The 288,358-nt window shown below is 49.8% G+C and overlaps 4 protein-coding genes, 1 long non-coding RNA gene and 1 pseudogene across 6 annotated transcripts; 3 read left to right on the top strand and 3 right to left on the bottom strand.

Annotated features, from left to right (window-relative positions):
• Window positions 1–73,140: 73,140 nt before the first annotated feature.
• On the bottom strand, window positions 73,141–80,604 carry LOC147096554 (uncharacterized). Its single transcript, XM_085975354.1, has 2 exons — window positions 78,657–80,604; window positions 73,141–74,807 (listed from the first exon to the last, which is right to left on the bottom strand). The coding sequence occupies exon 1, from the start codon at window positions 80,417–80,419 to the stop codon at window positions 79,397–79,399; it is 1,023 nt and encodes a 340-aa protein (XP_085831480.1). The 5' UTR covers window positions 80,420–80,604; the 3' UTR covers window positions 73,141–74,807; window positions 78,657–79,396.
• Window positions 80,605–120,552: 39,948 nt separating this feature from the next.
• LOC147096552 (uncharacterized) lies at window positions 120,553–205,098 on the bottom strand. Of its 2 annotated transcripts, XM_085975345.1 has the most exons (4): window positions 205,014–205,098; window positions 203,842–203,978; window positions 168,682–168,864; window positions 120,553–122,601 (listed from the first exon to the last, which is right to left on the bottom strand). In XM_085975345.1, the coding sequence occupies exon 4, from the start codon at window positions 122,493–122,495 to the stop codon at window positions 121,026–121,028; it is 1,470 nt and encodes a 489-aa protein (XP_085831471.1). In that variant the 5' UTR covers window positions 122,496–122,601; window positions 168,682–168,864; window positions 203,842–203,978; window positions 205,014–205,098; the 3' UTR covers window positions 120,553–121,025. The 2 variants fall into 2 exon arrangements, with proteins under 2 accessions (XP_085831471.1, XP_085831470.1); XM_085975344.1 differs by having other exon boundaries at window positions 203,842–205,091.
• Window positions 149,631–155,212, top strand: LOC147096553 (uncharacterized; annotated as a pseudogene).
• Window positions 205,099–206,831: 1,733 nt separating the features above from the next.
• On the bottom strand, window positions 206,832–220,869 carry LOC147096551 (uncharacterized). The gene is made up of 2 exons (XR_015074935.1): window positions 220,779–220,869; window positions 206,832–207,751 (listed from the first exon to the last, which is right to left on the bottom strand). It is a non-coding gene; the product is annotated as an uncharacterized LOC147096551 (long non-coding RNA).
• A 1,003-nt stretch (window positions 220,870–221,872) lies between these two features.
• LOC147096550 (uncharacterized) lies at window positions 221,873–234,942 on the top strand. Its single transcript, XM_085975355.1, has 2 exons — window positions 221,873–222,089; window positions 232,365–234,942. Exon 2 carries the CDS (start codon window positions 233,689–233,691, stop codon window positions 234,571–234,573), a length of 885 nt encoding a protein of 294 aa, XP_085831481.1. The 5' UTR covers window positions 221,873–222,089; window positions 232,365–233,688; the 3' UTR covers window positions 234,574–234,942.
• A 6,662-nt stretch (window positions 234,943–241,604) lies between these two features.
• On the top strand, window positions 241,605–259,955 carry LOC147096549 (uncharacterized). The gene is made up of 2 exons (XM_085973837.1): window positions 241,605–241,628; window positions 258,645–259,955. The coding sequence occupies exons 1-2, from the start codon at window positions 241,605–241,607 to the stop codon at window positions 259,953–259,955; spliced, it is 1,335 nt and encodes a 444-aa protein (XP_085829963.1).
• The last annotated feature ends 28,403 nt before the right edge of the window (window positions 259,956–288,358 follow it).

The raw sequence follows: 288,358 nt of genomic DNA, 5'->3' as shown, positions 1-288,358 counted from the left end.
GTGATAGTGGATTGGCGGTTAGGATCAGATCAGCCATGATCTTATTGAATGGCGGAGCAGGCTCGAGGGGCCGATTGGCCTACTCCTGCTCCTATTTCTTATGTTCTTATGAGGAAAGACTGGATAGGCTGGGTCTGTTTTCCTTGGAACAGAGGAGGCTGAGGGGAGACTGTATGGAGGTGTATAAAATTATGAGGGGCCTAGATAAAGTGGATAGAAAGGACCTATTTCCCTCGGCAGAGGGGTCAAAAACCAGGGGGCACAGATTTAAAGTAATTGGGGGAAGGTTTAGAGGGGAAATTTCTTCACCCAGAGGGTGGTGGGGGTCTGGCACTCACTGCCTGAAAGGGTGGTAGAGGCAGGAACCCTAACCACATTTAAAAAGTACTTGGATGTGCACTTGGGATGCTTTACCCTGCAGGGCTCCGGACCAAGAGCTGGGAAGTGAGATTAGGCTGGAGAGCTCTTTGTTGGCTGGTGCAGACACGATGGGCTGAAATGGCCTCCTTCCGTGCTGTAACTTTCTATGATTCTAAGAGGCGATAATCGATCCTCACAATCACATTATGATTGAATTATTATTTGTGAGTGTTGCTGTATTGTACACAGTTATTCATAGAATAGATTCATAGAGACTTACAGCACAGAAGGAGGCCATTCGGCCCATCGTGCCTGTGCCGGCTCTTTGAAAGAGTCGTCGTGTTTAGTCCCACATCCTCACTTTTTGTCCGTAACCCTGTCAGTTGCTCCAGTTCCCGTCCAACTCTGCTTTATAATTATTAACGGAATCAGCTTCCACCATCTTTTCAGGTCGAGTGTTCCAGATCCCCACAACTCTGAGTACAAACATTTCTCCTCATCTCTCCTCTAGATCTTTTGCCAATATTTTTGAATCTTCTCTAGTTATTGACCCACTCACCAGAGGGAATGTTTCTTTCCCTATTTATTCTGTCAAAATCTCTCACCATCTTGAAAACCTCTATTAAATCACCTCTGAACCTTCCCTGTTCCAAGGAGGGCAGTCCGAACTTTTCCAACCTCTCCTCATAACTGAAGTCCCTCATCCTGGTAAACCTCCTCTGGGCCCTTTCTAAGGCCTGTAGGATTCGCAAAATTGAATATTGTATCATAAGGGTCTAATGGCAGAAGAGGCCTTGTTTTTAAAGACTGTTTTAAAAGAAGCCCAGGAAAAAGGGGCATCCAAAATGGCCACCAGACCCCGTGACCGACTTATTGGGACACTTTAAAATGGTTCCTGCAGCCCCCAGACAGCCTTTGTGGATTCAGCCCACAGTACGTTCTGGAAGCCGTTTCTGAGAAAACAAAACCAGACACAAACACATACATATAGATTGGATTCAGATCCAGTCAGATCAGCCTGTAGATAAAGGCCATCTAAACATTTACCCAGACAAAGGGAAACAGTTACACATTCATGAGGAGAGCATCAAAGACACGTTAAAGACATCAAGAAAACATTAAAAACAATACAGGTCATTCCAGACCAGAGATGGCCCTTTACCAGCTATCCCGAAAGTACTTTAAAATACAATAACTCCCCGTTGTGATACAAGCCCGCCAAAAGTTAAACAAAGACTAACCATGATCTGGGCGGGAGATAAGGCTTCTCTTGAGAAGTATATTTGGAGTCCCCGGGTAACCATCAGCAGCGATTTAAAGAGAAATCTCAGGAGGAATCTCAGTAGTGATCTAAAGTAGCCATCTGAAGGAGCGATCAGGATGAAACTTCGATCCAGAGACCAAGAAGGGGGTTCGAGTCTGTGTCCCACCCCGGGGTACCCATCGGGAGACCATCGACAAACTCCGGGCCGTTGATGAGACAAAAGGGCAGCAGCCCTACAGAAGAAACCTAGCTGAAAATGGTAACTAGCTAGACTGCATGAAGAGACCTATTTGAAAATGGTCAAACAGTTGGCCTTCCCCCACATCGATGTCCAGGCCTGCTGAGGTCCAGCCTGTCCGTGACCTTCACCTCGAGGGAGAGAAGGTGTGTCACAGCTCGCAGCCCACAGCGCTGACCACGAGGAAACAGGACGCCTGAAAGGATCAAAACGCAGACCTGTTTCAAAACCTTGCAATTTCTAGCTGGATTGGTGAGCATGTTTCTGGCCCTTCTTAATCGGATCTAGATAGGTTTAAGGGGGTGGACATTTTTGGGTATAATTAACATGAGTTGTTGTCCCTCGATGTTCCGTGTGTTTTCCCCATTTCATGATGATCTTCATAAAGTATAATATGCCTGTATCTATTTTAGTTAGTACTGTATTTTGATTTGTTTTTCCCTCCCATGTACCCTCTTATTTGCTTGCATTTGATTTGTTTTTCCTTATGCAATAAAATTTCATTTCGTTTCATTAAACTTGGTCTATAAGAGTATTCTCTGCATTGTAGTTCCTGCACCTAAGTCCAGTGTCTAGAACCTAAGGGGTGAGTGGGTGGAACCACTCAAGGTTTTACTGTGCAAGAGGGAGAGAGGCCTCTAGAGAGAGAAACCTCGGAGAGAAAATCCCTTACAGGCCTTTACACCTTCCCTCAAGTGTGGGGGCCAGACTTGTCCACAACACTCCAGCTGAGGCCTAACCTGTGATTTATGAAGTTCCAGCATCATCTCTTTGCTTTTATATTCTATTCCTCTGTTTCTAAACCCAAGTAACCGGTTATTGGTTGTTTATTATCTGGGGGGCACTGGGGCACTTGCCTTCAGGGGTTTTGCTCCCGTCTGGTGTCACTGGGGCAACTCAGAGTCACCCCTACAGGTGGTGAAAAATGGCCCAATCTCAAACGGATGACAAAGATGAGGAGAAATGTTTTCACTCAGAGAGTTGTTGGGATCTGGAATGCTCAGGGAGCGGGTTAATGAACCCCGGGATCCCTGATAGCCAGCCAGGATCTTGTGCTGCTGCTGTGCCAGAAGAGAGGAGAGGGGAGGACAGGACAGGTGAGGTCTCTCTCTCTGTGTCCAGGAGGAGAGACCACATCTGTTGCTGCTGCAGCTACTATTGGGGTGCCAGAGGAGAGGAGAGGAGAGACCAGGAGACCAGACCAGAGCTAACAACAAAGGGAAGCCATTCCATCACTGTTTCCCCAACTGGTCTCCATTACAGGAGAGGGAGAGAGGTGAGAAAAACAAACATCCTACATCTGTTCAGAAGGAGGGAGAGCCGTTGGAAAACTTCTACAGGCGGGTGTTTCATGGTGCACTCTCATAAAGACTTTGGCCTAGAAATTCACTAGCCTTAGCGCCGCTTTTGAGGCGCTAGAGGGACTAGCGCCAGAGTTATGGCCAGTTCAAAAATTCCCTGGGGCCCTAAAGCGGCGTTGCACCGGTAGCGCTGCGCCGGCACCGATGACGTTATCGGTGTGCGCAGCGTCCCGGTTGCCATGCCGACGGGCCCCAGCGCCGAAATTCAGTTGCGGCCGCCTCGCCCGTGGCAGCCGCAACTAAGACTCTGGCAACAGAGTCCAACATGTGTTTGCACAGGCACATTAAAGGCCCCGCGGCGGCCGGCCGCTTTCCCGCCGGCCGCAGCTCCCTCCCCGGACTTCCCCCCGCCCCCCCCCCGGAACAGAAGCAAGCCCGGCACTTGTCCGAGGTGCCGGGCTCATTTTTAAAAAGATTTTCGCGGGCCGCGGCCGGGTGCAGGCAGCTCCTCCTTAAGGGAAGGAGGAGGCCTGCACTTCCCGAACCTGCCGCACCGCAGCGGGCGCCGCAGCGCCGGAATAGTGCCGAAATTCAGCGCGTAGCGCCAGTTTTCAGGCGCAAACAGCTCTCAGCAGCGCCGGCAGCCATTTGGGCGCAGAACTATTGAATTTTTGGCCCGCCCAGCGCGACTTAGCTCCGGCACTAACTTCCGGCGCTAAAGCCGTCGCTGCGCCAAAACCCAATTTCTAGGCCACTGTATTTAAGTGGGGAGGGAGGAAAGAAGAAGGAGAAGAAAACATCTAGGGGTGTGTGTGAGCGTGTGTGGCTCTTGTAAAAACTAGGCCACACACACCACTAGCAAACACCCCTCCCTATTGCTTGACCTGGGACAGCTGAAGCTGCCCAGGCGAAGTCATCATTTAATTATCACATCGTTAAGACCTGGTGGTGGACTGAGCCTGGGCATCTCCAGCTTTATTTTCCCAGGTGAAGACATCTTCTCCCCCCACAAGAAGACCATCAATCGAGACTTATTTTTTGAAGAGTGCACCCCTGCGAGCACCCACCCACCATCTTGAGTGGAGACCCAGCCTCTGAGGCCTCCCTCCTACCCACCCCCCTTTCTCTCTCTCTCTTTGCCTCTCTCTTTGCCTCTCTCTAAAGAGGCACCTCATATCCATTAATTGCCCATTGAGCAGAGGAGAGAAGGCCCCTCTCCCAATTTAATCAACAAGGGGAGAGGTGTGCCTTCACTTTTAAAGCTCCCTCTGCTCAGGGAAAACAACCACTGAGGCCATTAACATCACCAGGCCTGTGACTTGGGTGTGTGTAGCCCTTTATAATAAGCGCCCCACGATGGCGACCACATCATCGCCGGTGATGGGGCCAGCAAAATCATACACAAGTGTGGCAGCCACGGCCGCAGCTGCTCCCGCTGCTTCTGCTGCCCCGTCACCATTCCGCCTCATCACTAAAAAACACGGGGTGAAGAGCTACACTCACCCCAACATGACTATCGAAGCGTGCATGAAGGCCATGGCTGGGGTTGTCGGCCCTTCAGCCATCATCGCCGCCTCGAAAAAGTAACGGCAAGGCTGTGTTCTTCCTGGCATCGGAGCGGGCGGTGTCCCTGGCCGTAATCAAGGGGCTCACCGTGGGTGGGACCAGCCTGCCGGTGGATCCTCTCGAGGCCACCATGCAGAGGATCCTCTTATCAAACGTCCCACCCTTTGTTTTGGCTGAGCTCCTCCTCCCCCACCTACGTCAACTGGGGGAGGTGAGGTCGGGGATCACACCGATCCTGCTCGGATGCAGGGAGGCCAGCCTTTGGCACGTCTTCTCCTTCCGGCGCCAGCTTTTTGTTCAGCTGGCGTGGGAGGACACCGAGGGCACTTTTATTGTGTGCCACGAGGGGGCTGCCCACCGCGTCTTTTGGACGTCGGACGGTGTGCGGCGCCACGCCTGTAAGGAGGTGGGGCACGTACGGAAGAACTGCCCCGCCTCCAAGACCGCCAGAACATCTGAGGCGGCCAAGGCTGGCGCCGCCACTGCTCCCCACCCCCCGATCCTGTACATGCTTCCTCAACACCTGATGCACGGTCGACGTCAGAGGCCAACGCCATCACGGCCTCCGGCGGGGTGGAGGGAGACTGTCCACGCGGAGGGAAGGTGCGGAAGAAGATGAAGCACCTTAGAGCGAGTCCCCTCGGTGAGCACACGGATACGGACGATCTGCTGGAACTTACGCCCGCATACCTTGCGCTGGTGGCGGCGGAGTCTCGGAGTTTGGGGGGCCTCGGGCCCATGATCGCAACCGCTGAGGCAGAAGAATTAAGACGTGCGACCGGACTCGGGCTCGAGGGACCCAAGCAACCCGCTCGATGGGAGGGAGTGGAGGAGGAGGCCTCGGTGGGTATGGAGGTCTCCCAGCCTTCGTGTCTCTCCATAACAAAAAGGAGATGCGAGTCCCTGGGAGAGGACCACGAGAGACAATGTCCCTCCTCGCGGAGGGAATCGTCGCCCGCCGTGGGTGCTGTGCCCCCCCTACTATTACCATCATCTGTATTCGGCAGGAGTTGCCTGTCCCTCGGGAGGGTACGACAAATGAGTCTGTCCCGCCTGTGCCTCCTGGGGATGGGGAAGAGACCCTGCGCATGGGGGGGACCGCGGATCTACCCACAGAGGAAATAACAAAAGAACCGTTACATGTTGCCATGTCGGGCGCGCTGGAGACTGGGGTGGGCGAGGCCAGTGAGGCTGGGCTCGCCCAGGTCAGTCCGGACCATTCCCAGGTGCTGCTTGACGTGGCCGATGAATGTATTCAAGCTCCCCAGTCCGCTGGGTCGGTGGCTGATGGCGGTGAGGGGGAAGAACCCCTGACTCCATCTCCGATGCTGTCGCCGGGGATGTTGGTGGAAATGGGGATAGTGTTCTCCCTGGTTTCCCCATGCACCCCAGTGCCTGGGACAGAGAGGGGCACTGAACCACTGCCGCCTCCTGACCCGGCACCTCCGGAGGAGCCCAGGGAGGAATCCTCTGCCGCCGATCCTGGGGGTGGGATCGGGACAGAGGCGGGGCTGGCTGATGACGACCTCCCGGCGGAGAGCACTGGGGACGAGTCAGACTCCGTCACCTGTGAGGTGGCGGATACCCTCGTGCCCCCCTCCGGGTCCCCCCTCATTCCCGTTGTGGAACTCCGGGACTTTCTGGCTGCGTGCCAGGGTTGCCCTGGCAAAATCCAGCTGGCCCTAGACAGATGGTCAGATCTGGCACTGCTCGTCGGCTCCGTCCGTGCCACTGTCAAATCCATGGGCACGGACGAGGGTGCGGGGCCGCGCGAGCAGCATCGCATCAACAAGTTCCTCGCTGGGCTGCTGAGGGAGTGGCAGTCGAATAGCGGCCGCTCTCCCTCCTCCCGTTAGGTTGAGGTTGCACTATGCTCTTGTCATGAAGATAACCATAGCCAGCCTCAGCATCAACGGCAGCAGAGATGCGCGCCGTAGATTTAATAACTTCTTGGTCCTCCGGGACGGGAGTTATGCGGTGTGCTTCCTGCAAGAAACCCACACCGTTCCGGAGGACGAGGCCACGTGGCTCCTGGAGTGGCAAGGAGGGGTCAGCATGAGTCACCTCTCCAACTATTCCAGTGGGGTGGCTATCTTGCTGGCCCCGCATTTTCAGCCAGAGATCTTGGGGGTCAAGGAGCACATGCCAGGCCGCTTGCTCCATCTAGTGAATATGTACGCCCCTGCGGCCGGTGCGCAGCAAGTGCGATTCTTTGAAGAAGTGTCCGTTCTTCTGGGCTCCATCGACGTCGGCGAGTGCGTCATCCTCGGGGGGGGATTTTAATTGTACCCTCGAGGCGAGGGACCGTTCAGGTCCCCTGTACAGCCTGGCGGTGATGGAGAAGTTGAGGGACCTGGTTGGGTCCTTCGACTTGGTGGACGTCTGGCGAAATCTCCATCCCGACTCCAGCGCCTTCACTTATGTGAGGTCTGGAGGGGGAAGGTCCAGAATCGACCGCCTTTACATTTCCCGGGCGTACGTCTCCTGCATTCCGGCGGCTTCCATGTGGCCGGTGCCATGCACGGACCACCACCTGGTGTGGGCGGAGCTCGTTCTGTTACGCACATAGCGGGGGTCCACGTACTGGCATTTTAACAACCTGCTGCTGGAGGACGAGCGGTTCCGGGATTCGTTTCATCAGTTCTGGGCCGACTGGAGAAGGAAGCAGTGCGGCTTCCCCTCCTTGAGGCTGTGGTGGGACATGGGCAAGGCTCACGTCTGTCTCTTCTGTCAGGATTACGGGAGGGAGTCAACCAAGAGGCGGGAGGCCCAGGTTGGGCGGTTGGAGAGGGAGGTGCTCGACCTGGAGTCCCGTCTTGGTCAAGTCATCGAGGACTCAGTCCTGCGGAAGGTGTACGAAGAGAAGAAGGGTGCGCTGAAGGACCTGCAGCTCGTCGGGTCCCGAGGCACGTATGTGAGGTCGCGGATCCAGATCCTCCGGGACCTGGACCGCGGCTCCCCCTTCTACTCGCTGGAAAAAAGCCGGGGGGTCCGTAAGCAGCTCTTGGGGCTGCTGGCCAACGACGGATCTCTTGTCTCAGATCCGGAGGGGATCAGCATGGAGACCCGGGCCTATTATGGTGCTCTGTTCTCTCTGGGTCCGTCCAGCAACGATGTGCGCAGAGTTTTGTGGGAGGACCTGCTGAAGGTCGGCCCGGAGGGTGCCGAAAAATTGGACGCTCTGCTAAGCTTGGCGGAGCTGACCGGTACCCTTGGCCAGCTCTCGAGGGGAAAGACTCCAGGGCTGGACGGGCTGACCGTTGAGTTCCACAGGGCATTCTGGGACATCTTGGGGTGTGACTACGTGCGGGTCCTGGGGGAAAGTCTGGCGACCGGGGAGATGCCCCTCTCGTGGCGCAGGGTGGTCATTGTCCTGCTGCCTAAGAGGGGTGATCTCCACTTTTTAAAAACTGGTGCCCGGTCTCCCACCTCAGTACGGATTATAAAATTTTTGCCAGGGCCATGTCTGCCCGCCTTGGCACTGTGCTGGCGCACATGATCCACCCCGACCAGTCCTACATGGTCCTGGGCTGGACTATCCACGATAACATCCATCTGGTCTGGGACCTGGTCCACCATTCCCAGAGATCTGGTCTGTCGGTCGCCTTCCTTTCCCTGGATCAGAAGAAGGTGTTCAACAGGGTGGATCACGAGTATCTCTTTGGGACTCTGCGCGCATTCGGGTTCGGGACGCATTTCATCACCCAGATCCGACTTCTGTACGTTGCCACGGAGTGTCTGATAAAAGTTAACTGGTCTTGATGGTGCCCCTTTGCTTCAGGAAGGGTGTGCATCAGGGATGCCCCATGTCCGGCCAGTTATATGCCGTCTGCGTGGAGCCTTTCCTGCGCCTCTTGCGGAAGAGGTTGAAGGGACTGGCTCTGCAAGGGCCGGGCGTGGAAGTCGTCCTCTCGGCTTACGCCGGTGATGTGCTCCTCATGGTCACGGATCCCGCTGACTTGCGGAGGATACGAGAATGCCAGCAGATTTACTCAGACGCATCCTCCGCCAGGATCAACTGGGAGAAATGTTCTGGACTCCTGGTTGGCCAGTGACGGGTGGACTCCCTGCCGGAGGAGTTCAAGCCCTTCGCCTGGAGCACCATGCACCTCCTCTACTTGAGAGTCTACTTCAGCCCTGCCGAGGACGCCTGGCCGGTGAACCTGCAGGAGCTGGAGGCCAAAGTCACCGCTCGCCTAGGACGCTGGACAGGACTGCTCCGAGTGTTGTCCTACAGGGGTCGAGCGCTGGTCATAAACCAGCTAGTGGCCGCCATGTTGTGGTGCCGGTTGGTCACTTTGATCCCTCCGCCTGCCTTTCTCGCCAAGATGCAGAAGAAGCTCATTGACTTCTTCTGGGACAAAGGGAAGCACTGGGTCTCTGCCGCGGTTCTGAGTCTCCCGCTTAGGGAGGGCGGTCAGGCGTTGGTGTGCCTTCGCACCCGGGCAGTGACTTTCCGTCTTCGGACCCTGCAGAGATACCTGTACGTCGAGAATCCTTTTCGGTGGTGTGTGCTGGCGATGTATTTCTTCCGCCAGCTGCACGGCCTCAACTACGACACGCAGCTCCTGTTTGTGGAATTGGGCTGTATGCGTGCCTACCTGCGGGAGTTGCCTGTCTTCTACCAGGAACTGCTATGGGTCTAGAACAGCGTCGCCTCCAGATGGAGTTCTCCCCCGTCAGGAGTGGCGGCTCTCCTTCAGGAGCCGCTGCTCAGGAATCCGCAACTCCGTGACCGCTGGATCGGGCGGCTGGCGGAGGGCAGGGCTGTGCCTGGTAAGGTGACCAGGGTCGGGGACTTGCTTGATGGCAGAGGAGCAGGCTAGATGGTGCCGGAGGAGCTGATGCAGCACCTGTCCTGGGCCAGTGTCTGGCTCGTGGCCAAAGCCATCGAGACGCTGAAAGCGGCACTGGGCCTCGACTCCACGAGGTGTATCGAGGAGGCTCAGGCACATGGGGCGATCCCGTCCGAACTGACCCCTATTCGGATGGAATTCCTCATCGGCGCGCGGCCCTGAAACCCCTCTCGGGAACCGGCGCCTCACAACTTGAGCCATCTCGGGGAAATGCCCTCCGTGCCTTTTAGTTCTGCACGGAGGGGTTTCCTGTACGGGCTGCTCCTGCACACTCTCCACTTTGTCATCTTCGCCTGCCGTCCGGACATGCCATCTTGCTGTCCGGCGGAGGTCCCCAATGGGTGGCTCTCTATGCGAGAGTCCTCCCTTTATCTATTGGGGACTTGGCCTGGAGGGTGTTGCATGGAGCAGTCCCGTGCAATAAGATTTTAAGGAAGTTCACGGACTCCCAGGCCTCTTGCTATTTTTGTGGCCTAGAGGAGTCCGTGTTCCATGTTTCTGTGGAATGTGAGAGGTTGCAGCCCCTGTTCCATTATTTGAAGGGGCTGCTCCTCGATTTTTGGCTGCATTTCAGTCCCACGCTCCTGATCTACGGTCACCCAGTGCGGAGGAGAGAGGGCAGGTCGGAGGACCTCCTTGTAGGACTGCTCCTGCACCTGGCCAAAGTGGCCATAAACAGGTCCAGGCAGCGGGCGGTCGAGGGGATTGTTCGGCCCGATTGCCTGCCTCTCTTCCGTGGCTATGTTCGCGCCTGGGTTGCCCTGGAGATGGAGCACGCGGTGTCTGCCGGCACACTTGAGACCTTCCGAGACAGGTGGGTGCCGCGGGGACTGGAGTGCATCAACACCCCGGCCAATGTGATTTTAATTTAATTTGATTCGTTTTTTAAATTAATCCAGTGTTTTTAAGCTTCTTTACAGTCCATCTGTTTGGCTGGGAGAGCGGGAGGCTCCGCTCAGCGATGCAGAGAGCCCTGCAGATGGAGAAGAATGTCAGCCAGAGTCTGCTGGATCTGCACAAACTCTCCACTGGGAACGCCGACCCTCAACTTTGTGAATTCCTGGAGACCCACTATCCGGATGAACAAGTGAAGATGATCAAGAAGCTTGGAGATCACATCATTAACTTGGAGACACTGGGACCCCTGCCTTGTAGGCATGAGGGCTTGTGACTTTGTACAAAGAGCTGAGACTTGAGCTCTGTGAATGTCATTAAAAAAAAAGCACAAAAAAAAGAACCAAAAATTTTTTTTTAAATTTTAATTTAAAAATATATAAAAAAATATAAACTAAAACAAAATAAACTGTGGGTAGGCCATGCCGCAGGGTTTATAAAGTTGGAGAACGGTCTCAGGCCCAAATGAGATCCAGCGGCTGAATGTGTTCCGCCGGACGGCAGTGGTGAGGCTTTATCACGGTGACAGGCCCGGGTTACGTGCCGCCATCTTGGTGAAGGAAAGACAGACTGGTTCTACCTGCAGCAGGGCGCATGCGTGGCCATCTTTGTACAGGAATAGAGAGTGGGCAGGGCTTCAGGGTCCCAGTGACCAGGAGAGACAATCATTGACTCATTGATTTTATTCTCACTCTGCACACAGCGGGTGTGGAACTGAAGGTTTCAGGGTCCCAGTGACCAAGATGGACAATCATTGACTCATTGATTTTATTCTCACTCTGCACACAGCGGGTGTGGAACTGAAGGTTTCAGGGTCCCAGTGACCAAGCGGGACAATCATTGACTCATTGATTTTATTCTCACTCTGCACACAGCGGGTGTGGAACTGAAGGTTTCAGGGTCCCAGTGACCAGGAGAGACAATCATTGACTCATTGATTTTATTCTCACTCTGCACACAGCGGGTGTGGAACTGAACCCAACCAGAGTAGAGGGAGGGGGAAAACTGGGAGTGGAGGAAAGAAATGTTGGAGATGGTGCGATGGGTTTGGATATCAGCACAGGGAGGAGGGAGAGTGTGTGGGATGGGGATTTACAGCTTTGGGGTTAAAATGTGTTATTTTGGTCATATTTCTAGATTTGCCATTTTCTGCCCACAGGGCAATCACAGTGCACTGACCAACACCTCAGCTTGTCAGAATAGGGCAGGTGGAACCGAGCCAGAGGCAGCTCTGGGGCTTCATCTTCTGAGCATTGGGTTGGGAAACAAGAATTCCATTGTTTATTGGGCCCTGGGCGAGCACTGCCCTCCCTCCCACAATTTTAATATTTTGATGCATCTGTCTATTTATATACTAGGAATGTTTTAATTGCTTTCATGGCAAAATGCATTTATTATTAAACCTCCACAGAAACAACTGTGGTAACAATTGAATAAAACTCAGAGAGTTGTCGGGATCTGGAACGCTCGACCTGAAAAGGTCATGAGCTGATTCCATCAATGAGTTTAAAAGGGAGTTGGGCGGGTACTTGAGGATGAGGATCTTACATGGTTACGGACAACAAGCAGGGATGTGGGACTAAGCACGAGTGCTCTTTCTAAGAGACAGCACAGGCACGATGGGCCGAATGGCCTCCTTCGTGCTGTACGTTTCCATGATTCTATGAAAACTAACAGAACCAAACAAAGAAATTATCTTCCTTCGTTATTGATCATTTCACTAAATTTCAACAGAGTTCTCTGTACACCAACAACAACTTACCTTTATATAGAGCTTTTAAAACATCTCAAGGCACTTTACAGTAGGGTAATATGACAACAATCGACACACATATTTTGTTTGTGGTCCAGTGCACTGACACTGTTGTGTATGTACCTTTAAGGGAATAACTGGTCTCAGACTGCAGTACCGGCAGTGACCACCCCTGTATAAAAGGCACTAGCAGCCTTCTGTAGTTTCAGTTTCCCGATTGTCTCCATTCAGTAAAGACTTGTTATCATCAACTCCTGCTGTCCGTGTCTCAATTATACACGGACATAATATTGGCGAGGAGCAGATACGAACTTACCTACAGTCTGCACCACCTCATGGGATCCATTCCTGAAGTGAAGTGAGCAGAGGTCGAGGCCAGAAGGAAGAAAGAAGCATTAGAAACGGGCGTCGACCGTGGGCATCCGCCGCTGAGTCAGCGGAGTTGAAGATTGCTGGAGAGGCTGTCGAGAGCGGGGCTTGGTTCCTGTCGATGGTGCTTCAGCTAATCGGGCTGGTGGCAGGTAGTACACTGATCCTTCCTGGGCTGCGGCGGTCTAGAACTCGAGCGGGTGGCTTGCAACAGGGCCGAGCAGCGTTGTCGGGAAGAGGAGAGAGAGAGAGGGTGGAGCACACAGGGCGCGGCCGGTGCTACGAATCCGGGCAGCGTACAGACCCGAGAAGAGGGAGGCAAGAGTCCCACAGGGTTGTTCCATGACGGGAAAATAATAAAATAAAAATAAAAATATTAAATGCGCAGAAAGCCGCGAGGAGCTGCAGGTTGCCATGGAAACCGCGGGAAGCAGCGCTAGCAACTGCGGGGACGAAGGCAAAGCGCGGGAGGCGCCATCTTAATCCAGCGGGGAAGAAGGCAAAGCGCGGGAGGCGCCATTTTGTTAAATCGGGGAAGAAGGCAAAGTGCGGGAGGTGCCATTTTAGATTTCCAAGATGCCGAAGACTGGCTATATCACTGCCTTTGATAATGCAATAGAAGACTGGACCACGTATGTGGAAAGAGTCGAGGTATATTGCGAGGCAAACGAAATAGCCGATGAGAAAAAGGCATCGGTACTGCTAAACTTAATGGGCGCAAGAACGTACGGCCTATTGCGGGACCTGATTACTCCAGCCAAACCGAAGGCGAAGAGTTTTAACGAAATTGTTGCTATCCTACAGGAACACCTAAACCCTGCACCGCTGCTGATAGCAGATTTAAATTCCACAGGAGAACTCAGCATAAAGATGAGAGCAATGCTGAGTACCTTACGGAACTACGCAAGCTATCAAAGCACTACCAGTTCGGAGCAGGACTGGCAGATACCCTACGGGACAAATTTGTCTGTGGACTCCTGAGTGAAGGAACCCAGAAGAAGTTACTCTCAGAGAAAGAGCTGACGCTAGATAAGACTTTCAGCATGGCAGTATCGTACAAAGCAGCATCCAGGGGAGCTGCGGAAATACAACAAAAGCCACAGGAATACGGCTCCCACGAAATGACACGGGGATTTGCAAAATGTTATCGCTGCAGCAGAACTAACCATGACCAGAAGGACTGCTGGTCCAAGGACAAAATATGCAGGCAATGCGGAAAGATGGGACACATTGCACAAGTTTGCAGGTCTGGGAAGAAGACCAACGACAACAAAAAGGCTACTAAGGAACCGTACAGGTGTAGGGGGTTTCTCCTGCTCGTTCTGGTCTCCTACCAGGCTTCGTGCAATAATTACCCTTGAGTGGTTCGACCCACTCTCCCCTACGGTTCTAGACCTTGGACTTAGGTGCAGGGAACTGTAGTGCAGAGAAAGACTCAATAGACCAGGTTGAATAGCACGAAATGGATGCTTTTATTTAGACAGTTTGCAACATTATAAAATACATGTCATAAGCACAGATTAAAGTAACTACAAGCATGCACATATCTATAAACTTAACTCTATGGAAATGGGGAACACACGGCACATCAAAAAAGGGGAAACACATTACAATTACCCTTAACCCCCTCCCCTATACCTAAACTAAGTTTCGACTTGAGGAACTCGGGATCATGCTCACCACTCTCAGAATCGCGAAAAAGGGGTTCGCAGCCTTTTGGCACAGCTTTCCGTCATCACATGGATTTGGAAACTTCTGGCGCAGCTTGTTTTTCTCTCTCAGGCGATGAGGCAGCAGACACAGCCTCGATGAGCGCTCATCATGGATGACTCTGCTACCCACACGATGCTGAAGAACTGGATACCCATGGGAAACTCTGCCACTGATGTGATGTTGTAGAGATGGATGCCCATTTACCGAATGGGATGTTGAGGCACTGGAGTGCTAGGCCCGGAGTATTCTTTTATTTCCCCCTCCGGCCTGGCTCGTCGTTCTTCCCCAGGGTGTCTTCTCCTTCGGCCTGGGTCATCGATGATCTCCCGACAAAAGTACCCGGGCCACCCTCGCCGTCTTCCCGTCGTGGCCGAGCCTTGCCTGGCCGAACGCCGACCACATTCTGAAACCGAAGTGCTGCCTTAACCGAAAAGTCCGTCCCGAAGCGTTCTCAAAAGAAGAAACGTCCTGATCGAATTCCGAAGCTACCGAGAGTAGAAGAAGCGTACTGATGGACTTTTCAATCCACAGTTATACCCTTTTGGGACAGTCTTATCTCCCGCCAAATCATAGTCCAGTCTTTGTAATATTTTGGCGGGCAGAATTCTCTGCAGGGGCGCTTTGTCTTTTCAACGGGGCCCGGTGATAGCTTAACTGCCCTTCCTGGGCCGATAATGTCTTTCGCTTTGTCACCGTAACTCGGTTCGTATATTGATCGGTCTGGAGATTGCCCTTGATGGCTGTTAAACGGTTTTCCTTTGTACAGTAAATGGGTTTAAACTGTTCCTTCAATTGTCCGCCCATTTCTCGATGGGCCTCATCCTGTTACCCAAAACTGCCCTGTACTTAGAATCCAATTAATACGTATGCTCAGTCCCATGAGTTTTGGTTTCCCGAAACTGGTTTTCGCGGGCTTAATGTCCTCAATCCACAAGCCTGTCTGGCTTGCAGTAACAGAAATTCAAATGGTCCCAGAAGCTGATCACGAGGTCTGGCGGCCATTTTGTGTGCCCTTTTTCCAAAGGTTTTTCTGTATAAGCTTCTTTTGGTCAATAAAGCTGTATTATTAATCCTATTTTCTTGTGTGATTATTATGGAAAATTTCGAATCTTACACAGGAAAGTACAAAAGATGACGGACAGTAGTTCTGAAGACCAGATGAGCGATAGTGAATCCGGGAACAAGAGACTAAGCTGTCTCAAACTTCACAACATAATCGCAAAAGAGGATCACCGAACCATTTGGGTCACCCTCACGATAGCAGGGTCCCAAGTCAAAATGGAATTGGATACAGGATCAGCTCTAGCCATCATGAATCGACGAGACTACGAGCGGCTATTCTCACACATACCCTTGAGAGAGACATCCATTGTCTTGAGGACATATACGGGGCAAAAAGTATACCCCAGAGGAAAAATAAGGGTGCCTGTCGAATACAACGGCAAGAAATACGGAAATTGTATCTCTACATTCTGCAAGATGGTGGACCACCGTTATTGGGACGTGAATGGATCAGAAAGATAAGTTTAGACTGGCACTCCATTCAGGCACTGACGGTGGCAGGTAAAAAGGATGACGACGTCACTCCTGGACGATTGTCAACAATCTTAGCTGATGCCAATGAGGTATTTCAACAAGAACTAGGCACTCTTAAAGGCGTAACCGCCTCGATAAAAATAGAGGAGAATGCAATTCCCAAGTTTTTCAAAGCAAGACCGGTACCATATGCAATTCGCCCAGCCGTCAAGGCAGAGCTGGAGAATTTGGAGAATGCAGGCGTGTTATCTAAGGTAGACTGGAGCGAGTGGGCGGCACCCATCGTTCCTGTCATGAAGAAAACGTTAAACAATAAGTCTGAGGAGCCAAGGAAGGTTCGCATCTGTGGGGACTTCAAGGTGACGGTGAACCCAGTCCTTCACACAGTACAATATCCTCTTCCAAGGATAGAAGATATCATCGCCTCACTATCTGGAGGGAAGCGTTTTACAAAAATTGACCTAGCACAAGCATATTTGCAGATGGACGTTGAAGAATCCTCTAGGAAGTATCTCACGATAAACACTCACAAAGGTCTTTACCAGTATAATCGACTGGTATTCAGAGTAGCATCAGCTCCGGCGATATGGCAAAGAGTGATGGAACAAGTCCTGCAAGGGATTCCAGGGACTCAGTGTTACTTAGACGACATCCTAGTGACAGGTGAAGATGACAGTGAACACCTTGCCAACCTAGAGCAGGTGCTCACTAGACTACATGAACATGGGCTACGAGCCAATCGCCCTAAGTGCGAGTTTTTTAAGAAACAGATATCGTATTGTGGCCACGTGATTGATGGAGAGGGGTTGCATAAGTCCCCTGACAAAATTGAAGCGGTAGTTATGGCTCCGGCGCCTGAAAATGTGTCGCAACTGAGGTCATTCCTCGGATTGGTGAATTATTACCATAAGTTTTTGCCGAATTTGTCCACAATTCTGCATCCACTGAACGCCCTACTACGAACGGGAGTAGCATGGAAATGGAGCGATGAATGTAAGCGGGCCTTTCGGGAGAGTAAGGACCTAATCACTTCAAGGAAAGTATTGGCTCACTACAACCCATCACTACCGATAAAACTGGCCTGTGATGCGTCTCCCTACGGCATTGGGGCGGTACTGTCACATAAATTCCTTGATGGTTCAGAGAGGCCGATAGCTTTTGCATCACGCTCGTTAACTTCAGCCGAGCGTAACTATGCTCAGATTGACAGAGAGGCCCTCAGCCTGGTGTGGGGGGTGAAGAAGTTCAATCACTACAGAAATTTACTCTACTAACGGATCATCAACCTCTCATCTCCATTTTCAACCCTCAGAAGGGCGTACCGATAATGACGGCACAACGGCTGCAGAGGTGGTCCCTTTTCCTAGGGGCACACCAATATGACATCGAGTACAAGGGAACTAAACAGCATGGGAATGCTGATGGATTGTCGCGCCTACCGTTACCGACAGTGGAAGAAGAACTGGCAGTGGATCCAGTGGAGTTATTCCACTCGACTATAGTCGAATGTCTCCCTGTGACGAATGCAAACATAGAAAAGGAAACACGAAATGACCCGACACTCTCCTGGGTCTATGATTTAATGGTGAAGGGATGGCCAGCACATGGTCTCTGGCCACAGGGGATGTACCAGAGGACTGGAGAACAGCTAACGTAGTACCATTATTCAAGAAGGGTAGCAGGGATAAACCAGAGAATTACAGGCCAGTGAGCCTAACATCTGTGGTAGGGAAATTATTGGAAAAAATTCTGAGGGACAAAATTAGTCTCCACTTGGAGAGGCAAGGATTAATCGGGGATAGTCAGCATGGCTTTGTCAAGGGTAAATCATGTCTGACAAATCTGATTGAATTTTTCGAGGGGGTGACTAGGGGGGTGGATGAGGGAAATGCTGTGGATGTGGTTTACATGGACTTCAGTAAAGCTTTTGACAAAGTCCCGCATAGGAGACTGGTCAAGAAGGTAAGAGCCCATGGGATCCAGGGTGCCTTGGCGCGTTGGGTCCTAAACTGGCTGAGTGGCAGGAGGCAGAGGGTGATGGTCGAAGGTTGCTTTTGTGACTGGAAGCCTGTGTCCAGTGGGGTACCTCAGGGATCGGTGCTGGGTCCCTTGTTGTTTGTGATCTACATAAATGATTTGGATGAGAATGTAAAAGGTATGATCAGTAAGTTCGCAGATGACATGAAAATTGGTGGGGTGGTAAATTGTGAGGAGGAAAGCCTCAGGCTACAGGACGATATAAACGGGTTGGTCAGATGGGCGGAAAAGTGGCAAATGGAATTTAACCCTGAAAAGTGCGAGGTGATGCATTTTGGACGGACAAATAAGGCAAGGGAATACACAATGAGTGGTAGGACCCTAGGAAGTACAGAGGGTCAGAGGGACCTTGGTGTACATGTACATAGATCCCTGAAGGCAGCGGAACAGGTAGATAAGGTGGTTAAAAAGGCATATGGGATACTTGCCTTCATTAGCCGAGGCATAGAATATAAGAGCAGGGAGGTTATGATGGAACTGTACAAAACGCTGGTGAGGCCACAGCTGGAGTACTGTGTGCAGTTCTGGTCGCCTCACTATAGGAAGGATGTGATTGCTTTGGAGAGGGTGCAGAGAAGATTCACCAGGATGTTACCTGGGATGGAGCGCCTCAGCTATGAAGAGAGGCTGGACAGGCTGGGGTTGTTTTCCTTGGAGCAAAGAAGGCTGAGGGGGGACCTGATTGAGGTGTACAAAATGATGAGGGGCATAGATAGGGTAGACAAAGAGGAACTTTTCCCCTTAGTAGGGGGGTCAATAACAAGGGGGCATAGATTCAGGGTAAGGGGCAGGAGATTTAGAGGGGATTTGAGGAGGAACTTTTTCACCCAGAGGGTGGTTGGAATGTGGAACTCAATGCCTGAAAGGGTGGTAGAGGCAGGAACCCTCACAACATTCAAGAAGCATTTGGATGAGCACTTGAAATGCCATTGCATACAAGGCTATGGACCAAATGCTGGAAAATGGGATTAGACTGGACAGGGATGGATGGGCGGCGCAGACACGATGGGCCGAAGGGCCTCTTTCTGTGCTGTAAAACTCTATGACTCTATGACTCTATGACATGGTGAACCACTGCTGCCAGCATTCTCGCCGAGAAGAGAACAGCTGTCAGTGTGCAGAGGGACCTTGATGTGTGGATCCAGAGTAGTAATTCCACCCAAATTGATGGATAGAGTGCTCAATGAGCTTCATGAGGGTCATCTGGGTGGGGTAAAAATGAAGAACTTAGCCAGAGCGTTTGTGTGGTGGCCGGGAATCGATAGAGAAATCGAAGAGATGACCAAGGGCTGTACAGGATGCCAGAAGGTCCAAAACGCCCCACCACAAGCTCCTCTACATCCATGGGAGTGGCCCTCATCTCCATGGCAAAGGGTGCACATTGATTTTGCTGGTCCCTTTATGGACTCGATGTTTTTAATTGCGGTGGATGCACATTCAAAGTGGCCAGAGGTAATAAAAATGTCCTCAACCACCACAGAAAAAACTATCACAGTCTTACGAACCATATTCACCAGGAATGGGCTGCCTGAACAGATTTGCTCTGACAATGGACTACAGTTTGTGTCTGAAGAGTTCCGGAGGTTCTTAAAGAACAATGGTGTTAAGCATTACACATCCGCCCCATATCATCCAGCCACTAATGGATTGGCCGAGAGGTTTGTTCAAACATTCAAGAAGGCTATCAAGGCAATGTGTAATGAAGATATACCCCTACAACACAAGGTGGATAACTTTTTGTTTGCCTACCGGAATGCGACACATGCGGTTACCAACCAAACTCCAGCCATGATGTTCTTCAATCGAAGACTACGATGCCGCTTGGATTTGGTTAAGCCAAACGTCCGAAGAGATGTGGAGAACAGGCAGTTTCAGAATATGAATGAAAGGCCGACCAGGAGTTTTAAGATAGGTCAACCAGTTTTGGCCTGGGACTACCGCACAGAGAAATGGCAGCCAGGAACGATCTGTACACGGCAAGGACCTCTAATGTATACCGTGGACATTGGAGAGAGTATTGTAAGACGCCATGCTGACCAGATTCTAGAGTCACTGGAAAACGTCAACTCCACACCACGATCTGATACACCTGGCGATGAAACTGAAGTACCAATTGCATCTACCGCAGAATCGGTGATATTGGAAGCAGATGAACCAAACAACGACATTGATCCCGACTCAACCTCACCAGAAGAACCTGATACCCCAAAGAGGCGTTATCCAGACAGAATCAGGAAGCCTCCTCAAAGACTGAACTTATAATTGCTTAACCTCAACCAATGTATATAGCAACCATAATTGTAATTGTAATTAGTTATTATTTAGTTGTTAAATGAATGTTATGTACTGTTTATCTAAAAGGGGAGGAATTGTTGTGTATGTACCTTTAAGGGAATAACTGGTCTTAGACTGCAGTACCGGCAGTGACCACCCCTGTATAAAAGGCACTAGCAGCCTTCTGTAGTTTCAGTTTCCCGATTGTCTCCATTCAGTAAAGACTTGTTATAATCAACTCCTGCTGTCCGTGTCTCAATTATACACGGACATAATAGACACAAAGTTCCTTCACAACCGTTAACTATTTTATTGCTGTTGCTGTGAAGGCTGCGCTCACTCTGCTCGTACACCTGGTCTCCAAAGGAGGCAAAACAGGACTAATGCTGCCGAGCTCAGCTCTTTTTGATCAGAAAATATCAACTGCTTTGCCTCGCCAGGAAATGCACAAAAGAGGCAGCAGTGCTGATTGGCTGCCCAGGGAAGCCCTATTTAGATTAAACTCCTTCAGCCAGAGGGTGCGGAGAATGTGGAACTTGCTGCCACAGGGAGTAGTTGAGGCGAAGAGCATGGATGTATTTAAGGGGAAGCTGGATAAACACATGGGAGAAAGGAATAGAAGGAGATGCTGATAGGGTGAGATGAAGAGAGATGGGAGGAGGCTCGTGTGGAGCATAAACACCACATGGACCAGTTGGGCCGATTGGCCTGTTTCTGTGCTGTACAATCTGTGTAAATCTATGTAATAAGAGAGGAGAGAATGTTCCATAGAAACTAGAATTATCTGTTCCGAATTTTAATCCTGAACTTACAGTGATGTCTTTTGTAAACTGCTTTTACAGGGAATATCATCGGCCTTTGAATGTGGAAGGAGAAATGTTTGCCTGTTCTGTCTGTGGGAAAAGATTTCAAACATCAGTGTGACTGGAAAAGCACCGAGACACACACCCACCCACCCGAGTGAGAGTGTTCCAGTGCACTGACTGTGGAAAGAGCTTTAACCAGTTACACAGCCTGATAAAACATCACACCGTTCACAGCGGGGAGAAACCGTACACGTGTTGTGTGTGTGGATGAGGCTTCAACCGATTGTCCAACCTGGAGAGACACAAGGACACCCACACCACGGAGAAACTGTGGGAATGTGGGGACTGTGGGAAGGGATTTAGCTCCCCGTCCCGGCTGGAAACTCATCGATACAGTCACACCGGGGAGAGGCCGTTCACCTGCTCCAAGTGTGGGAAGGGATTTAGTCAGTCATCCCACCTTCTGACACACCAGCGACTTCACACTGAGGAGAGACCATTCAGTTGCTCTCACTGTGGGAAGAGGTTCAGGCAGTCATCTCACCTCATTGAGCACCAGTGCATTCACACTGAGGAGAGACCATTCAGTTGCTCTCAATGTGGGAAGAGGTTCAGGCAGTCATCTCACGTCATTGAGCACCAGTGCATTCACACTGGGGAGAGACCATTCACCTGCCCTGTGTATGAGAAGGGATTCACGACTTCATCCACCCTGCTGATACACCAGCACATTCACACTGCAGAGAGGCTGTTCACCTGCCCCGTGTGTGAGAAGGGATTCACTAATTCATCTGACCTTCTCAGACACCAGCACATTCACACTGGGGAGAGGCCATTCACCTGCTCCGTGTGTGGGAAGGGATTCCATCAGTCATCCAACCTGCTGACACACCAGCAAGTTCACAAGTGACTGCAGAGGTTTGATTCTGCTGTTATTGCTGCTGTTAATCACATCCAGGACTGAAGCATGTTCATTCTGACAGTTGGGGTTTGTTTCTGCTGATGTTAATAACCCCTATAACTGGGCTGGATTTTAATATTCTGGATATATAGCTGATTGAGTTGTTGGGGCTGCAGAGTCCCTTTAAGTACTGCTGTCTGATCTTTCCCCTTAATTTCTGATGCGTGTTCCTGAAATATTTTACAATAAATTTATGAACTTTTACTTCAATCGTATATTAATCTTTGCTATAAAATCTACAATTCATTGTCTGAAAGGTTCCACTGATTAACATCTCCATTAGAAAGTGCTGATTAATCCTCGCTGACAACTCTTACTGACTTGCACATTACACACAGTGGCACCTCCATTATCCACCAGAAAGAAGGGGAATGGGAATTGGTGGAGAATCGAGAGTCCCCAAATGTTGCCCTTCCCGTCTGGTACAGCAATCTCCTCGGCACGGGAATGGAGACAAGTCCAGTTATAGTGACGGGATGAGTTAAAGGTATTTACTCAGATGGGCGGAAGGTGGGAAGTGGTGTTCCATGGGGATTGGTGCTGGGACCACTGTTGTTCACCATTTACATGAATGATTTGGACTTGGGAATCAGAAGTACAATTTCTAAATTTGCTGATGACACTAAATTGGGGGGTGTAGTTAATACTGAGGAAGACTGCGATAGCATCCTTGTAGAATTATTCAGTTGTGTTCAGTAAATAGCACCATCTGTTAATTTGCTTTGACTGATCACATCACTATATAGTTATGTGAAAAACAGAAATTATTAACAGCTCCCAATTTCAGAATTGTCAGATTCAAACTCAACTTCTTCCAAGTACAATCTAACATTTCAAAAATTGTAATGGATGTAGGCGAGATATTAGGACTGTTGTCTAACACAATCCAAACACATTGACACACAGACAGATGGGGAGGTGCAGCTTCACAGCGAATCCTTTCAAGCCTCACTAAGAAGTGGCAGACTGCCAATCCATTGTTCACTAGTGGAGTTGTGATCTTTGTAAATTAAGAAATGGAAATGTGTCAAAGAGTTGATTAACAGAGTGGGGCATCATCTTCCTTTGATTTCTATTTCTGACACCAGGCAACAGAAAAAGGTCATTACAACACGACATAAACAGACTCTTCAGGGGTGAGACATCAGACTTCAGAACAACACGTCTGCCAGTTATGGCCACAAACCTCAGTACAGTCAACCTTTCAGCAGCTGCAGCCCTGATTAAATAACTAGTAGTTTAACATGTCTAGTAGAACTTTTGTATCAAAATAGAAGAAATGTATTTGTGACACACACACAATTAATAATTAAATCACAATGTGATTGTGAGGATCGATTATCGCATCTTGATACCTTCCATGTCCACCAGTCGAGGAAGGTATCAAGTGAACCGGTGGACACCGCCTGCTCCCTCTCCAGGGCCACCCGGGCAGGGACAAGACCATGGGAGAGAGGCAGGCAGCCAGAGCGACCCCCCCACCATGGGCCCCACCCATCCTGGACCTACAAATTGCTGTTTTCACCAGGCCCAAGAGCAGGTCCAGGAGAAGATCCTCCCACTTACCCACCCCCCCTCCGCACCAGGTGGGCAAAGATTAGGAGCGTGGGGCTAAAGTGTAACCAAGAGTTGAGGAGCAGCCCCTTCAGGGAACTATACAGGGGCTGCAACCTCTCACACTGAATATATACACGGCCCATGGAATCCTCTAGGCCACAGAAATCACATCTGGCCTTGGAGTCCGGAAAGGAGCTTAAACTGTTGCACACGACAGCTCCCTGCAACAGTCTCCACCCCAGATCCCCAATGGTGCTGGGAAGGACTCCCGCATAGAGAGCCCTCCATTGGGGACCCTCACCTCCATCAGACAGCAAGATGACCCGCCAGTCTGATTGAGATTCAGCAATAAACAAAATTAATCAATAAATGACACAGAAACCCGAGTCCCCGGGTCCTCAGCCCTGGTGTGAAGTACGCTGGCCACCAATTTTCCGTTACTAACTCGCACCTCAGGTCCCGCCCAGTCTGGTTTAATTACTAAATGTTTTCTAACTCGGGTTCAGGCCTGTCATTCTACGGGAAACTTACAAGGCCTCATTTATTGGTCTGTCCCACCCAAGCGGCTGTTACTGGCTTTAATAAACTGGCAGCAAGGTTTTTTTTAAAGGTGGAAAGAGGTGAAAAACGCCACTAGTGATGCCTCAAAACTCACGGACAGAGAAATCCACTTCATCAGCGCCCCTGCCACAGGACTCAGTATCCACCCCCTCCACCACTGGTGCACTGTGTCTGCAGTGTGTATGGTCTACAAGATGACCACGGTCAGGCCGTGTGGAGTCAAGGGCCAGGCAACAGAATGGATGGAAAGATCGCTACAAACTTCCCTTAACTCCAACTCTCTGATTTCTGTTTTGTAGCCAGCTTTCCATCCATTCTGCTGCCTGGCCCTTCCTTCCACACGGCCTGACCTTGGTCATCTTGTCGATCTTACATACTGTTATGGATAGCAAGCTGGTCGCAAAACAGAAAACAGAGAGTAGGGGTTAAGAGTAGCTACTCAGGCTGGCAAAAGGTGGGAAGTGGTGTTCCACAGGGATCGGCACTGGGATCACTATTGTTCACCATTAACATAAACGATTAGGACTCGTGAATCAGAAGAACAATTTTAAAGTTTGTCGATAACAGCAAATTGGGAGGTAGAGTTAATACTGAGGAAGACAAAATGCAAGAAGACATTAATAAATTTAAGAATAGGCATGTAATTGGCAAATGAATTTCACTATAGATCAGTGTGAGGTGGTATGTTAATGAATGTCACAATAGATCAGTGTGAGGTGATGTGTTAATGATTGTCACTATAGATCAGTGTGAGGTGGTGTGTTAATGAATTTCACTATAGATCAGTGTGAGGTGGTGTGTTAATAAATTTCACTATAGATCAGTGTGAGGCGGTGTGTTAATGAATTTCACTATAGATCAGTGTGAGGTGGTGTGTTAATGAATTTCACTATAGATCAGTGTGAGGTGGTGTGTTAATGAATTTCACTGTAGATCAGTGTAAGGTGGTGTTAATGAATTTCACTATAGATCAGTGTGAGGGGGTGTGTTAATGAATGTCACTATAGATCAGTGTGAGGTGGTGTGTTAATGAATTTCACTATAGATCAGTGTGAGGTGGTGTGTTAATGAATTTCACTGTAGATCAGTGTGAGGGGGTGTGTTAATGAATTTCACTGTAGATCAGTGTGAGGTGGCGTGTTAATGAATTTCACTATAGATCAGTGTGAGGTGGTGTGTTAATGAATTTCACTGTAGATCAGTGTGAGGTGGTGTTAATGAATTTCAGTATAGATCAGTGTGAGGGGGTGTGTTAATGAATTTCACTATAGATCAATGTGAGGTGGTGAGTTAATGAATTTCACGGTAGATCAGTATGAGGTGGTGTGTTAATGAATTTCACTATAGATCAGTGTGAGGCGGTGTGTTAATGAATTTCACTGTAGATCAGTGTGAGGTGGTGTTAATGAATTTCAGTATAGATCAGTGTGAGGGGGTGTGTTAATGAATTTCACTATAGATCAGTGTGAGGCGGTGTGTTAATGAATGTCACTATAGATCAATGTGAGGTGGTGAGTTAATGAATTTCACGGTAGATCAGTATGAGGTGGTGTGTTAATGAATTTCACTATAGATCAGTGTGAGGCGGTGTGTTAATGAATTTCACTATAGGTCAGTGTGAGGTGGTGTGTTTAGGTGGGAAGAATAAGGAAGCCACTCACTACTTGGACAAGGGGGTGAAATTGGGTTGCTTTGTGCCTCCCGCGATATTCAGCGGGAGGTTAGCGGCAGAGGTAGTCGGTAGCTCCCCGCAACACTGCACCACTGGCAATGACATCATCGCCACACGCAGCACCCCGGCTTCAACCTTGGGTTGCGACCCCTGACCTATCGCCGGACGATATGTCCGACAGGTTCAGGGGTCGTTTCTGCAGTCGCGGCGACGCCACTTAAAGGGCAGGTGTCGGGCGGCAACTTTTAATTTTGGCCGACTGCCAGCACCTGCCCCCTTCCGCTTTCTTTTTTGGGGTGTCGGCCGCGATCGCACAGCCTGGCGCTCCTCTTGATCCGACACCCCACTCCCCGGTGGTCCAGCAGGGCCCCGGTGTGCGCAGTGCTAGGCCCCTCCCCTTTAATCAAAGAGGGAGGTCTGCTATGAAGCGGTGCTATGTGCCGACGGGCGTGGCGCTGTTACTTGAAGTGCTGTGAAATTCACTGGTAGCGCCTCAAGAGGGAGGGGAGCGCTTCCAGTAGCACCCTGCCTCCTGCCTGGGGTGCCACCACTGAATTCAATGCGCAGGGGCGCTAACTTTTTCGGGCCGCTAAAATTAGCCCCGGTGACGTTAGCGACCCAAAGGGGGCACCACCGAATTTCCCCCTAAGAGTCTAAATGGGCTAGAGGAGCAGAGGGATCCAGGGACGACAGATACACAAATCACTAAAAGTAGCGACACACGTTAATAAGGCCATTAAAAAAAAAGCACTGGGGTACATCCTAAAGGAGACTTCTGTTCCATGCCTAGGAGCTCTGAACAGAAATACTTGTTCCTAAAACAATACTCTTTTACATTGTACGGACAGTGTCTGTGTAACAACCTAATCTCCCCTAGAATCCACCTCCCTTGACAGTCTCACATTGGAAATTGTTGGGTCCTCCTGGGCTCAGAAGTACTGGGGGTTAAGCCCAGCAGCTTCTCCTCCATCTCCACTCCAGCTCAAACTGAAATATACAAACATAGAAGATAGGAGCAGGAGTAGGCTTTTCGGCCCCTCGAGCCTGCTCCGCCATTCAATGCGATCATGGCTGATCATCAAAATTCAGTACCCGGTCCCTGCTTTCTCCCCATACCCCTTGATCCCTTTAGCTTTAAGAAATATATCCAACTCCTTCTTGAATATATTTAATGTATTGGCCTCTGCTGCCTTCTGTGGTAGAGAATTCCACAGGTTCACCACTCTCTGGGTGAAGAAATTCCTCCTCATTTCTGTCCTAAATGGCTTACCCCGTAACCTTAGACTGTGACCCCTGGTTCTGGACTCCCCGACCATCGGGAACATCCTTCCTGCATCTAGTCTGTCCAGTCCTGTCAGAATTTTGAAAGTTTCAATGAGATCCCCTCTCATTCTTCTAAACTCCAGCGAGTACAAGCCCAATCGTCCCAATCTCTCCTCATATGTCATTCCTGCCATCCCAGGTATCAGCCTGGTGAATCTTCGTTGAACTCCTTCCACGGCAAGAACATCCTTCCTCAGATAAGGTGACCAAAACTGCACACAGTACTCAAGATGTGGTCTCACCAAGGCCCTGTACAACTACAGCAAGACATCCTTGTTCCTGTACTCAAACCCTCTCGCTATGAAGGCCAACATACCATTTGCCTTCTTAACCACCTGCTGCACCTGCATGCTTACCTTCAGCGACTGGTGCACAAGGACACCCAGGTCTCATTGCACTTCCCCTTCTCCCAATCTATTGCCATTCAAATAATAATCTGCCTTCCTGTTTTTGCCACCAAAGTGGATAACCTCACATTTATCCACGTTATATTGCATCTGCCATGCTTCTGCCCAATCACCCAACCTGTCCAAATCATCCTGTATTTTCTCGGCATCCTCCTCACAGCACACACGCCCACCCAGCTTTGTGTCATCTGCAAATTTGGAGATATTACATCTAGTTCCCTTGTCTAGATCATTAATATATATTGTGAATAGCTGGGGTCCAAGGACCAATCCCTGCGGTACCCCACTAGTCACTGCCTGCCACTCAGAAAAAGACCCGTTTATTCCAACTCTTTGCTTTCTGTCTGCCAACCAGTTCTCTATCCAAGCCAATACCTTGCCCCCAATCCCAGGTGCCTTAACTTTACACACTAATCTCTTATGCGGGACCTTATCGAAAGCCTTCTGAAAGTCCTAATACACAACATCCACTGGTTCTCCCTTATCTATTTTACTAGTTACATCCTCAACAATGAAGCAACAAAAAGACCGACACAGGCGGCCAGGGGCCTACCTTCCGTCAGCCTGCAATAAAACTCTTCCCCACAGCCACTGACTAATGGCGGCCGCAACACCCACAATTCCCCGCACCCCAGAAACCGCTCTATGCAATGCGCCGATTTCCCCGCTGAGAGTGTGCATGCTCCCCGGGGCCGTGGGCCATTCTGGGAGCGTGGCTCCTGTCCTTTGTCCCGAGTCAGACTCAGTCGTTCCAGCTGAAGAAACCGGGAAGCGGCGGCTCGGATGGGAGAGGCGCTGCACCCTGGGTTTCCTGGTGCCGGGGCCCTGGCCGCACGTCCGCCGGGCCCAGCCGCTCTGATTCTGATTGAGTTTTTGATGAGGTAACAGAGAGGGTTGATGAGGGCAATGTGGTTAACGTGGTGTACATGGATTTCCAAAAGGCGTTCGACAAGTGCCACATTATAGTGAAGGGGTTAAAATTAATCCTCTCAGAATTCAGACAGCCGAGGTAACCACTAATTAAGCAGGTGCCAGCAGAATTAAAATCAGAACAAAGGAGTGGGTTCATATGTGAATGAACGAGAGCTAAGAGAAACCAGGTGGCGATAAGAAATTTCACAATAAAAATTGACTTACGTAAAAAGGCAAAACTAAAGAAAGGACAGACTGAAAAGTGCTCTGTGAAAAACAAAGATAAGACAGTACAGATTGAAAAAGTGCTACTCTCGCTAGTCCTGCACAAAAGACAGTGTGAGAAGCTTCGAAAACTAAGATAAGACGCAGTTGTGGGACAAGACAGAATGTGTGTTCTGAGTAAGCGATAAGGAATATGCTGCTTTAGCTAAAAATTGTAGACACAGCAGAATATAGGGGTCATGGGAATTTGACCTGTGACCAAAGGCATAGTAAGATATAACTAAACTTTACTAATACTGAGAAGAATAAATAAGCCATATGTGATCAGGTGATTATTGTAATACAATGTGATTGGATGAAAATAGAATAAAAAGCTGTACCAACCAAGAGAGAACGAGAAGTGTGTCACTAGACCGCGGGGTCTATGAGTATAGGAATAGGAAGATAGAACAGATGAATGCGTGGCTAAAGGGATGGTGCAGGGGGGAGGGCTTTAGTTTCCTGGATCGCTGGGCCTGCTTCTGGGGAAGGTGGGACTTGTACAAGTCGGACGGTCTACACCTGAACCAGAGGGGGACCAATATCCTTGCGGGGAGGTTTGCTAGCACTGCTGGGGGGGGTTTAAACTAACTTGGCAGGGGGATGGGATACAGAGTGGAGCTATAGCAGGGGGTGATTTACAGCCAAATACAGAGGAAAAAACAAGTCAGCTGGGAAGGCAGAGAAAATATGTGAGGGCAAAAGGGAATATGGCAAGGCTGGAAGGCATTTATTTTAATGCAAGGAGTCTTGCAAATAATGTGGATGAACTGAAGTTGTTGTTGAACACATGGGAGTACGATATTGTTGCTATCACGGAGACATGGTTGAGGGAGGGTCAGGACTGGCAGCTCAATATTCCGGGGTATAGAATCTTCAGGAGAGACAGAGGGGGGTGTAAAAGGGGAGGGGGTGTTGCAATATTAATTAAGGAGTCGATTACTGCTGTAAGGAGGGATGATATATTAGCGGGTTCCTCTAATGAGGCCATATGGGTAGAAATTAAAAACAAAAAGGGGGCAAGCACCTTGCTGGGAGTGTACTATAGGCCCCCAAACAGTCAGGGGGAGATAGAGGAACAGATATGTAGGCAAATCTCAGAGAAGTGCGAAAATAATAGGGTAATAATAGTGGGGGATTTCAACTTCCCCAATATTAATTGGGATAGTCAGAGTGTGAAAGGCTTAGAGGGTGCAGAATTCTTAAAGTGCATCCAAGAGAGCTTTTTGAGCCAACATGTAGAAAGTCCTACAAGAGAGGGGGCGGTACTGGACCTAATTCTAGGGAATGTAGCCAGGCAAGTGGTGGAAGTGTCAGTAGGAGAGCATTTTAGCGACAGTGACCATAATTCGGTGAGATTTAAGGTGGTCATGGAAAAAGACAATGACGGCCCGGAAATAAGGGTTCTAAATTGGGGGATGGCCGATTTTAATATGATAAGGCAGGATCTGGCCAAAGTGGACTGGGAGCAGCTACTTATAGGAAAATCCACATCAAAGCAGTGGGAGGCTTTCAGAAGGGAAATAGAGAGAGTACAACGCCAACATGTTCCTGTTAAAGTCAAGGGTGGGACCAACAAGCAAAGGGAACCTTGGATGACAAGGGATATACAAAAATGCATTAGGAAAAAAAGGGGGGCTTATGGCAGTTACAAAAGACTAAAGACGGAGGAAGCCCTAGAGGAGTATAAAAAGTGCAGGGGCATGCTTAAAAAAGAAATTAGGAGGGCGAGGAGGGGGCCATGAAATAACACTGGCGAGCAAAATAAAGGAAAATCCTAAGATGTTTTATAAGTATATTAAGGGCAAGAGGATAACCAGGGAAAGGGTAGGGCCCATTAGGGACCAAAGTGGCAATCTGTGTGTAGAGCCAGATGATGTAGGCGGGGTTTTAAATGAATTTTTTGCATCTGTGTTCACTATGGAGAAAGATGATGTAGACATAGAAATCGGGCAAGGGGACTGTGACATACTTGAACATATTAGCATCGGGAGGGAGGAGGTACTAGCGGTTTTAGCAGGCCAAAAAGTGGATAAATCCCCAGGCCCGGATGAGATGTATCCCAGGCTGTTGTGTGAGGCAAGGGAGGAGATTGCAGGGGCTCTGACACAAATTTTCAGAACCTCTCTGGCCACAGGGGATGTACCAGAGGACTGGAGAACAGCTAACGTAGTACCATTATTCAAGAAGGGTAGCAGGGATAAACCAGGGAATTACAGGCCAGTGAGCCTAACATCTGTGGTAGGGAAATTATTGGAAAAAATTCTGAGGGACAAAATTAGTCTCCACTTGGAGAGGCAAGGATTAATCGGGAATAGTCAGCATGGCTTTGTCAAGGGTAAATCATGTCTGACAAATCTGATTGAATTTTTCGAGGGGGTGACTAGGGGGGTGGATGAGGGAAATGCTGTGGATGTGGTTTACATGGACTTCAGTAAAGCTTTTGACAAAGTCCCGCATGGGAGACTGGTCAAGAAGGTAAGAGCCCATGGGATCCAGGGTGCCTTGGATCCTAAACTGGCTGAGTGGCAGGAGGCAGAGGGTGATGGTCGAAGGTTGCTTTTGTGACTGGAAGCCTGTGTCTAGTGGGGTACCTCAGGGATCGGTGCTGGGTCCCTTGCTGTTTGCGATCTACATAAATGATTTGGATGAGAATGTAAAAGGTATGATCAGTAAGTTCGCAGATGACACGAAAATTGGTGGGGTGGTAAATTGCGAGGAGGAAAGCCTCAGGCTACAGGACGATATAAACGGGTTGGTCAGATGGGCGGAAAAGTGGCAAATGGAATTTAACCCTGAAAAGTGCGAGGTGATGCATTTTGGACGGACAAATAAGGCAAGGGAGTACACAATGAGTGGTAGGACCCTAGGAAGTACAGAGGGTCAGAGGGACCTTGGTGTGCATGTACATAGATCCCTGAAGGCAGCGGAACAGGTAGATAAGGTGGTTAAAAAGGCATATGGGATACTTGCCTTCATTAGCCGAGGCATAGAATATAAGAGCAGGGAGGTTATGATGGAGCTGTACAAAACGCTGGTGAGGCCACAGCTGGAGTACTGTGTGCAGTTCTGGTCACCTCACTATAGGAAGGATGTGATTGCTTTAGAGAGGGTGCAGAGAAGATTCACCAGGATGTTACCTGGGATGGAGCGCCTCAGCTATGAAGAAAGACTAAACAGGCTGGGGTTGTTTTCATTGGAGCAAAGAAGGCTGAGGGGGGACCTGATTGAGGTGTACAAAATGATGAGGGGCATAGATAGGGTAGATAAAGAGGAACTTTTCCCCTTAGTAGGGGGGTCAATAACAAGGGGGCATAGATTCAAGGTAAGGGGCAGGAGATTTAGAGGGGATTTGAGGAGGAACTTTTTCACCCAGAGGGTGGTTGGAATCTGGAACTCTCTGCCTGAAAGGGTGGTAGAGGCAGGAACCCTCACAACATTCAAGAAGCATTTGGATGAGCACTTGAAATGCCATTGCATACAAGGCTATGGACCAAATGCTGGAAAATGGGATTAGACTGGACAGGGATTGATGGACGGTGCAGACACGATGGGCCGAAGGGCCTCTTTCTGTGCTGTAAAACTCTATGACTCTATGACCTTCTCCCAGAACGTTCTGTTAATAAACTGTGTACTATCACTTTTACTTTAAGACAGACTCGAGTGAATTTATTTTTCACCAACAAATTGGCGCGGCGAGCAGGGTGCTACGGAACTGAAAGACTGCCCGTACCAGTGAACCCGGACGAGAAGTCAAATTTTGACCGTCCAGAAATTGATTCATCTGGGAAGGCGGAGGGACAGTGCCGTAGCATCATGAATCAAGTGAAAGTCTGTAAGAGGTGAGAGAACACAGTTGTGTGAGTGTGGATCGCATGAACTAAGGGAACACTGTGTAGCGATAGAGGTCACGAAGGAATGAGTGATTGACTGATCGACAAGGACAAGGAGGGTGCCTGTCTCATTGACCCTAGCCTGATCCAGAATTAAGAGGGCGATTGGGCCCCACGTGATGGCCAGGATCAAGTAGGCTGAGAGACTCCAAAGTACCCTGGGATCGTGAAGTCAATGAATGTATGTGTGCTTAATTGTGATTAATTAACCGCTTAAAAAGTCTTTTATGACCACCGGGGGTGTTACTAGAGGTAAGACGGAGGGGAGAAATCCCAGGTCACGGACGTACCACGAATAAAGACAGGATCACGGCAAACCCGCACAGAGAAACACAGCAGAGTAGGTAAGACTGACGTAGGACTGGATATGGCATCGGGGAAAGAGATGGAATGGGGACCCCCTGGGTCCCTTACCAGGCTCTATGCAGAAGACCGGAGGGGTTTGATAGATAAGATGAAAAAGGATGGATGGGAGCCGTCTAAGGTACCAGTGTACCAACGAGAATGGTGGGAGACACAAAAGGGAAGTAAGACAAAGAAAGCGGAAGTTATATTGGTACACCAATTAGTAACGGTCATTCAAAAGACCGAGGAAATTAAAACGAAAATCTACAGGAGCAGGTGACAAAATTAGAGAGAAAAAATTGGCAAAACTAAAGGATAAACAAGGAGAAAGAAGATGGGGACACCGATGGAAAAAGAGGGAAAAAAAGAGAAACTTAGGCCTAGAAATTCATTGTAGCCACTTTTGGGGCGGTAAAGTCGGGCGGCCGCTAAAGTTTGCGGCCGCCGCCAAATCGAGGCCACTTCTCCGATATTCATTAGCTTCACCCTAAGAGTTTGCTCGAGCGCTAAAACTGGCGCTGCACGCCTCTCTTTAGGCGCTAAGCCGGCGGGCCGGGGCGCTAAACCGGAAGTTGGGTGCAGGGCAGGTGCGGCGAGCTGCTGATTGACGGCAGACACTCTGGCTCCGGTGAGCTCTTAAAGGGGGAGGGTGGATTTGTTTTTTTTGAAAGGCCGACACTGGTGTATTTGTGGTTGTGGGGAGGGTTTCTCTTCATCAGTGTGTTATGTGTTTCCGGCACACCACTCCTCCTCCTCGTCCTCGTCCTCCTCCTCCCATTTCTAGTACAGGAGGGCCCTTTAATTTGCGCTCCCCGCGGCCCGCATCGGCTGTGTACCGTTCCACTTCACAGTCGTTAGGGACGCCCGGTGCACAATGGGCCGGCGCGAGTGAAGTTCCGGTTCGGGGCGCACAAAGGGCGTTGCACGACGAAATGACGTCATGATCTGCGCGCGCAGCAGGGCGCGCGCTAAGACTTTGCGCCGGTGCTAAATGTGTACTGAAGTTGGAGCGAGGCGCAGATCGCGCTGCGCCCGGGCGCTAAGCGCCTAGCGCTCGAGATCTACTCCTCCTAAGGCGCTAACGGCTGGCGCGCCCAACTGAATTTCTAGGCCTTAAAGTTTTACTGACATGGGAGTTATTAACATTTGTGCTGAGACGAATAAAATGCAAGATTTGCTGAGTAAAAGGAACCTTAAAAAATGCTGGAATTTTAGTTTGTGTGAAAGTGTGTGTTAAAGTGTGAAAGTTTTCCTGACTATGAATGTTTAAGAAGTTACAGTATTTCTTTTGTCTGAAAGTCTGTCTTTAAAAGAAAGATTCTGTTATCTTTGTTTTAGCTCCACCCACTTCTCTGTGTTAAAAGCGTTTAAAAACTTTTGTCTAGTCTTGGATTTTGGAAGTTTTAAGAATGTGCGAATAAGATTGTGCCCCAAGAATTGGAAAAAAAACCTTTGAACTAATTTAAGTTAAGCTGGTGTGTAAAAACTGAGAAGAGCAACAAAAAGTTTGTTTAACAAAAGATTAAGGGCTAGAAATTCGGTCTTGCCCCATTTGGGGTGCTAGTCCTGGCGAAGCGCAAAGTTTAGCGCCAGACGCAACTTGGCGCCATATTGGGTCGCTGCGCCCCTGATGGTGATTGCGGCGCTAAATCAGGCGCTGCACGCTACTCTTAAGGCGCTAATTCAGAGGCGCAACCCAATTTCGCCGAGGTGGGGCACAGCGCAGGTGCTGTCAATAATCACTGACCCCGAGACACACTGGCGCCGGACAGCTATTAAAGGGGCGGGTCAATTGGAATCACAAGGCACAACACTTCCTGGCACGCCTTAAATTCGGTGGAGGCTAAACAGAGGCACTCCGGGCTCTGCAAAGATGCAAAGGGTCAGGCAGAGGGCTGTATGCTTTGATGAGGGGGCCCTGGAGGCTTTGGTTGGTGCTGTGGCGCGCCGGCGTGAAACACTATGTCCCCAGAATGGCAGGAGGGCGCCACATGCCGAATACAGGCGCGCCTGGAGGGACGTGGCCACCAGAGTGGGCTCCAGGAGCGTGGTCCCTCGCACTGCGGTCCAGTGCCGGAAGAAGTTCAATGACCTCACTCGGGTCATCAGGGTGAGTGCCTTTTCCACGATCTTGTACATCCCTCCATGTGCACCCGACTTTCTGGCTAGAGGGTGGGCGAGCCGCCAAGGGCCATCTGCCAGGCAGCAACCCTGGCCCTTTCAGGAAAGACACATGCACATGCTGCTCAGTGCATGATGTAAGGGCTATTCAACCATGGGGGACAGCTGATGTGTGCTCAGTGCAGGATGTTTCAGCAATTTCCATCCTTTCTGTTGCAGGGGAAGCTGGCACATAACCGATGCCAGCAAATGGCCACCGGAGGAGGACGTGCCCAGATCCAGGCCCTCACCGACCTGGAGGAGAGGGTCCAACATATCATGGGGACCCGGCTGACTGGTCCTGCCGCCTCTGGAGCTGCCGGCCCCATAGTGGCCTACGATGGTAAGGCTATCGCCTTTTGGATCTCTCTCCTCCCAACTGTTCCCTCCAGCAGCATGATCTCTAACTGTGGATCCACTGCAGTATATTGCAGCACTCATTCCTCCCTCGCTGCCACCCTGTCCTCACGTTAATGCCACTCCTGCACCTCCATGCCTCCCTCACTGCCACCCTGTCCTCATGGTAATGCCACTCCTGCACCTCCATGCCTCCCTTGCTGCCACCCTGTCCTCACGTTAATGCCACTCCTGTACCTCCCTGCTTTCAGCTGCTGACTCGTCCGGGGAGGAGTTGGGCCCTGAAGCTGCCACATGGGTGACTCTGGAGGCGGCGACCAGGATGAAGCCGAAACACCAGATGAAGCCGCAGGCGAGCCAGCGCAGCGGCGGACTGGGGGCACACCATCCTGGGAGGGGAGCGGGGGGGACACCATGGACGAGGAGCCAGTAGCGGGCCCCAGCGGCCTGCAGCAACGCAGGGGGAGAAGGGAAGCTCGGGGGCCATCTCCCCGGAGGGCGAGTCAGGCCGCCAGTGCTGCTGCAGAGAGCGCAGAGGATGTACGTGCCCTCAGGGAAATGAGCGCTCAGGCTGGCCGGAGGCACACTGAGCTCATGGCTGCAGTGGCAAGGTTGCCTCAAGCCACCGAGACACTGACGACCACTGTCCAAGACATTGGCGCAGCACAGGCCCGGAGTGCGCAGGACTTTGGGTCAGCTTTGGAAAGGTCTGTCCAGGGCTTCAGTGCAGCGATGGATAGGTCTGTGCAGGGCTTCAGTGGGGCAATGGAAAGAAGTGTCCAGGGCTTCACCAAAGCAATGGAGAGGAGTCTCCATGGCTTCCGCGGGACAATGGAAATGACTGTCCAGGGCTTCACTGAAGCAATGCAAAGGACTGTCCAGGGCTTCGCCGAAGCACTGGCACCTGCCACGTAAGGGCTAAGTGCTGCCACGCAGTCACTCGCTTGTCTCCTGCAGAGGCACATGGAGGCCACACGACCAGTGACTGCTGCCACCCTTGATGGCTCAGGCATGATTACCCGGGGACCTCACAGCACCGCAGCAGGCCAGCAATCTGTGCTCACACAGATTGCTCCGGATGCTGAGGTACTGCCCCGTGGGAGTGCCAGTGTGTTGGTTGAGCAGGGAGGTGCTGTCCTCTCTCAGGATGACAGCATTCTTGCTCCCACCACTGGCACTTCACCACTGCAGCTGCCAGTACCTGCAGGACAGACTGGCTCCACCCATGCACAGGTGGAGCAGTCAGCAGCCGGGCCCTCTAGGCCCAGAGGTCATCCAGGCCGCACCTCAGGGGCATCTGCGCTCTGGGACAGTCAGCAGGCCTCCCCCAGCCTTGCTGCAGCCACTGGGGCCCCCTTAAGGAGGAGCTCCAGGGCGGGAAGGGGACAGACATCCAAAAGACCACGCTCCCCATCAGGGGGGAAGAACTGAAGGGTGCCCCTGAAGCGTCTGGCCAGTTGGAACCAAGCCCAGGGGAATGTCTCTGTCTACTGTCATGTTTTATTTCATCTGTCTCACGGGAGGGAGAGACGAATGTGTCCGTCTGTGACTTTTGATTTCTGTTCGTTTTGTTTAGTAATGTTGGAAGGGAGCACGTTTTTGTAAATAAACACTTTCTTATTCCTTAAGAATGGCCATGCCTGCTCTTTACATGCATCTTGCCCTTCACAGGCTTGGGGGTATGAGGTCGGTTCCATTCCTGTTCTTGGATTGGCTGCAAGCATTCCATCAGAGTGGCCTAGAATCGATTTGTGATCAGCCTCAGACGCACGGCCCTTCCAGTTAGAACCTCCCTCCCATCCTCCTCCTCCTCCTCCTCCTCTGCTGGTGCGTCAATGTCTGCTGGCATTGGCTGGGAACGTAGGATGGCGAGGTTATGGAGCATGCAGCAAACAACCACAAAGTGCGAGACTCGCTCAGACGAATACTGCAGAGCTCCCCCGGAATGGTCCAGACAGCGGAACCGCTGCTTCAGCATGCCGATTGTCTGTTCGACAATGTTCCGCGTGGCCCGATGGCTCGCATTGTAGCACTCTTCAGCAGGGGTTCTGGGCATCCGGAGCGGGGTCATCAGCCACGGGCACAGAGGATAGCCCTTGTCCCCGAGAAGCCAGCCTTCTGGTTGAGGCGGGGCCTCAAAAAGGTCAGCAACAGAAGTCTGGCACAGGATGAAGGCGTCGTGGCTGCTGCCTGGGAACTGCGCATTCACTGCGAGGATCAGGTGTCGGTGGTCACAGACCAGCTGGACATTGAGGGAATGGAACCCCTTGCAGTGGTGGAACTCCTCCGGATTGAATACAGGCGCCCGCAAAGCCACATGCGTGCAGTCAATGGCACCCTGCACCATGGGGAAGTCCACGATTGCTGTGAAGCCCTCTGCGCACTCCCGCTGCTTGTCCGGGGTCATTGGGAAGGAGATGTACTGCCGCCTCCTTCTAAACAGGGCATCAGTCACTTGACGGATACAGCAATGCACCGCAAACTGGGAGATGCTGGCTATGTCGCCAGATGCAGCCTGAAAAGAGCCACTCGCGTAGAAGTTCAGGGCAACAGTCATCTTCACAGCCACTGACAGAGATGTCCTGCACCTTAACTGAGGCTGCAGATCTGTCCGAAGCAGGTGGCATGGCTCAGTCACCACCTCCTTTCTGAAGCGCAGCCTTCGGACACACTGCTCCTCCGACATGTTCATGTAGGAAAACTGCTGGCAGAAAACCCTGGCAGTGCAAGGTCTGGTGTGGCAACGTCTGTAGGCCCTCCTCCGTTTGGCCACGGCCGGCCTCCTCTCCCTGCGTCTCAGTGCCCTTTGCAGATAATGCAGCAGCAGGACGTCTGCGTCCAATGCAGCCCCCATAATAAGTGCGCGCAGGTAGTTTTGCCGTTCTAAATGCTCACCAGCAGTAAGGCAATGGTCCGAATGGCGAAGTTCCTCTGCCAGCGTGGACCCAGTGGTCAAAAGGCTCTGTGTGCAGCTCAGCAACTCCTTGTAGCGCTCGAGGAAGTTGTGCTGCAGAAATGGCTGCCACTTTTAAACCACACCAGTCCCCTTTAAATAACGCCCCTGCAGCACGAGTGCTACTTGGTAAGGTTCCAGGTAAGCTGTCACTAATAGCGCCAGGCGCTACGGAGGGGTGGGCCACTGAATTTGCGGATGGGGGCGCCCAAAAGGCGTTGCACACTCAAATGACGTCATAATCTGCCTGCGCCCATGAGCGGGCGCTAAGAGTTAGCACCGGCGCTAAAACCATGCTCAATATGGGGCGAGGTGCTAGGCTCCCTGCGCCCGCCCGGAAATTGGCTAGCGCCCCATTTTTTGGCCACTTTAGGCGTTATTCGGAGGTGCTAGCAACCCAATTCCTAGCCCTAAGTTTCAGTCTAAGATTTAACCTTGGAGTCGCGGTTGCTATGGTGAAATCTTCTAAAGCAGTTTGATTTGATAAGAAAATATGACGTAATTTACTGTTTTCTGCAAGAATGTGATATTTTATTTTGTTTGTCTGTTCATAGTTTTACAAAAGATAAGCTTCTGCCTTAAAGTTACAGTTGCCGATGTGCTTTTGTTACATGGAAGTTACCTTGTAAACTAATTGCAGCACTTCTGTCAATAATGTTAAAACACTGTGTAAGCTACCTAGCCTGAGAATCACTTGTTTCTGAAATTGGAAATGGAAGATAAATTGATAGAGATGAAATTGAACATTGATAAAAGCTGTCAGTTCAACTGTACTGCTATTTGGATTTGGGGATCATTTTGAAATGACAAAATGGACTCAGGCACGATATATTTGGTTACTTTTGGGAAAATACAAGATCCTCTAAAAATAATGATAATAAAATGTGTTAATAACTTGAATCAAGTGAGAACGTTTGATCTATGTTTTCTATCTTAAATATTGTACTGGACAGTAAAGTTTTTCCAGGACTCATGAATGAGATATGAATGGTAATTACAGGAAAGTGATTGAGAGTGTAAGATTGAAACAGGAGAATTACACCACTGAATGGGAACTTGCAAAATGTTCCAGTGAAAGTCAGGAAAGTGTAGTTAAGAATAGTAAATTGATAGCTTTCTCTTGGAGACATTTGTGTCCCTGCCTTTAATGAACTTTTAAGAAAACTGAATTTGATAGCCTGGCCACTATCCAAGACATCGGGACCATGCAGAGGAAGATGAGCAAAGATCTCCAGATGACTACAATCTTTCGATAAGATACCTGAAAGCCCGAGAAAGGCTTGTATCGGATGGTGTGTGTGGCACGATATTGAGATACCGGTATGAGTGTGCAAATGTGATTTGTTACATATGAGGTAATTACCATCCAGGAATGTATGGTGAGTTTGCACTGAAGAATGGGTCTCAGACATGCTCAGTTACTTGACAACAGCAAGACATGAAATGGTTAATGTGGCTCAGGAGAGCGAGACAACTTTTAAAGCATACTCCATTGAGAAACTATCGAATTAATGAAACAATCAGAATAGAGTTAAACACACGGGTACCTGTTAGAGGGATTGAAGTTGAAGTGAAGAGTTCCATGGGATCTGGATTGGTACAATCGAGGGCCAAGGAGAAATCATGTTTAGTAAGAATTATCCACAAGATGGATACGAGCAAAAGAGAGATCTGGAGAATTTTTTAAATCCATGATTTGTTGATTAGATGTTAAACTGTAATGTATTTGATATGATTGTAAGACTGAATTTAACTGTGACTGTAATAATTGTGTTTTGTAGGTAACAGAGCGTGGGAAAAACCAGTACCAATCCAGTATGAGGTGATTTTAGTGGTGCCTCCTGTGTCACTACTACTGCAATTACCATGCTTTACGGGTCTAACAGGACCTGTCCCATCAACCAACACGTTTTTAAGTATGAGCTACACAATTATGTGGCACAATTCGGATACTCGGATATGACATTCCCCTGTTGTTTGTGGGTTTCAGTGAGCTCATGATGCGACTGAACTCCTCCCTAAAGCATTTTTATGTTTTGGAGCAAGACAACTCGAGAATAGATATTGAAATTGACAGCATAGGGGACAACTCACATTGCTGGGATATTGGGCTTAATACATCAGCACACCCTTAGGTTCGTATTATTTCACATGCTCTGGTAATTATCCAACTTGTAATGATAGTGTATTTGATATATGTAACGTGTGTAGTAAGACTTTGATACATAAGCCAATTGGGTACTCATGCCCATGACTGACAAGCACTAACAAATTAATGGAGCACACCAAAAGAGAAGATCCGAAGCAATGTAGAGGAGACCCCAGGCGGGGTAACATCAGGAAAGATAGAAGAAACAGAGGATACCCCAGGCGGGGCAGAATTGGAACACCGGAACAGTGAATTGAATTTGAGTAAGGGGTCAGAGGTTGCTCCTTCTCCTCAAAGGAATGGACTGTAAGGAAGGGAGAAATCTTCAAGACTCCCTACTAACTAACGCCCAAGTTGAGAGAGCAATAAGAGCTGGCTAGATTAGTCAAGAGCCGATTGTGAGAAGTCAATAAAGGTATTTCCTTCTCAAAAAAAAAAGGGAATTGTAAGAAATAGCTATTAGATTCAAAGATGGGTTTTAATTCTTAGACCAGGGACTGACAACAGGCAAGCGGAAAAAGATAGCATAAATGCCAGCAAGGTCGAATATCAAGCATCAAAAGACAAATAGAAATGAGAAGGACTTCTAATTGTCATTATAGTTGTAGTATTATTTTGTGTTATAATGACGATTCTGAAAGCATGCTGTAGGGCAGCTGCGTCCCGAGTGGTGCCGGTTGCTACAGTTGATATAATCAATATTGAGCCAGAAACCGAACAGTTAATGCGGGATAATGAACTGATAGCGATAGTAACATACATGTAAAGTTCTTTAGTCATTTGCACAGACTACCACGCCTAGCACAACAAGATAGACAGAGGGGAAAGACGAACTTAGGTACTAAGTTTAAGCCATCAGTATAGGAGTAATCCCGGGGATGGTAAAAGTGGAAGAGAAGTTGGTATCCCTAGCCAAAGTTTAAATTTGGTGCGGGACCAACAGGAGGGATTGAAAGGGTTAAAAGCAAATCCTTTCAGTGTTTAAAATGCAGGGCAAACAAATTAAAGAGAGAGGGGTCATGTGCGAGATCACGAAGAGCTGAGGAGAAGCCAGGTGGCGATAAAATGTCTGCCCAGCTCAAGGACTTTATACAATGGAGCCTTACAAGAATAAGATAAGGCACAGCCACCAAGCTACACACAGCTAATGCTGAAGTGTGAGAAAGATTTAATAAAAAGTCAGCTAAACTTAAAGTAGTAACATAAAGAAACAAAATGGCGTGTGTAGATTATTAAAGAAGCCTCAGCCTAGCAAATATGATCTGGCAGCCTGTAGAACCAGACGTCATAATCCAGCTGGCAGAGATAAGAAACAGAACAGAAAGAATGGGCTCAGTTACAAACGAGTTGTTGATACTGTAACCTATGACCTGCAGCCCAGTATTGAACATAAGAACATAAGAAATAGGAGCAGGAGTAGGCCAATCGGCCCCTCGAGCCTGCTCCGCCATTCAATAAGATCATGGCTGATCTGATCCTAACCGCCAATCCCCTATCACAGAACCATCTCCTGAATCTAACAGAATTAGACACACAAACTAGGAGCAGGATCAGGCTACACGGCCCCTGGGCCCGCTCCGCTACCCACAGGGCCATGACCGATCCGAACCTAGACTCATGTCCAAATTCCTGCCCGAGTGAACCTTCTTTGTACTGACTCGAGAGCAAGTATGTCTTTTCTTAAGTATGGACACCAAAACTGTATGCAGTATTCCAGGTGCGGTCTCACCAATACCTTGTACAACTGAAGCAATACCTCCCTGTTTTTATATTCTATCCCCCTAGCAATGAAAGCCAACATTCCATTGGCCTTCTTAATCACTTGCTGCACCTGCATACTAACCTTTTGAGTTTCGTGCACCAGGACCCCCAGATCCCTTTGTACTTCAGTACTTTCCAGTTTCTTGCCATTAAGATAATAACTTGCTCTACGATTTTTCCTGCCAAAGTGCATAACCTCACACTTTCCAGTATTGTATTCCATCTGCCAAATCTCTGCCCACTTACTTAGCCTGTCTATGTCCCCTTGCAGGTTTTTTATGTCCTCCTCACTCACTACTTTCCCCCCCATCTTAGTATCATCTGCAAACTTTGATATGTTACACTCGGTCCCCTCCTCCAAATCGTTAATATAGATTGTAAAGAGTTGGGGACCCAGCACTGACCCCTGCGGAACACCACTAGTTACTGATTGCCAGTCTGAGAATGAACCATTTATCCCAACTCTCTGCTTTCTGTTAGATAGCCAATCCTCTATCCACGCCAGAATATTACCCCCAATCCCGTGATTTTTTATCTTAAGCAATAATCTTTTGTGTGGCACCTTGTCAAATGCCTTTTGGAAGTCTAAATACACTACATCCACTGGTTCCCCTTTATCCACCCTATATGTTACTTCCTCAAAGAACTCCAGCAAATTTGTCAAACATGACTTCCCCTTCATAAAACCATGCTGACTTTGTCCTATTAAATTATGATTATCCAAATGTCCTGTTACTGTCTCCTTAATAATGGACTCCAAAATTTGACCTACCACAGATGTTAGGCTAACCGGTCTATAGTTTCCAGCCTTCTGTCTACTGCCCTTTTTAAATAAGGGTGTTACATTAGCAGTTTTCCAGTCTGCCGGGACCTTTGCCGAGTCCAGGGAGTTTTGGAAAATTATTACCAATGCATCCACAATCCCTACCGCCACTTCCCTCAAGACCCTAGGATGTAAGCCATCCGGTCCAGGTGATTTATCCGCCTTGAGTCCCATTATTTTACCGAGTACCACTTCCTTAGTGATTTTGATCGTGTTTAGCTCCTCCCCCCCATAGCCCCCTGTTTGTCCAGTGTTGGGATATTCTTAGTGTCCTCTACTGTAAAGACTGATACAAAATATTCATTCAGTGTTTTTGCCATCTCCATATTTCCCACCATTAATTTCCCGGTCTCATCCTCTAAGGGACCAACATTTACTTTAGCCACCAAGAAGGGTCACGAGGGCCTAACCGCCAGAACCATTGCAGGGGAGGATTAATTAGCTATTGTATTGAAGGAGTTAAATTGAACCCTCTCAGAATTCGGACAGCCGAGGTGACCACTACTTAAGTGATGCCAGCAAAATTAAAATCAGAACAAAGGAGTGGGGTCATGTGAAAGTGACTAAAAGAAACCAGGTTGAGATAAGAAATATCACAATAAAAATTGACTTACGTAAAAAGGCAAAACTAAACAAAGAACAATGTGAGAAGCTTCGAAAAACCAAGATAAGACGCAGTTGTGGGACCAGACAGAATATGTGCGTTTTGCGTAAGCAATAAGGAATATGCTGCTTTAGCTAAAAATTGCAGACACAGCAGAATATAGGGGTCATGGGAATTTGACCTGTAACCAAAGGCATAGTAAGATGTAACTAACCTTTACTAATACTGAAAAGAATCCATATGTGATCAGGTGATTATTGTAATACAATGTGATCAGGTAATTATTGTAATACAATGTGATTGGATGAAAATAGAATAAAAAGCTGTACCAACCAAGAGAGAACGAGAAAGTGCTCGCACAGACCGCGGGGTCTGATACTCTTCTCCCAGAGCTCTGATAATAAACGGCATCTTTTTACTTTTACATGGTTTAGATGTGAATTTATTTTCACCACAACAGAATTCTTCATTAAAATGGAGAGTGAAGCAGTTGACTCAGAGACTAGGGTCCTGAATTTAAATAAAGGAAACTACGATGGTATGAGGCGCGAGTTGGGTAGGATTGATAGGGGAATGTCACTCAAAGGGTTGACAGTGGATAGGCAATGGCAAACATTCAAAGATCACATGGAGGAACTACAGAATTTGCTCATCCCAGTTTGGCATAAAAATAAAACAAAAAAGGTGACTCAACCGTGGCTAACAAGGGAAATTAGGGATAGCATAAGATCCAAGGAGAGGATATATAAATTGGCCAGAAAAAGCAGTAAACCTGAGGATTGGGAGCAGTTTAGGATTCAACAAAGGAGGATTAAGGGATTAATTAAGAGGGGGAAAATAGAGTATGAGAGTAAGCTTTCAGGGAACATAAAAACTGACTGTAAAAGCTTTTATAGATATGTGAAGAGAAAAAGATTGGTGAAGTCAAGCGTAGGTCCCTTGCAGTCAGAATCAGGGGAATTTATAATGGGGAACAAAGAAATGGTAGACCAATTAAATGCATACTTTGGTTCTGTCTTCACAAAGGAGGACACAAATAACCTCCCAGAGATGTCGGGGAACATAGGGTCTAATGACAGGGAGGAACTGATAGAAATCAGTATTTGTAGGGAAATGGTGTTCGGGAAATTGATGGGATTGAGGGCTGATAAATCCCCAGGGCCTGATAATCTACATCCTAGGGTACTTAAGGAAGTGGCCCTAGAAATAGTAGATGCATTGCGGGTCATCTTCCAAAATTCGATAGACTCTGGAACAGTGCGCATGGATTGGCGGGTAGCTAATGTTACCCCACTATTTAAAAAAGGTGGTAGAGAGAAAACGGGGAATTACAGACCGGTAAGCCTGACATCGGTAGTGGGGAAAATACTAGAGTCCATTATAAAGGACGTAATAGCAGAACACTTGGAAAAAAGTGACCGGATCGGACAAAGTCAACATGGATTAACAAAAGGTAAATCGTGCTTGACTAATCTACTGGAATTTTTTGAGGATGTAACTGGTAAAATAGATAAGGGAGAACCAGTGGATGTGTTATATTTGGACTTTCAAAAGGCTTTCGATAAGGTCCCGCATAAGAGATTCGCGTGTAAAATTAAGGCACATGGGATTGGGGGCAAGTTATTGACTTGGATAGAGAACTGGTTGGCAGACAGAAAGCAAAGAGTTGGAATAAACTGCTCTTTTTCTGAGTGGCAGGCAGTGGCTAGTGGGGTACCGCAGGGATCGGTCCTTGGACCCCAGCTATTCACAATATATATCAATGCTCTGGATGAGGGAACTAGATGTACTATCTCCAAGTTTGCAGACGACACAAAGCTCGGTGGGCGTGTGTGCTGTGAGGATACCGAAAAACTCCAGTATGATTTGGACAGGTTGGGTGATTGGGCAGAAGCATGGTAGATGCAATGTAACGTGGATAAATGCGAGGTTATCCACTTTGGTGTCAAAAACAGGAAGGCAGATTATTATCTGAATGGCAATAGATTGGGAGAAGGGGAAGTGCAACGAGACTGGGGTCTCCTTGTGCACCAGTCGCTGAAAGTACGCATGCAGGTGCAGCAGGCAGTTAAGAAGGCAAATGGTATGTTGGCCTTCGTAGCGAGAGGGTTTGAGTACAGGAACAAGGATGTCTTGCTGCAGTTGTACAGGGCCTTGGTGAGACCACATCTAGAGTATTGTGTGCAGTTTTGGTCGCCTTATCTGAGGAAGGATGTTCTTGCCATGGAAGGAGTGCAGCGAAGATTCACCAGGCTGATACCTGGGATGGCAGGAATGACGTATGAGGAGAGATTGGGTCGATTGGGCTTGTAGTCGCTGGAGTTTAGCAGAATGGGAGGGGATATCATCGAAACTTATAAAATTCTAACAGGACTAGACAGACTAGATGCTGGAAGGATGTTCCCGATGGTCGGGGAATCCAGAACCAGGGGTCACAGTCAAAGGATAAGGGGTAAGCCATTTAGGACAGAGATGAGGAGGAATTTCTTCACCCAGAGAGTGGTGAACCTGTGGAATTCTCTACCAAAGAAGGCTGTAGAGGCCAATTCATTAAATATATTCAAGAAGGAGTTGGATATATTTCTTAAGGCTAAAGGGATCAAGGGATATGGAGAGAAGGCAGGAACAGGGTACTGAATTTGAACGATCAGCCAGGACCTCATTGAATGGCGGAGCAGGCTCGAGGGGCCGAGTGGCCTACTCCTGCTCCTATCGTCTATGTTTCTATGTCATGGAGAGAGTGCGGCGAAGATTCACCAGGCTGATACCTGGGATGGCAGGAATGACGTATGAGGAGAGATTGGGTCGACTGGGCTTATACTCGCTGGCGTTTAGAAGAATGAGAGGGGATCTCATTGAAACGTATAAAATTCTAACAGGACTACACAGACTAAATGCAGGAAGCATGTTCCCGATGGTCATGGTCTTTATGCATCTCTCCACTTCACCTGACGAAGGAGCAGCGCTCCAAAAGCTTGTGGTTTTAAATAAAACTGTTGGACTATAACCTGGTGTTGTGTGACTTCTTACATGGATTCCAGAACCAGGGGTCGCATAGAAACATTGAAGATAGGAGCAGGAGTAGGCCATTCGGCCCCTAAAGCCTGCCTTGTGTGGTAGAAAATTCCACAGGTTCACCACTCTCTGGGTGAAGAAATTCCTCCTCATCTCTAAGTCTAAGGATAAGGGGTAAGCCATTTAGGACAGAGGCCGTAGGCAGTAGGCCAATTCATTAAATATATTCAAGAAGGAGTTAGATATATTTCTTAAAGCTAAAGGGATCAAGGGATATGGGGAGACAGCAGGGACAGAGTACTGAATTTGGATGATCAGCCATGATCTCATTGAATGGCGGAGCAGGCTCGAGTGGCCGATTGTCCGACTCCTGTTCCTATCTTCTATGTTTCTTCTTTGTTTAATCTGAAGAACACATGAGAGAGGGGGAGGAAGTCACTTTAAATGTGGAGGGGGAGGGAGTCACTTTAAATGTGGAGGAGGTGGGTGTCTCTTTAAATGTGGAGGGGGTGGGTATCCCTTTAACTTTGGAAGGGGGAGGGTGTCCCTTTAAATGTGGAGGGGTGGGTGTCCCTTAAATTTGGAGGGGGGAGGGGGACCCTTTAAATGTGGAGGGGTGGTGTCCCTTTAAATGTGGAGTTGTGGGTATCCCTTTAAATGTGGAGGGGTGGGTGTCCCTTTAAATTTGGAGGGGGTAGGGGGTCCCTTTAAATTTGGAGGGGGGAGGGGGTCCCTTTAAATGTGGAGGGGCGGGTGTCCCTTTAACTTTGGAGGGGGGAGGGGGTCCCTTTAAATGTGGAGGGGTGGGTGTCCATTAAATTTGGAGGGGGGAGGGGGACCCTTTAAATGTGGAGTGGTGGTGTCCCTTTAAATGTGGAGGGGGTGGGAATCCCTTTAAATGTGGAGGGGTGGGTGTCCCTTTAAATTTGGAGGGGTGGGTGTCCCTTTAAATTTGGAGGGGGTAGGGGGTCCCTTTAAATTTGGATGGGGTAGGGGGTCCCTTTAAATGTGGAGGGGTGGGTGTCCCTTTAAATGTGGAGGGGGCGGGTGTCCCTTTAAAGGTGGAGTGGGTGGTGTCCCTTTAAATGTGGGGAGGCGGGGCCGCGCATGCTCATTCGGCCCCCTCACCACAACACGAGGCTGCCAGTGCGCCTGCGCGGGGCCTCCGGGAACAGGCGGAAGGCCGGGCCCGGGGAAGAGGCGGAATCAGCGGCCGGGGTAAAGTAAAGTGTTGGGGAATTGATTTAAGTCGAGGTGAGGGGGGAGCGGAGAGCGAGATTATAAAGTAAAAGACGAGAAAAACCAAACCTGAGAGTCGGGCGGGCGGGACCTCCGCGGACACCGAACGGAGCGGATTGAGCCGCGCCGGGGGGGGGGGAAGAGAGTGAGCCGGAGCACGTGATTCTGACTGACGGGAGCGCGGACCAATAGGAAGAGGGCTGAGCTGGGAGGACTGAACTGGGCGGCCTGGTCCTCCAACCAATGGCGGCGCGGCAAGGGGGCGGGGCCTTCCTCTCCGGCGGTGATAGGCTGGGGCCCGATTGTGACGTCTTCAGAGGAAGAGGCCATTCAGGTGGATGGAGGCCCGACCCGGCCTGTGATTGACGGGAGTTCTGACCAATAGGATGAGGGCAGAGTTGGGAGGACTGACCTGCGCGGCCTGGTCCTCCAACCAATGGCGGCGCGGCAAGGGGGCGGGACCTCCTCTCCAGCTCAGGTGCGCTGGGGCCGATTGTGATGTGAGGTGAGAGCAGCTCAGGCAGCACAGAGCTGGGGCTGGAATCTGGGAGAGGGGCCGCAGGCAGCACAGAGCTGGGGCTGGAATCTGGGAGAGGGGCCGCAGGCAGCACAGAGCTGGGGCTGGAATCTGGGAGAGGGGCCGCAGGCAGCACAGAGCTGGGGCTGGAATCTGGGAGAGGGGCCGCAGGCAGCACAGAGCTGGGGCTGGAATCTGGGAGAGGGGCCGCAGGCAGCACAGAGCTGGGGCTGGAATCTGGAAGAGGGGCTGCAAGCAGCGGGCCTGGCAAAGGGGCAGAGCCACAACAGCTTCACAAAAAAAATTTAAAAGATAATTTAAAAAAAGCTTATTTAAAGACAAATTTCCTGCAGTTTCAGAGACAGCCTTTGTCACTGCAATAATTTCTTAAATGTTTAAAAATTAAATCAAAAGCATCAAAAAGGAAGAGAGTAGCATAAGTGAAGAAAGACTTGCATTTATATAGCGCCATTCACGACCAGCGGACATCTCAAAGCGCTTTACAGTCAATGAAGTACTTTTTGAAGTGGAGTCACTGTTGTAATGTGGGAAATGCGGCAGCGCACAGCAAGCTGCCACAAACAGCAATGTGATAATGACCAGATAATCTGTTTTTGTTATGTTGGTTGTGGGATAAATATTGGCCAGGACTCCGGGATAACTCCCCTACTCTTCTGCGAAATAGTGCCATGGGATCTTTTACATCCACCTGAGAGGGCAGACGGGGCCTCGGTTTAACGTCTCATCAGAAAGACGGCCCCTCCGACAGTGCAGCACTCCCTCAGCACTGCACTGGAGTGTCAGCCTAGCTTTATGTGCTCGAGTCTCTGGAGTGGGACTTGAACCCACAACCCTTTGACCCAGAGGCGAGTGAGCTGCCCACTGAGCCACAGCTGACAACGTTGGTCCCTTAGAGGTAGAGACAGGAGAAATTATTATGGGGAATAAGGAAATGGCAGAAACGTTAAAACAACTATTTTGTATCTGTCTTCACAGTAGAAGACACAAAAGCATACCAAAGATGGTGGGGAACCGAGGGTTTAATGAGGGTGAGGAACTTAATGTAAAGTACTAGAGAAACTAATGGGACTAAAGGCCGACAAATCCCCTGGACCTGACGGGCTACATCCTCGGGTTCTAAAAGAGGTGGCTGAAGAGACAGTGGATGCTTTGGTTTTGATCTTCCAAAATTCCCGAGATTCTAGAATGGTCCCAGCGGATTGGAAGGTCGCAAATGTAACACCGCTATTCAAGAAAGGAGGGAGAGAAAAAACAGGGAACGACAGGCCAGTTAGCCTGACATCAGTCGTTGGGAAAATGCTGGAATCCATTGTTACGGAAGTTGTATCAGGGCACTTAGAAAATCATAACATGGGTAGGCAGAGTCAACATGGTTTTATGAACGGGAAATGGTGTTTGACAAATTTATTAGTTATTTGAGGATGTAACTGGCAGGGTAGATAGAGGGGAACCAGTGGATGTAGTATATTTGGATTTCCAAAAGGCATTCGACAAGGTGCCACATAAAATATTATTACACAAGATTAGGGCTCACGGGGTTGGGGGTAATATAGTAGCATGGACAGAGGATTGGTTAACGGACAGAAAACAGAGAGTAGGCATAAATGGATCTTTTTCAGGTTGGCAGGCTGTAACTAGTGGAGTGCCGCAAGGATCAGTGCTGGGGCCTCAGCTATTTACAATCTATATCAATGACCTAGATGAAGGGACCGAGTGTAATGTATCCAAGTTTGCTGATGATACAAAGCTGGGTGGGACAGTAAGCTGTGAGGAGAACACAGAGTCTGCAAAGGGATATAGACAGACTGAGTGAGTGGGCAGTAAGGTGGCAGATGGAGTATAATGTAGGGAAATGTGAGGTTATTCACTTTGGTAGGAAGAATAGAAAAACAGAATATTTTTTAAATGGTGAGAAACTTTCAAATGTTGATGTTCATAGAGATTTGGGTGTCCTCGTGCAAGAAACACAGAAAGCTAGCCTGCAGGTATAGCAAGCAATAAGGAAGGCAAATGGCATGTTGGCCTTTATTGCAAGGGGGTTGGAGTATAAGAGTAAGGAAGTCTTGCTCCAATTGTACAGGGCCTTGGTGAGACCACACCTGGAGTACTGGGCACAGTTTTAGTCTCCTTATCTAAGGAAGGATATACTTGCCTTGGAGGCGGTGCAACGAAGGTCCACTAGATTGGTTCCTGGGATGAGAGAGCTGTCCTATGAGGAGAGATGGTGTAGAATGGGCCGATACTGTCTGGAGTTTAGAAGAATGAGAGGTGATCTCATTGAAACATACAAGATTCTGAAGGGGATTGACAGGGTAGCGGCTGAGAGGTTGTTTCCCCCTGGCTGGAGAGTCTAGAACTAGGGGTCACAGTCTCAGGATAAGGGGCCGGCCATTTAAGACTGAGATGAGGAGGAATTTCTTCACTCGGAGGGTTGTGAATCTTTGGAATTCTCTGCCCCAGAGGGCTGTGAATGCTGAGTCTTTGAGTATATTCAAGGCTGAGATCGATAGATTTTTGGACTCTGGGGGGAATCAAGGGATATGGAGGTCGATGATCAGCCATGATCTTACTGAATGGTGGAGCAGGCTCGAGGGGCCGAATGGCCCACTCCTGCTAATCGGCTAAGGGAGAGGAGGCAGTGAGCAGTGCTGAGGGATGTTTTTCTGACTGGAGGGAAGTATGCAGTGGGCTCCCCCAGGGGTCGGGATTAGGACCATTGCTTTTCTTGTTATATATAACTGACCTGGACTTGGGTATAGGTGAACAATTTCAAAGTTTACGGATGATACTATTTACTATGTTGCCAAGTTTTGTGAGTGTAGTAGTAGCAGACTTCAGAAGGACAGAGACAGACTGTGAAATGAGCAGACACAAGGCAGATGACATTAAATGAGGATAAGTGTGAAGTGATGCACTTTGGGAGAAACAACAGGGAGGGGCCGTATAATCTAAATGGGACTATTTTGAGGGGGGTGCAAGAGCAGAGGGACCTGGGGGTCCATATTCACAAGTCTTTGAAAGTGCCACGGCAAGTTGGTGAGGCGGTTCAGAAAGCGTATGGGATACTTGGCTTTGTAAATAGGGCCATTCAATACAAAAACAAGGAAGTTACACTAAACCTTTACAAATCACTAGTTAGGAACATGGGACAGGAGGAGGCCATTCAGCCCCTCGAGCCTGTTCCGCCATTCAATAAGATCGTGGCTGATCTTGGGCTCAAAGCCACTTCCCTGCCCGCTCCCCATAACCCTTCACTCCCTTATCTTGCAAAAATTTGTCTATCTCCACCTTAAATGTATTTAATGACCCAGCCTCCACGGCTCTCTGGGGCAGAGAATTCCACAGATTTACGACCCTCTGAGAAGAAATTCCTCCTCATCTCAGTTCTAAATGGGCGACCCTTTATTCTGAAACTGTGCCCCCGAGTTCTAGATTTCCCCACGAGGGGAAACATCCTCTCTGCATCTACCTTGTCGAGCCCCCTCAGTATCTTATATGTTTCAATAAGATCACCTCTCATTCTTCTAAATTCCAATGAGTATAGGCCCAGCCTGCTCAACCTTTCCTCATAAGACAATCCCCTCATCTCTGGAATTAACGTAGTGAATCGTCTCTGAACTGCCTCCAATGCAAGTATATCCCTCCTTAAATAAGGAGACCAAAACTGTACGCAGTACTCCAGGTGTGGTCTCACCAATACCCTGTACAGTTGTAGCAGGACTTCCCTACTTTTATACTCCAACCCCCTTGAAATAAAGGCCAACATCCCATTTGCCTTTTGATTACTTGCTGTACCTGCATGGTAACTTTTTGTGTTTCATGCACAAGGACCCCCAGGTCCCTCTGAACTGTAGCATTTTGTAATCTCTCTCCATTTAAATAATAATTTGTTTTTTTATTTTTCCTGCCAAAGTGTATAACCTTGCACTTTCCCCACATTGTACTCCATCTGCCAAATGTTTGAACACTCACTCAGCCTGTCTATATCCCTTTGCAGGTTCTTTGAGTCCTCTGCACAACTTGCTTTCCCACCCATCTTTGTATCAGGACAGGAGGAGGCCATTCAGCCCCTTGAGCCTGTTCCGCCATTCAATGAGATCATGGCTGACCTGCGACCTAACTCCATACACCCGCCTTTGGCCCATATCCCTTAATACCTTTGGGTAACAAAAACCTATCAATCTCAGATTTAAAATTAACAATTGATCGAGCATCAATTGCTGTTTGCGGAAGAGAGTTCCAAACTTCTACCACCCTTTGTGTGTAGAAGTGTTTCCTAATTTCACTCCTGAAAGGTCTGGCTCTAATTTTTAGACTCTGCCCCTAGTCCTAGAATCCCCAACCAGCGGTAATAGTTTCTCTCTATCTACCCTATCTGTTCCCCCTTAATATCCTGAAAACTTCGATCAGATCACCCCTTAACTTTCTAAATTCCAGGGATTACAACCCTAGTTTGTGTAATCCCTCCTCGTAACTTAACCCTTGAAGTCCAGGTATCATTCTGGTAAACCTACGCTGCACTCCCTCCAAGGCCAATATATCCTTCCTAAGGTGTGGTGCCCAGAACTGCTCACAGTGCTCCAGGTGTGGTCTAACCAGGGTTTTGTACAGCTGCAGGGTTTTGGCCTCAGCTGGAGTCTTGTGTACAGTTCTGGGCACCACACTTTAGGAAGGATGTCAAGGCCTTGGAGAGGGTGCAGAGGAGGTTGACCAGGATGGTACCAGGGATGAGGGACTTCAGTTATGTGGAGAGATTGGAGAAGCTGGGATTGTTCCCCTTAGAGCAGAGAAGGTTAAGAGGAGACCTAATAGAGGTGTTCAAAATGATGAGGGGTTTTGATCGAGCAAGTAGGAAGAAACTGTTCACACTGGCAAGTGGGTACAGATTTAAAATAGTTGCTAAAAGAACTAGAGGGAAATGAGGAGAATTGTCTTCACACAGAGGGTTGTTAAGATCTGGAACACACCATCTGAAAGGATGCTGGAATCAGGTTCCACAGGAACTTTCAAATGGTAATTGGTCATGCCCTTGAAGAGGACTAGTTTGCAGAGTTCTGGGGATAAAGCTGGGGTTTGGGACTAAATTGGACAGCTCTTTCAAAGAGCCGGCACAGACACGATGGGCCGAATCACCTCCTTCTGTGCTGTTAGATTCGATGATCAGTGTGAAGACGCTGGTGTCTCTTAAGGCTCTTCGAGCTTTTAAAACTCTTCCCACAATCAGAACAGTTAAATGGTCTCTCCCCAGTGTGAACAAGCTGGTGTCTCTTCAGCTCCTGGGGGCTTTTAAAGCTCTTCCCACAGTCAGAACATTTAAAGGGTCTCTCGTCAGCATGAACAAGCTGGTGTGACAGGAGGGCGGATGACACAGTGAATCCCTTCCCACACATGGAGCAGGTGAACAGCCTTTCTGCAGTGTGAACTCGCTAGTGTTGCTTGAGCTCCCCAGGGATTTTAAAACTCTTCCCACACTCAGAACATTTAAAGGGTCTCTCATTCGTGTGAACTCGCTGGTGTCCCTTCAGCTTCCCAGGGCTTTTAAAGCTCTTCCCACAGTCAGAACAGTTAAATGGCCTCTCATCAGTGTGAACAAGCTGTTGTCTCAGCAGGGTGGAGGACTTCAAGAATCCCTTCCCACACACGGAGCAAGTGAACAGCCTCTCCGCAGTGTGAACAAGCTGGTGTCCCTTCAGATCCCCGGGGCTTTTAAAACGCTTCCCACAGTCAGGGCAGTTAAACGGCCTCTCATCAGTGTGAACAAGCTGGTGTGAAAGGAGGGTGGAGGACCGAGCGAATCCCTTCCCACACACGGAGCAGGTGAACGGTCTCTCCCCAGTGTGTAGGAGCCAGTGTCCCTTCAGCTCCTGGGGGCTTGTAAAGCTCTTCCCACAGTCAGAACATTTAAAGGATCTCTCGTCAGTGTGAACAAGCTGTTGTGTCTGCAGGTTGGATGACTCACTGAATCCCTTCCCACACATGGAGCAGGTGAATGGCCTCTCCCCAGTGTGGAGGCGCTGGTGTCTCTGCAGGTTGGCTGTCTGAGTGAATCCCTTCCCACAATCGGAGCAGGTGAACGGCCTCTCCCCAGTGTGAACTCGCTGGTGTTGCTTGAGCTCCCGGGGACTTTTAAAGCTCTTACCACAGTCAGGACAGTTAAAGGGTCTCACATCAGTGTGAACAAGCTGGTGTTTCTTCAGATCCCTGGGGCTTTTAAAGCTCTTCCCACAGTCAGAACACTGAAATGGTCTCTCCCCAGTGTGAACTCGCTGGTGTGTTTGCAGGTGGGATGAACAAACAAATCCCTTTCCACACACGGAGCAGGTGAACAGACTGTCCCTGGTGTGACTGCGCCGTTGAACTTCCAATGCAGACGGGGAACTGAATCCCTTCCCGCCGTCCCCACCTTTACCCAGTTTCTCCCTGGTGTGATGGTGCACGTGTCTCACCAGGTCAGGCAATTGGCTGAATCCACGTCCACACACCGAACCCGTGTGCGGTTTGTCATCGCTGCGATCGCTGCTTTCTCCTTCCATGTGCAAAGGCCGATGATATTCAGGTCTTGATGAATCGAGTGACTCTGTCAGATCTTGACGTGATGTTTGGTCTTAGCTTCCCGCCTGTAACTGCTCCACTTCTATAACCCTGTAAATTTAGATCAGAAAAGGATCAGAGGCAAACTGTTGTTTAATTTTCCCCTTTCCGAACCTAGGGGCAGTGAAGCTGATTTGCAGGCTCCAGCTGCTACACAGGTTGGTTGAAAGGATTAGCAGTAATGGCGGCTGTAATACCCACAAGCCCCCGCGCTCCAGAAAGCGCTCCGCTGACGCTGAGTCCCGCGCATGTGCTCATGGCCCCCGCGCTCTCCCTCCTGCTCTACAATTGCCCGTCCCGATCAGTCCGCAACACGCATGCTCAGCACACAAAACCCCGCGGTTGGAACACCGGCCGCGCATGCGGAGCCGCAACATCTGGTACTGGTGCGCGGCTCAGGTGGGGGCGAGTCGGTGTTTTGCCTCAGCCGCCAGGGAGGTGCACATGCGCAGGACGACCCAACATTCTTCCTGTCAGCAGAAACTACTGGAAATACTCAGCAGGTCAGGCAGCATCTGTGGAGAGAGAAACAGAGTTAACGTTTCAGGTCGATGACCATTTGTCAGAACTGCTTGCTCTTTAGTGTCAGCCAGTGGCTCAGTGGGCAGCACTCTCGCCTCTGAGTCAGAAAGTTGTGGGTTCACAGTCCCACTCCAGAGACTTGAGCACAAAAATCCAGGCTGACACTCCAGTGCAGTGCTGAGGGAGTGCGGCACTGTCGGAGGTGTCGTTTTTTGGATGAGATGTTAAACTGAGGCCCTGTTTGCTCTCTCAGGTGGATGTAAAAGATCCCATGGCACTATTTCGAGAAAGACAGGCTTGCATTTATATGGTGCCTGTTAGGGAATATATATATATATATATATATATTTTAATAACATAGATTTTAATATGATTAAAATCTAATGATTTAAAGAAATCAGATTATGCTTAAGCTGACCACATGCCAAAGGATGGTGTGATGTATCAGATCCAATCACAGCTGGTAACGTCACATCGGCTGACTTAAAAACTGAGAACAATGAAAATGCTGATTTAGCTTAAACTGTGAAAGTGCTGATCTTAGCTTAAAACTGAAAGTGATGATTCTGCTTAACTAGAGAACAAAGGAATGATTGATGTACCAGAGATCCAATCAGTGTGATGTAGTTGAAACAACCATAGCTCTGCATGCATGCTGCTGAGCCAATGGTAATAAAGGGGGTGGGTACATCTGCTGCTGTATAAAAACCAGCCATTTTGAATATGATGTTAGTTGGATAAAGGAAGTCAAACAGTGTAAATCAAGTGATGCAATAAATCGACTATTTAAAACTTACCACCGGACTCGCAAACTTTAATTTTAGTGTGTTGACCTCAGATCAGTGTGGTCCACTGAAATTAATTACCCGATCTAACAGTGCCTTTCACGACCAGCAGATGTCCTGAAGTGCTTTACAGCCAATGAGGTACTATTGTACTATTGGAGTGTAGTCACTGTTGTAATGTGGGAAAGAGCAGGGGAATTATCCCCCAGGTGTCCGAGCCAATGTTTATCCCTCAATTAACACAACACAAAGATAGATTATCTGGTCATTATCACATTGCTGTTTGTGGGAGCTTGCGGTGCGCTTACTGACTTCTGCGGTTCCTACGCCAGAACCAGGGGTCACAGTCTAAGGATAAGGGGTAGGACATTTAGGACAGAGATGAGGAGGAATTTCTTCACCCAGAGAGTGGTGAACCTGTGGAATTCTCTACCACAGAAAGCTGTGGAGGCCAATTCATTAAATATATTCAAGAAGGAGTTGGATATATTTCTTAAGGCTAAAGGGATCAAGGGGTATGGGGAGAAAGCAGGGACCGGGTACTGAATTTGGATGATCAGCCATGATCTCATTGAATGGCGGAGCAGGCTCGAGGGGCCGAATGGCCTACTCCTGCTCCTATCTTCTCTGTTTCTTTGTCATCCAGGGAGCTTGAGCTTTGGACGCCCCATCTTTCCTCCTTATGGGAATATGCTTGGTTTGTACCTGGTGTCAAATTTTGTTTTGTAACGCTCCCGTGAAGCACGGTGGGACATTTTACTACATTAAATATGTTCTATAAAAACAAATCGTTGTTATTGTCCGAAACTAACAAATTCCACACAGGAAAAATAACAGTATTTTTACTCCCAAATATTAAATATTTTGTTCCACGAGATTTATCTGCTTTTATTGATGAATTTAAAAAGTCTCTATTAAAACCTGAGCCAGTGTGTTGTGAGACAAAGAGCCTTGTGTCCAATGCGGGGAATAAAGGCCCACAGCCTCCCCGGGCCCTGAACAAGGGACTGGAGAAACTCGCTGCCCTGCAGATCAGACAATCAGCCGGCGCTAGTCCCGCCCCTCGGGCTCCCCGATTGGTTGGAGGGCCCGCCGCCGGCTCGCTCCTCCAGCCCCGCCCCGCTCGCTCCCTATTGGTCGGAAGCTCCCGTCACACCCGGGCAGTGTGAGCTGAGCATGCGCGGACCTTGGCAGCTGCCGCTGACACATCAGGTGAGAGAGCTCAGGGAGCGGGCTAATGAACCCCAGGGGAGGCTGCGAGATTCTCAGCAGCTCAGCTCTGCTCGGTGCTGTGTGAACGGGCTGCTCCACACCCCGGCTGCTCACGGGGAATGCCAGTGCGGAGGGCCCAGTGCAGAAGGCCCAGGGTGGAAGACCCAGAGGAGAGTGTCCTAGGTGGGAGGCCCAGCACGGAGGACCCCAGGTGGGGGGCCCAGCACGGAGGACCCTCGGCGGGGGGCCCAGGGCGGAGGACCACAGGCGGGAGGCCCAGTGCGGAGGACCCCAGGCGGGGGTCCCAGCGCGGAGGACCCCAGGTGGGGGGCCCAGCGCGGAGGACCCCAGGCGGGGGGCCCAGCGCGGAGGACCCCAGGCGGGAGGCCCAGCGCGGAGGACCCCAGGCGGGAGGCCCAGCGCGGAGGACCCCAGGCGGGAGGCCCAGCACGGAGGACCCCATGTAGGGGGCTCAGCATGGAGGACCCCAGGCGGGAGGCCCAGCACAGAGGACCCCAGGTGGGCGGCCCAGGGCAGAGACCCAAGGCGGGGGGCCCAGGGCGGAGGACCCCAGGCGGGGGGCCCAGCACGGAGGACTCCAGCCGGGGGGCCCAGGGCGGAGGACCCCAGGCGGGGGGCCAAGGGCGCAGCGGCTGGTCGACAGAAGCGGAGTCGGGAGATGCTGTGGGTGAGCATGCTGCACGGTTTCTAAAGTTGAAGAACGGTCTCCGGCCCAAATGAGTTCCAGCGGCCCCGCCTGTGCTTCGTCTGGTGGCAGCTGTGAGGCTTTGTTTCGGTGATGGGATCGGGTTTGTGTGCTGCCATTTTGGTGGAGGAAAGACAGACTGTTCCTATCTATAGTCTGGTGCTTGAACAGCCATAAGGTGGGAAAAGAGAACGGGATACAAGTGAAAAAGGAAAATAAAAGACAAAACAAGGTATATCGGCAAGGAATAACCAATGCCTTGATGGCTGGGTCCTGTGAGTGACTACAGCAAGAAGAAGGAAATTTGAGTACTCGTTTTCCTCTTTTACGGGATTTGAGAATGTGGTCGGCTTCTTTTCTGTGGAAAGGTTGAAGACTGTGGATAAGGATTATGACATTATATGGTTGGATAACATCAAGTGAAGACGAGGAGTTATCAGAGTGCCAATAGGACTGGCGTTGAACTGGTATTACTTGTTTTTTGAAGAAGTTTCGGGTTCTGGTTAAAAGTAGTTTACTTGAAGTCTTAAGTGATTTTTTGATATGGTTGTAGGACTTTGTATATTGTGGTGTTATTTAGTGTTAAAGCCTTCCTTAATCGAATGAACGAACGCTCTAGTGAACGCACGCATGCGGATACAAATACATGCACACACGCACGCATACACAATGGAACTTACGTTCGACTGAATGAAGGGCCCTCGCTCCCCAGGACAGGGGTCACTCGGTGAGCATGAGGCCTGCCGGACAGATGAACAAACGCACGCATGCACACAGGTAGACAAATAATATGCACGCATACACAATGGAACTTACGACCGACCGAATGAAGAGCCCGCTCCCCAGGACGTGGGTCACTCGGTGAGCATGAGGCCTGCCGGACGGATGAACGAACGCACGCATGCACACAGGTAGACAAATGATATGCACACATACACAATGGAACTTACGTTCGACCGAATGAAGGGCCCGCTCCCCAGGACGGGGGTCACTCGGTGAGTGTGAGGCCTGCCGGACGGATGAATGAATGCACGCATGCACACAGGTAGACAAATGATACGCACACATACACAATGGAACTTACGTTCGATCGAATGAAGGGCCCTCACTCCCCAGGATGAAGGCCCGCTTGGTGAGCGTGAAGCCTGCCGGACAGATGAACGAACGCACGCATACACACAGACAGAAATGGCACACATGTACACAGTCATGCACAATGGAACTTACGCTTGAGTGAACGAATGGAGGAATGAATGATTGAACGATGCCAGTTGGACTGGTGTGTACGGATTCTTGGTTTATTAAATAGTTGCAGTTTGTACTGTAAACATTATTGATTTACCTGTAAAATTTATTGTTGTATTTATATTGTTGACCATAATTGGTCAATGAATGTAATGGATTGACTATGTAACTGATGAGTTGTATAAGTACTGTTGTACTTGAATGTTAAAATTTTAAAAAGGACAACAGGTTATACCAAGCAAAAATGAAGAGTTACTAGATTGCCAGTAGGACTGGTATGTATTGTTTTTTACTACGGATACCTGTATTGTTGACATTGGTTTTGTCTGGAAAAATGTATTATTGTATTTGTACTGTTAATCTTAAAGCTGTTTTTTAAGGCTTAGCCTTATTGTGGTTAATGAATGTAATGGATTGATCGTGTAATTGATGAGTTGTAACAAGTACTACCAGATTTAAATAAAAGAGAAAAAATGAACCTCGGGATCCCTGATAGCCAGCCAGGAATCTTGTGCTGCTGCTGTGCCAGAAGAGAAGAGAAGAGAGTAGAGGACAGGACAGGTGAGGTCTCTCTCTCTGTGTCCAGGAGGAGAGACCACATCTGTTGCTGCTGCAGCTACTATTGGGGTGCCAGAGGAGAGGAGAGACCAGGAGACCAGACCAGAGCTAACAACAAAGGGAAGCCATTCCATCACTGTTTCCCCAACTGGTCTCCATTACAGGAGAGGGAGAGAGATGAGAAAAACGAACATCCTACATCTGTTCAGAAGGAGGGAGAGCCGTTGGAAAACTTCTACAGGTGGGTGTTTCATGGTGCACTCTCGTAAAGACTTTGTATTTAAGTGGGGGGGGGAGGAAAGAAGAAGGAGAAGAAAACATCTAGGGGTGTGTGTGAGTGTGTGTGGCTCTTGTAAAAAACTAGGCCACACACACCACTAGCAAACACCCCTCCCTATTGCTTGACCTGGGACAGCTGGAGCTGCCCAGGCGAAGTCATCATTTAATTATCACATCGTTAAGACCTGGTGGTGGACTGAGCCTGGGCATCTCCAGCTTTATTTTCCCAGGTGAAGACATCTTCTCCCCCCACAAGAAGACCATCAATAGAGACTTATTTTTCAGAAAGTGCACCCCTGCGAGCACCCACCCACCATCTTGAGTGGAGACCCAGCCCCTGCGGCCTCCCTCCTTCCCACCCCCCTTTCTCTCTCCCTTTGCCTCTCTCTTTGTCTCTCTCTAAAGAGGCACCTCATATCCATTAATTGCCCATTGAGCAGAGGAGAGAAGGCCCCTCTCCCAATTTAATCAACAAGGGGCGAGGTGTGCCTTCACTTTTAAAGCTCCCTCTGCTCAGGGAAAACAACCATTGAGGCCATTAACATCACCAGGCCTGTGACTTGGGTGGGTGTAGCCCTTTATAATAAGCGCCCCACGATGGCGACCACATCATCGCCGGTGATGGGGCCAGCAAGGTCATATGCAAGTGTGGCAGCCATGGCCACAGCTGCTCCCGCTGCTTCTGCTGCCCCGTCACCATTCCACCTCATCACTAAAAAACACGGGGTGAAGAGCTACACTCACCCCAACATGACTATCGAGGCGTGCGTGAAGGCCATGGCTGGGGTTGTCGGCCCTTCAGCCATTGTCGCCACCTCAAAAATGTATGGCAAGGCGGTGTTCCTCCTGGCGTCGGAGCGGTCGGTGTCCCTGGCTGTAACCAAGGGGCTCACCGTGGGCGGGACCTTCCTGCCGGTGGATCCTCTCGAGGCCACCGTGCAAAGGATCCTCTTGTCAAACATCCCGCCCTTTGTTTTGGCTGAGCTCCTCCTCCCCCCACCTACGTCAACTGGGGGAGGTGAGGTCGGGGATCACACCCATCCCGCTCGGATGCAGGGAGGCCAGCCTCCGGCACGTCTTCTCCTTCCAGCACCAGCTTTTTGTTCAGCTGGCCCGGGAGGAGGACACCAAGGGCGCTTTTATTGTGTGCCATGAGGGGGCTCCCCACCACATCTTTTGGACATCGGATGGTGTGCGGTGCCACGCCTGTAAGAAGGTGGGGCACGTACAAAAGAACTGCCCTGCCTCCAAGGCCCTAGACAGATGGTCGGATCTGGTGCTGCTCGTCGGCTCCGTACGTGCTGCTGTCAAATCCATGGGTGCGGACGAGAGCGCGGGGCCACGGGAGCAGCGTCGGATCAACAAGTTCCTCGCTGGGCTGCTGAGGGAGTGGCGGTCGAATAGCGGCCGCTCTCCCTCCTCCCATTAGGTTAAGTAGAGGTTGCACTATGCTCTTGTCATGAAGATAACCATAGCCAGCCTCAGCATCAACGGCAGCAGAGATGCGCGCCGTAGATTTAATAACTTCTTGGTCCTCCGGGACGGGAGGTATGCGGTGTGCTTCCTGCAAGAAACCCACACCGTTCCGGAGGACGAGGCCACGTGGCTCCTGGAGTGGCAAGGAGGGGTCAGCATGAGTCACCTCTCCAACTATTCCAGCGGGGTGGCTATCTTGCTGGCCCTGCATTTTCAGCCGGTTATCTTGTGTTCAAGGAGCACGTGCCGGGCCGCTTGCTTCAGGTCACTGCGGCCGGTGCGCAGCAAGTGTGCTTCTTTGTAGAAGTGTCCGCTCTTCTGGGCTCCATCGATGTCGGCGAGTGCGTCATCCTCGGGGGAGATTTTAATTGCACCCTCGAGATGAGGGACCGGTAGGGTCCCCCGCGCAGCCTGGTGTCAGTGGAGAAGTTGAGGGACCTGGTCGGGTCCTTCGACTTGGTGGACGTCTGGCGAAATCTCCATCCCGACTCCAGCGCCTTCACTTACGTAAGGTCTGGAGGAGGAAGGTCCAGAATCGACCGCCTTTACATTTCCTGGGCGTACGTCTCCTGCGTCCCGGCGGCTTCCATGCGGCCGGGGCCATGCACGGACCACCACCTGGTGTGGGCGGAGCTCGCTCCATTGCGTGCGCCGGGGGATCCGCGTACTGCCATTTTAACAACCTGCTGCTGGAGGACGAGCGGTTCCGGGATTCGTTTCGTCGGTTCTGGGCCGACTGGAGAAGGAAGTGGGGGGGCTTCCCCTCCTTGAGGCTATGGTGGGACGTGGACAAGGCTCATGTCTGTCTCTTCTGTCAGGAGTACACGAGGGGATCGACCAAGAGGCTGGAGGCCTGGGTCAGGCAGTTGGAGATGGAGGTGCTCGACCTGGAGTCCCGTCTCGGTCAAGTCGTCGATGACCCGGCCCTGCGGAAGGTGTATGAAGAGAAGAAGGGCACACTGAAGGACCTGCAGCTCATCGGGTCCTGAGGCGCGTACGTGAGGTCGCGGATCCAGATCCTCTGGGACCTGGTCCGCAGCTCCCCCTTCTTCTACTCGCTGGAAAAAATGGGGGGTCCGTAAGCAGCTCTTGGGGCTGCTGGCCGATGACGGATCTCTGGTCTCGGATCCGGAGGGGATCAGCGCGAAGACCCGGGCCTATTACAGGGCTCTGTTCTCTCTGGATCTGTCCAGCGAGGATGTGCGCAGAGTTTTGTGGGAGGAGTCGCTGAAGGTCGGCCCGGAGGGCGCCGAAAAGTTGGACGCTCCGCTAAGCTTGGCGGAGCTGACCGGTGCCCTCGGCCAGCTCTCGAAGGGAAAGTCCCTGGGGCTGGACTGGCTGACCGTGGAGTTCCACAGGGCATTCTGGGACATCCTGGGGGGCGACTACGTGCAGGTCCTGGGGAAAGTCTGGTGACCGGGGAGATGCCCCTCTCTTGGCGCAGGGCGGTCATTGTCCTGCTGCCTAAGAGGGGCGATCTCCTTCTGTTAAAAAACTGGCGCCCGGTCTCCCACCTCAGAACGGATTATAAAATTTTTGCCAGGGCCATGTCTGCCCGCCTTGGCACCGTGCTGGCCCACATGATCCACCCAACCAGTCCTACACAGTCCTGGGCCGGACTATCCACGATAACATCCATCTGGTCTGGGACCTGGTCCACCATTCCCAGAGATCTGGTCTGTCGGTCGCCTTCCTTTCCCTGGATCAGGAGAAAGCGTTCGACAGGGTGGATCACGAGTATCTCTTCAGAACTCTGCACGCATTTGGGTTCAGGACGCATTTCGTCGCCCGGATCCGACTTCTGTACGCTGCCGCGGAGTGTCTGATTAAAGTTAACGGGTCTTTGACGATGCCGCTTCGCTTTGGGAGGGGTGTGCGTCAGGGATGCCCCATGTCCGGTCAGTTATATGCCATCTGCGTGGAGCCTTTCCTGCGCATCTTGCGGAAGAGGCTGACGGGACTGGCTCTGCAAGGGCCGGGTGTGGCAGTCGTCCTCTCGGCTTACGCCGATGATGTGCTCCTCATGGTCATGGATCCCGCTGACTTGCGGAGGATGCGAGAATGCCAGCAGATTTACTCGGACGCATCCTCCACCAGGATCAACTGGGAGAAATGTTCTGGACTCCTGGTGGGCCAGTGGCGGGTGGACTCCCTGCCGGAGGAGTTCAGGCCCTTCGCCTGGAGCACCATGCATCTCCTCTACTTGGCAGTCTACCTCAGCCCCGCCGAGGACGCCTGGCCGATGAACTGGCAGGAGCTGAAGGCCAAAGTCACCGCTCGCCTAGGACGCTGGACATGACTGCTCCGAGTGTTGTCCTACAGGGGTCGAGCGCTGGTCATAAACCAGCTGGTGGCCGCCATGTTGTGGTACCGGTTGGTCACTTTGATCCCACCCCCTGCGTTTGTCGCCAAGATGCAGAAGAAGCTCATTGACTTCTTCTGGGACAAAGGGAAGCACTGGGTCTCTGCCGTGGTTCTGAGTCTCCCGCTTAGGGAGGGCGGTCAGGCGTTGGTGTGCCTTCGCACCCGGGCAGCGACTTTCCATCTTCGGACCCTGCAGAGATACCTGTACGTCGAGAATCCTCTTCGATGGTGTGTGCTGGTGATGTATTTCTTCCGCCAGCTGCATGGCCTCAATTATGACACGCAGCTCCTATTCGTGGAATTGGGCCATGCGCGTGCCTGCCTGTGGGAGCTGACTGTCTTTTACCAGGAACTGCTATGGGTCTGGAACAGCATCGCCTCCAGGCGGAGTTCTCCCCTGTCAGGAGTGGTGGCTCTCCTTCAGGAGAAGCTGCTCAGGAATCCGTACCCCCGTGACTGCTGGATTGGGTGGCTGGCGGAGGGCAGGGCTGTGCCTGGTAAGGTGACCAGGATCGGGGACCTGCTCGATGGCGAAGGAGCGGGCTGGATGGTGCCGGAGGAGCTGGTGCAGTGCCTGCCCTGGGCCAATGTCTGGCTCACGGCCAAATCCATCGAGACGCTGAAAGCGGCACTGGGCCTCGACTCCACGAGGTGTATCGAGGAGGCTCAGGCACGTGGGGCAATCCCGTCTGAACTGACCCCTGTTCGGATGGAATTCCTCATCGGCGCACGGCCCCAAAACCCCTCTCGGGAACCGGCGCCTCACAACTTGAGCCATCTTGAGGAAATGCCCTCCGTGCCTTTTAGTTCTGCGCGGAGGGGTTTCCAGTATGGGCTGCTCCTGCACACTCTCCACTTTGTCATCTTCACCTGCCGTCTGGACACGCCTTGGCGTGCCATCTTGCCATCCGGTGGAGGCGGAGGTCCCCAATGGGGGGCTCTCTACGCGGGAGTCCTCCCTTTATCTATTGGGGACTTGGCCTGGAGGGTGTTGCATGGAGCAGTCCCGTGCAATAAGATTTTAAGTAAGTTCATGGACTCCCACGCCTCTTGCTATTTTTGCAGCCTAGAGGAGTCCGTGTTCCATGTTTATGTGGAATGTGAGAGGTTGCAGCCCCTGTTCCATTATTTGAAGGGGCTGCTCCTCGATTTTTGGCTGCACTTCAGTCCCACGCTCCTGATCTACGGCCACCCGGTGCGGAGGAGAGAGGGCAGGTCGGAGGACCTCCTTGTAGGACTGCTCCTGGGCCTGGCCAAAGTGGCCATAAACAGGTCCAGGCAGCTGGCGGTCGAGGGGGTCGTTCGGCCCGATTGCCTGCCTCTCTTCCGCGGCTATGTTCGCGTCCGGGTTACCCTGGAGATGGAGCATGTGGTGTCTGCCGGCACACTTGAGACCTTCCGAGACAGGTGGGCGCCGCGGGGACTGGAGTGCATCATCACACCGGCCAATGTGATTTTAATTTAATTTGATTCGTTTTTTAAATTAATCCAGTGTTTTTAAGCTTCTTTACAGTCCATCTGTTCGGCTGGGAGAGCAGGAGGCTCCGCTCGGCGGTGCAGAGAGCCCTGCAGATGGAGAAGAATGTCGACCAGAGTCTGCTGGGTCTGCACAAACTCTCCACTGCGAACGCCGACCCTCAACTTTGTGAATTCCTGGAGACCCACTATTTGGATGAACAAGTGAAGATGATCAAGAAGCTTGGAGATCACATCATTAACTTGGAGACACTGGGACCCCTGCCTTGTAGGCATGAGGGCTTGTGACTTTGTACAGAGAGCTGAGACTTGAGCTCTGTGAATGTCATTAAAAAAAAGCACAAAAAAATGAAGCAAAAAAAATATTTTAAAAAATTTAAAAATATATATATAAAAAAATATGAACTAAAAAAAAGTAAACTGCGGGTAGGCCACGCTGCAGGGTTTATAAAGTTGGAGAACAGTCTCAGGCCTGAATGAGATCCAGCGGCTGAACGTGTTCTGCCGGACGGCAGCGGTGAGGCTTTTTCTCGGTGACAGGCCCAGGTTACACGCCGCCATCTTGGTGAAGGAAAGACAAACTGGTTCTACCTGCAGCTGGGTGCATGCGTGGCCATCTTTGTACAGGAACAGAGAGTGGGCAGGGCTTCAGGGTCCCAGTGACCAAGAGGGGCAATCATTGACTCATTGATTTTATTCTCACTCTGCACACAGCAGGTGGAGAACTGAAGGTTTCAGGGTCCCAGTGACCAAGAGGGACAATCATTGACTCATTGATTTTATTCTCACTCTGCACACAGCGGGTGGAGAACTGAAGGTTTCAGGGTCCCAGTGACCAAGAGGGACAATCATTGACTCATTGATTTTATTCTCACTCTGCACACAGCAGGTGGAGAACTGAAGGTTTCAGGGTCCCAGTGACCAAGAGGGACAATCATTGACTCAGCGGGTGTAGAACTGAACCCAACCAGAGTAGAGGGAGGGGGAAAACTGGGAGTTTCTGCCCACAGGGCAATCACAGTGCACTGACCAACACCTCAGCTTGTCAGAATAGGGCAGGTGGAACCGAGCCAGAGGCAGCTCTGGGACTTCATCTTCTGAGCATTGGGTTGGGAAACAAGGATTCCATTGTTTATTGGGCCCTGGGCGAGCACTGCCCTCCCTCCCACAATTTTAATATTTTGATGCATCTGTCTATTTATATACTAGGAATGTTTTAATTGCTTTCATAGCAAAATGCATTTATTATTAAACCTTCACAGAAGCAACTGTGGTAACAATTGAATAAAACTCAGAGAGTTGTGGGGATCTGGAACGCTCGACCTGAAAAGGTCATGAGCTGATTCCATCAATGAGTTTAAAAGGGAGTTGGGCGGGTACTTGAGGATGAGGATCTTACAGGGTTACGGACAACAAGCAGGGATGTGGGACTAAGCACGAGTGCTCTTTCTAAGAGACAGCACAGACACGATGGGCCGAATGGCCTCCTTCGTGCTGTACGTTTCCATGATTCTATGAAAACTAACAGAACCAAACAAAGAAATGATCTTCCTTCGTTATTGATCATTTCACTAAATTTCAACAGAGTTCTCTATACACCAACAACAACTTACCTTTAAATAGAGCTTTTAAAACATCTCAAGGCACTTTACAGTAGGGTAATAAGACAACAATCAACACACATATTTTGTTTGTGGTCCAGTGCACTGACACAAAGTTCCTTCACAACTGTAACAATTTTATTGCGGTTGCTGTGAAGGCTGCGCTCACTCTGCTCGTACACCTGGTCTCCAAAGGAGGCAAAACAGGACTAATGCTGCCGAGCTCAGCTCTTTTTGATCAGAAAATATCAACTGTTTTGCCTCGCCAGGAAATGCACAAAAGAGGCAGCAGTGCTGATTGGTTGCCCAGGAAAGTCCTATTTAGATTAAACTCCTTCACCCAGAGGGTGCTGAGAATGTGGAACTTGCTGCCACAGGGAGTAGTTGAGGCGAAGAGCATGGATGTATTTAAGGGGAAGCTGGATAAACACATGGGAGAAAGGAATAGAAGGAGATGCTGATAGGGTGAGATGAAGAGAGATGGGAGGAGGCTCGTGTGGAGCATAAACACCACATGGACCAGTTGGGCTGATTGGCCTGTTTCTGTGCTGTACAATCTGTGTAATTCTATGTAATAAGAGAGGAGAGAATATTACATAGAAACTAGAATTATCTGTTCTGAATTTTAATCCTGAACTTACAGTGATGTCTTTTGTAAACTGCTTTTACAGGGAATATCATCGGCCTTTGAATGTGGAAGGAGAAATGTTTGCCTGTTCTGTCTGTGGGAAAAGATTTCAAAGATCGGTGTGACTGGAAAAGCACTGAGACACACACACCCGAGTGAGAGTGTTCCAGTGCACTGACTAAAGAGCTTTAACCAGTTACACAGTCTGAAAAAACATCGCACCGTTCACAGCGGGGAGAAACCGTAGACGTGTTGTGTGCGTGGATGAGGCTTCAACCGATTGTCCAACCTGGAGAGACACAAGGACACCCACACCACGGAGAAACTGTGGGAATGTGGGGACTGTGGGAAGGGATTTAGCTCCCCGCCCTGGCTGGAAACTCATCGTGCAGTCACACCGGGGAGAGGCCGTTCACCTGCTCCGAGTGTGGGAAGGGATTTAGTCAGTCATCCCACCTTCTGACACACCAGCGACTTCACACTGAGGAGAGATCATTCAGTTGCTCTCACTGTGGGAAGAGGTTCAGGCAATCATCTCACGGCATTGAGCACCAGTGCATTCACACTGGGGAGAGACCGTTCACCTGCCCTGTGTGTGAGAAGGGATTCAATTAGTCATCCACCCTGCTGATACACCAGCACATTCACACTGCAGAGAGGCCATTCACCTGCCCCGTGTGTGAGAAGGGATTCACTAATTCATCCACCCTGCTGATACACCAGCACATTCACACTGCAGAGAGGCCGTTCACCTGCCCCGTGTGTGAGAAGGGATTCACTAATTCCTCTAAACTTCTGAGACACCAGCGCATTCACACTGGGGAGAGGCCATTCACCTGCTCCGTGTGTGGGAAGGGATTCAATTAGTCATCCAACCTGCTGACACACCAGCGAGCTCACACTGGGGTGAGGCCGTTCACCTGCTCCGTGTGTGGGAAGAGATTCACTCAGTCATCCAACCTGCTGACACACCAGCGAGTTGACACTAGGGAGAGGCCGTTCACCTGCTCAGTGTGTAAGAAGGGATTCAATCAGTCATCCAACCTGCTGAGACACCAGCAAGTTCACAAGTGACTGCAGAGGTTCGATTCTGCTGTTATTGCTGCTGTTAATCACATCCAGGACTGAACCATGTTCATTCTGACAGTTGGGGTTTGTTTCTGCTGATGTTAATAACCCCTATAACTGGGCTGGATTTTAATATTCTGGATATATAGCTGATTGAGTTGTCGGGGCAACAGTGTCCCTTTAAGTACTGCTGTCTGATCTTTCCCCTTAATTTCTGATGCGTGTTCCTGTAATATTTTACAATAAAATTAGGAACTTTTACTTCAATCGTATATTAATCTTTGCTATAAAATCTACAATTCATTGTCTGAAAGATTCCATTGATTATCATCTCCAATTAGAAAGTGCTGATTAATCCTCGCTGACAACTCTTACTGACTTGCACATTACACACAGTGGCACCTCCATTATCCACCAGAAAGAAGGGGAATGGGAATTGGTGGAGAATCGAGAGTCCCCAAATGTTGCCCCTCCCGTCTGGTACAGCAATCCCCTCGGCATGGGAATGGAGACAAGTCCAGTTATAGTGATGGGATGAGTTAAAGGTATTTACTCAGATGGGCGGAAGGTGGGAGGTGGTGTTCCACGGGGATTGGTGCTGGGACCACTGTTGTTCACCATTTACATGAATGATTTGGACTTGGGAATCAGAAGTACAATTTCTAAATTTGCTGATGACACTAAATTGGGGGGTGTAGTTAATACTGAGGAAGACTGTGATAGCATCCTTGTAGAATTATTCAGTTGTGTTCAGTAAATAGCACCATCTGTTAATTTGCTTTGACTGATCACATCACTATGTAGTTATGTGAAAAACAGAAATCATTAAAAGCTCCCAATTTCAGAATTGTTAGATTCAAGCTCAACTTCTTCCAAGTACAATCTAACATTTCAAAAATTGTAATGGATGTAGGCGAGATATTAGGACTGTTGTCTAACACAATCCAAACACAGTGACACACAGACAGATGGGCAGGTGTAGCTTCACAGCGAATCCTTTCAAGCCTCACTAAGAAGTGGCAGACTGCCAATCCATTGTTCACTAATGGAGTTGTGATCTTTGTAAATTAAGAAATGGAAATGTGTCAAAGAGTTGATTAACAGAGTGGGGCATCATCTTCCTTTGATTTCTATTTCTGACACCAGGCAACAGAAAAAGGTCATTACAACACGACATAAACAGACTCTTCAGGTGTGAGACATCAGACTTCAGAACAACACATCTGCCAGCTCTGGCCACAAACCTCAGTACAGTCAACCTTTCAGCAGCTGCAGCCCTGATTAAATAACTAGTAGTTTAACATGTCCAGTAGAACTTTTGTATCAAAATAGAAGAAATGTATTTATGACACACACACAATTAATAATTAAATCACAATGTGATTGTGAGGATCGATTATCGCATCTTGATACCTTCCGTGTCCACTAGTAGAGGAAGGTATCAAGTGAACCGGTGGACACTGCCTGCTCCCTCTCCAGGGCCACCCGGGCAGGGACAAGACCACGGGAGAGAGGCAGGCAGCCAGAGTGAACCCCCATGGGCCCCGCCCATCCTGGGCCTACAAATTGCTGTTTTCACCAGGCCCAAGAGCAGGTCCAGTAGAAGATCCTCTGACTTACCCACCCCCCCCCTCCGCACCGGGCGGCCAAAGATTAGGAGCGTGGGGCTAAAGTGTAACCAAGAGTTGAGGAGCAGCCCCTTCAGGTAACTATACAGGGGCTACAACCTCTCACACTGAATATATACACGGCCCATGGACTCGTCTAGGTCGCAAACATCACATCTGACCTTGGAGTCCGGAAAGGAGCTTAAACTGTTGCACACGACAGCTCCCTGCAACAGTCTCCACCCCAGATCCCCAATGGTGCTGGGAAGGACTCCCACATAGAGAGCCCTCCATTGGGGACCCTCGCCTCTGTCAGACAGCAAGATGACCCGCCATTCTGGTTGAGATTCGGCAATAAACAGAATTAATCAATAAATGACACAGAAACCCGAGTCCCTGGGTCCTCAGCCCTGGTGTGAAGTACGCTAGCCACCAATTTTCCATTACTAACTGGCACCTCAGGCCCTGCCCAGTCTGGTTTAATTACTAAATGTTTTCTAACTCGGGTTCAGGCCTGTCATTCTATGGGAAACAAGCCCTCATTTATTGGTGTGTCCCACCCAAGCGGCTGTTAATGGCTTTAATAAACTGGAAGCAAGGTTGTTTTTAAAAGGTGGAAAGAGGTGAAAAACGCCACTAGCGATGACTCAAAACTCATGGACAGAGAAATCCACTTCATCAGCGCCCCTGCCACAGGACTCAATATCCACCCCCTCCACCACTGGTGCACTGTGTCTGCAGTATGTACAGTCGACAAGATGACCACGGTCAGGCCGTGTGGAGTCAAGGGCCAGGCAGCAGAATGGATGGAAAGATTGCTACAAACTTCCCTTAACTCCAACCCTCTGATTTCTGTTTTGTAGCCAGCTTTCCATCCATTCTGCTGCCTGGCCCTTCACTCCACACGGCCTGACCTTGGTCATCTTGTCGATCTTACATACTGTTTATGGATAGCAAGCTGATTACAAAACAGAAAACAGAGAGTAGGGGTTGGGAGTAGCTACTCAGACTGGCAAAAGGTGGGAAGTGGTGTTCCACAGGGATCGGCGCTGGGATCACTGTTGTTCATAAACTATTTGGACCGGGAATCAGAAGAACAATTTCAAAGTTCGTCAATAACACCAAATTGGGAGGTAGAGTTAATATTGAGGAAGACAAAATGCAAGAAGACATTAATAAATTTCAGAATGGGTGTGTAATTGGCAAATCAATTTCACTGTAGATCAGTGTGAGGTGGTGTGTTAATGAATTTCACTATAGATCAGTGTGAGGTGGTGTGTTAATGAATTTCACTATAGATCAGTGTGAGGTGGTGTGTTAATGAATTTCACTGTAGATCAGTGTGAGGTGGTGTGTTAATGAATTTCACTATAGATCAGTGTGAGGTGGTGTGTTCATGAATTTCACTGTAGATCAGTGTGAGGTGGTGTGTTAATGAATTTCACTATAGGTCAGTGTGAGGTGGTGTGTTCTGGTGGGAAGAATAAGGAGGCCACACACTACTTGGACAAGGGGGTGAAATTGGGTTGCTTTGTGCCTCCTGCGATATTCAGTGGGAGGTTAGCGGCGGCAGTAGCTGGTTGCGCCCCTGCACCGCCGGCAATGATGTCATCGCCATGCGCAGCACCCTGGCTGCAACCTTGGGTTGCGACCCTTGACCTATCACCGGACGATATGTCCGACAGAGTCAGGGGTCGTTCCTGCAGCCGTGGCAATGCCACTTAAAGGGCAGGTGTCGGGCGGCAACTTTTTATTTTGGCCGACTGCCAGCACCTGCCCCCTTCCCCTTTCTTCTTCGGGGTGTCGGCCGCGATCGCTCAGCCCGGCGCTCCTCTTGATCCGACACGCCGCTCCCCGGTGGTCCAGCAGGGCCCTGGTGTGCACAGTGCTAGGCCCCTCCCCTTTAATCAGGGAGGGAGGTCTGCTATGACACGGTGCTATGTGCCGACGGGCGTGGTGCTGTTACACGAAGCGCCGTGAAATTCACTTGTAGCGCCTCAAGAGGGAGGGGAGTGCTTCCAGTAGCACCCCGCCTCCTGCTTGGGGCGCTACCACTGAATTTAATGTGCAGGGGCGCTAACTTTTTCACGGGGCTAAAACTAGCCCCGGCGACGTTAGCGACCCAAAGGGGGCGCCACCGAATTTCCCCCTAATAGTCTAAATGGGCTGGAGGAGCAGAGGGATCCAGGGATACAGATACACAAACAACTAAAAGTAGCAACACAGGTTAATAAGGCCATTAAAAAAAAGCACTTGGTACATTCCTAAAGGAGCCCTCTGTTCCGTGCCTCGGAGCTCTGAACCATGGCAGAGAGCGGCTGGGGCATGTTTCTCACACGCCTCGAGATTAACCCGCACGGCAACTTTGCTGTCAGTGAAGAGAGACGAGAAAGACCAAAGTGCCGTTTGCCCCTCTCAGTGTGGCCCTGAAGGACTGTGTCCAGGCTGGAGTTCTGTTCCCACCGTACGATCCTCCCCCAGATTGTCCTTTCTGAGCTCCAGCCAGGTGATGCTAAACACTCAGGTGGGAAAGACAAAAATCTACAACAATATGTTTAAAACAAAGTTGATTTATTTGACATATATCCAGAATATTAAACTCCAGCCCAGTTCCTGGAGTTATTATCAGCAGAAACAATCCCCACCTGTCAGAGTGAACATGGTTCAGCCCTGGATGTGATTAACAGCAGCAACAACAACAGAATCCAACCCCTGCAGTCACTTGTGAACTCGCTGGTGTGTCAGGAGGTGGGATGACTGAGTGAATCCCTTCCCACACTCAGGGCAGGTGAACGGCCTGTTAGAACCGGGTTTTCCTAGTCCTCGTCTTGAGTTCTGTAGTACGAAGAATTATTTCAGGCTCGAGGTTTCGGAGAGTTAAAACAACATTTTATTACTTCCAACTGTTCGCAGTGGTCACACAGTATATTGAGGTCTTTTACAGTACATTCGTGTCCCGAGAGTCACACCGGGTTAGGCACGTGTTGCCAGCATTTACGTCCCCGGGAGGTGTCTGACTCTCTTGATGATCCACACGTCTTCTGGCTAAGAGCGAATACCGGTAGGGAAGCCCCTTTTATACGGTGGGACAAGGGTCATTACATCACTTCCCTGGCAACAAGCGTTCTCCAATGGGGATCACTTAAGCCCTTTCAGTTTGGCCATGATCTGGTCTTCAGTCTGGCGGGCAAGTTCTGACTTGTCTCACTGCTGCATATGCCTTCCTGAAGTACCGGATCGTGATTGGGCACCGCACAATAGCTAATCAATCATCTTCTAGCTAGCAGTTAAGCCCTTTCAGTGACCTTTATTGCTCGTTAACACTTGGCCGCAGGCTGGGGCAGGTGTCTCTCTTTTCTGCTAGCTTTGCACTTTGCAAAGCTGGGGCTGCTCTTTAATCTAATCTAGACTTTCCTTGTGCGAAGCCATTTTTGTAAGCCAATTCATCGTCCATTTTATTCACATTTCCACATTCCGCCCTTTGATTCTTTGTACAATCTCCAAGAATCATTATATACAAGGTATCCTCCTGATAGTGCACTTTATCAAGACCATACCCCGTGGCTCCGTTTTGTGTGTGTTCTGGCCATGAACACAACCAAAAGGGTTTTAATTTCGAGTTTACAGATAACTGTGTAGGACCGAACAGGCTTCCTCTGGGGGTTTCCCCTCCTCTGCTGTGTCTACTTCTACCCTAATTCGGGAGAGGCGAGGGAGTATAGTAGCTCCTGCACGACTTATACAACATTTGATAATAGTTACAAAAATAATAATTCCCAAAATTACGCCACTTATAACAATCAAACCATACAGTAATTTCTGTCCCAATGTTTTCAGCCATGCAAACCATCCTTCACCCCCTCCGGCTTCAATGAAGTCGGCCAGTTGATTTTTAATCTTGTCTATAGCGTTATTCTCTATACCTCCTACCCATGTTAGAAAAAGGGTAAAGGAGATGGCTAGCGATATGCTGATGGGAATCATGGTACACAATAAGTCCAATTTATTCTTCTGTTGGGGCTCCTGTCGTATCTCTTTTCACGTGTGTCGCGTGTATCCAAGCTTTTTTTCCTTGTACTTTCACGGCTGCTCCTGTGGTCAACAGGATGACATACGGACCTTCCCACTTGTCTTCCAGGGGGGCTGGCTTTATTTTCTTTACCCAAACTTGTAGCCCAGGGACTGAACTGTGTCCTTCCGGTGGGGGTTCTTGCCAAGCTGCGCTGACCTGTTGGGAAGCAAAACTGACAGCATCTGTTAGATCTTTACAATACTTTAGTACTGTATCACTTAGAAGATGAATGTCAGCCCTACGTAGATCTATTGTTCCGGGTAGTGACATTGGTCTACCGGTAACGACCTCATAGGGACTGAGTCCAGTGGTCCTATTCGGGGTGGCTCGAATACTACATAGGACGAGGGGTAGGGCCTGAGGCCATGGCACTCCTTCAGAGTGATACTTAGTGAGCCGTTGTTTAATTGTCCTGTTTGCTCTTTCCACTTGACCCGATGATTGGGGGTGGTATGGGCAATGCAATGACCATTGTATTTGTAGTAGTCTACAAAGTTCTTTAATTATTTCCCCCGTAAAATGTGTGCCTTGGTCTGAGTCAATACATAAGGGCACGCCCCATCTAGGAATGTAATCTTTACACAAGACTTTCGCGGTTGCAGCAGCGGTGGCGCTTCGAACTGGGGTGGCTTCGATCCATCGTGAAAAGCGATCGACCATCACCAATACATCTGTATATCCCTGACATTTTGGCAAGGAAATATAGTCGACCTGCAAATGTTGGAAGGGCCCTGCCGGAGCAGGTGCTTTTAACATTGGTACTTCAATTTTTTGTCCGGGATTTACTTTTTGGCATGTCACACATTGCTCCACTATTCTTTGGGCTTGAGTTCGAATCCCTTTTGCCCACCAGTTTCTCTGGAATCTGGCTGTCATTTGCTGTGCGGCTATGTGTCCACACGAGTGTATTTGTTGGGCCAAAAACGGCATCAGTTCCTTTGGGCATCCTACTGCTCCCATTTTGAGATGTTGCCATATGCCATCTTTATTGGGTTGCAACCCATTTTCTAACCATGTCCATTGTTCCTCCCTTGGGGTCTCTCTTTGCATTAGTAGGATGTCCCCTTGGTCGTTGTTTGTCGTGATATATCGCACCTGAGGTGTTGGGGGGGTAATGGTACGGGCGGCGTATTTTGCTGCTTCGTCTGCCCTAGCATTGCCCCTAGCTTCAGGGGTATCTTCTTTGTTATGGCCCTTACATTTTAGTATGGCCACTTCTTCGGGTAACTGGATGGCATCCATTAATGCTGTTACCTCTCTTCCATTTTTTATGGGTGTACCTGCAGCTGTCAGAAAACCTCTGTTTCCATAATTGTCCAAAGTCATGAGCGATGCCAAAGGCATATCTAGAATCGGTATATATATTGGCCGTCTTGTCTCGAGCATAGAGACAGGCTTGGGTGAGGGCGACTAGTTCTGCCTGTTGTGCTGAGGCCCCTCCTCCCATACTTCCTGCTCGTACTACTGCGAATTCTGTTGTAACTGCCCACCCTGCCAATCGGGTTCCTTTTTCCACAAAGGATGACCCATCCGTGTAAAGGACCATTTCGGGATTGTGTAAGGGTAGTTCCTGCATCTCAGCCCTCTGCTGCATGGCGTCTAACAGGTTTACACAGTCGTGATCACTTTCTAGTTCTTCGGGGTTTGTCAGGGGCATCATGCTTGCTGGATTGCCCGGCCCGGATTTAGTAATGGTCAAATTATGTTTCCATAATCGTGGTCCATCGGGTCCATCGAGAGGCGGTCACTTGAGCTACCTTATTCATTCCTAACATAGCATGGACGGTGTGCGGGCAGTCTTGGGCATATTGTGTGGGGAAGACCGTCAATTCTGCTCCTGTGTCCAATAGGCAGTCTACTTTCAGTGGGGGTGAGTTATCTGTTTTTCCCACCAACAAAGTCATATAGAGGCCGTCCCTGGCTTGGGTGATTAAAGCTCTCAGTTGCCAAGGTACCTCTACCTTCGGGGGTTCGTTGGTGGGGTCTTTGGTTTTTTGCTTGCTGTCGGGCCATGCTATCGAAGGTTTCCCTTCTGGTGGAGTTTGAGTTCCGGTACATTTCTACCATCGCCATCTCTCCAGGGCTAAGGGTCGGTGGGGAGGGGGTAATTGTCTGGGTGTCATACAGGCTGGCGGCGCCCAGGGTCTGCCACGGATTTGTGCCGGGTTGATTATCTGGGACTGCCTGTCCTTGCCATTGTCCTCCCCCCCTTCCTCTGTTATTGCTTCTTCCTCTACCCCTGTTGCCCACTCGGCATGTTCTAGCCCAGTGTCCCTCTTTCCCACATTTGTAGCAAGTGCCTGGTTTCTTATCTGGGTTTCCCGAGTGGGGTGCAGAGCTTGCTCGCTCCGGGGGGTTTAGTTTCATGACTCAGAGATAGGCACAGTGTTCTCTATCCTGGGTTACAGCTTGTTGGGTCAGGTTCGCAAAAGAAACTGCGTTTGTTTTCCAGTTTGCCATTGTTAATTTTACCAATTTTGCCAGGTCAGGTCTCAAACCATTCATAAATGTGTTTTTCAATGGTTCATGGGTGCAGGCATCCACCTCTGCTTCGGTATTCTGTCCCATGCCAGAGTACTCTACCCACTGGTTGGCGAAACGACCGGCGAAGTCATTGGGGTCTTCTTTTTCTTTTTGGACACAGGAGGCTATTTTGGACCAGTCTGGATTGGTCGGGCCCCTTTCCTGTAGCCAATTTCTAATGGCCGTCCACCCTTCTGTCCTATCGGCTTCTGATTCTATCATAGCTAGGTCAGGGGGGACTATTCGGACTGGTGGAGCTGGAGGTGGTACGGCAGGGAGTGCGGCTCCGGCAGCTGGAGGTGGGTTGGCTGCTTGATGCGCCGCTAATGCCGCTTGGTGTGCTTGTCTGGCTGCGTTAAGTAGGGCGTTTGCTCATCTGGTGACGGCCATGTTTACTATTGCCGTCAGGGCGGCCGACTCTCTTGCGCTAACTACTACTGCTATAACCTGGCATCCATCAAATGGGTGCAGGTTATAGATTGTTCTTTTTCGTTCCAAGAACTGCCAGGCTTTTACTCCGCTTTTCTTTGGGTGCGGCATATCAGTTGCCCATTGATCTATATCTTTTGGGTTGGCCAGGTAATAGGTATAAATTCAGAGATTTCGGCCGCCTACTTCATGTTTTTGTAACCTGATGGGGGCAAGGCGTGGGGGTGGTTTCTCGGTTATATCTTCTTCGTCTGATGAGTCCGTAAGAGGAGTATTTATTTTAGCAATATGGGCTTCATTTGATCGGGGTTGGGGCGTGGGCTGTTCATATGCCGGAGGGGCTGTAGGGGGGGCTGCAGGATAGGTAGGGTACAAGGGCGTCGGAGTAATCGTCACCACTTTTGGGCTTTCCCTGTGTATCTCCCTTTCCTTCTTGGTTTTTGCCTTCCACTTTTCTGCTCTTTCGTTTGCTTTTTCAAGGCATTTCTGGTGTTTCTCTAACTCGGTTTTGTATTTTGTTATCTGTTCATGGAGAGCTGTTTTTTGTTCTTTTTCTTTGGCCTCTGCCGCCTTCCGAGTTATTTCTCCTCTCTGCCTACACTGTTTCAAGGTGGCCAATATCCAGCCCATTTTTCTTTTCCCTCCTTTCATACGGGTGGTCTTGCCCCATGCTCTTTTTATATCATCAAGGGACCATTGTCCTTTTGAGGCACCAAATTTTTGTTCGATATTATATTCATGTTGTGGGACATCGAATGTACTTTCTATATACTGCTTGAGTTGGATTACTATTTCTTCTAACGTGGTTTCGGGAGGGGCTTTGCCTCCTTTTTCCGTCGTTGGTTTTTTACTTGGTTCTGTCATGTTGCCACAGGTCGTAGGCTTAACGAATAAGTTTATTGATAGATCAGAGTCCCGGACTCTGTCGCGTGCTAGCAATGGGACACTGTGCTTCATTAACCACCAGCCAGAGGGTACGCTACCCGGTTGGTTCGTTCAATAAAGATCGCAGAGACAGGGTGCAAAAAGGGCACAATAAATTATAGTGCTTACCTTTTTCCCTTCTTGATGTCTTGCGATCCTGCCGACTACGCCAAGTTGTTAGAACCGGGTTTTCCTGGTCCTCGTCTTGAGTTCCGTAGTACGAAGAATGATTTCAGGCTCGAGGGTTCGGAGAGTTAAAACAACATTTTATTACTTCCAACTGTTCACAGTGGTCACACGGTATATTGAGGTCTTTTGCAGTACATTCGTGTCCCAAGAGTCACACCGGGTTAGGCACGTGTTGCCAGCATTTACGTCCCCGGGAGGTGTCTGACTCTCTTGATGATCCACACGTCTTCTGGCTAAGAGCGAATACCGGTAGGGAAGCCCCTTTTATACGGTGGGACAAGGGTCATTACATCACTTCCCTGGCAACAAGCGTTCTCCAATGGGGATCACTTAAGCCCTTTCAGTTTGGCCATGATCTGGTCTTCAGTCTGGCGGGCAAGTCCTGACTTGTCTCACTGCTGCATATGCCTTCCTGAAGTACCGGATCGTGATTGGGCACCACACAATAGCTAGTCAATCATCTTCTAGCTAGCAGTTAAGCCTTTTCAGTGACCTTTATTGCTCGTTAACACTTGGCCGCAGGCTGGGGCAGGTGTCTCTCTTTTCTGCTAGCTTTGCACTTTGCAAAGCTGGGGCTGCTCTTTAATCTAATCTAGACTTTCCTTGTGCGAAGCCATTTTTGTAAGCCAATTCATCGTCCATTTTATTCACATTTCCACAGGCCTCTCCCCAGTGTGAACTCACTGGTGTGTCAGCAGGTTGGATGACTGAGTGAATCCCTTCCCACACTCAGGGCAGGTGAACGGCCTCTCCCCAGTGTGAACTCGCTGGTGTCTCAGCAGGTGGGATGACTGAGTGAATCCCTTCCCACACTCAGAGCAGGTGAATGGCCTCTCCCCACTGTGACTGCGCAGGTGTACAGTGAGGTCAGATGACTGCCTAAACCCAGTCCCGCAGTGAGAGCACCTGAACGGTCTCTCGTCAGTGTGAACACGTTGATGGTGTATCATTTCCCCAGAACTTTTAAAGCACTTCCCACAGTCCGGGCAGTTAAAAGGTCTCTCAGAGTGAACTCGCCGGTGTGTCAGCAGGTTGGATGAATTAGTGAATCCCTTCCCACACACGGAGCAGGTGAATGGTCTCTCCCCAGTGTGAGTGCGCTGATGGACAGTGAGGTCAGATGGCTGCCTGAACCCAGTCCCGCAGTGAGAGCACCTGAATGGTCTCTCATCAGTGTGAACACGTTGATGGTGTATTAGTTCCCCGGAACCTTTAAAGCACTTCCCACAGTCCGAGCATTTAAAAGGTCTCTCATCAGAGTGAACTCGCTGGTGTGTAAGCAGGGTGGATGAGCGAGTGAATCCCTTCCCACACACGGAGCAGGTGAACGGTCTCTCCCCAGTGTGAGTGCGCTGGTGTACAGTGAGCTCAGATGTCCGCCTGAACCCAGTCCCACAGTGCGAGCACCTGAACGGTCTCTCCCCAGTGTGAAAACGTTGATGGCGTATCATTTCCCTGGAACTTTTAAAGCACTTCCCACAGTCCGAGCAGTTAAAAGGTCTCTCATCAGTGTGAACTCGCTGGTGATTCAGCAGGTGGGATGAATTAGTGAATCCCTTCCCACACTCAGAGCAGGTGAACGGCCTCTCCCCAGAGTGAACTCGCTGGTGTGTCAACAGGGTGGATGACTGAGTGAATCTCTTCCCACACTCAGAGCAGGTGAACGGCCTCTCCCCGGTGTGAACGGTGCTTTTTGCTTCCATATTCAAAGGCCGATGATATTCAGTTCCTGATGGATCGAGTGACTGTCAGATCTTGACGTGATGTGTGGTTTGAGTTTCCCATCTGCAAATCCTCCCCTTCTAATACCCTGTAAAATGAATTTAAAACAGGGAGCATGAGAGAGAACCCACTAAAGAGGCAGGTTGTGAAATTGAGCTCAATGAATCTGGTTATTTGTGGGGCCGGCATTAGAAAAATGTGACCATGAAAGCTGCCGGATTGTCATAAAATCCCACTGGTTCACTAATGTCCCTCAGTGAAGGGAATCTGCCACCTGGTCTGGGCCTCTGGCCCCTATGGGAGGAGAGATAGAGAGAGAGAGAGGTGGGAGTGGGGGGGGGTGAAGGAGATGGACTTCATACATCTGCAACTCGACCAGAACTTTGACAGAACCTCCAAAACCCACAACCTCCAGCACCTAGAAGGACAAAGGCAGAAGGTGCATGGGAGCACATTCACCTCCAAGTTCGCCCAGTCACACACCATCCTGACTTGGACATATATCGCCGTTGCTACATCATCACTGGGTGAAAATCGTGGAACTCCTTACACAACAGCATTGTGGGAGTACCTTCACCACACGGACTGCAGCGGTTCAAGAAGGTGACTCACCACCACCTCCTCAACGGGAAGATGGGGATTGGCAATATATCCTGCTCTTGCGAGCGATGCCCACATCCCAAGAATGAATTAAAACAAATCTGTATATGTAAACTGGAAAAAAGCCTCTCCAGAAATACTTAGTCCTAAAACAATATTCTTTTACATTGTAGGGACAGTGTCTGTTTAACAACCTAATCTCCCCCAGAATCCACCTCCCTTGACTGTCACACATTGGAAATTGGTGGGTCCTCCTGGACTCAGAAGTACTGGGGGTTAAACCCAGCAGCTTCTCCTCCATCTCCACTCCAGCTCAAACTGAAGCAACAAAAAGACCTACACAGGCGGCCAGGGACCTACCTTCCGTCAGCCTGCAATAAAATTCTTCCCCACAGCCGCTGACTAATGGCGGCCGCAGCACCCACAATTCCCCGCGCCCCAGAAACCGCTCTATCCAATGCGCTGATTTCCCTGCCGAGAGTGCGCATGCTCCCCGGGGCCGCGGGCCATTCTGGGAGCCTGGCTCCTGTCCTTTTCCCGAGTCGGACTCAGTGGAACCGGCTGAAGAAACCGGGAAGCGACGGCTCGGATGGGGGAGGCGCTGCACCCTGGGTTTCCTGCTGCCGGGGCTCTGGCCGCACGTCCGCCGGGCCCGGCCGCTCTGATTCTGATTGAATTTTTTGATGAGGTAACAGAGAGGGTTGATGAGGGCAATGCGGTTAACGTGGATTTCCAAAAGGCTTTCGACAAGTGCCACATAATAGGCTTGCCAGCAAAGTTGAAGGCCATGGAATAAAAGGGACAGTGGCAGCATGGATAGGGAATTGGCAAAGTGACAGAAAACAGAGAGTAGTGGTGAATGGTTGTTTTTCAGACTGGAGGAAGGTATACAGTGGTGTTCCCCAGGGGTCGGTACTAGGACCACTGCTTTTCTTGATATATATATTAATGACTTGGACTTGGGTGTACAGCGCACAATTTCAAAATTTGCAGATGACACAAAACTTGGAAGTAAAGTGAACAGTGAGGAGGATAGTGATAGACTTCAATAGGACATAGAGAGGCTGGTGAAATGGGCGGACATGTGGCAGATTAAATTTAATGCAGAAAAGTGCGAAGTGATACATTTGGTAGGAAGAACCAAGTGAGCCAATATAAACTAAAGGGTACAATTCTAAAGTGGGTGCATGAACAGAGAGACCTGGGGGTATGTGTGCACAAATCATTGAAGGTGGCAGGGCAGGTTGAGAAAGCGGTTAAAAAAGCATACGGGATCCTGGGCTTAATAAATAGAGGCATAGAGTCCAAAAGCAAGGAAGTGATGATGAACCTTTATAAAACACTGGTTCGGCCTCAACTGGTGAATTGTGTCCAATTCTGGGCACCGCACTTTAGGAAGGATGTGAAGGCCTTAGAGAGGGTGCAGAAAAGATTTACCAGAATGGTACCAGGGATGAGGGACTTCAGTTATGTTGTTAGACTGGAGAAGCTGGAGTTGTTCTCCTTAGAGCAGAGAAGGTTAAGGGAGAGATTGACTAGAATGATTCCAGGGATGAGGGACTTCAATTATGTGGATAGACTGGAGAAGCTGGGGTTGTTCTCCTTAGAGCAGAGAAGGTTGAGAGGAGATTTGATAGAGGTGTTCAAAATCATGAGGGTTCTGGATAGAGTAACATAGAAACATAGAAACATAGAAGATAGGAGCAGGAGTAGGCCATTCGGCCCTTCGAGCCTGCTCCGCCATCCAATGAGATCATGGCTGATCATCCAAATTCAGTACCCTGTCCCTGCCTTCTCCCCATAGCCCTTGATCCCTTTAGCCTTAAGAAATATATCCAACTCTTTCTTGAATATATTTAATGAACTGGCCTCCACCGCCCTCTGTGGCAGAGAATTCCACAGGTTCACCACCCTTTGGGTGAAGAAATTCCTCCTCATTTCAGTCCTAAATGGCTTACCCCTTATCCTTAGACTATGACCCCTGGTTCTGGACTCCCCGGCCATCAGAAACATCCTTCCTGCATCTAGTCTGTCCAGACCTGACAGAATTTTATAGGTTTCGATGAGATCCCCTCTCAATCTTCTAAACTCCAGTGAGTATAAGCCCAATTGACACAATCTCTCCTCGTACGTCATTCCTGCCATCCCAGGTATCAGCCTGGTGAATCTTCGCTGCACTCCCTCCATGGCAAGAACGTCCTTCCTCAGGTAAGGTGACCAAAACTGCACACAATACTCAAGGTGCGGTCTCACCAAGGCCCTGTACAACTGCAGCAAGACATCCTTGTTCTTGTACTCGAACCCTCTTGCTACGAAGGCCAACATACCATTTGCCTTCTTAACCGCCTGCTGCACCTGCATGCTTACCTTCAGCGACTGGTGCACAAGAACACCCAGGTGTCTTTGCACTTCCCCTTCTCCCAATCTATTGCCATTCAAATAATAATCTGCCTTCCTGTTTTTGCCACCAAAGTGGATAACCTCACATTTATCCACATTATAGTGCATTTGCCATGTTTCTGCCCAATCACCCAACCTGTCCAAATCGTACTGGAGTTTCCCGACATCCTCCTCGCAGCATACCCTCCCACCCAGCTTTGTGTCGTCTGCAAATTTGGAGATATTACATCCAATTCCCTCGTCCAGATCATTAATATATATTGTGAACAGCTGGGGTCCTAGGACCGATCCCTGCGGTACCCCACTAGTCACTGCCTGCCACTCGGAAAACAACCCGTTTATTCCAACTCTTTGCTTTCTGTCCGCCAACCAGTTCTCTATCCAAGTCAATACCTTGCCCCCAATCCCATGTGCCTTAATTTTGCACGCTAACCTCTTATGCGGGACCTTATTGAAAGCCTTCTGAAAGTCCAAATACACCACATCCACTGGTTCTCCCTTATCTATTTTACCAGTTACATCCTCAAAAAATTCCAGTAGATTAGAAAAGTGAAGATCTGAGATAAGGGTCCTTTGTTACGCATGGAGAAAAAGTCAGAGGGATCAAACAAGGTCATAAGATGGGTAAAGAGGGGAACAAGACATTTTACCAGGTGTTAGAGGGTTAATTACTGCCACGTAGGCAAAACGAGAGGAAAAAAGGTATAAAGATACAGGTTTTGAATATCGAAAGCGCGCACCGTGTAACCAGAGATTGATAGGAGCTTCAGTCAACAGAACACAGCAAGATCCCAAGGAAGCGCGCATGGGTCAACGGAACACAGCAGGATACATCAGGAGACTTGCGCCGCGGACACTCAGAAGGAACGCCGGGGTTTGAACAAACAGATTGTGACTATCTTCTTGTTAAGTACTACTTCTTTGTACCAAATGTTTAATGCTTAATAAACCTGTTTTACTGATACACAATATACCTGTACCCAGAGTGGTTTGTGTAGTCACGGACTGTTTTACTGATACACAATATACCTGGACCCAGAGTGGTTTGTGTAGTCACGGACTGTTTTACTGATATACACAGTATACCTGTACCCAGAGCGGTTTGTGTAGTCACGGACTGTTTTACTGATACACAATATACCTGGACCCAGAGTGGTTTGTGTAGTCACGGACTGTTTTACTGATACACAATACACCTGGACCCAGAGTGGTTTGTGTAGTCACGGACTGTTTTACTGATACACAATATACCTGGACCCAGAGTGGTTTGTGTAGTCACGGACTGTTTTACTGATACACAATATACCTGGACCCAGAGTGGTTTGTGTAGTCACGGACTGTTTTACCGATACACAATATACCTGTACCCAGAGTGGTTTGTGTAGTCACGGACTGTTTTACTGATACACAATATACCTGGACCCAGAGTGGTTTGTGTAGTCACGGACTGTTTTACTGATACACACTATACCTGGACCCAGAGTGGTTTGTGTAGTCACGGACTGTTTTACTGATACACAATATACCTGGACCCAGAGTGGTTTGTGTAGTCACGGACTGTTTTACTGATACACAGTATACCTGTACCCAGAGCGGTTTGTGTAGTCACGGACTGTTTTACTGATACACAATATACCTGGACCCAGAGTGGTTTGTGTAGTCACGGATTGTTTTACTGATACACAATATACCTGGACCCAGAGTGGTTTGTGTAGTCACGGACTGTTTTACTGATACACAATATACCTGGACCCAGAGCGGTTTGTGTAGTCACGGACACATTATTATAAGAGCTTTTGAAAGCTACATCAGTCATCGGGAAAATGCTGCAATCCATTGTTAAGGAAGTGGTATCAAGTCACTTCGAAAATCATAACATGATTAGGCAGAGTCAACATGGTTTTATGAAAAGGAAATCGTGTTTGACAAATTTATTAGAGTTTTTTGAGGATGTAACTAACAGGGTAGAGAGAGGGGAACCAGTGGATGTAGTATATTTGGATTTCCAAAAGGCATTTGATAAGGTGCCACATAAAAGGTTATTACACAAGATTAGGGCTCATGGGGTTGGGGGTAATATAGTAGCATGGATAGAGGATTGGTTAACGGACTGAAAACAGAGAGTAGGGACAAACAGATCTTTTTCAGGTTGGCAGGCGGTATCTAGTGGGGTGCCGCGTGGATCAGTGTTGGGGCCTCAGCTATTTACAATCTATCTTAATGACCTAGATGAAGGGTCCGAGTGTAATGTATCCAAGTTTGCTGATGATACAAAGCTAGGTGAGACAGTAAGCTGTGAGGAGCCTTTGGACCTTCTGACAATCACCTTAAATCTGTGTCCTCTGGTTCTCGAGCCTTCCGCCAATGGGAACCGTTTCCCTCATTCTACTCTGTCCAGACCCCCTCATGATTTTGAACACCTCCATCTAATCTCCTCTCAACCTTCTCATACGACAGTCCCGCCATCCCAGGAATCAATCTCGTGAACCTTTGTTGCACTCCCTCTATGGCAAGTATATCCTTCCTTAGGTAAGGAGACCAAAATTGTACCCAGTACTCCAGGTGTGGCCTCACCAAGGCCCTATATAATTGGAGCCAGCGTTGGTGGTACCTCTCCAGTGATTTGAGGTGCACTGGAGAGGTACCACCAACGCTGCCTCCGCAAGATCCTGCACATTCATTGGCAGGATAGACGCACCAACGCCAGTGTTCTCGCTCAGGCCAACATCCCCAGCATCGAAGCTTTGACCACGCTCGATCAGCTCCGATGGACGGGTCACATTGTCCACATGCCCGATACGAGGCTCCCAGAACAAGCGCTCTATTCGGAGCTCCGGCACGGCAAGAGAGCCCCAGGTGGGCAGAGGAAACTCTTCAAGGACACTCTCAAAGCCTCCTTGAAAAAGTGTAACATCCCCACTGACACCTGGGAATCCCTGGCCCAAGACCGCACAAAGTGGAGGAGAAGCATCCGGGAAGGCGCCGAACACCTCGAGTCTCTTCACCGGGAGCAAGCGGAAGCCAAGCGCAAGGAGCGAACGTCAACCCAAGCACCCCACCCACCCGCCCCTTCAACCACCGTCTGCCCCACCTGTAACAGAGACTGTAGGTCCCGCATTGGACTCATCAGTCACCTGCGAACTCATTTTTAATGTGTAAGCAAGTCATCCTCAGTTCCGAGAGACTGCCTAAGAAGAAGATATAATTGGAGTAAGGCTTCTTTACTCCTGTACTCAAATCCTCTTGTAACGAAGGCCAGCATACCATTTGCCTTCTTAACCGCCTTTCACGACCACCGGACGTCCCAAAGCGCTTTACAGCCAATTAAGTACTTTTGAAGTGTAGTCACTGTTGTAATGTGGGAAACGCGGCAGCCAAATTGCGCACAGCAAGCTCCCACAAACAGCAATGTGATAATGACCAGGTAATGTTTTTTCATCATGTTGATTGAGGGATAAATATTCGGTTCAAAACACCGGGGATAACTTCTTCAAAATAGCACCATGGGACCTTTTACGTCCACCTGAGGGGGCAGACGGGGGCCTCGGTTTAACGTCTCATCCGCAGGACGGTACCACCGACACTGCAGCGCTCCCTCAGTACTGCCCCTGTGACAGTGCGGTGCTCCCTCAGTACTGCCCCTCCGACAGTACAGCGCTCCCTTAGTACTGCCCCTCCGACATTGCGGCGGTCCCTCAGTACTGACCCTCCGATAGTGCGGCGGTCCCTCAGTACTGCCCCTCCAACAGTGCGGCGCTCCCTCAGTACTGCCCCTCTGACAGTGCGGCGCTCCCTCAGCACTGCCCCTCCGACATTGCGGTGCTCCCTCAGTATTCCCCATCCGACAGTGCGGCACTCCCTCAGTACTGCCCCTCCGACAGTGCGGCGCTCCCTCAGTACTACCCCTCCGACAGTGCAGCGCTCCCTCAGTACTGCCCCTCCGACAGTGCGGCGCTCCCTCAGTACTGCCCCTCCGACAGTGCGGCGCTCCCTCAGTACTGCCCCTCCGACAGTGCGGCGCTCCCTCAGTACTGTCCCTCCGACAGTGCGGCGCTCCCTCAGTACTGCCCCTCCGACAGTGCGGCGCTCCCTCAGTACTGCCCCTCCGACAGTGCGGCGCTCCCTCAGTACTGCCCCTTTGACAGTGCGGCGCTCCCTCAGTATTCCCCCTCCGACAGTGCGGCGCTCCCTCAGTACTGCCCCTTTGACAGTGCGGCGCTCCCTCAGTATTCCCCCTCCGACAGTGCGGCGCTCCCTCAGCCTCGCTATTGGTCAGAGCTGCCGTCAGTCACAGGCCCGGGCTGGCCTCCATCCACCTGATTGGGCCTCTTCCTCTGATGACGTCACAATCGGGCCCCAGCCTCAGTGCCGGGGAGGAAGGCCCCACCCCCTAGCCGCACCACCATTGGTTGGAGGACCAGGCCGCCCAGTTCAGTCCTCCCAGCTCAGCCCTCTTCCTATTGGTCCGCGCTCCCGTCAGTCAGAATCACATTGCTCCGGCTCACTCCGCACCCCCGCGCGGCTCAATCCGCTCCGTTCAGTGTCCGCAGAGGTCCCGCCCGACTCTCAGGTTTGGTTTTTCTCGTCCTTTACTTTATAATCTCGCTCTCCGCTCCCCCCTCACCTCGATTTAAATCGCTTCCCCAACACTTGACTTTACCCCGGCCGCTGATTCCGCCTCTTCCCCGGGCCCGGCCTTCAGTCTGCTCCCCGGAGGCCCGGCGCAGGCGCACTGGCAGCCTCGTTTGTGGTGGGGCCGAATGAGCATGCGCGGCCCCGCCTCTCCACATTTAAAGGGACAGCCGCCCTCTCCACATTTAAAGGGACACCCACTCCCTCCACATTTAAAGGGACACCCACCCCCTCCACATTTAAAGGGTCAGCCACCCACTCCACATTTAAAGGGACCTCCTCCCCCTCCATATTTAAAGGGACCCCCTCACTCCTCCACATTTAAAGGGACACCCACCCCTCCATATTTAAAGGGACACCCACCCCCTCCACATTTATAGGGACAACCACCCCCTCCAAATTCAAAAGGACACCCACCCCCTCCACAATTAAAGGGACTCCCTCTCCCATGTGTTCTTCAGATTAAACAAAGAAGAAACATAGAAGATAGGAAGGGGAGTTGGCCATTCGGCCCTCGAGCCTGCTCCGCCATTCAATGAGATCATAGCTGATCGTCCAAATTTAGTACCCTGTCCCTGCTGTCTCCCCATGTCCCTTGATCCCTTTAGCCTTAAGAAATATATCCAACTCCTTCTTGAATATATTTAATGAATTGGCCTCCACTGCCTTCTGTGGTAGAGAATTCCACAGGCTCACCACTCTTTGGGTGAAGAAATTCCTCCTCATCTCTGTCCTAAATGGCTTACCCCTTATCCTCAGACTGTGACCCCTGGTTCTGGACTCCCCGACCATCGGGAACATCCTTCCAGCATCCAGTCTGTCTAGTCCTGTTAGAATTTTATGTTTCGATGAGATCCCCTCTCATTCTTCTAAACTCCAGCGAGTACAAGTCCAATCGACCCAATCTCTCCTCATACGTCATTCCTGCCATCCCAGGTATCAGCCTGGTGAATCTTCGCTGCACTCCTTCCATGGCAAGAACATCCTTCCTCAGATAAGCCAACCAAAACTGCACACAATACTCAAGGTGTGGTCTCACCAAGGCCCTGTACAACTGCAGCAAGACATCCTTGTTCCTGTACTCAAACCCTCTCGCTACGAAGGCCAACATACCATTTGCCTTCTTAACCGCCTGCTGCACCTGCATGCTTACTTTCAGCGACTGGTGCACAAGGACGCCCAGGTCTCGTTGCACTTCCCCTTCTCCCAATCTATTGCCATTCAGATAATAATCTGCCTTCTGGTTTTTGACACCAAAGTGGATAACCTCGCATTTATCCACATTATATTGCATCTGCCATGCTTCTGCCCAATCACCCAACCTGTCCAAATCATCCTGGAGTTTCTTGGTATCCTCCTCACAGCACACACGCCCACCGAGCTTTGTGTCGTCTGCAAACTTGGAGATATTACATCTAGTTCCCTCATCCAGATCATTAATATATATTGTGAATAGATGGGGTCCAAGGACCGATCCCTGCGGTGCCCCACTAGTCACTGCCTGCCACTCGAAAAAAGAGCCGTTTATTCCAACTCTTTGCTTTCTGTCTGCCAACCAGTTCTCTATCCAAGTCAATACCTTGCCCCCAATCCCATGTGCCTTAATTTTACACGCTAATCTGTTATGCGAGACCTTATCAAAAGCCTTTTGAAAATCCAAATACATCACATCCGCTGGTTCTCCCTTATCATTTTTACCATTTACATCCTCAAAAAATTCCAGTAGATTAGTCAAGCACGATTTACCTTTTGTGAATCCATGTTGACTTTGTCCGATCCTGTCACTGTTTTCCAAGTGCTCTGCTATTATTACATCCTTTATAATGCACTCTAGCATTTTCCTCACTACCGATGTCAGGCTTACCGGTCTGTAATTCCCCGTTTTCTCTCTACCACCCTTTTTGAACAGTGGGGTAACATTAGCTACCCGCCAATCCATGGGTACTGTTCCAATCTATCGAATTTTGGAAGATGACCCGCAATGCATCTAATATTTCTAGGGCCACTTCCTTAAGTACCCTAGGATGTAGATTATCAGGCCCTGGGGATTTATCAGCCCTCAAACCCATCAATTTCTCTAACACCATTACCCTACAAATACTGATTTCTTTCAGTTCCTCCCTTTCATTAGACCCTATGTTCCCCGACATCTCTGGGAGGTTATTTGTGTCCTCCTTTGTGAAGACAGAACCAAAGTATGTATTTAATTGGTCTGCCATTTCTTTGTTCCCCATTATAAATTCCCCTGATTCTGACTGCAAGGGACCTACGCTTGACTTCAGCAATCTTTTTCTCTTCACATATCTATAGAAGCTTTTACAGTCAGTTTTTATGTTCCCTGCAAGCTAACTCTCATACTCTATTTTCCCCCTCTTAATTAATCCCTTAATCCTCCTTTGTTGAATCCTAAACTGCTCCCAATCCTCAGGTTTACTGCTTTTTCTGACCAATTTGTATGTCCTCTCCTTGGATCTTATGCTATCCCTAATTTCCCTTGTTAGCCACGGTTGAGTCTCCGTTTTTGTTTTATTTTTATGCCAAACTGGGATGAACAAATTCTGTAGTTCCTCCATGCAATCTTGAATGTTTGCCATTGCCTATCCACTGTCAACCCTTTGAGTGACATTCCCCTATCAATCCTACCCAACTCGTGCCTCATACCATCATAGTTTCTTTATTTAAATTCAGGACCCTAGTCTCTGAGTCAACTACTTCACTCTCCATTTTAATGAAGAATTCTATCATATTATGATCGCTCCGACCCAAGAGGCCTCGCACTACAAGATTGCTAATTAATCCTTTCTCATTACATAATACCCAGTCTAAGATGGCCTGATCTCTAGTTGGTTCCTCGACATATTGGTCCAGGAAACCATCCTGGATACACTCCAGGAATTCCTCCTCCACAGTATTGTTACTAATTTGGTTAGCCCAATCTATATGTAGATTAAAGTCACCCATGATAACTGTGGTGCCCTTATTGCACGCGTTGCTAATTTCCCTTTTAATGCCATCCCCAACCTCCGCATTACTGTTTGGAGGTCTGTATACCACTCCCACTAACGCTTTCTGCCCCTTGGTATTTCTCAGTTCTACCCATACAGATTCCACATCATCAGAGCTAATATCCTTCCTTTCAATTGTGTTAATCCCCTCTTTAACCAGCAATGCTACCCCACCTCCTTTTCCTTTTTGCTGATCTTTCCTGAATATTGAAAACCCCTGGATGTTGAGTTCCCAGCCTTGGTCACCCTGGAGCCATGTTTCCGTAATCCCAATCATATCATATCCGTTTACCTCTATTTGCGCAGATAATTCATCCACCTTATTACGAATGCTCCTCGCATTAAGACACAAAGCCTTCAGGCTTATTTTTTTTAACACCCTTACACCTTTTTGAATTATTATTTACTGTGGCCATGTTTGATTTAAACCTTTGATTTCTCTGACTGCCACCTTTGTTTTTCTCCTTCCTTTCTTTTGCTTCTACCCTGGTTTCCCTTTCCTCTGTCTCCTTGCTCAGGTTCCCAACCCACTGCCATTTTAGTTTAAACCCTCCCCCAGAGCACTAGCAAACACTCCCCCGAGGACAGCGGTCCCGGTCCTGCCCAGGTGCAAACCATCCGTTTTGTACTGGTCCCACCTCCCCCAGAACCGTTTCCAATGTTCCAGGAATTTGAATCCCTCCCCCTTACACCATTCCTCTAGCCACTTATTCATCTGAAATATCCTTCTATTTCTACTCTGACTAGCACGTGGCACTGGTAGCAATCCTGAAATTACTACCTTTGAGGTCCTATTTCTTAATTTACCTCCTAACTCCCTATATTCAGCTTTTAGGACCTCATCCTGGTTTTTACCTATATCGTTGGTACCTATATGCACCACGACAACTGGCTGTTCACCCTCCCCTTCCAAAATGTTCTGCAGCCGTTCTGAGGCATCCTTGACCCTTGCACCAGGGAGGCAACATACCATCCTGGAGTCTCGTTTGCGGCCGCAGAAACGCCTATCTATTCCCGTTACAATAGAATCCCCTATTACTATAGCTCCACCCCTCTTTTTCCTCCCGTCCTGTGCAGCAGAACCACCCCTGGTGCCAGGAAGTTGGCTGCTGCTGCCTTCCTCTGATAAGCCATCTCCCTCACCAATATCCAAAGCGGTATATCTGTTTGAGAGGGGGATGGCCACAGGGGACTCCTGCACTACCTGCCTGCACCTACTACTCTGCCTGGTGGTCACCCATTCTCTTCCTGCCTGTGCAGCTTTTACCTGCGGTGTGACCAATTCCCTAAACATGTTATCCACGACCTCCTCAGCATCTCAAATGCTCCAGTATGTATCCACTCGCAGCTCCAGCGCCGCAATGCAGTCTGTCAGTAGCTGCAGCTGGATACACTTCCCGCACACATGGTCATCAGGGAAACAGGAAATGTCCCAGATTTCCCACATAGCGCAGGAGGAGCATACCACGGGGCCGAGCTCTCCTGCCATGACTTACACTTTAATTAATTCAAATTATATTAAGTCAAATCAATCCCACCAATTACACAACAATTAAATGATATACTCAAGGGTCCTTGTTTACCAGCAGTCCCCGCTACACCACAGACACGCGAAAAACTAAAAACCACAAAATTCAAGTTTGGAAAAAAAGAGAAAGAGAGAAATACTCACCAACCAATCACTTACCTGCTTTCTGGTGACGTTACAGTTCGATTACTTTTTACTTCTCTCTCACGCTCTCAGAGCTCTGAGATTGGTGGAGCCTACCTGCTCCGCCGCCTCGCTTTATATCACTGCCACCTCGCTTTATATCACTGTCGCCTCGCTCCTCACAGGTCTGCCCCTGCTGTGGGGCCTACCTGCTCCGCCGCCTCGCTTTATATCACCGCCGCCTCGCTCCTCACAGGTCCGCCCCCGCTGTGGGGCCTACCTGCTCTGCCGCCTCGCTTTATATCACCGCCTCGCTCCTCACAGGTCCGCCCCCGCTGTGGGGCCTACCTGCTCCACCACCTCGCTCTTTATATCACCGCCTCGCTCCTCACAGGTCCGCCCCCGCTGTGGGGCCTACCTGCTCCGCCGCCTCGCTTTATATCACTGCCACCTCGCTCCTCACAGGTCCGCCCCCGCTGTGGGGCCTACCTGCTCCACCGCCTCGCTCTTTATATCACCGCCACCTCGCTCCTCACAGGTCCGCCGCCACTGTGGGGCCTACCTGCTCCGCCGCCTCGCTCTTTATATCACCGCCTCGCTCCTCACAGGTCCGCCCCCGCTGTGGGGCCTACCTGCTCCGCCGCCTCACTCTTTATATCACCGCCGCCTCGCTCCTCACAGGTCCGCCCCCGCTGTGGGGCCTACCTGCTCCGCCTCGCTCTTTATATTACCGCCGCCTCGCTCCTCACAGGTCCGCCCCCGCTGTGGGGCCTACCTGCTCCCCCTCGCACTTTATATCACTGCCTCGCTCCTCACAGGTCCGCCCCCGCTTTGGGGCCTACCTGCTCCGCCTCACTCTTTATATCACCACCTCGCTCCTCACAGGTCCGCCCCCGCTGTGGGGCCTACCTGCTCCGCCGCCTCATTCTTTATATCACCGCCACCTCGCTCCTCACCGGTCCGCCCCCGCTGTGGGGCCTACCTGCTCCGCCGCCTCACTCTTTATATCACCGCCACCTCGCTCCTCACAGGTCCGCCCCCACTGTGGGTCCCACCTGCTCCGCCGCCTCACTCTTTATATCACTGCCGCCTCGCTCCTCACAGGTCCGCCCCCACTGTGGGGCCTACCTGCTCCGCCGCCTCACTCTTTATATCACCGCCACCTCGCTCCTCACAGGTCCGCCCCCGCTGTGGGGCCTACCTGCTCCGCCGCCTCGCTCTTTATATCACTGCCGCCTCGCTCCTCACAGGTCTGCCGCCGCTGTGGGGCCTACCTGCTCCGCCGCCTCACTCTTTATATCACTGCCGCCTCGCTCCTCACAGGTCTGCCGCCGCTGTGGGGCCTACCTGCTCCGCCTCGCTCTTTATATCACCGCCTCGCTCCTCACAGGTCCGCCCCCGCTGTGGGGCCTACCTGCTCCGCCGCCTCGCTCTTTATATCACTGCCGCCTCGCTCCTCACAGGTCTGCCGCCGCTGTGGGGCCTACCTGCTCCGCCTCGCTCTTTATATCACCGCCTCGCTCCTCACAGGTCCGCCCCCGCTGTGGGGCCTACCTGCTCCGCCACCTCGCTCTTTATATCACCGCCTCGCTCCTCACAGGTCCGCCCCCGCTGTGGGGCCTACCTGCTCCGCCGCCTCGCTCTTTATATCACCGCCTCGCTCCTCACAGGTCCGCCCACGCTGTGGGGCCTACCTGCTCCGCCTCGTTCTTTATATCACCGCCTCGCTGCTAACAGGTCCGCCCCCGCTGTGGGGCCCACCTGCTCCGCCTCACTCTTTATATCACCGCCTCGCTCCTCACAGGTCCGCCCCCACTGTGGGGCCTACCTGCTCCGCCGCCTCGCTCTTTATATCACCGCCTCGCTCCTCACAGGTCCGCCCCCGCTGTGGGTCCCACCTGCTCCACCTCGCTCTTTATATCACCGCCTCGCTCCTCACAGGTCCGCCCCCGCTGTGGGGCCTACCTGCACCGCCTCGCTCTTTATATCACCGCCTCACTCCTCACAGGTCCGCCCCCGCTGTGGGGCCTACCTGCTCCGGCGCCTCGCTCCTCACAGGTCCGCCCCCGCTGTGGGGCCTACCTGCTCCGCCTCACTCTTTATATCATCGCCGCCTCGCTCCTCACAGGTCCGCCCCCGCTGTGGGGCCTACCTGCTCCGCCGCCTCATTCTTTATATCACCGCCACCTCGCTCCTCACCGGTCCGCCCCCGCTGTGGGGCCTACCTGCTCCGCCGCCTCACTCTTTATATCACCGCCACCTCGCTCCTCACAGGTCCGCCCCCACTGTGGGTCCCACCTGCTCCGCCGCCTCACTCTTTATATCACTGCCGCCTCGCTCCTCACAGGTCCGCCCCCACTGTGGGGCCTACCTGCTCCGCCGCCTCACTCTTTATATCACCGCCACCTCGCTCCTCACAGGTCCGCCCCCGCTGTGGGGCCTACCTGCTCCGCCACCTCGCTCTTTATATCACTGCCGCCTCGCTCCTCACAGGTCTGCCGCCGCTGTGGGGCCTACCTGCTCCGCCGCCTCACTCTTTATATCACTGCCGCCTCGCTCCTCACAGGTCTGCCGCCGCTGTGGGGCCTACCTGCTCCGCCTCGCTCTTTATATCACCGCCTCGCTCCTCACAGGTCCGCCCCCGCTGTGGGGCCTACCTGCTCCGCCGCCTCGCTCTTTATATCACTGCCGCCTCGCTCCTCACAGGTCTGCCGCCGCTGTGGGGCCTACCTGCTCCGCCTCGCTCTTTATATCACCGCCTCGCTCCTCACAGGTCCGCCCCCGCTGTGGGGCCTACCTGCTCTGCCACCTCGCTCTTTATATCACCGCCTCGCTCCTCACAGGTCCGCCCCCGCTGTGGGGCTTACCTGCTCCACCACCTCGCTCTTTATATCACCGCCGCCTCACTCCTCACAGGTCCGCCCCCGCTGTGGGGCCTACCTGCTCCGCCGCCTCGCTCTTTATATCACCGCCTCGCTCCTCACAGGTCCGCCCACGCTGTGGGGCCTACCTGCTCCGCCTCGTTCTTTATATCACCGCCTCGCTGCTAACAGGTCCGCGCCCGCTGTGGGGCCCACCTGCTCCGCCTCACTCTTTATATCACCGCCTCGCTCCTCACAGGTCCGCCCCCACTGTGGGGCCCACCTGCTCCGGCGCCTCGCTCTTTATATCACCGCTGCCTCACTCCTCACAGGTCCGCCCCCGCTGTGGGGCCTACCTGCTCCGCCTCACTCTTTATATCATCGCCGCCTCGCTCCTCACAGGTCCGCCCCCGCTGTGGGGCCTACCTGCTCCGCCGCCTCATTCTTTATATCACCGCCACCTCGCTCATCACCGGTCCGCCCCCGCTGTGGGGCCTACCTGCTCCGCCGCCTCACTCTTTATATCACCGCCACCTCGCTCCTCACAGGTCCGCCCCCACTGTGGGTCCCACCTGCTCCGCCGCCTCACTCTTTATATCACTGCCGCCTCGCTCCTCACAGGTCCGCCCCCACTGTGGGGCCTACCTGCTCCGCCGCCTCACTCTTTATATCACCGCCACCTCGCTCCTCACAGGTCCGCCCCCGCTGTGGGGCCTACCTGCTCCGCCGCCTCGCTCTTTATATCACTGCCGCCTCGCTCCTCACAGGTCTGCCGCCGCTGTGGGGCCTACCTGCTCCGCCGCCTCACTCTTTATATCACTGCCGCCTCGCTCCTCACAGGTCTGCCGCCGCTGTGGGGCCTACCTGCTCCGCCTCGCTCTTTATATCACCGCCTCGCTCCTCACAGGTCCGACCCCGCTGTGGGGCCTACCTGCTCCGCCGCCTCGCTCTTTATATCACTGCCGCCTCGCTCCTCACAGGTCCGCCCCCGCTGTGGGGCTTACCTGCTCCACCACCTCGCTCTTTATATCACCGCCGCCTCACTCCTCACAGGTCCGCCCCCGCTGTGGGGCCTACCTGCTCCGCCGCCTCGCTCTTTATATCACCGCCTCGCTCCTCACAGGTCCGCCCACGCTGTGGGGCCTACCTGCTCCGCCTCGTTCTTTATATCACCGCCTCGCTGCTAACAGGTCCGCCCCCGCTGTGGGGCCCACCTGCTCCGCCTCACTCTTTATATCACCGCCTCGCTCCTCACAGGTCCGCCCCCGCTGTGGGGCCTACCTGCACCGCCTCGCTCTTTATATCACCGCCTCACTCCTCACAGGTCCGCCCCCGCTGTGGGGCCTACCTGCTCCGGCGCCTCGCTCTTTATATCACCGCTGCCTCACTCCTCACAGGTCCGCCCCCGCTGTGGGGCCTACCTGCTCCGCCTCACTCTTTATATCATCGCCGCCTCGCTCCTCACAGGTCCGCCCCCGCTGTGGGGCCTACCTGCTCCGCCGCCTCGCTCTTTATATCACCGCCGCCTCGCTCCTCACAGGTCCGCCCCCGCTGTGGGGCCTACCTGCTCCACCTCGTTCTTTATATCACCGCCGCCTCGCTCCTCACAGGTCCGCCCCCGCTGTGGGGCCTACCTGCTCCGCCTCGCTCTTTATATCACCGCCTCGCTCCTCACAGGTCCGCCCCCGCTGTGGGGCCTACCTGCTCCACCTCGCTCTTTATATCACCGCCTCGCTCCTCACAGGTCCGCCCCCGCTGTGGGGCCTACCTGCTCCCCCTCGCTCTTTATATCACTGCCTCGCTCCTCACAGGTCCGCCCCCGCTGTGGGGCCTACCTGCTCCGCCTCACTCTTTATATCACCGCCTCACTCCTCACAGGTCCGCCCCCGCTGTGGGGCCTACCTGCTCCGCCGCCTCATTCTTTATATCACCGCCACCTCGCTCCTCACAGGTCCGCCCCCGCTGTGGGGCCTACCTGCTCCGCCGCCTCACTCTTTATATCACCGCCACCTCGCTCCTCACAGGTCCACCCCCACTGTGGGGCCTACCTGCTCCGCCGCCTCACTCTTTATATCACTGCCGCCTCGCTCCTCACAGGTCCGCCCCCGCTGTGGGGCCTACCTGCTCTGCCACCTCGCTCTTTATATCACCGCCTCGCTCCTCACAGGTCCGCCCCCGCTGTGGGGCTTACCTGCTCCACCACCTCGCTCTTTATATCACCGCCGCCTCACTCCTCACAGGTCCGCCCCCGCTGTGGGGCCTACCTGCTCCGCCGCCTCGCTCTTTATATCACCGCCTCGCTCCTCACAGGTCCGCCCACGCTGTGGGGCCTACCTGCTCCGCCTCGTTCTTTATATCACCGCCTCGCTGCTAACAGGTCCGCGCCCGCTGTGGGGCCCACCTGCTCCGCCTCACTCTTTATATCACCGCCTCGCTCCTCACAGGTCCGCCCCCACTGTGGGGCCTACCTGCTCCGGCGCCTCGCTCTTTATATCACCGCTGCCTCACTCCTCACAGGTCCGCCCCCGCTGTGGGGCCCACCTGCTCCGCCTCACTCTTTATATCACCGCCTCGCTCCTCACAGGTCCGCCCCCGCTGTGGGGCCTACCTGCACCGCCTCGCTCTTTATATCACCGCCTCACTCCTCACAGGTCCGCCCCCGCTGTGGGGCCTACCTGCTCCGGCGCCTCGCTCTTTATATCACCGCTGCCTCACTCCTCACAGGTCCGCCCCCGCTGTGGGGCCTACCTGCTCCGCCTCACTCTTTATATCATCGCCGCCTCGCTCCTCACAGGTCCGCCCCCGCTGTGGGGCCTACCTGCTCCGCCGCCTCGCTCTTTATATCACCGCCGCCTCGCTCCTCACAGGTCCGCCCCCGCTGTGGGGCCTACCTGCTCCACCTCGTTCTTTATATCACCGCCGCCTCGCTCCTCACAGGTCCGCCCCCGCTGTGGGGCCTACCTGCTCCGCCTCGCTCTTTATATCACCGCCTCGCTCCTCACAGGTCCGCCCCCGCTGTGGCGCCTACCTGCTCCACCTCGCTCTTTATATCGCCGCCTCGCTCCTCACAGGTCCGCCCCCGCTGTGGCGCCTACCTGCTCCACCTCGCTCTTTATATCGCCGCCTCGCTCCTCACAGGTCCGCCCCCGCTGTGGGGCCTACCTGCTCCCCCTCGCTCTTTATATCACTGCCTCGCTCCTCACAGGTCCGCCCCCGCTGTGGGGCCTACCTGCTCCGCCTCACTCTTTATATCACCGCCTCACTCCTCACAGGGCCGCCCCCGCTGTGGGGCCTACCTGCTCCGCCGCCTCATTCTTTATATCACCGCCACCTCGCTCCTCACAGGTCCGCCCCCGCTGTGGGGCCTACCTGCTCCGCCGCCTCACTCTTTATATCACCGCCACCTCGCTCCTCACAGGTCCACCCCCACTGTGGGGCCTACCTGCTCCGCCGCCTCACTCTTTATATCACTGCCGCCTCGCTCCTCACAGGTCCGCCCCCGCTGTGGGGCCTACCTGCTCCGCCGCCTCACTCTTTCTATCACTGCCGCCTCGCTCCTCACAGGTCCGCCCCCACTGTGGGGCCTACCTGCTCTGCCGCCTCACTCTTTATATCACCGCCACCTCGCTCCTCACAGGTCCGCCCCCGCTGTGGGGCCTACCTGCTCCGCCGCCTCGCTCTTTATATCACTGCCGCCTCGCTCCTCACAGGTCTGCCGCCGCTGTGGGGCCTACCTGCTCCGCCGCCTCACTCTTTATATCACTGCCGCCTCGCTCCTCACAGGTCTGCCGCCGCTGTGGGGCCTACCTGCTCCGCCTCGCTCTTTATATCACCGCCTCGCTCCTCACAGGTCCGCCCCCGCTGTGGGGCCTACCTGCTCCGCCACCTCGCTCTTTATATCACCGCCTCGCTCCTCACAGGTCCGCCCCCGCTGTGGGGCTTACCTGCTCCACCACCTCGCTCTTTATATCACCGCCGCCTCACTCCTCACAGGTCCGCTCCCGCTGTGGGGCCTACCTGCTCCGCCGCCTCGCTCTTTATATCACCGCCTCGCTCCTCACAGGTCCGCCCACGCTGTGGGGCCTACCTGCTCCGCCTCGTTCTTTATATCACCGCCTCGCTGCTAACAGGTCCGCCCCCGCTGTGGGGCCCACCTGCTCCGCCTCACTCTTTATATCACCGCCTCGCTCCTCACAGGTCCGCCCCCACTGTGGGGCCTACCTGCTCCGCCGCCTCGCTCTTTATATCACCGCCTCACTCCTCACAGGTCCGCCCCCGCTGTGGGGCCTACCTGCTCCGGCGCCTCGCTCTTTATATCACCGCTGCCTCACTCCTCACAGGTCCGCCCCCACTGTGGGGCCTACCTGCTCCGCCTCGCTCTTTATATCACCGCCACCTCGCTCCTCACAGGTCCGCCCCCGCTGTGGGGCCTACCTGCTCCGCCTCGCTCTTTATATCACCGCCGCCTCGCTCCTCACAGGTCCGCCCCCGCTGTGGCGCCTACCTGCTCCACCTTGCTCTTTATATCACCGCCTCGCTCCTCACAGGTCCGCCCCCGCTGTGGGGCCTACCTGCTCCGCCTCGCTCTTTATATCACCGCCTCGCTCCTCACAGGTCCGCCCCCGCTGTGGGGCCTACCTGCTCCGCCGCCTCGCTCTTTATATAACCGCCTCGCTCCTCACAGGTCCGCCCCCGCTGTGGGGCCTACCTGCTCCGCCTCGCTCTTTATATCAGCGCCTCGCTCCTCACAGGTCCGCCCCCGCTGTGGGGCCCACCTGCTCCACCTCGCTCTTTATATCACCGCCTCGCTCCTCACAGGTCCGCCCCCGCTGTGGGGCCTACCTGCTCCGCCGCCTCGCTCTTTATATCACCGCCTCGCTCCTCACAGGTCCACCCCCGCTGTGGGGCCTACCTGCTCCACCTCGCTCTTTATATCACCGCCTCGCTCCTCACAGGTCCACCCCCGCTGTGGGGCCTACCTACTCCACCTCGCTCTTTATATCACCGCCGCCGCTCCTCACAGGTCCGCCCCCGCTGTGGGGCCTACCTGCTCCGCCTCGCTCTTTATATCACCGCCGCCTCGCTCCTCACAGGTCCGCCCCCGCTGTGGGGCCTACCTGCTCCACCTCGCTCTTTATATCACCGCCTCGCTCCTCACAGGTCCGCCCCCGCTGTGGGGCCCACCTGCTCCACCTCGCTCTTTATATCACCGCCTCGCTCCTCACAGGTCCGCCCCTGCTGTGGGGCTTACCTGCTCCGCCGCCTCGCTCTTTATATCACCGCCTCGCTCCTCACAGGTCCACTCCCGCTGTGGGGCCTACCTGCTCCGCCTCGCTCTTTATATCACCGCCTCGCTCCTCACAGGTCCGCCCCCGCTGTGGGGCCTACCTGCTCCGCCTCGCTCTTTATATCACCGCCTCGCTCCTCACAGATCCACCCCCGCTGTGGGGCCTACCTGCTCCGCCGCCTCGCTCTTTATATCACTGCCGCCTCGCTCCGCACAGGTCCGCCCCGCTGTGGGACCTACCTGCTCCACCTCGCTCTTTATATCACCACTCGCTCCTCACAGGTCCGCCCCCGCTGTGGGGCCTACCTGCTCCGCCGCCTCGCTCTTTATATCACCGCCTCGCTCCTCACAGGTCCGCCCCCGCTGTGGGGCCTACCTGCTCCGCCTCACTCTTTATATCACCGCCTCGCTCCTCACAGGTCCGCCCCCGCTGTGGGGCCTACCTGCTCCGCCGCCTCGCTCTTTATATCACCGCCTCGCTCCTCACAGGTCCACCCCCGCTGTGGGGCCTACCTGCACCGCCTCGCTCTTTATATCACCGCCTCGCTCCTCACAGGTCCACCCCCGCTGTGGGGCCTACCTGCTCCGCCGCCTCACTCTTTATATCACTGCCGCCTCGCTCCTCACAGGTCCGCCCCCACTGTGGGGCCTACCTGCTCCGCCGCCTCACTCTTTATATCACCGCCACCTCGCTCCTCACAGGTCCGCCCCCGCTGTGGGGCCTACCTGCTCCGCCGCCTCGCTCTTTATATCACTGCCGCCTCGCTCCTCACAGGTCTGCCGCCGCTGTGGGGCCTACCTGCTCCGCCGCCTCACTCTTTATATCACTGCCGCCTCGCTCCTCACAGGTCTGCCGCCGCTGTGGGGCCTACCTGCTCCGCCGCCTCACTCTTTATATCACTGCCGCCTCGCTCCTCACAGGTCCGCCCCCGCTGTGGGGCTTACCTGCTCCACCACCTCGCTCTTTATATCACCGCCGCCTCACTCCTCACAGGTCCGCCCCCGCTGTGGGGCCTACCTGCTCCGCCACCTCGCTCTTTATATCACCGCCTCGCTCCTCACAGGTCCGCCCACGCTGTGGGGCCTACCTGCTCTGCCTCGTTCTTTATATCACCGCCTCGCTGCTAACAGGTCCGCCCCCGCTGTGGGGCCCACCTGCTCCGCCTCACTCTTTATATCACCGCCTCGCTCCTCACAGGTCCGCCCCCGCTGTGGGGCCCACCTGCTCCACCTCACTCTTTATATCACCGCCTCGCTCCTCACAGGTCCGCCCCCGCTGTGGGGCCTACCTGCACCGCCTCGCTCTTTATATCACCGCCTCGCTCCTCACAGGTCCGCCCCCGCTGTGGGGCCCACCTGCTCCGCCTCACTCTTTATATCAGCGCCTCGCTCCTCACAGGTCCGCCCCCGCTGTGGGGCCCACCTGCTCCACCTCACTCTTTATATCACCGCCTCGCTCCTCACAGGTCCGCCCCCGCTGTGGGGCCTACCTGCTCCCCCTCGCTCTTTATATCACTGCCTCGCTCCTCACAGGTCCGCCCCCGCTGTGGGGCCTACCTGCTCCGCCTCACTCTTTATATCACCGCCTCACTCCTCACAGGTCCGCCCCCGCTGTGGGGCCTACCTGCTCCGCCGCCTCATTCTTTATATCACCGCCACCTCGCTCCTCACAGGTCCGCCCCCGCTGTGGGGCCTACCTGCTCCGCCGCCTCACTCTTTATATCACCGCCACCTCGCTCCTCACAGGTCCGCCCCCATTGTGGGGCCTACCTGCTCCGCTGCCTCACTCTTTATATCACTGCCGCCTCGCTCCTCACAGGTCCGCCCCCGCTGTGGGGCCTACCTGCTCCGCCGCCTCACTCTTTATATCACCGCCACCTCGCTCCTCACAGGTCCGCCCCCACTGTGGGGCCTACCTGCTCCGCTGCCTCACTCTTTATATCACTGCCGCCTCGCTCCTCACAGGTCCGCCCCCGCTGTGGGGCCCACCTGCTCCGCCTCACTCTTTATATCACCGCCTCGCTCCTCACAGGTCCGCCCCCACTGTGGGGCCTACCTGCTCCGCCGCCTCGCTCTTTATATCACCGCCTCACTCCTCACAGGTCCGCCCCCGCTGTGGGGCCTACCTGCTCCGGCGCCTCGCTCTTTATATCACCGCTGCCTCACTCCTCACAGGTCCGCCCCCACTGTGGGGCCTACCTGCTCCGCCTCGCTCTTTATATCACCGCCACCTCGCTCCTCACAGGTCCGCCCCCGCTGTGGGGCCTACCTGCTCCGCCTCGCTCTTTATATCACCGCCGCCTCGCTCCTCACAGGTCCGCCCCCGCTGTGGCGCCTACCTGCTCCACCTTGCTCTTTCTATCACCGCCTCGCTCCTCACAGGTCCGCCCCCGCTGTGGGGCCTACCTGCTCCGCCTCGCTCTTTATATCACCGCCTCGCTCCTCACAGGTCCGCCCCCGCTGTGGGGCCTACCTGCTCCGCCGCCTCGCTCTTTATATAACCGCCTCGCTCCTCACAGGTCCGCCCCCGCTGTGGGGCCTACCTGCTCCGCCTCGCTCTTTATATCAGCGCCTCGCTCCTCACAGGTCCACCCCCGCTGTGGGGCCCACCTGCTCCACCTCGCTCTTTATATCACCGCCTCGCTCCTCACAGGTCCGCCCCCGCTGTGGGGCCTACCTGCTCCACCGCCTCGCTCTTTATATCACCGCCTCGCTCCTCACAGGTCCACCCCCGCTGTGGGGCCCACCTGCTCCACCTCGCTCTTTATATCACCGCCTCGCTCCTCACAGGTCCACCCCCGCTGTGGGGCCTACCTGCTCCACCTCGCTCTTTATATCACCGCCGCCGCTCCCCACAGGTCCGCCCCCGCTGTGGGGCCTACCTGCTCCGCCTCGCTCTTTATATCACCGCCGCCTCGCTCCACACAGGTCCGCCCCCGCTGTGGGGCCTACCTGCTCCACCTCGCTCTTTATATCACCGCCTCGCTCCTCACAGGTCCGCCCCCGCTGTGGGGCCCACCTGCTCCACCTCGCTCTTTATATCACCGCCTCGCTCCTCACAGGTCCGCCCCCGCTGTGGGGCCCACCTGCTCCACCTCGCTCTTTATATCACCGCCTCGCTCCTCACAGGTCCGCCCCCGCTGTGGGGCCTACCTGCTCCACCTCGCTCTTTATATCACCGCCTCGCTCCTCACAGGTCCGCCCCCGCTGTGGGGCTTACCTGCTCCACCACCTCGCTCTTTATATCACCGCCGCCTCACTCCTCACAGGTCCGCCCCCGCTGTGGGGCCTACCTGCTCCGCCGCCTCGCTCTTTATATCACCGCCTCGCTCCTCACAGGTCCGCCCCCGCTGTGGGGCTTACCTGCTCCACCACCTCGCTCTTTATATCACCGCCGCCTCACTCCTCACAGGTCCGCCCCCGCTGTGGGGCCTACCTGCTCCGCCGCCTCACTCTTTATATCACTGCCTCGCTCCTCACAGGTCCGCCCCCGCTGTGGGGCCTACCTGCTCCACCGCCTCGTTCTTTATATCACCGCCTCGCTCCTCACAGGTCCGCCCCCGCTGTGGGGCCTACCTGCTCCGCCGCCTCGCTCTTTATATCACCGCCTCGCTCCTCACAGGTCCGCCCCCGCTGTGGGGCCTACCTGCTCCGCCTCACTCTTTATATCACCGCCTCGCTCCTCACAGGTCCGCCCCCGCTGTGGGGCCTACCTGCTCCGCCGCCTCGCTCTTTATATCACCGCCTCGCTCCTCACAGGTCCACTCCCGCTGTGGGGCCTACCTGCTCCGCCTCGCTCTTTATATCACCGCCTCGCTCCTCACAGGTCCGCCCCCGCTGTGGGGCCTACCTGCTCCGCCTCGCTCTTTATATCACCGCCTCGCTCCTCACAGATCCACCCCCGCTGTGGGGCCTACCTGCTCCGCCGCCTCGCTCTTTATATCACTGCCGCCTCGCTCCGCACAGGTCCGCCCCGCTGTGGGACCTACCTGCTCCACCTCGCTCTTTATATCACCACTCGCTCCTCACAGGTCCGCCCCCGCTGTGGGGCCTACCTGCTCCGCCGCCTCGCTCTTTATATCACCGCCTCGCTCCTCACAGGTCCGCCCCCGCTGTGGGGCCTACCTGCTCCGCCTCACTCTTTATATCACCGCCTCGCTCCTCACAGGTCCGCCCCCGCTGTGGGGCCTACCTGCTCCGCCGCCTCGCTCTTTATATCACCGCCTCGCTCCTCACAGGTCCACCCCCGCTGTGGGGCCTACCTGCTCCGCCTCGCTCTTTATATCACCGCCTCGCTCCTCACAGGTCCGACCCCGTTGTGGGGCCTACCTGCTCCGCCTCGCTCTTTATATCACCGCCTCGCTCCTCACAGATCCACCCCCGCTGTGGGGCCTACCTGCTCCGCCGCCTCGCTCTTTATATCACTGCCGCCTCGCTCCGCACAGGTCCGCCCCGCTGTGGGACCTACCTGCTCCGCCTCGCTCTTTATATCACCACTCGCTCTTCACAGGTCCGCCCCCGCTGTGGGGCCTACATGCTCTGCCTCGCTCTTTATATCACCGCCTCGCTCCCCACAGGTGCGCCCTGCTGTGGGGCCTACCTGCTCCATCACCTCGCTCTTTATATCACCGCCGCCTCGCTCCTCACAGGTCCGCCCCCGCTGTGGGGCCTAGCTGCTCTGCCTCGCTCTTTATATCACCACCTCGCTCCTCACAGGTCCACCCCGCTGTGGGGCCTACCTGCTCTGCCTCGCTCTTTATATCACTGCTGCCTCGCGCCACAGAGGTCCGCCACCACTGTGGGGCCTACCTGCGTCTCGGATAATAGATACATAGAAGATAGGAGCAGGAGTTGGTCATTCTGCCCCTCGCATGCCTGAAGTAAAGAAATTTGCAGGGTTACGGGGAAGGGCGGGGAGTGGGACTAGCTGAAGTGCTCTTGCAGAGAGCCGGCACGGGCTCGACGGGCCGAATGGCCTCCTTCTGTGCTGTAACCATTCTCTGATTCTATAAAATATTAGAAAGTTTATTGTACAGAAGCACGAGGTTTATCTGCTTTTATTGATGAATTTAAAAAGTCTCTATTAAAACCTGAGCCAGTGTGTTGTGAGCCAAAGAGCCTTGTGTCCAATGAGGGGAATAAAGGCCCACAGCCTCCCCGGGCCCTGAACAAGGGACTGGAGAAACTCGCTGCCCTGCGAATCAGACAATCAGCCGGCACTAGTCTCGCCCCTCGGGCTCCCTGATTGGTTGTAGGAGCCGCCGCCGGCTCGCGCCTCCAGCCCCGCCCCACTCACTCCCTATTGGTCGGAAGCTCCCGTCAATCAGGCCGCGGGCCCGGGTCACGAATCCCCGAGGAGACCACGTGCTCCGCCCAACTGACGCTGCTCGGTCCGGGGCCTCGTGGACTCTCAGGTTTTTCTATTTCTCTTTATTCTCTCCCGATCCATCCCTCCCCCCCACCCCGCGCAATTCTCCACCCAAGTGGAGCGGAGAAAACTCACTTTGCGTCACCGATCGCGACTCTGGACCCGACACCAAGGCCTCTCCCCGGAATGCCCCGCACCGACTCCGTCCGGCAGGATCCGAGTGCGCAGGCACAGCTCCAAGTGGGGGAGGGGGCTGGTCTCCTCTGGGCATGCGCGGTTATTACCCTTGGTGACCGGGAGGGGTCGCTGTGCCGGACATGGCCCAAACCGCCGCCCCGCGTGCGCATGCGCGGACTCTCGGCTGTCCCCAGTCGGAGCAGGAGTGGCCATTCGGCCCCTCGAGCCTGCTCCACCATTCAATGAGATCATGGCTGATCATCCACCTCAACTCCATTCACCGGCCCGATCCCCACATCCCTTGATTCCCCTAGAGTCCAAAAATCGATCTCAGCCTTGAATAGGCCCAATGACTGAGCCTCCACAGCCCTCTGGGGTAGAGAATTCCAAAGATTCACCACCCTCTGAGTGAAGAAATGTCTCCTCATCTCAGTCCTGAATGGCCGACCCTTTATCCTGAGGCTGTGGCCCCTGGTTCTAGACTCCCCAGCCAAGGGAAACATTCTCCCAGCATCCACCCTATCAAGCCCTGTAATAATTGTGTGTGCTTCAATGAGATCCCCTCTCATTCTTCTGAATTCAAGAGAATACAGGCCTAGTTTACTCAATCTCTTCTCATACGACAGTCCCGCCATCCCAGGAATCAATCTCGTGAACCTTCGTTGCACTCCCTCTATGGCAGGTATATCCTTCCTTCGGTAAGGAGACCACAATTATACCCAGTACTCCAGGTGTGGTCTCACCAAGGCCCTGTACAATTAGAGTAAGACTTCTTTAGTCCTGTACTCAAATCCTCTTGTAATGTCAACCATCAGCTAGAAGAAGTCGCTGGTGAGACCAGTGAAGAAACAAAGACTTGCATTTATATAGCACCTTTCACCACCACCGGACATCCCAAAGTGTTTTACAGTCAATGAAGTACTTTGGAAGTGTAGTCACGGTTGCAATGTAAGAAACACGGCAGTCAATTAGCGCACAGCAAGCTCCCACTAACAGCAATGTGATAATGACCAGATAATCTATCTTTTTATGTTGATTGAGAGATAAACATTGGCTAGGACACTGGGGAAAATTCCCCTGCTCTTTCCCACATTACAACAGTGACTATTTCATAGTAGTACTTCATTGGCTGTAAATCACTTCAAGACATCTGGTGGTCATGAAAGCACTATACAAATGCAAGTCTTTCTCTCAGAGATGCCGGGGAACATAGGGTCTGATGAAAGGGTGAAACTGAAAGAAATCAGTATTTGTAGGGAAATGGTGTTAGGAAAATTGATGGGACTGAAGGCCGATAAAGCCCCAGGGCCTGATAATCTACATCCTAGGGTACTTAAGGAAGTGGCCCTAGAAATAGTAGATGCATTGCTGGTCATCTTCCAGAACTCGATAGACTCTGGAACAGTACCCATGGATTGGAGGGTAGCTAATGTTACCCCACTATTCAAAAAAGGTGGTAGAGAAAAAGCGGGGAATTATAAGCCTGACATCGGTCGTGGGGAAAATGCTAGAGTCCATTATAAAAGATGTAATAGCAGAGCACTTGGAAAGCAGTGACAGGGTCGGACAAAGTCAATATGGATTTACAAAAGGTAAATCATGCTTGACTAATCTACTGGAATTTTTTGAGGATGTAACTGGTAAAATAGATAAGGGAGAACCAGTGGATGTGGTGTATTTGGACTTTCAGAAGGCTTTCGATAAGGTCCTGCATAAGAGATTAGCGTGCAAAATTAAGGCACATGGGATTGGGGGCAAGGTATTGACTTGGATAGAGAACTGGTTGGCGGACAGAAAGCAAAGAGTTGGAATAAATGGGTTGTTTTCCGAGTGGCAGGCAGTGACTAGTGGGGTACCGCAAGGATCGGTCCTAGGACCCCAGCTGTTCACAATATATATTAATGATCTGGACGATGGAATTGGATGTAATATCTCCAAATTTGCAGACGACACAAAGCTGGGTGGGAGGGTATGCTGTGAGGAGGATGTTGTGAAACTCCAGTACGATTTGGACAGGTTGGGTGATTGGGCAGAAACATGGCAAATGCACTATAATGTGGATAAATGTGAGGTTATCCACTTTGGTGGCAAAAACAGGAAGGCAGATTATTTTTTGAATGGCAATAGATTGGGAGAAGGGGAAGTGCAAAGACACCTGGGTGTTCTTGTGCACCAGTCGCTGAAGGTAAGCATGCAGGTGCAGCAGGTGGTTAAGAAGGCAAATGGTATGTTGGCCTTCGTAGCAAGAGGGATCGAATACAGGAACAAGGATGTCTTGCTGCAGTTGTACAGGGCCTTGGTGAGACCGCACCTTGAGTATTGTGTGCGGTTTTGGTCACCTTATCTGAGGAAGGACGTTCTTGCCATGGAAGGAGTGCAGCGAAGATTCACCAGGCTGATACCTGGGATGGCAGGAATGACGTATGAGGAGAGATTGTGTCGATTGGGCTTATACTCACTGGAGTTTAGAAGAATGAGAGGGGATCTCATTGAAACTTATAAAATTCTAACAGGGCTAGACAGTCTAGATGCAGGAAGGATGTTTCTGATGGCCAGGGAGTCCAGAACCAGGGGTCATAGTCTAAGGATAAGGGGTAAGCCATTTAGGACTGAAATGAGGAGGAATTTCTTCACCCAGAGAGTGGTGAACCTGTGGAATTCTCTGCCACAGAGGGCGGTGGAGGCCAGTTCATTAAATATATTCAAGGAGGAGTTGGATATATTTCTTAAGGCTAACGGGATCAAGGGATATGGGGAGAAGGCAGGGACAGGGTACTGAATTTGGATGATCAGTCATGATCGCATTGAATGGCGGAGCGGGCTCAAAGGGCCGAATGGCCGACTCCTGCTCCTATCTTCTATGTTTCTTTCTTGAAATAGTGCCATGGGATCTTTTACATCCAGCTGAGAGAGCAGACAGGACCTCAGTTTAATGTCTCATCCGAAAGACGGCACCTCTGGCAGTGGAGCACTCCCACAGCACTGACTGGAGTGTCAGCCTGGATTTTGGTGCTCAAGTCTCTGGAGTGGGACTTGAACCCACAACCTTCTGACTCAGAGGCGAGACTGCTATCCACTTTTTTTTTAATAAATATACTTTATTGAACATTAAGAAGATTTACAACATCTTGATCATTTCACTGTATGATACAAATCAATTCCGCCGCTCTGCACAGCCATTCCGCCACCACATTTTAACATCAAAACCTGAAGTTTAATCTGTCTCCTGTAACATATATTAATCGATTGTACTTTAAAAATTGGTTGTAAAATACTATCCTTAAATTCCTTTCTGAATAAAACATCCACAGAGCCATATAATGATCTTTTAGCTTATATTTACAATACTCTTTTAGATTGATTCTCCTCCCCTTAAAAAACAGACCATTCCTTCTTTGCACAATCACGAATCTAGTCAAACTGAACATTAAATTAATTGCCGCTCCGCTAGACTCTGGCAGACTCTCCTGCAAACCCCATCTCAAAATTGAGTCCCACGGGATTCCCATTCTCGCTCTTCGGTCCCCACCCAGCAAAAAAGCTTCACACAACTGTCGAACATAGTGCTTAAAGTCATTTACCTGCGGACATAACACCAGTAAATGGGACAGAGTCTCATCCTGTGTCCTACACACTGGGCAAGTTGCCGCCTCCACTCGTCCAATCTTGCACAAGACCGTTATGGTAAAAATCCAGTTATGAGCCAATTTGAAATCCAGTTCAATCCATTCTGGGCATTTAAAATTTGCCCACACTCCCTTCCAAATCCTGTTGAAGTCCAGCTGTGGGTATATACTCTGCCAAAACTCCCGACCAGCAGGTGTCTTGAATCTCCATTCTCTGAATACCTCATAGAAATCTCGAGTATTACAGTTGTCAAATTGGACCAACTCTCCCCCTTTCTCCAGTACAAAGCTTGGAAAAGCAGGACGCATTTTACTTCCTTTGGAGATTTCCGCATTTATTTCTTCCATCCAATCCTGTGGCATTGCCCTCACAATCTTCTCATACATGATTCCTATTGCTTTTTCCTCTACCTCCTGATCCTCCTCCCACACCATGTCCCTCACTATCGCTTCTGGCAACCAACCTGGAATCACCTCGTATAATACATCTTTCACCGATATAATCCCAGCTTTTATAAAAGCTTGATTAAATAAAACCTCTCCTTCAATGTTGACCTACCTATTCAAAAATAAGGGCTGTTCTAAAAATTCCTCAGCCCCCTTGGGCATAAATTGACCCTTAGTGTTAGGGGGATTAAATACGTGGGGTTACGGGGATAGGGTGGGATATGTGTTGGTGTAGGGGTTACGGGGATCGGGTGGGATATGTGTCGGTGCAGGCTCGATGGGCCGAAATGGCCTCTATCTGCACTGTGGGGTTTCTGTGATTCTGTGAACCCCCTTATAAAACCTCGGGAGTTTAATCGATTTCAAAAACATATTATTGTATTCCATATACAATATCCCCTGCCCCCCTATCCCACTCCGTTTTAAAAAATGCTCAAAACAACTCTTCCAAAAACTTGAATTTGACTTCTGAAGAAATCTCTTCACCCATTTGATTCTAAAGGATTTTTTCTTCAAATCAGTATCTGGGAAATTGAGTCCTCCCTGATTTCTCCGTCCAATGATGATATTGTAAGCCACCAAGGCTGGTTTCCCTTCCCATAAAAACCTCACACAAGCCTCTCGGATGGACTTTTCTGCCCACTCAGGAATATCCTCCACCGTCAATAAGTACCATAGCTTAGATAGCAGGAGGGCAGACACCACTGTCGCTCTTCCTTGCAATTTCAACCACCTTCTTTCCCATCTTCCCAAAATCTTTTTAATTTTCATAACCTTCGGTTCCCAATTTAATCGATCCACTTCATCCCTGTCTTTCTTGCACCCCATATGCACTCCCAGAACTTCCAAAACCTCCACCACCTTAAAGGGACATACCCCCAACCATTCCCCCCTACCCCTCCCTGCAACCAGGCATTGGGACTTACATAGATACATAGATACATAGATACATAGAAGATAGGAGCAGGAGTAGGCCATTCGGCCCTTCGTGCCTGCTCCGCCATTTAATGAGATCATGGCTGATCCTTTAATTCAGTATCCCGTCCCCGCCTTCTCTCCGTAACCCTTAACCCCTTTTGCCCGTAGAAATATATCTAATTCCCTCTTAAATATATTTAATGAGCTGGCGTACACTGCCCTCTGTGGCAATGAGTTCCACAGGTTCACCACTCTCTGAGTGAAGAAATTCCCCCTCATCTCTGTCCTAAATGGTTTAGCCCTTATCCTTAAATTATGTCCTCTAGTTCTGTTCTCACCCGCCAAGGGAAACATTCCTTCTGCATCCAGTCTGTCTAGACCTGTCAGAATTTTATACACTTCTATGAGGTCCCCTCTCAATCTTCTAAACTCCAGTGTGTACATCCCTAAACTACATAGTCTCTCCTCATAGGTCATTCCCGCCATTCCTGGTATCAGCCTGGTGAATCGCCGCTGCACCCCCTCCATGGCAAGAACATCCTTCCTCAGATGAGGCGACCAAAACTGTACACAGTACTCGAGGTGTGGTCTCACCAGTGCCCTGTACAGCTGCAGCAAGGTATCCCTGTTCCTGTATTCTAACCCTTTTGCTATGAAGGCCAGCATACCGTTTGCCTTCTTGACCGCCTGTTGCACCTGCATGCTCGCCTTCAGTGACTGGTGTACAAGAACACCCAGGTCTCTCTGTACTTCCCCCTCTCCCAATCTATTGCCATTTAAATAATAATTTGCCCTCCCGTTCCTGCACCCAAGGTGGATAACTTCGCACTTGTCCACATTATAGTGCATCTGCCATTTATCCGCCCAATCGCCCAGTCTGTCCAAATCGCTCTGGAGCTTCCTGGTCTCTTCCTCTGAGCCCACCCCACCTCCTAGTTTAGTGTCGTCTGCAAATTTGGAAATGCTGCATCCGACTCCCTGATCCAGGTCATTAATGTAAATTGTGAACAGCTGGGGGCCCAGGACAGATCCCTGTGGTACCCCACTTGTTACTGCCTGCCATTCAGAAAATGAGCCGTTTATTCCAACTCTCTGTTTTCTATCTGACAGCCAGTTCCCTATCCACGCCAAAACTTTCCCCTTTATCCCATGAGCCTCAATTTTCCATGCTAATCTTTTATGTGGGACCTTATCGAAGGCCTTTTGGAAGTCCAGGTACACCACATCTACTGGCTCTCCCCCATCTATTCTACCAGTTACTCCCTCAAAAAATTCCAATAGATTAGTCAAGCACGATTTACCCTTTGTAAATCCATGTTGACTCTGTCCTATCCTGTCCCCATTTGCTAAGTGCTCCGCTATTTCATCCTTAATGATGGACTCCAGCATTTTGCCCACAACTGATGTAAGGCTTACAGGTCTGTAATTACCTGCTTTTTCCCTACCCCCCTTTTTGAATAGTGGGGTAACGTTAGCTACCCTCCAATCCATCGGCACTGTTCCCGAGTCTAATGAATTCTGAAAAATCATCCTTAGTGCATCCGCTATCTCTAGGGCCACCTCCTTCAGTACCCTAGGATGCATGTTATCAGGCCCTGGGGATTTGTCCACCTTCAATCCCTTTAGCTTCCTTAACACCATATCCTTAGAGATATTGATTTGCGTCAGTTCCTCCTTTGCCAATGTCCCTATTTTTCCCAATATCCCAGGGAGGTTTTTTGTGTCTTCCTTCGTAAAGACTGACCCAAAGTATGCATTTAGTTGATCTGCCATTTCCTTATTTCCCATTATATATTCCCCCGTATCTGACTGCAATGGACCAACTTTGGTTTTCACCAGTCTTTTCCTTTTGATATATTTATAAAAGCTTTTGGAGTTAGTTTTTATATTTTCCGCCAGCTTGTTTTCGTAAGCTATTTTGCCCCTCTTGATCATGCCCTTTGCCCTCCTTTGCTCTATCTTAAACTGTTCCCAATCTTCCGCTCTGGCGCTTTTTTTGGCTATTTTATACGCCCTATCTTTGGATTTTATGCTGTCTCTAATTTCCCCTGTTATCCACGGTTGAGTCACCTTTTTAGATTTCCTTTTATGCCAGATTGGTATAAACAATTTTTGCAATTTTGTCATTCTATCTTTAAATGTTTGCCATTGTTTATCTACCTCCAGTCCTCTCAGGAACGTTGTCCAATCAGACCTACTCAGTTCCCGTCTCATGGCATCATAATTCCCCTTGTTTAAATTCAGGACCTTAGTCTCTGAGTCAATTTCCTCGCTCTCCATTTCGAGTGAGAAATCGATCATGTTATGATCGCTCTGACCCAAGGGTCCCCGTACAACAAGATTGCTGATTAATCCCTTCTCATTGCACAGTACCCAGTCCAATATAGCCTGTTCCCGAGTTGGTTCCTCGACATATTGATCCAGATAACCATCCCTTAAACACTCAAGGAATTCCTCCTCCTCATTATTTTTACTGATTAGGCTAGTCCAATCTATATGTAAGTTAAAGTCACCTATGATGACAGCTGTGCTCTTATTGCACGCTTCTCTAATTTCCCTCGTGATGCCCTCCCTAACCTCTATTTTACTATTTGGAGGCCTATATACCACTTACTATAATTCACTCTGGCACCTGAAGCTCTCCAATATTCCTCCACTACCTCCATAGCTTTCCTCACTGACTCCCCATTTCTCAATGTTAAGGTTGTGTCATCTGCATATTGGTGTATCACCGACACCAGCCCAGAACTGGGGACCACAATCCCAACTACACCTTGTTTCTTTCGCATCATGTAACCTAATGGTTCTGCTACCAATGTGTACAGCAGTGGGGACAGGGGACAACCCTGTCTCACTGATCTCTGTATCGGAAAATACTTAGATAAAAAACCATTACATTTAACACAGCTAAATATGTTTGAATAAAAAATCCTTATCCACTGAATTAAATTTTCCTTGAAACCAAATGCTTCCAAAACCTTCAATAAAAACTCATGAGAGACCCTATCAAAGGCTTTCTCTTGATCTATCTTTAATACATAAGCCTCCCTCCCACTCTCTTCCATGAGCTCTATCGCATCTCGGACTGAGACCACAGAGTCTGCGATGTCCCGGCCTATGACTCCATAGGACTGAGAGGGCCAAACTATCTCCGGTAACACCTCCTTCAAACGATTTGCCATAACCCTCGCCAAGATCTTATAATCCACATTTAATAGTGTGATGGGCCTCCAATTCTTCAGATCCCGTCTATCCCCTTTATTTTTATAAGCTAAGCTTATGATACCTCTCCTCATAGATGGGGCCAGGCTTCCCTCAATTTTAATTTCCTTAAAAACTCCTAAGAGCAATAGACTTAAAATCTCAAAAAATTCTTTATAAAATGCTGCACTTAGTCCATCGGACCCTGGGATTTTCCCCCACTTCATTCCACTTATTGCTATTTTTATTTCCGCTAATCCTACTTCTTTATCACACATGCTTCTCTCATCCTCCTTTAAACCCTCTTCAATAAAAGCAGTAACCTTCTCCATCGCCAAATTGGAAATGTCTTCTTTTGTATATAGCTCAGCTGCTAGCCGCCTCCAAAATCTCCTCACTTTCATGAATGATCTTCTCCCCAAACTTCAACTCCTCAATTAACGATAATCTCTGTCGCAGCTTCTCTTGCTCTAGAAAATATCTAGTGCATCTTTCGCCCTCCAATGCATCTCTAGCCTTTGCATGGAGAATGTCCCACTTGCATTTTTCAGTTTGCAATAATTCCCACTCTTCCTTTAGCACCTGGAACTTAGTCTCAGCTCCCTTATCCCCTCCGTCAACTGCTTTACAGACATCCATAAACCTTTTGTTTATATTCTCTTCTCGATGCCGGTTAGCTGCCGCCCTCTTTTTCCCATAACGTACCGAAAAAACTTTTACCTCATATTTGAAATTATCCCACCAAACTCTTCTTTCTTTCAAGAACAAAAGTTCCTTCTGAGCATTCTTTATTATATTTATAATCCCTTCTTTATAAGCAATTTCTTTCAGGTATTGATTGTTTAAAATCCACACCCCTGAACCGATCTTAACTCTGCTGTTCCTAATTCTAAGAACCAAAGCCAAGTGATCACTAAAAAATACTTTTTTATAATAAATCTCCATCACCTCCGAACTTAACCCTTCCCGCACTAACACAAAATCTATTCGGCTCTGTTTTAAAACATCACCCACCCAACCTGCTTTGAAGAACTCCCTTTTTATGGGGTTCCGGTCCCTCCATAAGTCTCTCAAATTTAAATTTGCCATCATTTTTATAATCATCCCTCTGGAGTTATCCTCTTTAAAGGTCATCTGGGCTGAAATGTCCATCCAAGATAAAAATACATTAAAATCCCCCACTATACAAGGATTTTCCACCTCTGCCACTTCAGTGAATAACACCCGAAAAAACTCGCGACGCTTGCAATGGTCGTTCGGTGCACAGATATTAAAAAGATCACAATTAAATCCCTCCAATTTTACCCTTAGCTGTAAAAATCTCCCCTGTGTCCTTGTCCACCAAGGCAACGTTCTCTTCTATGGATGGACTCACCAAAACAGCCACCCCTCTATGGTTGTTTGCACAACTTGCAAACACCTCTCCCTTCCAAACCTTCTGAACTCTTTCTAGAATATCCTCATCCCAAAAGGTTTCTTGCAGACACAAGTCCGTGCCTTTAAAACCCTGCAACAACTGCTGCAATTTCTTCTCACCCCTCAGTCCGTTCACATTGATCGAGACCAATGTAATCATGGCTCCAAAGAAGGGAAATGTGCCTGATATTCTCCCCATCATTTAATCTCTGACTCTTCCCTCCTCTCATGCTCCTTCTCAACTTTTCAGCCAGTTGTTGCTTTTTCCTGAAGCCTCCGGCTCTTTTTCCCCTCCTGTTTGACCCCTCCCTGCTGTTTCAGCCTCTTCCTTGCCTTAAGTTTGGACCCAGGAGTTGCCCTTTCTCCCTCCTTCTGCCCCTCACTAACCTTTCCCTTTCCACATGATGCCACCCCACCCCCGACTTCCATGTCTCTGTCCCCCTCTACTTCCTCACACTCAAGCTCTTCTGCAACCCCCTGTGCCTGCTCCCCGTCAGATACATAATCCTGCTCCCCGTCAGATACTTCATCTCCCATAGTCTTCCTGCTATCGCAGTTTCTCCCACTGTGCTGCCCCCTTCAACCACGTCTCTACCTCTGACCCTTGCACCCTGTTCCCTCTCTCCATGGGACAATGGCGCACCTAAATTGTTCCCTTCTGATGTCTCTATCTCACCGATCCCATTCTGCTGTCCCTTTAAGGCTCCTGCCTCTTGCACCCTCTCCCCGCCCTGCCCCCTCCCGCTCATCAAAATATCCGACTCCCCACCTCTCCCCGGAGCACTCACTTCCACCACACACCCCGCTCCTGCCTCCTCTCCCCCCGCAGACACCAGACTCCCCAGGGGGAGCCGAACTGCACTAAGGCTCGAGTCTGCACTCGACCCTCGCTGCCCGCTGCTGTCTTTGTTCCCTTCCATAGCACTCGCCGTGTTTTCCGTCATCTCCATCGCGATCTCCACTCTGCCAACCTCTGCCTCTTCCTGTGCTCCTTTTTCCTTCATTTTACTGGCTGTGTCCTCCGACTGCACCGCACCTCCGGCCATTCCACACTCCTCTCCTGCTCCTTCTCCCATCTCCTCATCACTCATTTCGCTCCCTTCTGCCACACACTCACAGCAGGTGGGGCCTTTACGACACACCCCACAGCTCTCCGCCTTGCAGCTCCGTGCGATATGTCCCGACTAACCGCAATTGTAACAATACCAATCAGGACAGTTTCTTCCGAGATGGTCATGTCCCAGACAATAGTAACACACCTTTACTTGGTTATCGTGCAGCACACGAAAGTACTGTACTCCTTCCAGTGTCTCGAACTTCATACTGTAAGGCAAAGACCTCACCCCCTCTGGGAACCGCACCTTTACATACCGGGTTCCGTCTGCTACCTGTGTTCCCAGATAGTATCTCCTTTATTTCAGAACATATTTTAATGTCCCACACTCCAACTTTTTGCTCAGCACTTCATCCTCGATGTACACAGGCAAGTTCAAAAATGAAACCACCACCTCCTCTGAATATAGCAAAGTCACCTCCAAAAATTTCTCCCCAACTTTCAGACTGAGCAGCAGTTTTTCCACCTCCTCACGGCCACTGACCGTCACCTCAAATCCCACATTTGATTTTGGTCGGCAGGCAAAACAGCTTCCCTCACCACAGTCCTCATGAACCGCCTGGATTATATCCCAGGCTCGAATCTTCTTATCTTCACATTGCACCACCACCGTATTTTCTTTACCAAACCTCCTGAGGTCCCGGCCCAAATCTTTGGGCCTTTTTTTTCCCCTTCCCACCAGTTTCTTCCCGAAAAAAATTCCTCTCGGGAATATTGTCCGCTGCGGGGCCCGGCACTCCAGACCCCTCAGCAGCCATCTGGCTGTTTTTTGTGGGCCAAAAAGGCCCTAAAACCTGCAAACAACACCCCAAATCCCTCCACCAACCTTTAACAAAACTCCCTCCAACACCCAGCTGCAATTAGGCAACCAGTCACACCTGGCTCACTCCTAGCCCCTCCCACCTAGAGAGTGCTACCCACTGAGCCCCAGCTGGCACAAGGGAGAGAATACAAGAAAAGATTAGTGGGTAATGTAAAAGGGAACCCAAAAATCTTTTATAAACATATGAAAAGTAAAAGGATAGTTAAAGGAATGGTGGGGCCGATTAGGGACCAAATAGGAGCTCATCATACGGAGGCAGAGGGCGTGGCTGAGGTACTGAATGAGTACTTAGCATCTGTCTTCACAAAAGAGGATGAAGTTAATGTCGCAGTAGAGGAGGGGGGAGTAGAGAAATTGGATAAAAATGGATAGAAAGGAGGTGCTAAATAGGTTGTCATCACTCAAAGTTAACAAGTCACCCAGTCCAGGTGGATGCATCCTAGATTGCAGAGGGAAGCTAGGGTGGAGATAGCAGAAGCTCCGACCACAATCTTTCAATCTCCCTCAGATATATGGGAGTGGTGCCAGATGACTGGAGGATTGCAAATGTTACACCCTGTTTAAAAAAAGGGAAGAGGGATAAACCTGGTAACTACAGGCCAATCAGTCTGTCAGTGGTGTAGGTGGGCATCCTTTACCTGGTTTACGGTAATTTACCTGGTCAGGTAGCCTTTGCCACTGCACTGTGGCCAATTCCAATCAGTGGTTTGAATCGCTAAACCCCCCCCCTCCAGTTCTGACTTGAGAAACTTATAATTAATGATATATTAAAAACGGACAAATGGTCTGGATGCAAGAAAGTCAAATTTAATTGAAACTAAAGAAACTACACCACACGATCAAAGTAATCACGGTAAAATTGCTTAACAGGGGAAGGCAGACGGCAAAAACGAGGGATAAATGGCTACAATGTTAACCTTACAATCTTAGCAACATTTCCCTTAAATTACCACCCCTTTACTTCTCACTAGATTGTCTTGCTAGTGGGTGAAAACCTTGCTCACCTGCACTCCAAAGAGTAAGAGACAAAAAAGGGGGCAGAGGACTTCCTGGGCTTAACCTTTATACCCTGGGAGTCTTTGTTTACGATGTGGATTAATATTTCCCGATCTTCGGAGGCTGAGGGGATTTTGCGACCCCTACAGTGGTGGGTGAACGACTAGAGACCATTGTCAAGGACAAAATTAATTCTCACTTGGAGAAGCATGGATTAATAAGGGGCAGCCAGTATGGATTTGTTAAAGGTAAATCGTGTCTGATTAACCTGATTGAGTTCTCTGATGAAGTAACAGAGGGTTGATGAAGGTAGTGCAGCAGATGTTGTATATATGGACTTTCAAAAGACATTTGATAAAGTACCACATAAGAGACTTACTCTGAAAATAGAAGCAGAGGGAATTAAAGGGCAGATGGTAATTTAGGTATATAATTGGCTAAGGGAGAGGAGGCAGTGAGCAGTGCTGAGGGATGTTTTTCTGACTGGAGGGAAGTATGCAGTGGGCTCCCCCAGGGGTCGGGATTAGGACCATTGCTTTTCTTGTTATATATAACTGACCTGGACTTGGGTATAGGTGAACAATTTCAAAGTTTACGGATGATACTATTTACTATGTTGCCAAGTTTTGTGAATGTAGTAGTAGCAGACTTCAGAAGGACAGAAACAGACTGTGAAATGAGCAGACACAAGGCAGATGAAATTAAATGAGGATAAGTGTGAAGTGATGCACTTTGGGAGAAACAACAGGGAGAGGCCGTATAATCTAAATGGGACTATTTTGAGGGGGTGCAAGAGCAGAGGGACCTGGGGGTCCATATTCACAAGTCTTTGAAAGTGCCACGGCAAGTTGGTGAGGCGGTTCAGAAAGCGTATGCGATACTTGGCTTTGTAAATAGTGCCATTGAATACAAAAACAAGGAAGTTACACTAAACCTTCACAAATCACTAGTTAGGAACGTAGGACAGTAGGAGGCCATTCAGCCCCTCGAGCCTGTTCCGCCATTCAATGAGATCATGGCTGATCTGTGACCTAACTCCATACACCCGCCTTTGGCCCATATCCCTTAATACCTTTGGTTAACAAAAACCTATCAATCTCAGATTGAAAATTAACAATTGATCGAGCATCAATTGCTGTTTGCGGAAGAGAGTTCCAAACTTCTACCACCCTTTGTGTGTAGAAGTGTTTCCTAATTTCACTCCTGAAAGGTCTGGCTCTAATTTTTAGACTATGCCCCCGGTCCTAGAATCCCCAACCAGCGGAAATAGTTTCTCTCTATCTACCCTATCTGTTCCCCTTAATATCCTGAAAACTTCGATCAGATCACCCCTTAACTTTCTAAATTCCAGGGAATACAACCCTAATTTGTGTAATCCCTCCTCGTAACTTAACCCTTGAAGTCCGGGTATCATTCTGGTAAACCTACGCTGCACTCCCTCCAAGGCCAATATATCCTTCCTAAGGTGTGATGCCCAGAACTGCTCACAGTGCTCCAGGTGTGGCCTAACCAGGGTTTTGTACAGCTGCAGGGTTTTGGCCTCAGCTGGAGTCTTGTGTACAGTTCTGGGCACCACACTTTAGGAAGGATGTCAAGGCCTTGGAGAGGGTGCAGAGGAGGTTGACCAGGATGGTACCAGGGATGAGGGACTTCAGTTATGTGGAGAGACTGGAGAAGCTGGGATTGTTCCCCTTAGAGCAGAGAAGGTTAAGAGGAGACCTAATAGAGGTGTTCAAAATGATGAGGGGTTTTGATCGAGCAAGTAGAGAGAAACTGTTCACTCTGGCAAGTGGGTCGGTAACCAAAGGTCACAGATTTAAAATAGCTGCTAAAAGAACTAGAGGGAAATGAGGAGAATTGTTTTCATACAGAGGGTTGTTAAGATCTGGAACGCACCATCTGAAAGAATGCTGGAATCAGGTTCCATAGGAACTTTCAAACAGTAATTGGACGAGTCCTTGAAGAGGACTAGTTTGCAGAGTTCTGGGGATAAAGCTGGGGTTTGGGACTAAATTGGACAGCTCTTTCAAAGACACGATGGGCCGAATCACCTCCTTCTGTGCTGTTAGATTCTATGATCAGTGTGAAGTCGCTGGTGTCTCTTCAACTCCCTGGAGCTTTTAAAGCTCTTCCCACAGTCAGAACATTTAAAGGGCCTCTCGTCAGTGTGAACTTGCTGATGTGTCAGCAGGTTGGATGACTGAGTGAATCCCTTCCCACACACGGAGCAGGTGAACGGTCTCTCCCCAGTGTGAACTCGCTGGTGTCCCTTCAGATCCCCTGAGCTTTTAAAGCTTTTCCCACAGTCAGAACATTTAAAGGGCCTCTCGTCAGTGTGAACTCGCTGATGTGTCAGCAGGTTGGATGAGTGAGTGAATCCCTTCCCACACACGGAGCAAGTGAACGGTCTCTCCCCAGTGTGAACTCGCCGATGTGCCAGCAGGTTGGATGAATCAGCGAATCCCTTCCCACACACAGAGCAGCTGAACGGCCTCTCCCCAGTGTGTAGGTGTTGGTGTAGCTTGAGGTCCCCGGATCTTTTAAAACTCTTCCCACACTCAGAACATTTAAAGGGTCTCTCGTTAGTGTGAATTCGCTGGTGGCCCTTCAGTTCCCCGGAGCTTTTAAAGCTCTTCCCACAGTCAGAACATTTAAAGGGCCTCTCGTCAGTGTGAACTCGCTGATGTGTCAGCAGGCTGGGTAACTGAGTGAATCCATTCCCACACTCAGAGCAGGTGAACGGCCTCTCCCCAGTGTGAACTCGCTGGTGTTTCAGTAGGTTGGATGACTGAGTGAATCCCTTCCCACACTCAGAGCAGGTGAACCGCCTCTCCCCAGTGTGAACATGCTGATGATCCAGCAGGTGGGATGACTGAGTGAATCCCTTCCCACACTCAGAGCAGGTGAACGGCCTCTCCCCAGAGTGAACTCGCTGGTGATTCAGCAGGGCGGATGACTGAGTGAATCCCTTCCCACACTCAGAGCAGGTGAATGGCCTCTCCCCAGTGTGAACTCGCTGGTGATTCAGCAGGTTGGATGACTTAGTGAATCCCTTCCCACACTCAGAGCAAGTGAACGGCCTCTCCCCAGAGTGAACTCGCTGGTGTGTCAGTAGGTGGGATGACTGAGTGAATCCCATCCCACACTCAGAGCAGGTGAACGGTCTCTCTCCAGTGTGAACTCGCTGGTGATTCAGCAGGTTGGATGAATTAGTGAATCCCTTCCCACACTCAGAGCAGGTGAACGGTCTCTCTCCAGTGTGAACTCGCTGGTGATTCAGCAGGTTGGATGAATTAGTGAATCCCTTCCCACACTCAGAGCAGGTGAACGGCCTCTCCCCAGTGTGAACTCGCTGGTGTGTCAGTAGGTAGGATGAAGTAGTGAATCCCTTCCCACACTCAAAGCAGGTGAACGGCCTCTCCCCGGTGTGAATGTGCTTGTGTCTCGATAGGTCAGAGGATTGGCTGAAGCCTCGTCCACACACAGAACACGTGTACGGTTTCTCCCCGCTGTGAACGGTGCTTTTTGCTTCCATGTTCAGAGGCCGGTGATATTCAGATCCGATGAGTCGAGTGACTGTCAGATCTTGAAGTGATGTTTGGTTTGAGTTTCCTGTCTGTAAATCCTCCCCTTCCAGTGCCCTGTAAAATTAATTTAAAACAGGGAGCGTGAGAGACAACCCACAAGAAAACAAAGGCAGGTTGTGAAATTGAGCTCAATGAATCTGGTCAATTGTGGGGCCGGCACGAGAAAAAAGTGACCATGAAAGCTGCCGGATTGTCATAAATACCCAACTGGTTCACTGATGTCCTTCAGGGAAGGGAATCCGCCACCTGGTCTGGGCCTACACAAGACTCTGGCCTCTATGGGAGGAGAGAGAGAGAGAGAGAGGTGGGTGTGGGAGGGGGAGGGGGCGAAGGAAAGGAACTTTATACATCTGCAACTCGACCAGAACTTTGATAGAACCTCCAAAACCCGCAACCTCCACCACCTAGAAGGACAAGGGCAGCTGTTGTATGGGAGCACCATCACATCCAAGTTCCCCTCCAAGTCACACACCATCCTGACTCAGATATATTCATCGTTGCTGGGTCATAATCCTGGAACTCCTTACCGAACAACATTGTGGGAATACCTTCACCACACGGACTGCAGTAGTTCAAGAAGGCGACTCACCACCCCCTTCTCAACGGGAAACTGGGGATTGGCCATATTTGCTGCTCTTGCGAGCTACGCCCACATCCCAAGAATGAATTAAAACAAATCTGTAGATGTAAACTGGATCAAAAGCCTCTACAGAAATACTTGTTCCTAAAACAATACTCTTTTACATTGTGCGGACAGTGTCTAACAACCTAATCTCCCCTAGAATCCACCTCCCTTGACAGTCCCACATTGGAAATTGTTGGGTCCTCCTGGGCTCAGAGGTACTGGGGGTTAAACCCAGCAGCTTCTCCTCCATCTCCACTCCAGCTCAAACTGAAACATAGAAACATACAAACATAGAAACACAGAAGATAGGAGCAGAAGTAGGCCATTCGGCCCCTCGAGCCTGCTCCACCATTCAATGCGATCATGGCTGATCATCCAAATTCAGTACCCGGTCCCTGCTTTCTCCCCATATCCCTTGATCCCTTTAGCTTTAAGAAATATATCCAACTCCTTCTTGAATATATTCCCCCCCCTCTTTCCCCCCTCCTTCCCCCCTCCTCCCCACCTCCCCTCTCCCCCTTCCCCCCAGTCACGCTCTCTCTTCCCCCGTAGCTCTCTCCCTTCCCCCAGTCGCTCTCTTCCCCCGTCGCTCTCTCTCTTCCCCCCAGTCGCTCTCTCTCTTCCCCCCCAGTCGCTCTCTCTCTTCCCCCCAGTCGCTCTCTCTCTTCCCCGCAGTGGCTCTCTCTCTCTTCCCCGCAGTCGCTCTCTCTCTCTTCCCCGCAGTCGCTCTCTCGCTCTTCCCCCCAGTCGCTCTCTCCCCCCCCAGTCGCTCTCTCCCCCCCCCAGTCGCTCTCTCTTCCCCCCGTCACTCTCTCTTCCCCCCCGTCGCTCTCTCTCTTCCCCCCCCACTCGCTCTCTCTCTTCCCCCCCAGTCGCTCTCTCTCTTCCCCCCCAGTCGCTCTCTCTCTTCCCCCCAGTTGCTCTCTCTCTTCCCCCCCAGTCGCTCTCTCCCTTCCCCCCCAGTCGCTCTCTCTCTTCCAACAACAACAACATGCCCTCGAAAAAGCCTCGGCACCGCCGGGCACTCCAGCTAGTATTTAATGTATTGGCCTCTACTGCCTTCTGTGGTAGAGAATTCCACAGGTTCACCACTCTCTGGGTGAAGAAATTCCTCCTCATTTCTGTCCTAAATGGCTTACCCCTTATCCTTAGACTGTGACCCCTGGTTCTGGACTCCCCGACCATCGGGAACATCCTTCCTGCATCTACTCTGTCCAGTCCTGTCAGAATTTTATAAGTTTCAATGAGATCCCTTCTCATTCTTCTAAACTCCAGTGAGTACAAGCCCAATCATCCCAATCTCTCCTCATACGTCATTCCTGCCATCTCAGGTATCAGCCTGGTGAATCTTCGTTGAACTCCTTCCATGGCAAGAACATCCTTCCTCAGATAAGGCGACCAAAACTGCACACAATACTCAAGATGTGGTCTCACCAAGGCCCTCTACAACTGCAGCAAGACATCCTTGTTCCTGTACTCAAACCCTCTCGCTACGAAGGCCGACATACCATTTGCCTTCTTAACCGCCTGCTGTACCTGCATGCTTAGCTTCAGCGACTGGTGCACAAGGATACCCAGGTCTCGTTGCACTTCCCCTTCTCCCAATCTATTGCCATTCAGATAATAATCTGCCTTCCTGTTTTTGCCACCAAAGTGGATAACCTCGCATTTATCCGCATTATACTGCATCTGCTATGCTTCTGCCTAATCACCCAACCTGTCCAAATCATACTGGAGTTTTTCGGCATCCTCCTCACACACGCCCACCCTGCTTTGTGTCGTCTGCAAACTTGGAGATGTTACATCTAGTTCCCTCGTCTAGATCATTTATATATATTGTGAATAGCTGGGGTCCTAGGACCCATCCCTGCGGTACCCCACTAGTCACTGCCTGCTACTCAGAAAAAGACCCGTTTATTCCAACTCTTTACTTCCTGTCTGCCAATCAGTTCTCGATCCAAGTCAGTACCTTGCCCCCAATCCCATGTGCCTTAACTTTACACGCTAATCTCTTATACGGTACCTTATCGAAAGCCTTCTGAAAGTCCAAGTACACCACTTCCACTGGTTCTCCCTTATCTATTCTACCAGTTACATGCTCAAAAAATTCCAGTAGATTAGTCAAGCATGATTTACCTTTTGTAAATCCATGTTGACTTTGTCCGATCCTGTCACTGTTTTCCAAGTGCTCTGCTATTACATCTTTTATAATGGACTCTAGCATTTTCCCCACTACCGATATAATTCTCCGTTTTCTCTCTACCACCTTTTTTGAATAGTGGGGTAATATTAGCTACCCTCAAATCCATGGGAACTGTTCCAGAGTCTATCGAATTTTGGAAGATGACCAGCAATGCATCTACTATTTCTAGGGCTACTTCCTTAAGTACCCTAGGATGTCGATTATCAGGCCCTGGGGATTTATCGGCCTTCAATCCCGTCAATTTCCCTAACACCATTTCCCTACAAATACTGATTTCTTTCAGTTCCTCCCTCTCATTAGAGTTCCCTGACATCTCTGGGAGGTTATTTGTGTCTTCCTTTGTGAAGAGAGAACCAAAGTATGTATTTAATTGGCCTGCCATTTCTTTGTTCCCCATTGTAAATCCCCCTGATTCTGACTGCAAGGGACCTATGCTTGACTTCACCAATCTTTTTCTCTTCACATATCTACAGTTAGTTTTTATGTTCCCTGAAAGCTTACTCTCATACTCTATTTCCCCCCTCTTAATTAATCCCTTTGTCCTCCTTTGCTGAATCTTAAACTGCTCCCAATCCTCAGGTTTACTGCTTTTTCTGACCAATTTATATGTCCTCTCCTTGGATCTTATGTTATCGCTAATTTCTCGTTAGCCACGGTTGAGTCACTTTTTTTGTTTTATTTTTATGCCAAACAGGGATGAACAAATTCTGTAGTTCATCCATGCGATCTTTGAATGTTTGCAATTGCCTATCCACCGTCAACCCTTTGAGTAACATTCCCCAATCAATCCTACCTAACTCGCGCCTCATACCATCGTAGTTTCCTTTATTTAAATTCAGGACCCTAGTCTCTGAGTCAACTACGTCACTCTCCATCTTAATGAAGAATTCTATCATATTATGATCGCTCTGACCCAAGGAGCCTCGCACAACAAGATTGCTAATTAATCCTTTCTCATTACTTAATACCCAGTCTAAGATGGCCTGATCTCTAGTTGGTTCCTCGACATATTGGTCCAGGAAACCATCCCGTATACACTCCAGGAATTCCTCCTCCACAGTATGTTTACTCATTTGGTTAGCCCAATCTATATGTAGATTAAAGTCACCCATGATAACTGCTGTGCCCTTATTGCACGCATCTCTAATTTCCCGTTTAATGCCATCCCCAACCTCCGCATTACTGTTTGGCGGTCTGTATAACACTCCCACTAACGTTTTCTGCCCCTTGGCATTTCTCAGCTCTACCCATACAGATTCCATATCATCAGAGCTAATATCCTTCCTTTCAATTGTGTTAATCTCCTCTTTAAAAAGCAATGCTACCCCACCTCCTTTTCCTTTGTGCCTATCTTTCCTGAATATTGAATAACCCTGGATGTTGATTTCCCAGCCTTGGTCACCCTGGAGCCATGTTTCCGGAATCCCAATCATATCATATCCGTTTACCTCTATTTGCGCAACTAATTCATCCACCTTATTACGAATGCTCTTCGCATTAAGGCACAAGGCCTTCAGGCTTGTTTTTTTAACACTCTTACACCTTTTAGAATTATTATTTACTGTGGCTATGTTTGATTTAAACCCTTGATTTCTCTGACCACCACCTTTGTTTTTCTCCTTCCTGTCTTTTGCTTCTATCCTTGTTTCCCTTTCCTCTGTCTCCCTGCTCAGGTTCCCAACCCCCTGCCATTTTAGTTTAAACCCTCCCCAGAGCACTAGCAAACACTCCCCCTAGGACAGCGGTCCCGGTTCTGCCCAGCTGCAAATCGTCCAGTTTGTACTAGCCCCACCTCCCCCAGAACCGGTTCCAATGTCACAGTAATTTGAATCCCTCCCCCTTGCACCATTCCTCTAGCCACGTAGTCATCTGAAATATCCTTCTATTTCTACTCTGACTAGCACGTGGCACTGGTAGCAATCCTGAGATTACTACCTTGGAGGTCCTATTTTTAAATTTACCTCCTAACCTCCTATATTCAGCTTTTAGGCCCTCATCCCGTTTTTTTACCTATATCGTTGGTACCTATATGCACCACGACAATTGGTTGTTCACCCTCCCCTTCCAAAATGTTCTGCCTGGTGGTCAACCATTCTCTTCCTGCCTGTGCAGCCTTTACCTGCGGTGTGACCAACTCCCTAAACGTGCTATCCACGATGTCCTCAGCATCGCAAATGCTCCAGTATGTATCCACTCACAGCTACAGCGCCGCAATGCGGTCTGTCAGTAGCTGCAGCTGGATGCACTTCCCGCACACATGGTTATCCGGGACACAGGAAGTGTCACAAGAATTACAGACACCCTATAAACTCTGCCGCCTCGCTCTTTATATCACCGCCGCCACTCCTCACAGAGGAGAAACCGGGTAAAGGTGGGGACAGTGGGAAGGGAGTCAGTTCCCCGTCTGCATTGGAAGTTCAACAGCACAGTCACACCAGGGACAGTCCATTCACCTGCTCCGTGTGTGGAAAGGGATTTGTTTGTTCATCCCACCTGCAAACACACCAGCGAGTTCACACCGGGGAGAGACCATTTGATGTGCCTTCAATAACCACAAAACTAGAAGTTATAGACCTTAACAAGTTGGCTTTTAATCACTAAGATCAGAGCTAACATCTCAACACACTGACTGGCTCGCAGGAATGAGTCATACAGATCCTGGGATCTTTATGTAAGAGAAGTCAGGAGCGGAGCCAAGAGCCAAGACCTGGAACATTCCAGGTTAGTCAGGAAAGAGGAAGTGAAACTATACACCGTGTGGGGGAGGGTAATATACATGAGTGCAAAACGAATACAGGCAAGCCAAACACATTTCATTACATTCACCCCTTCTTTAGATTCAGTCCATCGGGGTGATGTTTCTTAAAAGTTGGTATAAGTGAGTCTGTCAGGAGGTTTTGCGGTTCTCAGTGATCGGCGCAAAGCCGGTTGGGGTGCCTCTAGCGGAGTGGATTCTGGTTCCTCCGCTGTCCGGGCCTCCGCAGTGTCTTCCAGGTTATCTGCAGTGTCCTCCAGGTTAAAGTTGGGTATTGATACCTCTGGGCGTCCTGTCTCTTTTTGGTGTAGGTCTTCCTCGGGTAATCTCTCATCGTTCTCTCCGCTCCTCGAGGGAGCGATGTCTTTTATGGAAACAGTGTCCTCTCGCCCGTCAGAGTATTCGATATAGGCGTACTGAGGGTTTGCATGGAGGAGCTGTACCTTTTCCACAAGGGGGTCCGTTTTATGGCCTCTCACGTGCTTCCGCAATAGTACTGTCCCCGGAGACGTCAGCCACGCGGGTAGAGATATGCCCGAGGTAGATTTCCGGGGGAAAACGAACATCTTTTCGTGAGGGGTAGCGTTAGTGGCTGTACATAACAGAGACCTTATGGAGTGGAGCACGTCTGGGAGGACTTCCTGCCAGCGGGAGGTCGGAAGGCCTTTTGACTTTAAGGCTAACGTGACAGCCTTCCAAACAGCAGCATTCTCCCTTTCCACTTGCCCATTACCCCGGGGGTTGTAGCTAGTGGTTCTGCTAGTGGCTATCCCCTTTGAGAGCAAGAACTGGCGCAGTTCGTCACTCATAAATGACGTCCCCCTATCGCTGTGTATGTAGTTCGGCATGCCAAACATGCAGAATAGATTACCGAGACACTTGATGACCGTGGCACTGGTCATGTCTGGGCAGGGAATGGCGAAGGGGAAGCGGGAATATTCATCGATGATATTGAGGAAGTATACGTTATGGTCGGCAGAGGGAAGGGGTCCCTTGAAGTCCAGGCTTAGGCGCTCGAATGGCCGTGTGGCTTTGATAAGGTGTGCACGGTCAGGCCTGTAGAACCGAGGCTTGCATTCCGCACAGATGCGGCAGGCTCTGGTCATTGCCCTGACCTCCTCGATGGAGTGGGGCAGATTGCGGGACTTTATAAAATGGTATAGTCGGGTGACCCCTGGGTGACAGAGGTCGTTGTGGAGACCCTGTAATTTGTCCGTATGAATGCTGGCACACATTCCCCGCGATAGGGCGTCTGGGGGTTCATTAAGGGCTCCCGGCCTGTACATAATATCATAGTCGAACGTGGATAGTTCGATCCTCCACCTGAGTATTTTGTCATTCTTGATTTTCCCCCTTTGTTTGTTATTAAACATGAAAGCCACCGACCACTGGTCGGTGAGCAGGGTGAAACGTTTGCCGGCTAGGTAGTGTCTCCAGTGCCGCACTGCCTCCACTATAGCCTGTGCCTCCTTCTCGACAGAAGAGTGCCTGATTTCAGGTCCCTGAAGGGTTCGGGAGAAGAAGGCCACAGGTCTCCCAGCCTGATTGAGGGTCGCAGCTAAGGCAAAGTCTGACGCATCGCTTTCGACTTGAAAGGGAATGCTTTCGTCCACTGCACACAGTGCAGCCCTTTCAATGTCCTGTTTGATACTGGTGAAAGCCTCCAGAGCTTCAGCTGATAGTGAGAAGGACGTCGATTTAATGAGGGGTCGGGCCTTATCAGAGTAATTGGGCACCCATTGGGCATAATACGAAAAAAATCCCAAGCACCTTTTTAAAGCTTTGGGATTGTGTGGCAGGGGCAGTTCCTTTAGGGGGCGTAATCGGTCAGGGTCCGGTCCAATTACCCCATCTTCCACCACACAGCCGAGGATACAGAGACGGGTTGTGCTGAAGACACATTTGTCTTCGTTGTAGGTTAGATTCAGCTTTAGGGCAGTTTTTAAAAATCTCGCAAGATTTAGATCGTGGTCTTGCTGGTTGTGCCCGCAGATAGTGACATTGTCCAGATAGGGGTAGGTAGCTTGTAGTTTATTCTCGTCAACCATGCGGTCCATCTCACGTTGGAAGACCGAGACCCCATTTGTTACCCCGAAGGGCACTCTGAGAAAATGGTAGAGGCGTCCGTTCGCCTCAAAGGCGGTGTATGGGTGGTCCTTCATTCTAATGGGGAGCTGGTGATACGCGGATTTGAGGTCGATAGTCGAGAAGACTCGGTATTGCGCGATCTGGTTGACCATTTCTGATATGCGGGGTAAAGGGTAGGCATCCAGCTGGGTATAAATATTAACAGTATGGCTGTAGTCAATTACCATCCGTTTCTTTTCACTATTTTTAACTATGACTACTCGGGCACGCCACGGACTGGTACTGCATTCAATAATGCCTTCCCGCAGAAGTCTGTCCACTTCCGCCTCGATAAAGTGTCTGTCTTCCAGACTGTACCGTCTACTTTTGGTCGCTATGGGCCTACAGTTCGGAGCGAGATTAGCGAATAAAGAGGGCGGGCTGATTTTTAAGGTTGATAGGCCACAGACTGTGAGTGGCGGCTGGGACCCGCCATATGCTAGCGTGACAGTGCTGCCGTACCAGGCTAGGGTGGATAAAACTCTCGGTACTCCCACAGTCAATTAAACATTTCGTTAAATTCCCATTTACCTGTATGTCCATCATGGATTTTGTCAACGGGTGTGGCCTGGATTGATCCACCGTGATCGAAGCCACTGTTGGGCCTTGGGCAGCCGTTGAGTCGGGAAAAGATGGCGGATCCCAAGATGGCGGCACGCACGAGGCGGTGACGGAGTTGGAAATCGGATTCCCCCTGCAGACTTTGCTAAAATGCCCCTTTTTCTTACATTTGAAGCATGTAGCATCCTTCGCTGGGCATCGTTGTCTGGGGTGCTTGGCCTGGCCGCAGAAGTAGCATTTCGGGGCTCGAGACATTGCCGCTGTAGTAGGCCTCCTGGGTGAACTTCTGTGTGGGGACTCCGGCGGTGTAGAGCTGGTCTGAGACCTGGATGGGGAAGATGGCTGATTCCAAGATGGCGGCCCGCTCAGCGCGCACGAGGCGGTGAGGGCTGCATGGCCAGAAGAATAAGAGTCAGAGTTTTTCTGGGCCACGTCCAGCGATCGCGCAGTGGCCACTGCCTTTTTTAAGTCCAGGACCTCCTTCTCCAGCAATCTCTGCCGGATATAATTCGATTTGAGGCCCATGATGAAGGAATCGCGGACCAATTCGTCAGAGTACGCGTTGGCCGTCATGGCCTTGCAGTTACAGTCCCGGACCAAGCCCTTTAGGCCCTGTAAGAAATCGTCCATTGATTCCTCAGGTCGCTGCCTGCGTGTAGCCAGCAGATGTCTGGTGTACACTTCGTTTACTGGCCTCTGGTATTGGGCCTTCAGGATAGTGATGGCCTCCGTGTAAGAGGTGGCGTCCCGGATGAACGAATAAATCCGATGATTAACGCGAGTAGTCAGTAGACTCAGTTTATCTACCTCGCTAGCGGATGAGGCCCTCGCGAAGAGTTTGAAGCATTTGAGCCAGTGTCCAAATTGATTTGATGCTTCAGCAGAATGTGGATCCAAGTCCAGATGCTCTGGTTTTAGGAGTCGATCCATCCTAGTATTCTTTAGTGATTAAAATTGATGTGCCTTCAATAACCACAAAACTAGAAGTTATAGACCTTAACAAGTTGGCTTTTAATCACTAAGATCAGAGCTAACATCTCAACACACTGACTGGCTCGCAGGAATGAGTCATATAGATCCTGGGATCTTTATGTAAGGGAAGTCAGGGGCGGAGCCAAGAGTCAAGACCTGGAACATTCCAGGTTAGTCAGGAAAGAGGAAGTGAAACTATACACCATGTGGGGGAGGGTAATATACATGAGTGCAAAACAAATACAGGCAAGCCAAACACATTTCATTACACCATTTCAATGTCCTGACTGTGGGAAGAGCTTTAAAAGCCCCGGGCATCTGAAGGGACACCAGTGCCTCCACACTGTGGAGAGGCCATTCACCTGCTCCGTGTGTGGGAAGGGATTCTTGCAGTCCTCCACCCTGCTGACACACCAGCTTGTTCACACTGACGAGAGACCCTTTAAATGTTCTGACTTGTGGGAAAAGCTTTAAAAGCCCTGGGGAGCTGAAGAGACACCGGTTCCTACACGCTGGGGAGAGGCCATTCACCTGATCCGTGTGTGGGAAGGGATTCGCTCGGTCCGCCAACCTGCTGGCCCATCAGCGAGTTCACACTGAAGAGAACCCCTTTAAATGTTCTGGCTGTGGGAAAAGCTTTAAAAGCTCCAGGGAGCTGAAGAGACACCGGCTCCTATACACTGGTGAGAGGCCGTTTACCTGCTCCGTGTAGGGGAAGGGATTCACTAAGTCATCCACCCTCCTGTCAGATCAGGTTGTTCACACTGACGAGTGACCCTTTAAATGTTCTGACTTGTGGGAAGAGCTTTAAAAGCTCTAAGAACCTTAAGAGACACCAGCGTGTTCACACTGATCATAGAATCTAACAGCACAGAAGGTGGTGATTCGGCCCATCGTGTCTTTGAAAGAGCTGTCCAATTTAGTCCCAAACCCCAGCTTTATCCCCAGAACTCTGCAAACTAGTCCTCTTCAAGGACTCGTCCAATTACTGTTTGAAAGTTCCTGTGGAACCTGATTCCAGCATCCTTTCAGATGGTGCGTTCCAGATCTGAACAACCCTCTGTGTGAAAACAATTCTCCTCATTTCACCTATAGTTCTTTTAGTAACTATTTTAAATCTGTGACCTTTGGTTACCGACCCACTTGCCAGAGTGAACAGTTTCTCTCTACTTGCTCGATCAAAACCCCTCATCATTTTGAACACCTCGATTAGGTCTCCTCTTAACCTTCTCTGCTCTAAGGGGAACAATCCCAGCTTCTCCAGTCTCTCCACATAACTGAAGTCCCTCATCCCTGGTACCATCCTGGTCAACCTCCTCTGCACCCTCTCCAAGGCCTTGACATCCTTCCTAAAGTGTGGTGCCCAGAACTGTACACAAGACTCCAGCTGAGGCCAAAACCCTGCAGCTGTACAAAACCCTGGTTAGACCACACCTGGAGCACTGTGAGCAGTTCTGGGCACCACACCTTAGGAAGGATATATTGGCCTTGGAGGGAGTGCAGCGTAGGTTTACCAGAATGATACCCGGACTTCAAGGGTTAAGTTACGAGGAGGGATTACACAAATTAGGGTTGTATTCCCTGGAATTTAGAAAGTTAAGGGGTGATCTGATCGAAGTTTTCAGGATATTAAGGGGAACAGATAGGGTAGATAGAGAGAAACTATTTCCGCTGGTTGGGGATTCTAGGACTGGGGGCAGAGTCTAAAAATTAGAGCCAGACCTTTCAGGAGTGAAATTAGGAAACACTTCTACACACAAAGGGTGGTAGAAGTTTGGAACTCTCTTCCGCAAACAGCAATTGATGCTCGATCAATTGTTAATTTTAAATCTGAGATTGATAGGTTTTTGTTACCCAAAGGTATTAAGGGCTATGGGCCAAAGGCGGGTGTATGGAGTTAGGTCACAGATCAGCCATGATCTCATTGAAAGACAGAACAGGCTCGAAGGGCTGAATGGCCTCCTCCTGTCCTAATACAAAGATGGGTGGGAAAGCAAGTTGTGCAGAGGACTCAAAGAACCTGCAAAGGGATATAGACAGGCTGAGTGAGTGGGCACACATTTGGCAGATGGAGGATAATGTGGGAAAGTGCAAGGTTATACACTTTGGCAGGAAAAATAAAAAAACAAATTATTTAAATGGAGAGAGATTACAAAATGCTACAGTTCAGAGGGACCTGGGGGTCCTTGTGCATGAAACACAAAAAGTTACCATGCAGGTACAGCAAGTAATCAAAAAGGCAAATGGGATGTTGGCCTTTATTTCAAGGGGGTTGGAGTATAAAAGTAGGGAAGTCCTGCTACAACTGTACAGGGTATTGGTGAGACCACTGCGTACTGCGTACAGTTTTGGTCTCCTTATTTAAGGAGGGATATACTTGCATTGGAGGCAGTTCAGAGACGATTCACGAGGTTGATTCCAGAGATGAGGGGATTGTCTTATGCGGAAAGGTTGAGCAGGCTGGGCCTATGCTCATTGGAATTTAGAAGAATGAGAGGTGATCTTATTGAAACATATAAGATACTGAGGGGGCTCGACAAGGTAGATGCAGAGAGGATGTTTCCCCTCGTGGGGAAATCTAGAACTCGGGGGCATAGTTTCTGTAAAGTCTGTGGGTTGTATAGTGAATTAATACACAGACTACAAGAGTAACTTAAAACAGGACTTTACTATTCGAAGGTCAGGGCGAATCTGCCCAATAAATCCCGACACAGCACTTATATACCGGTGTGGTCACCACCGGTATTACAGTATACAGAAGCCAAAATAAAGTAGTGCAACACCTAAAAGAGTTCTCTTAAAGGTGGACGGTTACATACAATAGTTCTCTTAAAGGTAGACGGGTACATACACTACAATCCTCCCTTTTTAGCTTACAATATACTTATTCCCCATTAAACATAACATATATTCAACTTCATGTAAAACAATTCACGGATATAGTCTTTGCGGGACACAGTTCACAGCTTTAGTCTCTGCGGGAAACAGTTCACAGATTCAGTCTCTGCGGAAAACAGTTCACAGATTCAGTCTCTGGTCTTGACTCGGTCCGAACAACGCCTCCGTGGTGTATTCGGTTCCCATTGCTAGAGGGACTCATCCAATAGTCCTTCCCTTGACTTAACAGCTTGAACTTCGGTCACTTCTGAACCCGCATTGTTGACTTTTTAAAAACAGCTGGACTGCCTTGGTAAGTTTCCCTACTTCCCAACTGATTTAGCTCCATTCGTAGGGACCACGTGCGTGATCTGGTAGAGGTGATAAGGGTCCAGATGGTTATCATCTTCTGCTTCGTCTTTTCCTTTTCTGCTTCTTGGAGACTCTCGGGGCTCCTTTGTCAGCTGCCAGCTGTAGCGCCACCATCTCCCTATGTTCCTTAGACTAAGTGATTCATCCTGATTTCAGCACTTTGGGAGTTTTCATCACAAGCTGGGCAGACCAGGTCATCGTAATATTCAGTGTCACTCAACAGGTCATGGTAATATTCGGTGTCGTCCTGAGCTAGGCCAGCGAGAGAGTCTTTTATTTCTTCCTTACCCGTCTGGACATTAGTCGATTTTTGTTCCTTCTCCAGACATCTTTCCTGAAGAAACTTCTTCATGCGTTCAGATTCATTCCGCTTTTTCTGGTCTTCCTGCAAGTCTTTTACTAATGATCTCATTGGTGATTTCAATACTTCAACTTCATTCGGAGATTGATTGATCGGACTATTCAATCCTTCTACTGAAGTAGCTGTTTTAGCCTTCTGTTGTTCTGCATTTATGTGCGTCAGCGTACTTTTGGCATCCAAGTGCTGCTCTGCTGCAGTCTTCTCAGTCTGTGTTGCCACCTCAGCTCTTTCAATAACTTTTGAGAGCTCCAAACCCCTGCCCTTTGAATATTGAGGCTCGTGTTTAAGTTTTTCCCATTTTAGAGTCTTATCCTTCAGCATATTAAGGAGTTGGCTGACTGTTAACTCTTCTACCATCATCCATTTTCCATTAGCTGCAGGGCTGTTTATAACCTTGCCCTGGGGCTCCTGTGCTGTTTCTACTTCGCCATCATCCGCAGCCCCCACCATTCGAATTTCCACCAATGAATCGTCCGGTGATGCTGCACCCAACTTCAGTAGGAGCTCGGAAGTCATGTCGACCAACTCAGTCTTTTCTGCCTGCAACCTGCTAACAAGCGCCTTCAGTTGCTGCACATCTTGTTCCTCCAAATTAGAGCACGCACCTTCAGAACCCGAATCAGCTTTGATTCGTTTGGCCTCCTCGCGTAGACGGTTTGTGTGCTCCTGCTCCCTTTTCTCTCTCAGCTGCTTCTGTTGTCTTTCCAGATTCTCCCATTCGGTGTCATAGAACATTTTCATTGCTTTCATCTCTTGTTCGAGACGGCCACTCAATTGCTCTAATTGCTGTCGTAATTTGAAATAAGTTTGAGTTCGAGCTCGGTGTTCCTCAGTAATGTATATGTCTGTAAACTGAACAGACTCAGAATTCTCTGTTAAACTATGTTGTTGTTGTTCAGTGGAGTTCTGTTCTGAAACTTTGTTCTCCTCTGGAGCATAAGCCTTTATGCACACCTTCGTTTTTCCAACCTTAGCCAGCAAGTCCATTTTAGCCTTGTCTTTCATCCTTGGGCTGGACTTGTCGTCATCCGTTTCAGAGTCTGAGCTGATTGTCTGCACCGAGTCCTCACACGTTATTGCTTTTAGGTAGTGCCATTCCATGTCTATTTTCTTGATCCACTCCCGTCCTAGAAGTGGCGGACCTCCCTCAGGCAGTACATGTAAGTCCATTCCTGGGTGTTCTTTACCCCGGTCTCTCACCTTGACTCTTATCTTTCCCATGGGGTATACTTTATGCCCCGTGTATGTCTGCAATACGAACTTGGTCTCTCTCAAGGGTATATGTGAGAATAGCCGGTTGTAATCCCTTCGATTGATGACTGATAGGGCTGATCCAGTGTCCAACTCCATTTTCACTTGGACTCCGGCTATTTTTAGCATGACCCAGATAGTTTGTAGGTCAGTTGCCTTACTCACATTGTGGATTCTCAGACTACCCAGTTCCTGACCGTTTGGGTCTGAATCTGAATTCTGTTCGTCTGAACTCTTCTCAGCCACCTTGTGTACTTTGTTGTACTTTTCCTGTGATGGCTTTTTTTGGTTGTTGGTCTTCTTCCCTGACCGGCATACTTTAGCTATGTGACCCAGTTTGCCACATTTCCTACATTCCTGGTTTTTAAGCCAGCATTGGTTCTGGTCGTGTGTTGTCTTCCCACAACGATAACATTTAGTTGTACCCGAAGTAATTTGATCCACACTGAGTACCGCTGCCTTCAGCTGCATTTCCGCAGTTCCTTTCGCTGCGGCTTCGTGCGATGCTGCAATAAGGACAGCCCTATCAAGTGTAAGGTCGTTCTCTTCGAGTAGTCGCTTTTGCATTCCTTCCTTCGACAACCAGCACACGAACTTGTCTCGTAATGCCTCTGTCAGATTTCCTCCAAACTGGCAGTATTTTGCTAGTCTACGCAGTTCAACCAAGTATTCCGCGTTGCTTTCCTCTTTCCGTTGCGTTCTTGCATAAAATTTGAATCGTTCCGCCAACATCAGCGGTGTGGGGTGCAAGTGATCCTTCAGAACAGCCACAATATTATCGAAAGTCTGATCCGCCGGTTTAGCTGGTGATAGAAGATGCTTCAATAGCCCGTATGTCTTTGCGCCCATCGAGTTTAGCAAGGTAATAGCTTTGTCATCTTCTTCTATTTTATTTGCCCCTCAATATATTTCAATGCGTTCTACATACGTAGCCCAATCTTCTACCTCGGAATTAAAATCGTTGATGTTACCACGCTTAGGCATTTTCACCTCTTCCTGATAGACAATAACGAAATATTTCTTTAAATTTTTTTTTCAAGATGGCAGTTTCCCGCTCTTATCTTCTTTCCCCGCCCACTTTTAAAATGGCGGTTTCCCGCTTCTGTCTTCTTCCCCGCCTACTGGCGGCTTCCCGTGTTTCTTCCCCTGGCGGGAGGGGTAGCTTCCCCTCGGGCGACGGCCGCTGGCTTTCGGGGTTTTGCAGCCTGCGCGTTGGCTTCAGTGCATTCCCCCTTTTTTTTTTTTTCTCGGCAGGCAACCGGCGCTGGGTACAACCCGTTGACGGCGAACAGTTTCAGCCACTGGGCTGGATCTCTCTCAGCCTTCCTTACTCGGGCTCTGTCTCTCCCGCTCGCGGCTTCCAATCGCCCTCCCAGCCCTCTCACAGTCCGGTGCTTCCCTCCCCGGCTGCGGCTGAGTTCTCCGCGATTTATTTATTTTTATATCTTCCCGCGCCTTACGATCCCGGTCGCAGCGCCTCGTGGCCTCGGTCACTGTCCGACATTTTTCACTCCAATCGCGCCTCCCAGCCTCACGCAATCCAGTGCTTTCCTCCCCGGCTGCGGCTGAGTTCTCCGCGATTTATTTGTTTTTATATCTTCCCGCGCCTTACGATCCTGGTTGTAGCGCTTCGTGGCCTCGGTCGCTGCCCGGCCTTTTCCGCCGGTCGCGGTCTAGCTGTCTCACGACGCCGTTGCGTCTCCCACCCCGCCTGTCCCGCGGCTTCCTTGCTCCACGCTGCCCCAGTCTCAGCGCCTCTGGACCCGACTTCTGTCCGGCTCCTTTCCCCCTCGACCGTGGTCGAGTTCACTGCCCTTATCCTCCGTTTATTTCTTTTTTTTTCTATTTTCCCTTTACTCACAGTCACCGTGGCCGACTTGCTTCTCGTGTTGATCAGCTCACTCACCACCGTGGCAGAAGGGACAATCAGTGCCTGTTGCTGATGGAAGGCTTCGTGTTTGAAGTCTTCCTCCTTTCTTGCGCTGCAGACTCGAGTTTTCTTTCAGCAGAACGACGAGGGCGGGTGCCTCTTCTCGACGCTCGTTAACTGTTCTGGAAGTATTGTTGCCGCAGGGTACGATCGAACTCGTCGCCACTGTAAAGTCTGTGCGTTGTATAGTGAATTAATACACAGACTACAAGAGTAACTTAAAACAGGAGTTTACTATTCGAAGGTCAGGGCGAATCTGCCCAATAAATCCCGACACAGCACTTATATACCGGTGTGGTCACCACCGGTATTACAGTATACAGAAGCCAAAATAAAGTAGTGCAAATTTTTGAGGCATTGGAACCAGTTTTGTGGTAGGTGTGACCTATACAAAAGGGACGGTCTACACCTGTGCAGAGATGGAACTGATGTTCTCGGGGTAATTTTTGATAAAGCAGTTCGGGAGCATTTAAACTAGTATGGCAGGGGGCTAGAAACCTATGTAGTGAAATAGAGGAAAGTGAAAGGCAGACAGAAATAAATGATAAAAGGGTGAGGAACAAAAAACAAAGGGCCAAACTAATTCATAAAAAATGTGAGCATAAAAAAAGCCTGAGGGTTTTATACCTTAATGCGAGAAGCATCAGGAACAAGGTAGATGAATTAGCTGTGGAAATAGAGGTTAATAATTATGACCTAATTGGGATTACGGAAACATGGTTGCAGGGTGAGCAGGGCTGGGAGCTTAACATACAGGGGTATTCAGTATTTAGGAAGGATCGACAAAAAAGAAAGGGAGGAGGGGTAGCATTGCTAGTAAAAGAGGGGATAAATGCAATTGAAAGGAAGGATATTAACTCAGTTAATACAGAATCTATATGGGTGGAGCTAAGAAATAGCGAGGGGCGAAAAACATTAATAGGAGTGGTATATAGGCCTCCAAATAGTAAAATAGAGGTTAGGGAGGGCATCACGAGGGAAATTAGAGAAGCGTGCAATAAGAGCACAGCTGTCATCATAGGTGACTTTAACTTACATATAGATTGGACTAGCCTAATCAGTAAAAATAATGAGGAGGAGGAATTCCTTGAGTGTTTGAGGGATGGTTATCTGGATCAATATGTCGAGGAACCAACTCGGGAACAGGCTATATTGGACTGGGTACTGTGCAATGAGAAGGGACTAATCAGTAATCTTGTTGTACGGGGACCCTTGGGTCAGAGCGATCATAACATGATCGATTTCTCACTCGAAATGGAGAGCGAAGAAATTGACTCAGAGACTAAGGTCCTGAATTTAAACAAGGGGAATTATGATGCCATGAGACGGGAACTGAGTAGGTCTGATTGGACAACGTTCCTGGGAGGACTGGAGGTAGATAAACAATGGCAAACATTTAAAGATAGAATGACAAAATTGCAAAAATTGTTTATACCAATCTGGCATAAAAGGAAATCTAAAAAGGTGACTCAACCGTGGATAACAGGGGAAATTAGAGACAGCATAAAATCCAAAGATAGGGCGTATAAAATAGCCAAAAAAAGCGCCAGAGCGGAAGATTGGGAACAGTTTAAGATAGAGCAAAGGAGGGCAAAGGGCATAATCAAGAGGGGCAAAATAGCTTACGAAAACAAGCTGGCGGAAAATATAAAAACTAACTCCAAAAGCTTTTATAAGTATATCAAAAGGAAAAGACTGGTGAAAACCAAAGTTGGTCCATTGCAGTCAGATACGGGGGAATATATAATGGGAAATAAGGAAATGGCAGATCAACTAAATGCATACTTTGGGTCAGTCTTTACGAAGGAAGACACAAAAAACCTCCCTGGGATATCGGGAAAAATAGGGACATTGGCAAAGGAGGAACTGACGCAAATCAATATCTCTAAGGATATGGTGTTAAGGAAGCTAAAGGGATTGAAGGTGGACAAATCCCCAGGGCCTGATAACATGCATCCTAGGGTACTGAAGGAGGTGGCCCTAGAGATAGCGGATGCACTAAGGATGATTTTTCAGAATTCATTAGACTCGGGAACAGTGCCGATGGATTGGAGGGTAGCTAACGTTACCCCACTATTCAAAAAGGGGGGTAGGGAAAAAGCAGGTAATTACAGACCTGTAAGCCTTACATCAGTTGTGGGCAAAATGCTGGAGTCCATCATTAAGGATGAAATAGCGGAGCACTTAGCAAATGGGGACAGGATAGGACAGAGTCAACATGGATTTACAAAGGGTAAATCGTGCTTGACTAATCTATTGGAATTTTTTGAGGGAGTAACTGGTAGAATAGATGGGGGAGAGCCAGTAGATGTGGTGTACCTGGACTTCCAAAAGGCCTTCGATAAGGTCCCACATAAAAGATTAGCATGGAAAATTGAGGCTCATGGGATAAAGGGGAAAGTTTTGGCGTGGATAGGGAACTGGCTGTCAGATAGAAAACAGAGAGTTGGAATAAACGGCTCATTTTCTGAATGGCAGGCAGTAACAAGTGGGGTACCACAGGGATCTGTCCTGGGCCCCCAGCTGTTCACAATTTACATTAATGACCTGGATCAGGGAGTCGGATGCAGCATTTCCAAATTTGCAGACGACACTAAACTAGGAGGGGGGGTGGGCTCAGAGGAAGAGACCAGGAAGCTCCAGAGCGATTTGGACAGACTGGGCGATTGGGCGGATAAATGGCAGATGCACTATAATGTGGACAAGTGCGAAGTTATCCACCTTGGGTGCAGGAACGGGAGGGCAAATTATTATTTAAATGGCAATAGATTGGGAGAGGGGGAAGTACAGAGAGACCTGGGTGTTCTTGTACACCAGTCACTGAAGGCGAGCATGCAGGTGCAACAGGCGGTCAAGAAGGCAAACGGTATGCTGGCCTTCATAGCAAAAGGGTTAGAATACAGGAACAGGGATACCTTGCTGCAGCTGTACAGGGCACTGGTGAGACCACACCTCGAGTACTGTGTACAGTTTTGGTCGCCTCATCTGAGGAAGGATGTTCTTGCCATGGAGGGGGTGCAGCGGCGATTCACCAGGCTGATACCAGGAATGGCGGGAATGACCTATGAGGAGAGACTATGTAGTTTAGGGATGTACACACTGGAGTTTAGAAGATTGAGAGGGGACCTCATAGAAGTGTATAAAATTCTGACAGGTCTAGACAGACTGGATGCAGAAGGAATGTTTCCCTTGGCGGGTGAGAACAGAACTAGAGGACATAATTTAAGGATAAGGGCTAAACCATTTAGGACAGAGATGAGGGGGAATTTCTTCACTCAGAGAGTGGTGAACCTGTGGAACTCATTGCCACAGAGGGCAGTGTACGCCAGCTCATTAAATATATTTAAGAGGGAATTAGATATATTTCTACGGGCAAAAGGGGTTAAGGGTTACGGAGAGAAGGCGGGGACGGGATACTGAATTAAAGGATCAGCCATGATCTCATCGAATGGCGGAGCAGGCACGAAGGGCCGAATGGCCTACTCCTGCTCCTATCTTCTATGTAACACCTAAAATAGTTCTCTTAAAGGTGGACGGTTACATACACTACAGTTTCAGAATAAAGGGTCGCCCTTTTAGAACTGAGATGAGGAGGAATTTCTTCTCAGAGGGTCGTAAAACTGTGGGATTCTCTGCCCCAGAGAGCTGTGGAGGCTGGGTCATTAAATACATTTAAGGTGGAGAGAGACAGATTTTTGCAAGATACGGGAGTGAAGGGTTATGGGGAGCGGGCAGGGAAGTGGCTTTGAGCCCAAGATCAGCCATGATCTTATTGAATGGCGGAGCAGGCTCGAGGGGCTGAATGGCCTCCTCCTGTCCTATGTTCCTAACTAGTGATTTGTAAAGGTTTAGTGTAACTTCCTTGTTTTTGTATTCAATGGCACTATTTACAAAGCCAAGTATCCCATACGCTTTCTGAACCGCCTCACCAACTTGCCGTGGCACTTTCAAAGACTTGTGAATATGGACCCCCAGGTCCCTCTGCTCTTGCACCCCCCTCAAAATAGTCCCATTTAGATTATACGGCCTCTCCCTGTTGTTTCTCCCAAAGTGCATCACTTCACACTTATCCTCATTTAATGTCATCTGCCTTGTGTCTGCTCATTTCACAGTCTGTCTCTGTCCTTCTGAAGTCTGCTACTACTACTCACAAAACTTGGCAACATAGTAAATAGTATCATCCGTAAACTTTGAAATTGTTCACCTATACCCAAGTACAGGTCAACTGGGTCTTGTTTCTATAACAAGAAAAGCAATGGTCCTAATCCCGACCCCTCGGGGAACCCACTGCATACTTCCCTCCAGTCAGAAAAACATCCCTCAGCACTGCTCACTGCCTCCTCTCCCTTAGCCAATTAGCAGGAGTGGGCCATTCGGCCCCTCGAGCCTGCTCCACCATTCAATAAGATCATGGCTGATCATCAACCTCCATATCCCTTGATTCCCCCCAGAGTCCAAAAATCTATCGATCTCAGCCTTGAATATACTCAAAGACTCAGCATTCACAGCCCTCTGGGGCAGAGAATTCCAAAGATTCACAACCCTCTGAGTGAAGAAATTCCTCCTCATCTCAGTCTTAAATGGCCGACCCCTTATCCTGAGACTGTGACCCCTAGTTCTAGACACTCCAACCAAGGGAAACAACCTCTCAGCCGCTACCCTGTCAATCCCCTTCAGAATCTTGTATGTTTCAATGAGATCACCTCTCATTCTTCTAAACTCCAGACAGTATCGGCCCATTCTACACAATCTCTCCTCATAGGACAGCTCTCTCATCCCAGGAATCAATCTAGTGAACCTTCGTTGCACCGCCTCCAAGGCAAGTATATCCTTCCTTAGATAAGGAGACTAAAACTGTGCACAGTGCTCCAGGTGTGGTCTCACCAAGGCCCTGTACAATTGTAGCAAGACTTCCTTACTCTTATACTCCAACCCCCTTGCAATAAAGGCCAACATGTCACTTGCCTTCCTTATTGCTTGCTGTACCTGCATGCTAGCTTTCTGTGTTTCTTGCACGAGGACACCCAAATCTCTCTGAACACCAACATTTGAAAGTTTCTCACCATTTAAAAAATATTCTGTTTTTCTATTCTTCCTACCAAAGTGAATAACCTCACATTTTCCTACATTATGCTCCATCTGACACCTTACTGCCCACTCACTTAGTCTGTCTATATCCCTTTGCAGACTCTGTGTCCTCCTCACAGCTTACTGTCCCACCTAGCTTTGTATCATCAGCAAACTTGGATACATTACACTCGGTCCCTTCATCTTGGTCATTAATATAGATTGTAAATAGCTGAGGCCCAAGCACTGATCCTTGTGGCACCCCACTAGATACAGCCTGCCAACCTGAAAAAGGTCGGTTTATCCCTACTCTCTGTTTTCTGTCCGTTAACCAATCCTCTATCCATGCTACTATATTACCCCCAACCCCATGAGCCCTAATCTTGTGTAATAATATTTTATGTGGCACCTTGTCGAATGCCTTTTGGAAATCCAAATATACTACATCCACTGGTTCCCCTCTATCTACCCTGCCAGTTACATCCTCAAATAACTCTAATAAATTTGTCAAACACCATTTCCCGTTCATAAAACCATGTTGACTCAGCCGAACCATGTTATGATTTTCTAAGTGCCCTGATACAACTTCCGGAACAATGGATTCCAGCATTTTCCCACCGACTGATGTCAGGCTAACTGGCCTGTCGTTCCCTGTTTTTTCTCTCCCTCCTTTCTTGAATAGCGGTGTTACATTTGCAACCTTCCAATCCGCTGGGACCGTTCTAGAATCTCGGGAATTTTGGAAGATCAAAACCAAAGCATCCACTGTCTCTTCAGCCACCTCTTTTAGAACCCTAGGATGTAGCCCGTCAGGTCCAGGGGATTTGTCGGCCTTTAGTCCCATTAGTTTCTCTAGTACTTTACATTAAGTTCCTCACCCTCATTAAACCTGCGGTTCCCCACCATCTTTGGTATGCTTTTGTGTCTTCTACTGTGAAGACAGATACAAAATATTTGTTTTAACGTTTCTGCCATTTCCTTATTCCCCATAATAATTTCTCCTGTCTCTACCTCTAAGGGACCAACGTTGTCAGCTGTGGCTCAGTGGGCAGCTCACTCGCCTCTGGGTCAAAGGGTTGTGGGTTCAAGTCCCACTCCAGAGACTCGAGCACATAAAGCTAGGCTGACACTCCAGTACAGCGCTGAGGGAGTGCTGCACTGACGGAGGGGCCGTCTTTCTGATGAGACGTTAAACCGAGGCCCCGACTGCCCTCTCAGGTGGATGTAAAAGATCCCATGGCACTATTTCGCAGAAGAGTAGGGGAGTTATCCCGGAGTCCTGGCCAATATTTATCCCACAACCAACATAACAAAAACAGATTATCTGGTCATTATCACATTGCTGTTTGTGGCAGCTTGCTGTGCGCTGCCGCATTTCCCACATTACAACAGTGACTCCACTTCAAAAAGTACTTCATTGACTGTAAAGCGCTTTGAGATGTCCGCTGGTCGTGAATGGCGCTATATAAATGCAAGTCTTTCTTCACTTATGCTACTCTCTTCCTTTTTAATGCTTTTGATTTAATTTTTAAACATTTAAGAAATTATTGCAGTGACAAAGGCTGTCTCTGAAACTGCAGGACATTTGTCTTTAAATAAGCTTTTTTTAAATTACTATTTAAAAATTTTTTTTTTGTTAAGCTGCTGTGGCTCTGGCCCTTTGCCAGGCCCGCTGCCTGTGGCCCCTCTCCCAGATTCCAGCCCCAGCTCTGTGCTGCCTGTGGCCCCTCTCCCAGATTCCAGCCCCAGCTCTGTGCTGCCTGCGGCCCCTCTCCCAGATTCCAGCCCCAGCTCTGTGCTGACTGCGGCCCCTCTCCCAGATTCCAGCCCCAGCTCTGTGCTGCCTGCGGCCCCTCTCCCAGATTCCAGCCCCAGCTCTGTGCTGCCTGCGGCCCCTCTCCCAGATTCCAGCCCCAGCTCTGTGCTGCCTGAGCTGCTCTCACCTGGGGACAGCGCGTCACAATCGGCCCCAGCGCACCTGAGCTGGAGAGGAGGCCCCGCCCCCTTGCCGCGCCGCCATTGGTTGGAGGACCAGGCTGCTCAGTTCAGTCCTCCCAGCTCAACCCTCGTCCTATTGGTCCGCGCTCCCGTCAGTCACTGGCCGGGTCGGCCTCCATCCACCTGATTGGGCCTCTTCCTGTGATGACGTCACAATCGGGCCCCAGCCTCAGCACCGGGGAGGAAGGTCCCGCCCCCTTGCCGCGCCACCATTGGTTGGAGGACCAGGCCGCCCACTTCAGTCCTCCCAGCTCAGCCCTCTTCCTATTGGTCAGCGCTCCAGTCAGTCAGAATCACATTGCTCCGGCTCACTCCGGCCCCCCGCGCGGCTCAATCCACTCCGTTCGGTGTCCGCGGAGGTCCCGCCCGCCCGACTCTCAGGTTTGGTTTTCTCGTCTTTTACTTTATAATCTCGCTCTCCGCTCCCCCCTCACCTCGACTTAAATCAATTCCCCAACACTTTACTTTACCCCGGCCGCTGATTCCGCCTCTTCCCCGGGCCCGGCCTTCAATCCATTCCCCGGAGGCCCCGCGCAGGCGCACTGGCAGCCTCGTGTTGTGGTGAGGCCGAATGAGCATGCGCGGCCCCGCCTCTCCACATTTAAAGGGCCACCCACCCCCTCCACATTTAAAGGGACACCCACCCCCCTTCACATTTAAAGGGACACCCGCCCCCTCCACATTTAAAGGGACACCCACCCCCTCCACATTTAAAGGGACTCCCTCCCCCTCCACATTTAAAGGGACACCCACCCCCTCCACATTTAAAGGGCCACCCACCCCCTCCACATTTAAAGGGACTCCCTCCCCCCTCCACATTTAAAGGGACACCCACCCCCTCCACATTATAAGAACATAAGAAGTAGGAGCAGGAGTCGGCCATACGGCCCCTCGGGCCTGCTCCGCCATTCAATAGGATCATGGCTGATCCTAATCTAGACTCATGTCCACTTCCCTGCCCGCTCCCCGTAACCCCTAATTCCCTTATCAGCTAGTTTCTATAGTTATATAAAAAGAAAAAGGGTGGCTAAAGTAAATGTTGGTCCCTTAGAGGATGAGACCGGGAAATTAATGGTGGGAAACATGGAGATGGCAAAAACACTGAACAATTATTTTGTTTCAGTCTTTACGGTAGAGGACACTAAGAATATCCCAACACTGGACAAACAGGGGGCTCTAGGGGGGGGAGGAGCTAAATACAATTAAAATCACTAAGGAATTGGTACTCAGTAAAATAATGGGACTCAAGGCAGATAAATCACCTGGACCTGATGGCTTACATCCTAGGGTCTTGAGGGAAGTGGCAGTAGGGATTGTGGATGCATTGGTAATAATTTTCCAAAACTCCCTGGACTCAGCAAAGGTCCCGGCAGATTGGAAAACTGCTAATGTAACAGAAGGCTGGAAACTATAGACCAGTTAGCCTAGCATCTGTGGTTGGTAAAATTTTGGAGTCCATTATTAAGGAGACAGTAACGGGACATTTGGATAAACATAATTTAATAGGACAAACTCAGCATGGTTTTATGAAGGGGAAGTCCTGTTTGACAAACTTGCTTGAGTTCTTTGAGGATGTAACATACAGGGTGGATAAAGGGAAACCAGTGGACGTAGTGTATTTAGACTTCCAAAAGGCATTTGACAAGGTGCCACACAAAAGATTATTGCTCAAGATAAAAAATCACGGGATTGGGGGTAATATTCTGGCATGGGTGGAGGATTGGTTATCTAACAGAAAGCAGAGAGTTGGGATAAATGGTTCATTCTCAGACTGGCAATCAGTAACTAGTGGTGTTCCACAGGGGTCAGTGCTGGGTCCCCAACTCTTTACAATCTATATTAACGATTTGGAGGAGGGGACCGAGTGTAACATATCAAAGTTTGCAGGGGGGGCACGGTGGCATAGTGGTTAGCACTGTTGCCTCACAGCGCCAGGGACCCGGGTTCAAATCTGGCCTCGGGCGACTGTCTGTGTGGAGTTTGCACATTCTCCCTGTGTCTGCGTGGGTTTTCTCCGGGTGCTCCAGTTTCCTCCCACAGTCCAAAGATGTGCAGGTTAGGTTGATTTGGCTATGATAAATTGACCCTTAGTGTTAGGGGATTAAATACATGGGGTTATGGGGATAGGGTGGGATATGTGTCGGTGCAGGCTCGATGGGCCGAAGTGGCCTCTATCTGCACTGTAGATTCTGTGATTCTGTGATGATACAAAGATGGGAGGGAAAGTCGTGAGTGAGGAGGACATAAAAAACCTGCAAAGGGACATAGACAGGCTAAGTAAGTGGGCAGAGATTTGGCAGATGGAATACAATACTGGAAAGTGTGAGGTTATGCACTTTGGCAGGAAAAATCATAGAGCAAGTTATTATCTTAATGGCATGAAACTGGAAAGTACTGCAGTACAAAGGGATCTGGGGGTCCTGGTGCGCGAAACTCAAAAAGTTAGTATGCAGGTGCAGCAGGTGATCCAAGGCGGCCAATGGAATGTTGGCTTTTATTGCTAGGGGGATAGAATATAAAAACAGGGAGGTATTGCTGCAGTTATACAAGGTATTGGTGAGACCGCACCTGGAATACTGCATACAGTTTTGGTGTCCATACTTAAGAAAAGACATACTTGCTCTCGAAGCAGTACAAAGAAGGTTCACTCGGTTAATCCCGGGGATGAGGGGGTGGACATATGAGGAGAGGTTGAGTAGATTGGGACTCTACTCATTGGAGTTCAGAAGAATGAGAGGCGATCTTATTGAAACATATAAGATTGTGAAGGGGCTTGATCGGGTGGATGCGGTGAGGATGTTCCCAATGATGGGTGAAACTAGAAGTAGGGGGCATAATCTTAGAATAAGGGGCTGCTCTTTCAAAACTGAGATGAGGAGAAACTTCTTCACTCAGAGGGTAGTAGGTCTGTGGAATTTGCTGCCCCAGAAAGCTGTGGAAGCTACATCATTAAATAAATTTAAAACAGAAATAGACAGTTTCCTAGAAGTAAAGGGAATTAGGGGTTACGGGGAGCGGGCAGGAAATCGGACTTGAGTCTAGGTTCGGAACGGTCATGGCCCTGTGGGTGGCGGAGTGGGCCCAGGGGCTGTGTAGCCTGGTCCTGCTCCTACTTCTTGTGTTCTAATTCTGTGTTAGATTTCAGGAGATGGTTCTATTCACAGGGATTAGTGGAGACCTCGGGAACAGGCTGCCAGCTAGGAGTCCTTCAAGAGTAAATTGGGCCTGTTCCTGGCTGGGGTGGAGATCACCTTTTACAGAAGGTAAGTACTGCAGGAAATACAGGGACAGAGTGATCTCCTGGACGAGTTTCGATCACCTAGATGGGTCGGAGAGGAATTTCCCAGATTTTTTTCGCCCAAATTGGCCATTGGATTTTTTATCTGGTTTTTCGCCTCTCCCAGGAGATCACATGGGTTCGGGTGGGATGGAGATTGGAAGTAGATTTGATGTTAGGATCAGATCAGCCATGATCTTATTGAATGGCGGAGCAGGCTCGAGGGGCCGATTGGCCTACTCCTGCTCCTATTTCTTATGTTCTTATGTAAACTGTCTGTCTCCGTTTTAAATCTATTTAATGTTGCAGCTCTCTGGGGCAGCAAATTCCATAGATTTACCACCCTCTGAGTGAAGAAGTTTCTCCTCATCTCAGTTTTGAAAGGGCAGCCCCTTATTCTAAGATTATGCCCCAAACATCCTCACCGTATCCACCCGATCAAGTCCCCTCACAATCTTATATGTTTCGATAAGATCGCCTCTCATTCTTCTGAATTCCAATGAGTAGAGTCCCAACCTACTCAACCTTTCCTCATAAGTCAACCCCCTCATCTCTGGAATCAACCGAGTGAACCTTCTCTGAACCGCCTCGAGAGCAAGTATATCTTTTCTTAAATATGGAAACCAAAACTGCATGCAGTATTCCAGGTGTGGCCTCACCAATACCCTGTATAACTGCAGCAAGATTTCCCTGTTTTTATACTCCATTTAAAGGGACACCCACCCCCTTCACATTTAAAGGGATACCCACCCCCTCCACATTTAAAGGGACACCCACCCCGTCCACATTTAAAGGGACTACCTCCCCCCCTCTCATGTCCTCTACTGTGGAGGAGGAATTCCTGGAGTGTTTACGGGATGGTTAGACTGGGTATTGTGGAAACGTGAATAAAATGGACAATGAATTGGCTTACAAAATGGCTTCACACAAGGAAAGTCTAGATTAGATTAAAAAGCAGCCCCAGCTTTGCAAAGTGCAAAAGCTAGCAGAACAGAGAATCTGCCTCAGCCTGAGGCCAAGTGTTAACGAAGTGCTAACGACCAGATCAGGGCCACTGAAAGGGCCTAACTGCTGACTAGACAATGATTGACTAGCCATTGTTCGGTGCCCACAGCAGTGAGACAAGTCAGGACTTGCTTGCCAGACTGAAGACCAGATCATGGTCAAACCGAAAGGGCTTGAGTGATCCCCATTGGAGAACGCTTGTTGCCAGGGAAGTGATGTAAGGAAACACTTGTTGCCAGGAAAGTGATGTAGTGACCCTTGTCCAACGGTATAATAGGGGCTTCCCCACCGGTATTCTCTCTCTCTCTTAGCCAGAAGGCGTGTGGAACATCAAGAGGGTCAGACATCTCCCGGGGACGTAAATGCTGGCACCACGTGTCTAACCCGGTGTGACCCTCGGGACACGAATGTACTGTCGATATGCTGTATGACCACTCCGAACAGTAATGAATAAAATGATGTTGTTTTAACTCTCTGAACCCTCGAGCCTGGAATTCTTCGTACTATGGAACTCAAGAAGAGGACCAGAAAAACCCGGTTCTTACAACTTGGCGTAGTCACGGCAGGATCGCAAGACATCAAGAAAGGGGAAAAAGGTAAGCACTGGAATTTATTGTGCCCTTTTTGCACCCTGTCTCTGCGATCTTTATTGAACGAACCAACCGGGTAGCGTACCCTCTGGCTGGCGGTTAACGGAGCACAGGTCCCATTGCTAGCTAGCACGCGGCAGAGTCCGGGACGACTCTAGTCTATTTTAAACTTATTCGTTAAGTCTACGACCTGTGGCAACATGACAGAACCAAGTAGAAAACCAACGACGGAAAAAGGAGGCAGAGCCCCTCCTGAGACCACGTTAGAAGAAATAGTAATCCAACTCAAGCAGTATATAGAAAGTACATTCGATGTCCCACAACATGAATATAATATCGAACAAAAATTTGGTGCCTCAAAAGGACAATGGTCCCTTGATGATATAAAAAGAGCATGGGGCAAGACCACCCGTATGAAAGGAGGGAAAAGAAAAATGGGCTGGGTATTGGCCACCTTGAAACAGTGTAGGCAGAGAGGGGAAATAACTCGGAAGGCGGCAGAGGCCAAAGAAAAAGAACAAAAAACAGCTCTCCATGAACAGATAACAAAATACAAAACCGAGTTAGAGAAACACCAAAAATGCCTTGAAAAAGCAAACGAAAGAGCAGAAAAGTGGAAGGCAAAAACCAAGAAGGAAAGGGAGATACACAGGGAAAGTCCCGGAGTGGTGACGATTACTCCGACGCCCTTGTATCCTACCTATCCTGCAGCGCCCCCTACAGCCCCTCCGGCATATGAACAGCCCACGCTCCAACCCCGATCAAACGAAGCCCATATTGCTAAAATAAATACTCCTCTTACGGACTCATCAGATGAAGAAGATATAACCAAGAAACCAGCCCCACGCCTTGCCCCCATCAGGTTACAAAAACATGAAGTAGGCGGCCGAAATCTCCGAATTTATACCTATTACCAGGTTATAGCAGTAGTAGTTAGCGCAAGAGAGTCGGCCGCCCTGACGGCAATAGTAAATATGGCCATCACCGGACGAGCAAACGCCCTACTTAACGCAGCCAGACAAAGCATCGGGGCCACGGCGCATCGGGCTCAGTTCGCCGGTTCCAGTCCAGCTGGAGATTTGCGTTTTTTAATCCAAGCACCTTACGGAGAGGGAGGAGGGAGAGCGAGTGAAAGCAAGATCCCAACATACAGGAGAGAGAGAGAGAAAGCGGAGAGAGTCCTTCTTCCAGTCCTAGCCATGTCTGCGTTCGCCTGCCGCGATTACTTCGCCGCCGAGTGCTTGATGTCCATTTCCAGCGAGGCGGTGTGGCGCGCCGAGCATGCGCAGGAGATCGGCATCTTCCCGCAGCGCATCAGCCAGGGCTCGAGCGGCAGCTACTTCATCCCCGAGCCCGGCGGGAAAATTATCGGTGTTTTTAAAACTAAAAATGAGGAACCGTATGGTCAGCTGAACCCTAAATGGACCAAGTGGCTGCAGAAGCTCTGCTGTCCGTGCTGCTTTGGCAGAGACTGTCTTGTCCTCAATCAGGGCTATCTGTCGGAAGCTGGGGCCAGCCTGGTGTACCAGAAACTGGGGCTTAACGTAGTACCGAAGACTAAGGTGGTGTATTTAGCAAGCGAGACTTTTAACTACAGTGTAATCGACCGAGGGAAATCTCGGGGAAGAAACTGGCTCTCGAGAAAGTGCCGAAAGTTGAGCAGCAGAGGGCTGAGACACAGGAACTACCCTTACACAATCCCGAAATGGTCCTTTACACGGATGGGTCATCCTTTGTGGAAAAAGGAACCCGATTGGCAGGGTGGGCGGTTACAACAGAATTCGCAGTAGTACGAGCAGGAAGTATGGGAGGAGGGGCCTCAGCACAACAGGCAGAACTAGTCGCCCTCACCCAAGCCTGTCTCTATGCTGGAGACAAGACGGCCAATATATATACCGATTCTAGATATGCTTTTGGCATCGCTCATGACTTTGGACAAGGTTCTCTGACAGCTGCAGGTTAAACAACGGCTCACTAAGTATCACTCTGAAGGAGTGCCATGGCCTCAGGCCCTACCCCTTGTCCTATGTAGTATTCGAGCCACCCCGAATAGGACCACTGGACTCAGCCCCTATGAGGTCGTTACCGGTAGACCAATGTCGCTACCCGGAACAATAGATCTACGTAGGGCTGACATTCATCTTCTAAGTGACACAGTACTAAAGTATTGCAAAGATCTAACAGATGCTGTCAGTTTTGCTTCCCAACAGGTCAGCGCAGCTTGGCAAGAACCCCCACCGGGAGGACACAGTTTAGTCCCCGGGCTACAAGTTTGGGTAAAGAAAATAAAGCCAGCCCCCCTGGAAGACAAGTGGGAAGGTCCGTATGTCATCCTGTTGACCACAGGAGCAGCCGTGAAAGTACAAGGAAAGAAGGCTTGGATACACGCGTCACACGTGAAAAGAGATACGACAGGAGCCCCAACAGAAGAATAAATTGGACTTATTGTGTACCATGATTCCCATCAACATATTGCTAGCCATCTCCTTTACCCCTTTTCTAACATGGGTAGGAGGTATAGAGAATAACTTATTTTATCAGACCCACCTACAGATACACGGAGACCGGAGTGTATGCTACCCCCTGGCCACATCAGTGGAATCCTGGTTTGCAGCCACGCCAGGTTGGCAACCCCTCCCACTATATACCGCCGACACAACGAAACAGACATGCGAGGGCCAGACGGGGTCGATATAGCCAGGGTGTTCGGGGGCAATGCGTGCAGCTAATAAGCTCAACAGACCCCGGTTGCCGAGGGCTCGTGGGTGAGAATTGCACAACGTCAGGTAACTATCCCGTGTTTTACGGGTAAGGGATGGGGATGCGTATATGCCCTTGTCCCCCAGGACAATACCTGCATACAGCAACAATGTGCCCGACACCACTGTCAGGTACACAGGGGCCAGCTGGCCTGTACATGCGAGGAACAAGGTGCTTTAATGTCACAGCAGGAAGACAATTCATTTGTGGTCAGTGTAACGGGACCCATGTATCATCCGGTAAATGGATCTTCCCATTTGATACATTCCAGCTGTCCGGGTCTGGGGGAAACTCAAATGACCCCCTTAACTATTATTAGACACAGTTTGCGAAGGTTGATAACCGGGAGGTCAAATGTTACCGAGCGAAGCACGGGTTTGCGTTCCTCCTCAATGGAATGTATACAATAGCGACGCCAAAACTCCCCTCTCTCTTCGCAGTAGGAGTAATCGCCCCCGTAGCTGTTCCCTGCCCCACCAGTACACCATCCAGACGGAAACGCCGGGCAGTCTCCGAGGAGTTCTGTGCAGATTGGCGAGATCCGACCACACTGGGTAGCTCAGTAGGGTGGGGTATTCTATCGGCCATATCATTGGGAGGGGGCGCAGGAGTGATAGCAGCCAAGAATAGGAATTATCTAATGTGCGGAATCACCCTCCTGGGCAATAGCACCATTAAAGCATTAACCGCCATAAATAAGGAAATGGCAACCCTACGTCTTTTTAGCATGCAAAACCGATATGCTTTGAACTACCTCTTGGCACAAGAGGGAGGTGTGTGTATGATTATAGGAGACAAATGCATTACAAACATCAATAGTGAGAGACAAAATATCCAAGACGCTATAGACAAGATTGAAAATCAACTGGCCGACTTCATTGAAGCCGGACAGGGTGAAGGATGGTTTACATGGCTGAAAACATTGGGACAGAAATTACTGTATGGTTTGATTGTTATAAGTGGTGTAATTTTGGGAATTATTATTGTTGTAAATAGTATCAAATGTTGTATAAGTCGTGCAGGAGCTACTATACCCCCTCGCCTCTCCCGAATATGGGTAGAAGTAGACACAGCAAAGCAGGGGGAACCCCCAGAGGAAGCCGGTTCGGTCCTACAGTTATCTGTAAATTCTAAATTAAAACCCTTTTGGTTGTGTTCATGGCCAGAACACAAACAAAACGGAGACACAGGGTGTGTTTTTGATAAAGTGCACTATCAAGAATATACCTTGTATATAATGATTCTTGTAGATTGTATAAAGAATCAAAGGGAGGGATGTGGAAATGTGAATAAAATGGGCAATGAATTGGCTTACAAAAATGGTTTGGATGTGGAAATGGGAATAAAATGGGCAATGAATTGGCTTACAAAATGGCTTCACACAAGGAAAGTCTAGATTAGATTAAAAAGCAGCCCCAGCTTTGCAAAGTGCAAAAGCTAGCAGCACAGAGAGAATCTGCCTCAGCCTGAGGCCAAGTGTTAACGAAGTGCTAACGACCAGATCAGGGCCACTGAAAAAGCCTAACTGCTGACTAGAGAATGATTGACTAGCCATTGTTCGGTGCCCACAGCAGTGAGACAAGTCAGGACTTGCCTGCCAGACTGAAGACCAGATCATGGTCAAACCGAAAGGGCTTGAGTGACCCCTTATTGGAGAACGCTTGTTGCCAGGGAAGTGATGTAACGAAACACTTGTTGCCAGGGAAGTGATGTAGTGACCCTTGTCCAATGGTATAATAAGGGCTTCCCCACAGGTATTCTCTCTCTTAGCCAGAAGGCGTGTGGAACATCAAGAGGGTCAGACATCTCCCGGGGACATAAATGCTGGCACCACGTGTCTAACCCGGGGTGACCCTCGGGACACGAATGTACTGTCGATATGCTGTATGACCACTCCGAACAGTAATGAATAAAATGATGTTGTTTTAACTCTCCGAACCCTCGAGCCTGGAATTCTTCGTACTACGGAACTCAAGAAGAGGACCAGAAAAACCCGGTTCTTACAGTGCTAACTGTAATTATAAGGCCATGTCTGCAGAAGAACATAGGGAAGAGTCGGTACGGGATGCATTTATTAATGGATTACTGTCTAGATCAATTCGTCAGCGGTTATTAGAAAATAAGACCTTGGATCTTGAGTGCTTTTGAGCAAGCCTCTACATTGGATTTGGCTCAGAGAAGTTCGGATTCTTATGCTCTTTTTGATCGGCCTGCGACCGTGGTTTCGGCAGTTCCAAATGAAAGGGAGTTACGTGGATTTAATAGGAGTGGTTTATCAGATTCCGAAACAGTTTCTATTTCGGCAGCTGCTGTCTCTAGGATTCAGAAGTGTTATTTTTGCGGGAACGCCCGGCACCCCCGTTTGAAGTGCCCTGCCCGGGAGGCTGTGTGTAGTAAATGTGGCAAGGGAGGTCATTACGCATGTGTTTGCAAATCGGTTGCCTCCTCTGCGACCATTCAGCCTTTAGATAGGGCTTTTATTGCATCAGTTTCTGCCGCCTTTTCCCATGGCCTAAACAAAGCTTTCGTTATGGCCCAAGTTAATGGGTTAGAAGTGAAGGCCCTTATAGATACGGGCAGTACTGAGAGCTTCATAAGTCTTCAGTTTGTGAGGGAGAAGCGTTTGAAAATTTCGCCTGTTTCCTATCAGGTGTGTATGGCTCAGACGACTCTCACCTCACAAGTAGCTGGTTGTTGCCTTGTGAAATTAATTCTCCTAGGTAATACGTATACTGATATACGCCTATCCGTTCTGCCTAATCTCTGTGCGGACATTTTGATTGGTCACGATGTGCTTCAATTACATGAGTCCCTCAGTCTTTCTTTCGGAGGAACCAAGCCACCTTTGTCTATTTGTGGATTAACTTCTTTATTCATTTCTCCATTATCACTTTTTTCCAATTTGATGCCGGACTGTAAGCCAATTACTACCAAGTGAAGAAGGTATAGCAGTCAGGATAAAGAATTTATTAATTCTGAAGTTCAACGTCTTTTATCGGAAGGAATCATTGAACCTAGTTTTTCGCCCTGGCGGGCACAGGTAGTTGTCACCACTAATGAGAGACATAAGAAGCGAATGGTGATAGACTACACTCAAACTATTAACAGGTATACTCAATTAGATGCGTACCCCCTGCCTAAGATTGATGAGCTTATCAATAAAGTATCTCAATATAAGGTTTTTAGCACTATTGATCTAAAGAGTGCTTATCATCAGATTCCTATCGCTAAGAGGGACAAACCATATACGGCCTTTGAAGCTGGCGGAAAGCTGTACCAGTTCTGCCGAGTACCATTCGGTGTTACTAACGGTGTCGCCTGTTTTCAACGGGCAATGGATGCTTTTATAGGTGATAATTCTCTCTCTGGCACCTTCTCATATTTAGATGACATCACGGTGTGTGGCAAATCAAGGGTGGAGCACGATTTTAATCTAGAAAGATTCCTTCAAGTTGCGGAAAAAGTTGGCTTAACTTTCAATAAAAAGAGAAGTGTATCTTTTCGACCACCGAGGTAAATTTACTGGGGTATATTATCTCGGGAAATAAGATTAAACCAGATCCAGAATGGCTGCGACCACTAATTGAGTTACCTTGCCCTACTGATTCTAAGGCCTTGCAACGAGTTGTTGGACTGTTTTCTTATTATTCTAATTGGATTGCAAACTTCTCGCAGAAGATCCGGCCCCTTATTCGGGTGACGACATATCCTCTATCATGGGAGGCCAGGATGTGTTTTGATAATCTTAAAAAGGATATCCTTGGAGCAGTTGTGCATTCTATTGACGAGCAGGTTCCCTTTGTGGACGGACGCTTCCGATTTTGCAATTGGGGCTACCCTGAACCAAAATGGAAGACCTGTGGCCTTTTTCTCACGTACTCTGAGCCATAGTGAGCAGAGACATTCATCAATCGAGAAAGAGGCGTACGCAATAGTAGAAGCACTGCGTAAATGGAGACATTATTTATCTGGGCGACATTTTACGTTAGTAACTGACCAAAAATCTGTGTCCTTCATGTTTGATGTCAAACATTTCGGAAAGATCAAGAATGATAAAATAATGAGGTGGAGGATCGAGTTGGCATGCTACCATTTCGATATAGTCTATCGTCCGGGGAAGGATAATGTTGCCGCTGATGCGCTGTCGAGGGCTTATTGTTCTGTGCTTCACGGAGATACGCTTATTAATCTTCATAATGCTTTGTGCCATCCTGGTGTTACGAGGATGATACACTTCGTACGCAGTAAGAATTTGCCCTTTTCAGTTGAAGACGTCAAGCGGATGACTTAGTCATGCTCTGTCTGCACCCGGTGTAAACCGAATTTCTTTAAGCCTCAACGAGCTCATCTTATAAAGGCTACTTCTCCCTTTGAACGCCTGAGCGTTGATTTTAAGGGGCCTCTTCCTTCAATGACTCAGAATCGATATATATTTACTGTTTTGGATGAGTTTTCAAGGTTCCCTTTTGCTTTTCCTTGTGCAGATGTATCAGCTGCTACAGTTATTAAATGTCTGACTCAACTTTTTGTCATCTTTGGGATGCCTGCGTATATCCATTCAGATCAGGGAAGTTCTTTTATGTCTTCCCAGTTGAAGGAATACCTCCAGAGTCGGGGAATTTCTACTAGCAGAACTACCCCGTATAATCCCCAGGGTAATGGACAGTGCGAACGATACAATGGGGTGATCTGGAAGGCAGTTATGTTGGCTTTGACATCCCGGAACCTTAAGAATACACAGTGCGAAATGGTACTGCCTGATGCCCTGCATTCCATTAGATCATTGCTTCCAACGGCTACTAATGTGACCCCCCATGAAAGGCTCTTCAACTATCCGCGGAGATCCACTACGGGATATTCGGTACCTTCATGGCTTACTATGCAGGGACCTGTGCTGCTCCGACGCCATGTTAGACTGTCAAAGTATGATCCTTTAGTGGAGGAGGTGGAGCTATTGGAGGCAAATTCCCAATATGCTCACATTCGATTCCAAGATGGGAAAGAAAGTACGGTTTCAGTTAAAGACTTAGCTCCTTGTGGTGGCCAGCCCGCTCCTGAGGACATTAACAATAGCCATAATTCAGATAATGTTGATGTCGTCACAGATACTACGAACATTTCCAATCCTATTGCAGACACTTACAATTCTCTTAGTCTGCCCCCGATGGATGTTCATGACCCTCCCAGTCTACCTTCTAATGGGACTTCCAATCCGGAAACCGTTGATAATCGGGATATTGATAGCCTCCCTGCAGAAGATATTTCTGTGTCTCCTGGTGTGGGAGGGCAAGGAACTTCACCAAGGCTAAGAAGGTCGACACGAACAAGATATCCGGTCGACCGATTAAAAATGGACTTTTAAAATAATTAATAATTTAATAGTAAAATTTTAAAATTGTTGAAGGCATTATACATGTATTGCTCTAGTCATAAATAACTAATTGTAAACTGTAAAGGCTACCTAGGTTGAAGTATATTTTAAAAGGAGGGGTGAATGTGGTGATTATTCTTGTTTTATAAGAAACATTGTAATTGGTTGCCTGTTTTCCTGCCTTGAGATATATGCTGTAAACTTATTGGTTAGTTGATTCCATGCGACCTGTGGTGGCCATCTTAAATTCAGTTCTCTACAGCTTGGTTGAGACCGGGTGCTCAACATGTACTTGCTGGTTTTTAAGGTTAATAAAGCCTAGCTTTTGAAAGGCAATCTACTCTTTATTGTTTGTAGGCATCGTGTTATGATCTGGAAAGCAATGTCTGAATGAGTGATGGGAGCAGAGACAATAGTAACTTTTAAACCTGAATTAGTGAAATACACAAAGGGGAGAACATTAGCAGTGCTCTGGGCACAGAGCAGGGGAGTGGGACACATTGGCCTGCTCTTTCAAAGGGCCCGCTGTGCCCAATGGCCTCATTCTGTGCTGTCTGGTCCCAAGTTTCTATGGTATCAACCTCGAACTCTTTGTTCCTGAGCGAGTAATAAACGATAAATGTACCTGAATGCTATTTACAGAAGCAGACCTTTAGCGTGTGAAATTGCATTGGGAAGTTTAATTCTGTTAACCAGCAAACGATGACCAAAAATTGATAAAAAGGGAGAAAATCGACTGAGTATACCAGCAAGAAACATTTAAAAATTGTAGGAGCTTCTGAAAGTAAGTAAACATGAAGAGTAGCAAAAGTAAACATTGGTCCCTTAGAGGCTGAGACAGGAGAAATTATAATGGGAAAGGAAATGGCAGATTTTAAACAAATATTTTGTATCTGTCTTCACAGTAGAAGGCACAAATAGCGCACCAAAAATAGCAGGGAACCAAGGGACTAATGAAAGGACTGAGATCAATTACTTTAAGTTCCTTCGAGAAAAAAAGTACTTGAGAAACTAATGGGACTAAAATCCGACAAATCCCCTGGACCTGACGGCCGACATCCTAGGGTTCGACAAGAGGTGGCTGAAGAGAGAGTGGATGCATTGGTCGTGATCTTCCAAAATCCCCTAGATTCTGGAACAGTCCCAGCGGATTAGAAGGTAGAAAAAGTAACCCCGCTATTCTAGAAAGGAGGAAGAGAGAAAGCAGGGCACTGCAGGCCAGTGAGCCTGGCGTCAGGAAAATGCTGGAATCCATTATTAAGGGAGGGGTAAGAGGGCACTTAGAAAATCATATGATCAGGCGGAGTCAACATGGTTTTATGAAAGAGAAATCATGCTATTACTGTTTTTTGAGGATGCAACTAGCTGGATAGATAATGGGGAACTGGTGGATGTAAAATATTTGGATTGCCAAAAGGCATTTGATAAGGTGCCACATAAAAGGTTGCTGTGCAAGATAAGGACTCATGGGGTTGAGGGGAATATATTAGCTACAAGGACAGGTTGGAGAAGCTGGATTTGTTTTCATTAGAGCAAAGGAGGTTGAGGGGTGATTTGATCGAGGTGTACAAGATTATGATGGGTTTGGATAGGCTAGACAGGGAAAGGCTGTTCCCACTAATGGATGGTACAAGGACTAGGGGACACAGATTTAAGGTTTTGGACAAGAGGTACAGGGGGGGATGAGAATAAAAACCTTTTTACGCAGCGAGTGGTGAGGACCGGGAACTCGCTGCCGACGGAAGTGGTGGAAGCGGAGACACTCAATGTTTTCAAGGGGAGACTGGATAGGCACTTGAGGGAAATAAACTTGCAGGGCTACGGGGATAGAGCGGGGGAATGGGACTGACTGGATTGCTCGACAGAGCCGGCACGGACTCGATGGGCCGAATGGCCTCCTTCTGTGCCGTTATGACTATTAGCATTGATAGAGGATTGGTTAACTGACAGAAAACAGAGAGTAGGGATAAACAGGACATTTTCAGCTTGGCAGGCTAGTGGGGTGCCACAAGGATCAGTGCTGGGGCCTCTGCTATTTACAATCTATATTAATGACTTAGATGAAGGGACCGAGTGTAATGTATTCAAGTTTGCTGCTGATACAAAGCTAGGTGGGAAAGTAAGCTATGGGGACACAGAGCCTGCAAAGGGATATGGGCAGTCTAAGTGTGCGGGCAGTAAGGTGACAGATGGAACATAATGTGGGGAAATGTGTGCGTATTCACTTTAGTAGGAAGAACAGAAAAACAGAACCTTTTTTAAATGGTGAAACATTATTAAATGTTGGTGTTCAGAGAGATTTAGGTGTTCTCGTACAGGAAACAAAGTTAGCATGCAGGTACAGCGAGCAATTGGGCAGGCGGATGGCATGTTGGCCTTTATTACAAGGGGTTGGAATACAACAGTGAGGAAGTCTTGCTACAATTGTACAGAGCTTTGGTGAAACAACACCGGAGTACCGGGCACAGTTTTGGTCTCATGTCGATAAAGGATGGGATAAAGACATGAGAGAGAAATGATCTTCGCTCCGAAAATAAAGTAAAAATATCAGTTTGGGTGTGAAATAAAGAGCAGATTGCCTTTCAAAAGCTAGGCTTCATTAACCTTAAAAAACCAGCAGTACATGTTGAGCACCCAGTCTCAACCAAACTGTAGAAAACTGTGGCCACCACAGGTCACATGGAATCAACTAACCAATAAGTTTACAGCATATATCTCAAGGCAGGAAAACAGGCAACCAATCACAATGCTTCTTATAAAACAAGAATAATCACCACAGGGTGGAGCCAAGAAACAGCAAGGGGCAGAAAACATTGGTTGGAGGCGTTTATAGGCCCCCAAACTGTAGTTGTAATGTAGGGCGGCGTATAAAATCAGGGAACTAGAGGTGCATGTAGCAAGGGTAATATATTAATCATGGGGGATTTTAAGCTATGTATAGATTGGGAAAACCAAATCTGCAGTAATAGTGTGGGGACATCATCTGAGTCAATGGGACTCTCTCTGACCTTTCTCCCCAGTCTATCTCCAGGACCAGTGTGTATCAGAGTCATAGAGTAATACAGCACGGATAGAGGCCCATCGTGTCCGCGCCGGCCATCAAGCCCTGTCTAAACTAATCCCATATTCCAGCATTTGGTCCGTAGCCTTGTATGCTATGGCATTTCAAGTGCTCATCCAAATGCTTCTTAAATGTTGTGAGGGTTCCTGCCTCCACAACCCTTTCAGGCAGTGAGTTCCAGACTCCAACCACCCTCTGGGTGAAAAAGTTCTCTCAAATCCCCTCTAAACCTCCCGCCCTTTACCTTGAATCTATGCCCCCTAGTTATTGACCCCTCTAATAAGGGAAAAAGCTCCTCAGCATCCATCCTATCTATGCCCCTCATAATTTTGTACACCTCAATCATGTCCCCCCTCAGCCTCCTCTGCTCCAAGGAAAACAAACCCAATCTGCCCAGTCTCTTCATAGCTGAAGCGCTCCAGCCCTGGTAACATCCTGGTGAATCTCCTCTGCACCCTCTCTAACGCGATCACATCCTTCCTGTAGTGTGGCGACCAGAACTGCACACAGTATTCCAGCTGTGGCCTAACCAGTGTTTTATACAGCTCCATCATAACCTCCTTGCTCTTATATTCAATGCCTCAGCTAATGAAGGCAAGTATCCCATATGCCTTTTTTACCACCTTATCCACCTGTTCCGCCGCCTTCAGGGATCTATGTACTTGCACACCCAGATCCCTCTGACCCTCCGTCTTGCCTAGGGTCTTTCCATTCATTGTGTATTCCCTTGCCTTGTTAGTCCCCCCAAAGTGCATCACCTCGCACTTTTCCGGGTTAAATTCCATTTGCCACTGTTCCGCCCATCTGACCAACCCATCTATATCGTCCTGCAGACTGAGGCTACCCTCCTCGCTATTTACCACCCTACCAATTTTTGTATCATCCGCGAACTTACTGATCATACCTTTTACATTCACATCCAAGTCATTAATGTAGACCACAAACAGCAAGGGACCCAGCACCGATCCCTGTGGTACCCCACTGGACACAGGCTTCCAGTCACAAAAACAACCTTCGACCATCACCCTCTGCCTTCGGCCACTGTGGTAAACCACTTTTATCGTTACACTATAGTTATCACTGTTGTATTGTTATCACCGTTGTATCACGATACGAGGTCGCCTCTTGTCGCGCTGTTATACCTGGGCTGACCACCTCCGACTCCGCCCATGGCTCCACCTACCTGCCCAGGTATAAAGGTAGTCGACTGGCTGGTATTCCTCCTTGTTGGACCCGATCACCCACGAGGGTGGGCTCTGTTATTTAGTCAATAAAAACCTTTAGTTACGTTCCTAACTCGTCGCTTTTTATTGGACGAATTGATAGGTATATCAATTTTATTGACTAAATTTTAAAGATGTCTACTACTGACCAGCCAGGAGCCCTCCCAGAAGCACAGCCACAGCAGCTTTCAGACACCGGGCTACACCAGCCGGCTTGGCTGCAAGCCCTCAAACCACCGTACCTGGATCTAAACCCACAGGCAGCAAACTCAGCCCTCAACTTCAAACACTGGCTGGACTGCTTCGAATCCTACCTGGAAGAATCCGGCGCCCCGCAGAGATCCAAACTAAGACTTCTGAACGCCCAAGCGAGCCCGAGAGTATACGCACTCATCCAGGATACGACTACATACGAGGCCGCTATCAACCTACTGAAACAGCAGTACCGCAGCCCGGTAAATTACACGTACACCAGGCACCTCCTAAGATCCCGCCCGCAACAGCCAGGAGAGTCTGTAGCTGAATTTTTACGGGCGCTAAGAGCACTCGGCAGGAACTGTGACTTTAAAGCGGTGACGGCTGTTGAAAATACGGAAGATAATATCCGCGATGCCTTTGTGAAAGGCCTACGGTCCGACTACTCACGGCAAAGACTGCTTGAAGCTAAAGACCTCGACCTGGACAAAGCTGAAGCCCTCGCTCTCTCCCTGGAGGTGGCCCATCAGGACCAGGAGGCGTTTTCCAGGTACTGCTCGCGACCCTGGGACTCGGGCCCGACCCCTACCGCAATACCCTTCGCAGCGCCGCCCCCGGGACCTACCTCAGCGTCGGCGTCCCGGACCCGACCGGGCCCGCCACCCCCGGTACCGGCTCCGACATCGGGCACCCGCGATCGGGCCGCCGGCTGCTTCTTTTGCGGCCAGGAGAAGCACCCGAGGTCGCGCTGCCCAGCCAGGAACTCTACCTGCTCAACCTGCAGGAAGAAAGGCCACTTCTCTAAGGCCTGCAGGAGCGGATCTTCAGAGGCCAGCAGTGCCTCATGCGAACTGTGGGGGCGGCCATCTTCTTTCACGGCAACTGAGGCCAGTATCCCCACACGTGAGTCATGGGGGCGGCCATCTTTGATCAAGGCAACCAACCCCAATAGTGCCTCATGTGAGTTATGGGGGCAGCCATCTTCTCCGCCATTTTGTCCTACCTCGTGGGAGACGCCATTTTACCCACCACGCCCGACTGCCACCGGGCCCCCGGACCCGACGACCGCCTCGCCCGCAGACGACAACGACTCGCTTACCTACACACTAGCCTCCGTCACTCTGGATCAAGCCCGCCCACACCACCTGTCCAAGTCGATGATGGACATCAAAGTAAACGGCCACGCCACGACCTGCCTGTTCGACAGCGGAAGCACGGAGAGCTTCATCCACCCAGACACGGTGAGCCACTACTCCCTCCCTGTCCTGCCAACGCGCAACCGAATCTCGATGGCATCGAGGTCCCACGCCACGGACGTTAGCGGCTACTGTGCTGTGACCTTGTCGGTTAAGGGTACAGAGTATAAAAACTTTAAACTCCTCGTCCTCCCCCAGCTCTGCGCTGCCGTCCTACTAGGGCTGGACTTCCAATCCCACCTCCAAAGTGTAACCCTAGCATACGGTGGACCCCTCCCCCCACTCACAGTCGACAACCAGCGAAGGTTAAACCGCCCACCGCGTAACACCTGCAGCCTATCCACCCTCAAGGTGCCGCCACCTTCCCTGTTCGCTAACCTCACCCCCGACTGCAAACCCGTCGCTACCAAGAGCAGGCGGTACAGCGCTGGGGACAGAGCTTTCATTAGCTCTGAGGTGCAGCGTCTCCTGAAGGAGGGCATCATCGAGGGGAGCAACAGCCCCTGGCGTGCCCAGGTCGTGGTCGTTAAGACCGGCGATAAAAATCACCTGGTCATCGACTACAGCCAGACCATAAACAGATACACCCAGCTGGACGCATACCCCCTTCCCCGCATATCTGACATGGTCAATCAGATTGCACAATACCGCGTATTCTCGACCATCGACCTTAAGTCGGCCTACCACCAACTCCCTATCCACCCCGAGGACCGCCAGTACACCGCCTTCGAGGCGAATGGGCGCCTATACCACTTCCTTAGGGTCCCCTTCGGTGTCACCAACGGGGTCTCGGTCTTCCAAAGGGAGATGGACCGGATGGTTGACCAGAACGGACTGCAGGCCACATTCCCCTACCTAGATAATGTCACCATCTGCGGCCGCGACCGGCAGGACCACGACGTGAATCTGGAGAAATTCCTCCGTACAGCCCAACGGCTGAACCTCACCTACAATAAGGAGAAATGTGTGTTTAACACCTCGCGCCTTGCCATCCTTGGCTGTGTAGTAGAGAACGGACTCATCGGCCCCGACCCCGAAAGAATGCGCCCCCTCATGGAGCTACCCCTCCCCCACTGCCCTAAGGCACTTAAGAGAACCCTGGGGCTCTTCGCCTACTATGCCCAATGGGTGCCCAATTATGCGGACAAAGCCAGACCCCTCATGAAGTCCACATCCTTCCCCCTTACGGAGGAAGCGTGCGCAGCCTTCTCCCTCATTAAGGGAGACATTGCCAAGGCCACTATGCACGCAGTGGATGAGTCCATCCCCTTCCAAGTCGAGAGCGATGCATCCGACTTCGCCCTAGCCGCCACCCTTAACCAGGAGGGGAGACCGGTGGCCTTCTTCTCAAGGACCCTACAGGGCCCTGAGATCCGACACTCGTCGGTCGAGAAGGAGGCCCAGGCGATTGTGGAGGCGGTACGACGCTGGAGGCACTACCTGGCAGGCAAACGATTTACCCTCCTTACCGACCAACGTTCGGTCGCTTTTATGTTTAATAACAAGCTGAGGGGCAAAATCAAGAATGACAAGATCTTGAGGTGGAGAATCGAGCTATCCACCTACGATTATGATATCTTGTACCGGCCAGGTAAGCTGAACGAACCCCCTGATGCTCTTTCACGAATTACATGCGCCAGCGCGCAAAGTGATAGACTTCAGACCCTCCACAACGACCTCTGCCACCCCGGGGTCACCAGACTTTACCACTTCATTAAGGCCCGCAACCTGCCCTACTCCATCGAGGTGGTCAGGACCATAACCAGGAACTGCCAGACCTGTGCCGAGTGCAAACCGCACTTCTTTAGGCCGGACAGAGCAAGCCTGATCAAGGCCACCCGCCCCTTCGAGCGCCTGAGCATCGACTTTAAGGGGCCCCTCCCGTCCTCTGACCGTAATGTGTACTTCCTCAACATTGTTGATGAGTACTCCCGTTTCCCCTTTGCCTTCCCCTGCCCAGACATGACCAGTACCACGGTCATTAAATGCCTGAACGACCTCTTCGCCTTGTTCGGGTTCCCAAACTATATACATAGTGACCGGGGCTCCTCTTTCATGAGCGAGGAACTCCGTCAGTTCCTACTAGCGAGAGGTATTGCAGCAAGTAGGACCACCAGCTACAACCCCCGAGGGAACGGCCAGGTGGAAAGAGAGAACGCGACGGTATGGAAGGCCGTCCTCTTAGCCTTAAAGTCTAAGGGCCTCCCAACCTCCCGCTGGCAGGAAGTCCTCCCGACAGCGCTGCACTCCATCCGGTCACTACTTTGCACTGCCGTTAACGCCACCCCCCATGAACGAATGTTTGTTTTCCCCAGGAAGTCGACTACGGGAACCACTCTACCAACCTGGCTGACCTCTCCGGGGCCCGTCTTGCTGCGAAAGCACGTGAGGGCCCATAAAACAGACCCCCTGGTCGAGAGGGTGAACCTCCTGCACGCCAACCCCCAGTACGCCTACGTGGCTTACCCAGACGGGCGGGAGGACACTGTCTCCTTACGAGACCTCGCACCCTCGGGCACTCCGGAGACACCACCTTTACCCCCCCCCACCACCCCCCAATTCCAGCCCAGGTAGACGGCATGCCGGAACCCCACGAGCCTTCGCCGACCACGCAGACACCAGCACTAACACCGGATAATGCAGCACCGCCGCTGCGACGATCGGAGAGGCTTACGAGGCCTCCGGACAGACTGACATACCAGAACTGGTAGTACACTTCACCCCGCCGGACTCAAATCTAAACAAGGGGTGAATGTGGTAAACCACTTTTATCGTTACACTATAGTTATCACTGTTGTATTGTTATCACCGTTATCACTGTTGTATCACGATACGAGGTCGCCTCTTGTCGCGCTGTTATACCTGGGCTGACCACCTCAGACTCCGCCCATGGCTCCACCTACCTGCCCAGGTATAAAGGTAGTCGACTGGCTGGTATTCCTCCTTGTTGGACCCGATCACCCACGAGGGTGGGCTCTGTTATTTAGTCAATAAAAACCTTTAGTTACGTTCCTAACTCGTCGCTTTTTATTGGACGAATTGATAGGTATATCAGCCACTAAGCCAGTTTTGTATCCAATGTGCCAAGGCACCCTGGATTCCATGGGCTCTTACCTTCTTGACCAGTCTCCTGTGCGGGACTTTATCGAAGGCCTTACTGAAATCCATGTATACCACATCCACTGCGTTACCCTCATCCACACACCGTCACCCCATCAAAAAATTCAATCAAATTAGTCAGACATGATCTTCCCTTGACAAAGCTATGCTGACTATCCCCGATTAATCCTTGCCTCTCCAAGTGGAGACAAATTTTGTCCCTCAGAATTTTTTCCAATAATTTTCCTACCACTGATGTTAGGCTCACTGGCCTGTAGTTCCCCGGTTTTTCCCTACTACCCTTCTTGAATAATGGTACTACATTAGCGGTTCTCCAGTCCTCTGGCACATCCCCTGTGGCCAGAGAGGTCCTGAATATGTGTGTTAGAGCCCCCGCAATCTCTTCCTTTGCCTCACAGCAGCCTGGGATACATTTCATCCGGGCCTGGGGATTTATCCATTTTAGGCCAGCTAAAACCGCCAATACCTCCTCTCTCTCGATGTTAATATGTTCGAGCATATCACAGTCCCCCCGCCCTATTTCAATGTCTACATCGTCCTTCTCCAAAGTGAAAACAGATGCAAAAAATTCATTTAGAACCCCTCCTACATCTTCCGGCTCCACACAGATTGCCACTTTTGTCCCTAATGGGCCCTATTTTTTCCCTAGTTATCCTCTTACCCTTAATATACTTATAAAACATCTTAGGATTTTCCTTTATTTTGCTCGCCAGTGTTATTTCATGCCCCTCCTTGATCTCCTAATTTCTTTTTTAAGTATCCCCCTGCACTTTTTGTACTCCTCTAGGGCTTCCTCCGTCTTTAGCCTTTTGTATCTACCAAAAGCCCTCCTTTTTTTCCTAACCATTCTCGTATATCCCCTGACATCCAAGGTTCCCTGTGGTTTTTGGAACCACCCTTGACCTTTACGGGAACATGTTGCCATTGTATGATCTCAATCTCCCTTCTGAAAGCCTCCCATTGCTCCGATGCGGATTTTCCTACAAGTAGCTGATCCCAGTCCATTTTGGCCAGATCCTGCCTTATCCTATTAGTCAATGGGACTCTCTCTGACCTTTCTCCCCAGTCCATCTCCAGGACCAGTGTGTATCTGAGTCAATGGGACTCTCTCTGTCCTTTCTCCCCAGTCCATCTCCAGGACCAGTGTGTATCTGAGTCAATGGGACTCTCTCTGACCATTCTCCCCGGTCCATCTCCAGGACCAGTGTGTATCTGAGTCAATGGGACTTCCTCTTACCTTTTTTCCCCGGTCGATCTCTGGAAGCTCTTTGAATCGGAAGGGTTCTCTCCGGTTGGTGCTCTCACAATCCTGTGTTGGTTCACCTGCTGTCGCTCCTCAGTCTACAATCCCTGTTTACTCTCAGCTGTGAACCTTTCTCAATCACTCAGTCTTTCACCAGGAGATCTAATTATGGCAGGACTGAAAATAACAACATGAATAGTGTGAAGTAATGTAATGTAGACTTTTCTTCTGCTTAATAAAAATAAAAGTTTGGGTCCGAGCGCTTCTGTCTGATTTTTGTCCCTTTTCTCAAATCCCCGCCAGGGCTTCCAGCAAATCACACTGTCTGATCTCACTGGGCCCATCCTCCCCGGGTTACACACTGTCTGATCTCACTGGGCCCATCCTCCCCGGGTTACACACTGTCTGATCTCACTGGGCCCATCCTCCCCGGGTTACACACTGTCTCATCTCACTGGGCCCATCCTCCCCGGGTTACACACTGTCTGATCTCACTGGGCCCATCCTCCCCGGGTTACACACTGTCTGATCTCACTGGGCCCATCCTCCCCGGGTTACACACTGTCTGATCTCACTGGGCCCATCCTCCCCGGGTTACACACTGTCTGATCTCACTGGGCCCATCCTCCCCGGGTTACACACTGTCTGATCTCACTGGGCCCATCCTCCCCGGGTTACACACTGTCTGATCTCACTGGGCCCATCCTCCCCGGGTTACACACTGTCTGATCTCACTGGGCCCATCCTCCCCGGGTTACACACTGTCTGATCTCACTGGGCCAATCTCCCCAGATTACACACTGTCTGATCTCACTGGGCCCATCCTGCCATGTTACACACTGTCTGATCTCACTGGTGTGGAGATGCCAGAGTTGGACAAATGTAAGAAATCACACAACACCAGGTTATCGTCCAACAGCTTTATTTGAAATCACAAGCTTTCGGAGCGCTGCTCCTTCGTCAGGTGAAGGTGAACCTTGCCCCCACCCCGCAACCCCGACCTAAACACACACCCCCCACCTCCCCCCCCGGCCCCCCCCCAAAAAAAACCGGCCCCTCCGACCCAAACACTTCCCTCCCCCCCCCAACCGGCCCCTCCGACCCAAACACTCCCCTCCACCCCCCCCCACCCAAAACACTCCCCCACTCCCCAGCCCCTCCGACCCAAACACTCGCCCCCTCCCCGGCCCCTCCGACCCAAACACTCCCCCCCTCCCCGGCCCCTCCGAACCAAACACTCCCTTCCACCCCCCTTCCGACCCAAACACTCCCCCCCCCACCCCCTCCGACCCAAACACTCCCCCGCGCCCCCCCCCCACCGACCCAAACACTCCCCCGCGCCCCCCCCCCAGGCCCCTTCAACCCAAACACTACCCCCCCACCCCCTCCGACCCAAACACTCCCCCCCCACCCCCTCCGACCCAAACACTCCCCCCCCACCCCCTCCGACCCAAACACTCCCCCCCCCCCCCAACCGACCCAAACACACCCCCGCGCCTCCCCCCCCCAAGCGACCCAAACACTCCCCCGCGCCCCCCCCCACCGACCCAAACACTCCTTCCCCCCACCCCCACCCCCTCCGACCCAAACACTCCCCTTCCCCCCGCCCCCACCCCCTCCGACCCAAACACTCCCCTTCCCCCCCCCCGCCCCCTCCGACCCAAACACTCCCCTTCCCCCCCCCGCCCCCTCCGACCCAAACACTCCCCCCGCCCCCCGGCCCCTCCAACCCAAACACTCCCCTTCTCCCCCCCCGCCCCAAACACTCCCCCCGCCCCCCGGCCCCTCCGACCCAAACACTCCCCCCGCCCCCCCCGACCCAAACACTCCCGCCCCCCCCCCCGGCCCAAACACTCCCGCCCACCCCCCCGGCCCCTACACTCCCGCCCACCCCCCCGGCCCCTCCGACCCAAACACCCCCCCGCCCCCTCCGACCCAAACACCCCCCCCGCCCCCCGGCCCCTCCGACCCAAACACCCCCCCCGCCCCCCGGCCCCTCCGACCCAAACACTCCCCCCGCCCCCCTCTCCCCCCGGCCCAAACACTCCCCTTCTCCGCCCCCCCTCCGACCCAAACACTCCCCTTCCACCCCCCCCCCCACCCCGGCCCCTCCGACCCAAACACCCCCCCCCGCCCCCTCCGACCCAAACACTCCCCCCGCCCCCCCTCCCCCCCCGGCCCCTCCGACCCAAACACTCCCGCCCCCCCCCCGGCCCAAACACTCCCGCCCACCCCCCCGGCCCCTCCGACCCAAACACCCCCCCGCCCCCTCCGACCCAAACACCCCCCCCGCCCCCCGGCCCCTCCGACCCAAACACCCCCCCCCGCCCCTCCGACCCAAACACTCCCCCCGCCCCCCTCTCCCCCCGGCCCAAACACTCCCCTTCTCCGCCCCCCCTCCGACCCAAACACTCCCCTTCCACCCCCCCCCCACCCCGGTCCCTCCGACCCAAACACCCCCCCCCGCCCCCTCCGACCCAAACACTCCCCCCGCCCCCCTCCCCCCCCGGCCCCTCCGACCCAAACACTCCCGCCCCCCCCCCGGCCCAAACACTCCCGCCCACCCCCCCGGCCCCTCCGACCCAAACACCCCCCCGCCCCCCGGCCCCTCCGACCCAAACACCCCCCCCGCCCCCCGGCCCCTCCGACCCAAACACCCCCCCCGCCCCCCGGCCCCTCCGACCCAAACACCCCCCCCCGCCCCCCGGCCCCTCCGACCCAAACACCCCCCCCGCCCCCCGGCCCCTCCGACCCAAACACTCCCCCCGCCCCCCTCTCCCCCCGGCCCAAACACTCCCCTTCTCCGCCCCCCCCTCCGACCCAAACACTCCCCTTCCACCCCCCCCCCCACCCCGGCCCCTCCGACCCAAACACCCCCCCCGCCCCCTCCGACCCAAACACTCCCCCCGCCCCCCTCCCCCCCCGGCCCCTCCGACCCAAACACTCCCGCCCCCCCCCCCCGGCCCAAACACTCCCCTTCTCCCCCCCCCCCCTCCGACCCAAACACTCCCCTTCCCCCCCCCCCCGGCCCCTCCGACCCAAACACACCCCCCCCGCCCCCCCCCCCCCCCGGCCCCTCCGACCCAAACACTCCCACCCCCCCCCCCCGGCCCAAACACTCCCCTTCTCCCCCCCCCCCTCCGACCCAAACACTCCCCTTCCCCCCCCCCCGGCCCCTCCGACCCAAACACACCCCCCCCGCCCCCCCCCCCCCCCGACCCAAACACTCCCCCCGCCCCCCTCCCCCCCCGGCCCCTCCGACCCAAACACACCCCCCCCACCCCCTCCGACCCAAACACTCCCCTCCCCCCGACCCAAACACTCCCCTTCTCCCCCCCCTCCGACCCAAACACTCCCCTTCTCCCCCCCCCTCCGACCCAAACACTCCCCTTCTCCCCCCCCCCTCCGACCCAAACACTCCTTCCCCCCCCTCCGACCCAAACACTCCCCTCCCCCCCCGCCCCCCGGCCCCTCCGACCCAAACACTCCCCCCGCCCCCCGGCCCCTCCGACCCAAACACTCCCCCCGCCCCCCTTCCCCCCGACCCAAACACTCCCCCCGCCCCCCTTCCCCCCGACCCAAACACTCACCCCGCACCCCCCTCCCCCCCCCCCGGCCCCTCCGACCCAAACACTCCCCTTCCCCCCCCCCACCCCCGGCCCCTCCGACCCAAACACTCCCCTTCCCCCCCCCCCCCGGCCCCTCCGGCCCAAACACTCCCCTTCCCCCCCCCCCACCCCCGGCCCCTCCGACCCAAACACTCCCCTTCCCCCCCCCCCCGGCCCCTCCGGCCCAAACACTCCCCTTCCCCCCCCCCACCCCCGGCCCCTCCGACCCAAACACTCCCCTTCCCCCCCCCCCCCGGCCCCTCCGACCCAAACACTCCCCTTCCCCCCCCCCCGGCCCCTCCGGCCCAAACACTCCCCTTCCCCCCCCCCCGGCCCCTCCGGCCCAAACACTCCCCTTCCCCCCCCCCGACCCAAACACTCCCCTTCTCCCCCCCCGACCCAAACACTCCCCTTCCCCCCCCCCCCGGCCCCTCCGACCCAACCACCCCCCCCGCCCCAAACACTCCCCTTCTCCCCCCCGCCCCAAACACTCCCCTTCTCCCCCCCCTCCCCAAACACTCCCCTTCTCCCCCCCCTCCCCAAACACTCCCCTTCTCCCCCCCCTCCCCAAACACTCCCCTTCTCCCCCCCCTCCCCAAACACTCCCCTTCTCCCCCCCCTCCCCAAACACTCCCCTTCTCCCCCCCCTCCCCAAACACTCCCCTTCTCCCCCCCCTCCCCAAACACTCCCCTTCTCCCCCCCCTCCCCAAACACTCCCCTTCTCCCCCCCCTCCCCAAACACTCCCCTTCTCCCCCCCCCTCCCCAAACACTCCCCTTCTCCCCCCCCTCCCCAAACACTCCCCTTCTCCCCCCCCTCCCCAAACACTCCCCTTCTCCCCCCCCTCCCCAAACACTCCCCTTCTCCCCCCCTCCCCAAACACTCCCCTTCTCCCCCCCCTCCCCAAACACTCCCCTTCTCCCCCCCCCTCCCCAAACACTCCCCTTCTCCCCCCCCTCCCCAAACACTCCCCTTCTCCCCCCCCTCCCCAAACACTCCCCTTCTCCCCCCCCTCCCCAAACACACCCCTTCTCCCCCCCCTCCCCAAACACTCCCCTTCTCCCCCCCCCTCCCCAAACACTCCCCTTCCCCCCCCCCGGCCCCTCCGACCCAAACACCCCCCCGGCCCCTCCGACCCAAACACTCCCCCCGCCCCCGGCCCCTCCGACCCAAACACTTCCCCCGCCCCCCTTCCCCCCGACCCAAACACTCCCCCCGCCCCGGCCCGGGAGAGGCGGGCGCTGCTGTAAATGTCGGAGATTCCTTAATCCCCGCACCATGGCCGACCGGCCGCCCACTCTCGCTCCGGCTTCATCCTCAGCCCCGCCGCCATTTTACCTCCTTCCTCAAACGGGAGCCTCATCCGGGCACTGGCAACACCGAGCATGCGCACTGCGGCCTCACAGCGCCCAATTAAAGTCCCTCACTGAGTCCGGCTCTTCTATTGGCTGAGGCTGGTTGATTGACAGCCGCCTCCACCAATCACTGCCCGGAACGCCTCGGGGTACCGCCCACCGTGTGGAGAGGCCGAGGCCGGCTCCGGGCTCACGTGGCTCCAGATCTGACCCCACCCCACGAACCGCCGCGCGAGGTGACGTCATAGCCCCGCCCCCTGCGGCTGCTGAGGGGCGGGGCCACAGTGAACAATGGTGTTAAAGGGTCTAAAATCACCACAGACAATGCTGCAAAACTCAGCAGGCCAGGCAGGCCTCTCCATGGCCACAGTGAACAATGGTGTTAAAGGGTCTAAAATCACCACAGACAAAGCTGCAAAACTCAGCAGGCCAGGCAGACCTCTCCATGTCCACAGTGAACAATGGTGTTAAAGGGTCTAAAATCACCACAGACAATGCTGCAAAACTCAGCAGGCCAGGCAGGCCTCTCCATGGCCACAGTGAACAAAGGTGTTAAAGGGTCTAAAATCACCACAGGCAATGCTGCAAAACTCAGCAGGCCAGGCAGGCCTCTCCATGGCCACAGTGAACAATGGTGTTAAAGGTTCTAAAATCACAACAGACAATGCTGCAAAACTCAGCAGGCCAGGCAGTCCTCTCCATGGCCACAGTGAACAATGGTGTTAAAGGGTCTAAAATCACCACAGACAATGCTGCAAAACTCAGCAGGCCAGGCAGGCCTCTCCATGGCCACAGTGAACAATGGTGTTAAAGGGTCTAAAATCACCACAGACAATGCTGGGAAACTCAGCAGGCCAGGCAGGCCACTCCATGGCCACAGTGAACAATGGTGTTAAAGGGTCTAAAATCACCACAGACAACGCTGCAAAACTCAGCAGGCCAGGCAGGCCTCTCCATGGTCACAGTGAACAATGGTGTTAAAGGGTCTAAAATCACCACAGACAATGCTGCAAAACTCAGCAGGCCAGGCAGGCCTCTCCATGGCCACAGTGAACAATGGTGTTAAAGGGTCTAAAATCACCACAGACAATGCTGGGAAACTCAGCAGGCCAGGCAGGCCTCTCCATGATCACAGTGAACAATGGTGTTAAAGGGTCTAAAATCACCACAGACAATGCTGCAAAACTCAGCAGGCCAGGCAGGTCTCTCCATCGTCACAGTGAACAATGGTGTTAAAGGGTCTAAAATCACCACAGACAATGCTGCAAAACTCAGCAGGCCAGGCAGGCCTCTCCATGGCCACAGTGAACAATGATGTTAAAGGGTCTAAAATCACCACAGACAATGCTGCAAAACTCAGCAGGCCAGGCAGACCTCTCCATGGCCACAGTGAACAATGGTGTTAAAGGGTCTAAAATCACCACAGACAATGCTGCAAAACTCAGTAGGCCAGGCAGGCCTCTCCATGGCCACAGTGAACAATGGTGTTAAAGGGTCTAAAATCACCACAGACAATGCTGCAAAGCTCAGTAGGCCAGGCAGGCCTCTCCATGGCCACAGTGAACAATGGTGTTAAAGGGTCTAAAATCACCACAGACAAAGCTGCAAAACTCAGCAGGCCAGGCAGGCCTCTCCATGGCCACAGTGAACAATGGTGTTAAAGGGTCTAAAATCACTGTGATGAAATATATGCCTTCATCACCCCTGTGTTCATCATGCTGTGAAGAGGATGCCGAGAAACTACAGGATAATTTGGACAGGTTGGGTGACTGGGCAGAAGCATGGCAGATGCAATATAACGTGGATAAATGTGAGGTTATCCACTTTGGTGACAAAAACAGGAAGGCAGATTATTATCTGAATGGCACTAGATTGGGAGAAGGGGAAGTGCAACAAGACCTGGGTGTCCTTGTGCACCAGTCGCTGAAGGTAAGCATGCAGGTGCCGCAGGCGGTTAAGAAGGCAAATGGTATGTTGGCCTTTGTAGCAAGAGGGTTTGAGTACAGGATCAAGGATGTCTTGCTGCAGTTGTACAGGGCCTTGGTGAGACCGCACCTTGAGTATTGCGTGCAGTTTTGGTCGCCTTATCTGAGGAAGGATATTCTTGCCATGGAAGGAGTTCAGCGAAGATTCACCAGGCTGATACCTGGGATGGCAGGAATGACGTATGAAGAGAGATTGGGATGATTGGGCTTGTACTCGCTGGAGTTTAGAAGAATGAGAGGGGATCTCATTGAAACTTATAAAATTCTGGCAAGACTGGACAGACTAGATGCAGGGAGGATGTTCCCGATGGTTGGGGAGTCCAGAACCAGGGGACACAGTCTAAGGATAAGGGGTAAGCCATTTAGGACTGAGATGAGGAGGAATTTCTTCACCCAGAGAGTGGTGAAGCTATGGAATTCTCTACCACACAAGGCAGTTGAGGCCAATACATTAAATATATTCAAGAAGGAGTTGGATATATTTCTTAAGGCTAAAGGGATCAAGGGGTATGGGAAGAAAGCAGGGACCGGGTACTGAACTTGGATGATCAGCCCTGATTGCATTGAATGGCGGAGCAGGCTAGAGGGGCCGAATGGCCTACTCCTGCTCCTATCTTCTATGTTTCTAAGTTTCTATGTAATTTTACATTAAGTTTGAGAGTGATGTAGTCCAATCCGAAACTAAGGTCTTCAATCTAAACAGAGGAAACTACAAGGGTATGAGGGACAAGTTGGCCATGGTAGATTGGGAGACTACACTAAAAGGTATGAAGGTGGACATACAATGGCTAACATTCAAGGAAATAATGCATAATTTGCAACAAACATATATTCCACTAGGGCATAAAAACCAAAAGGAAAAGTGATCCAACCATGGCTAAAAGAAATTAAACTGAGTATTAAGTCAAAGGAGGAAGCTTATAAAGTTGCCAGAAAAAGCGGTCAGCCTGAGGATTGGGATCTGTTTAGAAATCAGCAAAGGGGGACCAAGAAATTGATAAAAGGGAAAATGGAATATGAGCACAAACTAGCAAAAATATAAAAACGGATTTAAAAGCTTCTATAGGTATGTGAAAAGGAAAAGACTGACGAAGGTAAATGTAGGTTCTTTACAGTCAGAGACGGGAGAATTTATAATGGGGAATGAGGAAATGGCAGAGAAATTAAATAAATACTTTGTTTCTGTCTTCACGGAGGAAGACACAAAAAACCTCCCAGAAATGTGGCATAGTGGTTAGCACTGTTGCCTCACAGCGCCAGAGACCCGGGTTCGAATCCGGCTTCGGGCGACTGTCTGTGTGGAGTTTGCACATTCTCCCCGTGTTTGCGTGGGTTTTCTCCGGGTGCTCCGGTTTCCTCCCACAGTCCAAAGATGTGCGGGTTAGGTTGATTGGCTATGATAAATTGACCCTTAGTGTTAGGGGATTAAATACGTGGGGTTACGGGGATAGGGTGGGATATGTGTTGGTGTAGGGGTTACGGGGATCGGGTGGGATATGTGTCGGTGCAGGCTCGATGGGCTGAAATGGCCTCTATCTGCACTGTGGGGTTTCTGTGATTCTGTGAAAACCAAGGGTGTGGCAAGAATGAGGAACTTAAAGAAATTATTATTTGTAATAAAACAGTACTAGCAAAATTAATGGGACTAAAAGTCGATAAATCCCAAGGACCGGATGACCTACATCCTAGGGTTTTGAAAGAGGTGGCCATTGGGATAGTGGATGCATTGGTTGTCATCTTCCAAAATTCTATAGCTTCTGGAACGGTTCCTGCAGATTGGAGGATAGCAAATGTAACCCCGCTATTTAAGAAAGGAGGGAGAGATGGAACTACAGACCTGTTAGCCTCACATCAGTAATTGGGAAAATGCTGGAATCTATTATAAAGGATGCAATAACTGGGCACTTAGAAACTAATAGTAAGATTGGGCAGAGTCAACCTGGATTTATGAAAGGGAAATCCTGTTTGACAAACCTATTGGAGTTCTTTGAGGATGTAACTAGTGGAATAGACAAAGGGGAACCAGTAGATGTGGTATATCTGGATTTTCTGAAGGCCTTCGATAAGGTCCCACACAAGAGGTTGGTGAACAAAATTAGGGCACATGGAATTGGGGGTAATATACTAGCATGGATTGAGAACTGGTTAACAGACAGAAAACAAAGAGTAGGGATAAACGGATCTTTTTCAGGATGGCAGGCTGTGACTAGTGGGGTACCACAAGGATCGGTACTTGGGCCCCAGCTATTCACAATCTATATCAATGATTTGGTTGAGGGGACTAAATGTAACATTTCCAAATTTGCTGATGATACAAAGCTAGGTGGCAGTTTCAGTTGTGAAGAGGATGTGAAGAGGTTTCAAGGGGATCTCGACAGGCTCAGTGAGTGGGCGAGAACATGGTAGATGGAATATAATGTGTGTAGTGTATGTGCCTGTAAGAGCCCCATGTGTACTGTAATGCCGGTAATGGCCACTCGGGCTATATAAGCCTGTATATTGTGTTGTATCAGTTAGTTCCCCCTCCAGACTTTGTTTAGTAAACACCTATGAAACCAACTCCTGTCTTCAGTGTCTCGATCAACACACAGACACAACAGTGGCGACGAATTGGAAACGGACTTACCTGCAATTCGGCAGCACCTCAAGGACATCGATTCCTCTGGCGTCCAAAGTTGAAGGAAAAAAAAAGCTGTGGTTTCACCAGCTAGCCAAGCTGGTGGCAGGTACTGCAATAATCCTTCCTGGGCATCGGGCTGGGGCTCCAGCGGCTGGCTCTACAGCTAGGCCAAGCAGCGAAAGCGGAGGCAAGCAGTAACAGACGGGGAGGGAGCACTCGGGAGATGGCCGGCGCTGCAAGCAGGTCGCCGTTCAGACCTAGAGAGAGAGTCCGGCGGGAACGAGTCTCCAACTGTAAATAAATAAATAAAAAGAACGGAAACCGCGGGAAACAGCATTGTCATCGGCAGCAGCGGCGGGGAAGCGCCATATCTTTTCTGCAGAAAAGAAAGAAAAGCGCGGGAAGCGCCATTTTATTTCTAGGATGCCTAAGTCTGGCAATATTGATGCTTTTGATAACAAGATAGAGGATTGGACCACATATGTGGAAAGAGTGGAGGTATATTGCACCGCAAATGGAATAGAAGATGAAAAAAAAGCTTCAGTACTGCTAAATCTAATGGGCGCAAAGACATACGGGCTGTTACGAAATTTAATCACTCCAGCCAAACCAAAGGACAAGAATTTTAAAGAAATTGTTGATACCCGACAGGAGCACTTAAACCCAACACCACTGCTGATAGCGGAACGATTCAAATTCTTCAAGAGAAATCAACACAAGAATGAAAGTAACGCTGATTACCTCACCGAATTAAGAAAGCTATCAAAACACTGCCAATTTGGGGCAGGACTAGCAGATTATCTTCGAGACAAATTCGTCTGCGGTCTCTTAAGTGAAGGAACACAGAAAAGGCTGCTTTCTGAAAAAGATTTAACACTGGACAAAGCTTTCAGTATGGCTGTATCATACGAAGCAGCCGCAAGAGGAGCTGCAGAGATACAACAAAAGACACAGGACTTCGGCACCCATGAAATGACACAGGGTTTCGAGAGATGTTATCACTGCGGCAGATCCACCCATGACCAGAGGGACTGCTGGTTCAAGGACAAAGCATGCAGGCAATGCGGAAAGATTGGACACATTGCACGGGTATGCCGATCTGGACAAAAAAAATCCACAGTCAGGAAAAAAAAAATCAATAAAGAAAAGTACAGAAAGGTACAAATGATGACGGACAGTAGCTCCAAAGACCAGAAGAGTGGTAGCGACTCCGAAAACAAGAGACTAAGCTGTCTCAAATTACATAATGTAATTGCCAAAGATGATTACCAGACCATTTGGGTTACCCTCACGATAGCAGGGTCCCCAGTTAAAATGGAGCTAGATACAGGATCAGCTCTGACCGTCATAAATCGATGGGATTACGAGCGGCTATTTCCGCATATACCTTTAAAAGACACATCCATTATCTTGAAAACATATACGGGGCAGAAAGTATACCCCAAAGGAAAAATAAGGGTGCCTGTTGTATACAACGGCAAGGAAATACAAAAGTTGTATTTATACATTCTACAAGATGGTGGTCCACCACTGTTGGGACGTGAATGGATCAGGAAGATACGTTTGGACTGGCACTCCATTCAGGCACTGACGGTGACCAGTAACAAAAAAAATGATGACATCATACCTGAACGATTAAAAGACATCTTGGCCAACGTCAAAGAAGTGTTTCAAGAGAAACTAGGAACCTTGAAAGGCATCACCGCCTCAATAAAAGTGGAAGATGCAGCAATTCCCAAGTTTTTTAAGGCAAGACCGGTGCCATACGCAATTCGTCCAGCAGTCGAGGCAGAGCTGGAGAATTTGAAAAAGGCAGCCGTATTATCCAAAATAGATTGGAGTGAGTGGGCAACACCCATCGTCCCAGTCATGAAGAAAGCATTGAAGAATGATAAATCTGAAGAACAGAGAAAAATTCGCATCTGTGGAGACTTCAAGGTGACTGTAAACCCGGTCCTTCACACAGTACAGTATCCTCTTCCGAGGATAGAAGATATTTTCGCCTCACTATCCAGAGGGAAACATTTCACCAAAATTGACTTGGCACAGGCATATCTACAGATGGAGGTTGAAGAGGCCTCTAAAAAATATCTCACGATAAATACACACAAAGGTCTGTACCAGTACAATCGACTGGTTTTCGGAGTAGCATCCGCTCCAGCTATCTGGCAAAGAGCTATGGAGCAAGTCCTCCAAGGGATTCCAGGGACTCAATGCTACCTAGACGACATCCTTGTAACAGGAGAAAACGACAACGAGCACCTTGCCAATTTGGAGCAGGTGCTCACTAGGCTGAGAGAACGGGGCCTACGAGCAAATCGCCCCAAGTGCGAATTTTTCCAAAATCAAATATCATATTGTGGCCACATAATTAATAAGGAAGGGTTGCATAAGTCACCTGACAAAATTGAAGCGGTCATAAAAGCCCCAGCACCTGAAAATGTTTCACAATTAAGGTCGTTCCTGGGATTAATAAATTACTATCATAAATTTTTACCGAACTTATCATCTCTTCTAAACCCTCTTAATGAACTGCTACAAACAGGAGTAATTTGGAAATGGAGCGAAGACTGTAAACGTGCCTTCCATAAATGCAAAGACTTAATCACGTCCAAAGAAGTTTTGGCTCATTACAACCCATCACTGCCAATCAGACTGGCGTGCGATGCATCCCCTTACGGCGTAGGAGCAGTATTATCGCATAAATTCCCTGATGGCTCGGAACGGCCAATAGCTTTTGCGTCACACTCATTGAACTCAGCTGAGCGTAACTATGCCCAAATCGACAGGGAAGCACTCAGCCTGGTATGGGGAGTGAAGAAATTCAACCATTACCTACATGGACAAAAATTTACCTTGTTGACTGACCATCAACCCCTCATCTCCATATTCAACCCTAAAAAGGGTGTTCCCATTATGACAGCGCAAAGGCTACAGAGGTGGTCCCTTTTTCTAGGGGCACACCAATACAACATAGAATACAAAGGATCAAAACAGCATGGGAATGCTGACGGGTTATCGCGCCTACCGTTGCCAACGGTAGAAGAAGCACCTACCATAGACCCAGTGGAGATTTTCCACTCTACCATAGTCGAATGTCTACCAGTAACAAATTCTGCCATTGAAAGGGAAACTTGAAATGACCCGACTCTCTCACGAGTCTACAATTTAACAGTGAAGGGATGGCCAGCACATGGTGAACCACTGTTACCAGCATTCTCGCAAAGAAGAGAACAGCTGTCAGTGTGCCGAGGAACCTTGATGTGTGGATCCAGAGTGGTGATTCCACCCAAACTCCAGGATAAAGTTCTAAAGGAGCTTCACGAGGGGCATCTGGGTGGAGTGAAAATGAAGAACCTAGCCAGGGCGTTTGTATGGTGGCCAGGTATCGATGGAGACATCGAAGAAATGACCAAGAAGTGCCTAGGATGCCAGAAGGTCCAAAACGCTCCACCCCAAGCCCCTCTACATCCATGGGAGTGGCCCTCATCTCCCTGGAAAAGGGTACACATCGACTTTGCTGGTCCATTTATGGACTCAATGTTCTTAATCGCGGTTGATGCACACTCCAAGTGGCCGGAGGTAATAAAGATGTCCTCCACCACCACGGAAAAAACCATCACAGTATTAAGGACCATATTTGCCAGGAATGGGCTGCCGGAACAGATCTGTTCTGATAATGGACCGCAATTTGTGTCCGAAGAATTCAGGAAGTTCTTAAAAAACAATGGGGTTAAGCACTACACGTCCGCCCCATACCATCCCGCCACCAATGGATTGGCTGAAAGGTTTGTCCAGACCTTCAAGAAGGCCATAAAGGCCATGGGTAATGAAGACATAAAACTTCAGCACAAGGTGGATAACTTCTTGTTCGCATACAGGAATGCAACACATATGGTTACAAACCAAACTCCCGCCATGATGTTCTTCAATAGAAGCCTAAGATGCCGGCTGGATTTGATCAAGCCCAACATCAGAAGGGACGTGGAGAACCGGCAATTTCAAGGCATGAATGAAAGGCCAACTAGAACCTTCCAGATAGGTCAACAAGTTTTGGCCCGGGACTACCTTACCGAGAAATGGCAGCCTGGAGCTATCTGCACACGACTAGGACCGCTGATGTATACCGTGGACATCGGAGAAAGCATAATAAGGCGCCATGCTGACCAGATCATAGAGTCATCCGAAAAGGGACAACCTACACCACAACTCTATACGCCTAACGATGAAGTAGAGATACCCATATCTACCTCCGATCCGGTGATACTGGAACCCGATGAACCCGACACTGGCATTCAAGCCGAATCAGCCTTGCCAAAAGAACCTACTACACCACCAGAAACTACTACACCACCGAGGCGTTATCCGGACCGAGTCAGGAAGCCTCCAGAGAGACTGACTTATAATTAATTAACTGCAGCAATGTGTAGATTATTTTTCTTGTAACATGTAATTAATAATTACTTAAAATATTATGTACTGGTTGGCTAAAAGGGGAGGAATTGTAGTGTATGTGCCTTTAAGAGCCCCATGTGTACTGTAATGCCGGTAATGGCCACTCGGGCTATATAAGCCTGTATATTGTGTTGTATCAGTTAGTTCCCCCTCCAGACTTTGTTTAGTAAACACCTATGAAACCAACTCCTGTCTTCAGTGTCTCTATCAACACACAGACACAACAATGTGGTTAAATTTGAAGTTATCCACTTTGGTAGAAAAAACAGAAAGGCAGAGTATTTCCTAAATGGTGAAAGATTGGGGAATGCAGATGCTCGAAGGGACCTGGGTGTCCTTGTACATGAGTCACTGAAAGTGAATGTGCAGGTGCAGCAAGCCATTAGGAAGGCAAATGGTATGCTGGCCTTCATTACAAGAGGATTTGAGTACAGGAGTATTACTCCAATTATATAGGGCCTTGGTGAGACCACACCTGGAGTACTGTGTACAATTTTGGTCTCCTTACCTAAGGAAGGATATACTTGCCATAGAGGGTGTGCAACGAAGGTTCACGAGATTGATTCCTGGGATGGCGGGACTGTCGTATGAGAAGAGATTGAGTAAACTAGGCCTGTATTCTCTTGAATTCAGAAGAATGAGAGGGGATCTCATTGAAGCATACAAAATTATTACAGGGCTTGATAGGATGGATGCTGGGAGAATGTTTCCCTTGGCTGGGGAGTCTAGAACCAGGGGCCACAGCCTCAGGATAAAGGGTCGGCCATTCAGGACTGTGATGAGAAGAAATTTCTTCACTCAGAGGGTGGTGAATCTTTGGAATTCTCTACCCCAGAGGGCTGTGGAGGCTCAGTCATTGGGTATATTCAAAACAGAAGTCGATAGATTTCTGACTAGTAAGGGCATCAAGGGATATGGCGATAGGGCCGGTGAATGGAGTTGAGGCAGAAGATCAGCCATGATCATATTGAATGGCGGAGCAGGCTCGAAGGGCCGAATGGCCGACTCCTGCTCCTATTTCTTATGTTCTTAAACCCTTATAAATCACTGGTTCGGCACCAGCTGGAGTATTGTGTCCAGTTCTGGGAACCACACTTTAGGAAGGATGTCAAGGCCTTGGAGAGGGTGCAGAGGAGATTTACCAGGATGGTTCCAGGGATGAGGGACTTCAGTTATGTGGAGAGACTGGAGAAGCTGGGATTGTTATCCTTAGAGCAGAAGGTTAAGGAGAGATTTAATAGAGGCGTTCAAAATCATGAAGGGTTTGGATAGAGTAAATAAAGAGAAACTGTTTCCAGCGGCAGGAGGGTCGGTAACCAGAGGACACAGATTGAAGATAATCGGTAAAAGAACCAGAGGTAACATGAGGAAACAGTTTTTTTACACAGCGAGTTGTTGTGATCTGGAACGCGCTGCCTGAAAGGGCGGTGGAAGCAGATTCAATAGTAACTTTCAAAAGAGAATTGGATCGATACTTTAAAGGGAAAAATTTGCAGGGATATGAGGGGAGTGAGAATAATTGGAGAGCTCTTTCAAAGACTCCAAGGGTTAAGTTACGAGGAGGGGTTACGCAAACTAGGGTTGTATTCCCTAGAATTTAGAAAGTTAAGGGGTGATCTGATCGAAGTTTTCAAGATATTAAGGGGCACAGATAGGGTAGATAGAGAGAAACTATTTCCGCTGGTTGGGGATTCTAGGACTGGGGGCATAGTCTAAAAATTAGAGCCAGACCTTTCAGGAGTGAAATTAGGAAACACTTCTACACACAAAGGGTGGTAGAGGTTTCGAACTCTCTTCCGCAAACAGCAATTGATGCTCGATCAATCGTTCATTTTAAATCGGAGACTGATAGATTTTTGTTAACCAAAGCTATTAAGGGATATGGGCCAAAGGCGGGTGTATGGAGTGAGGCTGCAGACCAGCCATGATCTCATTGAATGGCGGAACAGGCTCGAGGGACAGAATGGCCTCCTCCTGCACTGTATAGAAACATAGAAGATAGGAGCAGGAGTAGGCCATTCGGGCCCTCGAGCCTGCTCCGCCATTCGATGAGATCATGGCTGATCATCCAAACTCAGTACCCTGTCCTTGCTTTCTCCCCAGATCCCTTGATCCCTTTAGCCTTAAGAAATATATCTAACTCCTTCTTGAATATATTTAATGAATTGGCCTCAACTGCCTTCTGTGGTAGAGAATTCCACAGGTTCACCACTCTCTGGGTGAAGAAATTCTTCCTCATCTTTGTCCTAAAAGGCTTACCCCTTTTCCTTAGACTGTGACCCCGGGTTCTGGACTCCCCGGCCATCGGGAACATCATTCCTGCATCTAGTCTGTCTAGTCCTGTTAGAATTTTATAAGTTTCAATGAGATCACCTCTCATTCTTCTAAACTCCAGCGAGTATAAGCCCAATCGACACAATCTCTCCTCATACGTCATTCCTGCCATCCCAGGTATCAGCCTGGTGAATCTTCGCTGCACTCCCTCCATGGTAAGAACATCCTTCCTCAGATAAGGCGACCAAAACTGCACACAATACTCAAGGTGTGGTCTCACCAAGGCCCTGTACAACTGCAGCAAGACATCCTTGTTCCTGTACTCGAATCCTCTCGCTACGAAGGCCAACATACCTTTTGCCTTCTTAACCGCCTGCTGCACCTGCATGCTTACCTTCAGCGACTGGTGCACAAGGACACCCAGGTCTCATTGCACTTCCCCTTCTCCCAATCTATTGCCGTTCAGATAATAATCCGCCTTCCTGTTTTTGACACCAAAGTGGATAACCTCACATTTATCCACATTATACTGCATCTGCCATGTTTCTGCCCAGTCACCCAACCTGTCCAAACCATACTGGAGTTTCTCGGCATCCTCCTCACAACACACACGCCCACCCAGCTTTGTGTCGTCTGCAAACTTGGAGATATTACATCTAGTTCCCTTGTCTAGATCATTAATATATACTGTGAATAGCTGGGGTCCGAGCACCGATCCCTGCGATATCGCTCTAGAATTCTTTAAAATAGGCTTTGCTGACTCAGCAAACCTTATTTGCTTTGCTGTTTTTTGGCTGACGAAATAAAAGTGTTTTTTTGGCTACATGCAGGTATTTAATTGAGTTAGTTCAGGCTTGCTGTCAGTCCTGGCCCCGGTCCCGCCCCTTCCTGCACCTCATTGGTTGACACCGCTGTCAATCGACACCACGAGGGGGAAGGGAGGGTGATTGACAGGTGGCGATTGGCTGCCTCTTGGCTGCAGCACAGTAGACTATATGATTACAGACTTAGACCCATCCTCTTTCAGAGCATTCACAGTCAAACCACAAACAACACTGTCAGATCACAGTCAAATTACTATGTTCCTCAAAAAGACAGAAACAAACAACATAGAAACACAACCCAGTAAACTGTACAACACCAAAAAATCGTACAGATGGGCCAAAAACGACACGGAAAAATACCAGAAAACAATTAGCAATGCATCAACTCAAGTTCTCTTAGACACCTTTCTGGATAACATATACACTCACAATAAAGAAGGCATAAACCGGGCAGTTATTAAACTAAACAATATTTTTGATAATTTGGCAACAAATGCAAACTTGAAAGCTCGCAAGAACAAACCCAAAACAAAAAACTATGAAAAATGGTTTGACCGAGATTGCCATAACATGAGGGAAAAACTTAGAAAAATATCAAACCAAAAACACAGACATCCAGAAAACGAGGAATTACGCCTTACTTATTGTCAGACACTAACACAATACAGAAACACACTCAGAACCAAAAAAGAGCAATATATTAAGAATACACTCAGCTCCATGGAGGAATCCATCGATTCATAGAAACATAGAGATAGGAACAGGAGTAGGCCATTCGGCCCTTCGAGCCTGCTCCGCCATTCAATGAGATCATGGCTGATCTTCCTCTGAGATCTTAGCTGATCTTACCAGTTCAGTACCCCGTCCCCGCCTTTTCTCCGTAACCCTTAATCCCCTTAGCCTTCAGAAATATATTCAATTCTCTCTTGAAAATATTTATTGAATTAGCCTTCACAGCCCTCTGTGGCAGGGAATTCCACAGGCTCACCACTCTTTGAGTGAAGAAATTCTTCCTCATCTCTGTTTTAAATGATTTGCCCGCTATTTTTAGACTGTGGCCCCTGGTTCTGTGCTCCCCTGCCATTGGAAACATTCTCTCTGAATTCAGCCTGTCCAGGCCTGCCATAATTTTATATGTTTCGATGAGATCCCCTCTCAATCTTCTAAACTCCAGTGAGTACAAGCCCAAACTATTCAATCTCTCCTCGTAGGTCATTCCCGCCATTCCAGGTATCAGCCTGGTGAATCGCCGCTGCACTCTTTCCATGGCAAGAACATCCTTCCGCAGATGGGGCGACCAAAACTGTACACAATACTCCAGATGCGGTCTCACCAGCACCTTGTACAGCTGTAGTAAGGTATCCCTATTCCTATACTCGAACCCCCTTGATATGAAGGCCAACATACCATTTGCCTTCTTAATCGCCTGTTGCACCTGCATGCTCTCCTTCAGTGACTGGTGCACAAGAACACCCAGGTCCCTCTGCACTTCCCCATCTCCCAATCTATTGCCATTTAGATAATAATCTACCCTCCTGTTTTTACCCCCAAAGTGGATAACCTCGCATTTATCCACATTATAGTGCATCTGCCACGTATCCGCCCATTCTCCCAACCTGTCCAAATCGCACTGTAGCCTCCTGACATCCTCATCAGAGCCCACCCCTCCTCCTAGTTTAGTGTCGTCAGCGAATTTGGAAATATTGCATCCAATTCCCTGATCCAGATCATTTATATATATTGTGAACAGCTGGGGTCCCAGGACAGATCCTTGCGGCACCCCGCTGGTCACTGCCTGCCACTCCGAAAACGAGCCGTTTATTCCAACTCTCTGTTTTCTATCCGCCAGCCAGTTCTCTATCCACGTTAATACTTTGCCCCCAATCCCATGAGCCTTAATTTTGCATGATAATCTTTTGTGTGGAACCTTATCGAAGGCTTTCTGGAAGTCAAGGTACACCACATCCACTGGCTCTCCCCCATCTATTTTACCAGTTACTTCCTCAAAAAATTCCAGCAGATTAGTCAAACACGATTTACCCTTTGTAAATCCATGTTGACTCTGTCCGATCCTTTCCCCATTTGTCAAGTGCTCCGCTATTTTATCCTTAATAATGGACTCTAGCATTTTGCCCACAACCGATGTAAGGCTTACTGGTCTATAATTCCCTGCTTTCTCTCTACCCCCCTTTTTAAATATTGGGGTAACATTAGCTACCCTCCAATCCACGGGTACTGTTCCCGAGTCAATGGAGTTCCGGAAGATGATCCTTAGAGCATCTGCTATCTCCAGGGCCACCTCCTTAAGTACCCTAGGATGTAGTTTATCAGGCCCCGGGGATTTGTCGGCCTTCAGTCCCCTCAACTTACCCAACACCATATCCCTAGAGATACTAATTTCTGTCAGCTCCTCCCTCTCATTAGTCCCTATGTTTGCCGATATTCCTGGGAGGTTATTTGTGTCCTCCTTTGTGAATACAGAACCAAAGTATGAGTTTAATTGGTCTGCCATTTCCTTATTCTCCATTATATATTCTCCCGAATCGGACTGCAAGGGACCGACTTGGGATTTTACCAGTCTTTTCCTCCTGATATACCGATAAAAGCTTTTGCAGTCTGTCTTTATGTTTGCTGCAAGTTTACTTTCGTATTCTATTTTCCCCTTCCTGATTAATCCCTTTGTCCTCTTTTGCTGTATCCTGTACTGCCCCCAATCTTCCGGTCTGGTGCTTTTTTTTGCCAGTTGATATGCCCTTTTTTTTGATTTTATGCTGTCCCTAATTTCCCTCGTTATCCACGGTTGAGCCACCTTTTTAGGTTTATTTTTATGCCAAACCGGTATAAACATGTTCTGGAATTCTTCCATTCTATCTTTGAATGCTTGCCATTGTCTATCCACTGTCAATCCCCCCAGAAACACCACCCAATCAATCTTACCCAATTCCCGTCTCATACCCTCGTAATTCCCTTTATTTAAGTTCTGGACCTTAGTCTCTGATTCAATTTCCTCACTCTCCATCTCGACTGAGAGCTCGATCATATTATGATCGCTCTGACCCAAGGGGCCTCGTACAAGAAGATTGTTGATAAGTCCCTTCTCATTGCACAATACCCAGTCTAAAATGGCCTGATCTCGAGTCGGCTCCTCGACATATTGGTCCAGATAACCGTCCCGAAAACATTCCAGGAATTCCTCCTCCTCAGAATTTTTACTAATTTGGGTAGTCCAATCAATATGTAAATTAAAGTCACCCATGATGACAGCTGTGCTCTTATCGCACGCTTCTCTAATTTCCCTTTTTATGCCTTCCCTCACCTCCATATTACTATTTGGAGGCCTATATATCACACCCACTAACGTTTTCCTCCCCTTGCTATTTCTCATTTCTACCCATACAGATTCCGTTTCATCCGAGTTAATATCCTTCCTTTCCATTGCATTAATCCCCTCCTTTACCAGCAATGCTACCCCACCTCCCCTACCTTTTTGCCGATCCTTCCTAAATATTGTATATCCCTGGATGTTAAGTTCCCAGCCTTGCCCACCCTGCAGCCACGTTTCTGTAATCCCAATCAAATCATACTTGTTTACCTCTATTTCCACAACTAATTCATCCACCTTGTTCCTAATGCTTCTAGCATTAAGATACAAAGCCTTCCAATTGTTTCTGGGAAAACTTGAAAACACTACACAAAAAACAACACGACGATTTGGCCATTCAAAATGGGGACACATGGGTAAACCACTTTGAAAAATTATACCAGAAAAACACACTAAGACCAGAGCAACACCAAATATGCAAAAAACTGGAAAAGCTAGAAATGGCCATAAAAGATAACCAAAACCCGCTAGACGCCATAATAACAGAAAAAGAACTTCTTGAAAAACTCAAGGACCTGCGACCAGGAAAAGCCTGCGGGACAGACGGCATAATAAACGAGATGATTAAACACACAGACAACAAAATGAAACTGGCTATCCTAAAACTCTTCAACTTGGTTCTGAGTGTTGGTTATTTCCCTGATATCTGGAACAAAGGACTCATAACGCCCATATACAAAAGTGGGGACCAAAATCGACCCAAACAACTATCGAGGCATCTGTGTAAACAGTAACCTGGGGAAGGTGTTCTGTAGCATCATAAACAAAAGACTTATAAACTTCCTTGAGGGGCACAATGTCCTGAGTAAAAGCCAAATTGGATTCCTGCCAAACTATAGAACATCCGATCATATCTTCACCCTACAGACCCTAATTGACAAACACGTTCACCATAACAAAAGCAAAATCTACGCATGCTTTGTAGATTTCCAGAAGGCTTTCGACTCCATCTGGCATGACGGTCTATTCCTGAAACTATCGAAAGCGGGGTAGGAGGGAAAACATATGATGTAATTAAATCAATGTACACAAACAACAAATGTGCAGTTAAAATTGGAGACAAACAAACAAAATACTTCCCACAGGGGCGGGGGGTGACGCAGGGCTCGCCAATCTCACCGACACTCTTTAATATTTACATAAATGGATTGGCAAAACTACTTGAACAATCTACAGCACCCGGCCTCACCCTATATGAATCCAAGGTTAAATTCCTCCTCTATGCAGACGACCTGGTTCTGCTGTCACCAACTAAAGAGGGTCTACAGCAGAACCTGGACCTGCTGGAGTCGTACTGCCAGACTTGGGCCCTGACAATAAATCCCCAAAAAACCAAAGTCCTTGTGTTCCAGCAAAGATCCAAACATCAGGGACCCAAAATAAATTTCACAGTAGGAACAACCAAAATAGAACAAACCACTGACTACACATACTTGGGCTTAAAAATCAGTTCTACAGGAAACTTCAAACTGGCTGTGAATGAACTGAAAGAGAAAGCAAGAAGGGCTTTCTATGCCATCAAAAAATCAATCCAAATAGAAATCCCAATTAGCATTTGGCTCAAAATTTTCAAATCAGTAATTGAACCAATTGCACTCTATGGCAGTGAGGTATGGGGACCGCTAACTCAACAAGAATTTGCAAAATGGGACAAACACCCAATTGAGATCCTACATGCAGAATTCTGTAAAAGTATCCTCCGGACTCAAAGGAAAACAGTTAACAATGCATGCAGGGCGGAACTAGGCCAATATCCATTAATAATCACTATCCAAAAAAGAGCCACCAAATTTTGGAATCACCTACAAATGAGCAACCCCCAATGCTATCACTACGAAGCCCTGAAATGCCAAGAGCTGACCATAAAGAAGAATACCCTCAGTCAACTAGTCCTGGGACTCAGTGAAGTAACTACTAACAATACTAACAATAACCAGCCCCAGGACAGTGACAGGGTAACACAAAGAATTCGACCCAACACAATCGTCGCTAAGCAAAAGGAAAAATATCTGACATATTGGGCAGAAACAACAAAAACCCAAAGCAAACTCAATTGCTACTTGGCCCTAAACAGACAATACAACATAGCTGATTACCTGACCATGGTAAAGGATAACAAACTGAGAAGAACCTTGACAAGGTACAGACTTAGCGAACATAGCCTAGAGATCGAAAAAGGCAGACACAGGCAGACCAGGCTGCCAAGAGAAGACAGGATATGCTCTCACTGCAGTCAGGGAGTAGTGGAGACAGAGATGCACTTCCTCACAGCCTGTGGAAAATATCAGGGCATCAGGGAGAATTTCTACCAAAAATTCTCACAAATATGCCCTGATTTCAGAAATCTGAATGACAACCAAAAACTCCCATTCCTACTGGGAGAGGAGAGAAGCTGTGTAACACTGGCGGCACACTATGTTACAGCTTGCCATGAACAGAGGGACAACCAGTAAACTAAGAAAAGAATATATATAAACAATGCGAATGTATATTTATACACTCAGGGATATACCTCTTTATACACTATGAATAGAACTGCGTTTATGTGCTAAACCATAAATGTATTTTGATGCTTTGGCAACATAAGATGTAACTTATCATGCCAATAAAGCGATTTGATTTGAATTGAATTGAATTGATTGAGAGAAGCGCCTGCCCGCGCTGTGATTGGTGCAGGGGAAGGGAGGGTGATTGACAGGTGGCGATTGAGAGAAGCGCCTGCCCGCGCTGTGATTGGTGCAGGGGAAGGGAGGGTGATTGACAGGTGGTGATTGTTGAAGCGCCTGCCCGCGCTGTGATTGGTGCAGGGGAAGGTAAGTGGGCGTGTCCGGTCCGCGGGCCCACGTGGGGGAGTCCAAGGCTGGCTGGAGCGCATGCGCAGCCCGCCTCGCACCGTTGGGAAGCTTTTCAAATATTTTTTTTTCCGAAACGAATTGAAAACACTCATTAATTCCCCCAACCTCCTCCCTTCTAAAGTGCGATTATTATTATTGTTGTTTTTCCTCAATTGTGTGGGGTCTTTTTTTTTACCTTGCGGTGGCGCGCGCCGATCCAACCGACCCCTTTGGCGTTGCGTGCTGGCGTCAGCGCGTAATCGGAGGGGGTGATTGACGCGAGACGCCCGCCAATCAGGAGCGCGGAAAACGCTGGGCGGACCGGGCGGGCTGACGGTCCTCCAACCAATGGCGGCGCGGGAGGGAGGGGGGCGGGACCTCGGTGGGCTGCGCGCGCCGCTTTCCTGCTTTCATTGTCTGCAGGAGCTGTTAAAGGGAAGGGGAGGAGGGGGTGGAAAAAACCCAGCTTGCGAGTGTTTATTCCTTTACATTACCTTTATTGCAAGGCTGTTCATCAACTGCATTCATTTAAAAATAAGTAAACCTTTTCTCTTTTATCCAGAACAATGAGTCCTGGTGCTGTGAGCATTTTGGTGGGCAGCCACTTTTAAAGGGACAAAGGCCAGCATTCTTCCTCCTCTCTCTCTCTCTCTCTCTTGTGAGTATTTGTGGTGGGTGAGAGGGTGGGGGGGGGTGAGTCAAAGGGGACTGCGGCCTCTTTTCAACAAAAACAATTGCTTGGCCATTTAAAGGGGAATGGGTGCCCCCAGGTATTTAAAGGGGCAGTGCCTCTCTCTGTATCATGTAAGAGCAGGGAGGTTCTGCTTGAACTGTACAAATCACCAGTTAGGCCACCGGCTAGAGTGCAGCGTGCAGTTCTGCTCGCCCCATTGCAGGAAAGATGTGACTGCTCGAGACGGGAGATTTACGAGGATGTAGACAGGACTGGAGAATTTCAGCTACAAGGAAAGATTGAATACATAGAAACATAGAAGATAATTTACATCCTAGGGTACTTAAGGAAGTGGCCCTAGAAATAGTAGATGCATTGCTGGTCATCTTCCAAAATTCGATAGACTCTGGAACAGTACCCATGGATTGGCAGGTAGCTAATGTTGCGACACTGTTCAAAAAAGGTGGTAGAGAGAAAACGGGGAATTACAGACCGGGAAGCCTGACATCGGTAGTGGGGAAAATGCTACAGTCCATTATAAAAGATGTAATAGCAGAGCACTTGGAAAACAGTGACCGGATCGGACAAAGTCAACATGGATTTACAAAAGGTAAAATGTGCTTGACTAATCTACTGGAATTTTTTGAGGATGTAACTGGTAAAATAGATAAGGGAGAACCAGTGGATGTGGTGTATTTGGACTTTCAAAAGGCTTTCGATAAGGTCGTGCATAAGAGATAGAAACATAGAAGATAGGAGCAGGAGTAGGCCATTCGGCCCCTCGAGCCTGCTCTGCCATTCAATGCGATCATGGCTGATCATCGAAGTTCAGTACCCGGTCCCTGCTTTCTCCCCAGACCCCTTGATCCCTTTAGCCTTAAGAAATATATCCAACTCCTTCTTGAATATATTTAATGAATTGGCCTCTACTTCCTTCTGTGGTAGAGAATTCCACAGGCTCACCACTCTCTGGGTGAAGAAATTCCTCCTCATTTCTGTCCTAAAAGGCTTACCCCTTATCCTTAGACTGTGACCCCTGGTTCTGGATTCCCCGACCATCGGGAACATCCTCCCTGCATCCAGTCTGTCCAGTCCTGCCAGAATTTTATAAGTTTCAATGAGATCCCCTCTCATTCTTCTAAACTCCAGCGAGTACAAGCCCAATCGACCCAATCTCTCCTCATACATCATTCCTGCCATCCCAGGTATCAGCCTGGTGAATCTTGGCTGGACTCCTTCCATGGCAAGAATATCCTTCCTCAGATAAGGTGACCAAAACTGCACACAAGGACTGATCCCTGCGGTACCCCACTAGTCACTGCCTGCCACTCGGAAAAAGACCCGTTTATTCCAACTCTTTGCTTTCTATCTGCCAACCAGTTCTCTATCCAAGTCAATACCTTGCCCCCCAATCCCATGTGCCTTAACTTTATACGCTAATCTCTTAGGTGGGACCTTATCGAAAGCCTTCTGAAAGTCCAAATACACCACATCCACTGGTTCGCCCTTATCTATTTTACTAGTTACATCCTCAAAAAATTCCAGTAGATTAGTAAAGCACGATTTACCTGTTGTAAATCCATGTTGACTTTGTCCGATCCTGTCACTGTTTTCCAAGTGCTCTGCTATTACATCATTTATAATGGACTCTAGCATTTTCCCCACTACCGATGTCAGGCTTACCGGTCTGTAATTCCCCGTTTTCTCTCTACCACCTTTTTTGAATAGTGGGGTAACATTAGCTACCCTCCAATCCATGGGTACTGTTCCAGATTCCATCGAAAACCCAGCAGCTTCTCCTCCATTTCCACTCCAGCTCAAACTGCTGCAACAAAAAGACCTACACAGGCGGCCAGGGACCAACTTCCATCACCTGCAATAAAACTCTTCCCGACAGCACCTGACTAATGGCGGCAGCAGCACCCACAATTCCCCGAGCCCCAGAAACCACTCTATGCAATGCGCTGATTTCCCCGCTGAGAGTGCGCATGCTCCCCGGGGCCGTGGGCCATTCTGGGAGCCTGGCTCCTGTCCTTTGTCCTGAGTCGGACTTGGTGTAACCGGCTGAAGAAACCGGGAAGCGGCGGCTCATGGGATTGGAATAAACGGGTCTTTTTCCGAGTGGCAGGTAGTGAGTAGTGGGGTACCACAGGGATCAGTCCTTGGACCCCAGCTATTCACAATATATATTAATGATCTGGACGAGGGAACTAGATGTAATATCTCCAAGTTTGCAGCTGACACAAAGCTGGGTGGGCGTGTGTGCTGTGAGGAGGATGCCGAGAAACTCCAGTGTGATTTGGACAGGTTGGGTGATTGGGCAGAAGCATGGCAGATGCAATATAATGTGGATAAATGCAAGGTTATCCACTTTGGTGTCAAAAACAGGAAGGCAGATTATTATCTGAATGGCAATAGATTGGGAGAAGGGGAAGTGCAACGAGACCTGGGTGTCCTTGTGCACCAGTCGCTGAAGGTAAGCATGCAGGTGCAGCAGGCGGTTAAGAAGGCAAATGGTATGTTGGCCTTCGTAGCGTAAGGGTTTGAGTACAGGAACAAGGATGTCTTGCTGCAGTTGTACAGGGCCTTGGTGAGTCCACATCTTGAGTATCGTGTGCAGTTTTGGTCGCCTTATCTGAGGAAGGATTTTCTTGCCATGGAAGGAGTGCAGCGAAGATTCACCAGGCTGACACCTGGGATGGCAGGAATGATGTATGAGGAGAGATTGGGTCGATTGGGCTTATACTTGCTGGAGTTTAGAAGAATGAGAGGGGATCTCATTGAAACTTATAAAATTCTAACAGGACTACACAGACTAGATGCAGGAAGGATGTTCCCGATGGTGGGTGAGTCCAGAACCAGGGGTCACAGTCTAAGGATAAGGGGTAAGCCATTTAGGACTGAGATGAGGAGGAATTTCTTCACCCAGAGAGTGGTGAACCTGTGGAATTCTCTACCACAGCAGGCAGTTGAGGCCAATTCATTAAATATATTCAAGAAGGAGTTAGATATATTTCTTAAGGCTAAAGGGATATGGAGAGAAGGCAGGGACAGGGTACTGAATTTGGATGATCAGCCATGATCTCGTTGAATCGCGGAGCAGGCTCGAGGGGCCGAATGGCCTACTCCTGCTCCTATCTTCTATGTTTCTATGTGTCCCCAGGTATTTAAAGGGGCAGTGCCTCTCTCTTTTTGTATCATGTAAGAGCAGGGAGGTTCTGCTTGAACTTTACAAAAACACCAGTTAGATCACCGCGTGCAGTTCTGGTCGTCCCCATTGCAGGAAAGATGAGACTGTGCTCGAGATGGGAGATTTACGAGGATGTTGCCAGGACTAGAGAATTTCAGCTGCAAGGAAAGATTGAATACATAGAAACATAGAAGATAGGAGCAGGAGTAGGCCATTCGGCCCCTCGAGCCTGCTCCGCCATTCAATGAGATCATGGCTGATCATCCAAATTCGGTACCCTGTCCCTGCTTTCTCCCCATATCCCTTGATCCCTTTAGCCTTAAGAAATATATCCAACTCCTTCTTGAATATATTTAATGAATTGGCCTCAACTGCCTTCTGTGGCAGAGAATTCATAGAAACATAGAGACCAGCGGGAGCAGCGAGGAGGAGCTCGGGAGAAAACCCGGCGACCAGCGAGGCCCGAGACCAGTCGGGACCAGCGGGAGCAGCGAGGAGGAGCTCGGGAGAAAACCCGGCGACCAGCGAGGCCCGAGACCAGTCGGGAGCAGCGAGGAGGAGCTCGGGAGAAAACCCGGCGACCAGCGAGGCCCGAGACCAGTCGGGAGCAGTGTGGTGAGACCGGTATAAAAACCGGAGAGAGGCGAGGCCCGAGACCAGTCGGGACCAGCGGGAGCAGCGAGGAGGAGCTCGGGAGAAAACCCGGCGACCAGCGAGGCCCGAGACCAGTCGGGAGCAGTGTGGTGAGACCGGTATAAAAACCGGAGAGAGGCGAGGCCCGAGACCAGTCGGGACCAGCGGGAGCAGCGAGGAGGAGCTCGGGAGAAAACCCGGCGACCAGCGAGGCCCGAGACCAGTCGGGAGCAGTGTGGTGAGACCGGTATAAAAACCGGAGAGAGGCGAGGCCCGAGACCAGTCGGGACCAGCGGGAGCAGCGAGGAGGAGCTCGGGAGAAAACCCGGCGACCAGCGAGGCCCGAGACCAGTCGGGAGCAGCGTGGTGAGACCAGTATAAAAACCGGAGAGAGGCGAGGCCCAAGACCAGTCGGGACCAGCGGGAGCAGCGAGGAGGAGCTCGGGAGAAAACCCGGCGACCAGCGAGGCCCGAGACCAGTCGGGAGCAGCGTGGTGAGACCAGTATAAAAACCGGAGAGAGGCGAGGCCCGACCAACTCAGCAGCGGGGAGAGAGGTAAAAAGTAATCAGTGTGTGACGTCACCAGGGAGCAGGTAGGTGATTGGTTGGTGAGTATTTCTCTTTTTTCAATACAAGCTTGAATTCTGTGGTGTTAAATTTCTGTGGTGTAGTGGGGATAGTTGGTAAATAAAGCGCCCTAGAGCATACCTGTAACTGGGGTATTGAATAAATTTTTAAAGAAATTAAAGGGGTAAGTCATGGCAGGAGAGTTCAGACCCGTGCTCTGCTCCTCCTGCTCTATGTGGGAAGTCAGGGATGCTGCCAGTGTCCCTGATGACCATGTGTGCAGGAAATGCATCCAGCTGCAGCTACTTGTAGACCGCATTGCGGCGCTCGAGCTGCGGGTGGATGAATTTTGGAGCATGCGCGATGCTGAAAGGCTCGTGGATAACACGTTTAGCGAGTTGTGCACGCCTCAGGGTAGGGCAGCACAGGGGGTGACCATCAGGCGGAGCAACAAAGGCAGGCAGGTAGTGCAGGGAACCCCTGCGGACATCCCCCTTTCAAACAAGTATACCGCTTTGGATACTGTTGAGGGGGATGACTCACCAGGGGAAGGCAGCAGCGGCCAACTTCCTGGCACTGGGGGTGCTCCTGCTGCCCAGGAAGGGGGGAAAAAGAGTGGGAGAGCAATAGTGGTAGGGGATTCTATAGTAAGGGGAACAGATAGGCGTTTCTGTGGCCGTAGACGTGAATCCAGGATGGTTTGTTGCCTCCCTGGTGCCAGGGTCAAGGATGTCACTGAGCAGCTGCAGGGCATTCTGGAGGGGGAGGGAGAACAGCCAGTGGTCGTGGTCCACATTGGTACCAACGGCATAGGTAAAAAGAGGGATGAGGTCCTGCAGCAAGAATTTAGGGAGCTAGGTGAAGGATTAAGGAGCAGGACCTCAAAGGTTGTAATCTCTGGATTACTCCCGGTGCCACGTGCTAGTAAGTATAGGAATAGGAAGATAGAACAGATGAATGCGTGGCTAAAGGGATGGTGCAAGGGGGAGGGCTTTAGTTTCCTGGATCACTGGGTCTGCTTCTGGGAAAGGTGGGACTTGTACAAGTCGGACGGTTTACACCTGAACCAGGGGGGAACCAATATCCTTGCGGGGAGGTTTGCTAGCACTGCTGGGGAGGGTTTAAACTAACTTGGCAGGGGGTTGGGGTACAGAGTGGAGCTATAGTAGGGGGTGATTTACGGCCAAATACAGAGGGAAAAACAAGTCAGCTGGGAAGGCAGAGCAAATATGTGAAGGCAAAAGAGAATATGGCAGGGCTGGAAGGCATTTATTTTAATGCAAGGAGTCTTGCAAATAAGGTGGATGAACTGAAGTTGTTGTTGAACACATGGGAGTACGATATTGTTGCTATCACGGAGACATGGTTGAGGGAGGGTCAGGACTGGCAGCTCAATATTCCGGGGTATAGAATCTTCAGGCGAGACAGAGGGGGGTGTAAAAGGGGAGGGGGTGTTGCAATATTAATTAAGGAGTCAATTACTGCTGTAAGGAGGGATGATATATTAGCGGGTTCCTCTAATGAGGCCATATGGGTAGAACTTAAAAACAAAAAGGGGGCAAGCACTTTGCTGGGAGTGTACTATAGGCCCCCAAACAGTCAGGGGGAGATAGAGGAACAGATATGTAGGCAAATCTCCGAGAAGTGCGAAAATAATAGGGTAATAATAGTGGGGGATTTCAACTTCCCCAATATAAATTGGGACAGTCAGAGTGTGAAAGGCTTAGAGGGTGCAGAATTCTTAAAGTGCATCCAGGAGAGCTTTTTGAGCCAACATGTAGAAAGTCCTACAAGAGAGGGGGCGGTACTGGACCTAATTCTGGGGAATGTAGCCGGGCAAGTGGTGGAAGTGTCAGTAGGAGAGCATTTTGGCGACAGTGACCATAATTCGGTGAGATTTAAGGTGGTCATGGAAAAAGACAAAGACGGCCCGGAAATAAGGGTTCTAAATTGGGGGAAGGTCGATTTTAATATGATAAGGCAGGATCTGGCCAAAGTGGACTGGGAGCAGCTGCTTATAGGAAAATCCACATCAAAACAGTGGGAGACTTTCAGAAGGGAAATAGAGAGAGTACAATGCCAACATGTTCCTGTAAAGGTCAAGGGTGGGACCAACAAGCAAAGGGAACCTTGGATGACAAGGGATATACAGAAATGCATTAGAAATAAGAGGGGGGCTTTTGGCAGTTACAAAAGACTAAAGACAGAAGAAGCCCTAGAGGAGTATAAAAAGTGCAGGGGCATACTTAAAAAAGAAATTAGGAGGGCGAGGAGGGGCCATGAAATAACACTGGCGAGCAAAATAAAGGAAAATCCTAAGATGTTTTATAAGTATATTAAGGGCAAGAGGATAACCAGGGAAAGGGTAGGGCCCATTAGGGACCAAAGTGGCAATCTGTGTGTAGAGCCAGAGGATGTAGGCGGGGTTTTAAATGAATTTTTTGCATCTGTGTTCACTATGGAGAAAGACGATGCAGACATAGAAATCGGGCAAGGGGACTGTGACATACTTGAACATATTAGCATCGAGAGGGAGGAGGTGCTAGCGGTTTTAGCGGGCCAAAAAGTGGATAAATCCCCAGGCCCGGACGAGATGTATCCCAGGCTGCTGTGGGAGGCAAGGGAGGAGATTGCAGGGGCTCTGACACTAATTTTCAGAACCTCTCTGGCCACAGGGGATGTACCAGAGGACTGGAGAACAGCTAACGTAGTACCATTATTCAAGAAGGGTAGCAGGGATAAACCAGGGAATTACAGGCCAGTGAGTCTAACATCTGTGGTGGGGAAATTATTGGAAAAAATTCTGAGGGACAAAATTAATCTCCACTTGGAGAGGCAAGGATTAATCGGGGATAGTCAGCATGGCTTTGTCAAGGGTAAATCATGTCTAACAAATCTGATCGAATTTTTCGAGGGGGTGACTAGTGGGGTGGATGAGGGAAATGCTGTGGATGTGGTGTACATGGACTTCAGTAAAGCTTTTGACAAAGTCCCGCATAGGAGACTGGTCAAGAAGGTAAGAGCCCATGGGATCCAGGGTGCCTTGGCGCGTTGGATCCTAAACTGGCTGAGTGGCAGGAGGCAGAGGGTGATGGTCGAAGGTTGCTTTTGTGACTGGAAGCCTGTGTCCAGTGGGGTACCTCAGGGATCGGTGCTGGGTCCCTTATTGTTTGTGATCTACATAAATGATTTGGATGAAAATGTAAAAGGTATGATCAGTAAGTTCGCAGATGACACGAAAATTGGTGGGGTGGTAAATTGCGAGGAGGAAAGCCTCCGGCTACAGGACGATATAAACGGGTTGGTCAGATGGGCGGAAAAGTGGCAAATGGAATTTAACCCTGAAAAGTGCGAGGTGATGCATTTTGGACGGACAAATAAGGCAAGGGAATACACAATGAGTGGTAGGACCCTAGGAAGTACAGAGGGTCAGAGGGACCTTGGTGTACATGTACATAGATCCCTGAAGGCAGCGGAGCAGGTAGATAAGGTGGTTAAAAAGGCATATGGGATACTTGCCTTCATTAGCCGAGGCATAGAATATAAGAGCAGGGAGGTTATGATGGAGCTGTACAAAACGCTGGTGAGGCCACAGCTGGAGTACTGTGTGCAGTTCTGGTCGCCTCACTATAGGAAGGATGTGATTGCTTTGGAGAGGGTGCAGAGAAGATTCACCAGGATGTTACCTGGGATGGAGCGCCTCAGCTATGAAGAGAGGCTGGACAGGCTGGAGTTGTTTTCCTTGGAGCAGAGAAGGCTGAGGGGGGACCTGATTGAGGTGTACAAAATAATGAGGGGCATAGATAGGGTAGATAAAGAGGAACTTTTCCCCTTAGTGGGGGGGTCAATAACAAGGGGGCATAGATTCAGGGTAAGGGGCAGGAGATTTAGAGGGGATTTGAGGAGGAACTTTTTCACCCAGAGGGTGGTTGGAATGTGGAACTCAATGCCTGAAAGGGTGGTGGAGGCAGGAACCCTCACAACATTCAAGAAGCATTTGGATGAGCACTTGAAATGCCATTGCATACAAGGCTATGGACCAAATGCTGGAAAATGGGATTAGACTGGACAGGGATGGATGGGCGGCGCAGACACGATGGGCCGAAGGGCCTCTTTCTGTGCTGTAAAACTCTATGACTCTATGACTCTATAGGAGCAGGAGTAGGCCATTCGGCCCCTCGAGCTGCTCCGCCATTCAGTGAGATCATGGCTGATCATCCAAATTCAGCACCCTGTCCCTGCCTTTTCCCCATATCCCTTGATAGAGATACAGGGGCGATGTGAGGAAAAACTTTTTTATGCAGCCAGTGGTGATGACCTGGAACTCGCTGCCGATGGAAGTGGTGGAAGTGGAGACACTCAATGTTTTCAAGGGGAGACTGGATAGGCACTTGAGGGAAATAAACTTGCAGGGTTACGGGGATAGAGCGGGGGAATGGGATTGACTGGATTGCTCTACAGAGAGCCGGCACGGACTCGATGGACCGAATGGCCTCCTTCTGTGCCGTTATGACTCTCTGGGGTCTAACCAGGGCTTTGTATAGCTGTAGCTTATAAGGAGAAACTGGTTCCAGAGGCAGGAGGGTCGGTAACCAGAAGACACAGATATAAGGTCATTGACAAAAGAACCAGAGGCGAGGTGAGGAGAATTTTATTGACGCAGCGAGTTGTTGTGATCTGGAATGCGCTGCCTGAAAGGGCGGTGGAAGCAGATTCAATAATAACGTTCACTGGGGAATTGGATAAACACTTGAAGGGGAAAAATTTCAGGGCTATGGGGACAGAGCAGGGGAGTGGGACTAAATGGAGAGCTCTTTCAAAGAGCCGGCACAGGCACGATGGGCTGAATGGCCTCCTTCTGTGCTGTATGATTCTAGGAGCCACTCCTAGAGTGGAGTGGTGCCCGCAGGGATTGCTTGGCAGGAAATTGGGAGGAGGTGGTGCACACACAGACAGCACCTGATTTCGAGACACTGTCCTTTTAAAATTGGCCCTCCACAGGCAAGGAGGGACTCGGTCCCTTTAATGAAAATCACATTGAAAAGGAGAGTCCCTGTCCCTTTAAGAGCCCTCCGCCCACCATTCCCACCTTTTTCATAAAGTCTTTGAAATTAATAATAAAAGTTCATGCAGAAAAAATGTGAGTGTGTGTCTGACTATATTTTAGTGAGTATCTGTGTCTGTGTGTCTGTCTGACTGTATGTGTGTGTGTCTGTGTGGAATAGCATCATAGAATGATACAGTACAGAAGGAGGCCATTCGGCCCATCATGCCTGTGCCGGCTCTTTGAAAGAGGGATCCAATTAATCCCACTCCCCCTGCTCTTTCCCCAAAGCCCTGTAAATGTTTTCCCTTCAAGTATTTACCTCAATCTCTTTTGAATTATAATATTGAATCTGCTTCCACCGCCCTTTCAGGCAGCGCATTCCAGATCACAACAACTTGGTGTAAAAATCTGTTTCCTCATGTCACCTCTGGTTCTTTTGCCAATCGCCTTAAATCTGGTTTCTGTCCCTTCAGCCATTGGAAACGGTTTCTCCTTATTTACTCTCTCAAAATCCATCCTGATTTTGAACAACTCTATTAAATCTCCTCTTAATCTTCTCTGCTCTAAGGAGAACAACCCCAGCTTCTCCCGTCTCTCCACGTAACTCAGGTCCCTCATCCCTGGTCCCATTCTTGTCAATTTCTTCTCCACCCTCTCCAAGGCCTTGACATCCTTCCTAAAGTGTGGTGCCCAGCGGAAGCCTAGCCAGTGTTTTATAAAGGCTTAGCATAACTTCCTTGCTTTTGTACTCTATTCCTCTATTAATAAAGTCAAGGATCCTGTTTGCTTTATTAACAGCCTTCTCAACTTGTCCTGCCACCTTCTAAGATTTGTGTACATACCCCCCCGAGGCCTCTCTGTTCCTGCACCCTCTTTAAAACTGGACCATTTAGTTTATATTGCCTCTCCTCATTCTTCCTGCCAAAGTGAATCACTTCACACTTCTCTAAATTAAATTTAATCTGCCACGTTTCTGCCCATTTCACCAGTCTGGCTACGTACTCCTGAAGTCTGTTACTATCCTCATTGTTTGCTACATTTCCGAGTTTCGTGTCATCTGTAAATTTTGAAATTTTGCCCTGGATCCCCAAGTCCAGGTCATTAATATATATTAAAAAAAAGCAGTGGTCTGAATCAATGTTCACGTTAAGTTGCGCGGCCACGCAGCGGTCTGGACGTCCCGCGCAGCCGGCTCATCGCTCTATAAATGGAATAAACGCGCATGCGCGGAAATTTGAATGGGCCGTGCAGCCCGTTAAAGGGGACACGCACCTCAAAAAAAGAGGGAACATTGATCCTAATACCGACCCCTGGGGAACATCACTGTTTACCTCCCCCCAGTCTGAAAAGAAACTGTTCACCACTACTCTCTGCTTTCTGTCCCTTGGCAGAAAATTGGGAGGGGGAGAGAGCAAACAGCACCTGATTTCTCACCAAGCACTCACGGGAGCAGGGGATTTGCCCTACTTTAAATGTCAGTCTCTTAAATATACATTATAAAAAGGGAGACGCTGTCCCTTTAAATTTGGTCATCCACGGGGACGCGGTCCCTTTAATGAAAACTCATAGAAAAAGAGAGCGCCTGTCCCTTTAAGAGAACCCCCACCACTCCCATATTCTGTTAAAGTGCTTGAAATTAATAATTAAAAACGCAGAAAATTAATATTAAAAAAATTAATTCAGGGAGAAAAAATATTTTTACTCACATTTACTCCACAGGGTTTCTTGTTTCTGTTTCATCAATTTAAAAACGAACTGCTTTTTTTATGATCAGCCATGATCGCATTGAATGGCCAACTCCTGCTCCTATCTTCTGTGTTTCTCTGTTTAAAACAAGTATCTTCTGTAAAATAAAATTAGTTTGAGCTGTAAAATGGGAAAGGAACATTAAAAATAAACTTTCCCAGGCTCACAGATCCTGACCAGGCCCCTTTACAAAATGGCGGCGGGCCGATCCTAGGCCCCGCCTCCTCCTTCGCCGCGATTGGTTGGAGGACCAAAGCCCCTCAGTCGGTCCTCCAGGCTCCGCCTCCCCTCGCTCATTGGTGGAGAGCTCAGTGTCAGTAGGTGCACGCCGGCGATGTCGTGACGTTACAGGGTGGGCGGTTGGTGCAGGCGGGAAATTAAAGTCATTTAAATTAAATCTCCCGTCAGCCTCCTCTGTCCCACTCAGCCGGCGCTAGTCCCGCCCCTCGGGCTCCCCGATTGGTTGGAGGACCCACCACCCGCTTGCTGCTCCAGCCCCGCCCACTGGGTGCCGCTAGTCCCGCCCCTCGGGCTCCCCGATTGGTTGGAGGACCCGCCGCGGCTGGCTCCTCCAGCCCCGCCCACTGGGTGCCGCTAGTCCCGCCCCTCGGGCTCCCTGATTGGTTGGAGGACCCGCCGCCGGCTCGCTCCCTATTGGTCGGAAGCTGCCGTCAATCAGGCCCTGGGCCCGGGTCCTATCTTCCATGTTTCTATGTACTTTCAGTGATGACTTTTATAAACTGGTTTTACAGGAAATTAGAAGAGGAGGGGAGAGATTTGAAGACACTCGCTCCCTTTGTGACTCTAAAGTGGCCCCATGGCCCCGCCCTCTCCTCCTCCACAGGTGCCCGGCCCGCACCGCGCATGCTCAGCACACACCCTGGGCCCCTGTCAATCAGCCGCCCCCTCTGAACAGGCCCCGCCCCCTCCCTCTACTCCGCATGCGCCGACGGGCCCCGCTCCCGAAGTTGAGCCGCTACCGCGCCTGCGCAGGGCCTCGCGTTCTGGGGAAGGCCCGGGCAACCGCGAGAGTCCGGATCACCGGCGGAAAGTGAGTTTAATCAGGGTTTTTTATATATAGCGGAGAGAAGCGCGGGCGGGGAGATAACTAAACAGAAAATACAAACTGCACCGTCCCAGCGCCCTCCCGGCACCGAGCGGAGCGGATTGAGCGGCCGCAGCCCCTTGTCTTCTGCAGGGAGCCGGACTGAGGCACGTCATCAATTCCACGGCGGTGACTGACGGGAGCTCCGACCAATAGTGAGAGAGCGGGCGGAGCTTGGAGGACTGAGGTGGCGGCGGGTCCTCCAACTAATCGGGGCGTCCGAGGGGCGGGACTTCCGCCGCCTGCTTCTCCCGCTGCTGAGACAAGTGGAATGCAGCAGAGGGCGCTCTTGTGAGTTTGGGGCTCAGGCCTGTTAGTGGAGCAGTGCAGAGGGAACTTTACTCTGCACTGGGCTTTACTCCCTCAGCACTGCACTGGAGGGGCAGCACAGAGTTTTAGACTCCAGTCTCTGGAGTGGGACTTCAACCCACAACCTTCTGACTCAGAGGAGAGAGTGCTACTGCCTGAGACACGGCTGACACTCTGTATCTAACCTGTGCTGTACCTGCCCTGGGAGTGTTTGATGGGACAGTGTAGAGGGAGCTTTACTCTGTATCTAACCCATGCTGTACCTGCCCTGGGAGTGTTTGATGGGACAGTGTACAGGGAGCTTTACTCTGTATCTAACCCGTGCTGTACCTGCCCTCACGAGCAAATTTGGCTAGGGTAAATAAAATCAGTGAGTTAAATGCGTGGCTCAAAGACTGGTGTGGGAGAAATGCGTTTTGCTTCTTGGGACACTGGCACCAGTGCTGGGACAGGAGCTGTTCCGTTGGGACGGACTTCACTTGGCCAGTGCTGGGACTAGAATCCTGGCGAATCGAATAACTAGGGCTGTAGAGAGGGCTTTAAACTAATTAGTTGGGGGGAGGTTTCAACAGCGAAAAATAAAAATGTCAGCGGAGAAGGCAATAGAGCAAGATCGTGTCAGGAAGGGACAGAATATATAAAAATAAAGGTAAAGTAGTAAAGGGGGTAAAAGCAGGAATAAATTGTCACAAAACATATTTAAAAGCTCTTTATCTGAATGCACGCAGCATTTGTAACAAAATAGACGAGTTGACGGTACAAATAACTACACATGGGTATGATCTGGTGGCCATTACGGAGACATGGTTGCGTGGTGACCATGACTGGGAACTAAACATCCAGGGGTATTTGACTATTAGGAAGGACAGACAGGAAGGAAAAGGAGGTAGGGTGGCTGTGTTAATAAAGGATGGAATCACTGCAATAGTGAGAAATGATATTGGGTCAAAGGATCAGGATAGTGAAACGGTTTGGGTGGAAATAAGGAATAATAAGGGGAAAAAGTCACTAGTGGTCGTAGCCTATAGGCCTCCTAACAGTTGCAACTCGATTGGTCGGATGTAACTCATGAAATAGTTGGGGCTTGTAATAAGGGAACAGCTATAATCATGGGAGATTTTAACTTTCATCTTGACTGGACAAATCAAATTGGGCAGGGCAGCCTTGAGGAAGAGTTCACAGAGTGCATTAGGGATGGGTTCCTTGAGCAGTATGTTACTGAACCAACCAGGGGGCAGGCAATCTTAGATCTGGTCCTGTGTAATGAGACAAGATTCATAAAAAATGTCCTAGTAAAGGACCCCCTTGGAATGAGTGACCATAACATGGTTGAATTCCAAATTCAGTTGGAGGGTGAGAGTTGGATCTCAAACCAGCGTACTAAGCTTAAATAAAGGAGACTATGAAGGTATTGTTAACCCCTCGCTTCTGTGAGGAGGATCTACCCCTAACTTGGGGTATCAGGGTTCGCTGCTTTAGGAGACTCAACACACCGGTCAGTCTATCACTTTCTCAGTAATACACAAAATCAGAAACTGTAAAATAAGTAAAGTTTTATTAAGGTACCTGGACTTCACTCTGAGAAACCCAATTGTGTTTGCACACAAGTATGCCTCCCAAAGAGTGAGCCCCTAGACTCACGGGGCTACAATATTTATACATTTTCATAAACTTGCAAGTCGTCATGAGAATACAGAAAACTAGGCGATCACACGCTACACAAGTCATTTGTTTCTTTTTACAGAGTTCTGTTTAAAATTCACTTTTGCTTTCAACAAAATTCGACCATGAGACCGTCTCCAACAGTTATCTAAACATTCTGTTCCTGTCCTTTCTTATCTATGTGTACTGCATTCCCACAGTCCTGCATCAGTTTTTTACATTTAAACAATTCACTGCATATCAAGTAGTCCATCATGCTTTGCGAATCATTGGTAAGGCAGTATGGGATTAATCTAGCTTAACATTCCCTCCTTTTATCATTACATGATAGCCTCGACCTTTTCTCTACATACTGCACAGGGTGTCAACTATTCCATATATATATATTACATATTTGAAGATTATTCTGCCCCACCTGGGGTTTCCTCTCCATTGCTTCGGATCTTCTCTTTCGGTGTGCTCAATTAATTCTGCCCCGCCTGGGGTATCCTCTGTTTCTTCTATCTTTCCTGATGTTACCCCGCCTGGGGTCTCCTCTGTTGCTGTTGAGGTTATGTCCATTATGACAAGAGCGGTGATGACAACTTGCAGTGTGAAGCGTGAATCCATTTTGTCTTTCCTTCGACCTTCACTGCGGTATGCGTGGTTAACAGTACTTGATAAGGTCCCTTCCACCTGGGTTCTAGTCCTTTCCGATAGAAGTTCTTTACGAGGACATAATCACCCGGTTTGAGTCGACGACAGGCATCCTCTGGTGTTAGTTTAGTAACAGCTGTTACCTGTTGATGAGACAACTTTAAAGCAGAGGTTAGTGACATACAATAAGACATCATCTGATTGTCCATTACATGAATATCTATTTGTCTGTCGTCTTGGATGGGAGCCGAGAACGGGGTTCTTAAAAGTTTTCCGAAGATAATTTCTGCTGGTGATAATCTTGTCTTTCATTGGTAATTCTTCTGGCCATTTTAATTTGGTTTCTACACAAAGTTTGGCCAATTTTAGCTTTAGGGCTCCATTAGCCCTTTCCACCAGTCCTGCTGATTGTGGATGGAGCGGGCAATGTAAATGCTGTCTAATATTGAGAACATTGCAAAGTTCAGCATTAATTTCTGCAACAAAATGTGGTCCGTTGTCGGAACTCAATTATATTGGCACTCCGAACCTTGGCACAATATCTTTCAGTATTATTTTGCACACAGCCTTTGCGGTATTGTTCCTTGTTGGGAGGGCTTCTATCCATTTACTAAATACATCAATGATAACTAGTACATATTTATATCCGTAAGCTGATTCTAATTGTACAAAATCTAACTGTAGTATTTGAAAAGGGACCGTCTGGGATAGGAGTTGTTGCTGTTACTGTTGGTATGGCTTTTCCTGGGTTGTGTTGCTGACATATCAGACAGTGATCAATTGTCTGCTGTGCCACTTTTCCCCAATTTGGGTTGCACCAAGAATTTTCCAATTTGGAGCAACTATCCTTCCCTTTGGGTCGGCATATAGTTGTGTCAAAGGATCCTTTTTACAATTTTCTTTTATCCACTTTTGTTTTTCATTTTCAGGAGCGTTCTCCTGGTGCTTTTGTACATCTTCCAACGATGGGGCACAAGAGGGATACTTCCCTCCCTCCTTTTGTTCCAACTGGGGCATTTGTTTCTGGTCCATATACATAGCGACATATTTTGCTGCTTCATCTGCCAATCTATTCCCCTCGGCAATCTGTGTATGTAACCGTGTGTGTGCCTGGTATTTTACTATGGCTAATTCCCCGGTAGTAATGCTGCCTGTGTCAATCTTTCTACCTGTACTTGGTTCAATATGGGAGTTCCAGATGTGGTCAGAAAACCCTTCCTTTTCCATATTATTCCAAAATCATGCGCTAATCCGAAGGCATATCTCGAGTCCGTATAAATATTTACTTTCATCCCTTCTGATAATTCGTATGCTCTTGCTAGTGTGTGTAATTCTGCTTTCTATGCTGACCAATGATTTGGAAGTTTACCTGATTCTACCACATTTGGTGATTCTATAATTGCGTATCCTATCTGTCCTTCACCTGTATCTGATCTAGAGGCTGATCCATCCACAAAGTACTCATGGTCTGGGGTATTCAAAGGCACGTCCTTTAAATCAGGTCTAATTATTGTTTGGGTCTCAATTTTTGTTACACAGTCATGTATTGGTTCACCTACATGTTCTGTGGGTTAATCTCATATCTACTTATCCTTGCCGACGTCATGAATGTGGTAAACCACTGTTTGTATTCCTGTTTGTCCTGTTTGTATTCCACTGTGTACATGCCTGGACATGCCTCGGCTGACTCCTCCCACAGGTCCTAGTATAAAGGTGACTGCTCCCCAGCCCTTTGTATCCTGGGCCTGTCGACCACTCGAGGCAGACCTCCATTCTGTTGTTAATAAAAGCCTTTGGTTACTCTTCTAACTCTCGGTCTTTTATGAGTAATTGATAGCGCATCAATTTTATTAACAACATTTTTATAATGGAGAAGATCCTCACACCAGCATGCCTGGACTTAGATCATCGGGAGGCGGACTCATCCACCAAGTTTACTCACTGGCTTAAGTGTTTCGAAAAATTCCTCACCGCCTCCGAAGCAATCAAATCGGACGAGGACAAACTGGATGTCCTGACCTCCAAAGTGAACCACCGAGTGTACTCGGTCATCCAAGACGCGACCTCGTACGCGGACGCTATCAAGCTCCTCAAGGACCAGTACACGCGCCCAGTGAACGAAGTGTACGCCAGGCACCTTCTGGGGAGTCGTAAACAACAACCTGGGGAATCGACCGTGGAATACCTTCAGGCACTGTCTGTGCTTGGCCGGGCCTGTGGTTGTAAGGATGTAAAGGCCGCCGTGTACACAGAGGAACTTATCCGGGACGCTTTTGTAGCGGGCCACAGATCCAATTACACCCGACAGCGACTGTTGGAGCAGAGTAACCTCGACCTCAACAAGGCCTCTGAACTCGCACTATCGTTGGATGCAGCCTACCAGGGCATGGATGCCTACTCCTCTGCACCGTGGACGCCGCGGGGAATGACAGCCTGGGACACGGTAGGACCGCCTCATAGCGCCGTGCCACCCCAGCCACACCCCAACAACGGCCCAACTACCGCAGCAGTGTCCCAAGGCCAGACAGCAGTGCCCCAAGGCCAGAAATGCTACTTCTGTGGCCAGGCAAAACACCCCAGAGCGCGCTGCCTGGCGAAAAACGCGATCTGCTCGGGCTGCGGGAAAAAGGGACACTACGCTAGCGTCTGCAGGGCCAAAGCCACCCCGAACCCCAGCAGCGCCGCGTGTGGGCCATGCGGGCCGCCATCTTGGACCTCCCCGGCCATGTGCGAATCACCGGTACAGCAGCCATTTTGGACGCCTCCAGCCACATGGGGATCATGGACGCCGCCATCTTGGACGACAGCCGGGACGCAGCAGGCCCCCGACACCGCCTCATCTGATACCCGCAGCGACACACCGACCCCTACGCTGGCATCCGTTACACTGGACCAAGCGAGACCGCACCAACTGGCCAGTTCCACAATGGACATTAAGGTAAATGGTCACGATACAATCTGCCTTTTTGACTCTGGGAGCACGGAGAGCTTCATCCACCCCGACACGGTGCGGCGTTGCGCTCTCCCAGTCCTGCCTGCACAACAGCGGATTTCTATGGCCTCCGAGTCCCAGTCGGCGGACATCGGCGGCTACTGCGTGGTGACACTCGTAGTAGATGGGACCGTGTACGATCATTTTAAACTTCTGGTCCTGCCTGACCTCTGCGCTGCCGTCCTGCTGGGGTTAGATTTTCAGTGCCACCTTAAAAGTGTTACGATGGCGTACGGTGGACCCCTACCCCCACTCACAGTCCGCAGCCAGCAGCTTCCAAATTGCCCGCCGCGCACCAGGTGCAACCTCTCCACACTCAGAGTCACCCCCCCACCACTGTTTGCTAACCTCACCCCCGACTGTAAGCCCATCGCCACAAAGAGCAGGCGATACAGTGCCGGGGACAGGGTTTTCATTAAAACCGAAGTGGAGCGGCTCCTGAAAGAAGGGATTATTGAGGGCAGCACCAGCCCCTGGCGAGCCCAGGTTGTGGTCGTTAAGACCGGCGAGAAGCAGCGCCTGGTCATCGACTACAGCCAGACAATAAATCGCTACACCCTGCTGGACGCCTACCCACTCCCCCGTATAGCTGATATGGTCAACCAGATCGCGCAGTACCGCGTCTTCTCGACCATTGACCTGAAATCAGCGTACCACCAGCTCCCCATCCGCCCTGAGGACCGCCAGTACACTGCCTTTGAGGCAAACGGCCGCCTCTATCACTTCCTTAGGGTTCCCTTTGGCGTCACCAATGGGGTCTCCGTCTTCCAAAGGGAGATGGACCGGATGGTAGATCAAAATGCGTTGCAGGCCACTTTCCCATATCTGGACAATGTGACCATCTGCGGCCGTGACTTGCAGGACCATGACGCAAACCTCGAAAAATTCCTCCGCACCGCCCAACTCCTAAACCTGACATATAACAAGGAGAAGTGCATATTCCGCACAAACCGCCTCGCCATCCTTGGCTGTGTTGTGGAACACGGAGTCATCGGCCCCGACCCCGACCGGATGCGTCCCCTTATGGAACTTCCACTGCCCCACTGCCTCAAGGCCCTGAAGAGGTGCCTAGGGTTTTTCTCCTATTACGCCCAGTGGGTCCCCTACTATGCGGACAAGGCCCGTCCGCTGATCAAGTCCACCTCTTTTCCCTTGACGGCAGAGGCCCGCTTAGCCTTCCACCGTATCAAGGAGGACATTGCCAAAGCCACCATGCACGCAGTGGACGAATCCATCCCCTTCCAGGTGGAAAGCGACACGTCCGACTTTGCCCTGGCCGCTACCCTCAATCAGGCGGGGAGACCCGTGGCCTTCTTTTCACGAACCCTCCAAGGCCCGGAGACCAGACACTCCGCTGTTGAGAAGGAGGCCCAGGCGATTGTGGAGGCTGTGCGTCATTGGAGGCACTACCTGGCCGGAAAACGATTTACCCTGCTCACTGACCAGCGTTCAGTTGCTTTTATGTTTAACAACAAGCAGAGGGGCAAAATCAAAAATGACAAGATCTTGAGGTGGAGAATCGAACTTTCCACCTACAACTACGAGATCTTGTACCGGCCCGGGAAGCTAAATGAACCCCCGGATGCGCTATCGCGTGGCACCTGCGCCAGCGCGCAGATCGATAGACTACGGGTCCTCCACAATGACCTCTGCCACCCGGGGGTCACCAGGTTCTTCCACCTCATCAAGGCCCGCAACCTGCCTTACTCTATTGAGGAGGTCAGGACCATGACCAGGAACTGCCAAGTCTGCGCTGAGTGCAAACCGCACTTTTATAGACCAGACAGGGCCCACCTGATAAAAGCCACTCGCCCCTTCGAGCGCCTGAGCGTTGATTTTAAAGGGCCTCTCCCCTCCTCCGACCGCAATGTGTACTTCCTCAATATTATTGATGAGTACTCCCGTTTCCCGTTCGCCTTCCCCTGCCCGGACATGACCAGTGCCACGGTCATTAAATGTCTGAACAACCTCTTCACCCTGTTCGGCTTCCCCAGCTATATCCATAGCGACCGGGGCTCATCGTTTATGAGCGACGAACTCCGTCAGTACCTGCTAACTAGGGGTATTGCCACAAGCAGGACCACCAGTTACAACCCCCGGGGGAACGGACAGGTGGAAAGAGAAAATGCGACAGTTTGGAAGGCCGTCCTGCTAGCCTTAAAGTCTAGGGGCCTTCCAACCTCCCGCTGGCAGGATGTGCTCCCTGATGCGCTCCACTCTATTCGGTCACTGCTCTGCACTGCCACTAACGCCACCCCTCATGAGAAAATGTTTGTCTTCCCAAGGAAGTCCACATCGGGGACATCGCTACCGCCAGGGCTGACGTCCCCAGGGCCGGTCCTACTGAGAAGACACGTGAGGACCCATAAAACGGACCCCCTGGTCGAGAGGGTCGACCTCCTCCACGCCAACCCCCAGTATGCTTACATTGCATACCCGGACGGGCGGGAGGACACAGTCTCCATAAGAGACCTTGCACCCTCGGGGACCGCAGTAACCCACTACCACCCCCCCCCACGATCCGATATCCAGCCCCAGCAGACGGCAGGCCTGGGCCCCGCGACCCGCTCGACATCTACGAGGACGACACGCCTGTGCCACAGCCTACGCTGGACTCGACACTGGAAGCTTCACTACCCCTGCCGTCGCCACGCCGATCACAGCGGCAGACAAGACCTCCGGAGAGACTCCAATACACTAACTTTTAATACACTGCACCCCGCCGGACTCAATTTTAAACAAGGGGTGAATGTGGTAAACCACTGTTTGTATTCCTGTTTGTCCTGTTTGTATTCCACTGTGTACATGCCTGGACATGCCTCGGCTGACTCCTCCCACAGGTCCTAGTATAAAGGTGACTGCTCCCCAGCCCTTGGTATCCTGGACCGGTCGACCACTCGAGGCAGACCTCCATTCTGTTGTTAATAAAAGCCTTTAGTTACTCTTCTAACTCTCAGTCTTTTATGAGTAATTGATAGCGCATCAATGTGCTGTGTGGATAACTTGTTCAGTAATCGGTAGTAGTCACATACAACCTAAATAGTCTTATCATACATTGGTCTTCCTACGGGTGGGGCCTCTCTTAAGGCTTGTTGTAAAGAATTAAACGCATCCCTTTGTGCTTCTGATAGAACAAACGGTTCTCTAACCTGTGATCCTGTTAGTATAGTTAGGGGCCTCGTATGTTTAGTGATTTCTGGTATTCATCTGTCCTGCAGAAATGTATTAATCCTAAAAATGCTCGTATTCCTCTTTTAGTGGTAGGTTTCGGATGTTGGGATATTGTTTGGGTCCTTTCTGAGAGCAGGACTTTTTCATCTGGTGTCAGAATGTGCCCTAAGTATGTTACATGCTTTTTGCAAAATTGAATCTTTGCTTTTGATACTACATACCCTTCCCTTGACAAATGGTTCAAAATGAATTTTGTATCTATTTGACAATCCATTGCTGTTGCCGGTACTGAGCTGAAGCCAATAATCCCCCAATCTCACCAACGTTTGAGTGATAATTTCATCATCCTCTGATGCTTCATCGTATGGCAATTGTTCAAAAGCTTGTTTCATAATTAACATATCCTGCTCTACTTTATCCACAGCTGCCGTCGCGTCTTTAGCCGATTTCTCAGCCATCGGGTACATTCTCATTTCGTAATTCATTGCACATTGAACATTAGTTGACACACACACGCACCATGCAACTTCAATCACAACTTCTAGCCGCAGTCATGATCGCGAGAGAGAGAGAGAGAGAGAGAGAGAGAGAGCGCAGCCTGTGACCTCGAAGAGGGAAGCACAGGCTTTTAAAGGGACAGCACACTGAAGATGAATGAGCACACACTCGGCAGGTTTTTTATTATTCTTAACTACATCTTACACTCTCAATCACTTTCATTTAATTACCATTCATATCTCATTCATGAGTCCTGGAGAAACTTTACTGTCCAGTACAATATTTAAGATAGAAAACAGATCAAACGTTCTCACTTGATCCAAGTTATTAACACTTTTTTATTTATCATTATTTTAGAGGATATTTTATTTTCCCAAAAGTAACCCAATATATATAGTGCCTGAGTCCATTTCGTCATTTCAAAATTATCCCAAAATCCAAACAGCAGTATTATTGTACCGGCAGATTTTGTCAATGTTCAATTTCATTTCTATCAATTTATCCTCCATTTCCAATTTCAGAAACAAGTAATTCTCAGGCTAGGTAGCTTACACAGTGTTTTAACATTAGTGACAGAAGTGCTGCAATTAGTTTACAAGGTAACTTCCATATAACAAAAGAAAGAAGAGACTCCATTGTGACTCTGCTTAGAGCCCAAGGTTAAGTTATCAAATCATAAATTCCTTCTGTCACTGGGGAAATATTAACTTAAAATTAAGAAACTTAAATTATTTAACGTCCAATATCTTTAAACTTCATACTAAAGTTGGATTAACTCCTTTGCAGGATTCTAAGAAGGTGGAGCAAAACATTATCAAACGCACGTCATTACGTTACTTCACATAAACTTAAAAAAAACTTTCCCGATTGAAAAAGACAGTTGTGTTTTTACACTTTAACCAAACATGAACACGGAGGTAATAGGGACAAAGATGGGATTGAGCAAAATTCACAAGCTAAGTATTATTCAATGTGGTCTACACAAATTCACACCAACCAGAATTTCACCGTGGCCACAATGAAAGTTTGGTTTTAATAGGTTAATTAACCTCAAAACTCCAATTTAATCCAGATCTTGTAAACACTCAAATTAATTTTCTTCCAAGCACATCGGCAACTGTAACTTTAAGGCAGAAGCCCATCTTTTGTAAAACTATGAACAAACAAATAAAACCAAATAGCGCACTCTCGCAGAAAACAGTAAATGACGTCATATTTCCTTATTGTCCTTTCTTCAGATGTCTTTCCAAAATACTGTAAAAACATGGAGTATAACTGGAGAAAATTTAGTTTTTCACATTTAAACAAATCAAATCAAACTGCTTTAGAAGATTTCACCATAGCAACCGCGACTCCAAGGTCAAATCTTAGACTGAAACTTAATCTTTTGAAAAACAAACTTTTTGTTGTTCTTCTCAGTTTTTACACACCAGCTTAATTTAAATTGTAGTTCAAAGGTCTTTTTCAATTCTTGGGGCACAATCTTATTCGCACATTCTTAAAACTTCCAAAATCAAATCAAAATGCTTTTAACTCAGAGAAGTGGGCGGAGCTAAAACACACATAACAGAATCTTTCTTTTAAAGACAGACTTTTCAGATAAAAATACTATAACATCTTAAACATTCATAGTCAGGAAAACAGTCACACTTTCACACAAACTGAAATTACAGCATATTTTTTAAGGATCCTTTCACTCAGCAAATCTTGTGTTTTATTTGTCCCGGCACAGATGTTAATAACTTCCATGGCGGTAAAGCTTTAAGTTTATTTTTTTTTCCCCTTTTTTTTTCAATTATTATATCCAACGGAGTTTTCGAACCCCCCGATCGCCGTCAATTCACTATTTCCTGCCCCCATCTTTTTCCCCTTTTTCTTATTTTGTTCAATTATTATATTTCCTGCCCCCATTTTCCAATTTTTTCCTTATACGTACTTGATTTATTCCAATTTTGTACGTACTTGATCCAACCGGTTCAACGCGCCTTTAACCTGTTTATGGGACTACGAACCCAAAGGCCTTTAACCTGTTTATGGGACTATGAACCCAAAGGCCTTTAACCTGTTTATGGGACTACGAACCCAAAGGACTTTAACCTGTTTATGGGACTACGAACCCAAAGGACTTTAACCTGTTTATGGGACTACGAACCCAAAGGCCTTTAACCTGTTTATGGGACTACGAACCCAAAGGCCTTTAACCTGTTTATGGGACTAAGAACCCAAAGGCCTTTAACCTGTTTATGGGACTACGAACCCAAAGGCCTTTAACCTGTTTATGGGACTACGAACCCAAAGGCCTTTAACCTGTTTATGGGATTACGAACCCAAAGGCCTTTAACCTGTTTATGGGACTACGAACCCAAAGGCCTTTAAGCTGTTTATGGGACTACGAACCCAAAGGCCTTTAACCTGTTTATGGGACAACGAACCCAAAGGACTTTAACTTTTTTATGGGACTCACACCCAAAGGCCTTTAACCTGTTTATGGGACTACGAACCCAAAGGCCTTTAAGCTGTTTATGGGACTCACACCCAAAGGCCTTTAACCTGTTTATGGGACTACGAACCCAAAGGCCTTTAACCTGTTTATGGGACTACGAACCCAAAGGACTTTAACCCTTTTATGGGACTACGAACCCAAAGGACTTTAACCTTTTTATGGGACTACGAACCCAAAGGCCTTTAACCTGTTTATGGGACTACGAACCCAAAGGACTTTAACCTGTTTATGGGACTACGAACCCAAAGGCCTTTAACCTGTTTATGGGACTACGAACCCAAAGGCCTTTAACCCTTTTATGGGACTACGAACCCAAAGGACTTTAACCCTTTTATGGGACTACGAACCCAAAGGCCTTTAACCTGTTTATGGGACTACGAACCCAAAGGCCTTTAACCTGTTTATGGGACTACGAACCCAAAGGACTTTAACCTGTTTATGGGACTACGAACCCAAAGGACTTTAACTTTTTTATGGGACTCACACCCAAAGGCCTTTAACCTGTTTATGGGACTACGAACCCAAAGGACTTTAACTTTTTTATGGGACTCACACCCAAAGGACTTTAACCTGTTTATGGGACTACGAACCCAAAGGCCTTTAACCTGTTTATGGGACTACGAACCCAAAGGCCTTTAACCTGTTTATGGGACTACGAACCCAAAGGACTTTAACCTTTTTATGGGACTCACACCCAAAGGCCTTTAACCTACCATATGCTTTATCTGACTTTGCGGTTTAGGGTAATCTGACTTTGAGAAAGTGTTATCTTCCGAATTCCTACCTAAAGGATTCCGTCAGCACTCGGCCAGGATCATCAGCAAATGTGCCAAGTCACTTCGTAACAGACAGAGCAAAAAGGTAAAAATCTTACCTGTGGCCACTTAGTTGCTCAGTCGTCCGAAAGTGTCTCGTCAGCCTAGACCGCTGTGGTTTGGACCGAAGTGCTTTGGAATCCCATCCTCGTTGCCAGAATTGTTAACCCCTTGCTTCTGTGAGGAGGATCAACCCCAAACTTGGGGAATCAAGGTTCGCTGCTTTAGGAGACTCAACACGCCGGTCAGTCTATTGTCACTTTCTCAGTAATACACAAAGTCAGAAACTGTAAAATAAGTAAAGTTTTATTCCGGTCACCGGTACTGGACTTCACTCTGAGAAACCCTTTGTGTTTGCCCACAAGGAAGCATCCTCTAGAGTGCGCCCCTAGACTCACGGGACTACAATATTTATACATTTTCATAAATTGCAAGTCATCATGAGAATACAGAAAACTAGGCGATCACACGCTACACGAGTCATTTGTTTATTTTACAGAGTTCTGTTTAAAATTCACTTTAGCTTTCAACAAAATTCGGCCCTGAGACTGTCTCTACTCTGTTCTATAAACATTCTGTTTCGTCCTTTCTTATCTATGTGTATTGCATTCCCACAGTCCTGTATCAGCTTTTTACATTTAAACCATTCACTGTATGTCAAGTAGTCCATCATGCTTTGCGAATCATTGGTAAGGCAGCATGGGATTAATCCAGCTTAACAGCAGAGAATTCCACAGGTTCACCACTCTCTGGGTGAAGAAATTCCTCCTCATTTCAGTTCTAAATGGCTTACCCCTTATCCTTAGACTATGACCCCTGGTTCTGGACTCCCCGGCCATCAGAAACATCCTTCCTGCATCTAGTCTGTCCAGACCTGAAAGATTTTTATAGGTTTCGATGAGATCCCCTCACAATCTTCTAAACTCCAGTGAGTATAAGCCCAATCGACACAATCTCTCCTCATACGTCATTCCTGCCATCCCAGGTATCAGCCTGGTGAATCTTCGCTGCACTCCCTCCATGGCAAGAACGTCCTTCCTCAGGTAAGGTGACCAAAACTGCACACAATACTCAAGGTGCGGTCTCACCAAGGCCCTGTACAACTGTAGCAAGACATCCTTGTTCCTGTACTCGAACCCTCTTGCTACGAAGGCCAACATACCATTTGCCTTCTTAACCGCCTGCTGCACCTGCATGCTTACCTTCAGTGACTGGTGCACAAGAACACCCAGGTCTCTTTGCACTTCCCCGTCTCTCAATCTATTGCCATTCAGATAATAATCTGCCTTCCTGTTTTTGCCACCAAAGTGGATAACCTCACATTTATCCACATTATAGTGCATTTGCCATGATTCTGCCCAATCACCCAACCTGTCCAAATCGAACGACCCCCTCGACCACCCGCTGCCTGGACCAGTTGATGGCAGTTGAGTGTAAGTGAGACACTACAGTTCAGTCTATGACACCCACAAGTTGTGTACTCAAACGGAGCAAGCTTGGGGTTTGATGTGGTAGAAGGCGAACAAGATGAGAACGGAAATAATCTAGAGTAAGAAAAGGCCCGAAAATTAAACAGTCTGGAACAGAACATCAATTCGTCTTCTCTTATCATGGAGAAATCAAATATTTGACACACTGTGTGTTTGAAACAAAGCTTATTTATTCACTGAAATAACAACAGAAAATGCTGGAAATACTCAGCAGGCCAGGCAGCATCCGTGGAGAGAGAAACAGAGTTAACGTTTCAGGTCTGGGACCCTTCATCAGAACTGGAAAAAGCTGGAGATGTAACAGATATTACTAAGGTAAGAGGCAGGAAAGTTATCCTGGGTGGATCTGAAACACGAAGGGTGGAAGTTCAGTTGGAATCCACGTGGAATAAGTTGGAACCGGAGACAGTTGCTGAGGAAAGAGATGTGGCTGTGAAACCGAGTCTTGGAAAATGTTGCAAATGGGGATGGCAAAATCATACAGCATGAAAAATGGGAGTAAGGGTTAAAGTCTGAAATTGTTGAACTCAATGTTGAGTCCAGAAGGCTGTAAAGTGCCTAATTGAAAGATGAGGTGCTGTTCCTCGAACTTTATTTATTCACTATTTAAACAGAATATTAATCTCCAGCGCAGATACAGGAGTTATTAAGATCAGCAGAAACAAACCATGACTACTAGAATGAACATGGTTCAGTCCTCAATCTGATCACAGTAAATCATGTTCCATTCACTAATCTGGTCTTTTACCCAGCATTCCCCATGGTGGTCCACGTGCCGCACCCAGACTACAAGAGCCCAGCGCGCAGGCGCGGGAGGAGCCGGTATATTGAGCATGCGCAGTGCGTTACTGGAGATGGAGAGGAGCTGAAGCCGGGAGCGCGATGGTGCAGCGGGTAAAAATCGCGACGGAGGGGAGTAATGGACCGGTAGGTGGGTGGGGAGGCTTCATAAACAACTCGTGCAGGAGGCAAGCCCCGAATAATAACCTGAAGATCCCGTGTTTGCAGTTGCGGGGATTTCTTCCCCTTACAGGCCCAGGTTAACGGCAGCCATCTTTGTAAAGGAGGGTGGACATTTTCACTGTGACGTCACCCTATGCCTGAGCCAAAAAGCCATCTTTGTAAAGGAGAGCGGAAAGTTTCAGTATGACGTCACCCTATGCCTGCGATAAAGAGCCTTGTGTCCAATGCGGGGAATAAAGGCCCACAGCCTCCCCGGGCTCCGGGCCCTGAACAAGGGACTGGAGAAACTCGCTGCCCTGCGGATCAGACAATCAGCCGGCGCTGGTCCCGCCCCTCGGGCTCCCCGATTGGTTGGAGGACCCGCCGCCGGCTCGCTCCTCCAGCCCGCCTACTGGGTGCCGCTAGTCCCGCCCCTCGGGCTCCCCGATTGGTTGGAGGACCCGCCGCCGGCTCGCTCCTCCAGCCCCACCCACTGGGTGCCGCAAGCCCTGCCCCTCGGGCTCCCTGATTGGTTGGAGGACCCGCCGCCGGCTCGCCCCTCCAGCCCCGCCCCGCTCGCTCCCTATTGGTGGGAAGCTGCCGTCAATCAGGCGGCGGGCCCGGGTGACGTGTCCCCGAGGAGGTCACGTGCACCGTCCAAGTGCCGCCGCTCGGTCCGGGGCCTCACGGACTCTGAGGTTTTTCTATTTCTCTCGATTCTCTCCCGATCCACCCCGCGCCATTCTCCACCCAATCGGAGCGGAGAAAACTCACTTCGCGTCACCGATCGCGACTCTGGAACCGACACCAAGGCCTTTCCCCGGAATGGCCCCGCGCCGACTCCGTCCGGCAGGGTCCGAGTGCGCAGGCGCAGCTCCAAGTGGGGGAGGGGGGTTGGTCTCCTCTGGGCATGCGCGGTTGTTGCCCTTGGTGACCGGGAGGGGTCGCTGTGCCGGACTCGGCCCAAACCGCCGTCCCGTGTGCGCATGCGCGGGCTCTCGGCTGTCCATCCACCAACCGCCAGAAGAGGTCGCTGGTGAGACCAGTGAAGGAAGAAAGACTTGCATTTATATAGCGCCTTTCACCACCACCGGACATCCCAAAGTACTTTACAGCCAATGAAGTACTTCTGCAGTGTAGTCACTGTTGTAATGTAGGAAATGCGGCAGTCAGTTAGTGCACAGCAAGCTCCCGCAAACAGCACTCCCTCAGCACTGCACTGGAGTGTCAGCCTGGATTTTTGTGCTCAAGTCTCTGGAGTGGGACTATGAACCCACAACTTTCTGACTCAGAGGCGCGAGTGCTACCCACTGAGCCACTGGCTGACACTAAAGAGCAAGCAGTTCTGACGAATGGTCATCGACCTGAAACGTCAACTCTGTTTCTCTCTCCACAGATGCTGCCTGACCTGCTGAGTATTTCCAGCATTTTCTGTTTTTATTAAAGAAACGAGGGAGTGATTGCTGACGGGAAGAATGTTGGGTCGTCCTGCGCATGCGCACCTCCCTGGCGGCTGAGGCGAAGCACCGACTCGCCCCACCTGAGCCGCGCACGCATACCAGATGTTGCGGCTCCGCATGCACGCCCGATGTTTCAACCGCGGGGTTTTGTGTGCTGAGCATGCGTGTTGCGGACCGATCGGGACGGGCGATTGTAGAGCAGGAGGGAGAGCGTGGGGGCCATGAGCACATGCGCGGGACTCAGAGTCAAAAGAGTGCTTTCTGGAGCGCGGGGGCTTGTGGGTATTACAGCCGCCATTACTGCTGATCCTTTCAACCAACCTGTGCAGCAGCTGGGGCCTGAAAATCAGCTTCACTGCCCCTAGGTTCGGAAAGGGGAAAATTAAACAACAGTTTGCCTCTGATCCTTTTCTGATCTCAATTTACAGGGTTATAGAAGTGGAGCAGTTACAGGCGGGAAGCTCATAACCAAACATCACGTCAAGATCTGACAGAGTCGCTGGATTCATCAGGACCTGAATATCATCGGCCTTTGCACATGGAAGGAGAGAGCAGGGATTGCAGCGATGAGAAACCGCACACGTGTTCAGTTTGTGGACTCTGATTCAGCCGATCGCCTGACCTGGTGAGACACGTGCACCATCACACCGGGGAGAAACCGGGTAAAGGTGGGGACGGGGGGAATGGATTCAGTTCCCCATCTGCATTGGAAGTTCAACGGCGCAGTCGCACCAGGGACAGTCTGTTCACCTGCTCCGTGTGTGGAAAGGGATTTGTTTGTTCATCCCACCTGCTGACACACCAGCGACTTCACACTGATCATCGAATCTAACAGCACAGAAGGAGGTGATTCGGCCCATCGTGTCTTTGAAAGAGCTGTCCAATTTAGTCCCACTCCCCAGCTTTATCCCCAGATCTCTGCAAACTAGTCCTCTTAAAGGACTCGTCCAATTACTGTTTGAAAGTTCCTGTGGAACCTGATTCCAGCATCCTTTCAGATGGTGCGTTCCAGATCTGAACAACCCTCTGTGTGAAAACAATTCTCCTCATTTCACCTATAGTTCTTTTAGTAACTATTTTAAATCTGTGACCTTTGGTTACCGACCCACTTGCCAGAGTGAACAGTTTCTCCCTACTTGCTCGATCAAATCCCCTCATCATTTTGAACATCTCTATTAGGTCTCCTCTTAACCTTCTCTGCTCTAAGGTGAACAATCCCAGCTTCTCCAGTCTCTCCACATAACTGAAGTCCCTCATCCCTGGTACCATCCTGGTCAACCTCCTCTGCACCCTCTCCAAGGCCTTGACATCCTTCCTAAAGTGTGGTGCCCAGAACTGTACACAAGACTCCAGCTGAGGCCAAAACCCTGCAGCTGTACAAAACCCTGGTTAGACCACACCTGGAGCACTGTGAGCAGTTCTGGGCACCACACCTTAGGAAGGATATATTGGCCTTGGAGGGAGTGCAGCGTAGGTTTACCAGAATGATACCTGGACTTCAAGGGTTAAGTTACGAGGAGGGATTACACAAATTAGGGTTGTATTCCCTGGAATTTAGAAAGTTAAGGGGTGATCTGATCGAAGTTTTCAGGATATTAAGGGGAACAGATAGGGTAGAGAGAGAGAAACTATTTCCGCTGGTTGGGGATTCTAGGACTGGGGGCATAGTCTAAAAATTAGAGCCAGACCTTTCAGGAGTGAAATTAGGAAACACTTCTACACACAAAGGGTGGTAGAAGTTTGGAACTCTCTTCCGCAAACAGCAATTGATGCTCGATCAATTGTTAATTTTAAATCTGAGATTGATAGGTTTTTGTTAACCAAAGGTATTAAGGGATATGGGCCAAAGGCGGGTGTGTGGGGTTAGGTCGCAGATCAGCCATGATCTCATTGAATGGCGGAACAGGCTCGAGGGGCTGAATGGCCTCCTCCTGTCCTATGTTCCTAACTAGTGATTTGTAAAGGTTTAGTGTAACTTCCTTGTTTTTGTATTCAATGGCCCTATTTACAAAGCCAAGTATCCCATACGCTTTCTGAACCGCCTCACCAACTTGCCGTGGCACTTTCAAAGACTTGTGAATATGGACCCCCAGATCCCTCTGCTCTTGCACCCCCTCAAACTAGTCCCATTTAGATTATACGGCCTCTCCCTGTTGTTTCTCCCAAAGTGCATCACTTCACACTTATCCTCATTTAATTTCATCTGCCTTGTGTCTGCTCATTTCACAGTCTGTCTCTGTCCTTCTGAAGTCTGCTACTGCTACACTCACAAAACTTGGCAACATAGTAAATAGTATCATCCGTAAACTTTGAAATTGTTTACCTATACCCAAGTCCAGGTCGGTTATATATAACAAGAAAAGCAATGGTCCTAATCCCGACCCCTGGGGGAGCCCACTGCATACTTCCCTCCAGTCAGAAAAACATCCCTCAGCACTGCTCACTGCCTCCTCTCCCTTAGCCAATTATATACCCAAATTACCATCAGCCCTTTAATTCCCTCTGCTTCTATTTTCAGAGTAAGTCTCTTATGTGGTACTTTATCAAATGCCTTTTGAAAGTCCATATATACAACATCTGCTGCACTACCTTCATCAACCCTCTGTCACTTCATCAGAGAACTCAATCAGGTTAATCAGACACAATTTACCTTTAACAAATCCATACAGGCTGCCCCTTATTAATCCATGCTTCTCCAAGTGAGAATTAACTTTGTCCTTGACAATGGTCTCTAGTCGTTCACCCACCACTGACATTAGACTGATTGGCCAGTCGTTACCAGGTTTATCCCTCTTCCCTTTTTTTAAATAGGGTGTAACATTTGCAATCCTCCATCCTCTGGCACCACTCCCATATATCTGAGGGAGATTGAAAGATTGTGGTCGGAGCTTCTGCTATCTCCACCCTAGCTTCCCTCTGCAATCTTGGATGCATCACATCTGGACCGGGTGACATGTTAACTTTGAGTGATGACAACCTATTTAGCACCTCCTTTCTATCCATTTTTATCCAATTTCTCTACTCCCCCCTCCTCTGCTGCGACATTAACTTCATCCTCTTCTTTTGTGAAGACAGATGCTAAGTACTCATTCAGTACATCAGCCATGCCCTCTGCCTCCGTATGATGAGCTCCTGTTTGGTCCCTAATCGGCCCCACCATTCCTTTAACTATCCTTTTACTTTTCATATGTTTATAGAAGATTTTTGGGTTCTCTTTTATGTTACCTGCTAATGTTTTCGCATATTGTCTCTTTGCCCTTCTTATATCCTGTTTCAATTTCCCCCGCACTCTCTGTATTCTCCTGGTTTTTGACTGTATTCTGTACCTGACATTTGTCGTAAACCTCCTTTTTCTGTTTTATTCTAACCTCAATGTCCTTTGTCATCAGGAGCTCTAGCTTTGGATGCCCCATCTTTCCTCCTTATGGGAATATGCTTGGTTTGTACCTGAACTATCTCAGCCTTGAAGACCTGCCATTGGTCATTCACTGTTTTCCTGGACAATCTTTGTTTCCAGTCCACCTGTGCTCAATCCCTTCTCAAATCACTGAAACTGGCTCTCTTCCAGCTGGGTATTTTCACCATTGATTTTTCTTTGTCCCTTTCCATAACTACTTTAAACCTAATGATATTGTGATCACTGTTAACCAGATCCCTCCTGTCCCAGAACCGATGAGAGACCCTTTAAATGTTCTGACTGTGCAAAGAGGTTTCAGAGTTCATCCAACCTGCTGAATCACCAGCGAATTCATACATAAGAAATAGGAGCAGGAGTCGGCCAATCGGCCCCTCGAGCCTGCTCCACCATTCAATAAGATCATGGCTGATCTGATCCTAACCTCAAATCTTCTATCACTCTCCATCCATCCAAACCCATGTGATCTCCCGGGAGAGGTGAAAAACCAGATAAAAGACCCAATGGCCAATTTGGGAGAAAAAAATCTGGGAAATTCCTCTCCGACCCATCTAGGCGATCGAAATTCTTCCAGGAGATCACTCTGTCCCTATATTTTCTACAGTACTTACCTTCTGTAAAGGCGATCTCCACCCCAGCCAGGAACAGGAATAAAACCATCTCCTGAAATCTAACACAGAATTAGAACACAGTAGGAGCAGAACCAGGCTACACGGCCCCTGGGCCCACTCCACTACCCACAGGGCCATGACCATTCCGAACCTAGACTCATGTCCAATTTCCTGCCCGCTCCCCGTAACCCTTAATTGCCTTTACTTCTAGGAAACTATCTATTTCTGTTTTAAATGTATTTAATGATGTAGCTTCCACAGCTTTCTGGGGCAGCAAATTCCACAAACCTACCACCCTCTGAGTGAAGAAGTTTCTCCTCATCTCAGTTTTGAATGAGCAGCCCCTTATTTTAAGATTATGCCCCCTAGTTCTAGTTTCACCCTTCATTGGGAACATCCTCACCGCATCCACCTGATCAAGCCCCTTCACAATCTTATATGTTTCAATAAGATCGCCTCTCATTCTTCTGAACTCCAATGAGTAGAGTCCCAATCTACTCAACCTCTCCTCATATGACCACCCCCTCATCCCCGGGATTAACCGAGTGAACCTTCTTTGTACTGACTCGAGAGCAAGTATGTCTTTTCTTAAGTATGGACACCAAAACTCTATGCAGTATTCCAGGTGCGGTCTCACCAATACCTTGTACAACTGCAGCAATACCTCCCTGTTTTTATATTCCATACCCCTAGCAATAAAAGCCAACATTCCATTGGCCTTCTTGATCACTTGCTGCACCTGCATACTAACTTTTTGAGTTTCGTGCACCAGGACCCCCAGATCCATTTGTACTTCAGTACTTTCCAGTTTCTTGCCATTAAGATAATAACTTGCTCTATGATTTTTCCTGCCAAAGTGCATAACCTCACACTTTCCAGTATTGTATTCCATCTGCCAAATCCCTGCCCACTTACTTAGCCTGTCCATGTCCCCTTGCAGGTTTTTTATGTCCTCCTCACTCACTACTTTCCGTCCCATCTTTGTATCATCTGCAAACTTTGATATGTTACACTCGGTCCCCTCCTCCAAATCGTTAATATAGATTGTAAAGAGTTGGGGACCCAGCACTGACCCCTGCGGAACACCACTAGTTACTGGTTGCCAATCTGAGAACGAACCATTTATCCCAACTTTCTGCTTTCTGTTAGAGAGCCAATCCTCTATCCACGCCAGAATATTACCCCCAATCTTGTGATTTTTTATCTTGAGCAATAATCTTTTGTGTGGCACCTTGTCAAATGCCTTTTGGAAGTCTAAATACACTACGTCCACTGGTTCCCCTTTATCCACCCTGTATGTTACTTCCTCAAAAAACTCAAGCAAATTTGTCAAACATGACTTCCCCTTCATGAAACCATGCTGAGTTTGTCCTATTAAATTATGTGTAACCCCTTCACGGTTCTTTAAATATATGTGAGATGTGGTCTCTGTTGTAGACAGTATTCTATAGTCCAGTAAGGAGATCACTACTACAATGGCTTAATTCTAATGATCCTACTTTATAGTTTTAACATCAGACCGTATAAAAAGATTACAGGTCAATGAACTAAATTAGATATTTGCAGACATTAGAATTGACTCTAGACATAATAAACATACATTCTCCATTTATATGGATTCAAAGGAGAATCTGTCCCTGTGTCCAAATTCGAGTGCACTCTTTCGTTGGCGCGCTTAAGTTGGAGCTCATGGTATGTATAATGTCTGCAAGACTTACGACTCCGAACCCCTTCGTTCTGGGGTTTCTGCCTGGAGACTGCGCAGCCTCACTTAACAATTCCTGTATGGTTCTTTAACTTCTGCTTTTCTTCAGTGCTTTCTCACACAGGAGAAATTGTACTTTGTAACTTCAGATATCAACGACTGCAGAACCACCCAGTAATTAAATCCATCAAACATCGGTTTAGTTATGTTTTCAAAACAGGTGGCAGGAAATTGCACTCCCCCGCACTGTAAGCCCAGGGTAAGGTGCGGTCCTCAGCCTCTACTGGAACTCCACGCCCTGCGGTCCCTGAGCAAACCTCGCACTCTAAAGGATGGAGCTTGTTGACAGTTGACCCGACTCCCGCTCCCGAGCTCGCCAACTGTCACTCCCAGTCGCCAACTGTCACCCCCAGTCTCCAACTGTCACTCCCCAACTGCCGTTCCTCAACCGCCTCAGCGCGCGGGTGAGGTCATAGCCATTGTCTGCTGCAGTCTCTACTTCATCTTCTGTGTTTAGATTCTGGCAAACAGCATGAATCCACCTGTCACACTGCCGGCATTGTGAGGTCGCGGTCAAACCAGGTGTTCCAGATTCCGCCGCCGTAACATTCCAGTGGGTATTACATATGTTTATCCAAATGTCCCGTTACTGTCTCCTTAATAATGGACTCTAACATTTTACCAACCACTGATGTTAGGCTAACAGGTCTATAGTTTCCAGCCTTCTGCCTACTACCCTTTTTAAATAAGGGCGTTACATTAGCAGTTTTCCAATCTGCCGGGACCTTTGCTGAGTCCAGTGAGTTTTGGAAAATTATTACCAATGCATCCACAATCCCTACCGCCACTTCCCTCAAGACCCTAGGATGCAAGCCATCAGGTCCAGGGGATTTATCCGCCTTGAGTCCCATTATTTTACCAAGTACCACTTCCTTAGTGATTTTAATCGTATTTAGTTCCTCCCCCCCTGGAGCCCCCTGTTTGTCCAGTGTTGGGATATTCTTAGTGTCCTCTACTGTAAAGACTGATACAAAATAATTGTTCAGTGTTTTTGCCATCTCCATGTTTCCCACCATTAATTTCCCGGTCTCATCCTCTAAGGGACCAACATTTACTTCAGCCACCTTTTTTCTTTTTATATAACAATAGAAACTTTTGCTGTCTGTTTATATTTTTTGCTCATTTACTTTCATAATCTTCCCTTTCTTAATCAATCTTTTAGTTATTTTTTGCTGTCTTTTAAAGACTTCCCAATATTCCATCCTCCCACTAGATTTGGCTACCTTATATGCCCTTGTTTTTAGTTGGATACTATCCTTAATTATTTTACTTAGCCACGGATGGCTATCTTTTCTTTTACACCCTTTTTTCCTCAGTGGAATATATTTTTTTTGGAAGTTGTAAAATAACTCCTTAAATGTACACCACTGATCATGTACCGTCTTACCCTTTAATCTATTTTCCCAGTCCACTCTAATCAATTCCGCTCTCATACCTTCATAGTCTCCTTTATTCAAGCTCAGCACGCTTGTTTGAGATCCAACCTTCTCACCCTCTAATTGAATATGGAATTCAACCATGTTATGGTCACTCATTCCAAGGGGATCCTTTACTAGGACATTTTTAATTAATCCTGTCTCATTACACAGGACCAAATCTAAGGTTGCTTGCCCCCTGGTCGGTTCAGTTACATACTGCTCAAGAAACCCATCCCCAATACACTCAATGAACTCATCCTCAAGGCTGCTCTGCCCAATTTGATTTGTCCAGTTAATATGATAATTAAAATCCCCCATAATTATAGCTGTCCCCTTATTACAAGCCTCAACTATTTCCTGATTAATACTCCGTCCAACAGTGTTGCAACTGTTCGGAGGCCTATAGACTACACCCAGTAGTGTTTTTTTCCCCTTATTATTCCTTATCTCCACCCAAACTGTTTCACTATCCTGCTCCTTTGACCCAATATCATTTCTCTGTATTATAGTGATTCCTTCCTTTATTAACATAGCCACCCCACCTCCTCTCCCTTCCTGCCTGTCCTTCCTGATTGTTAAATAACCTGGTATGTTTAATTCCCAGTCATGGTCACCCTGCAGCCATGTTGCTGTAATGGCCACAAGATCATACCCATATGTTGTTATTTGTGCTGTTAACTCATTCATTTTGTTACGAATGCTACGTGCATTCAGATAAAGAACTTTCAAATATGTTTTGTAACACTTAGTTCCTGTTTTTTCCCTTTTTAGTACTTTACTTTTTACTCCATACCTTCTGTCCCTTCCTGACACGTTCTGTTTTTTAATTCCCCCACTGCTACCTAAGTCTATGACCTTCTCTGTTGTCATTTCTATTATTTGCTCTCTATAAACCTCCCCCCCACTAATTAGTTTAAAGCCCTCTCTACAGCCCTAGTTATATGATTCGCCAGGACTAGTCCCAGCACAGATCCTCAAAGAAAGGAACATGTTTTAGAAAGGCTGGCGACACTAAAGATTCGTAGCCATCTCAGAGTAGTGTCCCTTTAATTACAATCTCGCAGAACAAGAAGAATTCACCAGACTGATACCTGGGATGGCAGGAATGACGTATGAGGAGAGATTGGGTTGACTGGGCTTATACTCGCTGGAGTTTAGAAGAATGAGAGGGGATCTCATTGAAACTTATAAAATTCTAACAGGACTGGACAGACTAGATGCAGGAAGGGTGTTCCCGATGGCTGGGGAGTCTAGAACCAGGGGTCACAATCTAAGGATAAGGGGTAAGCCATTTAGGACTGAGATGAGGAGGAATTTCTTCACACAGAGAGTGGTGAACCTGTGGAATTCTCTACCACAGAAGGCAGTTGAGGCCATTTGATTAAATATATTCAAGAAGGAGTTCGATATATTTATTCAGGCTAAAGGGATCAAGGGATATGGGGAGAAAGCAGGGACAGGGTACTGAGTTTGGATGATCAGCCATGATCTCATTGAATGGCGGAGCATGCTCAAGGGGCCGAATGGTCTACTCCTGCTCCTATCTTCTATGTTTCTATGTAATCACTGTCCCTTTAACTACCACAAATCCCTGTGTGGAGGAGAGGGGGAGATACAGTCTGTCCCAGTAACTGTCACAGAACAGAATTAGCAACCCTGTCCCATAAGGGCTTGACCCTCCCCCACTCCCTGCTTTTCCTCAAGTGTCTCATCCTTAAATTTCTCATCCTTGTTTTCAAATCCCTCCGTGGCCTCGCCCCCTCCCTATCTCTTGCAGCCTCTACAACCTCCAAAATATCTGCGCTCCTCTAATTCCGGCCTCTTGAGCATCCCCGATTTTAATCGCTCCACCATTGGTGGCCGTGCCTTCAGCTGCCTGGGCCCTGAGCTCTGGAATTCCGTCCCTAAACCTCTCCATCTCTCTACCTTTCTCTCCTTTAAGATGCTTCTTAAAACCTATTTCTTTGACCAAGCTTTTGGTCATCTGCCCGAATATCTCCTTATGTGGCTCGGTGTCAATTTTTGTTTTATAACGCTCCTGTGAAGAGCCTTGGGATGTTTTACTACATTAAAGGCGCTTTATAAATACAAATGGTTGTTGTTGTTTCCTGAAACTAATAACAAAGTCCCCAGAGGGAAAAAAACTTGTACTTTTACTCCCAAATATTAAAAAGTTTGTTCCACAGAAGCACGAGGTTTATCTGCTTTTATTGATGAATTTAAAAAGTCTCTATTAAAACCCGAGCCACTGTGTTAGACAAAGAGCCTTGTGTCCAATGCGGGGAATAAAGGCCCACAGCCTCCCCGGGCCCCGGGCCCTGAACAAGGGACTGGAGAAACTCGCTGCCCCGCGGATCAGACAATCAGCCAGCGCTAGTCCCGCCCCTCGGGCTCCCTGATTGGTTGGAGGACCCGCTGCCGGCTCGCTCCTCCAGTCCCGCCCACTGGGTGCCGCTAGTCCCGCCCCTCGGGCTCCCCGATTGGTTGGAGGACCCGCCGCCGGCTCGCTCCTCCAGCCCCGCCCACTGGGTGCTGCTAGTCCCGCCCCTCGGGCTCCCCGATTGGTTGGAGAACCCGCCGCCCGCTCTCTCCTCCAGCCCCGCCCACTGGGTGCCGCAAGCCCCGCCCCTCGGGCTCCCGGATTGGTTGGAGGACCCGCCGCCGGCTCGCTCCTCCAGTCCCGCCCCACTCGCTCCCTATTGGTTGGAAGCTCCCGTCAATCAGGCCGTGGGCCCAGGTCAAGTGTCCCTCAACGACTTTACAAAGAAAGCCTCGCGCGGTCGCCGGGCGGAGCTGCAGGTCGGCGGGAGCGGGGTCGGGAGATTAATAAAGTGCCGATAGGCCGCGCCGCAGGGTTTATAAAGTTGGAGAATGGCCTCAGGCCCGAATGAGACCTAGTGGCCCAGTCTGTGATCTGCCGGACGGCAGCGGTGAGGCTTTTTCTCGGTAACAGGCCCAGGTTAGGTGCCGCCATCTTCGTGGAGGAAAGACAGACTGGTTCCACCTGCAGCACGGCGCATGCGCGGCCATCTTGGTACAGGAACAGTGAGAGGGCGGGGCTTCAGGATCCCAGTGACCAGGAGAGACAATCATTGACTCATTGATTGTATTCTCACTCTGCACACAGCGGGTGTAGAACTGAACCCAACCAGAGTAGAGGGAGGTGGAAAACTAGGAGTGGAGGGAAGAAATGTTGGAGATGGTGCGATGGGTTTGGATTTCAGCACAGGGAGGAGGGAGAGTGTGTGGGACGGGGATTTACAGCTTTGGGGAAACGAGAGGAAAAAATGTTCCACAGAAACTGGCAGCACGGTGGCATAGTGGTTAGCACTGTTGCCTCACAGCACCAGAGACCCGGGTTCGAATCCGGCCTCGGGCGACTGTCTGTGTGGAGTTTGCACATTCTCCCCGTGTTTGCGTGGGTTTTCTCCGGGTGCTCCGGTTTCCTCCCACAGTCCAAAGATGTGTGGGTTAGGTTGATTGGCTATGATAAATTGACCCTTAGTGTTAGGGGGATTAAATACGTGGGGTTACGGGGATCGGGTGGGATATGTGTCAGTGCAGGCTCGATGGGCCGAAATGGCCTCTATCTGCACTGTGGGGTTTCTGTGATTTCTGTGAAACTAGAATTGTCTGTTCTGAATTTCTATCCTGTACTTACAGTGATGACTTTTGTAAACTCCTTTTACAGGCTGTTAGAAGGGGAGGATTTACAGATGGGAAATTCAAACCAAACATCACATCAAGATCTGACAGTCCCTCCATTCATCAGGACCTGACTATCATCAGCCTTTGAATGTGGAAGGAGGAATGTTTGTTTGTTCTCTCTGTGGGGAAAGATTTCAAACATCAGTGTGACTGGAAAAGCGCTTTAACCAGTTACACAGCCTGAAAAAACATCGCACCGTTCACAGTGGGGAGAGAGAAAGGGAGCGAGAGAGAAAGGGAGCGAGAGAGAGAAAGAGAGCGAGATAGAGAGAGAGAGAAAGGGAGCCAGAGAGAGAGAGAGAAAGTGTTCCGTGTGTGGACGAGGCTTCAACTGATCATCCAACCTGGAGAGACACAAGGACACACGCACCACAGAGAAACCCTGGAAATGTGGGGACTGTGGGGAGGGATTCAATTATCCATCCAAGCTGGAAACGCATCAGCGCACTCACACCGGTGGAGAGGCCGTTCACCTGCTCCATGTGTGGGAAGGGATTTGCAGAGTTACCCAAGCTCCAGATACACCAGCGAGTTCACACCTGGGAGGGTCGCTCACCTGCTCCGTGTGTGGGAAGGGATTTGCAGAGTTATCCAAGCTCCAGCTACACCAGCGAGTTCACACTGGGGAGGGTCACTCACCTGCTCCGTGTGTGGGAAGGGATTTGCAGAGTTATCCAAGCTCCAGATACACCAGCGAGTTCACACCGGGGAGGAACGCTCACCTGCTCCGTGTGTGGGAAGGGATTTGCAGAGTTACCCAAGCTCCAGCTACACCAGCGAGTTCACACTGGGGAGAGGCCAATATTTATCCCTCAACCAACATAACAAAAACAGATTACCTGGTTATTATTGTGGTAAACCACTAATCTGCCTGTACAGAACATGTCTGGGCATGCCTCAGCTGGCTCCGCCCCTGGCTCCACCCCTAAGCCCAGGTATAAAGGTGATTGACCTCCAGTCCCCCTGGCTTTAAGGATCGGTCTACCAGCAGAGGCATGCTCGTATTCTTTTGTTAATAAAAGCCTACTTGTTATAAGTTTAACTCTTAGACTTCTGGAGTTATTGATGGCGCATCAATTTTATTAACAAAAGGTTTTGAAATGGAGCAAATCCTGAAACCAGAACGCCTGGAACTGGACCCTCAAACGGCGGATGCATCAAATAACTTTGAGCACTGGCTGAGCTGCTTCGAAGCATTCCTGCAGGCCTCCAGCACTGCCGTCAGGACCGAAGCCGACAAACTGCTAGTACTGAACTCACGGGTGAGCTACCAAGTATATTCGATTATCTGAGACGCTGTATCCTACATGGCCGCTATCACGATACTAAAAGAACAATGTACTAAGCCAGTCAACGAGGTCTATGCTAGACACCTCCTGGCTACCCGCAAACAGCGACCCGGGGAATCGGGTGACGAATACCTACGGGCACTGAGAGTCCTCGGCCGGGACTGCAAGTGCAAATCGGTGACGGCCGCGGAAAATACTGATGACCTAATCAGAGACGCCTACGTCGCCGGCATCAGGTCCAGCTACACTCGACAGAGACTGCTAGAGCAAAGTGGGCTCAACCTGCAGAAGGCTGTGGCCCTTGCTAACTCGCTGGACGTGGCCCTCCGAAACATGGATGCCTACCCCCCCGACCATACGGCCCTCCCCGCCCCGTGGATGTCGCGGGGGCCGCCATCTTGGGACACGGTAAGGCCACAGGCCTGCGCCACGCCACCACCGCCACAGCCCACCTGCAGCCCAACTACAGCTGCAATGTCCAGAGGCTCAAAGTGCTATTTCTGTGGCCAGGCCAAGCACGCCAGACAACACTGCCCGGCGAAGGACGCGATCTGCTCCAAATGCGGAAAGAAGGGGCACTATGCCAAAGTGTGCAGGGCGAAACCGACCAACTCCAGCAGCGCCACGTGTGAGCCGTGCAGGTCGCCATCTTGGACACCACCAGCCGCGTGTGAGCCGTGCGGGCCGCCATCTTGGACGTCACTTTGGGACCAGGCCCCTGACTCCCCCACTGCCTCGCGCGAGTACAACAGCGACTCAACGATGGCCTCCATCATCCTGGACCAATCCAGGCCTCACCAACTGGCCAGGTCCATGATGGACATCAAGGTAAACGGTCACGCAACAAACTGCCTATTTGACTGCGGGAGCACGGAGAGCTTTATCCACCCCGACACGGTGTGACGCTACTCCCTATCAGTCATGCCCACGCGCCACCGGGTCTCTATGGCCTCCAAGTCCCATATGGCGGACGTCGGCGGCTACTGTGTAGCGACCCTGACAGTAATGGGCGCAGAGTACAAAGACTTTAAACTCCTTGTCTTGCCACAGCTCTGCGCTGCTGTGCTACTGGGACTGGATTTCCAGTGCCACCTAGAGAGTGTCACAATGGCGTACGGCGGGCCCCTGCCCCCACTTACAGTCTGCAGCCGGCAAAATTTAAAACAACCGCCGCGCACAATATGCAGCCTATCCACCCTGAAAGTCAGCCCCCCCCCCCGTTTGCTAATCTTGCCCACGACTGCAAGCCCATCGCAACAAAAAGCAGGCGGTACAGTGCCGAGGATAGAAGCTTCATTAAAATAGAAGTAGAGAGACTCCTGCGGGAGGGGATTATCGAGGGCAGCGCCAGCCCATGGCGAGCCCAAGTAGTGGTCGTGAAGACTGGCGAGAAACAGCGCCTGGTCATTGACTACAGTCAAACAATCAATAGGTATACCTAATTAGATGCATACCCCCTTCCCCGCATATCTGATATGGTCAATCAGATTGCACAGTACCGGGTATTCTCTACCATTGACCTGAAGTTGGCATACCACCAACTCCCTATCAGGCCTGAAGACCACCAGTATACTGCCTTCGAGGCAAACGGCCGCCTCTACCACTTCCTCAGAGTCCCCTTCGGCGTCACCAACGGGGTCTCAGTCTTCCAAAGGGAGATGAACCGGATGGTTGGCCAGAACGTGCTGCAGGCCACTTTTCCCTACCTGGACAATGTCACCATCTGCGGCCATGACCAGCAGGGCCATGACGCCAATCTAGAAAAATTCCTCCGAACAGCCCAGCGCTTAAATTTGACATACAACAAAGAAAAGTGTATGTTTCGCACCACCCGCCTCGCTATCCTTGGCTGTGTAGTGGAAAACGGAGTCATCGGCCCCGACCCCGACCGAATGCGCCCCCTTCTGGAACTACCCCTGCCTCACTGCCTCAAAGCCCTGAAGAGATGTCTGGGGTTTTTCTCTTATTACGCCCAATGGGTGCCCAATTACGCGGACAAAGCCCGGCCCCTTATCAAGTCAACCTCCTTCCCCCTGGCGGCAGAGGCCCGTGCAGCCTTCACCCGCATAAAAGAGGACATTGCAAAGGCTACAATGCACGCCGTGGACGAGTCCATCCCTTTCCAAGTGGAGAGCGATGCATCTGACTTCGCCCTGGCCGCAACCCTTAACCAGGCGGGGAGACCCGTGGCCTTCTTTTCACGAACCCTCCAGGGCCCCGAAATTAGACACTCCTCAGTCGAAAAGGAGGCCCAGGCTATAGTGGAGGCTGTACGGCATTGGAGGCATTACCTGGCCGGTAAACGCTTCACCCTGCTCACTGACCAACGATCAGTAGCATTTATGTTCAATAACAAGCAGAGGGGCAAAATCAAAAACGACAAGATATTGTGGTGGAGGATCGAATTATCCACCTACAATTTTGATATCTTATACCGGCCCGGGAAACTTAATGAGCCCCCGGATGCCCTATCCCGTGGAACATGTGCCAACGCACAGCTCGATAGGCTACAGGCCCTCCACAACGATCTCTGCCACCCGGGGGTCACCAGGTTTTTCCACTTCATTAAGGCCCGCAACCTGCCTTGCTCTATCGAGGAGGTCAGGACCATGACCAGGAACTGCCAAGTCTGTGCCGAATGCAAACCGCACTTTTATAGGCCAGACAGGGCGCACCTGATAAAAGCCACCCGCCCCTTCGAGCGCCTAAGCGTAGATTTTAAAGGGCCTCTCCCCTCCTCTGACCGCAACACGTACTTCCTCAACATCATTGATGAGTACTCCCGTTTCCCGTTCGCTATCCCCTGCCCGGACATGACCAGCGCCACAGTCATCAAATGTCTCAATGACCTCTTTGCCATATTCGGTTTTCCCAGCTACATCCACAGTGACAGGGGCTCGTCGTTCATGAGCGACGAGCTGCGCCAGTACCTGCTCGAAAAAGGGATAGCCACGAGCAGGACCACCAGCTACAACCCCCGGGGTAACGGACAAGTAGAAAGGGAGAACGTGACAGTGTGGAAAACCACCATGCTAGCCTTAAAGTCCAGAGGCCTCCCAACCTCCCGCTGGCAAGAAGTCCTCCCCGATGCGCTTCACTTCATACGGTCGCTACTCTGTACTGCCACGAACGCCACCCCTCACGAGAAAATGTTCGTCTTCCCTAGGAAATCCACCTCGGGGACATCGCTACCGCCATGGCTGACGTCTCCAGGGCCCGTCTTGCTCAGGAAGCACGTGAGGAGCCATAAAACAGACCCCCTGGTCGAAAGGGTCCACCTCCTCCACGCCAACCCACAATATGCATACGTGGCGTATCCTGATGGGCGGGAGGACACGGTCTCCATACGAGACCTCGCACCCTCAGGTGCCACCGAAAACACCATTACCCACTACCATTACCCACGACACACCCCTAGAAGGGAATCCACATCTAACCCAAGTAGACGGCACGCCAGGGCCCTGTGACCCACCCTTATACACCCACCGACCCCGCACCCACGAAGACGACACGCCGGTGCTCCGGCCCACGCGGGAAACGGCCGCGGGAAAAGAACCGCCGCAGCCGGCACCACGACGATCACTACGGCAGACAAGACCCCCGGAGAGACTTGCCTATACGAACTTCTGAGACACTTCACCCCGCCGGACTCATTTTAAACAAGGGGTGAATGTGGTAAACCACTAATCTGCCTGTACAGAACATGTCTGGGCATGCCTCAGCTGGCTCCGCCCCTGGCTCCACCCCTAAGCCCAGGTATAAAGGTGATTGACCTCCAGTCCCCCTGGCTTTAAGGATCGGTCTACCAGCAGAGGCATGCTCGTATTCTTTTGTTAATAAAAGCCTACTTGTTATAAGTTTAACTCTTAGTCTTCTGGAGTTATTGATGGCGCATCAATTATCACAATGCTGTTTGTGGGAGCTTGCTGAGCACAAATTGGCTGCCGTGTTTCCCACATTACAACAATGACTCCACTTCAAAAGTACTTAATTGGCTGTAAAGAGCTTTGAGATGTCTGGTGGTTGTGAAAGGCGCTATATAAATGCAAGTCTTTCTTTCATATATTCTTTTTCAATTTCCCCCCACTCTCTCTATCCTGGTTTTTGACTGCATTCTGTACCTGACATTTGTCGTAAACCTCCTTTTTCTGTTTTATTCTAACGTCTACATCCTTTGTCATCCAGGGAGCTTGAGCTTTGGTCGCCCCATCTTTCCTCCTTATGGGAATGTGCTTGGTTTGTACCTGGTGTCAAATTTTGTTTTGTAACGCTCCCGTGAAGCATGTTGGGACATTTTACGACATTAAATACGTTCTATAAATACAAATCGTTGTTATTGTCGGAAACTAACAAATTCCACAGAGGAAAAATAACAGTATTTTTACTCCCAAATATTAAATATTTTGTTCCACGAGATTTATCTGCTTTTATTGATGAATTTAAAAAGTCTCTATTAAAACCTGAGCCAGTGTGTTGTGAGACAAAGAGCCTTGTGTCCAATGCGGGGAATAAAGGCCCACAGCCTCCCCGGGCCCCGGGCCCTGAACAAGGGACTGGAAAAAGGATGCCCCGGAGCATGGTACATCGGCGAGACCATGCAGACACTGCGACAACGGATGAACGGACACCGCGCAACAATCGCCAGGCAGGAGTGTTCCCTCCCAGTCGGGGAACACTTCAGCAGTCAAGGACATTCAACCTCCGATCTTCGGGTAAGCATTCTCCAAGGCGGCCTTCGAGACACACGACAACGCAAAATCGTCGAGCAGAAACTGATAGCCAAGTTCCACACTCATGAGGATGGCCTCAACCGCGATCTTGGGTTCATGTCACGCTACATGTAACCCCACCTGACACAGGGTCACCCAGAGTCAAGTCGTCATTGGCTTGTTCTCCCTACACAGATGCGGCCGGACATGCTGTGATTTCCAGCAAAAAAAAATGTTTTTTTGTCTGTTTTTTGTTTTTCATACAGACCCCAGCATCTGCAACATTTGACCCCTTGTGACCCCACCTCATTGTTCTTTGATGTAATTTTTTCCTGACTAACCTGTTTGGACACCATTCACACCTTTGATCACTGTGATTATCTCTCTGCCGAGGTGTGATAAATGGCAGTTAGAAAGATTACCTGTAATCATCTGGCAGTATTCTCTGACTATATAAGCTGTGTCTTTATGCATCTCTCCTATTCTGCCCTTGCAGCGCGTTCCTATGCAGAGCTAGACAGGTAGCTAACAACTTGATATCTTCCCATAAAAATCACAAGGCTTGGCTTTTCTTGTAAACTTTACTGAAAGATTGTTATTGTGAAACTGAAATACAATACAGAAATGGAAGCACACATTAGTATACAAGCACATAACTGATATGTATACACAAATTTAGGTACGCCTGAGCAACACAGTACATTTGGCATGTAACTTACCAAAACACGTGGAAACACAGCTTACTGTGAATATACATTTAGCAAACTGAAAGGCATTCTCTTTAAATTAGCCCTGTACATAGTGCATCAAAATACAGCTACAAGTTAACCAGCTAGACAGAGAGCGAGCACTTCACGGCTAGCTGTGTAAGTTTGCTTACAGAGAAAAGTTACAAACTAAACATTTTCTGCAAAATATAGTGTACACTAATCATCGAAAACATTCTCAAGTCCTTACAGACAAATAGTGTCCAAGGCTGGAGCGTGACAAGAATACAAAGGGATCTGGGGGTCCTGGTGCACGAAACTCAAAAAGTTAGTATGCAGGTGCAGCAAGTGATCAAGAAGGCCAATGGAATGTTGGCTTTTATTGCTAGGGGGATGGAATATAAAAATAGGGAGGTATTGCTGCAGTTGTACAAGGTATTGGTGAGACCGCACCTGGAATACTGCATACAGTTTTGGTGTCCATACTTAAGAAAAGACATACTTGCTCTCGAGTCAGTACAAAGAAGGTTCACTCGGTTAATCCCGGGGATGAGGGGGTGGTCATATGAGGAGAGGTTGAGTAGATTGGGACTCTACTCATTGGAGTTCAGAAGAATGAGAGGCGATCTTATTGAAACATATAAGATTGTGAAGGGGCTTGATCGGGTGGATGCGGTGAGGATGTTCCCAATGATGGGTGAAACTAGAACTAGGGGGCATAATCTTAGAATAAGGGGCTGCTCTTTCAAAACTGAGATGAGGAGAAACTTCTTCACTCAGAGGGTGGTAGGTTTGTGGAATTTGCTGCCCCAGAAAGCTGTGGAAGCTACATCATTAAATAAATTTAAAACAGAAATAGATAGTTTCCTAGAAGTAAAGGGAATTAAGGGTTACGGGGAGCGGGCAGGAAATTGGACATGAGTCTAGGTTCGGAATGGTCATGGCCCTATGGGTAGTGGAGTGGGCCCAGGGGCCGTGTAGCCTGGTTCTGCTCCTACTATGTTCTAATTCTGTGTTAGATTTCAGGAGATGGTTTTATTCCTGTTCCTGGCTGGGGTGGAGATCGCCTTTACAGAAGGTAAGTACTGTAGAAAATATAGGGACAGAGTGATCTGGACGAATTTCGATCGCCTAGATGGGTCGGAGAGGAATTTCCCAGATTTTTTTCTCCCTAATTGGCCATTGGGTTTTTTATCTGGTTTTTCGCCTCTCCCGGGAGATCACATGGGTTCGGGTGGATGGAGAATGATAGAAGATTTGAGGTTAGGATCAGATCAGCCATGATCTTATTGAATGGTGGAGCAGGCTCGAGGGGCCGATTGGCCTACTCCTGCTCCTATTTCTTATGTTCTTATAACTTCCCAGACCATGTGTGGCTGCAGGTCTGTGATATACAGTAGTTTACTTTACTGCACTTTACTGTGCTTTACTGCACTTGCTAGGTACCAAATATCCACTAGGTGGCGGCACACAATGGAAATCGACCCAAATTACTCAAACCCCTGAATTAACTGGAAAACTAACATGAATTCCTAAAGGAAGGCAGCACATCTCCACTTCACCTGACGAAGGAGCAGCACTCCGAAAGCTTGTGATTTCAAATAAAACTGTTGGACTACAACCTGGTGTTGTGTGACTTCTTACATTTGTCCACCCCAGTCCAACTCCGGCATCTCCACACCATTGAATACAAAAACAAGGAAGTTACACTAAACCTTTACAAATCACTAGTTAGGAACATAGGACAGAAGGAGGCCATTCAGCCCCTCGAGCCTGTTCCGCCATTCAATGAGATCATGGCTGATCTGTGGCCTAACTCCATACACCCGCCTTTGGCCCATATCCCTTAATACCTTTGGTTAACAAAAACCTATCAATCTCAGATTTAAAATTAACAATTGATCGAGCATCAATTGCTGTTTGCGGAAGAGAGTTCCAAACCTCTACCACCCTTTGTGTGTAGAAGTGTTTCCTAATTTCACTCCTGAAAGGTCTGGCTCTAATTTTTAGACTCTGCCCCCAGTCCTAGAATTCCCAACCAGCGGAAATAGTTTCTCTCTATCTACCCTATCTGTTCCCCTTAATATCCTGAAAACTTCGATCAGATCACCCCTTAACTTTCTAAATTCCAGGGAATACAACCCTAATTTGTGTAATCCCTCCTCGTAACTTAACCCTTGAAGTCCAGGTATCATTCTGGTAAACCTACGCTGCACTCCCTCCAAGGCCAATATATCCTTCCTAAGGTGTGATGCCCAGAACTGCTCACAGTGCTCCAGGTGTGGTCTAACCAGGGTTTTGTACAGCTGCAGGGTTTTGGCCTCAGCTGGAGTCTTGTGTACAGTTCTGGGCACCACACTTTAGGAAGGATGTCAAGGCCTTGGAGAGGGTGCAGAGGAGGTTGACCAGGATGGTACCAGGGATGAGGGACTTCAGTTATGTGGAGAGACTGGAGAAGCTGGGATTGTTCCCCTTACAGCAGAGAAGGTTAAGAGGAGACCTAATAAAGGTGTTCAAAATGATGAGGGATTTGATCGAGAAAGTAGAGAGAAACTGTTCACTTTGGCAAGTGGGTCGGTAACTAAAGGTCACAGATTTAAATTTAAAATAGTTACTAAAAGAACTAGAGGTGAAATGAGGAGAATTGTTTTCATACAGAGGGTTGTTCAGATCTGGAACGCACCATCTGAAAGGATGCTGGAATCAGGTTCCACAGGAACTTTCAAACAGTAATTGGACGAGTCCTTGAAGAGGACTAGTTTGCAGAGTTCTGGGGATAAAGCTGGGGTGTGGGACTAAATTGGACAGCTCTTTCAAAGACACGATGGGCCGAATCACCTCCTTCTGTGCTGTTAGATTCTATGATCAGTGTGAAGTCGCTGGTGTGTCAGCAGGTTGGATGGCTGAGTGAATCCCTTCCCACACACGGAGCAGGTGAACGGTCTCTCCCCAGTGTGAACTCGCTGATGTACCAGCAGGTAGGATGACTGAGTGAATCCCTTCCCACACACGGAGCAGGTGAACGGTCTGTCCCCAGTGTGAACTCGCTGATGTACCAGCAGGTTGGATGACTGATTGAATCCCTTACCACACACGGAGCAGGTGAACGGCCTCTCCCCAGTGTGTAGGTGTTGGTGTCTCTTGAGCTCCCGGGAGCTTTTAAAACACTTCCCACAGTCAGAACATTTGAAGGGCCTCTCGTCAGTGTGAACTCGCTGATGTCCCTTCAGCTCCCCGAAGCTTATAAAGCTCTTCCCACAGTCAGAACATTTAAAGGGCCTCTTGTCAGTGTGAACTCGCTGGTGTACCAGCAGGTAGGAGGGCCGAGCGAATCCCTTCCCACACACGGAGCAGGTGAACAGTCTCTCCCCAGTGTGTAGGTATTGGTGTCTCTTCAGATCCCCGGAGCTTTTAAAGCTCTTCCCACAGTCAGAACATTTAAAGGGCCTCTCGTCAGTGTGAACTCGCTGATGTGTCAGCAGGTTGGATGACCGAGTGAATCCCTTCCCACACACGGAGCAGGTGAACGGCCTCTCCCCAATGTGAACTCGCTGGTGTCTCTTCAGCTCCCTGGAGCTTTTAAAGTTCTGCCCACAGTCAGAACATTTAAAGGGCCTCGCGTCAGTGTGAACTCGCTGATGTGTCAGCAGGTGGGATGACCGAGTGAATCCCTTCCCACACACAGAGCAGGTGAACGGTCTCTCCCCAGTGTGAACTCGTTGATGTGCCAGCAGGTTGGATGACACAGTGAATCCCTTCCCACACACGGAGCAGGTGAACGGCCTCTCCCCAGTGTGTAGGTGTTGGTGTTTCTTGAGCGCCCCGGAGCTTTTAAAACTATTCCCACACTCAGAACATTGCATGAGTCTCTCCCCAGTGTGAAGTCGCTGGTGTCCCTTCAGCTCCCCGGAGCTTTTAAAGCTCTTCCCACAGTCAGAACATTTAAAGGGTCTCTCGTCAGTGTGAACAAGTTGGTGTTGCTTTAGTTCCCCGGGGCTTTTAAAGATCTTCCCACAGTTAGGACATTGAAATGGTCTCTCATCAGTGTGAACAAGTTGGTGTAGCTTTAGTTCCTTGGGGCTTTTAAAGCTCTTCCCACAGTCAGAACATTGAAATGGTCTCTCATCAGTGTGAACAAGCTGGTGTCCCTTCAGATACTGAGCGCTTTTAAAGCTCTTCCCACAGTCAGAACATTGAAATGGTCTCTCATCAGTGTGGACAAGTTGGTGTAGCTTTAGTACCTTGGGGCTTTTAAAGCTCTTCCCACAGTCAGGACACTGAAATGGTCTCCCATCAGTGTGAACTCCCTGGTGTGTTTGCAGGTGGGATGAACAAACAAATCCCTTTCCACACATGGAGCAGGTGAACAGACTGTCCCTGGTGTGACTGCGCCGTTGAACTTCCAATGCAGACGGGGAACTGAAGCCCATCCCGCCGTCCCCACCTTTACCCGGTTTCTCCCTGGTGTGACGGTGCACGTGTCTCACCAGGTCAGGCGATCGGCTGAATCCGCGTCCACACACTGAACACGTGTGCGGTTTGTCTGCGTTGCGATCCCTGCTCTCTCCTTCCATGTGCAAAGGCCGATGATATTCAGGTCCTGATGAATCAAGCGACTCTGTCAGATCTTGACGTGATGTTTGGTCTGAGCTTCCCGCCTGTAACTGCTCCACTTCTATAACCCTGTAAATTGAGATCAGAAAAGGATCAGAGGCAAACTGTTGTTTAATTTTCCCCTTTCCGAACCTAGGGGCAGTGAAGCTGATTTTCAGGCCCCAGCTGCTGCACAGGTTGGTTGAAAGGATCAGCAGTAATGGCGGCTGTAATACCCACAAGGCCCCGGCTCTGCAGAAAGTGCTCTGTTGACTCTGAGTCCCGCGCATGTGCTCATGGCCCCCGCGCTCTCCCTCCTGCTCTACAATCGCCCGTCCCGATCGGGCCGCAACACGCATGCTCAGCACACAAACCCCGCGGCTGGAACATCGGGCGTGCATGCGGAGCCGCAACATCTGGTACGCGTGCGCGGCTCAGGTGGGGGCGAGTCGGTGTTTCGCCTCAGCCGCCAGGGAGCTGTGCATGCGCAGGACGACCCAACATTCTTCCCGTCAGCAATCACTCCCTCGTTTCTTTAATAAAAACAGAAAATGCTGGAAATACTCAGCAGGTCAGGCAGCATCTGTGGAGAGAGAAACAGAGTTAACGTTTCAGGTCGATGACCATTCGTCAGAACTGCTTGCTCTTTAGTGTCAGCCAGTGGCTCAGTGGGTAGCACTCTTGCCTCTGAGTCAGAAAGTTGTGGGTTCATAGTCCCACTCCAGAGACTTGAGCACAAAAATCCAGGCTGACACTCCAGTGCAGTGCTGAGGGAGTGCGGCACTGTCGGAGGTGCCGTCTTTCGGATGAGATGTTAAATTGAGGCCCTGTTTGCTCTCTCAGGTGGATGTAAAAGATCCCATGGCACTATTTCAGGAAAGAAAGACTTGCATTTATATAGTGCCACCAGATATCCTAAAGTGCTTTACAGCCAATGAAATACTACAATGAAGTAGTCACTGTTGTAATGTGGGAAAGAGCAGGGGAATTATCCCCAGTGTCCGAGCCAATGTTTATCCCTCAATCAACATAAAAAAATGATAGATTATCTGGTCATTAGCACAGTGCTGTTTGTGGGAGCTTGCTGTGCGCTAATTGACTGCCACATTTCCTACATTACAACAGTGACTACACTTCAAAAGTACTTCATTGACTGTAAAGTACTTTGGGACGTCCGGTGGTGGTGAAAGGCGCTATATAAATGCAAGTCTTTCTTCCTTCACTGGTCTCACCAGCGACCTCTTCTGGCGGTTGGTTGCTTCACAGCCGAGAGTCCGCGCATGCGCACACGGAGCGGCGGTTTGGGCCGTGTCCGGCACTGCGACTCCTCCCGGTCACCAAGGGCAATGACCGCGCATGCCCAGAGGAGACCAAACACCCCTCCCCCACTCGGAGCTGCGCCTGCGCACTCGGATCCTGTCGGACGGAGTCGGTGCGGGGCCATTCCGGGGAAAGGCCTTGGTGTCGGTTCCAGAGTCGCGATCGGTGACGCGAAGTGAGTTTTCCCCGCTCCGATTGGGTGCAGAATGGCGCGGGGCGGATCGGGAGAGAATCGAGAGAAATAGAAAAACCTCAGAGTCCGCGAGGCCCCGGACCGAGCGGCGGCACTTGGACGGTGCACGTGATCTCCTCGGGGACACGTCACCCTGGCCCGCGGCCTGATTGACGGCAGCTTCCCACCAATAGGGAGCGAGCGGGGCGGGGCTGGAGGAGCGAGCCGGCGGCGGGTCCTCCAACCAATCGGGGAGCCCGAGGGGCGGGGCTTGCGGCACCCAGTGGGCGGGGCTGGAGGAGCCAGCCGGCGGCGGGTCCTCCAACCAATCGGGGAGCCCGAGGGGCGGGACTAGCGGCACCCAGTGGGCGGGGCTGGAGGAGCGAGCCGGCGGCGTGTCCTTCAACCAATCGGGGAGCCCGAGGGGCGGGACTAGCGCCTGCTGATTGACTGATCGCAGGGCAGCGAGTTTCTCCAGTCCCTTGTTCAGGGCCCGGGGCCCGGGGAGGCTGTGGGCCTTTATTCCCCGCATTGGACACAAGGTTTTACTACAGACTTTTTGAATTCATCAATAAAAGCAGATACACCTTGTGCTTCTGTAGAACAAACTTTCTAATATTTTATAGAATCAGAGAATGGTTACAGCACAGAAGGAGGCCATTCGGCCCGTCGAGCCCGTGCCAGCTCTCTGCAAGACCACTTCAGCGAGTCCCACTCCCTGCCCTTTCCCCGTAACCCTGCACATTTCTTTCCTTCAGGAACTCGAGGAGCCGAATGGTCAACTCCTGCTCCTATCTTCTATGTATCTATTATCTGAGGTGTGGAGATGCCGTAGTTGGACTGGGGTGGACAAATGTAAAAAGTCACACAACACCAGGTTATAGTCCAACAGCTTTATTTGAAATCACAAGCTTTCCGAGCGCTGCTCCTTCTTCAGGTGAAGCGGAGAAATGCATAAAGACACAGCTTATATAGTCAGAGAATCATGTCAGACATGATTCTCTGACTATATAAGCTGTGTCTTTATGCATTTCTCCGCTTCACCTGAAGAAGGAGCAGCGCTCCGAAAGCTTGTGATTTCAAATAAAGCTGTTGGACTATAACCTGGTGTTGTGTGACTTTTTACATCTATTATCTGAGGCACAGGTAGGCCCCACAGCGGCGGCGGACCTGTGAGGAGCAGCGGTGGTGATATAAAGCGAGGTGGGGGAGCAGGTAAGCCACACAGCAGCGGACCTATGAGGAGCGGCGGCGGTGATATAAAGAGCGAGGCGGCAGAGTTTATAGGGTGTCTGTAATTCTTGTGACACTTCCTGTGTCCCTGATAACCATGTGTGCGGGAAGTGTATCCAGCTGCAGCTACTGACAGAGCGCATTGCGGCGCTGGAGCTGCGAGTGGATACATACTGGAGCATTCACGATGCTGAGGACATCGTGGATAGCACGTTTAGAGAGTTGGTCACACCGCAGGTAAAGGCTGCACAGGCAAGAAGAGAATGGTTGACCACCAGGCAGAGTAGTAGGCACAGGCAGGTAGTGCAGGGGTCCCCTGTGACCATCCCCCTCTCAAACAGATATACCGCTTTGGATATTGTTGGGGAGGATGGCTTATCAGGGGAAGGCAGCAGCAGCCAACTTCCTGGCACCGTGGGTGGTTCTGCTGCACAGGACGGGAGGAAAAAGTGGGAGAGCTATAGTTATAAGGGATTCTATTGTAAGGGGAATAGATAGGCGTTTCTGCGGCCGCAAACGTGACTCCAGGATGGTATATTGCCTTCCTGGTGCAATGGTCAAGGATGTCTCAGAGCAGCTGCAGAACATTTTGGAAGGGGAGGGTGAACAGCCAATTGTCGTAGTGCATATAGGTACCAACGATATAGGTAAAACAATGGGATGAGGTCCTAAAAGCTGAATATAGGGGGTTAGGAGGTAAATTAAAAAATAGGTCCTCCAAGGTAGTAATCTCAGGATTGCTACCAGTGCCACGTGCTAGTCAGAGTAGAAATAGAAGGATATTTCAGATGACTACGTGGCTAGAGGAATGGTGCAAGGGGGAGGGATTCAAATTCCTGGGGTACCACAGGGATCGGTGCTGGGTCCCTTGCTGTTTGTGGTCTACATTAATGACTTGGATATGAATGTAAAGGGTATGATCAGTAAGTTCGCGGATGATACAAAAATTGGTAGGGTGGTAAATAGCGAGGAGGGTAGCCTCAGTCTGCAGGATGATATAGATGGGTTGGTCAGATGGGCGGAACAGTGGCAAATGGAATTTAACCCGGAAAAGTGCGAGGTGATGCACTTTGGGGGGACTAACAAGGCAAGGGAATACACAATGAATGGAAAGACCCTAGGCAAGATGGAGGGTCAGAGGGATCTGGGTGTGCAAGTACACAGATCCCTGAAGGCGGCGGAACAGGTGGATAAGGTGGTAAAAAAGGCATATGGGATACTTGCCTTCATTAGCCGAGGCATTGAATATAAGAGCAAGGAGGTTATGATGGAGCTGTATAAAACACTGGTTAGGCCACAGCTGGAATACTGTGTGCAGTTCTGGTCGCCACACTACAGGAAGGATGTGATCGCGTTAGAGAGGGTGCAGAGGAGGTTCACCAGGATGTTACCAGGGCTGGAGCGCTTCAGCTATGAAGAGAGACTGGGCAGATTGGGTTTGTTTTCCTTGGAGCAGAGGAGGCTGAGGGGGGACATGATTGAGGTGTTCAAAATTATGAGGGGCATAGATAGGATGGATGCTGAGGAGCTTTTTCCCTTAGTAGAGGGGTCAATAACTAGGGGGCATAGATTCAAGGTAAAGGGCGGGAGGTTTAGAGGGGATTTGAGAAAGAACTTTTTCACCCAGAGGGTGGTTGGAGTCTGGAACTCACTGCCTGAAAGGGTTGTGGAGGCAGAAACCCTTACAACATTTAAGAAGCATTTGGATGAGCACTTGAAATGCCATAGCATACAAGGCTACGGGCCAAATGCTGGAATATGGGATTAGATTAGACAGGGCTTGATGGCCGGCGCAGACACGATGGGCCGAAGGGCCTCTATCCGTGCTGTATTACTCTATGACTCTATGACATTGGAACCGGTTCTGGGGGAGGTGGGGCTAGTACAAACCTGACGGTTTGCACCTGGGCAGGACCGGGACTGATGTCCTAGGGGGAGTGTTTGCTAGTGCTCTGGGGGAGGGTTTAAACTAAATGGCAGGGGGTTGGGAACCTGAGCAGGGAGACAGAGGAAAGGGAAACAAGGATAGAAGCAAAAGACAGGAAGGAGAAAAACAAAGGTGGCGGTCAGAGAAATCATGGGTTTAAATCAAACATAGCCACAGTAAATAATAATTCTAAAAGGTGTAAGAGTGTTAAAAAAAACAAGCCTGAAGGCCTTGTGTCTTAATGCGAAGAGCATTCGTAATAAGGTGGATGAATTAGTTGCGCAAATAGAGGTAAACGGATATGATATGATTGGGGTTCCGGTGTAAGAACCGGGTTTTTCTGGTCCTCTTCTTGAGTTCCGTAGTACGAAGAATTCCAGGCTCGAGGGTTCGGAGAGTTAAAACAACATAATTTTATTCATAATAACAACAGAAAATGCTGGAAAAACTCAGCAGGTCAGGCAACATCCGTGGAGAGAAATTTGAGTTGACGTTTCGGGTTGGACCCTTCTTCAAAACTGGAAAGAAAAGAAACTAGATCGAAGGCAGGGCTGCGATTGGACAGAAGAATAAAAGAAACAAAAGAAGTAAAAGAGATTAGAAGCTAGACGAGATGGTAATAGGCTGAGATTGGGTGTAAAGTGTACTGGCAGGGCAAAAGATAGCTGCCAGGTGTGAGAGAGAAACAAAAGGAAAGGGGGGGGGCGGGAAAGGAGTGGAACAATTACAAGAGAAAATGAAATGGGGGCCGAGCTTATGGTCTGAAATTGTTGAACTCGATATTGAGTCCGGAAGGCTGCAGACTGCCTAATCGGAAGATGAGGTGCTGTTCCTCGAGTTTACGTTGAGCTTCCGTGGAACAATACAAGAGGCCAAGGACGGTGAGGTCCGAGTGGGAATGGAGCGGTGAATTAAACTGACAGGCGACCGGAAGCTCGGGGTCACCCTTACGGACTGAACGGAGGTGTTCCGCAAAGCGGTCACCCAATCTGCGTTTGGTCTCCCCAATGTAGAGGAGACCACATCGTGAGCAGCGAATACAGTATACTAGATTGCGAGAAGTACAAGTAAATCGCTGTTTCACCTGGAAGGGGTGTTTGGGGCCCTGGACAGTGGGAAGGGGGGAGGTATAGGGGCAGGTGTTACATCTCCTCCGCTTGCACGGGAAGGTGCCAGGCGAAGAGGAAGGGCTGTTTGGGGTGATAGAGGAGTGGACTAGGGTGTCTCGGAGGGAGCGGTCCCTGCGGAATGCTGAAAGGGGAGGGGAGGGGAAGATACGTTTGGTGGTGGGACCACTTTGGAGGTAGCGGAAATGCCGGAGGATGATCCGTTGAATGTGGAGGCTGGTGGGGTGAAAGGTGAGGACAAGGGGAACCCTATCGTGGTTCCGGGAGGGAGGGGCAGGGGTGAGGGCAGAGGTGCGGGAGATAGAACTGACATGGTCGAGGGCAGTGTCAACCACAGTAGAGGGGAATCCTCGGTTGCGGAAAAAGGAAGACATGTCTGAAGCACTGGTGTGGAAGGTGGCGTCGTCGGAGCATTTCATTATATTCATATTCATTACTGTTCGGAGTGGTCATACAGCATATTGACAGTACATTCGTGTCCCGAGGGTCACACCGGGTTAGACACGTGGTGCCAGCATTTACGTCCCCGGGAGATGTCTGACCCTCTTGATGTTCCACACGCCTTCTGGCTAAGAGAGAGAATACCGGTGGGGAAGCCCCTATTATACCGTGGGACAAGGGTCACTACATCACTTTCCTGGCAACAAGTGTTTTGTTACATCACTTCCCTGGCAACCAGCGTTCTCCAATGGGAATTACTCAAGCCCTTTCGGTTTGACCATGATCTGGTCTTCAGTCTGGCAAGCAGGTCCTGACTTGTCTCACTGCTGTGGGCACCGAACAATGGCTAGTCAATCATTCTCTAGTCAGCAGTTAGGCCCTTTCAGTGGCCCTGATCTGGTCGTCAGCACGTCGTTAACACTTGGCCTCAGGCTGAGGCAGATTCTCTGTTCTGCTAGCTTTTGCACTTTGCACAGCTGGGGCTGCTTTTTAATCTAATCTAGACTTTCCTTGTGTGAAGCCATTTTTGTAAGCCAATTCATTGCCCATTTTATTCACGTTTCCACATCGGAAGCATGGCTCCAGGGTGACCAAGGCTGGGAACTCAACATCCAGGGGTATTCAATATTCAGGAAAGATAGGCAAAAAGGAAAAGGAGGTGGGGTAGCATTGCTTTTTAAAGAGGAGATTAACACAATTGAAAGGAAGGATATTAGCTCTGATGATATGGAATCTGTATGGGTAGAGCTAAGAAATACCAAGGGGCAGAAAACATTAGTGGGAGTGTTATACAGACTGCCAAACAGTAATGCGGAGGTTGGGGATGGCATTAAACGGGAAATTAGAGACGCGTGCAATAAGGGCACAGCAGTTGTCATGGGTGACTTTAATCTACATATAGATTGGGCTAACCAAATTAGTAACCATACTGTGGAGGAGGAATTCCTGGAGTGTTTACGGGATGGTTTCCAGGACCACTATGTCGAGGAACCAACTAGAGATCAGGCCAACTTAGACTGGGTATTATGTAATGAGAAAGGATTAATTAGCAATCTTGTTGTGCTAGGCCCCTTGGGTCAGAGCAATCATAATATGATAGAATTCTTCATTAAGATGGAGAATGAAGTAGTTGACTCAGAGATTAGGGTGCTGAATTTAAATAAAGGAAACTGCGATGGTATGAGGTGCGAGTTGGGTAGGATTGATTGGGGAATGTTGCTCAAAGGGTTGACGGTGGATAGGCTATGCAAACATTCAAAGATCGCATGGATGAACTACAGAATTTGTTCATCCCTGTTTGGCATAAAAATAAAACAAAAAAGGTGACTCAACAATGGCTAACAAGGGAAATTAGGGATAGCATAAGATCCAAGGAGAGGACATATAAATTGGCCAGAAAAAGTAGTAAACCTGAGGATTGGGAGCATTTGAGGATTCAGCAAAGGAGGACAAAGGGATTAATTAAGAGGGGGAAAATAGAGTATGAGAGTAAGCTTTCAGGGAACATAAAAACTAACTGTAGATATGTGAAGAGAAAAAGATTGGTGAAGTCAAACATAGGTCCCTTGCAGTCAGAATCAGGGGAATTTATAATGGGGAACAAAGAAATGGCAGGCCAATTAAATACATACTTTGGTTCTGTCTTCACAAAGGAGGACACAAATAACCTCCCAGAGATGTCGGGGAACATAGGGTCTAATGAGAGGGAGGAACTGAAAGAAATCAGTATTTGTAGGGAAATGGTGTTTGGGAAATTGACGGGATTGAAGGCCGATAAATCCCCAGGGCCTGATAATCGACATCCTAGGGTACTTAAGGAAGTAGCCCTAGAAATAGTAGATGCATTGCTGGTCATCTTCCAAAATTCGATAGACTCTGGAACAGTTCCCATGGATTGGAGGGTAGCTAATATTACCCCACTATTCAAAAAAGGTAGTAGAGAGAAAACTGGGAATTATATCAGTAGTGGGGAAAATGCTAGAGTCCATTGTAAAAGATGTAATAGCAGAGCACTTGGAAAACAGTGACAGGATCGGACAAAGTCAACATGGATTTACAAAAGGTAAATCATGCTTGACTAATCTACTGGAATTTTTTGAGGATGTAACTGGTAGAATAGATAAGGGAGAACCAGTGAATGTGGTGTACTTGGACTTTCAGAAGGCTTTCGATAAGGTACCGTATAAGAGATTAGCGTGTAAAGTTAAGGCACATGGGATTGGGGGCAAGGTACTGACTTGGATCGAGAACTGGTTGGCAGACAGGAAGCAAAGAGTTGGAATAAACAGGTCTTTTTCCGAGTGGCAGGCAGTGACTAGTGGGGTACCGCAGGGATCGGTCCTAGGACCCCAGCTATTTACAATATATATAAGTGATCTAGACGAGGGAACTAGATGTAACATCTCCAAGTTTGCAGACAACACAAAGCAGGGTGGGCGTGTGTGAGGAGGATGCCGAAAAACTCCAGTATGATTTGGACAGGTTGGGTGATTAGGCAGAAGCATGGCAGATGCAGTATAATGCGGATAAATGCGAGGTTATCCACTTTGGTGGCAAAAACAGGGAGGCAGATTATTATCTGAATGGCAATAGATTGGGAGACGGGGAAGTGCAACGAGACCTGGGTGTCCTTGTGCACCAGTCGCTGAAGGTAAGCATGCAGGTGCAGCAGGCGGTTAAGAAGGCAAATGGTATGTTGGCCTTCGTAGCGAGAGGGTTTGAGTACAGGAACAAGGATTTCTTGCTGCAGTTGTACAGGGCCTTGGTGAGACCACACCTTGAGTATTGTGTGCAGTTTTGGTCGCCTTATCTGAGGAAGGATGTTCTTGCCGTGAAAGGAGTTCAATGAAGATTCACCAGGCTGATACCTGGGATGGCAGGAATGACGTATGAGAGATTGGGACGATTGGGCTTATACTCACTGGAGTTTAGAAGAATGAGAGGGGATCTCATTGAAACTTATAAAATTCAAACAGGACTGGACAGACTAGATGCAGGAAGGATGTTCCCGATGGCCGGGGAGTCCAGAGCCAGGGGTCACAGTCTAAGGATAAGGGGTAAGCCATTTTGGACAGAAATGAGGAGGAATTTCTTCACCCAGAGAGTGGTGAACCTGTGGAATTCACTACCACAGAAGGCAGTACAGGACAATATATTAAATATATTCAAGAAGGAGTTGGATATATTTCTTAAGGCTAAAGGGATCAAGGGGTATGGGGAGAAAGCAGGGACCGGGTACTGAATTTTGATGATCAGCCATGATCGCATTGAATGGCGGAGCAGGCTAGAGGGGTCGAATGGCCTACTCCTGCTCCTATCTTCCATGTTTCTGTGTTTGTATGTTTCAGTTTGAACTGGAGTGGAGATGCAGGAGAAGCTGCTGGGTTTAACCCTGATGCGCTATCAATTACTCATAAAAGACTGAGAGTTAAGAGAGTAACTAAAGGCTTTTATTAACAAAAAGAATGAAGGTCTGCCTCGAGTGGTCGACCGGTCCAGGAATACAAAGGGCTGGGGAGCAGCCACCTTTATACTAGGACTTGTGGGAGGAGTCAGCCGAGGCATGTCCAGGCATGTCTACAGTGGAATACAAACAGTATACAAACAGTGGTTTACCACATTCACCCCTTGTTTAAAATTGAGTCCGGCGGGGTGAAGTGTATCAAAAGTCAATGTATTGGAGTCGCTCCGGAGGTCTTGCCTGCCGCTGTGATCGGCGTGGCGACGGCAGGGGTAGTGAAGCTTCCGGCGTCAAGTCCCGCGTAGGCTGTGGCGCTGGCGTGTCGTCCTCGTAGATGTCGAGCGGGTCGCAGGACCCAGGCCTGCCGTCTGCTGGGGCTGGATATCGGATCGTGGGGGGGGTGGTAGTGGGTAGTGGGTTACTGCGGCCCCCGAGGGTGCAAGGTCTCTTATGGAGACTGTGTCCTCCCCCCGTCCGGGTATGCAATGTAAGCATACTGGGGGTTGGCGTGGAGGAGGTCGACCCTCTCGACCAGGGGGTCCGTTTTATGGGTCCTCACGTGTCTTCTCAGTAGGACCGGCCCTGGGGATGTCAGCCATGGCGGTAGCGATGTCCCCGATGTGGACTTCCTTGGGAAGACAAACATTTTCTCATGAGGGGTGGCGTTAGTGGCAGTGCAGAGCAGTGACCGAATAGAGTGGAGCGCATCGGGTAGCACATCCTGCCAGCGGGAGGTTGGAAGGCCCCTAGACTTTAAGGCTAGCAGGACGGCCTTCCAAACTGTCGCATTTTCTCTTTCCACCTGTCCGTTCCCCCGGGGGTTGTAACTGGTGGTCCTGCTTGTGGCAATACCCCTAGTTAGCAGGTACTGACGGAGTTCGTCGCTCATAAACGATGAGCCCCGGTCGCTATGGATATAGCTGGGGAAGCCGAACAGGGTGAAGAGGTCGTTCAGACATTTAATGACCGTGGCACTGGTCATGTCCGGGCAGGGGAAGGCGAACGGGAAACGGGAGTACTCATCGATAATATTGAGGAAGTACACATTGCGGTCGGAGGAGGGGAGAGGCCCTTTAAAATCGACACTCAGGCGCTCGAAGGGGCGAGTGGCTTTTATCAGGTGGGCCCTGTCTGGTCTATAAAAGTGCGGTTTGCACTCAGCGCAGACTTGGCAGTTCCTGGTCATGGTCCTGACCTCCTCGATAGAGTAAGGCAGGTTGCGGGCCTTGATGAGATGGAAGAACCTGGTGACCCCCGGGTGGCAGAGGTCATTGTGGAGGGCCCGCAGTCTATCGATCTGCGCACTGGCGCAGGTGCCACGCGATAGCGCATCCGGGGGTTCATTTAGCTTCCCGGGCCGGTACAAGATCTCGTAGTTGTAGGTGGAAAGTTCGATTCTCCACCTCAAGAGCTTGTCATTTTTGATTTTGCCCCTCTGCTTGTTGTTAAACATAAAAGCAACTGAACGCTGGTCAGTGAGCAGGGTAAATCGTTTTCCGGCCAGGTAGTGCCTCCAATGACGCACAGCCTCCACAATCGCCTGGGCCTCCTTCTCAACAGCGGAGTGTCTGGTCTTTGGGCCTTGGAGGGTTCGTGAAAAGAAGGCCACGGGTCTCCCCGCCTGATTGAGGGTAGCGGCCAGGGCAAAGTCGGACGCGTCGCTTTCCACCTGGAAGGGGATGGATTCGTCCACTGCGTGCATGGTGGCTTTGGCAATGTCCTCCTTGATATGGTGGAAGGCTAAGCGGGCCTCTGCCGTCAAGGGAAAAGAGGTGGACTTGATCAGCGGACGGGCCTTGTCCGCATAGTAGGGGACCCACTGGGCGTAATAGGAGAAAAACCCTAGGCACCTCTTCAGGGCCTTGAGGCAGTGGGGCAGTGGGAGTTCCATAAGGGGACGCATCCGGTCGGGGTCGGGGCCGATGACTCCGTGTTCCACAACACAGCCAAGGATGGCGAGGCGGTTTGTGCGGAATATGCACTTCTCCTTGTTATATGTCAGGTTCAGGAGTTGGGCGGTGCGGAGGAATTTTTCGAGGTTTGCGTCATGGTCCTGCAAGTCACGGCCGCAGATGGTCACATTGTCCAGGTATGGGAAAGTGGCCTGCAACGCATTTTGATCTACCATCCGGTCCATCTCCCTTTGGAAGACGGAGACCCCGTTGGTGATGCCAAAGGGAACCCTAGGGAAGTGATAGAGGTGGCCGTTTGCCTCAAAGGCAGTATACTGGTGGTCCTCAGGGCTGATAGGGAGCTGGTGGTACGCTGATTTCAGGTCAATGGTCGAGAAGACGCGGTACTGCACGATCTGGTTGACCATATCAGCTATGCGGGGGAGTGGGTAAGCGTCCAGTAGGGTGTAGCGATTTATTGTCTGGCTGTAGTCGATGACCAGGCGCTGCTTCTCGCCGGTCTTAATGACCACAACCTGGGCTTGCCAGGGGCTGGTGCTGCCCTCAATAATCCCTTCCTTCAGGAGCCGCTCCACTTCGGTTTTAATGAAAACCCTGTCCCCGGCACTGTATCGCCTGCTCTTTGTGGCGATGGGCTTACAGTCGGGGGTGAGGTTAGCAAACAGTGGGGGGGGGGTGACTCTGAGTGTGGAGAGGTTGCACCTGGTGCGCGGCGGGCAATTTGGAAGCTGCTGGCTGCGGACTGTGAGTGGGGGGAGGGGTCCACCGTACGCCATCGTAACACTTTTAAGGTGGCACTGAAAATCTAACCCCAGTAGAACGGCAGCGCAGAGGTCGGGCAGGACCAGAAGTTTAAAATTATCATACAGAGTCCCGTCTACTACGAGTGTCACCACGCAGTAGCCGCCAATGCCCGCCGACTGGGACTCGGAGGCCATAGAAATCCGCTGGTGCGCAGGCAGGACTGGGAGAGAGCAACGCCGCACCGTGTCGGGGTGGATGAAGCTCTCCGTGCTCCCAGAGTCAAAAAGGCAGATTGTATCGTGACTATTTACCTTAATGTCCATTGTGGAGCTGGCCAGCTGGTGCGGTCTCGCTTGGTCCAGTGTAACGGATGCCAGCGTAGGGGTCGGTGTGTCACTGCGGGTATCAGATGAGGCGGTGTTGGGGGCCTGCTGCGTTCCGGCTGTCATCCAAGATGGCGGCGTCCATGATCCCCATGTGGCTGGAGGCGTCCAAAATGGCTGCTGTACCGGTGGTTCGCACATGGCCGGGGAGGCCCAAGATGGCGGCCCGCATGGCCCACACGCGGCGCTGCTGGGGTTCGGGGTGGCTTTAGCCCTGCAGACGCTAGCGTAGTGTCCCTTCTTCCCGCAGCCCGAGCATGTCGCGTTTTTTGCCGGGCAGCGCGCTCTGGGGTGTTTTGCCTGGCCACAGAAGTAGCATTTCTGGCCTTGGGGCACTGCTGTCTGGCCTTGGGACACTGCTGCGGTAGTTGGGCCGTTGCTGGGGTGTGGCTGGGGTGGCACGGCGCTATGAGACGGTCCTACCGTGTCCCAGGCTGTCATTCCCCGCGGCGTCCACAGTGCAGAGGAGTAGGCATCCATGCCCTGGTAGGCTGCATCCAATGAAAGTGTGAGTTCAGAGGCGGCCCGCTACAAAAGTGTCCCGGATAAGTTCCTCTGTGTACACGGCGGCCTTTACATCCTTACATCCACAGGCCCGGCCAAGCACAGACAGTGCCTGAAGGTATTCCACGGTCGATTCCCCAGGTTGTTGTTTACGACTCCCCAGAAGGTGCCGGGCGTACACTTCGTTCACTGGGCACGTGTACTGGTCCTTGAGGAGCTTGATGGCATCCGCATACGAGGTCGCGTCTTGGATGACCGAGTACACTCGGTGGTTCACTTTGGAGGTCAGGACATCCAGTTTGTCCTCTTCCGATTTGATTGCTTCGGAGGCGGTCAGGAATTTTTCGAAACACTTAAGCCAGTGAGTAAACTTGGTGGATGAGTCCGCCTCCCAATGATCTAAGTCCAGGCATGCTGGTGTGAGGATCTTCTCCATTATAAAAATGTTGTTAATAAAATTGATGCGCTATCAATTACTCATAAAAGACTGAGAGTTAAGAGAGTAACTAAAGGCTTTTATTAACAAAAAGAATGAAGGTCTGCCTCGAGTGGTCGACCGGTCCAGGAATACAAAGGGCTGGGGAGCAGCCACCTTTATACTAGGACTTGTGGGAGGAGTCAGCCGAGGCATGTCCAGGCATGTCTACAGTGGAATACAAACAGTATACAAACAGTGGTTTACCACAAACCCCCAGTACTTCTGAGCCCAGGAGGACCCAACAATTTCCAATGTGAGACTGTCAAGGGAGGTGGATTCTAGGGGAGATTAGATTGTTACACAGACACTGTCCGTACAATGTAAAAGAGTATTGTTTTAGGAACAAGTATTTCTGTACAGGCTTTTAATCCAGTTTACATCTACAGATTTGTTTTAATTCATTCTTGGGATGTGGGCGTAGCTCGCAAGAGCAGCAAATATTGCCAATCCCCAGTTTCCCGTTGAGAAGGGGCTGGTGAGTCACCTTCTTGAACTACTGCAGTCCGTGTGGTGAAGGTATTCCCACAATGTTGTTCGGTAAGGAGTTCCAGGATTATGACCCAGCAACGATGAATATATCTGAGTCAGGATGGTGTGTGACTGGGAGGGGAACTTGGAGGTGATGGTGCTCCCATACAACAGCTGCCCTTGTCCTTCTAGGTGGTGGAGGTTGTGGGTTTTGGAGGTTTTATCAAAGTTCTGGTCGAGTTGCAGATGTATAAAGTTCCTTTCCTTCGCCCCCTCCCCCTCCCACTCCCACCTCTCTCTCTCTCTCTCTCCTCCCATAGAGGCCAGAGTCTTGTGTAGGCCCAGACCAGGTGGCGGATTCCCTTCCCTGAAGGACATTAGTGAACCAGTTGGGTTTTTATGGCAATCCGGCAGCTTTCATGGTCACTTTTCTAGTGCCGGCCCCACAAATGACCAGATTCACTGAGCTCAATTTCACAACCTGCCTTTGTTTTCTTGTGGGTTGTCTCTCACGCTCCCTGTTTTAAATTAATTTTACAGGGCACTGGAAGGGGAGGATTTACAGACGGTAAGCTCAAACCAAACATCACTTCAAGATCTGACAGAGTCACTCGACTCATCGGATCTGAATATCACTGGCCTCTGAACATGGAAGCAAAAAGCACTGTTCACAGCGGGGAGAAACTGTACACGTGTTTTGTGTGTGGACGAAGCTTCAGCCAACCCTCTGACCTATCGAGACACAAGCGCATTCACACCGGGGAGAGGCCGTTCACCTGCTCTGAGTGTGGGAAGGGATTCACTCAGTCATCCCACCTACTGACACACCAGCGAGTTCACACTGGAGAGAGACCATTCACCTGCTCTGAGTGTGGGAAGGGATTCACTCGGTTATCCACCCTGCTGACACACCAGCGAGTTCACACTGGGGAGAGACCGTTCACCTGCTCTGAGTGTGGGAAGGGATTCACTGATTCTTCCAACCTGCTGAGACACCAGCGAGTTCACACTGATGAGAGACCTTTTAACTGCTCGGACTGTGGGCAGTGCTTTAAAAGTTCCGGGGAACTGATACGCCATCAACGTGTTCACACTGACGAGAGACCATTCAGGTGCTCTCACTGTGGGACTGGGTTCAGGCAGTCATCTGAGCTCACTATACACCAGCGCACTCACACTGGGGAGAGACCGTTCACCTGCTCTGAGTGTGGGAAGGGATTCACTAATTCATCCCACCTGCTGACACACCAGCGAGTTCACACTGATGAGAGACCTTTTAACTGCCCGGACTGCGGGAAGTGCTATAAAGGTTCCGGGGAACTGATACGCCATCAACGTGTTCACACTGACGAGAGACCGTTCAGGTGCTCTCACTGTGGGACTGGGTTCAGGCGATCATCTGACCTCACTGTACACCTGCGCACTCACACTGGGGAGAGGCCGTTCACCTGCTCAGTGTGTGGGAAGGGATTCACTCAGTTATCCCACCTCCTGACACACCAGCGTGTTCACACCGGGGAGAGGCCGTTCACCTGCCCTGAGTGTGGGAAGGGATTCACTAATTCATCCCACCTGCTGACACACCAGCGAGTTCACACTGGGGAGAGGGCGTTCACCTGCTCTGAGTGTGGGAAGGGATTCACTCGGTTAGCCACCCTGCTGACACACCAGCGAGTTCACACTGGGGAGAGGCCATTCACCTGCTCTGAGTGTGGGAAGGGATTCACTGAGTCATCCACCCTGCTGAGACACCAGCGAGTTCACTCTGACGAGAGACCTTTTAACTGCTCGGACTGTGGGAAGTGCTTTAAAAGTTCCGGGGAACTGATATGCCATCAACGTGTTCACATTGGGGAGAGACCGTTCAGGTGCTCGCACTGTGGGACTGGGTTCAGGCAGTCATCTGAGCTCACTGTACACCAGCGCACTCACACTGGGGAGAGGCCGTTCACCTGCCCTGAGTGTGGGAAGGGATTCACTTGTTCATCCACCCTGCTGAGACACCAGCGAGTTCACACTGGGGAGAGGCCGTTCACCTGCTCTGAGTGTGGGAAGGGATTCACTCAGTCATCCATCCTGCTGAGACACCAGCGAGTTCACAAGTGACTGCAGGGGTTGGATTCTGTTGTTGTTGCTGCTGTTAATCACATCCAGGACTGAACCATGTTCATTCTGACAGTTAGGGTTTGTTTCTGCTGATGTTAATAACCCCTATAACTGGGCTGGAGTTTAATATTCTGGATAGATGTCAAATAAGTCAGCTTTGTTTTAAACACATTGTTGTAGATTTTTGCCTTTCCCACCTGAGTGTTTAGCATCACCTGGCTGGAGCTCAGAAAGGACAATCTGGGGGAGGATCGTACAGTGGGAACAGAACTCCAGCCTGGACACAATCCTTCAGGGTCACACTGAGAGGGGCAAACGGCACTTTGGTCTTTCTCGTCTCTCTTCACTGACAGCAAAGTCCCCATGAGGGTTAATCTCGAGGCGTGTGAGAAACGTGTCCCAGCCGCTCTCTGCCATGGTTCAGAGCTCCTAGGCACGGAACAGAAGGCTCCTTTAGGAATGTACCCCAGTGCTTTTTTTTTAATGGCCTTTTTAACATGTGTTGCTACTTTTAGTGATTTGTGTATCTGTATCCCTGGATCCCTCTGCTCCTCCAGCCCATTTAGCACTGCGCACACCGGGGCCCTGCTGGACCACCGGGGAGCGGGGTGTCGGATCAAGAGGAGCGCCGGGCTGAGCGATCGCGGCTGACACCCCGAAGAAGAAAGGGGAAGGGGGCAGGTGCTGGCAGTCGGCCAAAATTAAAAGTTGCCGCCCGACACCTGCCCTTTAAGTGGCGCTGCTGCGGCGGCAAGAATGACCCCTGACCCTGTCGGACATATCATCCGGCGATAGGTCAGGGGTTGCAACCCAAGGTTGCAGCCAGGGTGCTGCGCATGGCGATGACGTCATTGCTGGCGGTGCAGTGCTGCGGGGTGCTACCGGCTACCGCCGCCACTAAACTCCCGCTGAATATCGCGGGAGGCACAAAGCAACCCAATTTCACCCCCTTGTCCAAGTAGTGTGTGGCCTCCTTATTCTTCCCACCAAAACACACCACCTCACACTGATCTATAGTGAAATTCATCAACACACCACCTCACACTGATCTACAGTGAAATTCATTAACACACCGCCTCACACTGATCTATAGTGAAATTCATCAACACACCACCTCACACTGATCTACAGTGAAATTCATTAACACACCACCTCACACTGATCTATCGTGAAATTCATCAACACACCACCTCACACTGATCTACAGTGAAATTCATTAACACACCACCTCACACTGATCTATAGTGAAATTCATAAACACACCACCTCACACTGATCTACAGTGAAATTCATTAACACACCACCTCACACTGACCTACAGTGAAATTCATTAACACACCACCTCACACTGATCTATAGTGAAATTCATTAACACACCACCTCACACTGATCTATAGTGAAATTCATTAACACACCACCTTACACTGATCTACAGTGAAATTCATTATCACACCACCTCACACTGAACTACAGTGAAATTCATTAACACACCACCTTACACTGTTCTATCGTGAAATTCATCAACACACCACCTCACACTGATCTACATTGAAATTCATTAACACACCACCTCACACTGATCTGTAGTGAAATTCATAAACACACCACCTCACACTGATCTACAGTGAAATTCATTAGCCAATTACATGCCCATTCTGAAATTTTTTAATGTCTTCTTGCATTTTGTCTTCCTCAGGATTAACTCTACCTCCCAATTTGGTGTCCTCAACAAATTTTGAAATTGTACCTCTGATTCCCAAGTCCAAATTGTTTCTGTAAATGGTGAACAAAACTGGTCCCAGCACCAATCCCTGTGGAACACCACTTCCCACCTTTTGCCAGTCTGAGTAGCTACTCCCAACCCCTACTCTCTGTTTTCTGTTTTGTAACCAGCTTGCTAGCCATAAACAGTATGTAAGATCGACACGATGACCAAGGTCAGGCCGTGTGGAGTGAAGGGCAAGGCAGCAGAATGGATGGAAAGTTGGCTACAAAACAGAATTCAGAGGGTTGGAGTTAAGGGAAGTTTGTAGCGATCTTTCCATCCATTCTGTTGCCTGGCCCTTGATTCCACACGGCCTGACCGTGGTCATCTTGTAGACCATACATACTGCAGACACAGTGCACCAGTGGTGGAGGGGGTGGATATTGAGTCCTGTGGCAGGGGCGCTGATGAAGTGGATTTCTCTGTCTGTGAGTTTTGAGGCATCGCTATTTGCGTTTTTCACCTCTTTCCACCTTTAAATAAAACCTTGCTGCCAGTTTATTAAAGCCATTAACAGCCGCTCGGGTGGGACACCCCAATAAATGAGGCCTTGTTTCCCTCAGAATGACAGGCCTGAACCCGAGTTAGAAAACATTTAGTAATTAAACCAGACTGGGCGGGGCCTGAGGTGCCAGTTAGTAATGGAAAATTGGTGGCCAGCGTACTTCACACCAGGGCTGAGGACCCGGGGACTCGGGTTTCTGTGTCATTTATTGATTTATTTTGTTTATTGCTGAATCTCAATCAGACTGGCGGGTCATCTTGCTGTCTGACGGGGATGAGGGTCCCCAATGGAGGGCCCTCTATGCGGGAGTCCTTCCCTGCAGCATTGCAAGTCCAGATGTGTTTTTTGCGGCCTAGAGGAGTCCACGGGCCGTGTATATATTCAGTGTGAGAGGTTACAGCCCCTGTGTAGTTACCTGAAGGGGCTGCTCCTCAACTCTTGGTTACACTTTAGCCCCACGCTCCTAATCTTTGGCCGCCCGGTGCGGAGTGGGGGTGGGTAAGTCAGAGGATCTTCTCCTGGACCTGCTCTTGGGCCTGGTGAAAACAGCAATTTGTAGGTCCAGGATGGGCGGGGCCCATGGGGTGGTGTCACTCTGGCTGCCTGCCCCTCTCCCGTGGTCTTGTCCGTGCCTGGGTGGCCCTGGAGAGGGAGCAGGCGGTGTTTTGACCGGTACGCTTGATGCCTTCTGTGACCGGTGTGCGCCTCAGGTTAAAGAGGGTATGATTCAGAAGTTTGCAGATGATACTAAAATCGGCTGTGTGGTTGATACTGAAGAAGGAAGCTGTAGACTGCAGGAAGAGATCAATACATTGGTCAGTTGGGCAGAACAGTGGCAAATGGAATTCAATCCGGAGAAGTGTGAGGTAATGCATTTGGGGAGGACTAACAAGGAAAGGGAATACACATTAAATGTTAGGACACTGAGTAGTGTAGAGGATCAGAGGGGCCTTGGAGTGCATGTCCAGAGATCCCTGAAGGTAGCAGGCCAGGTAGATAAGGTGGTTAAGAAGGCATACGGAATGCTTGCCTTTATTAGCCGTGGTATAGAATACAAGAGCAGGGGGGTTATGCTTCAACTGTATAAAACACTAGTTAGGCCTCAGCTAGAGTACTGCGTGCAGTTCTGGTCACCACATTACAGGAAAGATGTGATTGCACTAGAGAGGGTACAGAGGAGATTTACAAGGATGTTGCCGGGAGTAGAGAATCTTAGCTATGAAGAAAGACGGGATAGGCTGGGTCTGTTTTCCTTGGAACAGAGGAGGCTGAGGGGAGACCTTATTGAGGTGTATAAAATTATGAGGGGCCTAGATAAAGTGGATAGAAAGGACCTATTTCCCTTAGCAGAGGGGTCAAAAACCAGGGGCCACAGATTTAAAGTAATTGGGGGAAGGTTTAGAGGGGATTTGAGGGGAAATTTCTTCACCCAGAGGGCGGTGGGGGTCTGGCACTCACTGCCTGAAAGGGTGGTAGAGGCAGGAACCCTAACCACATTTAAAAAGTACTTGGATGTGCACTTGGGATGCTTTACCCTGCAGGGCTATGGACCAAGAGCTGGGAAGTGAGATTAGGCTGGATCGCTCTTTGTTGGCTGGCGCGGACACGATGAGCTGAAATGGCCTCCTTCCGCGCTGTAACTTTCTATGATTCTAAGTGGCAATAATCGATCCTCACAGTCACATTATGATTGAATTATTATTTGTGAGTGTCGCTGTATTGTACAGTTATTATTCATAGAATAGATTCAGAGACTTACAGCACAGAAGGAGGCCATTCGGCCCATCGTGCCTGTGCCGGCTCTTTGAAAGAGTCATCGTGTTTAGTCCCACATCCTCACTTTCTGTCCGTAACCCTGTCAGTTGCTCAAGTTCCCGTCCAACTCTGCTTTATAATTATTAACGGAATCAGCTTCCACCATCTTTTCAGGTCGAGTGTTCCAGATCCCCACAACTCTGAGTGGAAACATTTCTCCTCATCTCTCCTCTAGATCTTTTGCCAATATCTTTGAATCTTTGACCTCTAGTTATTGACCCACTCACCAGAGCGAATGTTTCTTTCCCAATTTATTCTATCAAAATCTCTCACCATCTTGAAAACCTCTATTAAATCACCTCTGAACCTTCTCTGTTCCAAGGAGGACAGTCCAAACTTAGAACATAAGAAGTAGGAGCAGGAGTCGGCCATACGGCCCCTCGGGCCTGCTCCGCCATTCAATAGGATCATGGCTGATCCGAACCTAGACTCACATCCACTTCCCTGCCCGCTCCCCGTAACCCCTAATTCCCTTATCAGCTAGGAAACTGTCTATCTCCGTTTTAAATTTATTTAATGTCGCAGCTTCCACAACTCTCTGAGGTAGCAAATTCCATAGATTTACTACCCTCTGGGTGAAGAAGTTTCTCCTCATCTCAGTTTTGAAAGGGCAGCCCCTTATTCTAAGGTTATGCCCCCTAGTTCTACAGTAGCCTCACCCATCAGTGGAAACATCCTCACCGCATCCACCCGATCAAGCCCCCTCACAATCTTATATGTTTCGATAAGATCCCCTCCCATTCTTCTGAATTCCAATGAGTAGAGGCCCAACCTCCTCAACCTTTCCTCATAAGTCAAGCCCCTCATCTCCGGAATCAACCGAGTGAACCTTCTCTGAACTGCCTCGAGAGCAAGTATATCTTTTCTTAAATATGGAAAACAAAACTGTACGCAGTATTCCAGGTGTGGCCTCACCAGTCTGTCAATATGCTTCTATTATAATCTCTTGATCTGTGGCCATAAAAACCTTCAGTCTCAGCCCTTATTATAGAATAATAGATGGAGTATATTCTTTGTGGCTTACACAATACTGCCTGAGCAATTTGGACTTCTGCTTAAAGCCCAAATCATAAGGCAGTAGAATGTACCAGGACAACCCTACCGGATTATTAATTTCAATTAATTTTATTACTTTTCCAACCTCTCCTCATAACTGAAGTCCCTCATCCCGGGTAACATCCTGGTAAACCTCCTCTGGACCCTTTCTAAGGCCTTTACACCTTTCCTCAAGTGTGGGGCCCAGACTTGTCCACAACACTCCAGCTGAGGCGTAACCTGTGATTTATGAAGTTCCAGCATCATCTCTTTGCTTTTATATTCTATTCCTCTGTTTATAAACCCAAGTAACCGGTTATTGGTTGTTTATTATCTGGGGGGCACTGGGGCACTTGCCTTCATGGGTTTTGCTCCCGTCTGGTGTCACTGGGGCAACTCAGAGTCACCCCTACAGGTGGTGAAAAATGGCCCAATCTCAAACGGATGACAAAGATGAGGAGAAATGTTTTCACTCAGAGAGTTGTTGGGATCTGGAACGCTCAGGGAGCGGGTTAATGAACCTCGGGATCCCTGATAGCCAGCCAGGATCTTGTGCTGCTGCTGTGCCAGAAGAGAGGAGAGGAGAGGACAGGACAGGTGAGGTCTCTCTCTCTGTGTCCACGAGGAGAGACCACATCTGTTGCTGCTGCAGCTACTATTGGGGTGCCAGAGGAGAGGAGAGACCAGGAGACCAGACCAGAGCTAACAACAAAGGGAAGCCATTCCATCACTGTTTCCCCAACTGGTCTCCATTACAGGAGAGGGAGAGAGGGGAGAAAAACAAACATCCTACATCTGTTCAGAAGGAGGGAGAGCCATTGGAAAACTTCTACAGGTGGGTGTTTCATGGTGCACTCTCATAAAGACTTTGTATTTAAGTGGGGAGGAGGAAAGAAGAAGGAAAATAAAACATCTAGGGGTGTGTGTGAGTGTGTGTGGCTCTTGTAAAACTAGGCCACACACACCACTAGCAAACACCCCTCCCTATTGCTTGACCTGGGACAGCTGGAGCTGGCCAGGCGAAGTCATCATTTAATTATCACATCGTTAAGACCTGGTGGTGGACTGAGCCTGGGCATCTCCAGCTTTATTTGCCCAGGTGAAGGCATCTTCTCCCCCCACAAGAAGACCATCAATAGAGACTTATTTTTTGGAGAGTGCACCCCTGCGAGCACCCACCCACCATCTTGAGTGGAGACCCAGCCCCTGCGGCCTCCCTCCTTCCCACCCCCCCTTTCTCTCTCTCTTTGTCTCTCTCTAAAGAGGCACCTCATATCCATTAATTGCCTATTGAGCAGAGGAGAGAAGGCCCCTCTCCCAATTTAATCAACAAGGGGAGAGGTGTGCCTTCACTTTTAAAGCTCCCTCTGCTCAGGAAAAACAACCACTGAGGCCATTAAGATCACCAGGCCTGCGACTTGGGTGGGTGTAGCCCTTTATAATAAGCGCCCCACGATGGCGACCACATCATCGCTGGTGACGGGGCCAGTAAGGTCATACGCAAGTGTGGCAGCCATGGCCATGGCTGCTCCCACTGCTTCTGCTGCCCCGTCATCATTCCGCCTCATCACTAAAAAACACAGGGTGAAGTGCTACACTCACCCCAACATGACTATCGAGGCGTGCATGTAGGCCATGGCTGGGGTTGTCGGCCCTTCAGCCATTGTTGCCGCCTCAAATGTACGGCAAGGTGGTGTTCTTCCTGGCATCAGAGCGGGCAGTGTCCCTGGCTGTAACCAAGGGGCTCACCGTGGGCAGGCCCTTCCTGCCAGTGGATCCTCTCGAGGCCACCGTGCAAAGGATCCTCTTGTCAAACATTCCGCCCTTTGTTTTGGCTGAGCTCCTCCTCCCCCCACCTACGTCAACTGGGGGAGGCGAGGCTGGGGATCACACCCATCCCGCTCGGATGCAGGGAGCCAGCCTCCGGCATGTCTTCTCCTTCCAGCACCAGCTTTTTGTTCAGCTGGCCCGGGAGGAGGACACCGAGGGCGCTTTTATCATGTGCCATGAGGGGGCTCCCCACCGCGTCATTTGGACGTCGGACGGTGTGCAGTGCCACGCCTGTAAGGAGGTGGGGCACATACAAAAGAACTGCCCTGCCTCGAAGGCCCTAGACAGATGGTTGGATCTGCTGCTGCTCGTCGGCTCCATACATGCCGCTGTCAAATCCATGGGCACGGACGAGGGCGCGGGGCCACGGGAGCAGCGTTGGATCAACAAATTCTTCGCTGGGCTGCTGAGGGAGTGGCAGTCGAATAGCGGCCGCTCTCCCTCCTCCCGTTAAGTTGAGGTTGCACTATGCTCTTGTCATGAAGATAACCATAGCCAGCCTCAACATCAACGGCAGCAGAGATGCGCGCCGTAGATTTAATAACTTCTTGGTCCTCCGGGACGGGAGTTATGTGGTGTGCTTCCTGCAAGAAACCCACACCGTTCCGGAGGACGAGGCCACGTGGCTCCTGGAGTGGCAAGGAGGTGTCAGCATGAGTCACCTCACCAACTATTCCAGCGGGGTGGCTATCTTGCTGGCCCTGTATTTTCAGCCGGTTACCTAGTGGGTCAAGGAGCACGTGCCGGGCCGCTTGCTTCAGGTCACTGTTACCGGTGCGCAGCAAGTGTGCTTCTTTGAAGAAGTGTCCGCTCTTCTGGGCTCCATCGACGTCGGCGAGTGCGTCATCCTCGGGGGAGATTTTAATTGCACCCTCGAGGCGAGGGACCGTTTGGGTCCCCCGCGCAGCCTGGCATCGGTGGAGAAGTTGAGGGACCTGGTCGGGTCCTTCGACTTGGTTGACATCTGGCGAAATCTCCATCCCGACTCCAGCGCCTTCACTTACGTGAGGTCTGGAGGAGGAAGGTCCAGAATTGACCGCCTTTACATTTCCCGGGCGTACGTCTCCTGCGTCCCGACAGCGTCCATGCGGCCGGTGCCGTGCACGGACCACCACCTGGTGTGGGTGGAGCTCGCTGCGTTGCGCGCGCCGGGGGGTCCGTGTACTGGCATTTTAACAACCTGCTGCTGAAGGACGAGCGGTTCCGGGATTCGTTTCGTTGGTTCTGGGCCGACTGGAGAAGGAAGCGGGGTGGCTTCCCCTCCTTGAGGCTATGGTGGGATATGGGCAAGGCTCACGTCCATCTCTTCTGTCAGGAATACACGAGGGGGTCGACCAAGAGGCGGGAGGCCTGGGTCAGGCAGTTGGAGAGGGAGGTGCTCGACCTGGAGTCCCGTCTTGGTCAAGTCGTCGATGACCCGGCCCTGCGGAAGGTGTACGAAGAGAAGTAGGGCACACTGAAGGACCTGCAGCTCGTCGGGTCCCGAGGCGCGTACATGAGGTCGCAGATCCAGATCCTCCGGGACCTGGTCCATAAGCAGCTCTTGGGGCTGCTGGCCGACAACGGATCTCTGGTCTCGGATCCGGAGGGGATCAGCGCGGAGACCCGGGCCTATTACGGGGCTCTGTTCTCTCCGGATCCGTCCAGCAAGGATGTGTGCAGAGTTTTGTGGGAGGACTTGCTGAAGGTCGGCCCGGAGGGCGCCGAAAAATTGGACACTCCGCTAAGCTTGGCAGAGCTGACCGGCGCCCTCGGCCAGCTCTCGAACGGAAAGTCCCCGGGGCTGGATGTGCTGACCGTGGAGTTCCACAGGGCGTTCTGGGATGTCCTGGAGGGCGACTATGTGCGGGTCCTGGGGGATAGTCTGGCGACCGGGGAGATGCCCCTCTCTTGGTGCAGGGCGGTCATTGTCCTGCTGCCTAAGAGGGGCGATCTCCGCCTATTAAAAAACTGGCGCCCGGTCTCCCTTCTCAGCACGGATTATAAAATTTTTGCCAGGGCCATGTCTGCCCGCCTTGGTACCATGCTGGCCCACATGATCCACCCGACCAGTCCAAACGGTCCTGGGCCAGACTATCCACGATAACATCCATCTGGTCCGGGACCTGGTCCACCGTTCCCAGAGGGCTGGTCTGCTGGTCACCTTCCTTTCCCTGGATCAGGAGAAGGCATTCGACAGGGTGGATCATGAGTATCTCTTCGGGACTCTGTGCGCTTTCGGGCTCGGGATGCATTTTGTCTTCTGTACGCTGCCGCAGAGTGTCTGATTAAAGTTAACGGGTCCTTGACAGTGCCCCTTCACTTCAGGAGGGGGGTGGGTCAGGGATGCCCCGTGTCCGGTCAGTTATACGCTGTTTGCGTAGAGCCTTTCCTTCACCTCCTGCGGAAGAGGTTGACGGGACTGGCTCTGCAAGGGCCGGGCATGGAGGTGGTCCTCTCGGCTTACGCCGATGACGTGCTCCTCATGGTCACGGATCCCGCTGACTTGCGGAGGATGCGGGAATGCCAGCAGATTTACTCGGATGCATCCTCCGCCAAGATCAACTGGGAGAAATGTTCCGGACTCCTGGTGAGTCAGTGGCGGGTGGACTCCCTGCCAGAGGAGTTCAGGCCCTTCGCCTGGAGCACCACGCACCTCCTCTACTTGGGAGTCTACCTTAGCCCTGCCAAGGACGCCTGGCCGGCGAACTGGCAAGAGTTAGAGGCCAAAGTCACCACTCGCTTAGGACACCGGACAGGACTGCTCCGAGTGTTGTCCTACAGGGGTCGAGCGCTGGTCATAAACCGGCTGGTGTCTGCCATGTTGTGGTACCGGTTGGTCACTTTGATCCCTCCCCCTGCGTTTGTCGCCAAGATGCAGAAGAAGCTCATCGACTTCTTCTGGGGCAAAAGGAAGCACTGGGTCTCTGCCATGGTTCTGAGTCTCCCACTTAGGGAGGGCGGTCAGGCGCTGGTGTGCCTTTGCACCCAGGCTGCAACTTTCCGTCTTCAGACGCTGCAGAGATACCTGTACATCGAGAATCCTCCGAGATGGTGTGCGCTGGCGACGTAGTTCTTCCGCCAGCTGCACGGCCTCAATTATGACATGCAGCTCCTGTTTGTGAAAGTGGGCGGCAGGCGTGCCAGCCTGCGGGAGCTGCCTGTTTTCTACCAGGAACTGCTATGGGTTTGGAACTATGCCGCTTCCAGGCGGAGCTCTCCCCCGTCAGGAATGGCGGCTGTCCTTCGGGAGCCGCTGCTCAGGAATCCGCACCTCCACGTCCGCGGGTTCGGGTGGCTGGCGGAGCGCAGGGCTGTGCCTGGCAATGTGACTAGAGTCGGGGACCTGCTCGATGGTGGAGGAGTGGGCTGGATGGCGCTGGAGGAGTTGATGCGGCGCATGTCTTGGGACAACGTCCAGCTTGCGGTCAAAGCCATCGAGTCGATGGAAGCGACACTGTGCCCCGGCGCCACAAGGTGTATCGAGGCGGCTCAAGCTCGTGGGGCGATCCCGCCCGAGCTTTCCCCCGTTCGGACGGAATTCCTCATCGGCGCCCGGCCCCGAAACTCCCCTAGGGAACCGTCGCCTCACAACTTGAGCCGTCTCGAGGAAATACCCTCCGTGCCTTTTCATTCCACACGGAGGTGTTTCCTGTACGGGCTGCTCCTGCACACTCTCCACTTTGCCATCTTCGCCTGCCGTCCGGACACGCCTTGGCGTGCCGTCTTGCCTTCCGGCAGAGGCGGAGGTCCCCAATGGAGGGCTCTCTATGCGGGAGTCCTCCCTTGTTCTATTGGGGACTTGGCCTGGAGGGTGTTGCACGGAGCAGTCCCGTGCAATATATTTTTAAATAGGTTCACGGACTCCCAGGCTGCCTGTTTTTTCTGCGGCCTGGAGGAGTCCATTTTTCATATATATACGGAGTGTGAGAGGTTGCAGCACCTCTTCCATTACTTGAAGGGGCTGCTCCTCGATTTTTGGTTGCACTTCAGTCCCACGCTCTTGATCTACGGTCACCCAGTGCGCAGGGGAGCGGGCAGGTTGGAGGACCTCCTCGTGGGTCTGCTCCTGGGCCTGGCTAAAAAAGCCATCAATTGGTCCAGGCAGCGGGCGGTCGAGGGGGTCGTCCAGCTGGATTGCCTGCCTCTCTTCCGCAGCCATGTTCGCGCCCGGGTGGCCCTGGAGATGGAGCACGCGGTGTCCGCCGGCACACTCGAGTATTTCCGCGACCGGTGGGTGCCGCGGGGACTGGAGTGCATAATTGATTTGGACAACCAAATTTTAATTTGATTTGTTAAGGTTTATTTAAAGTTTTATTAGTTACAGTCTATTTGTTTATGTTTGGTTCAACCAAAAGAGTGCCCCTTTGGATTCTTTGGATTGGTGGGAGTCTTACTTATAAGAGCTGGGTTTTACTCATAAGGGCTGGGTCGGTGATGAATGATGGTTGCCCTGTGTTAATATTATGTTCTGTTCTTACTTAATAAAAGTCTTGAGTTTTAAGCCTTAAATTCTTGGATTCAGACCATTGTTCGGCACTTCAATTTTATTAATAACAACTTTTGGAAGATGGATCGATTATTGAAACCAGAGCGTTTGGATATCGATCCCCATTCGGCAGATGCGTCGAAGAAATTTACGCATTGGCTTCGATGTTTTGAACACTTCATCGCATCATTCACTGATCCGACGGTTAACAAGTTGGGTCTTTTAACCAACTTGGTAAGTCATCAAACTTACTTCATAATTGAAGATATTACTACTTATGAAGAGGCCCTGGCAGCCCTTAAAGCCCAGTACCTTAAGTCGGTCAACGAAGTATACGCCAGGTATCTTTTGTCTACTCACAGGCAATTACCCGAGGAATCTCTGGACGATTTCCTGCAGGACCTTAAGGCTTTGGCTAAGGATTGCAACTACAAGGCTGTCTCTGCCATAGTGTATCAGGAAGAAGCCATCCGCGATTCTTTCATATCTGGTCTCCGATCTAATTATATTAGACAGAGACTTCTCGAGAATGACTCGTTAGTTTTAAAAACGGTCGTCGCTACTGCTCGATCATTAGAGGTAGCCCAGAAGAATTTAGAAGTGTATGCATCAGCCCATGCATCTCTTTCAGCCTCGTGTGCTCCGAGTATGGAGGCATCCATAACACCAAAGGAGCCTCCACAATCCTATTGTTGCGGCTGTACCCCATGGGTCTAAGTGTTATTTTTGTGGCCAATCTAAACATCCCAGGCAAAGATGCCCAGCCAGAGAGGCTACCTGTTTTAAATGTAAGAAACGGGGACATTTTAGTAAAGTGTGTAAGGGTAATCCTGTACCCGATGTTTTCTCTGCTGTTGCCTCGGTTACGGTTGACCAGCCCAGACCGAGTTCCTTGTCGAAATCTATGATGGACATCAAGAGTAATGGTCGTCCTACTGGGTGTTTGATAGACTGTGGCAGTACTGAAAGTTTTATACACCCCAACCTTGTTAACTCCTGTTCATTGAAGGTGTATCCTACTCAAAGTGAAATCATGATGGCGTCTAAGTCCCTTACTTCGGAGGTAACTGGACATTGTAAAGTCACATTGACCATTAAGGATACGGAGTATAAGGACATTAAACTCCTCATATTACCTCAGCTGTGTGTTAACTTAATTTTAGGCTTGGACTTCCAGTGTCAGCATGAGAGCGTCACCCTTAAGTATGGTGGATCCCAGCCTCCGCTCACAGTCTGCGGCCTTTCTACTTTAAAAATAAATCCGCCTTATTTGTTCATGAACCTTGCTCCTAATTGTAGACCTATAGCGACTAAGAGTCGACGGTATAGTTCAGAAGATAAAAAATTTATAAAAGAGGAAGTGGAAAGGCTTCAACGGGAGGGAATCATCGAACACAGTAATAGCCCGTGGCGTGCCCAGGTGGTGGTGGTTAAAACTAATGAAAAGAAAAGACTTGTGGTCGATTATAGCCAGATTATAAACTTTTATACCCAATTAGATGCCTATTCTTTGCCTCGTATTTCTGAGATGGTGAACCAGATAGCTCAGTACCGCGTGTTCTCCACCATTGATTTAAAGTCTGCCTACCATCAACTCCCCATTAAAATAGAAGACCGACCTTATACGGCCTTTGAAGCTAATGGGCACCTGTTCCAATTCCTTAGGGTGCCCTTTGGAGTGACGAATGGGGTATCCATCTTCCAACGGGAGATGGATCGTATGGTGGATGAATACGCATTGGAAGCAACATTCCCGTATCTGGACAATGTTACTATCTGTGGGCGCGACCAATGGGAGCATGATCAAAATCTCGCGAAGTTCCTAGAGACTGCAAAGAGGTTAAACCTGACCTACAACGAAAACAAGTGTACCTTCAATACTACACGTTTGTGTATTCTTGGTTGCGGTGTGGAGAATGGGGTAATTGGGCCAGATCCTGAAAGATTACGCTGTAGGAGTCTACGTACTCCTAGCAAAAAATACTGAACTCGGGGAGGTTCAACAGAAAAGGTTTAATTGTTGAGACTGCATGTTGAACACAAAAATGGCGTCAAAGACTACACCAAGTCCGACTGCCTTTCATCAGTCCACAGCTTCGACTGCTCCTCCCCCGCTCTGGGCTTAACTATGTTGCAGATCGAGTTTCTTAAAGGTGTGATCCTTCTTAAAGGCATGACGCCTGATTTATAGTCTACGGACCGAAAAGCGGATTGTGTCCTTTCTGTGATCGGTACGCCACACAGCTCCCCCCAGAATCCGCTAGTAGGGAGTGTACAAACCGGCGTGGTGGCTTGATGGCACGGCCGGAACGGCTCTTGGCGGTTGGTGTCGGGAGCGGGGCGGTCGGACGCGTCGGGCTCTTAGGCGGTCTGCCCCGCGGTGGGGGTTGGCCCACTTGAACGGGTTCATCAGGCTCTAGGTGCGCCAGCTTGAGCCGGTCGACCGACACCTTGTCAGTTCTGCCGCCCACTTCGAGGAGGAAGAACTTGTTCCCCGTCTGGAGTACCTTGTAGGGTCCGTCGTATGGGGGCCGTAAAGGTCCTCAGTGGGCGTCATGGCGCATGAAAACAAATTTGGCCATGTGCAGGCTAGGTGGTACATAAGAACATAAGAAATAGGAGCAGGAGTAGGCCAATCGGCCCCTCGAGCCTGCTCCGCCATTCAATAAGATCATGGCTGATCTGATCCTAACCGCCAATCCACTATCACAGAACCATCTCCTGAATCTAACAGAATTAGACACACGAAATAGGAGCAGGATCAGGCTACACGGCCCCTGGGCCCGCTCCGCTACCCACAGTGCCATGACCAATCCGAACCTAAACTCATGTCCAAATTCCTGCCCGCTCCCCGTAACCCTTAATTCCCTTTACTTCTAGGAAACTGTCTATTTCTGTTTTAAATTTATGTAATGATGTAGCTTCTACAGCTTTTTGGGGCAGCATATTCCATGGACCTACCACCCTCTGAGTGAAGTAGTTCCTCCTCATCTCAGTTTTGAAAGAGCAGCCCCTTATTCTAAGACTATGCCCCCTAGCTCTAGTTTCACCCATCATCGGGAACATCTTCCCCGCATCCACCCGATCCAAACCCTTCACAATCTTATATGTTTCAATAAGATCGCCTCTCATTCTTCTGAACTCCAATGAGTAGAGTCCCAATCTACTCAACCTCTCCTCATATGTCCATCCCCTCATCCCCGGGATTAACCGAGTGAACCTTCTCTGTACTGACTCAAGAGCAAGTATGTCCTTTCTTAAGTAAGGACACCAAAACTGTACGCAGTATTCCAGGTGCAGTCTCACCAATACCTTGTACAACTGAAGCAATACCTCCCTATTTTTATATTCTATCCCCCTAGCAATGAAAGCCAACATTCTATTGGCCTTCTTAATCACTTGCTGCACCTGCATACTAACTTTTTGAGTTTCGTGCACCAGGACCCCCAGATCCCTTTGTACTTCAGTACTTTCCAGTTTCTTGCCATTATGATAATAACTTGCTCTACGATTTTTCCTGCCAAAGTGCATAACCTCACACTTTCCAGTATTGTATTCCATCTGCCAAATCTCTGCCCACTTACTTAGCCTGTCGATGTCCCCTTGCAGGTTTTTTATGTCCTCCTCACTCACTACTTTCCCTCCCATCTTAGTATCATCTGCAAACTTTGATATGTTACACTCGGTCCCCTCCTCCAAATCGTTAATATAGATTGTAAAGAGTTAGGGACCCAGCACTGACCCCTGCGGAACACCACTAGTTACTGATTGCCAGTCTGTGAATGAACCATTTTTCCCAACTCTCTGCCTTCTGTTAGATAGCCAATCCTCTATCCATGCCAGAATATTACCCCCAATCCCGTGATTTTTTATCTTAAGCAATAATCTTTTGTGTGGCACCTTGTCAAATGCCTTTTGGAAGTCTAAATACACTACGTCCACTGGTTCCCCTTTATCCACCCTATACGTTACTTCCTCAAAGAACTCCAGAAAATTTGTCAAACATGACTTCCCCTTTATAAAACCATGCTGACTTTGTCCTATTAAATTATGATTATCCAAATGTCCTGTTACTGTCTCCTTAGTAATGGACTCCAAACTTTTACCTACCACAGATGTTAGGCTAACCGGTCTATAGTTTCCAGCCTTCTGTCTACTGCCCTTTTTAAATAAGGGTGTTACATTAGCAGTTTTCCAGTCTGCCGGGACCTTTGCCGAGTCCAGGGAGTTTTGGAAAATTATTACCAATGCATCCACAATCCCTACCATCACTTCCCTCAAGACCCTAGGATGTAAGCCATCAGGTCCAGGTGATTTATCCGCCTTGAGTCCCATTATTTTACCGAGTACCACTTCCTTAGTGATTTTGATCGTGTTTAGCTCCTCCCCCCCTTTAGCCCCCTGTTTGTCCAGTGTTGGGATATTCTTAGTGTCTTCTACTGTAAAGACTGATGTAAAATATTCATTCAGTGTTTTTGCCATCTCCATATTTCCCACCATTAATTTCCCGGTCTCATCCTCTAAGGGACCAACATTTACTTTAGCCACCCTTTTTCTTTTTATATAACTATAAAAACTCTTACTTTCTGTTTTTATATTTTTTGCTAATTTACTTTCATAATCTATCTTCCCTTTCTTAATCAATCTTTTTGTTATTTTTTGCTGTCTTTTAAAGTTTTCCCAATCCTCTATCCTCCCACTAGATTTGGCTACCTTATATGCCCTTGTTTTTAGTCGAATACTATCCTTAATTTCTTTACTTAGCCACAGATGGCTGTCTTTTCTTTTACACCCTTTTCTTCTCAGTGGAATATATTTTTTTTGGAAGTTGTAAAATAACTCCTTGAATGTACACCACTGATCATGTATCATCTTACCCTTTAATCTATTTTCCCAATCCACTCTACTCAATTCCGCTCTCATACCTTCATAGTCTCCTTTATTCAAGCTTAGCCCGCTTGTTTGAGATCCAACCTTCTCACCCTCTAATTGAATATGGAATTCAACCATGTTATGGTCACTCATTCCAAGGGGATCCTTTACTAGGACATTTTTAATTAATCCCGTCTCGTTACACAGGACCAGATCTAAGGTTGCTTGCCCCCTGGTCAGTTCGGTTACATACTGCTCAAGAAACCCATCCCTAATACAATCAATGAACTCATCCTCAAGGCTGCCCTGCCCAATTTGATTTGTCCAATTAATATGACAGTTGAAATCCCCCATAATTATAGATGTTCCCTTATTACAAGCCTCAACTATTTCCTGATTGATACTCCGTCCAACAGAGTTGCCACTGTTCAGAGGCCTATAGACTACGCCCACTAGTGTTTTTTTCCCCTTATTATTCCTTACCTCCACCCAAATTGTTTCATTATCCTGATCTTTTGACTCAATATCATTTCTCTGTATTACAGTGATTCCTTCCTTTATTAACATAGCCACTCCACCTCCCCTTCCTTCCTGCCTGTCCTTCCTGATCGTTAAATAACCTGGTATGTTTAATTCCCAGGCATTGTCACCCTGCAGCCATGTTTCTGTAATGGCCACAAGATCATACCCATATGTTGTTATTTGTGCCATTAACTCATCTATTTTGTTATGAATGCTACGATAGAGAACTTTCAAAGATGTTTTGTGACACTTAGTTCCTGCTTTTGCCCTTTTTATTTCTTTATCTTTTACTCCATACCTTCTGCCCCTTCCTGACACGCTCTGGTTTTTAATTTCCCCACTGCTACCTAAGTCTATGACCTTCTCTGGGTTGCTGGTTCACCGTGCCGGCTGGTGGGTACCGGAGCGAACTGTTGTGCTCGGTTGGCGAAAGCGCGGCGTTGCTGGTCAGCCGACCAGGGGGTCGTGGTGTTGGGCAGGAACTCTCCGGGTACGCGCAGCGGCTGGCCGTACACGAGTTCCGCCACCGAGGCTTGCAGGTCTTCCTTGACCGCGGAGCGTAGGCCAAGTAGCACCCACGGGAGGCGGTCGATCCAAGCCTCATCCTTGAGGCTGGCGCGGAGGGACGCCTTCATGGACCTGTGGAATCGCTCGCACAGTCCGTTGGCTTGGGGGTGGTAAGCCGTGGTGCGGTGAACGGCCACCCCGAGGTTTCGGGCGATGGCGGCCCACAGATCAGAAGTGAACTGCGGGCCTCTATCCGATGTCATCACAGAATCACAGAAACCCCACAATGCAGATAGAGGCCATTTCGGCCCATCAAGCCTGCACCGACACATATCCCACCCGATCCCCGTAACCCCTACACCAACACATATCCCACCCTATCCCCGTAACGCCCTCGCGATGTCGGCGGTGGTGGTGGACGTCAGTGGAATGGCCTCGGGCCAGCGGGTGGTACGGTCCACGATTGTCAGCAGGTGCGTGTGACCTTGTGATGGCGGCAGGGGGCCGATGAGGTCAATGTGGACGTGGTCAAACCTTCTTTCTGGCACGGTGAACTCCTCGAGTGGGGCTTTGACGTGCTGGTGGATTTTGGCACGCTGGCAAGCTATGCAGGATCTGGACCAGACGCGCACATCTTTGTGCAGGCCACGCCAGACAAATCGGTTGGCCACCAGTCTAATGGACGCGCGGGTGCCGGGGTGTGAGAGGCCGTGGACGATGTCGAACACCCGTTTTCGCCAGGACGCTGGGACTACGGGGCGGAGTTGCGCCAAGGAGGTGTCGCATTTGACTGTGACGGCGGACAGGCCGCAGGCGACGTCGGTCAGTCGCAGCCCTGGGAGGGTTGTGGGCGCGGAGAGCAGATCGGCGTCGGTGCGTTGCTCCGCTGCCAGTTGAGCATAGTCCACTGCCAGGTGGGCGCCGTGGATGGCGGGGCGGGATAGGCAGTCGGCCACCACGTTGTCTCGACCGGAGACGTGCCGGATGTTCGTGGTGAATTCGGACACCGCGGTGAGCTGGCTTTGTTGCCTGGCTGACCACGGGTCCGCAGATTTTGCCATTGCGAATGTCAGGGGTTTGTGGTCGACGAACGCGGTGAAGGGGCGGCCCTCCAGAAGAAATCTAAAATGGCGGACTGCCAGGTACAGTGCGAGGAGCTCGCGGTCAAAGGCGCTGTATTTGGCCTCCGGGGGGCGCAGTTGGCGGCTGAAAAAGGCCAGCGGTTGCCAGGCCCCGTCAACCCACTGTTCGTACACGGCGCCGACCGCGTGGTCGGAGGCGTCCATGGTGAGGGCCACCCTGGCGTTGGGCTGTGGGTGAGCGAGCATGGTGGTGTCGGCGAGCGCCTTTTTGGTCGAGTCGAAAGTGGTCAACATGTCCGCCGACCACTCGATCGCCATTCTGTCTTTCTTACCCCGGAGGGCTTCGTATAGGGGCCGCATGAGGGAGGCCGCTCCGGGAATGAAGCGGTTGTAAAAGTTGATCATCCCCAAGAACTCCTGGAGGCCTTTGATGGTGGTGGGCCGGGGGAACTGCTGGACGGCTTGCACCTTGGCGGGCAGGGGAATGGCTCTGTCCTGCGTGATGTGGTGGCCGAGGAATTCGATCCTGCTGAGGCCGAATTGGCACTTGGCTGGGCTGATGATGAGCCCGTGCTCACTGACCGCTAGAACAGGGTGCGGAGGTGCTCGATGTGTTGCTGCTTGGAGGAACTAGCTACCAGGATGTCATCCAGGTAGACAAAGAGGAACTTCAGGTCCCGGAGGACCGAGTCCATGAGCCGCTGGAAGGCCTGGGCCGCGTTTTTGAGGCCGAAGGGCATTCGGAGGAACTCTAATAGCCCAAAAGGGGTGATTATGGCCGTTTTGGGAACGTCCATGGGGTGGACTTGCACCTGATGGTAACCGCGCACCAGGTCGACTTTGGAGAAGACTGAGCGGCCGGCCAGTCTCGCCAAGAAGTCTTGAATGTGCGGTATGGGGTACCGATCTGGCGTGGTGGCGTCGTTTAGGCACCGGTAGTCCCCGCAGGGGCGCCATCCCCCATCGGGTTTGGTGACGATGTGGAGTGGGGAGGCCCAGGGGCTGTTGGAGCGGCGGATGATGCCAAGCGGTTCCATTGTGGCGAACTCGGCCTGTGTGATCTCCAGCTTGGCCAGGTCCAGCCTGCGGGCGTGGGCATACACCGGTGTGCCTGTGGTGTGGATGAAGTGTTCTACCCCGTGCTTAGCAACTTTCGCGGAGAAGGTCAGGTTGGTGAGGGCTGGGAACTCAGCCAGGAGTGCTGAGTAGTCATCCGTTGCGTGGGCGCGGCACTGCCACGCCATTTCGGCGGGTTGGGAGGGGGCCATAGCGCCCGGGATAGGTGACATGGTGTTCATGTCCATGAAGCGGCGCCGAGGCATGTCGACCAACAGGCCGTGGGCGCACAGGAAATCTGCACCGAGGAGCGGGGAGAGCACCTTGGCGGTGAAAAACTCCCAGTGGTAGCGGCGGCCTGCGAGGTCGATGGTGACGGTGCAGGTGCCATACGTCCGGATGTCGGTGCCGTTGGCGACAGCCAGCGCAGGGCCGCGGCCGCCTCGCTGGATCTCGAGGGCAGATGCGGGGATGATGCTGCGCTGCATGCCCGTGTCGCATAGGAAACAGCGTCCGGAGGCGCTGTCCGTAACGTACAGCAGCGCGCCTGCTTGCCCCACGGCCATCGTGTAGGCCGGTGTGGGGGCAGTTGGAAACGTGCAGGGATGGCTGCAGCGGCGTGCCCGTGCGCCGAACTGGGTATGGAAGTAGCAGTAGCCCTGGGTCGGAGGGCTTGGGGGACGTGGGGGCCTCGTGGCCGAGCTGTGTGGCCACGCGATAGAGGGTGGAGCACGCGCCGACGCTGCGGAGGCCAGGTCGGGGGTGACGGCATGGTTGGAGCCGGCGGACAGGAGATTATCGGCTTCGTCGGCCAGGGCCTCGAGGTCCGTGAGGCTGGACGCCACAATCGCCGGGCGGAAGCTGGGAGGTAGTTGGCAGATAAAGAGCGTGCGGAAGAGGGAGCCGGGCGGTTTCTCGTCGGTCAGAGCAAGCATGTGTGAGAGCAAGTCTGACGGCGTGGAGTCACCGAGGCCCGGGAGGTCGAGGAGGTGGCAGTTGCGCAAAAATTGGGAGGCTGTGAATTTTTTAAGGAGCGCGGCCTTGAGATGTGCGTACTTGCCTTCCTCCGAAGGGTTTTGTAGTGTTGTCCAGACTTTCGTGATTGTGGAGCTGCCCAGGGAGGTGAGGAGGTAGTCGTACATCATTGCGTCGGCGGTGATGCCGCGGATTCGGAATTGCGATTCGGCTTGAAGGAACCAGGCGGTGGCTAGGTTCTCCCAGAACTCCAGCAGCTTCACAGAAACTGCATTTGTGTCAGCCATGGTTATGCTTAGGAGTCATCCTGAGCGTCGGGGTCACCAATGTAGGAGTCTACGTACTCCTAGCAAAAAATACTGAACTCGGAGATGTTCAACAGAAAAGGTTTAATTGTTGAGATTGCATGTTGAACACAAAAATGGCGTCAGAGACTACACCAAGTCCGACTGCCTTTCATCAGTCCACAGCTTCGACTGCTCCTCCCCCGCTCTGGGCTTAACTATGTTGCAGATCGAGTTTCTTAAAGGTGTGATCCTTCTTAAAGGCATGACGCCTGATTTATAGTCTACGGACCGAAAAGCGGATTGTGTCCTTTCTGTGATCGGTACGCCACAATGCCCACTGAAGGAATTACCTTTACCTCACACTGTAAAAGCTTTAAGAAGGTGTCTGGGATTCTTCTCGTACTATGCCCAGTGGGTGGCTAACTACTCAGATAAAGTCCGACCTCTTATTAAGTCGACATCTTTTCCGCTGTCGGTGGAAGCTCAGGAGGCTTTTTTTAATATCAAATGGGACATTGAGAAGGCAGTGGTATGTGCTGTGGATGAGAAGATCCCTTTTCAAGTGGAAAGTGATGCATCTGATTTTGCGTTGGCAGCAACTCTTAACCAAGCTGGTAGACCGGTAGCTTTCTTCTCTCGTACATTGCAAGGACCAGAAGTTCGACATTCTTCAGTGGAAAAGGAGGCACAGGCGATTATTGAAGCAGTCAGGTATTGGAGGCATTATCTCGCTGGCCGACATTTTACGCTCATTACTGACCAGCGATCTGTGGCCTTTATGTTCAATACTAAGCAGAGAGGCAAGATCAAAAATGATAAGATTTTAAGATGGCGAATAGAACTGTCAACATATGACTATGATATTCAGTACAGGCCTGGAGTATTCAATGAGCCATCGGATGCTTTGTCACGAGGAGTATGTGCTAGTCTGGGTATAGATAAGCTTCAAAGTCTCCACGACGCACTCTGCCACCCTGGGGTTACCAGAATGAACCACTTCATTAAGTCTCACAATCTACACTACTCTATTGAGGAGGTCCGGACAATGACCAGAACCTGTCGTGTTTGTGCTGAATGCAAACCCCGCTTCTATAAGCCGTCCGAGCCAGCTCATCTTATTGAAGCAACTCGACCATTTGAGCGTTTGAGTCTCGATTTTAAAGGTCCCCTTCCATCGAGTGACCGTAATGTCTATTTTCTTAATATTATAGACGAGTACTCTCGGTTCCCTTTTGTTATCCCCTGTCTGGATGTGACCAGTGCTGTTGTAATTAAATGCCTCTGCCAACTGTTTTCTTTGTTTGGCATGCCTAACTATATACATAGTGATAGGGGTTCTGCCTTTATGAGCGAAGAATTGCGACAGTTTTTGCTATCGAAAGGGATTGCAACGAGTAGAACTACCAGCTATAACCCTTGTGGTAATGGGCAGGTCGAGAAAGAAAATGCGACAGTGTGGAAGGCTATCGTACTGTCTCTGAAGTCACGAGGCCTGCCGACCTCTCGCTGGCAGGATGTCCTGCCAGACGTGCTGCATTCCATAAGGTCTCTTTTGTGTACAGCGATGAATGCCACCCCTCATGAAAGGATGTTTAGCTTTCCAAGAAAAGCTACCAATGGAGTATCGTTACCCACATGGTTGACGACCACGGGCCCTGTGCTGTTGCGCAGACATGTGAGAGGCCACAAGACTGATCCACTGGTGGAGGAAGTACAACTCCTCCATGCTAATCCCCAGTATGCGTACATTCAATATCTGGATGGGTGAGAGGATACGGTCTCTATTAAAGATCTTGCACCTGCTGGAGCTCAAGAAGAGTTTGACTCTGAGAGTAGAGTTTTTAATCATGGTATTGGACCTTTAGAGACACAAACCCTCAGTGTGGAAAACACTGATCATTCTGGGACTTTGAATGAACCGGAGTTGGTACCCTGGGAGGAGCCTCAGCAAGAGATACGTCATTCCCAGAGGACTATCAGACCTCCTGACAGACTGAATCTATAGAGTCATAGAGTCATAGAGTCATAGAGTTTTACAGCACAGAAAGAGGCCCTTCGGCCCATCGTGTCTGCGCTGCCCATCCATCCCTGTCCAGTCTAATCCCATTTTCCAGCATTTGGTCCATAGCCTTGTATGCAATGGCATTTCAAGTGCTCATCCAAATGCTTCTTGAATGTTGTGAGGGTTCCTGCCTCTACCACCCTTTCAGGCATTGAGTTCCACATTCCAACCACCCTCTGGGTGAAAAAGTTCCTCCTCAAATCCCCTCTAAATCTCCTGCCCCTTACCCTGAATCTATGCCCCCTTGTTATTGACCCCCCTACTAAGGGGAAAAGTTCCTCTTTATCTACCCTATCTATGCCCCTCATCATTTTGTACACCTCAATCAGGTCCCCCCTCAGCCTTCTCTGCTCCAAGGAAAACAACCCCAGCCTGTCCAGCCTCTCTTCATAGCTGAGGCGCTCCATCCCAGGTAACATCCTGGTGAATCTTCTCTGCACCCTCTCCAAAGCAATCACATCCTTCCTATAGTGAGGCGACCAGAACTGCACACAGTACTCCAGCTGTGGCCTCACCAGCGTTTTGTACAGCTCCATCATAACCTCCCTGCTCTTATATTCTATGCCTCGGCTAATGAAGGCAAGTATCCCATATGCCTTTTTAACCACCTTATCTACCTGCTCCGCTGCCTTCAGGGATCTATGTACATGTACACCAAGGTCCCTCTGACCCTCTGTACTTCCTAGGGTCCTACCACTCATTGTGTATTCCCTTGCCTTATTTGTCCGTCCAAAATGCATCACCTCGCACTTTTCAGGATTAAATTCCATTTGCCACTTTTCCGCCCATCTGACCAACCCGTTTATATCGTCCTGTAGCCGGAGGCTTTCCTCCTCACAATTTACCACCCCACCAATTTTCGTGTCATCTGCGAACTTACTGATCATACCTTTTACATTCTCATCCAAATCATTTATGTAGATCACGAACAACAAGGGACCCAGCACCGATCCCTGAGGTACCCCACTGGACACAGGCTTCCAGTCACAAAAGCAACCTTCAACCATCACCCTCTGCCTCCTGCCACTCAGCCAGTTTAGGATCCAACGCGCCAAGGCACCCTGGATCCCATGGGCTCTTACCTTCTTAACCAGCCTCCTATGCGGGACTTTGTCAAAAGCTTTACTGAAGTCCATGTAAACCACATCCACAGCATTTCCCTCATCCACCCCACTAGTCACCCCCTCGAAAAATTCGATCAGATTTGTCAGACATGATTTACCCTTGACAAAGCCATGCTGACTATCCCCGATTAATCCTTGCCTCTCCAAGTGGAGATTAATTTTGTCCCTCAGAGTTTTTTCCAATAATTTCCCCACCACAGATGTTAGACTCACTGGCCTGTAATTCCCTGGTTTATCCCTGCTACCCTTCTTGAATAATGGTACTACGTTAGCTGTTCTCCAGTCCTCTGGTACATCCCCTGTGGCCAGAGAGGTTCTGAAAATTAGTGTCAGAGCCCCTGCAATCTCCTCCTTTGCCTCCCACAGCAGCCTGGGATACATCTCGTCCGGGCCTGGGGATTTATCCACTTTTTGGCCTGCTAAAACCGCTAGCGCCTCCTCCCTCTCGATGCTAATATGTTCAAGTATGTCACAGTCCCCTTGCCCGATTTCTATGTCTACATCGTCTTTCTCCATAGTGAACACAGATGCAAAAAATTCATTTAAAACCCCGCCTACATCCTCTGGCTCTACACACAGATTGCCACTTTGGTCCCTAATGGGCCCTACCCTTTCCCTGGTTATCCTCTTGCCCTTAATATACTTATAAAACATCTTAGGATTTTCATCCCCAGCAGGGGGTGAATGTGATGAAATAACTCTGTGTTCTGGCATTTGTGTTCTGGCATTTGTATTGGCTGTTGTGTTGTACTTGTTAATGTCTGGAATGTTTTACAGGTGTAATCACTAATGCTCTTCCCTAGCCCGGCCCCTCTGGATTGGTGTGAGTCTTACTTATAAGAGCTGGGTTGTACTCATAAGGGCTGGGTCGGTGATGAATGATGGTTGCTCTGTGTTAATATTATGTTATGTCCTTACTTAATAAAAGCCTTGAGTTATAAGCCTTAACCTCTTGGCTTCAGACCGTTGTTTGGCACTTCAGTAAGGGTAAACCGGGAGAGCTTCTTCTCCCCTCTGATATAAAGGGTTGACGTCCGCCTTATTCCCTATCAATCACTCAGAGTCCTGCGAGGCCTCCCGCCTGATCCATTACACCAAACGCCAGACCATCTCCTCCCGGCCGGGAGATCCAGACCGCCGTCCGCCTCCTGCTGCCCGGGGGAACTGGCCAAGCACGCCGTCTCGGAGGGGATGAAAGCAGTCACCAAATACACCAGCTGCAAATAAAGCCTCTCGTTCCTCCCACCTTAAAAACTCAACCCAAAGGCTCTTTTCAGAGCCACTCACGAGATCCAGAAGGGACTATTTACTTTCATTTGACTAATGACATTTGAAATATGGACAGCATAAAGAATGAAACTCTTTTAAAAAATGTTTTATCATCCTTTCTTTATTTGACCCTCACTTTCATTTTTTTTGTCGTATGTTCAGATTTTGCTGGTGTGTTTTTGTAATACAGTATATCGTTAATTTAAAATAGATTGAAATTTAACAAATATGTAACAAAATGATGCATTGTCACTGCCCTGTTTTATACAAAGCACTCATTTATAAGCGGGTCGCTGAAAAGCTAAAATGAAATTAAATCTGTCAATTCAGGAACCAGTAATTTTAAAGGATCAATTTGCCATAATTCAAATTTAATAATGAATTATTCAGTCTCACAGATGCCATTTTAATGATTATTCAGTCCCACAGACGCTATAATTTTAATTCAAATGATTATTCAATCCCACAGATGACAATCTTTAGCAGTAATGATTATTATTTAGTCTCACAATGCCATAGTTTTAATTATTCAGTTCCAGATAACATAATTTTAACAATTATTATTCAATCCCACAGATGCAATAATTTAAACAATAATGATTATTATTCAATCCCACAGATGCAATAATTTAAACAATAATGATTATTATTCAATCCCACAGATGCAATAATTTAAACAATAATGATTATTATTCAATCCCACAGATGCAATAATTTAAACAATAATGATTATTATTCAATCCCATGGATGCAATAATTTAAACAATAATGATCATTATTCAATCCCACAGATGCAATAATTTAGACAATAATGATTATTATTCAATCCCACAGATGTAATAATTTAAACAATAATGATTATTATTCAATCCCACAGATGCAATAATTTAGACAATAATGATAATTATTCAATCCCACAGATGCAATAATTTAAACAATAATGATTATTATTCAATCCCACAGATGCAATAATTTAAACAATGATTATTATTCAATCCACAGATGCAATAATTTAAACAATAATGATTATTATTCAATCCACAGATGCAATAATTTAAACAATAATGATTATTATTCAATCCACAGATGCAATAATTTAAACAATAATGATTATTATTCAATCCACAGATGCAATAATTTAAACAATAATGATTATTATTCAATCCCACAGATGCAATAATTTAAACAATAATGATTATTATTCAATCCACAGATGCAATAATTTAAACAATAATGATTATTATTCAATCCACAGATGCAATAATTTAAACAATAATGATTATTATTCAATCCCACAGATGCAATAATTTAAACAATAATGATTATTATTCAATCCACAGATGCAATAATTTAAACAATAATGATTATTATTCAATCCCACAGATGCAATAATTTAAACAATAATGATTATTACTCAATCCACAGATGCAATAATTTAAACAATAATGATTATTATTCAATCCACAGATGCAATAATTTAAACAATAATGATTATTATTCAATCCCACAGATGCAATAATTTAAACAATAATGATTATTATTCAATCCCACAGATGCAATAATTTAAACAATAATGATTATTATTCAATCCCACAGATGCAATAATTTAAACAATAATGATTATTATTCAATCCATCAGATGCAATAATTTAGACAATAATGATTATTATTCAATCCCACAGATGCAATAATTTAACAATAATGATTATTATTCATTCCCACAGATGCAATAATTTTAACAATAATGATTATTATTCAATCCCACAGATGCAATAATTTAAACAATAATGATTATTATTCAATCCAACAGATACAATAATTTAAACAATAATGATTATTATTCAATCCCACAGATACAATAATTTAAACAATAATGATTATTATTCAATCCCACAGATGCAATAATTTAAACAATAATGATTATTATTCAGTCCCACAGATGCAATAATTTAAACAATAATGATTATTATTCAATCCACAGATGCAATAATTTAAACAATAATGATTATTATTCAATCCCACAGATGCAATAATTTAAACAATAATGATTATTATTCAATCCCACAGATGCAATAATTTAAACAATAATGATTATTATTCAGTCCCACAGATGCAATAATTTAAACAATAATGATTATTATTCAATCCCACAGATGCAATAATTTAAACAATAATGATTATTATTCAATCCCACAGATGCAATAATTTAAACAATAATGATTATTATTCAGTCCCACAGATGCAATAATTTAAACAATAATGATTATTATTCAATCCCACAGATGCAATAATTTAAACAATAATGATTATTATTCAATCCCACAGATGCAATAATTTAAACAATAATGATTATTATTCAGTCCCACAGATGCAATGATTTAAACAATAATGATTATTATTCAGTCCCACAGATGCAATGATTTAAACAATAATGATTATTATTCAGTCCCACAGATGCAATGATTTAAACAGTAATGATTATTATTCAGTCCCACAGATGCAATGATTTTAATAACTGGTTAATATTCAGTCCCACAGATGCAATGATTTAAACAATAATGATTATTATTCAGTCCCACAGATGCAATGATTTAAACAATAATGATTATTATTCAGTCCCACAGATGCAATAATTTTAACAATAATGATTATTATTCAATCCCACAGATGCAATGATTTAAACAATAATGATCATTATTCAATCCCAGAGATGCAATGATTTAAACAACTATGATTATTGTTCAGTCCCACAGATGCAATGATTTTAATAACTGGTTAATATTCAGTCCCACAGATGCAATGATTTCATTAACTGGTTAATATTCAATCCCACAGATGCAATGATTTTAATAACTGGTTAATATTCAGTCCCACAGATGCAATGATTTAAACAATAATGATTATTATTCAATCCCACAGATGCAATGATTTTAATAACTGGTTAATATTCAGTCCCACAGATGCAATGATTTCATTAACTGGTTAATATTCAGTCCCACAGATGCAATGATTGTAATAACTGGTTAATATTCAGTCCCACAGATGCAATGATTGTAATAACTGGTTAATATTCAGTCCCACAGAGGGCCATCACTTTAACAATAACCAGTCTGATTCACAGACGAGCTCTTATTCTATAAGCCGCCTTTTTCGTTGGTGTCCGAGGTTCCTCTTTTTGTACAACCAAAACAAGTTCACAAATAAACTAACAAAAAACCAATAACCCTTT

The sequence above is a fragment of the Somniosus microcephalus genome, unplaced genomic scaffold, assembly GCF_052327205.1.
Source record: "Somniosus microcephalus isolate GS21.2 unplaced genomic scaffold, FLI_Smic_1.0 unresolved_chr1, whole genome shotgun sequence".
NCBI lineage: Eukaryota > Metazoa > Chordata > Chondrichthyes > Squaliformes > Somniosidae > Somniosus > Somniosus microcephalus.
Note: the sequence above shows the minus strand (reverse complement) of the source record. Positions and strands in the feature narration are given on the sequence as shown.

Bases quoted from the DNA above. Each gene is read 5' to 3' on its own strand.
- LOC147096550 (XM_085975355.1), top strand. From the start codon at position 233,689: ATGGCCGCTATCACGATACTAAAAGAACAATGTACTAAGCCAGTCAAC.
- LOC147096549 (XM_085973837.1), top strand. From the start codon at position 241,605: ATGATGAGGGATTTGATCGAGAAA. The intron at 241,629-258,644 runs GTAGAGAGAAAC...GAGTGTGGGAAG, and splicing joins TGAGGGATTTGATCGAGAAA to GGATTCACTCAGTCATCCCA.
- LOC147096552 (XM_085975345.1), bottom strand. From the start codon at position 122,495: ATGGAAGCAAAAAGCACCGTTCACAGCGGGGAGAAACCGTACACGTGT.
- LOC147096554 (XM_085975354.1), bottom strand. From the start codon at position 80,419: ATGGAAGCAAAAAGCACCGTTCACACCGGGGAGAGGCCGTTCACCTGC.